The sequence below is a fragment of the Balaenoptera musculus genome, chromosome 10 (assembly GCF_009873245.2).
Source record: "Balaenoptera musculus isolate JJ_BM4_2016_0621 chromosome 10, mBalMus1.pri.v3, whole genome shotgun sequence".
Classification (NCBI taxonomy): domain Eukaryota; kingdom Metazoa; phylum Chordata; class Mammalia; order Artiodactyla; family Balaenopteridae; genus Balaenoptera; species Balaenoptera musculus.
In genome coordinates, this window is record NC_045794.1 from 36,090,822 (window position 1) to 36,379,179 (window position 288,358).

Here is a 288,358-nt window from a genome sequence, read left to right on the forward strand (position 1 = left end):
GCTGACTTGAAAAAATAAACCTGTAACTGACTATCCTTCCCTATTTCTTCTTAGGATCCACTCAACTCAAATAAAATAAATTATTAATATTTATTTGTATTAAATATTGTGCGTGTATGTTCCCAGGTTTACAAAGTTTCTGCAAGTATTATCTGTAAATATCGTATTGGGTCTGAGATATCCATGATGATAAGCATTTAATTAATACTTTTTTCTTTCTGTCTTCATTCTTCCATTTTAACCCCTTCCTTCTCTTACCACTTGCTCTTCTTTTTCTCTCACCTGAATCACAAAGGTGGACTCTGCTCAGGGTGAGTATTTGGAAACCGTATCAGTACCCTTCCAATTCTGCCCCTGGATGTGGGGAAGAAAGATGCTCTTAGGTTTTGCCATCATGAGTCTTAACTTGTGAACACTCTTTTGTGAGAAGCTGTAGCCACAAAGGACAGTGGTAGAATCTGCCTTCAATCTCACTTGGTTCTCTGGGGCTACGATTGTGTCTATACATGGATGCTTTGTACCCACGCAGAAATCAAGGCCACCCCAACAGCTACCCCAGTGGTGATGAAATATATGGACATGGAAGATCCTGACCCACACCACCATCCCTCACCTGAACTTTGTGTCTTTTGAGGTTTGGATTAGATCCTGACAGAAAAAAATTTTTTCTCAAATTAGAACATATATGGAAGGATAATAAGGGAACAGAAATGCATTTGGGGAGGGGGAGACCTTGGGGGTGGCCAGGCTTTAAATTGTTGAATTAGTGGAAAAGGGAGAAAAAAATATTATGAAGCCAGTGACATCTTGGAACTTGCAGGAATTTGGTAACAAATACTAAGCCTCTTTTCTGTTTTCTTACTACTGAGTTATGGGAGACAGGAGTGGGGCAGCAGGGAAGGGCAGGTTGGGTGCAGCCCAAGGACAGAAGAGTAAAGGGAAGCAGATTTAGGTCAGAGAAATTCCTCTTGAAGAAGAAGCTATGTAACTTCTTCCTTTCACACTTCATTTATAAAATGTAGTTAGTTTTCTACTTGGAGGAGATATGATAGCACCAAACAGCTGGTAAAACCAAACCATGCCAAACGTGGTACTAATTGGGTATAAAATAAACTTCCTTAGTAATCCACATTTGCAATCTGCACATAGAAAGAGAATGAATTTTCTCAAAATTCATTCAAAAGTATAAAATACGTAATACATTTATGATTGTTTAGGAACACTATACCTTTCCTAAATTACTAGACAAAAACCTTATTATTGGTTAAAAAATTCATTTTAATTATGTTGTTCAGTTGAGCTCTCATTTCTGGAATCCAAGAGATAAACAGCAGTTCCTTATTGCCTGCACAGTTCTTCCCCTGGTGTCAGCAGTAGGGTTGGAATCCCCAGCCTGCTCTCATGCCCCTTTGGCACAGCAATCAGTGACAGCTTCACTGGGGCAAGCTGTTGGAGGATGGAGGGACATGGCTCATCTGATTATCAAGGACCAGGTAGCCCCACTTTGCAGTAAACACAGCGTGGCATCCATTGCTTCACTGTTAAGTCAAACAGGAGACACCTTCTGATATGTTTAGAGATTTAAAATTTTTTTTCACATATATCTATATCTATATATCTATATAGACATAGATATATATACACACACACCATATATGTGTTTTGCTTATATTATTGGAGCATGTTATATGGAGTACAGAAAGATCCCAGCACAGTGTTATATATTCTCACACCAAATTGAAAAGAAGACCCCATGCTCAAATACAGGTAAGACATGGTTTGTTATGTAAAGAGAAGCAGAATTCATTTCAGGAGGGCTTCTGTGAGGCTTTGTGAGTTTCTAAGGGGGGCACAGTGTGGGACATATCCCTAATGTATTTGGCCACCAAACTCTATTTCCTTCTTTTTAGTTTTTAATTTTTTCCTTTTAACCAGGACATGTCAAAGGACTGGAATACTAAACTGAAAGGCTGCTTTAGAGGCTCAGTATGTCAATAATTCAACAGATCTTTCAGAACCAGTTAGACAGCAATACTTAATAAGCACCTATTATGCACCAGGCAGTATCCTGGCTGTTGGGTATATGGGGGTGAAAAAGACAATGTCCTTGCTCTCAGAGAGCTTACATTTACTGAAAAAAGATAGGTAACAAATGGGTGAACAAGAAAGTTTCACATTGTAGTGCAGAAAATAAAAAAGCCTAATGTGACCCATTTGAACTGAGAGCTGAATGAAAAGGAAGACAGAGCCTTGTGAAGACAGGAAGGTATATTTTGAGGAAAGAAGAGCATCGAATGTGAAGAGCATCGAATGTTAAGACCTTGACATGGAAACCCATTTGGCTGTTGCTCATAGAATTGAAAGAAGATGAGGTGACTGGAGTGGTTCCAGCAAGGGGAGAGTGAAGGGAGATGAAGGTGGTGACCAGCAGGGCCAAGTGAGGGAGCAGGCTTGTCCAGCTAGATTCGGCAGTAAGCCACTGGAGCTTCTTGTTTGGGGTTTGCTTATTTGTTTTCACTTCTTTACTTTTTATTTTGAACCACCTTCAAATACAGAGACGATATAAGAATATACAAAGAATGGCCATATACCTTCCACCCAAGTTCCCCTACAAACTCACATTACAACCATCGAAATTAAGAAATTAATATTGATATAAACCTATCAGCTAAGAGATCACATTTAATTTCTATAATATTCCTAATAATATCCTTTATAGAAAGTTTTTTCCTTTTGGAACAAGATCCATTCTAAAATCACGGGTTGCATTTAATTGTCATATCTCTTTAATCTGCTTCAACCTGGAATAGTTCTTCTGTCTTTCCTTGTCTTCTGAGACCTAGACGTTTTGAAAGATTGCAGGCCAATTGTTTTGTAGAATGCCCCACAGTTTGAGTTTCTCTGAGGTTTCCTAAAAATTAGATTGAGGTTATGCCTTTTGGTAGAAACTTCACACAAATTATGCTGTTTTCTTCTCAGCATAACATGTAAGAGAGTACATGGTGTTAGTTTGTCCCATTTCTAGTAATGTTAATTTTTTTTTAAATTTTATTTATTTATTTATTTATTTATTTATTTTTGGTTGTGTTGGGTCTTCGTTTCTGTGCGAGGACTTTCTCTAGTTGTGGTGAGCGGGGGCCACTCTTCATCGCGGTGCGTGGGCCTCTCACTATCGCGGCCTCTCTTGTTGTGGAGCACAGGCTCCAGACGCGCAGGCTCAGTAGTTGTGGCTCACGGGCCTAGTTGTTCCGCGGCATGTGGGATCTTCCCAGACCAGGGCTCGAACCCGTGTCCCCTGCGTTGGCAGGCAGATTCTCAACCACTGCGCCACCAGGGAAGCCCAGTAATGTTAATTTTGATTAAGGAGGGTCTATTCAGATTTCTCCACTCTAAACTTATTTTTTTTTAATCTGTGCTATAAGTTATCTCGTGGAGGAAAAGCTTTCAGACTATGTCGATATCCCATTCTTCAATAAACTTTTACTGCCTGGTTTTAGGATCCATTAAACCATTGTCATTGGGGTTGTCAAGTGGTGGTTTCCTAATTTCACCATTCCTTCAACATTTATTAGTTGCATTCTGGGAGGTGATCAAGATGGCGGATAGGAGGAGGTTGAGCTCACCTCACCCCCATGAACACATAAAAATACAACTACATGTGGAGCAGCTCTCACTGAAAACAAACTGGAGACTGGCAGAAAGCCTCTTCTACAACCAAGGTTGCAAAGAAAGATCCACACGGAGTCAGGTATGAAGGAGTAGCAATCAGGTAGGTACCTGTGCTCCTAGCAGAGGACACAGAAGAGAAGGAGGATATCATGGGCTCTGAGATCCTCCCTGAGGAGTGGGGTGTTCAAGCCACATATTGGGCACCTCAGCTCTGGGGTCCAACACCAGGAAGACAAGTCAGCTTAGCTGGTTTGAAAACCAGTGAGACTTCGAGGAGGGCTGTAATAAACCAAGAGTCCACTCATGAAGAACGCACACACTCTGATGGTTGCTCAGTCCTGAGAGAATGGCTGAGAAGCAGATTGAAACTCCCTGGAGCTCTGGCTGGTTTCCTGTGCCAACCCAGCGCATGTCCTGGCCTGCACCAGGCCCCGTCTCCAGCCCCTCTTGCTCTGATGCAGCTCCACACTAGGGTCAAGTCTGCCATGGCTATCTCAAGGGAAGGAAAAGGAAGAAAACCAATGACCTGGTTTAAAGAAAAAAATAAGGGAAAAGAAGAGAACAAAAGAGGATGAAAAAGAAAGACACAGAAGGATTTCCCCCTTTTAAAAAAAGTAAAATTTAAAACAAACAAAAAATAGGGAGAATAGTATACTGACACCTCCCCATCACCTCACATTGACAATTCTCAGCCCCTGACCAGTTTTATTTGATCAATACTCCTATGTTCTCCCCTTCTCTCTGGATTATTCTGAAACAATCTCAGAATTCATATCATTTTATCTATAAAGTTTTCTGTATGCATATCAAAAAAATTTTAACTACAATACTACTATCACACTTTAAAAATTCACAGTTATTTCTTAATATCATCAAACATCTAGGGAGTGTTCAAATTTCCTCAGTTGTGGAGGGTTTTAAGCAGAGAAGGAATATATTCATACAGAGATTTTCAAAGAATCTCTTTAGCCACTGAATGGAGAATGGGTTGTAGGGAAGCAAAGAGGGAAATTAGGAAGATCAGATAGGATTCTGCTGATTGCTTTAGTCATAGATGATGGTTACTTGGATCAGAATGCATCATGGGAGATAAGAAAAAGGGCTCAGATGCTTAATGTACTTTGGAGATAGAATGAACCAGACTTGTTGAATAGATTGGATATGGATATCAGAGAAAAAGAGGAATGAAGAATGACTCCCAAATTTTTGGCCTGTGCTAGTGATTAGCTGCTACACTGTATTCATTATCTAGTGCTGTGTAACAAATTTCCCCCAAACATAATCATTTATTTTCTCTTATGGCTTCTGTGAATCAGAAATTCAGATATGTTACAGCATAGACGACTTGTTTCTGTTCCATGTATGGAACTTCACCTGGAAGTCTCAAAGGCTGGAGGCTGGAACCATCTGAAGACCTGATCAACTTACATGTCTAATGGTTAATGATGGCTGTCAGTTTAGCCCTTACCTGTGGCTATCAGCTGGAGTATGTACAGTGGCCTCTCCATGTGGTCTGAGCTTTTTCACAGTATGGTGTTTGGCTTCAAAAAGTGAGCATCTTGAAAGATCACCAAGCAGAGGAAGCTCTACCCTTTCTAAGGCCCAGTCTCAGAAGTCACATACATCACTTTCTCTGTACTCCATTGACCAGGGTAGTCACACACCGTGCCCATACCCAAGGAGAGAGAACACAGAACCTACCTTTCAGTGGAACAGTGTCAGTCACATTTTAAGAGTAGCATGGGAAATGGAATGAGTATTTTGGTGCAGCTATCTTTATAAAATGCAATCTGCCATAGGTGCTATTCACTAAATGGAGACAATTTGGGTAATGGTGTTTTGGTGGTGTTCATAAGTCTGTTCTTACCAAGCAGGAATGTAGAATAGACAGACACAAGAAGCTGGAGCACTCAAGAGGTGTCCAGGTTAGAGATAAAGATTTAGGGGTCATCAAGATATAGATGGCATTTTAAAATCATGAGACTGGGTTAAATAACCTCAGGAAAGTGGGGAGATAGAACAGAGGGCTAGATGTCTGGTAGAAAAGGAGTGGCTGTTGTGTATGGAGGGACTCAGATGACTGAGATGTCCTCAAAGCCTAGAGAAGAAGAGTTTCAACAAGGAGGGTGTAGGATCACTTTTAAGAAGCACCTTCTATGTAGGATTTAAATATTTTTTGTAAAATCTTAGATGCTTAATATATAGGCTGAGCTATTTATACAGGGTCCTTCTCCTCAACAGAAAATATGAAGAACTAAAATATGACTAAACAATTAAAAAAGCATTGACAGTAAAGGGTATTAAATGGTAAAGTGGGGAAATACGGGATGTTTTGCAAAAACATGTGAGGAGCATTCAACATAGACTGGGGAATATCAAAAAAGACTTCCAGGAGGAAGTGAAATTTAAGCTGAGATCTAACAGATAAGTGAAAGCCAGTTCACAGTGGAGGGAGTGGCCCAAGTAAGAGGAACAGCATGTTCAAAGTCTTGGAGGTATGATAGGGAATGAAATCTTCAAATAACTGAAGATGCTGGAAATATTGAAGATGCTGAAGAATTGTGGAGAATGAGGCTTGGCATATACCCAGGACCTCAGGTCATGAAAAAGTTAGCCACTATTCACAGTGCTATAGGAATCCCTTGGGGAATTTGAAAGGAGTGATTCCATCAGATTTTCGCATCAGGAGAATCATTTCTGACCACAAGAGGGAGAATGCACTGGAAAGAATAAGAAAACTAGTAAGGAGGTTTCAGCAGTAATCCAGGTGAGAAATAGTTCGAGCAATTCAAATAATTCCACACCACCAAAATATTCAGATTTCTGATCTTACCAATTTTGTTCAGTCATGTCCTCACTGTTTTATCTTTTGGATCCTATAATACATCATTAAAAGCACTCCCTTGTTTATACCATCAATTCCCACCCCTTCTTTCCCTCTGTTGAACTTACCTTGCAAAACCTACCTCTAGTTATATCCAACTGTCCACCTATTTGATACATGGACCTGAGTATCAGATGTGCCTGGAAAAAAAGATGACCATGTTAACAGGTTTCCCTTTAAATTCATGACCTCATGTGGGTCTCTGGTGTGATCCTATGCTATTTCCCTAGTCTATTTACTTTCCATTTGTCTTATATACTATTCCAAACCTTCTCTCTGCTTAAACCTCCTTCCACATTTTCATCCCTTGCTAATGACCTGTGTTTTCTATTTTACTAGGTAAATAGAAATTATCAAATGATAGTTTCCAGACCTTGAGGACATTATATTAAGTGGAATAAGTCAATTGCAAAAAGACAAATACATACAGTTTAACTACTTTACATACCTCATGTACAAGTCCAAATACATGAGGTATATAAAGTAGTTAAACTCATAGAAACACAAAGGAGATGTTGGTTGCCGGGGGCTGGGGGGAGGGGAAATGGGAGTTTTTCAATGAGCATGGAGTTTCAGTTCTGCAAGATGAAAAAGTTCTAGAGATCTGTTGCACAACAACATAAACATATGTAACACTATGGAACATACACTTAGAAATGGTTAAGATGGTAAATTTTATGTTATGTATTCTTTACCACAATTTTTAAAAAGGTAGCTTTCAATCTGCAACCTGGTCCACCCACAGCTGGGTGCGTGGTGCCCACCCCAGGTCTCCTGTTCCTGCCACTTCCTCCTCATCCAGCCATCTGGTCCTACGCACTTTCATATTCAAGCAGAGCTGCCAATGAAAACAAAACAGAGATGTCTGTACAGAGCTACTGCCCTAAGAAAACCCGAGGCAGAAAGAAAGGTGAAGGTATATACAGGTAAAGTCTCAGAGCTCTCAAAGACTGCAGCCCACACCAAAGGGGAAGTTGCCCTGTGAGCCCATCACTGAGGAGAAGCTGTTGGGACCCCTGAAGAAGTTTGAGGAGGATACTGAGAATGGAATGCACGTGAAGGAGGACTGTCCAGGGACAGCACAGAGAGTGACAAACCTCAGCATCACCAACAAGAATCTATGCGAGGGAACTCAGGAAGCAGCGGAAAAGGGACGTGCATGCTGCCCAGGGTGGGTGAGAACTGACTTCCCCCAATGCTTGGAAGAAAGGGCTGAGACCCAAGTATTTGGCTTTTTTGTTCCTCAGTGTTGAGGGGCCTGGTTTGGGGGGAAAATGTAATGTTGAGCTGGACTCCATTCTTTTTTTTTTTTTTTTAATTTATTTATTTTATTATTATTAATTTTGGCTGCATTGGGTCTTCGTTGCTGCACGCGGGCTTTCTCTAGCTGCGGTGAGCAGGGGCTACTCTTCATTGCGGTGCGCGGGCTGCTCATTGTGGTTGCCTCTCTTGTTGCGGAGCATGGGCTTTAGGCTTGTGGGCTTCAGTAGTTGTGGCATGCAGGCTCAGTAGTTGTGGCACGTGGGCTGTAGAGCACAGGCTCAGTAGTTGTGGCACACGGGCTTAGTTGCACCGCGGCATGTGGGATCTTCCCGGACCAGGGCTCGAGCCCATGTCCCCTGCATTGGCAGGCGGATTCTTAACCACTGCGCCACCATTAAGTGGTGCACTACTGTGCCACCTGGACTCCATTCTTGGGCACCAATTTGTTGCCTGTCCTAGGCAACCAAAAGGACATTTAACACTTGTCAAAAACATCCCAGTAGAGCACTCACTTTGAACTGGCTGCTAATTCTATGAAATCTTTTGTGATTTCTTCCGTGATGATCTATAGGGTGAAAATGTGTAATTGCTGAAAATAACGCGTGAAAATCGACACATAAATAAGTGGTTCTTTAAAAATACCCATTTGTGCCGATTGTTTATCTGCTGAAACAGCTCTGTCTCAGAAGTATAATATACCTTCCAAAAGTTAGGTCGAGGGAAGGGACAGTATAAACCAGGGGTTGGCATACTCTTTCTATAAAGGGTCAGTGAATATTTTCAGGTTCACAGGCCATTTGGCTGAGTAAATGGTGCCAAGAAGGCTAAGATAATTCTGTGAGTTGACTGCAGTCATAAAACATGCTCCTTCTTGTTGATTATAAAAATATCTAGCAACGTTCTAGAAAAGGGGATTTTACTTCACTTTCACTCACAAAATTATTTGTGAATTAAATGCTAGTGAAAATGAAGACTATATGGCAAGTCAAAGTGCCATGGGGAATCATGCCTTGTTGTGGTTTGTCCATTTCACTAAACCATCGCTCTAGTTGTTACAGGAAGTTATTTCTAATCTCTGTAAGTGTGAGACCCTCGTGTCATTTTTTCCTGATACCTCACCTAGCTTAGCCAAGTATTATATATTTTAAAAATGGAGTTAAATCAAAATAACTTTGAGATTGTGCTATGGAAATCCATGTTGCCCCCTCTCCACCAACAATGACTTGGATTCTGCAGTATTAAGCTGGATGTGTGAACATTTATGGGTATTTGATATTTTCCATCCTTTACAGCAATTGAGGACCAGCTATTGGCAAAGCTGTGGCCTCCACTCAATTTCATAAGCAAAGAACAAAAACAGAGCAAAACAGAACAAAAGCCAAGTAGGAAAGTTTCTTTCTTAAGAAAGCCTCCTGCCCACCACTGACCTAGCTGTCCTGACACTGTGATTCTAATCTCATCCAGCGGTGTGGGTAGTTCTAATGCTAATTTTTGCATGATCCTTCTGCCTCTGCAAGAAAGTGAAGCAGCCCTGCATGGGGGCTTTGGAAATTGCCAGAGGACGAGGTACTTCATTCACTTTGGTCCAAACTCTTCAAGTGGAGCCCATTTGTCAATCCGCCCTAGCAAAACCAAACCAAAAATATCTAACCCTGAAAATCTAGTAACCAAAAAATTCTCTCAATGAATTCATTGTTTTCAAGCAGAGCTACAGGTAATCTGACCTAAATTGCCCCTAAAAAAAAACCAATTTTAATCTCAAGTTTCTGCCTTCCCAGTATTAGAACCCTCTTTCCTCAGAACCCAGGATATCAGAGAATCAAAGAGATTAATGCCCACATCAAAGATCACTTTCTTATTTCACTTACTCATTTTTCTGTGCATAAGAAAGGTGGATCTTTGGGAATGATAATGAATCAAAATGGAAACTAGAAAATTAGCTACAATCTGAGTTACCTCTTCCCTGGAGCAAATCAACCCAGTCCTTGGTAACATCTAGGAAGCTGACACATGTATTAGTCTTCTCCTCAATAAATAGAGAACACACGAAGGAGTTTGCTTTCACCATGAGGTACAACAAGCTCCAAGGGCCCTTTTTTAAGATTATAAACTGACAGGTCATTTTCACATAGTGAGCAGAGCCATCGGTTTTGAATCCTAGCCTTGCTGCTTGCTCATGTGTGTTGGTTCTTGAGCTCTGTGCTCTCGCCTAGAGAGGCACTGTAGCAAAATGGTTAGAGGCACAGACCCTGGAGTTACATTGTCTGGGTTCAAACCTTGATCTAATGGAAAAATCTGGCATTTGCTATGTAGCCTAGTGATCTAAATTAGCACCAGTAATGGTAGAACAACCTGCCAGTGTACACCTCCTACTGTAATGCCACATGAAAAACACAGCATCTTCTATGACAGATTCTTGCCAAAAATGTTTAACTTGAATCTAAAAGCGTCTGACTTAAGGTCCAGTTTACAGGAAATGCTAGACATTGAACAACAGCATTAGGGGAAAAAAATCATCCACAGCTATTCTGTTCTCTTGAAAAAGTCAAAGTCAGTGGGAAAAAATGTTGAAGAATATAATCAGTTGCAGTGTGTGAAATGTATAAAATGTATAAAAGCCTTGGCCATTAAAGAGTCTGAGATTTGAATATGGATTGGGTATTAGTTGGTATGAGGGAAGTGTCTTCTATGTGAATATATTATTCATGTAGGGATGGCATGTCATGAGGTCTGCAACATTAATATGATTCAATGAAATATACACAGAGAGACAAACAGATAAAACAGAGCAGAATATTCACAGTTGTTGAAGCTTGGTGGTGAATGTATAGCTATCTCTTGCACTATTCTTTCAACTTTTCTATATGTCTGAAAGCTTTCAAAATAAACATTTGAGGGGAAAAATGATAGCTTCTACAGCTCCTACCAATACACCTGCATCTGCATTCATATACTATATCTTCCCTATGGTTTTTGTGATGGAAGTTTTATTTTGCTTTGTACAGCCAATATCTCCATGGTGTACTGGAGCTCATCACTTTCACTTACCCAAGGACATTATGACAGCAATTTTCCCTTCTCTCTCCCACATTAAAACCTTTCCCTCAGGACTTCCCTGGTGGCACAGTGGTTAAGAATCCACCTGCCAATGCAGGGAACATGGATTTGAGTCCTGGTCTGGGAAGATCCCACATGCCACAGAGCAACTAAGCCCTGTGTGCCACATCTACTGAAGCCCGCGTGCCTAGAGCCTGTACACCCCAACAACAGAAGCCACCGCAATGAGAAGCCCGCACACCGCAACAAAGCGTAGCCCCTGCTTGCCGAAACTAGATAAAGCCCATGTGCAGCAACAAAGACCCAATGCAGCCAAAAAGAAATAAATAAAAAAGAAATAAATTTATTAAAAAAAAGAGACCTTTCCCTCTCTTGGCCCACATACCCTTCTATTTACTACTGCATTTCTCCACTACCCTCTACAGAAAAACCCAATCCAATTTCATAAATCTTTATCGAGTACCTACTCTGTGCTGAGGATATGGTAATGAACAAAAGACAAAAAAGCACTGGTCTCATGGAAGTCATCTTTTAGTTGGTGAAGACAGATAATAAACAGAATGAGGAAACAAAGGATGTAGTACGTAAGAGGGGGCTAGGAGATAAAGAGAAAATAAAGCAAAGTAAGAGGGGTGGGGAGTACCTGTGTAGAGGTGTCCAAGGTTGCTGACAACCTGTATGGAATCTTGTATAGAGTCTTGCACCAAGGCATATGACTTGGCAAGCAGAGCCTGAGCTAGATTTCAGGCCTCACTTCATTCCCCTTGACCAGACACCTGTGTAGAATAAATATCTTGCACAACCATATGGGGTGACTCTGGCAATTTTGCAATTTAAATAGGGCAGCTTTGTAAATACTTTAGATTTTCCTATAGTTAGACTAGGGAGTTGTTGTCGAGCAGAGAGTAATATGATCTGACTCATGGTGATGCTTTTAGCATCACTTTGGCTACTGTGTTGAGAATGGACTGTAGGGAGACAAAGGTGGAAGCAGGGAAACCAGATAGAAAAATAATCCAAGGAAGAGAGGATGAAGTCACAGATGAGATGTCTGTGGTGAAGGTGGTGTGTAGTGGTCCAATTCTAGGAATATTTTTTAATAGACTTAAAACGATCTGCTGGCAGGATATGGGGTATACAAGAAAGAGAGAAATCAAAGATGACTCCTGGCTTTGGGGCCCGAGCAATCAGAGGAATAGCGTTTTGATTATCTGAGATGGAGAAGATTATGGGTAGACAAGAGTTTGGAGGAAGATCAGGAGTTTGACATTGGATATGAAATCTTAGCTGCCCGTTAGAATCCAAGTGGAGATGGATATAGAAGTCTAGAGTTCATGTGTCTCAAAGAGTTTCAAGTCTCCTCAAAAAAGTTGTCTGTAGTCATTGGTATCACTTCCTCTTCCCTCCTTCCCCTGTGAACTTGTGGTATATTAAGATATACGCTTGGTCTTAGTCCCCTGTTCCTGGCACAAACCGCAAACCCTTGGAATTTTCTGAGTGATAGGAATGTCTTTTGTCCTTCGTGAAGACCCCCTTTTGAGCTTATGCTAATGAGGTGACTTAGGGTGGTGGCCCTAGGTAGCGTTAGGATGGGGCTGGTCACCCACGTGATTAGAGTTAGAACTTTCAGCCCCACCCACTGACCTCTGAGAAGGTTAAGCTCTATAAAAACTCTTGAAAACAAAATTTGATGAGCTTCTGGGGTGATGAACAGATGCACAGGCTGGGGGGGATGGTGCACCCTGGTTCCATGGGGACAAAAGCACCTGTGCTTGGGATGCTTCTGGATCTTGCCCTATGTACATCTTCATCTGGTTGTTCATCTGTATCCTCTATAAAATCCTTTTAATAAACCGGTAAATGTAAGTAAATGTTTCTCTGGGTTCTGTGAGCAGCTCTAACAAATTAATCAAACCCAAGCTGAGGGTTGTGGGAACCTCCAATCCATAGCCCGTTGGTCAAAAGCACAGGTGATGGGCTTCCCTGGTGGCGCAGTGGTTGAGAGTCTGCCTGCCAATGCAGGGGACATAGGTTCGAGCCCTGGTCTGGGAGGATCCCACGTGCCACGGAGCGACTAGGCCCGTGAGCCACAATTACTGAGCCTGCACGTCTGGAGCCTGTGCTCCGCAACAAGAGAGGCCGCGACAGTGAGAGGCCCGCGCACCGCGATGAAGAGTGGCCCCACTTGCCCCAACTAGAGAAAGCCCTCGCACAGAAACGAAGACCCAAAAAAGCACAGGTGACAACCTAGACCTGTGATTGGCATCTGAAGTAGGGCAAGGGGTGCAATTTTGTGGGACTGAGCGCTTAACCTGTGGGATCAGTTGCTATCTCCAGGTAGATAGTGTCAGAATTGAGTTAATTGTAGGACACACAGTCAAGTGTCCACTGCGAATTGGAGAATTGGTTGGTGGTGTTGGAAGAAACGTATTGGAGAACCCATTCCAGACTTTTGTCCCCTACCACTCCTCTGAAACTGAGGTCACTGTTGAACTCCCATTGTTAAATCCAATGACCAGTTCTCTTCACACCCAAAGAAATCTATTCCAGCTATAGGAAAATTGGAAGTCTTTACAAAGTTGTCTTATCAGATTCATTTGACACAGGAGATCATTTTCTCTTTTTCCTTTTTTTTGAAAAAAATTTAACTGAACCTCACCCTTTTCTGTTCTTCATTCCTCACTGGACACTCCTTCCATCTGTCTCCTTTGCTGGTTTTTCCTCATTTTCCCAATGCAAGTGTTGGAGTGGAGAGTGCTAGAGCTGAGTCCTTGGCCTTAATCTCTTCATATAGATTAACTTTCCAAGCAGTCTTATCCAGTCCTAAATTTATATCTCCAGTGTAGATTTCTCCTCCAAACTCCAGACTCATGACCCATAACTACCCATGACCCATTTTCTCCTCCAAACTCCAGACACCCATGGATGTCTAATATTGAATTCAAATTGATGGGTACAAAATCAAACTCCCTTACCCCTTACTGCCCTGTAGTCTTCTACATCTCAAAAACAGCAACTCCATTCTCCTAGTTACTCAGGTCAAAATCTTAGAGTCATTCTTGACTCCCTCTTTTTTTTCCTCATATCCATACCAACTATATCAGAAACTCTTTTCAGACCTACCTCAAAACATATCTATAATCCACATCTACTACTACCACTCTGGTTCAAGACCATCACCCCTTGTCGAAATTAAAGAACTCGTCTCTTAACTGTCTCCCTTCTTTTACACTTCCTTTTGCATAATCTAGTCTATTTCCCATAAAGCAGTCAGAAATATCCTTTTAAATATCAGTTCAATTACTCCATCCACTTATTCAAAACTCTCCAAAGTTTTCCCACAATTATCCAGAGTAAAAGCCCAAGACCTTCTGATGGCAAAAGTGATTTGCAGCACTCCCCCTCCCTCACCAACCCTGACCTCCTACCACTCTCCTCCTGCATCACTTATGCTACTGTCACATGGCCTCTCTGCTTTCTCTGAAGACACTAAGCATGCTTGTCCTCAAGGCTTTTGCACCTGAAACTTAACTCCTTAAAACTCTGTTCTATCAGGTACTTACATGTCTATTCCCTCACTTTCTTCAAATCTCTGCTAAAATGTCACTTTATCAGAGGCTTTCCCTGACCACTCCATGTAAATCCGCATCATTCTCTATTGCTCTTGCCCAGACAAATAAGACAAATGTACTTTTTTGTTTGTCTCTATCCACTGGAATTCACAAATAAATAAGAACATTTGTCTTACTTGTCTTTATCCACTGGAATGGAAGGTCATGAGGGCAGTGATGTTGTCTGTCTTTGTTTTTACTATTGAACCCACAACACCCAGGAAAGTGGCCAGCATATAGGTAGTTCTCAGGAACTAAGAATGAAGAATGATGGTGGTATGTATCAGAACAGTGACGGTGAGATGTGTGGCAGCCAGCCACCAGGTTGGCTCCCCAAGATCCCTGCCTATGGTCTTCATGCTTTGTATAAGCCCCTCCCTCAGTGAGTAGAGCTGACTGACCTGGGTAACCAATGGCAGAATTGACAATGTGTGATTTCCAAGGTTAGGTCATAAAAGATGTTGTGGCTTCCACCTTGCCCACTATCTTGAATTGCTCATCTGCGGGAAGACAAATGTCGTGTCATGAGGATGCTCAAGAAGCCTGCAGACAGGCCCACGTAGGAAGGAACCAAGGGGTCTGCTAACAAGCAGCACCACTTGAGAGTGAACTATCTTGAGTGGAGCTATCTTAGGAGAAGATCTATTCAAGCTTTTAGGTGACTCCAGCGCTGGCCAGCATCTTGCCTAGAACTTTGAGAGAATGCAGCCCAGAATCCCTTGACTCTGCTGCTCCAAATTCCTGACTCACAGAAACTGAGTGAGATAATATGTTTATTGTTGCTCTAAGCCACTACATTTGGGGTTAATCTTTTTTTTTGGGCGGGGAGGGGGGGGTTAATCTTTTATGCCACTGTTGCCATGACCTCTTTGCTGGTTCTCCTTGGAACTTTTACACTTGCTTTTCCTTCTGCCTAAAACTCCATTCCCTCAGATAGTTTCACGTCTTAATCTCTTACTTCCTTCAAGTCTCTGCTAAAACATCATGCTATGCAGTTATGCAACAATGTAACAATGTGTAACAAACACAGGTTGTGTTTGAGATATCCAGAAGGTAGATGCCACAGGATTTAGCAACTGACTGGATAGGAGGGAAAAGAGAGAGAGGAAGGAGTCAAAATGATGCTCAAATTATTGGTCTGTGTAATTAGTGGTGTCATTCCTGGTTTAGGGAAACAGGTTTGGGGCAGAGATTATGAATTTAGTTTTAAACCTGCTGAATCTGAAATGTCTTAAATATCCAAGTGAAGATGTTCAAGCATGCAGGCAGATATACCATTTGCAACACTGAAGAGAAATTTGGGCTGCAAATAAAGACCTTGGAATCAGGGCCAATTCTACAATTTGCAGGGCCCAGTGTAAAATGCAAATGCAGGGTCCCTTTCTTCAAATAGCCTTTGAGGTCCATCAACTGCTTTGTCCTCCTCCCAACAATTTGGAGGACTAAATGCTCTGGATGAGGGTGGGGAAGTTGAGCCAGGTATCTCCCCTTCCCACAGCCTCTATTCTCCAAACCACACCGAGGGACACCTCCAGGAGATTGCAATTTCCATGCTAGGATGCACTTGCACAGGGAATGGGTAAGAGGCTCATCCCTACCAAGTCGCCCACTAGATGGACTGTGGCACTGACAGTCCAGGACAGCTGCCGCCATGCCCTGCCCTAAGACACCGTGGGTGCACACACATGACCCTGACTTTCCCCGTGCCTGTGCCCAGGCCCTCCTGGTCCTGTGGTCCTGGACCTGGGTGGGGTGAGGAGGAGAGTGGGTGGAGCTGAGATGCCAGAAAATGGGCAGAGCTGGCAGCTGAACTTATCCCAGGGAGGGGGAGAGGTGGTGGGAGAGATGCTCCACTCTCTCATTAGACTTCACTTACAAAACAAAAACCCAAAGGTAATGCTATTAAGAATTTCAATCTGGCAACCACAGAGCATTGAGACCTCAAGCATTAAGCCCTTCTGAGTGCAGGGCCCTGTGTGAATGAACTGTTGGTATGCCCATGAAACTAGCCCTGCTTGCAAAAGATAATAAAGTTATAAGAATGAATGAGTTAAGTAGGGAAAGATGAGAAGAAAAGAGCCCTAAGGGGACTTCCCTGGTGGCACAGTGGTTAAGAATCTGTCTGCCAATGCAGGGGACACGGGTTCGATCCCTGGGCCGGGAAGATCCCACATGCTGCAGAGCAACTAAGCCCGTGCACCACAACTACTGAGCCTGCGCACTAGAGCCCGCACACCACAACTACTGAAGCCTGCACGCCCTAGAGCCTGTGAGCCACAACTACTGAGCCGGCGTGCTGCAACTACTGAAGCCCGGGCACCTAGAGCCTGTGCTCCGCAACAAGAGAGCCACTGCAAGGAGAAACCTGTGCACCACAACGCACAGTAGCCCCTGCTTGCCGCAACTAGAGAACGCCTGCGCGCAGCAACAAAGACCCAACACAGCCAAAAAAAAAAAAAAAAAAAAAATTCCTCTAAAAAAAAAAAAAAAAAGAAAGAAAAAAAGGAAAGAAGCCTGAGGACAGAAGCCAGAGAAGCACCAATATTTAAGAGATGGGCAGATAAAGATGGGCCATCCTGTGGCCAGACAAGGGTTGCAATTAATCAGAAGACCAATGAAGGAGAAGATACTTTGTCTCTGACCCCTGACTTGGTAAAGCTTTGCAAGCTATCACCTGGCCATAGATTGTTAGGTACATTTTGTTTCATAAACTATTCATGACATAGTTGATAATTTTTCAGAGTCAAGGGTGTGGTTCTTACCTAGGCCTATTACCTCGATTATTTTTGAAGCATATGTTACTCAGTTGAAAAAAAAATAATGCATGAAAGAAGCTGCAGGAAATAAAATAGATTAAATGGAAGAATGGAATTTACTAATAATAGACTTACAGCTAACCAAAGTAAATAATTCATTTCCCTTCTAGCAACAGTCACTTTACATATAAGGCCAGCAATGTTTCTCTGCAACATTTATCAAGCAAGAAAAATGTTAACTCTAAAATCTGTGAAGAATTTCAAATGACACATTGAAACCTGTTGCAAAATCAATCACAAGAGTTTTCTAACTACTAATTAACCTTGACCAAAGCCTTAGGCCCTAAGAACCAGACTATTTGATGAAAGAACTGCGGCAGGGAGTTAGTTGGTAAGAATTTTAGAGCTTAGAATTGGCGGGGAGAAAAAAAGTGATTTTTTAAAATGGATTTAGAAATATCTCTGGAAGTGGTTTACAAAGTGGCTAAGAACACAAATTCTGGAATAAGCTGCTTGGGTTTGAATCCCAGCTCAGTCACTTACTCCCTGTGTGATTTTGGACAAGTTTTTCAATTGCTCTGCGCCTGAGTGAGTGGTAACAACTCGTAGGGTCATTATGAGGATTAAATGACTGAATGTAAAACATTTAGAACTGTGCCTAGCACATAAAAAGTACCATATGCATTTGTTAAATGAAAATTGTGAATATTAATCATGTAACCAAAATACCTCTGGAATTTCTATTTTAGTAGGTCCCATAAGCATTGGGGAAAGAGTTCACTAAAAGAAAACAATCTTTTCTCCTTCTCATTTTTTTTTCTTCTTCATCCTCCCATCTTTTTTTCCCACCCTCCTATCTTCAGAGTACTGTATTGGTTTCTCTTTATATTAAAAATAATTTTTTCCCAAAAGTTTCCTTAAGAAGTAAGTATGTTTCCCGGATATTTTCTTAAAAGTAATTTCCTCATGTCTTATCATGCATATTCATAGCGGTTTTCCCACTCCCACTTACAGTTGATCTGAATGTTTTATTTCTTTCATATGAAAACATCAGAAGTAAGTATATAGGAGAATAAAATGCACAGTAGATTTAGTGTTATCTGAATATTTATTCTAATTATCATAACAATTCTGGATTAAGTGGAAAAAATATAAAAAGTTTCCGTAAGTGTTAGGGGAACAATGAATATAACAAGAATTACAAATACACCTTCTAGGCCTTTTGAGAAGTCAAAATGGACCCATCTGAATTCACCAGCTTCTTTGAAAAAAGTTCTGCGGAGGCACAATCCCAGGAGGCCGCAGTTCAAACTACCCCATGTATCTTAACAGCAGAAATCCCTTTGTATTTGTCTTACTGTTCCCTCTGGCCTCCAGCATTGCGTTCTTATACTCTCTGCCTCAACTTTATTTCAGTACTTTGTTTCCTCTGGTTCTGATGGTTTTTCACAGTGCTTTATAAGAGTTTACACCTAACCCGTAGCGGAGGTCTTCACTTCCTTTGCCTTTGCGACACTGAGGATGAAGTTTTCAAGGTCCCCATACGCTGCACGCTCGGTGATCATCTTCCGACCACTCCCTGTGCGCGCTCCTGCGGGCGGGGGTAGGTGGCGCTTCTCCAGCCTCCTAACCTCACTTGAGGCGGAAATCCTCCTGCCTTTGTGAACGTGTTTCTTTAGATCTCGCTCTCTTGGTCTTTTTTCTGTTGTTTCTCATCTACGAGTTTGACCTCCTCTGTAATTGCCCCCTCCCCATTCCCCTACAGCATACACGTTCCCCCACTTGGAGTCAGAGTAACTGATACTTTAACATCCTCCACTGGCCCCACTTCGTCTTTAAACACCATGCAAACGCGCTCTCCTTCAGGGTCCTGCCTGGGAGCTCCAGCAGCATTTCCCCCCTCTCTGGTAACAGATGTCAAAGAGAGCGAGGCCCCGGACGTGCCCATATATGACCTTGGAACAGAAAGCTGCCTCGTTTGGAGGCAACGTTCGGGGGAACCCTGTCCACTCCCACCCTCGCCTCCCCCTTCGGCGAGTTCACTCGCGTGCACTACGCGGGCGCCGGCTACTCCCTCTCTTCTCCCGACTTCCTTCGGAGAGCCTCACAAACCGGGGGAAGTTCAATCATTCCTCAGCGAGCCTCGGCGCTCACTGGGCATGCTCAGTGGCCGGGTCCGGCTCCGGTGGCCAGAGGCTGCCTTGGGCTCGGGTCGGCGGCTGCTTGGGCTCGGCTTCCCCGAGCGCGGGTTGAGCACAGCGGCCCCTGAGCCGGGAGCGAGACGCGACCCGCCGTCCCCGCCCGGGCGCCGGCCCCGCCAAAGCGCCGTCGTTCCGGACCCCGAAAGCCCTCAACTTCGCGCCAAGTTCCGAGCCGCCTCCGGTGGGAGCCATGCAAATGATGACCAGGGACGTTCTGCTAGAAATGGAGCTGGAGGAGGACGACGACGACGATGGGGATATCGGTGAGCCGCGGGTTCCGGGGGTGGGTCGGCGCGGGGCCCCGCGTCCGCTCCCGAAAGCCCGAGCCAAAGCGGGAGAAGTCGGGGACTGCGCGTGGGCGCCGCATCCTCGGGAATGGAAGCTGGCGGGTACCCTCGGCCGCTCGGAGGAGCTCGGGTGCGGGGGGCCGTGGTGGTGGTGGGGGGGGGCGGGGGGAAGCCCGCGCCGCCCGCCCCGGGCCGCAGTGCGGCTGCCTGGCGCCGCGGACCGGCGGGCGAGCGGGCGGCCCCCGGGAAGGCCGGGGAGGCGCGGGGTAAGCGCCGGTCCCTAGGTCAGTTTCCGGACGGGCGAGGGACGCGGCCCCTGAATAGTCACGGTAGCTACGGGGACGCCCCCGAGCGCGGAAGTCTTGACTCAGAACAACAACTTTTGGGTCATTTTCTCCGGCTCGAACCGGCGCGGGCGGCGAGCCCGTGGGCGGGGTTCGGGGAGCGCGCCCGGGTTGGGAGAGCAGGCGTGTGACCCGCCTGAATCCTTGAAGTGAAAGCAGGCGCGCGGCTGTGGGACGGAGGGTTGGGCCTGGGTGGGGCGGCCCGGGAACTGATCTGTGGCCGCCGGGCGCGGGCCGGGATCCTTTTTCCATCCGCAGCGCCCGCGGGGGAACGGATGGGAGGAGGAAGCCCTTAGGCTGGGTGGACCGCAAGGCATTTCCTACCCGTCCAGAGGGCCCCGGTGCCCCATTTCTGGTTAAGAGTGCTTAGAAAGAGTAGACAGAACGGAGGGAGAGCTGTTTAAGAGTTACAAACGGAGTGGGAGGAGGTGAGGAAGGCGAAAGCAATTGGAGCAGTGGGGAGAAAATCTGGTCCCTAAAGAGAACACTGTCAGGGAATGATGGCATATTGGGTCCGTCCGGAAGACGGGCAGTTAAATTACCAGGCCGACTCCGACTCAGTTTCCTGGACGCCGAATCAGTTTAAAAAACGTAACAGTTCCTGCTCTTGTACTAATACTTTTCTCTAATATATGCTTCTCTAATACATTCTTCTCTAATAATTTTAGAAGTAACTTAATTTTAGGAGATTGATGTGGTTTTTCGTTCACGTTTTAGGTTCTGCTCATTTATTTATTTTTCTGGTTTTTCCAGCTCTATTGAGATACAATTGGCATATAACAATGTGTAAGTTTAAGATGTACAACGTCCTGATTTGATACATTTATAAGTTGCAAAATGATTACCACCATAGAGTTAGCTAACACCTTCGCAACGTCACTTATCTACCATTTGTTTTTTGTGGCGAGAACATTTAAGATCTTCTCTCAAAGTATAAGATAGAGTATTATGAACTCTAATCACTATGCTGTAAATAGATCCCTGGAACTTATTCATCTTCTAACTGGAAGTGTAACCTTTGACCCGTATCTCCTCACCTCCCCGCCCCCAACATTCTACTGTTTCTGTGAGTTCACCTTTTTTGTATTTCACATATAAGTGATATCATACAGTATTTGTCTTTCTCTGCCTTATTTCACTTAACATAATGCCCTCAAGTTCCATTTGCGTTGTTGCAAATGACAGGATTTCCTTCTTTCTCATGGCTGAATAATATTCCATTACATATATATATAATATATATATATATGACACATCATCTCTGTTCATTCATCTGTAGACAATTAACGTCTTTCCATATCTTGACTATTGTAGGCACTGCTCATTTAAATCCAAAAACAAATTTAATAGAAGGGATTATACTCCATGGTTTAGCATTACCTTTCATTCACTTGAGAACAATTTATTAAGTGTCCATTCTTATGGAGGGAGCAAATAGTAATATTCTTTTTTATAGGAGAGAAAACTGAAGCTCACAGGTTCATCTGCCTAGCTTCTCACGCAGCTTATTAAGATTCAAACCCAGGTTTTCTGACTTGCGAGACCTCTGCGTACTGATGCCCTTTTCAGCGGGTCACTCCAGCTGTCAGATAATATATAATGCTACTATTTAGCAGGCTGTGGTAGTAAATCATGATTGCATACAATATAAATCATAGGAACAAACTTTAAAAAGTTATAATAAAATTAGCACGGTCTGTTTCATAGGAAAACACTTATCTGTTATGGTGAAGTGTCACTATTTACACTGACAGTTTTAAATAAGTAAGGGTAAAAACCCAAATGGAAATTGAAGTAAGCAAGAGACTCTGAGCTTTGTTCCAGCCTGCCATCAGTAGATCTCAATTTAGAAAGAAAACTAACTTGGGCTAGTTTGTATTGACCTGATAGTTGTATCAAGTCAAACAGTGTAGATATATTTAAGAAAAAGTTAAATATCTCTACTCTTCTTTCATCCCACCCTCCATAGTCTACTGAAATTAATATTTTAGTGTATATAGGGGTCAAGTCAACATACTTTGTTAGTCAACAAATATCATCAGGTCTCAGCAATTTGGGGTTGTTATACAAATTTAATGTGGGTTGCAGTGATTTATATCAAGAGATGTTTACCATGCCAATGGAAAGTTTATGTCATTGAAAAATAATAAGCCTTTTTGGATGTCACCAGAAGTAGGCTGATGGTATACAGCCTTTTATCAAATAATTATAAAACTATGGAAGGGGAGACTCTGGTGAAATGAAGATTATAATTTTAACCTCTGCCTCTAGTTTTGTAATGCAGGGCTGTGTTCAAGCTGTTGACTAACATATTTCTCCTAGTACTTGATTGTCACAACTAATAGTTGTATAATAATTAAAAACCCACTCAGGTACTGAAGATTTCTATGAAATATCTCTATAGTTATTAACTTTATAATTCAGAGCAGGAGAGTTATTTTGACATAAGTTCTTGGGTAAGACATCTATGATCAATTAATTTGCAAGAGGCAAAAAGAAAAACTATTTAAGCTAGATGATGTGGTCCCTGGTTACATCATAGAAATGTTTTACATATATAAATGGAAGTGTGCCCTCTAGTAGACTGGGATTTGGGCTGCTTTTTTTTTTTTTTTTTTAAACCTATGGGTTTCTGCTTACTTTTTTTTTTTTGATTTATTTATTGATTGATTGATTGATTGATTGCTATGTTGGGTCTTCGTTTCTGTGCTAGGGCTTTCTCTAGTTGTAGCGAGCGGGAGCCACTCTTCATCGCGGTGCACGGGCCTCTCACTATCGCGGCCTCTCTTGTTGCAGAGCACAGGCTCCAGACGCGCAGGCTCAGTAGTTGTGGCTCACGGGCCTAGTTGCTCCGTGGCATGTGGGATCTTCCCAGACCAGGGCTCGAACCCGTGTCCCCTGCATTAGCAGGCAGATTCTCAACCACTGCACCACCAGGGAAGCCCTCTGCTTACTTTTGAAGCACGTTTAGTGCTTTAAGTGTGAGGATTGCTTCCTTGTTTGGCATTAACTAATCTAGAGAATCAAAGATGGTAAATCTCACTATGGTGTCCTTTCCATATTTGCTTTACTCATGACCACTAGAAATTGTGCCCAAAGGTTTGTGAAAGAGGCAGCCTATTGGCATGAGACCATTTGTGCAAAAGGCCACTTATTTTCTAAATCAGCTCCAACAACCAACCACAGGTGTTATCTTGAGGCAGTGGTGGTAGGAAGTATTTGGCTCATGGCCTTTATTGCACTGGTGCTGGTGGAGATCACACCTTGAGGCAGGTTCTGTGCACCTGGTGTGCAGAAGAGTGTCTTTAGCTGCCTTGCTTCCAGAAACACCTCCCCACACACACACACCCCGCCACCCCATTAATCAGTAAATTGAATTTAACATCTCTTCTTCTTGACGTAGAAAGTGATAGAAATAATTTTTATAGCCAGAATGTAGATATTTAGTATGCTGTTTTGTTTCTTGCATTTCCATAGTTCAAATTTCACTGAGGGAAGAAAAGTGTTCTCAAAAAAGAAGGGAGTTATCAGGAACACTTCAGATAGTTCAGGCAAAAGGTTTTTTGTTTAGATGGTTGGTTGTGTCAACTGAAAAAAAAATGTACAACCTAAGAGTTGAGAATTATGTTTAGTTTGGGGACCCTCCTGAGGACTATAGCCTGGGATAACAGCCTCTCAGGTAGCTTTGAGGAACTGTTGCAAAGAGGTAAGGGAGAGGCCAGGATATATAGGAGTTTTTTGCTGGGGGAAAACAAACAAACAAAAACAAAAAAACACGTAGTTGAACATCAGAAGATTACTGCTAATCACAAAACTCAGACATCTCAAGTTAAAGATTTTAGTGCTTTTCTATGTATGGCAAAATGCAAGAGTCTGGGCTTATTGAAATCATTCCTTTAATATTCATCTTAACTATCTAGGGCCAGTATCCTGTTTTTCTCCATCGTGAATTCCCTGCAGGGGGCATCATGGGGTAGCTGCAGTGGTTGATGGGTTTATGGCAGCAACATCTTCATTTACTGAAATGGCTGGTGATATTTTTTGACCACTTTGGATTTCCCGTCTGTTTATGGTAGAGTTTACTCTCTGATCCCCACAGCTAATGGTCCTGCCATTGGGGTGGGGGATGGGTGGGAAGAGGCTCATTATCTCTAAGGGACAATGATCCAGCTCTACCTCCCAAGTGTCTTTGTTGCCTCCCTTTTCACTGTCACATTCTTATATAGACTTATCTTCCTGCACTATCTCTATCCCCTCACTACAAACTTTATGTTTAATCACTTGCAAATCTGATCCTAGCGTCAGTTTTGCTTTGTCACCATTAATTGAGCAAGCCTGTGCTAGTTGTAGGATTAGGTGTTGAGCTGGATGTTGGGAGGCAAAAAAATGAGTAAGATGCATGCTTTGGCTGTGGAGAGGTGGGTTCCATGGAACCAGCCATTTGCAGTAAGTGCTATTATTGAGGTACATACACAGCCGTGGAGGAGGATGACAGACTGCTGCTGCGCAGGTGCTGAAGAAGCAGGCAGGCATAAAGGGCAGGAGGACAGTCTGGAGTTTCAAGTATTGCCTATGGTGGAAGGGAGCAGTCACGAGGCTGGGAAGGCAGGGAGGTGTGGCACCATGAAGAATCCTCCAAACGTTTCTAAGGGTTTTGGATTTTACCCTGTAGGTGATTTGGAGCTCCAGAAAGGTTATAAGGAAAGGAGTGATAGAGTCAAATTTGCTTTTGGAAAGATCTCCCTGGCAGTGCATTGGGAAATGGGTTGGAGAGGGGAGATGCTTGAGGTAAGCCTTTCTGGTCGTCAGGTTCAGAAATGGCCTGCAGTGGCCGTGGGAAGAGAGAGGAGTGGGTCTGAGAGCTTATGAACGAGGCAGCATCTCTGAGGTCTTGGAGGCCGAATGTGTCCGGCAAGCAGAGAGGAGCCTGGGATGACTCTTGGACTTGAGAACAGTGGCAGGTGGAGGAGAACAGATGTGCAGGAGGGGAGAATTTCGTATTGTTCCAACAAGCCTTACATTCTTCTCCTCTGCTTTAGCTCAGACCATTCCCCTTCCCAATAATACTAGACTCTCCTTCTCTTTCTCAGCAGCTCTCTCTCCTCCTAAACCCGTCACAATCCCAGGAAGCTGTTGTTGTTCCCTCTAGCCCAAAGCACCCACCAATGAATGCTCACACCCCTTATTTTTCTGTTCCATGCAATTGGCATTCACCTTGTATTTTTGCTGTTCATTATCTTTGCATTAATTAATCCCCCCAACTAGAATGTAAATTTCTTGGGGACTGAGACTAGGTCATGCAAAATATCCCAAATGTTGTGGACATTCCATTACTATAATTTAAGAAAATTCTCACTTCCTCACCCTCTAAAATGAAAGCTTCTCAAAGGCAGCTGTTTGGTGTACTTTCTGTTCTAAGCTAGGTCCCTTGTGCTTGGAATGGTGCTTGATATTCAGTGGAAGCCAAGCAAATCATTGTTGAAAGAAAGAATAAATGAATTACTTTGAATAATTAAACAAATTAATTAAATTATTCAATTAAGTAAATTTATTTAATTAAATAAATGAATAATAAACATAATGCTTAGTGGTTTTTATGGCCCTCATGGAGTTCTCTTCTTTGGCACCTGGAGATGCCCACAGTCATCCGCTATAAAAACGTTGATTGTACATACTCTTCCAGGAACTCTTCTAGGTTCTGTGGTCCCTGACCTCTGGTACCTCACTATCTAGGAAGGAGACAGATATGTGAATAGATAATTGCAGTCATCTGTGATTAATGCTGTACTGTAATCAAGACGTGTACCAGGCTCAGTGGTGGTACCAAGGATAAAACATGTAACCTTGCTTAGGGGAATCCAGGATGGCTCTACAGAGGCGGTGCCTATGCCAGCCCTGGAGGAATAACCAGATAGGTGAGGGAAGGAGCTAGAACAGTAGAGTGTCCTGAGCATTCCTAATGTTCCCTGATTTCTCAGCAAATCACTCTTGATGCTGCCCTTGCCTTATTTGCTATGACAGGTGGCTCATATGTATATGATGTGTGTGTGTGTGTGTATGTATGTATATGTATATATTCTTTACCAGGGTATGACAGCTAAAAAGCAAAACAAAACAAACTATTCTTTAAGTCATTCTCTTTGAACGTAGTCTTACCCTGTTGCATAAACCTTTTGTTATTTTCAGTTTCAAATCCACACTCACAATTTATCTTCCATGTTCTAACTCTCAAGGCAAATAATTGCTTTCCAAAAGGTTCCCCAGTCTCGTCTTACAAGTCTCATTGTTCTTTGGATCTGACACAAACAGAGCTCTAAAAGAGTTCTACACACACGCCCCCCACTCCTTTTTTTTCTCAAGGGGTTGTAACAGTCACGTATGTTGATTGCTGTACATTTGTTTTTTTTCCTCTTAGAAACCAAGAAATTTAGACTAAAAGCTCCTGTGAAGATTTCCCTCAGAGATATTATTTAAATTCTGACATTCTTGGGGGAAGATTATAATATACTGTTAAGAATTCCACAGTCAGGCTTTAAGTTAAAGGATGGTCTTGAACTCTCAAAGCGTTATTTGTAGCAGGTTAGATTAAAATCGTATTTTATAGAAGTTTCCACTCTAGCTAATACTTTAGGTTTTCTTATGTTATCATACGTATCAGTTTGTGTTTTGTATGCCAGTCAATTCAGTAAATCTTAACAAAACGTATAGTCTTAGAGGGAGAAGTGCTATCTCATTTCCCTTTGTACGCTACAGCCTACGTATCGTAATGCTTTTCACATAGTCCCAAACATTTGTTAAGGGATTGTTTTTTAGATTGTAATGGGAAGCTTTGTTTGCTATAAGATTTAAGCTGCTTCATCTGCTTTTGATACAAATCATTCAGGGCTGGGTCTGTGCAAAAATCACGATTTTTAGAACAGAAAAACATCATTTCCAGTCACCTTCAACCAAGGAAACGTACTTCTTGACTGATTGGTAACTCATATGTAAATGTAGAGATTGTGAGAATTTAATACAGTCAAGTGATTGTCTTATGTCATTATTGCTTTTCCTTTAGTTTTGTCTTGCTTTTTTAAAGGCAACTAAAATTATTTAGCAGCCATCCCAAAGAGCAGCCAGTTTAAAGAATACTAGGTGAAAATGTCAACAATAGAATATTTTGGACATGTACCAAAGAGCAATCCAAATACTATTCAGCCCCAAATCAGATAGAACGTTTGCACAGAAGACAAGTTGAAGGGTTAATAGGCAACTTTCTCTGCCGTGGTATTATTACTGCCCTGGCTACATGTCTGAATACTAATTGAAAGAACTTGCTGCAGTAAGTTATTCATCAGCCAAAAATACAAATGAAAGAAAATATATTCTTTTGTGAAGTCCAGATGTTGCTTTTATATTTAATGCTTTCAGTCTAAGACATTGAAACTCTACTATTTCCTACATTATTTAAAAATACAAATACTTGAAATTGGGGGAAGAAAGGATATTAGTCATTAAAATTCTCTTTTCTATAATTTTTATTTTAACTTTGGCAGAATTTTAGCCAAAGGTCAAAGTCTTGTAAATAGATGTTCTTTCACGAAGTACAATTATGCAAATTACAGGCTTGTTTATAAAGCTTGTTTTATATAAACTAAGATTGTGTTTACATAATTGATTTTTTTATGATTCTTCAGACATTCTATCTAGACGTTTGAAAAATAGTCTTTGGCTTTGCACAGACAGGATGATGGTTAGATTTTTCTTGTGGCATCCCATAGACACAGACTTAAGCATTTTAAAAAATTTTTTTCTGATTTCTGCAAAGTTTTTAAGAAAAATTATTCCCCACTAAATTTTAAACAAAAATAATACACCCTCCCCACGTATAAAACTCAGACCCTTAACATTATTTTCAGTGTTTTATAATTTATATTATGATTTTAAACAATTGCATTCATTTGTTGTATCATTTTATTTCCTTCTACTGTTACTTATTAAACAATTCCTGAATGCTCAATCTGTGTAAAACATAAGATACTTTTTTCTAAACAAACAAAAGAAAAACCAACAAATAAAAGCCACCTTTGTTTCTAAGTAATACAAATAGTGAAGAAACAGTGTAAGCTCACTGATCTTAGATGCTACTTAGGGAAAGTAGATTTTAAAGACTGAGCTTCTTGGTTTCTTTGGGGAAAGTTAATCCCTAAAGAGGACATTTAAAAAAAAAAAAAAAAAAAAGGAAGAAAGCCTGTGAAGGCTGTGGTGATGCAGAGCCATGAGGAGGGAAGGAGACAGGCCTGCAGTCGGAAGACCTGAATTAGCGCTTGGCTTTGGCACCTAGAATCTATCACCTGGGGCAAGTTTCTCGGCTTCTCAGCCTGTCTTTTCAGCCCTGTGGGGTTGCTAGGAGGAGGCAAGGAGGCATGTACAATGGCGGGTGTGGGGCCTTTTCACTCACACTACCTGAGTGGCAGTTACAGTATCACCATCACAATGAATTTTTTTATTTAAAAGCAGTCATGGGAACTGCTACTCTTTTTTTTTTTTTTTTAACATCTTTATTGGAGTATAATTGCTTTACAATAGTGTGTTAGCTTCTGCTGTATAACAAAGTGAATCAGCTATACATATGGAACTGTTACTCTTAACCTCGGAGAGCTCTAAGTCCTTGCCTGGTTTTGTGTTGCTCTGTGTCATATTATGCATGCAGGAACTGTCCACTAAGTGTCAGGTTAAGGGTGATCATGACCGTGGCTGTGCTGCAGACACATGTACTTAAAGATAAAAGAGCTGAAGAACAGCATGTGGTTTCTGCAAAGACATAATTACTGAGTGTGCTTTCCTATACTCTTACTGATCTTCTGACAGAATGACAGTGTTATTCAGATTCCAGGAAACCTATTTCAGGGGGAATCTCTTTCAGGGAATCTTAGCAAAAGGTTCCAACAGCTGACACTTGGCTCCCAATAAATGGCTCATAAATGTAGGGATTGTATTTCCATTGGTAGCACATGTGGCTTATCCCATCCTGCCAATTGCTGTCAGGCTATTCTTACCAAGTATGTATGTCCCCATGTGCCACCATGTAATTGAATGCATAAGAAGTGAGGAAGAAGACTTTTTTAAAGTAAGAAGTGAATAGCTTTTATTACAAAGTGAGCCTTTAGAATATCACAGGAGAACTGGGGAGAGAACGATTGATGATGAGATTCTCCATTGTCACTACTGAATTGTGGAAACATGGAGGATCATTCAGAGTGTTCACCATTCAGTGGAGGGAGGGAAGTCACCAGGCACTGAAAGGGAGATTGTTGACCTGATGTTAAAAACCTTTGACTTGACTTGGACATCCTTCCCACCACCCCTTTCCCAATTTTTGATCATCGTATATATGCAGGCACTGTCAGCCTTGGCCACTCATTCTCATAATGTCTTCTAGAACTGGAGATTATCCTGCCTCTCTCAGAGGGGACCTTCTCAGCCCCTTGTTGCCTCGGCATACTCAAACCCCGCTCTCAGAGGGCTGGGGGATGGATGCCTTGGGAATCGACATCCGCTTGGATCTGGAGGGAAGAAGGAGAGACGAGGCCCCAGGGATCCCACCCCCCCAACAAAGCCCTGGATAAGTGTAGGTATAAGTGTAGGTAGGGATCAGGTGAAAGTGATCTTTTCTTGAGGTTTGGATTTGCGGATGAAAACCTGAATTTCATTAGAGGTACTTATACTGGAGGCAAAAGAAAAGGATGACTCTTTCCTGAGTTGGAAGATCATTTCCACCGTCTGTTACAGACAGCCTCACCTTGGCCAAGGATGTGGACCTGCGTCCTGTTGGACTACGAATATCTGTGGTGAGGGAGAAAGGGGCCACTCTGCTGGTCTGTGGTCCTTTTTATTTATCCACATCAGCTCCTTCTCCTCAGTTGAGTCTGTTGTCTTGCCTCTGTCTCAGTACTTTTGGCAGACACTTAGCCTGGGTCTGCAGAGGTGGAGGCCACCACTACTTAAACTTATGTTTTAGACAGATATAAGTTCAAATTCTAGTCCAGACATTCACTAATTGTGTGACCTTGAGTGATTAACATAACTTTCTCCTCCTCTGTAAAATGAAGCTAATATTAGAACCTACTTCAAGGGTGATTGTGTTAAAAATGACGATTTTGAAAAGCCTACTTTGCAGGATTGTGGTGCCTGATACACTAAAAGCCCTCCATAATTATGAGCTAATGTTAGTATTATAGATAGCTGCTTTTACCTATATTTTAACTCAGATGTAGCTCTTTTGCTTTTTATTAGCGATTTTACCATTCTTCCACTTATATAGGTCATTGTCATTATTTGTCTTTTTCATTAAACTGTGAGCATCTTGAGGCTATCATCTCAGTGAGCAGCTTAATGCCTGGCACAGCATAGGTGATCAATACAATTTTGTTGAATGAATGAGTAGATGAATGAAAGATATTGATTATTGAAGAGCTATGTGGTATGATTGGAAAGGTAGGCCTTTGGATACAGATCAGCCCTTGGACAGGTTCATAAAACTTTGGAGCCTTGGTTTCCATATTAGAAAAGTGTAGTAGAGATAATAATACAGAAAGGGTAATGATACTTAACGGAATTGTTATAAAGTTTAAAATTAACATATAAAAGGATGAGGGACAGTTCCAGGCACATAGTAGGCCAATAAATAATAGTGACAGTCATGATAAAGCAACTAAAAATGGAGAAATGTAAGTGACTGGCGTAACCTAAGTTGGATTTTCCAGTAGATGGATTTCACAATAGAATTGTATCATCCCTTTGAATGTATATAATTTTAGTAAGAAAGGTAACAGAATATAAGATAAAGATTCATAATGAAATTTAAATGATACTTTGATAGCCTTTACACTAAAGAAAATGTGTGAGAAATAGGAGCATTTCTTAATCTAGCAAATTTAAGATTTTGAAAGTATCTTTTATCAGGGTCTAAAGGGTAAGGTTGATATTGATCATATGAACTTTTAATGAAATAAACTTTTAATAAAATATGTAGTTTTAAATAAATATGTAATTTTGCTTATCATGTGAATGGTCAGTTACTTTAAATGGGAAAATTCTAAAGTATTTAATTTGCCTACAAGACTAAAATGTCTGTTCATTGAGTTTTATTGAAAAGTTTGAAGTCAAGTAAAACCTGTTAAAAGAGACGGATGTGATACGGATCAAAATGATAAAACAGAAGACATGAACACACAGAGAAATTTCTACCCTTATGGTTTGAATTGTTTTGAATTTAGTGATATAAAAAAATAAAATGATCCATACCTAATTTGCAAAATAGGTATATGAAATAATGTTTCTCATTTTGTAAGCTTGAAGTTTGGGAATGATTCAGCCTACATCAGTTTGTTAGAAATTAAACACGGCCAGGCCCCCTGTAGCAGCATCAGACCTAAGAAAAGTTATACATTCCATTCTGTTTGGGTAGGTGAGAGCAAAAGAAAAGGAAGAAGGCTGTTTTTAATCCCCAAATACAGTAGAGTTTAAGGTTATTTGCTTTATAAGTAAGCCTTTCCTAGAAGTGACTTTTCAATAAAAGCCAGTGTTACATCCTTCAGTTACTGCACTTAGAACTGCAGTTCTTGTTCTCCACTGGGTTTCAGCCTATCCTCCATCCACAAGATGCCAGATTGTCTCATATTTCCTGCCTCCATTTAAATTTAGGTAGTATTTAGTACTCACTGGGTACATGCTTCTATAACAGGCATATTGCAGCTTACAAATCACAGAGGAGACGTGAACATTTCTAACAGGCCTTGCCATCCACTCTAAGGGTAAGCAACACAGCAAATGGCTTTTGAGCAATGGGGTAATCATGGTTTTCCTGAGGGTTACAGTTGCCTAAACTGTGGCTAGTGGCTTGTTTTATACTCCAAAATACTTACTTTGAAGAGTTCAGTCACCATACTGACTGACTTATTTGGCACACACACAAACATCCCTTTGAAAGCTGATCATGGAATTGCTAGCAGTGGCCTTTATAAATCAGGTCTATTGCTTTTTTAAAAAGTCATGTACATAGAGATTTCATTTAGCTCAGAGCACTGGCTTGATCTCATCTCACAATCTTTATTAATTCAGTAAATATTTTCTGAAGACCTCCTATAGGTCACGTGCTGTTTAAGGTCTGAGGATACAGAACCAGGGAGAGAAGATCGCATCTTCGGTGGAGCTTATATTCTAATAAGTGATCAAATAAAACCCAAAAATGCATGTGGAAATCCATTCATTTACCTAATGTCTATTTTGCACCTTCTCTGTGCCAGGCATTGTGCTGGGCACTAGGAATTCAATACACAAGACAGAAGAGAAAAAAAAAAAAAGGCAGAAGAAACGGCCTCTGCCCTCGATGAGTAGCCATGCTGGCAGGGAAGACAAACGTGCCAACCGATCACCAGCAAATTATATTTAAAGATGGTGAAAAAAGAGACAGAACCAGGGTAACACAGCCGAGGACAGAAGTGGGGTGTCTCCAAAGCCGGTTCAGGGGGCTGGGCCCTCCCTGGGGGATGGCTGACAAGTACAGCTGTTATTCTCATAATTCTCAAAATAGCATGGACTTAGACTATAATCTTTAAAGAGCAGGTCTACTAGAAGGCTCAAGATGTACATTAGATTAACGTGTAAATCACCACACGTGTTTTCAGGCTCACAACTTCAGCTGCACTGGGGGAATCCTCCACACAGGAACTTTGTTTGCATTGATTTCAGTAGCTGTTAATGCACCTTGCAAAGGTGAGCAAGTAGCATTATTGCTGTACTGTCGGTTCTGTGCCTCTTTATTCCTTGGTAGATGGGCTAAAATGTTAGCACTGCATTGGAAAGCAGCAAAACTTAGTGGGTCACTCCCAGTTCCTTTCTCTCTTTCTTTATAGCTCAGTGTAGCATAATCTTCTAACTGAAGTTGAAGGAGAAGGTGAGGTTGGGCGCAAGCAATTCTGTGCATTTTCCCTGAGCTGTCAGAGGAGGAGGACGGGGAGATGGGGTAGGTACCTCTTGTTCCCTGTGCTCCACCCTTTCCTCTCCTGACTTGAAAGGGGCGGGGAGCTAACAAGAATGCCTGTTGTAGATTCTCAGCCGGGAACTGGTTCTCTGGTCTTCCTGCCCAGGTCGCTGTGGGGTGTGACTCATTCCTGTTTGGAAGTGACTGACTTTGGCTGAGAGTCATAACCAAGCCCCTGAAGCATGAATCAGAATTTGTGTGATGGTGGAAAAGCCCCACAGAGACTCTGAGGTGCTCCCTCAGGAATTTCTCCCCTTGAGAAATCCTAGTACTAGAGAAGCACTCTCTAAACAGTAAGGTCCTACTGTATAGCACAGAGAACTGTATTCAATATCCTATGATAAACCATGGAAAGGAATATAAAAAAAGACTGTATATATATATGTGTAACTGAATCACTTTGCTGTATAGCGGAAATTAATACAACAGTATAAGTAAACTATGCTTCAATAAAAAATATTGAAAAGAAAATAAAAAATAGAGAAACACTCTCTAGAATTCCTTCACTGTGAATAGCCAAGTACCCTGGTATTAGAGTAATATGGAAGATGCAAATTAAAACTTCTTTTGTTTTCAGTTGATAGGGCAGAAAGAAGCAGATGCAAATTGTTTCCATTTACTCTTTAAAAATCCTGTTATTTTTCTGTGTTAGGATCTCTTCATACACGACTGAAATCTAGCAGGCAATATGACTGTATTGTTAAACTTATTGTTATATCCATTACAACTAATTCCTTTCAAATGGAGCCTATTTTCCTTATAAATGCCATTGAGATCAAGTATAAGAGATCCTATCATTAACCCTTTGCCATGCTTTTATCTGAACCCTCCATTCTAGTAATGTTTATTTAGTCCAGTGGTATTTTTTTTTTAACATGTAAAAGGCATATTTTCCATACTATAAAATGCACAGTTCAATGTTCAGTTTGGTAAATTTTGACAATTCTATAACCACCCACCCAAAATAAGACAGAGGACATTTTCATAGTCCTTTCATTTCAGGCTGTCACCACCCCCTAATCCAGGCAAACACTTAATGACATCTACTACCATAAATTGGTTTCACCTGTTCTTAAACTTCATATAAATGGAATCATAGAGAATATAGTCTTTTGTGTAGCTGGCTTCTTAAACTTGGCACAATATTTTTGGGGATTCATCCATGTTGTGGGTATCAATAGCAGTCTAGTATATATATATATATTTTTTTAATTATTTATTTATTTTATTTATGGCTGTGTTAGGTCTTCGTTTCTGTGCGAGGGCTTTCTCTAGTTGTGGTGAGCGGGGGCCACTCTTCATCGCGGTGCGTGGGCCTCTCACTATCGCGGCCTCTCTTGTTGCAGAGCACAGGCTCCAGACGCGCAGGCTCAGTAGTTGTGGCTCACGGGCCTAGTTGCTCCGCGGCATGTGGGATCTTCCCAGACCAGGGCTCGAACCCGTGTGCCCTGCATTGGCAGGCAGATTCTCAACCACTGCGCCACCAGGGAAGCCCAGTCTAGTATATTTTAACTATACGAATATCTGGAAAAATATTTTGAATTATGTCTTAACATATTACATCTCGGATAAGGAGCAAACTAACAATACTTAACCTTTTAATTCTATTTTTACTCTAAAGTGAAGTACTTTTTGGTCTTAGTTATTTTCGTGCTTTGTAATCTTTTTAGAAGCTCATACAATGCCTTGCCTGTAATAGGAAATTGGCAAATATTTTCTTTAAGTTGGAAGGGAATGTATGAGGAAAATTAACTCATATCTCATTTTATAGAAATTCAGATTTTAATTGCCCTGCTGTGATGTGAAACCAAACAGCACATTCATTCTGGGCACTGGTCTGCTGATGATTTTATTGATGAATATACTTGTCCAGAGTGGACCGTTTGTGGGCTCTTTCCTCCAGTGTAAGGAGTTCAAGTGTAATAATAATTCATTTTTCCAAAAGGTCAGTTCTTACTGATTTTTTTTTCCTGGTAAAAATATTCTAAACAGATATTATTAGCCTCATTCAGTAATTGAAGAGCTCTGAGAACAAAAACAGTAACAGTGACCTATCCAAAATGAAGGAGCGATTCAGTGTTGGTGCAAGATACTCGATTCCAAAATATTTGTTCTAGCACATGTGTTGCAAGCTCCCAGAGCAGTTATTGACACTGACGTTGGTTTCTCTTAAGAGTGACTCATGATTTCTTGAGCCTGGTTTCCACTATTAGTCATCCCCACTGCTTGGGTTAAAGCAGGCTGTTAGACTCTGCCTGGATTCCAGCCTTCACAGTCCCCCCCACCTGGCCCGCACCCCCTTGATTCCCACCTCCTGGCTCAGCCACTCAGCAGTCTCTGGAACCAATTCTGACTCCAGGCAAGCAGGATTTTATAATTCAGCATTTAGTATCAGTGCAGCATCAACCTTGTGTTTGTGTTTCGGTTCAGTAAGTTGGCTTGTTCTTTTTTCCCCAGTTGCCTAAATTCTTTTCTCAGAAACATGCCTAGAACGTCAGTAAACCTAGTTCTTCAGGTCCTGTCTTAGTCTCATCAGTGTCTCCTAATAGCTCTCATGCCTGGGAAGTGAAGTCCTTCCTCCCCCCCTATGTGGTGCCCCCTGTCCCTTGCCAGGAGCAGACCCTAACCATGGCCTGCCTGTGTCCCCAGATTTAATAACATGAGCTGTACCTCTGTTCCTTTCTTTAGCTGTGCTTTCCGGTGGTACCTTAAATCTTGGACCCTAAATTGCCATCAAGCTGTATTTCTTTTCATTCCATTTCATTAGTCATGCCGTGCTGGCTGCCATAAGTGGGGCTGTGAGTAAGAGTGGGATACAGTTTCCTGCAGTAAGAGATAGGAGACTTAACTTTAGCCTGGCACCTAAGAAGATCAAGTGTTTACTGGAATGTGGGCAAACCACCTCCTGGGCAAGGAGGAAATCTGCGCCTGGCAGTAAACAGTTCTATTCAAAAGCAGTTCCCCAGTGCTGGGGAGGGACCTAGTTGAGCATCGGGGTAACTGAACCAAGCTGGTACTCAGCTGGGAGTGCTGATGGCAGTGGCTGGAAACCTTCCTTCCCCGTTCTTCAATATGGAAAAAAGATATTTTCCCAACCTTGTGCACATACAGCTTTAAGAAAAGTACCCTGGTCAAAATTTCCAGTATTTGAAAATGTGCTGAGAATCCAAAAAGTAGAGAACCACTCTGAGCTTTTTCCTTCCCTTTCTGATGCCAGTGGCGTTTCTGAACGAGCATGCTGGTCTGCTTCCACATATGCCTTGGTTACCACATCCTCTGGCAGGTGGCCTGCCTCTTGGTTCCTGCCCTGGGCTTAGTCCAGGCATTTGTTTCCAGGCCTCCTTCCTCCCAGGCGGCCTCTACAGCCTCATTCTGGATCTCCCCTGGGTCAGGCTGACTGTCTTTGGAAATGGCAGAGACTGTATATGATGGGGAGAGGGATCTCACCTGCCTTAGGAGAGGGAAATTAGCTAAAGTGAACGCACAGGCAAGACACTCCTAACCCAGCTGTGACAGAACCTAGACGGCATCAGGTTCATGTTTTAATTATTTCAAAAAAGTGATAAATGCCGTGAATAGGCAGACTACATAAGGTTTATTGTCAGACTTCTAATAGAGCTAGTGTATGTCCCTGCCATTTGTTTTATTAAGCTTTATGAGCTTTCACATGTGAAGTTGAAAGGAGATTGAGAAAGGTTCCCTTCAGAATTTTAAATTTTATACAATAAGGTTACAGTATTTCACAAACCTTTGAAAAAAGCTGATTGTGACTACTGACTTTTAATCTGCAACTAGAATAGAAATGTATATATTAATCAATATTTTGCAAACATATGTAGAAAATCCATCATCTGTGACTTCTGTATACTGTGTTAATTTATTTGTTACTTTATTTGTCCACAAGTAGTAAGAGATTATTTGGATAATAAAATAATTATGGTGACAAATTGCTTTGTAGCTTTCTGAAGTCTAAATGAATTTCTTGTGCATAGGAGTCACCTTGACCATGCATTCTGAACTTTTAAAAGCACCACTTTCTTAGTATTAATCCAGTCATGACAATCTGGAATAAAGCATTTTATTTTTCTACGTATCTCTCCTCAAATATAAAGCAGTGATTGAATTTACCTGCTTTTTGGTCATATTAGAGATGTTTATAGATACATATTTTAGTGTAATTCATTACTGCAGATTAAATGGGAGAGATTCAGACATAGTACAGATTGTCTCTCATTTAATCTCCTGGAAATGTGCAGTGTAGAGAAATACTTAAATAACTTAAATCGAAGCTCATTTTCTTGTAGGAATTGTATATAAAGAAAGATTAGACTAAGGGTCTTTTGTCCTGTGTTTTATAGAAATAATCACAAATACTTTAATCTAATACAAATGCTGTACAAAGCTTTCCCTGTAGCTTAAAAATTGATTGGACAGGGAAATACAGTAACCATGTAAAATCATACTTGATTTTTGATGACAGAATAGTAAAAGTTTCTGTTCATGTTCTTCATGATTCCTGCCTTATTTTTATTGCAGCCATTAGAAGATGAGTGAGTGAAAGACTTTGCAAGTGGGAGGGGTGGGTTTCGAAAGGGCTCTTTGAAGCCGCGGTCCCTAACCATTTTGGCACCAGGGACCGGCTTCGTGGAAGACAGTTTTTCCACGGACGGTGGGGGAAATGGTTCAGCCAGTAATGAGAGCGATGGGGAGCGATGCGGAGCGGCAGATGAAGCTTCCCTCGCCCGCTGCTCACCTCCTGCGGTGCGGGCTGGTTCCTAACAGGCTGCGGGCCGGTAGCGGTCAGCAGCCCAGGGATTGCGGACCCCTGCTTTAAAGGACAGTATCTGTGAGGCTTGTGGGAGTCTGAGGCACGGAGGGTGGCCTTTTTTTTTTTTTTTTTTCCGTCACGAGGCTCGGCTTGCAGGATCTTAGTTCCCCCACCAGGGATCGAACCATGCCCCCTGCAGTGGAAGCACAGAGTCCTAACCACTGGACCGCAAGCTACTACCTGGGTTCTTAACTTAGGTCTGTAGGTCGACCTGGGTGGGCTTGGAGGTGGGAGACTTCTTAGATCCCCTAAACTGTATGGGAGAAGGGTTTATTTGCATATTTACAGGTCTGTGGAATCCATAACTTTCATCAGATTCTTAAGGGGCTTCTTGATCCAAAAGGACTGAATTGTCAGTTCAGTGAGACAGGGACAATTATGATACAGAACTCATGAGTTAAAATTTGTCAACTGCACATAGCTGTAAAATCGCTAGCACTGCTGCCTTTTGAAACTGGAAATCTCTTTCCCTGTGCTGTCATCATCCGCTCCCGCACTGATATTCGTAAGCCCACCTGCTTTAAAATGTGTGCATGACAGTGGCTTCCCTTAGGTGGCTGTATTGGGGGAAGACCAGAGAAGGAATAGAGAATGTTCTTTTTTTTTTTTTTTTTATATTTCTTGACTTTTGACTTTCTGTTTTAATTAGGACTCTTTGGTCACAGGGGACAGAAAGTCAAATCAAGTGGCCTGAATAATGAAAGGAATTTGTTAGTGCAATAAGTGCAAGGCTCAGGGGTAGTTTTCGTTTCTGGAGGCAGCCTTGCCCTCGGGTCTCGTGGAAGGGACTCCCAGCAGTGCCAACTCTCCCCTTGTAGCTGAGGGCAGTGATGGGTCCCACCTGCTACCCTACTTTCACCATGTCATCCACAGAAAGGAAGAGTTCAGGTAACTTCTCTTCCCTAGAAATCCCAGCAAATAGCGCTCATGGGCTTGTATGCCCACCCCTGTAACCACCATTGTGGATGTGAGTTGCAGGGTATGTTGATGAGCCCTCGATGAGGGTGGAGTTACTTAAGCCACATAAATGAAAATGAGGAGCATGTACATTTCTTTTGAACTTTTGTATTGTTACTTTCTAAAACTAAAACTGTGGTGAAATAATCTGTCAGTTCAGTATACTGAAATGTAATTTTTAGTAGTTTTATGTTCGCTTTTCTTTTAAAATTTATTTATATTTATTTTATTTTTGGCTGCGTTGGGTCTTCGTTGCTGCGCTCAGGCTTTCTCTAGTTGCGGCGAGCGGGGGCTACTCTTCATTGCGGTGCACGGGCTTCTCATTGCGGTGGCTTCTCTTGTTGTGGAGCACGGGCTCTATGCGTGCAGGCTTCAGTAGTTGTGGCACACCTGCTCACTAGGTGTGGCTCACAGGCTCTAGAGCGCAGGCTCAGTAGTTGTGGCGCACGGGCTTAGTTGCTCCACGGCATGTGGGATCTTCCTGGACCAGGGCTTGAATCCGTATCCCCTGCATTGGCAGGAGGATTCTTAACTACTGAGCCACCAGGGAAGTCCTTGCTTTTCTTAATATAAAAATTGGAGTCATATTTTCTATTGCCCTGTTTTAAAAGCAAACAAAAAATTACACTGATTTTTTTTTGGGGGGCCCCTCATTAGAGCCCTCCTCTCTCTCCTTGGGATGGTGGTGTTAGCAACTGTTTGTTGAAAAGATATTTCCCTGGCTTAATCTGCTTTTTCACTGTGTTACTACAAATATTTTTCAAATATCTCTCCAGTGTAAAGCAGTAGAAAAGGCTTGTTGGGAAGGGTTTTCCGATGTTAGGATGACTGAATTAAAATCTTTACTCTGATACTTATTGGTTGTGCAAACTTAAGTAAGTTGTTGAATCCCTGAGCCATTTTCTCTCTTTGTAAAGATAAAATGAGAAAATGTACTGAAAGGGCTTTGTACAGTGCCTGGGACTAGTAGCTGTTTATATTAGCCAAATTATGCCAATCTCATGATTTCAAGTAAAATTATTATAATGTGTACAAGAACTTAATTATAGACATTCAAGAATGGGCCCATGGCTAATTAGTATGTCTATAGAAAGAATATGTTCATTGTAATTTTGCATAGATTCTCTTGGGTAGGATTCCAGAAGTTAGATTGACATTTTAGTCAAAAAAAACCCAAGAAGATTATTAAGTTGACAGAGATAGCATATGGTACATTAATATTACTAATAAGCATTATTTGTGTTACTGAATTAAGTCTGAAAATATCAAGAGGGAAATTAGCTTAAAGCACTGAATTTCCAAGTCTGTCTGAGTGTAAGTACATAGTACATCTGTAATTGATTTTATTCCTCGGGTGACTTTATTCAGTTTATACTGGGGCTCACTTTTCATAATACTATAAAAGGGATGAATAAAAATGAATATATTCATTTACCTTCTACGATAAATAGTTTCGATCAGAATTGTTGGATCAGCGACATTCTTTGCAGCCAATGAGTACAAGACTAAAACCTGTTGAAAGTTTACTTTGTGGCTTTTGGGTTTCTTGCACTTTCCAGTGTAATCCTCTTTGAGTTCTTCAGGATTTTTTTAACCTGGTCAGTATAGTGCCTGAAATATTTCTACACTTGGGAATTCAAGTAAAAATAAACATTGCTAACCCTGAGGCAAGAGTAATGGGGCTGAGGTTGTTGGGCTTTGAAAAAGTAAGCTGCCCAGTAGCCTATAATAATGTAGAGAGGCCAGCTGTGGAAATGGATATAGAGGGAATCCTAGCAGATTTAGGGAATTCATTCCTGTAATTAACCTAATGGTATAGATTGTTAAACATTTACATGGTCCAAATATAGACTTTTCCCTAAGACTGTTTAAAAATAGACAAAGCAGGGACGGGTCTGATTGTTTTGATATAGCCTTGCTGCCTATGAGGGTAGACCAGATGACTTCACATGGGTTAGTTCCATCCCATTTTCTAATGATATCTATCAACCCAAGATTTGTTAAGTGTCTGCTCTATGCCTATCAGTGTTAAAAACTAAGAAGGTGCATAAAGAGAGTAACATACGTTAAGTGCCATGTATAATTTTTGTTTTGTTTTTTATTGTGCCTTCTTTTTCTTTTTTAAACATCTTTATTGGAGTATAATTGCTTTACAGTGGTGTGTTAGTTTCTGCTGTATAACAAAGTGAATCAGCTGTACATAAACATATATCCCCATATCTCCTCCCTCTTGCGTCTCCCTCCCACCCTCCCTATCCCACCCCTCTAGGTGGACACAAAGCACCGAGCTGATCTCCCTGTGCTATGCGGCTGCTTCCCACTAGCTATCTGTTTTACGTTTGGTAGTGTGTATATGTCCAAAGTGCCATGTATAATTATAGATACTCCGTATGTAGTACATTTAGTGGTTATAATAATGCTGTTGTTACCAAATCGGGTCTGGCTGCTTGCCGCTTGAAAATCAATATGAGAGAGAGAGAGAGAAAGAGAGACAAATGTTGGTAGAAAGGAAAGTCGCTTTTAATCAGAATGCTGGCAATCCAGGGAGACAGTGGACTCAGTGTCACCCCAAAACCACCTCTGAAGCTTGGCCATGAGAGCTTTTAAAGGGAAAAAGGGAAGTAATCTCAGTTAATCATTGAGATGGGGGGCAGAGTCATCGCCATTCCCCACTGTGTGCAGGCTTGTGTGCAAATTTGTTGACTCCTTGCGATTTTTCTTTAGATACTATCTGGTTCGTACAGTTTGTTCTCGAGATTACTGACGGGGAAGCTAGGGAAGCGATCTGGTCATCTGTTAATTACTTATTCTTCATTTCTACTTCTTTGATCTATGGAAAGAACCAACAAGTTAGGTAAAATATTGTGTTATCAAAAGATTTGAAAGGTGTGCTAGGGCCAGAGATGAATAGAGCCTGGGGGTGCCTGGTTTAAGGTTAGTGACAAGACAGAGGGGCCTCCTGCAGAGACCTCTTTCCTGCAGAGAGCTCTTTCCAGCCAGAAGTTGCTTACAAATCCCCACTTGTCAGAACATCATTCCATTTCTGTGGGATAATGGGTGAAGGTGTGTCTTCTGTAACTTCTTCCTGCTGACATAGGGTGCCATATTCTTAGAGTGGGAGATGCTGACATGGGTCTGTAGCAGCTCTTTGCTGACAGTTGTACCTGCCCGTTTAAATATACAGGTAGAACAAGCTACAATTATTTTGATGCCCACAAAGATATAGATTATTATGAGCAATAGTGTTAATCCCATTCTCTTAAGGTCAGTTCTTGGAATTGTGCTAGTCATAGACTCAGTATTGCTCAAGGTGGAGCAGCTTCTGTCATGGCTGCAGTCTGGTCATCCTGCAGTCAGCCTTCTTCCTCTGGTGACAGTTACAGTATTTGTAAAACAACTGAGGAATGTGCATGAGACACTGAATGTGTGATTCTATTGTCTTAATCATTAGCTGCTTGAGCCTGCTCCTTTGTGACTCAGGGGAGCCTGGGAGACTTCAGCTTCTCTGCAAAGGCAGCAGGAGACACGAAGGGGCCTTTGTACTTGGGGGTGGGGAACCCACAGAGGTCTTGCTCGGTTCCTCTATTAGGTAGGTGCTACCATCCTTTTTATGGATGATAAAATTGAGGGTCAGGAAAGTCAAGTAATTCACTAAGGTCACACAGCAAGTAAATAGTAAAAGCAGGATTGGAACTTAGGCTCAATCATTACACCGATTCCTAGACAGTCTAGTTATGGATACAAGAATGCAAAATAAAATAAGAACAGTATAAATATTTGATTAGCTAATGTACTGCAGGATTATGGATCTTATTTCATAAGAATCTCATTGCCATTAATTTTGTTTCATCTACATGAAAACCCTGCTAATTTCTCCCTAGGTGGAAGGCTGATCTGGATATGAGAGTGAGTCCTTGGAGTTAATGAAGGAAAGAGTTTGATAAATACTGCTGTAAAGTTACTTTTTTTCCCCCTCCTGGCAAGCATATATAATGGTAATAACTTCATTTTGTGTAGCTGTGGCACTTACAGTTAACAAAGCACTTGAGTCTCGCTTGATTCTTACAGCAATCATGTAGAGTTGGCAGGACATCCATTTTATAGATGAGGAGACTGACTTGCTATGTCACCCTGAACTTTTGCCACTACACTGTTCTGTTATTCAGTTTAGAAACCTTTTGCCAAATAGGATGGCTGCATTTTCTTTTGTGTTTATAGAGAATATACACAAGGTAGTAAAGAAAATGTGTTTCGTAAGTAAACTTTTTAGAAAAAACAAACCAAAGAATTTGGAATCAATTGACCTGAAGGAATATAGAGGAAGACACTGGCAAAAGGCATTTAAATAAAGGGTTGTGGCACTAACTAGTATGTGTGGGTCCCCACTGAGTCAGTCTTAGAATGTGTTGACTGAAAAAAAATGCACAGCCTAAAAGCTGAGAATTATGTTTGATTTGGCAGACAGAACTTTACTTAAGCCTGGGACGCAGCCTCTCAGATAGCTCTGAGGGACTGCTCCAAAGAGGTAAGGGGGAAGCCAGGGTATAGAGGAGTTTTTGCAACAAAAACCAGGTAGTTGGAACGTCAAAAGATTACTGTTAATTAAAGAAAACCAGGTATCTCAAGTTAAGGAATTTAGCGCTTTTCTATGTGGGAAGATGGAAGAGTCTGGGCTCACCGAAATCATCCCTTTGGTGTGCACCTCAGCTCTCTGGGGCCTGCACCCTGTGTTTGCTCATCCTGAGCCTCCTCAGGGCTCACCGTTGGGGCGGCTGTAATGTGATGGCTTAATGGCTGCAACATCCTTTGTTTACTGATATGGCAGGCAACATTCTTTCATTCACAAATACTACTCCAATTCAAGGATATCTGGTCTGGGCTCATTGGGCCAGCCTTAGCCAAAAGTAAGGCCTGCCATTTAAATACTTCCTTTTTTGAGGATGCGTCTGCTGTGGAAATGGAAGCTGGTACTCTTGAGGTCAAGATTGTGAGTCCAGTGATGTAGCTCAACCTCACTGGTCTTCAAGTTGTCTTAAAACTATAATAATACCTATTGGTGGTACCACATAGGACTTTTTGTAGGAATGAAATGATAGAGTAGACGTTAAACTGCTTTGAAAAATTTTGAATTGCAAGCTAATAGAGAGCATTATCCCAACTGCTGTAATATCCTGGACCTAGAGTGCCTTGTAAATAACTGAAGCTGCGATTTCCACATCCAAGAAGCAGAATTACAAAACACGTGATTAAGAAACTATTATGATAATAGGAAAGAATATATTACACGGGAAATTTATCTAATTTGTATCATGTTCATGAAGTGTTCACAGTTATTTTTTAAGTTGTGATCAGCATTTCCTCTTGAGTAATTCTTCCAAGATGTTTATTCCTTTGGATTACAGTCTGCCATTTTGAATTTGGTTTATTAAATATTCTGCAAGTTTATAAAGGTTTGCAAAATCAGAGAATTTGTGGTTTTTTTCCTCAGGACAAATTCATTGGCAGGGCGAGGCATTCCCATTTTAAGGCATTTTAAGGATCTCTTTTTTTGTGTTGAGGATAGGATGTGGAGGATATAAATTTGTTAAGGGAAGAAGAGGCTATCCATCAGATAATAAACTTGATTTTCAAAAATCTGGATAATATTTCATGTAAATTTCTTCTGAAGGAAAATGTTAAGACACTGAGGATTCTCCAAATCATTCAGCCATTTATGACCTTCTGACTTTTAGATACTTGCAATGTGCCAGTTACCTACACACCAGTGTCTTATTTACTTTTCCTTTTAAATGGCTGCCAGAACTTTTCTTTATCTTTGGAATTATCTTCTTTTCTTTACTAATTAACAGTTTAATGAACACAGCATCTGAAAGTACTTAATGAGAAAGCTTCTGACTGAGCAGGTCGTTAATCTGTACTTTCAGGTTCATATGGAGCCTGAAGAACTCATGAAAATGCTTCCTGTAAAGTGTTCACACAAAAGGCCAACCTTGGGAAGCTCAGTGTTGCCTTTTAACATATAGTTCAGCTAACTGAAAAGAAATAAGAAGTAAAGCTCAAGAACTGTTACTAGATCTAATCAAAGGTCATTGATTATCTTAACAAGTTGGAGCAAAACATTGACTGTATAAATATTGAATACTAGAAGAAAGTGTCGACAAAAATAATCAGTCTGTAATAGGAATAGAAAAGATTTTTATTGGAGCCAAACTGAGGACTACAGGCTGGAAGACAGCTTCTCAGATAACTCTGAGGAACTGCTCTGAAGTAGCATGGTTTTCAGCACCGTTTTATATCTTGTCAGAACGAAGAACGTCGAACAAGTCAGGGATACATTCCTTCAAGGTTTCAACGAAAAACCAGATCAGCACGTACACAGTGCATCATTATGGCCTTGGCACCTGGGCAGGAAGTCTTACCATCGAAGGGGTACCAGCTTTGGCGTCCCAGGAAGAGGGGCATTTAATCTTTATTTTTAACGTGGACATTCTTTACTTCTGGTCAGCGCGCCCTGTTCTTTAATAATAAGAGCAGATGTACAGTGTGTTTGATAGGCCACAAACAGGCTGTTTTAGTTAGCATAAAATTCAAGTTAACTCATGAATAAGCCAGAATGTCTTCCCTGTACCTCAGTATGTGAAAATTTCTTTTATCAAAAGTAACACCAAGGTTTACCTTGAAGATATTTCATGTGAAACGGGAATAAAGAGGTGAAACCTTAGGCATACTTTTCGAAGCTAACGCTACTGTCCATATTACTGAAGCAAATTTTGGTCAGAAGTTTTATTCCATACTCTCCAAGTAGTAATTCTTCCCAATTTCACCCAAGGAGAATGTTTAAGATAAAGGCGTGAGAAAGAAAATAGGTCAGACTGTCCTTAACTTTTTTTTTTTTTTTTAAAGGAACTCCTTTATTTACTTATTTATTTATTTATTTTTGGCTGTGTTGGGTCTTCGTTTCTGTGCGAGGGCTTTCTCTAGTTGCAGCAAGTGGGGGCCCCTCCTCATCGCGGTGCACGGGCCCCTCACTGTCGCGGCCTCTCTTGTTGCGGAGCACAGGCTCCAGACACATAGGCTCAGTAATTGTGGCTCACGGGCCTAGTTGCTCCGCGGCATGTGGGATCCTCTCAGACCAGGGCCCGAACCCGTGTCCCCTGCACCGGCAGGCAGACTCCCAACTACTGCGCCACCAGGGAAGCCCCTGTCCTTAACTTTTAATAGAAGATACAACTTCTAAGAACATGCCCTAGTACTACTTTCTGAGTTCCCACAATAACAGAATAAAAATGTGGAGATGGGATGTGATGAAACCAAGGTGGGCTGTTTGAAAGGACAGACCTGGGAGCCCAAAGGCCTGCTTTCTAGTTTTAACCCGATCGCTAACTAGTGACCTTGGACACTTACCTAGTCTGGATCTGTTTCCTCAAAAGCCAACAGAATGTTTCACCTGGAGATCTTCAAAGCCCCTTGCAAATTCTGTGATGCTCTACATAGTTGCTACATAACAAACTATCCTAAAGCTTAGTGACTTAGAGCAACAAACATTTTACTACATCTTGTGATTTTACACAGAGATTCAGCCACGGCTCAGTGAGTAGTGCTCAGCTGGCAGACGGTCATGTCCAAGACGGCTTCACTCATGTTTCTCTGACCTTGGCAGGGGGTCTGGAAGGCTGTCCATCAGCATGGCAGCCTCAGGGTAGTGGGACTTATGACAGGGCAACTCAGGACTCAGAGACCAGTGTTCCTGTGGACAAGACAGGAGCTGCATGGCCTCACGGCCTGGCCTTTGGAGTCACAAACACCATTTCCGTCAGACTCTGTTGGAGGAAGCAGTCACAAGCCTGCCCAGATTCAAGGGGAGGGGACATAGCTTCCACCATCTAGCGAGAAGAGGTTCAAAGAATTAATGGCCATATTTTAAAGTTGCTATAGTCCCATTCACTGTGGACGGTAAAGATTGTTCAACTGTGGTAAAACTTGCTGTTTTAAATTTAGCCTTCTCGAAATCTTGGCAAGATGGAAAATTCATCCTTATGCCCTAGTAGAGAATGCAGATGACCAAAATTAACACCCTGTTCTCCACTCCTTTTTTCTTGCCCATTCTCTGGTAGTGTTTGCTTATTCATTTAATTTTTTAAAAACTTTTATTTGTTCGGCCTACATCTCAAAGTCCCTCAACCACTGCTTAAGCTTTATTGTTATTGTTATTATTATTATTGTTATACAATATACAGAATACTAAGATCTTGGAAAGTGGAGCTTGAGAGCATATTCCAAGGGCTGGACATGGGGTGAAGAGCACGGGGTGTTTCCCAACCTTCTCATTTCTTTTCTTTTTTTAAAAATTTATTTTGTTGAAGTATAGCTGATTCACAATATTGTGTTAATTTCTGCTGTACAGCAAAGTGATTCAGTTATACATATATACATTCTTTTTCATATTCTTTTCCATTATGGTTTATTACAGGATATTGAATATAGTTCCCTGTGCTATACAGTAGGACCTTGTTGTTTATCCAATAGTCTATCTATCTAATCCCAAACTCTCAATCCATCCCTCCCCCACCCCCTCCCCTTTGGCAACTACAAGCCTGTTCTCTATGTCTGTGAGTCTGTTTCTGTTTTGTAGGTAAGTTCATTTGTGTCACATTAGATTCCATATGTAAGTGATATCGTATGCTATTTGTCTTTCTCTTTCTAACTTAGTATGCTTAGTATGACAATCTCTAGGTTCATCCATGTAGCTGAAAATGGCATTATTTCATTCTTTTTTATGGCTGAGTAATATTCCATTGTATATATGTATCATATCTTCTTTATCCATTCATCTGTTGATGAACATTTAGGTTGTTTCCATGTCTTGGCTATTGTAAATAGTGCTGCTGTGAACGTAAGGTTGTATCTATCTTTTGGAATTATAGTTTTGTCCGGATATATGCCCAGGAATGGGATTTCCGGATTATATTGGTAACTCTATTTTTAGTTTTTTGAGGAACCTCCATACTATTTTCCATAGTGGCTGCACTAATTTACATTCCCACCAACAGTGTAAGAGGGTTCCTTTTTCTCCACACCCTCTCCAGCATTTATTATTTGTAGAGTTTTTAATGATGGCCATCTGACTTGTCTGAGGTGGTACCTCATTGTAGTTTGGATTTGCATTTCTCTAATAGTTAATGATACAACATTCTTATTTCTAATGTGCGGTTGCTTGAAGCAGAGAAGCTGGTGGGAGTGCCGGCTTCACCTGGCTGAGCACACAGACAGTCACAAAGAGATCGTTTCAGCAGTTGCAAAACTGTATTTTATCGTTAAACAGTCAAACCACCTGATCTGATGCATCATGTTTCCGTAATTTTGAAGTTAGGTGTAGCACTTTGAACTCATCTCTCCTGGAGACCTGTATTCATCCTGAATATAACAGGTGGTGTTGTAAAGTTTAAAGAAATTAATAAGCAAATATTATAGGGAAGTGGTCAAAAATCTCTAAACACAGACATATCTATGTCTCCAAAGATGCTTAATCATTTTTTTAAAAAGTCTAGGTGATTTTTTAATTTTAATTTTTGGTCATTTCCTAAACTACTGTTTTTATTAGCTATAGTGTATAAGAAATGACATCTCTCCATTGCTTCTTAGATAGGGACACATGCTGAAACTGGGCTGACAGTCGGTGTTCTCACTGAATACTCATTTCACTGCTGTGAGGGGGTTTTGTTGCCCAGACCCATAAAAAACCTGAAAGCGGGCCACTTGCACCAGGTCAGGGACAAACAACCTTCTCAGCAGCATTCACCCGCTGTGAGCCCAAACAACTCCCACATTTTACCGAGGCTCAAAGTGAACTGTAAGGAAGTGGTGGTGGCGGGGATCAGCATTTATTTTATTTTATTAGTAAAAGTCATGTTGTGTTATTTCATTGCATCTTTTTTTTTTTAAATAAATTTATTTATTTATTTATTTTTGGTTGCATTGGGTCTTCATTGCTGCGCACGGACTTTCTCTAGTTGCAGTGAGCGGGGGCTACTCTTCATTGCAGTGCGCAGGCGTCTCACTGTGGTGGCTTCTCTTGTTGTGGAGCATGGGCTCTAGGCACGCGGGCTTCACTAGTTGTGGCTCACGGGCTCAGTAGTTGTGGCACGTGGGCTCAGTAGTTGTGGCTCATGGGCTCTAGAGCGCAGGCTCAGTAGTTGTGGCACACGGGCTTAGTTGCTCCGCGGCATGTGGGATCTTCCCGGACCAGGGCTCGAACCCATATCCCCTGTATTGGCAGGCGGATTCTTAACCACTGCGCCACCAGGGAAGCCCTCATTGCATCTTATAGGTGATGGTTTGGTCATTGACACACCTAAATGTAAATATAAATTTGGACTCTGAGGGGACAGATTACAGTAAGGACATGATGTTTATAAATCTCTTTCTCTAAGTTAGCTTTGGGGATTTGTGGAAACCTTCACACAACAGGGAATTGTCGTGATTCTTGACTCATTCAGGTGTTTATCTTTCTCTTGAGACTTGCTCAGGAGAAAGGTTACCACTGTTTTGTTCTTGCTTACTCTCTGCAGATGCTGTTAAATCAACACTTTTATAAGCCTTTTATTGATCAGCCTTTCATTAAAGACTTATTGTGTCTTTTATTAATTAGCCTTTTATTAAAGGCTTTTTGTGTCTGTTTTTAAAACTGGCCCCCTTTCCTTGTTCCGTCAAAAAAATTTCTTTGCTTTATTGATAGTGAGATGTTATATAGACCAGCATAACATAAGTTAAGACCCTTGCAGTGAGTAGAGAACATTCTGTAGTTTGGGTTATTTAATGTCACATTTGTTTAATCGCGTAAGTGTTACATTGTCGCTGGAAGAAAGTACGAATATACAGAGGAAGAAACAAAGGGATAGCACCTATAAATGTCCGTTAACATTTTGTTTATATCAGGAGTTAAGTATTTATGTTTAATAAAATATAAATTAAATAAAAAATATTTAACAGCCGATACGGCACAGGCACCAGCTAATCAGAATGGACTGGCCTTACACAATACATACTGTCTGGTTAAAATTGGTTTGGGGTTATATCCCTCTGGATATTTCCTCATACATATGTAGACGTGCTATATATTTTAAACAGTCAGCTTTCTTACCTTGGCCCCTCAAAAGTGTCCAGATGGTTTCATAGTCTGATTCTACCAACTTCAATCTATGTATAAGAAATACAGAATTGAAAAATAAACTTTTGTCTTGTTTATTTGTCTATGAATTTACTTTGACTTAGCTTGTCAAACATGTAATAATAAACGATTTCCATTTAGTAAATGTAAGGTGACATGTACATCTTGTTAAAGGCAGAGCACATCTTAGGAAAAGAAGTGTAGCCATACAGGATGTCCTCACCCTGCTCTGTCCCACTGGGCTTTCTCAGTGGAAATCGGAGGTCCAGACCGTGCATCTCATCTACCTCCAAGCCCCTGCCCTGATCCAGCTGCAGAGAGGAGAAGATAGAATTCAGAAATCTTAAACATATAAATGTATTCATTCTTTGAAAATAATTTTTGAGAAGCATGTTGATGCCATTAGTAACGGCAAAATGTGAAATGGGGTCCATGGAAGAAGCACAGGATTTAGAAAGTTTAAATATTACTCTAAATTTGCATGTGATTACAAGTTAGAAGGTATACAGTATCATTAACAGCCTGGATTTAGATGATTAATCTCTCACAACATTAAAACGTGAAAATGTGTAATTAAGTCGTTCCTTAATGAGTGCCTTAAAAGTTATATGAACACGTTAGGTTACTTTGAATGAGTTGTTATTTTGGTTATAGGTGAGCAGTGTCATAGTTTCCTTATCTGTTAAATAAGGGGTTTAGACTAGATTATATCTGATTCCTCCCAGCTTGCTGACTCCGTAATTGTATATTAATAACTCCTATAATGAGGCTAGTAATGTTTGGTTTATGATTTAGATTTGCAAAAGCTCTTCAGAACTCTCCATGTAATTATTCCAGTAAAACTCAGCAATCTTATGCATGAGGGGGTTGATGGATACTGGTTGGTACAGAAAGAAGTTAGTAGGGAAAGACTTAACGAGTTACAGTTTGAAGAGCTGGGGAAGCTTCCTCCAAGATTCTGGAAACCCAAATTGTAACACAGTTGTCCACACCTCCTGGAGGTGGGCCAAGAAGTAGGGGGAGAGAGAGGATGGGGTGTTGCTGGTCATCGCCTGGGAGGCCCAGTGAAGAGTACTTTTCCTGTCATGTTTTCATGTGGGGAACGCATGTGGCCAAAGAATTGAGGCCACAAAACTAAACTGTACAATTGGATGTTTTTCAGTATACCTTCTTTGCTTTTACTGTGATCTGTGGGGAAATATATAACTTGGTGGGCTATTTATTTATATATGGCTTTATTTTTGTGCCTGTTGCTGTAGTTTACTGAAAGCCTACCAAGATTAGAGGCCACAAGATTAGAAGGAGGAGCATTAACAAGAGTCAATACCTGGTCCAGTCCTGTCTCTGCCCCTCACTAGCCTTTGACTCATAATTGTCTTACAGTTCACCAAAAGCATGCACAGATCCTAGATTTTAACTACGCTTTGCTGAAAATATTGTATGAGAACTGATTATTAGTTAGGCCTGAGCACTTAGACCTGAATTGATTTTTGTTTCATGGAAAGCCCACAAAATAGATAATAGTTATAATGATGGTGACAATAATTATAATAAAATATAATAATAAGCCAATCTTTATTGAGTATGTACTGTGTGCCAAGAGCTCTTCTAAGTTCTTTACATTAATGCATTTACTCCTCACAGCAGCCTTGGTTGGTTAGGTGCTCTTATGATTCCATTTCTACAGGTGAAGAAACTGAGGCACAGAAAGACTAGGTAACTGGTCAAGGTCGTAAAATTAGCAAGTGGCTGAGCTGGGAATTGAACCCAGGCCACCTGGCTCCAGAGTCCACATCCTTGACCACGGTGCAGCCTCCTTCCCAGAAGACAGGGCTACCCAGGACTGGACAAGTTTGTTGAAGGCATCAGAATGCTAATAACTGCTTTTACTTAAAGAACCAACTCTTTATTGTCACATTTTAAGTTTTTTGGGGAAAATAATGTAAGTGCAGTTTAGTTTCAATAATTTGTTTTGTTTCTTAATTTGACTAATCAAGTGTTTATCCCACTTTTGAGTGAACATAAAATGGTGACATTTAACTTTTTTTTCACTAGCTATACTTATGATTAAATGCATTGTGGATATTTCCCAAAATTATAAATACAAAAGACGAGACCCAGTTATCAGTTGAAAATGAAGTAGAAACTGCATTATGGCCAAGTTCTTCTGTAAACAGATAAACTCAGTATATTTGAATGCATAAAAAATAAAGTTTCCTGGTTCTATGATTTTAGTGTATATTTTTATCTGAGTGTCATGCCATGAAATAATCATATTTTAAAATAACCCTGTCAAGATTTGAGTCATCAAATTTTTAACCCCCTTACGTATTTTATGGTTTAGAACAAGCTACTTTTTAATTAAAACTTGCCATAAGTAAATATTTCTTACATTGTAGACACTGAAAATTAACTTACTGTCGTTTTTGCCTGTCCAGATCATCAAACTTAATGCAACTTTATTCCTGTTTACTAGAGTGTTCTTAATGGTATAGCATCTTTTTTCTATCATTTATTAGTTTATTTCTTTCCTCTCACCTTCCTTCCTTGATATTATTACTCTGGTATTTATTGAGTGTTTTATGTATTGGAAGCCCTTAATCTTGTTCACCTTTGAACAGTTAGAGACGATTAGCCATCATTACCGTATTTTCCCTCTTCCTGGAATTCTTTCCTCCAGTAAAAGCAGAGTGTTGCAGCAAGAAGTTGTAATGGGCATTATTCCTCAAGGAACTGTCATGGAATCATAGGGTTCTGCTCAATTTAGGAAGATCATCCTAAAGTCATTTTCATTTTTTAAATTATTTATTTATTTTTAAATTAGTTTTTATTGGAGTATAGTTGATTTACGATGTTGTGTTAGTTTCTGCTGTACAGCACAGTGAGTCAGTTATACATATACGTATATCCACTCTTTTTTAGATTCTGTTCCCATATAGGTCATTACAGAGTATTGAGTAGGGTTTCCTGGGCTGTATAGGAGGCTCTTACTAGTTATCTATTTTATATACAGTAGTGTGTATAGGTCAATCCCAATCTCCCAGTTTATCCCTCCTCCCCTTCTCCCCTTGGTAACATAAGTTTGTTTTCTACATCTATGACTCTATTTCTGTTTTGTAAATCAGTTCATTTGTACAAGTCATTTTCATTTTATTAAATTTTGGTCTCTACTAGTTGTGACTCCCAGTTCCGGGTGGTTATCAAGAGGGGAAATTATGACTCCATCAGTTCCTGGGTGGATAGATCCTGCATCTCCTTCCGGCCCCACATCTCTCCACTATAATCTTGAAGTTATTGCCTCTCTTTTTATGATCAGGCTGCCATCAAGTCAAGTGTGTATATGTTGTGTACACATACATACGCACACATACTGTTGACAAAGATGACAAAAGATGAAGAATTCACAGTATTTGGCCTTTCCTGGCTTTATCAAACACTGCCACAGTAATCATTTCAGATTCTGGTACCTTCCTGGCTTTCTAAGCCTTTCCAGCCTTTACCTAAGGCAGTGAATGTAATTTATTTTCATATCTGTCTGTTTGTCCTTGCATTGGTACCTTGGAAGGGCTAGTGTTTTCCATTTATTTGAATGTTCCTACTGTTAATCATTACAAAATCATATTATTACTGCCCATATATAAATCAGAAAAAACAAATTTGATTTCTAGCATTCTAATGTGGTAAAAAATTGATGAGTAGAGGAAACTTCGTATGCAAATGTAAGCAACTGACAGAGAATAAATATGGGCACAAACTCTTGCTGTTATAATCATCTTTTGACCTCAGCCACCCTTTGTATAGCCCAAGTAATGACTGTTTGATATTTATTATAAAGCATATTAAATTCCATGATTAACTGAACCTTTCATTCCTCTTTTTTGTTTCACATAGCAGTGAAAATAGATTGTTCTATTATCATTCTTGCCAGGAAAATTACAAAATGTATAAAATTATTCATAAATGTATTTTAAACTGAAGATGTATTAATGTATTTATTATTGGGTGTACTGAGCAGAAAACATTTCACATTTGAATGGCAGGCACATGGTTATAAATTCACTTCCTGCTGAATATTAATCATCAACTCCATATGGCTGGTGCATAAACCTCTGAGAGACGACCAGGAGATGTAAATTCTTACCCTCGTCATGGACTTTTTATCTGATTTTGTTTAATGTTTAAAGTAGACTGGATGACCTTTGAATTAAAAAAAAAAGTCATTTTTCCTGAGAAGTCCAAGGGCAGGATGGTCTCAAGATGGGTTATTATTCCTTCTCCTCCCCTCTTGGCTTGTGGGATCTGGGCTCTCTTGGCCCCTCCTGTGTCTGACTGTTTCTTTCTTCTTGGTCTCCTGCTTCCTCTGCTTGACTTAAAATCCTGGTGTTACTCAGAGCACCAACCTGGATTTACTTCTGTTCTCACTCATTGTCCTTCCTTCCCCCCCTCCCTCCCCTCCCTCCCCTCCCTCCCCTCCCTCCCTCCCTCCCCCTCCCCCTCCCCCTCCCCCTCCCCTCCCCCCCCCCCCTCCCCTCCCTCCCCTCCCTCCCCCCCTCTCCCCTCCCCCCTCCCTCCCCTCCCTCCCCTCCCTCCCCCTCCTCCCCCTTCCTCCCCCCTCCCTCCCCTCCCTCCCCCTCCCTCCCCCCCCCCTCCCACCTCCTCCCTCCCTCCCTCCCTTCCCTCCCTCCCCTTCTCTCTCCCTCCCTCCTTCCCTCCCTCCCCTCCTCCCTCCCCCCTCCCCCCCCTCCTTCCTTCCCCCCCTCCTCCCCTCCCTCCTTCCCTCCCTCCCTCCCTCCTCCCCTCCCTCCTTCCCTCCATCCCCTCCCTCCCCTCCCTCCTTCCCCTCCCTCCTTCCCTACCCCCTTCTCTCCTTCCCTCCCTCCCTCCTTCCTTCCCTCCCCCCCCCCTTCCCTCCCTCCCTTCCACCACACAGCTCACGGGATCTCAGTTCCCCAACAAGGGATTGAACCTGGGCCATGGCAGTGCAAGCCCGGAATCCTAACCACTAGGCCACCAGGGAGCTCCCTGTTATTGCTTGCTCTATTATATGTGTTTTCTGAGGGCGTTCCATTCACGCTTGCAGTTTATAGGGTCTGGCCTGCCTTTGGACTTCAGACCCCCCTCCAGGCCATCTCCACTGGGATGTACCCACCTCTGTGCTTCCTTGTTTTCGTACTCTATTGCCCCTACTCCACCTGTCCTGTGACCTCCTCAGTCTGGTTCACCACTGACCCCAGCATTTGGCAAGGCACCTGGCGTGTAGTAGGCACTCAGAATGTGTTCAGTGATTTAATGTTCACAGTCAAACTCATTATTCCCCACCCCCCCACCTCAAAATGCACACACTGAAAAATGCATCTCTTCCTGTGTTCCCTCTCCCAGTGAATGGCATCCCCTGTCCACTTTCCCCACCTCCTCTCTCTCCTCACACCACCCTGCTGCTGCTTTTTCTCCACACCCAGTCCTTTAAATTCTGTCTCCTGTGTTTTCTGAGTCCATTCTCTCGCCTCCATCCCAAATATCACCGCCTTGGTCCTAGGCTTCTGTGTCTCTCCCCGGGACTGTGGCCTTATATCTCTCAGTTTGTATTGCAGCTTTCCAGTCTTGTCTTCTCAAACCCACCTTTTTGTACCATTGCCAGATTAATCTGTCTACAGTACATGTCTCAACGTGTCACCCTCCTAAACTTACAAGGCTTCAGTGAAGAAAACTGTAAGCTTTACCAAGATTGCAACATATTTAAGTAAATGGCAGGGGGTTTTGGTGCTCCCTGTCTGGGGAGACAGTAGTAAAGTCCTCGTGCTTTTCAGGTTTGTTTTTTTAGTTTACTACAACGCTAATCAGGATCCCAAAGGGAGTTTTTTGAGAAAACTGGATATAGTGATTCACTCGTCTTATAAATTAAATGAGTGAGAATAAATAAAAAAAAAAATTGAAGTGTAAGAGAGTGGTCTTTACAGTAAGTCAATGTGGTGTTGAATCTTAGCTCTGCTACGTATTAGCTGGGTGGTCTTGTACGTCTCCCTCTCTCCCTCACCACTCAGCCCTTCACTCTGTCTCCTCTTTAAAATGGGATTACCATGGGAACTACCTCTAAGAATTTTGGTTAGCATTAAATGACATAATGACAGAGTACATGTAGTATATTAAGCACAATGTCTGGTAGCTAGCAAATGCTTCATAAATATTAGCAGGATCAAAAGTACACGAAAACCATAGTCACATACACGTATGTACGCGTTTACGTAATACACAAAGATGGTAAGAGTGGTTGTCTCGATATGGTGGGGTTGTAAATGTTTATGACTTTTCTCCATTTTCTACAACTATCATCTGTCACTTTTCAAGTAGGAAAGAAAAAAGTGTCTTTCAGTGACTTCCTACCTTTACGAAATCAATTTAAGCTCCCTTCCACCTCATTCAGTGCCCTCCATAACCTCATCCCCTCTGTACTGCTCTCTCCTCATCTCGGATAGCTTCCTCCTGCCTGCATTTTCAGTCACCCTGAATCCTGAATTACTTTGTTCCCCATACACGCTGTTTCCTGCCTGCATGCCCCTCTGCTGTAATGTCCACTCCTAACTTTTCTCATTTACTTCTGCTGCTCCTTGAAGATTTAGCTTAAAATCACTCATCCCATCAGGTTGACCATTAGGATCCCAGTGTTAAAATTATCTGATTTTGTGTCTGTTTCCCCTCAATGGACTGTTTTTCTCCAGAATAAGGACTTTACTAGAAGCTGGAAATAAAAGATGATTAAGTTACAATCCATGCCCTTAGGTTGCTTATCATCTAGCAGGAGAAGAAAGGCATGTAAATACACGAAGGTAGTAAATGTTGCAGGATCTCTGATACAAGGACCTGCTGAGTATAGTCGTGCAGCAATAAGGTGCGATGAGACCCTCTTGGGGGCAGTGGGGGAATTAGGGTGAAGGGCTCAGAATGTTTTCATTCGAGAGTGATGCTTAAGGGCTTCCCTGGTAGTGCAGTGGTTAAGAATCCGCCTGCCGACGCAGGGGATACGGGTTTGAGCCCTGGTCCGGGAAGATCCCACATGCCGCGGAGCAGCTAGGCCCGTGCACCACAACTACTGAGCCTGCGCTCTAGAGCCCGTGCTCCAAAACAAGAGAAGCCACCGCAGTGAGAAGCCTGCGCACCGCAACTAGAGAAAGCCTGCAGGCAGTAACGAAGGCCCAATGCAGACGAAAATAAATACATAAAATAAATAAGTTTATTAAAAAAAAAAAAAGAGTGATGCTTAAGCTGCTGAATAGGGGTTTCCTGGGCAGATAACATGGGGACCCGTTTTCCAGGCTGGGCGTGGGAAAACAGTTCGACACAGAGAATGGTGACAAGTTGCATTTGAGGTGGGGTCTCCAAAGTGCTTGGCACATGATAGAAGCTCAAAAACAGTCAAACCGAACAGTATGCCCCTCCTAGTATTCCAGGTATGGGCTTCAGGAGTTTGCGAATCCCCAGAAGTTGTATATAATATTTTATGTTTATGTGCTTCTGAGAAATTTTCTGGGGAGAGGATCCTTGAATTTCACTATTTTCCCAAAGAGTTGCATGGCCTATGAAAGGTTAAAAACCACTCTTGACAAATATTCTGCCACTAGAAATGGGTGAGGTGAGGGGCGGAGGACAGACAGTGAATCGAAGATAAACTGTCCCCATCTGGAGCTGACAGGGAGGCACCTGGGCGTTCACAGGGCAGTCACTCACCTGCTAGGGCCGCTGAGGGCCTGGTCACAGTGGGCACTGCAGGCAGTGGTTCCACGCACACTTTTCTGGCTCCTTTCAGCAAGCAGGCTCATTCCTGCTTTCTGTTTGCTCCATCCAAGCCATTACAGTGTTCTTTCCAAAGCAACTCTCCAGGGCAGGAAACATTATGGGGTTGAAAGACTGGGGAGAGAATGGAAGCACCACATGTTTTACTCCGAAAATAAAGTAAGGAGGTGAACATGTGAGGGGAACAAGAAAGCAAATGCAGTAACCAAAGCAATTCAGTGGCAATGGTGTTAAAGGGACTGCAACAGCATTAACCCCCCAGAGACACTGTGGGGTCAGCTCATTCATTCCTCAGTGGCTGGTAAAGAGATGTGTGAATTACCTGACTCCTAGAATCCCGTCTGGGCAAACCCAGTGTCCTCCTCTGTCCCTCTGTGCAGCTATACTAATACCCTGTACATACCTTTGTTTAGAACATATTGCACTATGGTGTCCTTGTTAATACTCTTTTCTTCCATAAGGCAAAACTGGCTTATTTTGGAATACCCAGCATTTACCGCTCAGCTCAGGACATGTTTATTGAAAGAACACACTCGAGCTTTCTAGCCTGAAAGTAGTGGGGTTCATAGTTCAGTCTGCACAGAGGAAACCCCAAACAGCTGAAGACTTCCATCATCCTTTGCTTGGTTCTTTTCCTCCTTTGCCCAGTGAGGCACTCAAGTAAAAGAGCTAATCAAGGAAGGGAGCAGATCTTCTGCAAAGATACAGGCTGCTCTTTTGAAGGGAGAAATTTGGTGCAATGTTGAATCCGATGCAATCTCAGAAGCTATCGGCTTGCTAAACAGTGTTGACGACAAAGCACAGCAAGGGACAGAGGTTACGGAAGCAGACGGAGGGCACTATTGGTCACACTTGGATCTGTCTTGGGAACGCCCACACACCCCCATCAGTCGCCCCAAGTCAAGTGTAATGACTAGTTGTATTTTCCAAAGCTCAGCGTTGGGATGCATGGATGAGGTGCTTGCCTTGCGCGAAGCTCAGCCCTGCTCAGAGGGATTCGGAGGCTCCCTCACAGTGTTGGGGGGAACTTGCAGAGGGCTCAGAGCTTGTTTAAAGGAATGAAAGATTTTACGATGGGAACACTGAAGAAGGAAGTGAAGGGTGGCTTCATGGTCTCAGGTGTGTGAAGTACACAGAGAATAGTGATTAACATTTTCCTATTACTAAGGAACAAAGAATAGGAATATTGTTTTGAACTATATGAGAACTGAATTGATGGGATAAATTAAAATATTATTGAAAATATCTTCCTTTACTCCTATCATATTAACTTTATTACTTATAGACAGTTGGTCATTTTTAGCACTCAAGTCATTTACACTGTTGCTTTCCCAGATTAGACACTCGATCGAAAGACGGAAAGGAAACCAGTGATACTGATTGAGCACCTACTGACTGCAGGCTCTGCTCTGGGTTTTCTTGCGTCTCAGATTTGCAAACATCATCCCATTTAGTACCCAAGGGGCAGGTATTATTATCCCCATTTGTTTGTGGGGAAACTGAGGCCAGGAGAACTCAAGATGACAATTATAAGTGGCAGTCCTAGGTCTTTTTTATATGTTACTTCAATCCTGAGTCTGTGCAACTCCAAAGGCCTTGCTTCTAATTTATCCTTAAAAGTGGTGATTCCTATGTTTACTGAGTCTGTCTGGATGCCTCATTCTCTGTGAGGCATTCCAAACTGGCCCGTCCCAGGTCCGGAAGGCCTTCACCTCTGAGAACAACTGTGCATTTGATGCAGTTTGGCACTTATATGTCCAAAACAATCATCTATTCCGATTTCTCAGCCTGGACAAAGCATACTCACGGAGCAGCAAATTTGTAATGCATGCTTTCCAGCATTGCAAAAAGAAAAAGAAGAGAAAGACATTTCAATATAATAAAGTTAAAATTTTAACCCTAGTGGCATGCCTTTGGGTTGTCTCCACAGTGTGGGCAAGCACAGATGGTATGCAGTATCAAGGCTCATAGCAAGGTGAATGATTCTCATCCAAATTAAACCTGTTGGTAACCAAACCTTACTATCCCTGACGTCTGCTGTGCCACATATTTTTCTGATTGTAGTGTTATACAGTCAGCTCTCTGTATCCGCAGGTTCTGCATCCACAAATTCAACCAACCGTGGATCAAAAATATTCCCCCAAAAAATTTCCAGAAAGTTCCAAAAAGCAAAACTTGAATTTGCCACAAGCCAGCAACTATTTACATAGCATCTACACTGCATTAGGTATTATAAGTAATCTAGAGATGACTTAAAGTATACAGGAGGATATGCTTAGATTATATGCAAATACTACACCAGTTTATATAAGGGACTTGAGCATCCAGGATTTGGGTAACTGCAGGGGTGCTGGAACCAATCACCCGCAGATACCGAGGTATGACTGTAAGTGGTCCATTGTAGATATTTTGGAAAAAACAGAATATTGCAAATGAAACAGAAATCACCCCTAATGCTACTGCTCAAAGATAAACCAAACATGAATACCTTAGTGTGCTTCTTTCCAGCCTTCTAAAAACGCAGAATTTTATATAGTTTAGAAATACAGTATCCTGTCTTTCCACTCAACTTGCCTCATAAGCATTCCGTAATACTCATTTTTCATTGTGGTAAAATATACAGAACATAAAATTGACCATTTTACCCAATTTCAAACGTACGATTCAGTGGCATTATATACATTCACCGCTTTTCGTCTCCAGGACCTTTTCATCATCAGCATTCCTTATATTTAAAAATGCTTCACAAACCACATGTAATAGCTGCATAATATTCCACCAGACAGAATTGACGTGGAAGCCTTTGCTAGCAAACATTTCACGGATACTTATTTTGTCTTCGCTGTGAGGTAGACTTTGTGGCTGAGGCCATGGACAAAACGTGGTTTTTGCCTCCAGGATCTTAAGTCTGGTGAAGAGGTTGTTCATCAGCAGGCAGTTTGATTCCCATGGAGGGTGAGCCCAGGGGCTGTGGAGGAGAGTTTAAGTCGAGGTACCATTTACATAATCATCCCTTGATGGCTGCAGATCTAACGTGTAGCAGATTATTTTGCTGTTATAAATAATACTGTGAGATTGTTGTAGGTATAAATATTTTTTCACATTTCAGATTACTTTATGAAGATTTTGAAAAGGGGACTTACTGGACTACTCATTGTAACAGGGCTATAAGTAGAACTGGTTATTGTCATTTCTCAAGGTCAGGGGCGGCCACCAAACATTTTCATTTCCTATTACACCTGATGAGCTCTACCAACTTTTTCATAAATGTGTGTCTTACTTGCATTTGGCAGGATTGTGTGAAGCGTTGGGATTGGGTAAAGAGTGTATGCGACTAGGAAGAGCTAGGAAGGGCAGAGGCAAAGGGATTGTGGCCGAGGTCAACATTGTAGCACATGGAACGTTCAAACTGTCCAGCCGTTTGTACTCATTTCAGAGGCCTTGGTTTGGCTCAGGCTTCAGGGCTGTGCTCCACGGGGCTCCCTTCTGTGAAATTCCAGACTTGTGCACTTGAAGCCCACTGTGCAATAAAAGTAGCCTATTAAAAAAAAAAAAGTAACTTTATCATCTAAACAGAAACTTCTGGTCTTTTATCCAAGCTGCAAGAGACTTTTGGATATCGTACAATACTTCCCTGTTCAGACAACAGATGAAGATTCTGAGGCTTAGAAAAGTTAAGAAACATTCTGAAGAAAACCAGTGGGGTGGACAAAGAAGAGAGATTCAAACTCATTTCTCTTGATTTATCTGGTGGTCACCCCATTACCTGTCTCATGTTGTCTTAGCCTTTGTTCTTCTCTTTACAGGAATCCTTTTCTTCTTCCCACTTCTAAATTCCTTATTTTGTTCTCTGCTGTTTTCTTCTAAGATGTTACTCATTTTCAGTATTGAATATGTATATGTGCTGGCTAATATCTATCTACAGTTGTCACGTTATGCTGGTGTGTTTGGGTTCCTTTAGTTGACTAATTTGTTTGCTAACTCTCTCTTCATCTGGGCCTTGTTGTTTATTGGAAAGTTTCTCTTCGCTCTGGCAAAACTAATCAGTTATGCCTTATTTTTCTCCCTTTGTGTTAGTCCCTTTGGGTAATTTTGTGGGTTCTGTTTTTTTTGTTGTTTTGTTTTTGAATTAATTTTAAGAAGTAATATACCCTTCAACGAGATAGTAAATGTGGAAACCTGGTTCAGGGCCAAAGAGTAAACAGTTTTTAAATAGATCATGTATGTTGAGAATAGGAATATTAACATGGATCTCTGATGTATTAATTTCATCATGTTTGGTACATAAAGGTTAGTTGGTAAACCTTTTACCATGAGTACACGTGTATGTATTTATGGAAATGTGCATGTATTTTTTTTTATGTGTAGTAACTCTTCCTTCTAAGGTCAAGTTGACAAAAAGAAATAAAGTTAGCATTGCTTCCGCTAGACAGAATGCCATTATCTTCAGTAGAGCTTCATATGTATCTAATGACTCTAAATATAGCGCTGTGGGCCCTCTGATAATAACCAGAAAAAGAAACTTAAAAAGCCAGAGCGCCAAATGTGGTCTGAGGCTCTCAGCCCCAATATGAGGTGATTATTATGCAGTTGGAAAATCCTGTAGCTTAGATTCTAAACAATTTCTGGTAATCAATATCTCAAAATAATTCACAGAGTTATCAGGTCCTTTCATTTATGAGAGAAAGGAATAATTCCTCATTTATCTGAAGTCTTTTATGTTGGCAATTCCATCCTTAATTAAAAAGGCATTGGCATTTTCATTATGAAAATTGTTCTTCTGGATTTATACCTGAGTCTATTAATTTAGTGTTTCAAAACTGATTAGCCTTAACCCATATAGTTACTTTTATACAAAGGCAACTTAAAAATTGATTTTGGAGTATCTTGATTTTAAAGATCATTTCAGACATCTGATTTGCCTGTGTTGGTTCTCCTGTATTGATGTATTAAGTTCTGGAGAACTAAGGAAGAAATGCAGTACATTCCACTCCAAAAAAGCCATTATCATCCTCTCTTTAAAGGACTTGAGAGCCCAAGGAGACGTACCCTGCTTCTGCACCTCACACTTGTTCTCTCACTCATTTCCTTCTCTATTTTTCAGTGTGGAATAGTCATTATGATAATAATAGCAATTATATTTTCTTAAGTGCTTACTGTCAGGCCATGTGTTATGCCCAACTTTAGTATTCATAACAGCCCTATGAAGATAGGTAGTGTGATGCCCATTTTATAGATTAGGAAGCTGAGACTTTTCCCAATAGATTACATGATTAACCTCCTTTGATTAACCCTTTGATTGATTGATTCCCTGTCATTTCCCTGTCATTTCTCTGGTCCATTCTGCATGTCACTGCTGGTCCCATCTGTGTTCTCTAATATTCTCTTTCAGAAACACCTTTAAAGACTCCCCAGACTTCAGTCAGTCTACAGGTTGGCCCCAATTGCTTTAACTTTATATCCCATAACCTCCTTACAAGAACCTGTACCACCCCAAGGTGAGCATACTGTGTACTTTCCCCCACTGTTTCCCTTGCCCCAGCTCTGGCAGATGCCTACTATTTACAAGGCACTCTGTTAGGGTCTTAGGTACATAGTTCTTGCCTTTAAAACTTTATACTCAGTGGCAAGGCAGACCTGGATATATTACCTCTCCTTAGCCTTTATGTGTCTAATACCAGATTGGTTTAGAGCTCTTGCCCTTGTTGAAACTTTCCCTAACCATTCAAGGCAAAAGTGAGTCTGCCCTCCTCAGAACGTGGCCTGAACTGACTGTACCAAATACTTAGCTTCAAGTTTTGATCTTCTTTTCATGTGCCTCGATCTTAGCCCACTTCTGCGTTATAGAATCTGTAGGTAAAATCTTTGGCTTTAGTATCTCTTTTATCACTGAACTCTAATTTTTAAAGGGAGGATTGATTAATTTATAAAAATCTATACAATTTCATAAAGATATTTTAGCCTAGGAGTATCATACTTTTAATATATTGTATTGTGACCTGAGACCACATGTATTAAGCTATAAAAAAATTAGGTAGGTGCAGAAATATGGCATTTTGTTTGTTTTTTGAATTTTTTACAAACCCTGGTACCAAATCTTTTATTTTTTAAATTGATGAATAATATTACAGTTACACCTTCTTTTTCATTAGTTATCAGCACAAGAAGAAAGCCTTTTGAATATAAGCCAAGCCTTTAAAGGACACTAATAACATATCTTGAGCTCTATTCCTTTGAGTTATGGGATTTGTTAAGTAAAAGGTAAGTGGCATAAGCAGACTGAGTCCTGACTGAGATAGGAAACCTGTTCTAGTCCTGGCCCAGGTCACTAAATGGGGTTACCCTGATCTAGTCAGAGCATCATGTGCCCCAATTTATTCACATGCCAGATGAGGCCACCTTCATCACAGCAGACATAGTGGGGTTTTGACCCACTGAAGACTTTTGGGCGCCTGTCTCCATGTTATGTTAGTTTGAATTTCACCCATCTATTTATGTATATACAGGCATCCCTGGGAGATAATTGTGGGTTTGACTCCAGACCACCATGATGAAGCAAATATCTCAACAAAGCAAACATCGCAGTAAAGTGCGTCACAAATTTTTTGGTTTCCCAGTGCATATAAAAGTTAAGTTTAGGGCTTCCCTGGTGGCGCAGCGGTTGAGAATCTGCCTGCTAATGCAGGGGACGCGGGTTCGAGCCCTGGTCTGGGAAGATCCCACATGCCGCGGAGCAACTAGGCCCGTGAGCCACAATTACTGAGCCTGCGCGTCTGGAGCCTGTGCTCCATAATAAGAGAGGCCGCGACAGTGAGAGGCCCGCGCACCGTGATGAAGAGTGGCCCCCACTTGCCGCAACTGGAGAAAGCCCTCGCACAGAAACGAAGACCCAACACAGCCATAAATAAATATAAAAATAAATAAATTAAAAAGTATTCGTTATCTGAAATTAAAATTTAAAAAAATAAGTTACGTTTACACTATACTGTAGTCTATTAAGTGTATAATAGCATTATGTCTAAACACACAAGGTACATACCTTCATTTGAAAATATTTTATTGCTGAAAAATGCTAACCATTATCTGAGCCTTGAGCAAGTCATCTTTTTGCTGATGGAAGGTCTTGACGTTGACGGCTGCTGACGGATCAGGGTGCTGGCTGCTGTGGCCTTTTCTTATCATAACAGCAGTGGCGTTTGCCACGTGGCTTGACTCTTCCTATCACTTACTAACTGGCCTCGTTTCAATATTGTGGTGTCTCAGGGATCAGGGAGGCCCGGGGAGAGGGAGTGGGACGGGGAACAGCTGGTTGATGGAGCAGTCAGAACACACACAGTATTTATCAGTTAAGTTTGCTGTCTCATGTGGGTGCAGTTCGTGGCGCCCCAAAACAATTACAATGGTAACACCAAAGATGACTGATCGTAGATCACCGTAACAAATATAGCAATAATGAAATAGTTTAAAATATTGTGAGAATTACCAAAATGTGACACAGAGACATGAAGTGACCAAATGCTGTTGGAAGAATGGTGCCAATAGACTTGCTCGATGCAGAGTTGCCATAAGCCTTCAGTTTGTAAAAAACAACGGTATCCGCAAAGTGCAGTAAAGTGAAGTGCAGTAAAATGAGGAATGCCTGTACTGTGTTAGTGTACTAGGGCTTCCATATAAAATACCAGACTGGGAGGGTTAAACAACAGAATTTATTTTCTCACAGCTCTGCAGCCTGGAAATCCAAGGTCAGGGTGTCAATAGATTTGGTTTCTTCTGAGGCCTCTCTCCTTGGCTTGTAGACACCACCTTCCCGCTGTGTCCTCACATGGTTTTTCCTCTGTGTGTGAACATCCTAAGGTCTCTCTCTGTGTCCGTATTTCCTCCTCTTCTAAGGGCTCCAATCAGATTGGATTAGGGCCCACTCTAACAGCCTAATTTTAACTTCATCAGTTCTTGAGAGGCCCGTTTCCAAATATAGTCACATTCTGATTTACCAGGAGTTAGGGCTTCTACAGATGAATTTTGAGGAGACATAGTTCAGCCCATAATATCTATTAAAATAACATTCATTTGTTTTAAATTATATAGAGAGAGACTAGTACAAAGAATAAACCAAAAATAGCCTTCCTAGTTAATGCCTATTATTTAACAGCAGTGGGGTGGTAGGTACTTGAAAAGATAATTCAGACTGTATTGAGGGTATAAAAGGAAGAATGACACTCTCCTAGCCCCCTTCTCCTACACTAAGGCAGCTTCTTTAAATACATTTGCATGCATGTTTACTATACAGAGTCCAGGAGGCTTTTTTCCTCCTGTCTTCATGTATCCTACGAAATACATATCTCTGGGTCTGCACATGCTCTGGATTGGCCCTCTTTTAAATGGCTACATAGTATTCCATTGTGTATGTACGAGATTTTAATTTAACTAGTCACTTATTAATGGGCGTTTAGATTGTTTCCAGCCTCCTCAGCCCCCCACCAGCATTATAAACTATGGAAATGCATTTCTTTTTAATACCCATTATGGAAAGAATAGTAATGGCCCACCTAATAAAAATAACTGGCATCCGACTTTGGTGACGATAGCCGTTGTTTTTCACCTTCCTGTCTCTTGGTTCGTACTGGAGTTGTTGTGAAAGGTGTTTGTCTTTCTTGCTCTCCAGTCCCTGACCATATGCCAGTACCGCTCCTTCCTGCATAATGTGAAGGAAGGGCCTCCCTGGGCAGCCTTAGGTCGTCTCTGTACAGCGGTCCTTCCTCCTCAGGAAGAAAGGCTCTCCAAGTCAGCAGGCATAGACTATTTTTAGTTAAGCAAAATCGTCTTTCTTGTAAGCATTGCTGTTTCCTTGTCCACACCGACATGTGCATCCTTTCTGGCTGCTTCGACCCTTAGGAGAGGGGCAAGCTTTCTAATGGCATGCAGGCATTCTTACCGCTAATCAAGACTTATAGCTGAGACCAGGACGCCCAGACGCTCACTGGATTTGCAGACCCTCTAAGCTAACAGCAGCAGCTCCAAGATTAAGTGCAGTGCAGGGGCCCCAGCCCTGTTGTCCAGGCCGTTCCTCCTTCCCCAGGCCCAGCCTCTTAGTCACAGGTATTATCTGGCGTTATTTTATAAGCTGCGTCACCATGCAGATGTTCTCTTCTGAAGAATTACTTTCATTTCTGACTCATTTCAGGAAATGAGGCAGTTGATCAGAGGTGTTCTTCGTTTCCAGACCTCCGGAGAGTTCATTTTCTCCTGGGATTTCTAACCACATGTGGGCAGTCCTTTATTTACCCAGATGTGAGAAATAACAGTAATGAACAGCCCTCATCTTAAGGAGACCTTACTTCCCTGAAGAATCCCGAATCCCATGTGAGGGCCCAGAGGTGGCTTATGCTCTTATTAACGTAAATATTTCTGAGGCTTTGGTTTCATGATGCTTGTAGACATGCTGTGTGTATGAGTTTGGTGCTGCAGGCAAAATATAATTTAGCAACAGATTTAAAAGGTAGTCTGGAGTGTTTCTAATTACTGTTTGTTTAGTTCACCATTGCCTAATAAGTGGATTTAAGTAACCTTGGGGGTAGGGAATATAATGTTCATATTACAGTCAACCATGCAAATCATATTCGAAGTATTGCAGAGAACACACCATGGAGTCACTTTATAGATGTAGTCCTTGGAATTTTGAATTTAGAACTGAGAGCATTTTGGAGTGGACCTTTTCTACCTGTCATGCATCAACATGAATTATGCACATGTCCAAAATCAACCCTACTGTGTGTTACAACTCTATATAAAATCCATCGGGGGCTTTTGGCACTCAATTCTCTTTTTAATTTGACATAAGAATTCTCATTCTTATGGGAGAAACTGGCTTCTCTTTCCTTTCTTTTCCCATCTTTCACTGGCCATATAGGAAACTGAAGTCGTGAGAGGGCCTAGAAGAGTGGTTCTCAACCTGGGCTGCACCAGGGAATCAGCCTGGGAACTTTCAAAAATACCGATGCCTGGGTCCCACCTCCCCAGAGAGTCTCGCCTAATTGTTGGGAATGCAGCCTGCACTGGGAAGATGTTATTGTGCACTAAGGGCTGAGAACCATAGGCTTGAGAGCTCATCTCAGCCCGTGGTTCTCAGACTGGGCTGCAGGCTAGCATCACCTGGAAAGCTATTGCCCAAAACACTGCTGCCCCACCAATTAAAACCACATTTTGGGGGGAAGGATCCAGGATTTTTAGAAAGATCCCAGATGATTTCTGATGCACAGCAAGGGTTAAGGTCAACTGACATAATCTAACCATTGCATATCATAGATAAGGAAAAGGAGAACTAGAAAGGTCAAATGGCTTGCTCAAGGTCGGATCCTGGTTGTTGCAGAAGCAGGTCTGGGACTCAGGTCTGATGCCTCTGACTGGTCTTTCTGCTGCCTAGCCTGGCCCCCTTATATTTGTTTGTTGTATTTATTGATGCCTCCTCATCCTTCAGGTGATGATCCTGCCTCCAAGAGGCCTTTAATGGCTCCTGCCACTCTCCCATCCAGCCTGGGTAAGATGTCCTTCCTTTATATTTGAACCACCCTCCTTCCCCTTCCCCTTGGACTGTCAGCTCTAGAAGGACAAGGCCTGTATCCTTTCAGTAACTTGCTGGCATGTAATGGGGACCTAGATAATATTTGTTGAATTGAAATTCCCTAACTTTTTATTCACTAGTTAGCCCACATGGATTGCTAAAAATAATCCACTCCTTTTGAAAGTAGCTTCTGAGAGCAAATGTTTTTGTTACCTGTCGACCGCCCACTGTGCTATGGGTCAAGATCTCGTACACAAGGAATTCCCACCCTTGCCTTCCAGGAGAGAGAGTTGAGGGGGCGAAAAAAAAGTTTATCAAGGGGATTTTGATGACAAAATAATGAAAGCAAGATTTCTGTGACTTTACATGTTGCTCAGGGTATTTATAATATCCAGGGACTTCTGAATAACATACTTACAAGTGTGCGTGGCATCAGTGAAAGGGGGCATGTGGCATTATCTTAAGACAAAATGAAAATGCTCTTTCATAAAAATATGTTTTAAGGACTAAATTATTTCCTTTATCATAATGCATATATAACTGAGCAACCACATCCACTAGCATAGCTGAATTAAATCCTTTGGCTTCTCAGGATTAATATGTGAACGTCTTTTCAATTGAGTAAAAAACTATTGGGGAGATCAAGATGGCGGAGTAGGAGGATGTAGAACTCACCTCCCCATGTAAGCACATCAAAAATTACATCTACAAGTAGAACAACTCTCACAAAAAACCAACCAGACAGTGGCAGAAGATCTCTTAAATGACCAAAGCTGAAAGAAAGATCCCATGTAACTGAGTAGGACCAAAAAAAAAAAAAGGCGTCAGGATGGGACCAGCACCCCTGGGGGGATGTGTAAAGGAGGGAGTGTCCACACAGGCAGGCCCTTGCTTTATGAAACTCCCCTGTCTGCTGGGAGGCCCACTGGGACAGATAGGGAACTGGAGAGGCCTGGACTCTGCTCACGAGGCATGTGTACATGCTTGCTAGCAATCAGAGCAGAGAGAGACCAGCCCTGACGCTGATTACTACCACCTTGCTGCACTTCCAAGCCTGAAATGCACGCCGGGCAGGGCTACTAGTATGTGCTAAAGTGCTGAAACTCCAGCGAAGGGACCTTGGGAGAGGACTTGGTCCAGCTGCTTGGAGACAGGCTGGAGGGCCTGAAGTGTGGTCCATTGTTAGTGCATGTAGGGTGGGACGTGGGTCCACCAACGGAACCCCACTGTCAGCTTGCTAACAGCAGGGCACGGCTCCGGTGGTGCAGGCTTTGTGAGCATGTACAGGGTTGGGGTGGGGCTGACATCTGAGCTCATTATCAGCCCTCCAACAGTGGGGCCAGATCTGGGCAGCAGTGGACTTTGTTGGCGTGCACACATGGTGGTTGGTGGCATCACAGAATCCCATGTCCTCAGTGGACAGCCCCTGGATAGGCGTATGCAGCAGTTCCTTTCTCAGCAGGAGTGCTGTAGTTAAGCCCACCTCACACCACAGCTTGGAGCTGGATCTGGGGTGGACAGGTCCAGGAAGAGGCCTGCCACAGAGGCAGCACAGGTCCCAGGCCACAGCACAACCACCTCAATTCCTGCAGCCATGATACTCCGGCCTCCTCCACCAGCTTAGTACTAGGTCTGGGATGAATACAACAGAGAAACGAATGTGAACTTGGGCTGCTTCTGGGCAAAATCTTGGACATCTGCATGGGTAGCGCATAGGTTTGCCGTGACCACAATGGGTCTCACTTGCTTCAGGGCTCACCTCCTTGGGGGCAGAGCATATACTTAAGTATAATGGAGCTTTATTGAACCTGACCCTCAGGACTTCTACTGCAACAAGTGGGGAGCAGACCTCACCACTGACAGGGCTGTGACAGCCATGGAGCAAAGAGGAGGCATCACCCAACACCCAGTGCAGTATCTGGACACCAGAACAGCAGTCAACCCCCTATCGAGGGGATAATGTCCAGCACACTCTGAGGAAAGATGTGGCAGGCATTCATACCAAAAACAGCCCTAGCACCAAAAATATTGGACTCACAGCCTGCACAGGAATGCTCCCACATAAAAACAGCCCTTCAAGAACAAAGTAGATAACTATTTCTCCTATTCATAGAGACAGAGAAATGTAAGTAATGTAAATATAAGAAATGTAAGTAAATGAAAAAGCAAAGGAACTACTCACAAAAGAACAAGAGGAATCCCCTGAAAGAACAAACTCAGTGTACTTCACCCTGAGTTCAAAAAGGAGGTAATAAAAATGCTAAAGGAATTAAGAAAGAAATGCAGGTCACTGTAACAAGAAACTAGAAACTAGAATTAGGAAGCAATCAAAATTAGACAGTTCAATTGCCAAGATAAAAACTGATCTAAAAGCAATGAATAGCAGACTAGATAACACAGAAGACTGAATAAGTCATCTGGTAGATAGAATAATGGAAATCACCCAAACAGAACAGCAGACAGAAAGAAAAATGAAAAAAAAAAGCAACATATGAGATTTATAGGATAATATAAAGCACGCCAACCTATGCATAATAGAGGTTCCAGAAGAAAAAGAAAGAGAGAAGGGGATTGAAAATGTATTTGAAGAAATGGTGGCTGAAAACTTCCCAAACCTAAAGAAGGAAACATATCCAGGTATAGGAAGCACAGAAGGTTCCAAACAAGATGAACCCAAACAGACCCACACCAAGACATATCATAATTAAAATGGCAAAAGTTAAAGATTCTAAAAGCACTAAGAGAAAAGAAAGAGTCGGTCATGAGGGAACCCCTATAAGGCTATCAGATGATTTCTCTACAGAAACTTAGCAGGCGAGAAGGGAGTGGAATGATATATTCAAAGTCCTGAAAGGGAAAAACTTACAACCTGGGATACCCTGCCTAGGAAGATTATCATTTAGAATAGAAGGAGAGATAAAGAATTTCTCAGACAAGCAAAAACTAAAAGAATGCAGCAATACTAAACCTAATCTAAAGGAAATATTGGAAGGTCTTCTCTAAGTAGAAAAGAGTCAAGAATCTATAGGAAAGGGAGACTCACAATAAGAAAGGCAAATATATAAACTGACTGAAGATTACTTAAATAAGCCAATACATAGATTAAAAAACAATCAATTTTTTGTGAAAGCAATTATAACTACAGTTAATAGCAAAAGGATAAACATGAAGATGTAAAATAGGGCATCAAAATCACAAAATTTGGGGGAGAGGAGTAAAAAAATGTAGATCTTTTAGAATGTGTTTGAACTTGTATGACTATTAGTCTAAAGCCAGTAGATATAGTTATGGGTCAACATACTTAAAAACCAGGGTAACCACAAATCAAAATTATACAATAGATTCACAAACACCAAAAACAAAGGAACTCAAGCATAAAGAGAAAACCATCAAACCACAAAAGGAAAAACAAAAAGGAGAAGAAATTAATAAGAAGAACTATAAAATCAATTGGAAACAAGGTTTAAAATGGCAATAAATACATACTTATCAAGAATTACTTTAAATGAACTAAATGCTCCAAACAAAAAAAATAGAGTGGCCAATTGGATTTAAGAAAAAAAACAAAAAGGAACCAACAATTTACTGCCCTACAAGAGACTCAGTTTAGGCTGAAAGACACACATAGATTGAAAGTGAGGGGTTGGAAAAAGATATTTCATGCAAATGGAAACTACAAGAAAGCAGGGGTAGCAATACTCATATCAGACAAAGTAGACTTTAAAACAAAGTTCATAAAGAAAGACAAAGAAGGACACTGTATAATGATAAAGGGGTCAATACAAGAAGAGGGATATTACACTCGTTAACACATGCACCCAATATGGGAGCACCTAAATATATAAAACAAATACTAACAGACACAGAGGGAGAAATTGACAGGAATGCAATTATAGTTGGAGACTTTTAATACCCCTCTGACATCAATGGACAGATCTCTAAGACAAAATCAATACGGCAACAGAGACATTAAATGATACAATGGAACAATTGGACTTACTTGATATTTACAGGGCACTACATCCCAAAAACCCAGAATACACATTCTTTTCAGATGCACATGAAACATTGTCTAGGATGGACCACACACTAGGACACAAAATAAGCCTCAACAAATTTAAGAGGATAGAAATTATTTCAAGCATCTTTTCCGACCACAACAGAATGAAACTAGAAATCAACCACAGAAATAAAAACACGAAAAAAATGATCACATGAGACTAAATAACATGCTACAAAAAAACCAGTGGGTCAACAATGAAATTAAAGAGGGAATCAGAAAATACTTCAAGAGAAATGGCAATGAAAACACAACCTTACAAAATCTATAGGATGCAGTGAAAGCAGTTCTAAGAGGGACATTCATAGCAATACAGGCCTTCCTTAAGAAACAAGAAAAATCTCAAACAGCCTAACCTACCACCTAAAAGAACTAGAAAAAAAAGAACAAACAAAACCCAAAGTTAGCAGAAGGAAGGAAATAATAAAGATCAGAGAGGAAATAAATTAAACAGAGATCAAGAAAACAATAGAAAAATCAATAAAACCAAGAGCTGGTTTTTTGAAAAATAAACAAAATGAACAAACCTCTAGCCAGGATCACCAAGAAGAAAAAAGAGAGGACCCAAATAAACAAAATAAGAAATGAAAGAGGAGAAATAAAAACCAATACCACAGAAATACAACAAATAATAAGAAAATACTATGAACAAATTGGACAACCTAGAAGAAAGGGACAAGTTTCTAGAGATATATAGCCTGTCAAAATTGAGTCAAGAAGAAACACATAATTTGAACAGACCAATCACTAGAAGTGAAATAGGATCTGTAATTAAAAAAAACAAAAACAAAAAAAACTCCCTGCAAACAAAAGTACAGGACTGAAAGGCTTCACTGAGGAATTCTTCCAAACATACAAAGAAGAACTTATCCCAGTCCTTCTCAAACTATTCCAAAAGATTAAAGAGGAGAGAACACTCCCAAATTCATCTATGAAGCCACTATCACCCTGATACCAAAGCCAGACAAAGACATTACAAAAAAAGAAAATTACAGGCCAATATAATATCTTTGATGAATATAGATATAAAAATCCCCAACAAAATATTACCAAACTGAATCCAGTAATGCATAAAAAGGATCATACATCATGATCAAGTTGGATTCATTCCAGGGTAGCAAGGATGTTTCAACATACACGAATCAATCAATGTGGTATACCACATTAACAAAAGAAAAGACAAAAATCATATGATCATCTCAATAGATGCAAAAAAAGCATTTGATAAAATTCAACATCCCTTCATGATAAAAACTCTCACCAAAGTGGGTACAGAGGGGACATATCTCAACATAGTAAAAGTCATTTATGACAAACCCACAGCCAACATAATACATAATAGTGAAAGCTGAAAGCCTTTCTGCCAAATTCAGGAACAAGACAAGGATGCCCACTCTCACCATTTCTATTTAACATAGTATTGGAAGTTCTAGCCACAGCAATCAGACAAGCAAAAGAAATAAAAGGTATCCAGATCGGAAGAGAAGAGGTAAAATTGTCGTTATTTGCATATAAATGAATTCAGCAAGGTAGCAGGATACAAGATTAATATACAGAAATCTGTTGCATTTCTTTACACTAACAAAATATCAGAAAGAGGAAGTGAAAAAATGATCCCACTTAAAATCACACTGGGGAAAAAAAACAAAAACAACCAAAAACTATGAATAAACTTAACCAAGGAGGTGAAAGACCTATACGCTGAAAACTATGAAACATTGATAAAGGAAGTCGAAGGTGATTCAAAGAAATGGAAAGGTATCCCATGCTCTTGGATTGGAAGATTTAACATTGTTAAAATGGCCATACTACCCACAGCAATCTACAGATTTAATGTGATCCCTATTAAAATCCCTTGACAGTTTTCACAGACCTAGAACAAATAATTCTAAAATTTATATGGAACCACAAATGATCCAGAATTGCCAAAGCAATACTGAAGAAAAAGAACAAAGCTGGAAGCATAACACCACTCCTGCCCCCAGACTTTAGACAGTACTACAAAACTACAAAATGTGTAATCAAAACAGTGTGGTATTGGCACAGAAACACACATGAAAATCAATGGAACAGAATAGAGAGCCCATAAATAAACCCACACGCCCACAGTCAATCTACGCCAAAGGAGGCAAGGATATACGTTGGAGAAAAGACAGTCTCTTCAGCAAGTGGTGTTGGGAAAGCTGGACAACTACATGCAAATCAGTGAAATTAGAACACTCCCTCACACCGTATTACAAAAATAAACTCAAAATGGTTTAAAGACCTAAATACAAGACATGATACCATAAAACTCCTAGAAGAGAACATAGGTGAAACATTCTTGGATATAAATCATAGCAATATTTTCTTAGATCAGTCTCCCAAGACAAAAGAAGAGCAAAAATCAACAGATGTGACCTAATCAAACTTAAAAAGCTTTTGCATAGCAAAGGAAACCATCAACAAAACGAAAAGACAACCTCTGAAATGGGAGAAAATATTTGCAAAGGATGCGACCAACAAGGGGTTAATATTTAAAATATACAAACAGCTCATATAACTAAATACAAAAAAAAAGCGCTAACCCAATCAAAAAATGGGCAGAAGACCTACATAGACATTTCTCCAAAGAAGATACACAGATGGCCAACAGGCATATGAAAAGATGCTCAACATCACTAATCATTAGAGAAATGCAAATCAAAACCACAATGAGGTATCACCTCACACCAGTCACAGTGGCTATTATCAAAAAGTCTACAAATGATAAATGCTGGATAGAGTGTGGAGAAAAGAGAACCCTCTTACACTGTTAGTGGGAATGTAGATTGGTACAGCCACTATGGAGAACAGTATGGAATTTCCTTAAAAAACTAAAAATAGAGCTACCATATGATCCAGAAATCCCACTCCTGGGCATATATCCAGAAAAGGCGAGAACTCTAATTTGAAAAGATACTTGCACCCCAATGTTCATCGCAGCACTATTTACAGTAGCCAAGACATGGAAACAATCCAAGTGCCCTCAACAGATGATTGGCTTAAGAAGATGTGGTATATATATATATATATATATATATATACACACACATATACACACACACACACAAAAGAATAAAATATTGCCATTTGCAGCAACATGGATGGACCTAGGGAATATCATACTAAGCAAAGTAAGTAGGCAGAGAAAGCAAATATTATATGATATTACTTATATGTCAATCTAAAAAATAATACAAATGAATCTATATACAAAATAGAAAAAGACTCACAGACATAGAAAACAAACTTATGGTTACCAATGGGGAAAGGGAGTGGGGAGGGATAAATTAAGAGTATGGGATTAACAGATACACACTACTATACATAAAATAGATAAGCAGGAAGGATTTCCTGTATAACACAGGGAACTATATTCAATATCTTATAATAACCCATAATGGAAAATAATCTGAAAAAAAGTATATGTAACTGAAAAATAAAAAACAACAACAACAAAAAACTATCACTCCTCTGTCATCCCAGTTTACTTAAGGTTATGCTTGTCCCGTGTCTTCTTGTTATTTGAAAAATGTTTCCAGATTTGCAGTATTTATGTTTACTATTGTAGGTGTTACAGAGATTTGTCTTAGAAAGCAGATTACAACCAGTATCTCTTTACCTTAAAGGTAGCCAGGAGGCTGCACAAAGGGGTAACAAAGTAGCTGTTTTTCTCATTTGGAGAATTCAGAGTTAAAAGTTTTTGGAGCCAAGACTGCAAATTGGGTTGCATTGTAGGGTAGATGTTAAAATGATGTAAAGAGATTGCAGACAGTAGCCAATAATGACCCAAGTGCGTGAAATCTTTTTGAAGTCTTAGTAAGACTTCGTGGGTTCATGCTTTATAATTGGGAGTCTTCATATCCCAGGTAAGTGGCAGTGTGGCAGCGTGTAAATAAAGCTGCCATTTATCAGGGGAACTCTTCCCAAAACAAATATCCTTAAAATTTTCCAGAGAAAGCTAAGTTACTTAGCTGGCGGTAAATATACAACATTTTTATATTAAAATAATTTCATTATATCGTGAAGTAAAATGCAAAGTTTGCATAACTTTTTTTTTAAGATGAGAAATTTTAAAGAACCACTTTCCAGTCTCTCCTTTGCTGCTACTTGGATGAAAAGTTAAACCAATAAAGGTTTTTGCTAAGTAACCAACTTCTATCTCACTAATTTCAGAGGCTCAACAGTACATTCTGGAAGAGACAAGGAAGGAGGGAAAGGAAGGGTTTATTAAATATGTAAGACACCATGTTCAGTGTTTTCACCCATGTTGCGCTGTCGAATCTTTATGGCTGTGCTGCAAATTAGGAATTATTCACAGCAGTTTTTGCATGTGAGGAGGTCTGTATGCACCTGTCCACTAGGAAGCAGAGCCAGAATTTGAAAACAGATCTATCTGATTCCAGAGTCCTTGTATTTTTCCTCTGACATGGCCTTTCATGTCATGAGAGTGGAGATGTCTCCAAAAGAGCCTTGTTATTAATTCTGAGTATTTGCCATGCTGGTGAAAGAGGAGGGCTGACTGTAGCTTCCCCTGGAGTTGTTTTTTTTTTTTTTTAAATAGATTTATTTAATTAATTAATTAATTTATTTTTTGCCTGTGTTGAGTCTTCGTTGCTGTGCGCAGGCTTTCTCTAGTTGCGGTGAGCGGGGACTACTCTTCATTGCGGTGCATGGGCTTCTCATTGCGGTGGATTCTCCTGCTGCGGCGCACAGGCTCTAGGCGCGCGGGCTTCAGTAGTTGTGACGTGCGGGCTTCAGTAGTTGTGGCTCGCGGGCTCTAGAGCGCAGGCTCAGTAGTCGTGGCGCAGGGGCTTAGTTGCTCCGCGGCGTGTGGTATCTTCCCGGACCAGGGCTCGAACCCGTGTCCCCTGCATTGGCAGGCGGATTCTTAACCACTGGGCCACCCGGGAAGCCCCCTAGAGTTGTTATTAAACACCAGTAAGTTAATATTTACAAACTTCTGTGACACAGTTAAAAGCATTTCCCAACATTATCCTATAAAGTTCTGACTTTAAAATGACATGTCGTTACTGCAGTGACCCTCAGAGTTCCAGTGTATTCATTGTCATGATTTTAAAGGGAGGGAAGGAATAGTCAGCAGTGGCTATGTTTGACCAAAAGCCATATAGTGTCAGAATTTTGTGATCTCTCTCAGACATCATGCCTTTGACTTGAGGGAGGCAGCAAAGCAAAATAGTTGATAGTTCGTGCTTTGCCCTGCAATTCCTGAATATGGGAATCCTGGCTCTGCTACACACTAGCTGTGTGATGGCGGGCAAGTGACCTAACCCCTTTGTGCCTTAGTTTCCTCGTAAGTAAAACAAGAACAGTAATAACTTGATTGCTGTTTTAAGAACTATATAATATCAGACCTGTTAAGAGCTTAGAACTTTGCATGATGCAAAGTTAGTGCTCAGGAAGTATTTAGCTATTCTTAGTAAAAGCTAGGTGCTACATGGCCCAGCAATCCCACTTCTGGGTACTGACCCAAGAGAAATGAAAACCTGTGTCCACATAAGACATTTGAACAAAAGTTCATAGAAAGTTTTATTCATAATAGCTAAAACCTGGAAACAAATGTCCATCAACTGGTGAATGGATAAACTGTGGTACATCCACACTGTGGAATACTATTCAGAAGCAAAAAAGAACAAATTTCTGATAGGGGCAACAACATGGCTAAGTTTCAAAAGCATTGTGCCAGGTGAAAAATCCAGACATAAAAGGCTGCATCCTTTTTGATTCCAATTATGTGATGTTCTATAAAGGCAAAACTGTAAATTACAGAAATTAGATCCTTGCTTGCTGAGGACAGATCATTGAAGAGCAGAGGAGATTGACTGCAGAAGGGCAGAAGGAAACTTTATGACGTGATGGAAATGCTCTATGTGTTTATTGTGGCGGAGGTTACGTGATTGTTTATGTTCGTCAAAATGCATCCAGCTTAGAAAGGGTCCATTTTTACTGTATATAAGTTAAACTTCAATAAATCTGATTTTAAAAGTCAGGGACTGCAACATGAACAAAGTATAGAGGGGGGAAAAAAAGGGGTTAGAAACAATAAATCAGAATTGCCGAAAATGCAGCTATTCTACAGTTTCAGTTAGCATGCGAGATGGGAGGAATAATTTTGTTAATTTTCCTCTTACAGGCTGTGAGTTAGAAAAATGTAGAAACCTGTAGAAGAGTTCTGTCCTGCTCTAGCATATCTGATTCTCTTGGCTCTGAGCACTGTCTGCTTCCCCATTTTTGAGCTGTTGCCATTTCACAGACACAGGGATCTCCTGGGTTGCTGGCTGGGAGAATCCTGAAGGAGGGCTTGCCATGTGATGAGGCATTCATGGAAACAGAGCCTTGGTGTTCTAGATGAACTGAAGGTTCCTATTCCAGATAACTACGTAGTCTGAGTACACTGGGAAGGAATGTTATCTCAGAGCATTTTTCATTCATCATGAGTCACAGAAGCCTCTGCACTTTCTTTTGGAGCCGGCGCTTATCTCAGCAGGCCAGGACATGGTCGACCACTCCCTCCTTCCTGAAATTCTTTCTTTCCTTGGCTTCTGTGATGCTCCTCCATCTTGATTCTGTTCTCTGTCTCCTCTGCTGGATCCGTCTCTCCCCATTCCTGGCCCCTAAACTTCGCAGCGCCGAGGCCTTTGTTCTCTGGCCTCTTCCCCATCTTAATGTACCCCATAGGTGCTCTCCTTCATTTCCAGGGCCTTAAATACCTTAAATCTACATGTTGATGATTTCATATGCTTACCTCTAATCCCCGTCTCTCCCTTGCTTTCCAGCTAGCTGCCTGTTTTACCTCGTTACTTGGTTGTCTAACAGACATCTCAAACTTAACAGGTCCAAAACCCGAGTCTTGATTTCTTTTCTAACCCTGCACTTCTTGCATTGTTTCTCATCTCAGCAACGACTCTACCCGGTTGCTCAGCCACGAACCTGGAGTCACCCTTGATCCCCGTCTTTCTCTCCCACCTCATAGTCGAGCCATTAGCATCCATCCCAAATCCAAGTGCTCCTAATCTCCCACCCCCGTTCCTAACTCCAAGCCCAGGCCACCACCAAGTCTTCTGGGACTTCTGCAGCCACTTCCTAAGTGAGCCTCCGCTGTGTACCTCTTGCTCCAAGTTCACACGGCAGTCAGAGTGATCCTTCTGTGTTGGACGTTTATACGACCTGCAATGGACTCCCTACCAACCGTATATACGGTTCGAACTCTCAGCCCTGTTGTACTGAAGGCCCCTGCTGACTCTCCGTCCCCATCTCTTCCCACCCTGCCTGTCTCTTGAGGTGCCCCAGACATACCGGCCTCTCTCTGTGCCCTGACATGCTGCCCCCCACTGCCAAGAATATTGTCCATCTCTTCCTCTCCATCTCTTCTCACCTCCCAACCCCTTCCTGTCTAGGATTCCTGCTCCTGTACTTCATTCAGTTCTCCCGCAAATGCCACCCCCTCCGAGCTGGCCCCCTGGCTCATCTAAAATATCACTGTTACTCTCTATCCCCTTCACGTGCTTTATTTGTTTTCAACGCGTTTCTCCCCACCTGAAATTAGTATATGAGTATTTGTTTATTGCCTCTGTCCCCTGGTAGGTTGTAAGCTCCCTAAGGATGTTGTGCTGGTGTTTAATACGTATTTTCTGAACGACTGAAGGAATAAGGGAATTAATGTTCTGGTACCCCTATATTAAAAATTAAAGAGCCAGATATCTTCCTACACCCTAATATCCCTGTCTGTCTCTCACCCCATTTCTCTGCCCCCCTTTAAGGCAGAATTTCTAAATTGCCTAGATGTACTGTAGCTTTTCATTACTCATTTTCTCTTCACTCTGACAGTCTGATATCTTTTCCCATCACTCTTGTGCAATTTCTCAGGGTCATTCAAGCCCTGTGTGTTGCTGCCTCCAATGGATGCATTCCTATCCTGTCTTACTAGATCTCTGAGTAGCTTTAGCACAGTTTTCCATTCTGCTCTTGAAATTCCCTCCTAACTTGGCTTTCGCCGTCCCTACTGGCCGTTCTTTATTCCTTTGCAGGCATCTCCTTCTTTTGGGGACCTCTGAATGTGGAGAGTTCTTCAGGATGTGGCTTAGGCCCTCTTCTCCCTCTACATGCTCATCTGTTCCCAGGGCTTTACATGCCGTCAGTGAGCTGATGACTCCCCAGTGTATGTATATGTCCAACAGTGACCTCTTCTGACCTCCAGACCCAACATCTGACTGCCTCCTTGACGTCTCTTTGGATGTTTCATGCTCAAGGAGGAACTCTTGTTTCACTTCTGTATCCCATCTCCCGGAATCTGCCTTTCCACATCCCATCTTGGCCATCTTAGTAAATGGCACTACCATCTTCCCAGTTTCCAAAGTCAGAAACTTGGGTATCATCCTGCGTTTCTCCTCCATTTGTCCCCCTTTGCCCCAGTACTTTTAGTTCTATCTTTAAAATATATTTTGAATTTGTCTTCTCTATCTCTACTACTACTGTCTTAGGCCAACTCTTTTTTTTTTTTTTTTTTTGCATAACTAAATTATATAGATTTGGGGAGAGAGGAAGTGGGGGGAGGATTCAGTGGCCTGAGAAGCCTCCTGAGAAGACTTGTCCTCTTGTTTCATCGTCACAATATGATGAGGAAATGGAGGTTCAGAGAGGTTGCACATGTGCCCAGAGTCACACAGCGTGAGGGGAAGGCAGGACTTGTATCTGCTCTGCCACACTCTGAGCCCTCAAAAGCATCACCTCTCAGGTCTTTGCACCAACACTGGGTTTGCCAAATGAAAAGCCTCTTGCCCTCCATGAGCTGCCACTTGAAAGGAAGCCACATGGGCCCCAGGGTGGGGTCTCAGGCAGCCCTGTGGGAGCTGTTTGGGGCACAAGCCCTTCTTGGGACCTCTGCTCACTGCCAATCCGGGGAGCAAGTGCCACCTTCAGGAAACAGGTGGGGGCTGGTGCTGATGACAGCATGACTCATTGTTAGTAGGTTTTCAATGAGGGATCTCAACGGTGTCTAGTAACTGGTCTGTTGTTTCTGCTCTTGCCACAGCAGAGTGCTCCAAAACTCTGTGATGCCACATGCTGCCTATCTGGCAGTGCGTGTGTCATATCCCCCTGCCTCCTCTTCAGCCTCATTTTATTCCCCAGCCTCTAACTTCTTCAACTCTTCAGTTACACTGACCGCCTTTAACCATGTCCTTCAGCACACCAAGGGTTCAGAACCCTTGGCTTGCTCTCCCTGCCACCCCTCCTCCCCACCCCCCCACAATGTTCTTTCTTTAGTCCTACACGGCCAAGTCTGTCTCATCCTTCAGGTCTCAACTTAAATATCACCCACTAGGGAGCCTCCTCTGACCACACTGCCCAAAATACTTCCTTCTCTTATTCTGTATCATAACCACCTTATTTCCTTATCACTAAGCAGAATCAATTATTTTAAAAGGATTTATGTTTAGTTGTTATTATAGAATATAAGTTCCCTGAAAAGAGACTTTTTCTGCTTTATTAGCTGTTGTGTCTTCTGCATCTAGCACGGCGCTGACACATAGTAGGTGCTGGAACAGGAATTCTTTTTTTTTTTTTAATTTAATTTTTTTAACATCTTTTTTTGGAGTATAATTGCTTTACAATGGTGTGTTAGTTTCTGCTTTATAACAAAGTGAATCAGCTATACATACACATATGTCCCCATATCTCTTCCCTCTTGTGTCTCCCTCCCACCCTCCCTATCCCACCCCTCTAGGTGGTCACAAAGCACCGAGCTGATCTCCCTGTGCTATGCGGCTGCTTCCCACTAGCTATCTGTTTTACATGTGGTAGTGTATATATGTCCATGCCACTCTCTCACTTCGTCCCAGCTTACCCTTCCCCCTCCCTGTATCCTCAAGTCCATTCTCTAGTATGTCTGAGTCTTTATTCCCATCTTGCCCCTAGGTTCTTCATGACCATTTTTTTTTTTTCTTAGATTCCATGTATATGTGTTAGCATACGGTATTTGTTTGTCTCTTTCTGACTTACTTCACTCTGTATGACAGACTCTAGGTCCATCCACCTCACTACAAATAACTCAATTTCGTTTCTTTTTATGGCTGAGTAATATTCCATTGTATATATGTGCCGCATCTTCTTTATCCATTCATCTGTTGATGGACACTTAGGTTGCTTCCATGTCCTGACTATTGTAAATAGAGCTGCAGTGAACATTGTGGTACATGACTCTTTTTGAATTATGGTTTTCTCAGGATATGTGCCCAGTAGTGGGATTGCTGGGTCGTATGGTAGTTCTATTTTTAGTTTTTTAAGGAACCTCCATACTGTTCTCCATAGTGGCTGTATCAATTTACATTCCCACCAACAGTGCAAGAGGGTTCCCTTTCCTCCACACCCTCTCCAGCATTTATTGTTTCTAGATTTTTTGATGATGGCCACTCTGACCGCTGTGAGATGATATCTCATTGTAGTTTTGATTTGCATTTCTCTAATGATTAATGATGTTGAGCATCCTTTCATGTGTTTGTTGGCAATCTGTATATCTTCTTTGGAGTAATGTCTGTTTAGGTCTTCTGCCCATTTTTGGATTGGATTGTTTGTTTTTTTGATATTGAGCTGCATGAGCTGTTTGTAAATTTTGGAGATTAATCCTTTGTCAGTTGCTTCATTTGAAAATAGTTTCTCCCATTCTGAGGGTTGTCTTTTCGTCTTGTTTATGGTTTCCTTTGCTGTACAAAAGCTTTTAAGTTTCATTAGGTCCCATTTGTTTATTTTTGTTTTTATTTCCATTTCTCTAGGAGTTGGGTCAAAAAGGATCTTGCCGTGATTTATGTCATGAAGTGTGGAACAGGGATTCTTAATGTTGATACGTGTCATGTCATATCATGAGATGTTTAACATGAGTTCTCGCCCCCATTTTTTTTTAAAAGGGAAAAAATTAAGGGTTTATTTTTGTCAAAGTTGTGTATAATTATAGCATTTTATCTAATTAGAAAATTATTACTTCGAGATTTGTTATGAAAAACAGCAGCATTTCCTCTTTCATTTTCTGTTCTCCAGAGGCATGTGTTTTCAACTTTAGCTGATTATCTTAGTAATTACTTCTATATCTTTAATTAAGATACTGTGTTGTTACTTATCTTTTTTTTTTTTTTTTAGTTTGAGGAGTTATCTATTGTTGAAAAAGTGAGTATTTAGCTCCCTTTCATCTACCCCTGCCCCTCTCCCCTCCTCACACAAACTCTTCCACCCCCTCCGCTCTCAACTGTAATTTTATTGTAATTTTGGTGAGATCAATATGCAGTGTTTACTTTATTATAACTGTGCAATACTATCTACAGAAGAGGCCTGTAATATCATTTGATTACTTTTCCTCTCAAGACTACCCAGCAGATATTGATTTTTTTTTTAATCTCAATTTTTGATGTACTTATGAATAGTCAACGTCAGACTCTACCCTAGCTATAAATCTTCTCTCTAAATTACTCAACCACGTAGAGAATCTACCAGGTTCATCTTTTGGGGGAAATTCCTCCAGAGCCTTCTGATCTCTCTGTCTCGGTTGCTTTCTCGGCCCCAAAACAGCTAGGGCTTCCCCTTTGCTGCCCTTCTGAGGTCTCCTTTTGCCTACCCTGTTTTGGAGCCATCAGTCTCTGGAACTATGACTTATTCTTTGTTGGTTTACTTCATCATATTGGTGGAGCACATTCTCCAGTTTCTTAATGAAAAATGGGTGTGAGGGGTAATTTTTTGAGACTTGCAGGTCTGACATTGCCTTTGTTCTCCACTGGATTTTAATTGATGGCTTAACTAAGTTTATAATTCTAAGGTAGAAATCACCTGTTCTCAGAATTTTGAAGCTTCTGCCATCCATAGTTGCTCTTGAGAAGTTCCTGTCATTCTGACTTAAAATCCTTCATGTGAGAAATCTTCCTCTGGAAGTTCCATATTGATGTACCTTTGTGTAGGTCTGTCTGCATTTTATATGCTGGAAACTCAGTTGGCCTTTTTACTATGGAAACCCCATTCTCCCACATCCCCACTCCTGTCCTTTCTTTAAAGGGAAAACAATGTCCTTTAGTTCTGGGGGAAAGATGTCCTTTGATTCTGGGAATTACAATGTCTTCCCCTCCATTTTCTTTGACCATGAACCCTCTGTTATTTGATATTTGCTGTCCTGAATTGGCCCTCAATCTCTCCGTCTTTCCTGTTTTCCATCTCTGTCATCCTATTCAACTTTCTTGGACATTCCTGAATTGTATCTTTCAAGCCACCTATTGAATTTTTAATCTGCCTTCATTTTAATTTCTATGAGCTCTTGTATTCTCTATTTCTCTGTCTTTAATAACATCTTGTCCTTATTTCATGGATGTGCTTTTCTCAGATCTCTGAAGATGCTAGATTTTTTATTTTTGTTTTTTTAAATTTCTCCCTGTGATATTTCCCTCTTCTCTAAGTTGCTTTGCTGTTTCTCTGTTAGGTGCTTACCTTAATATCTGGAAAGTCTTGCTGTTCCCTCCTGTTTTAGATTAGCTTTGATAGTGGATGGGGTTTGGCAATTCTGGGCTTCACTCTAGGGGGACCTGGCTGGGCTGTTTTTGTTTTGTTTAGGAAATCCTGTTGTTAGTATCTTTAGGTCCTTTTTTTTTTTTTTTCTCTGATTCCCCAGAGAAAATACGACTAGTCTGAAAGCTAAGTAGAAGACTGGGGGCCTCTCCATTCAGCAGTAATTTTTTGTGTAATCTCTTCAGTATGGAATCCCCTTCCCCAACTATGCCTAGACTCCTTCAGTCCAAAGATCCTTTATTGGCTCTTTTCAGGGAATACATTTCCAATCTTCTCCTAGGTGGGGCCTGGGGGTTTGGAGGCAATCACTTGTCTTCAAGGAGTGAGGGAGAGTATTTGGGGGTCTTAAACTTCCTTTTTTTTTTTAAGTTTTTTTTTTAATGTGGACCATTTTTAAAGTCTTTATGGAATTTGTTACAATATTGCTTCTGTTTTATGTTTTGGTTTTTTGGCTGCGAGGCATGTGGCATCTTAGCTCCCCGACCAGGGATCCAGTGTGCACCCCCTGCATTGGAAGGCGAAATCTTAACCACCGGACTACCAGGGAAGTCCCATGGGGGGTCTTAAACTTCTTAAACAGACTTTCAGCCATTTCTCTGCCCCACCTTCCCCACCATTTCCAGAGGAACCTGTTGCCACCACCCCCAGCCTCTTGGGGGTTTATAATTTAAATGGAGTTGCTTCTGGGTGGTCCTAGTTTGGGATTGCGGTTTCTCCAGTCTGTTCAGCCATTTGCCATTGGTCTGTTTGCTCTCCATCTTCCAAAATTGTGTTACTATCTCTAATTCTGTTCTCTTTGTCTTTATCTCTTTATGTTCTTGGATTTGAGGAGGGAGCAGAACTAAATGCATGTGTTTAGTACTCCTTTAAATAATTGTTGTTTATGATGCATTTGATCACACTTGGGAAACAGATTTCTACATAAGCTCTGAATCTCCATTTTCACCAAATTCAATTATTTCCTTATCTACAGTCAGGGTGGGGTGGAGTGTGGTAGAAAGTTCTCTGGACCGGGAGTTAGGAGACTTGGGGTCTATTCCCATATTTGCTGCAAACCACTTAATCCCGAGTATTCTCATCATGATTTCCTCATCTAGAGGGCCAGGGAAGTGAAATAGATAATTTTAAGGTCTCTTTGTGTCCATAGGTTGGTTTTATTTCTAATAACTGAACACCAAATTTGGAAACAAAATGGCAGCAGCCATGTGAAGAAATGCGGAATGTAAGCGTCTTCTCGTATTTGTTAGTCAGTCTCTGCAACTGACACCTTTAAAGTCTCAAGTAAAATTGCAGCCCATATTCCATGAACAAGAAACTGTTAAACGGTTAAAAATTCTGATTTTTTTTTTCCCTCTGGGCTATTTTCAGCTGTTAGCAGTTCAGCTCCAAAGCATGCTTGGATTCATGTTCTCATAACTACACAAAGTGTTCATTTTGAGCCAGAAAGACAGGAAAGATAATATAGAAAGAGGTCTATTTTTTCCCTTCTACCCTCTGGCAGGGATGGCTATCTTGGTGGTACCCCACCGGGAAATGTGTCCTTCCCATCCAAGCCATGTGTGAGTAGATAATAGCCCATCTTTGTTTCCTCTGTCTTCCATGTTTCTGTTCCTCAGTTAGATGGATAGACGGAGTGGACGTTGCATGCCACTGTGGTTTTGATGGGTGGGTGTGATCACTCACCCAGTGTGCTCAGCGGTGGTCAGTACAGTGACTAAGGAGAAAATGTGATCTGTGAGGCCAGTGACTTGTGGCTCAGAGACCAAGGTGAGGTTTCTTAGAGCAATGAGAGCCACCCCTCCCCCAGTTACTAGGACAGAATGTCCGTGGGGTGGGGCGTAGGAGTCATTTTGTCAGAGTTCTCTAGGTTATTGTGAAACACTTGATTCTACTACTGACCCTGGGGAACTATTGTCTCAGGAGCAGGAGGCCAAAAAGAAAAGCAGAGTCTTGAGCATTTGCAGAGCTCAGGAAAAAATCATCAGAACAGAAACTGAACCCCACACAGCTAGCCAGCTCTTATCAATCACAGAAATGATTTCCAACTCTGACTGCTTTCCTCATGTTCTTATTTCACACCCTTTTCCCTCATTCTTAGTAGGTCATCTTCTTAAACCAGAGAGGAAATGGAAACCTTCAGGGGATACTGCCTCAACTTCTTTTCTCTCCTTCTCTAAAAAAAAAAAAATATATATATATATATGTGTGTGTGTTTATATATAGACACATATATGTGTGTGTAATGGACATGTAAATTTTTGTTTACACTCATCTTTGCTTTTCTTTTTCTTTTTTTTTTTTTAATTAATTTATTTATTTATTTATTTTTGGCTGTGTTGGGTCTTCATTTCTGTGCGAGGGCTTTCTCCAGTTGTGGCGAGCGGGGGCCACTCTTCATCGCAGTGCGCAGGCCTCTCACTGTCGCGGCCTCTCCCGTTGCGGAGCACAGGCTCCAGACGCGCAGGCTCAGTAGTTGTGGCTCACGGGCTTAGTTGCTCCGTGGCATGTGGGATCTTCCCAGACCAGGGCTCGAACCCGTGTCCTCTGCATTGGCAGGCAGACTCCCAACCACTGCGCCACCAGGGAAGCCCTCATCTTTGCTTTTCTGATTGAGGTTAACCCCTCTACCTATGCCTCTCTCCATCAGTGATCCCTCCTATTATGTATTTTTCTTTCACCCTTGTCCATCGATATGCGCATGTGTGTATGAATATGTAATATACATCATGTGAATACATATTTAATCTTACAAAACAAAGCACAACAAACAAAAATATACCTTCCTCAACTCTATGGCCATCCTAGGTTCTGCTGTATCTAATTCATTCATTCATTATTCAGTCGGTCAATATTTATTAGGGTCAACTGTGTGCAGAGACCTTGGCTGGGCACTGAGGGTCTACATCAGACTAAATAGACATAACTCCTGCTCTCATCATGCTTCAGTCTCTTTTTAACCGGACTTTTAAAAAATTATTGTTCTTATTTTGCCCCACTACAGAAACAACACATGCTTGTTGTCATAAATTTGAAAGTTGATTCTTAATAGAAAGCCACTAAAGGGTTTAAATCAGAAAAGTACTGGGTCAGAATTGCATTTTCAGAGGTCACTTTGGCTGCTGAAGGGAGAAAGGATTGGGGGGGAGGGGTGAAAGTTGCTGGCAGGTCAGGAGATTAGTGCTATGGTCCAGATAAGGGCTGCTGGAGGCTTGGCAGTGTAAGGTGAGAGAGGAGGACAGAATCAAGAAATACAGAGCACTGTAGGATGGTGAATGTTGGCTGTGGGGATAAGGGGGAGACGGGAGTCTAGGAGAACACCCAGATTTCTGGCTTGATGAGCTGAATAGACGGTGGTGCCATTTACTAAAATAGGAAATAATGGAGAAAGAATAGAGGTGTGTGTGTGTGTGTACGTGTGTGCATGTATAAACGTTAAGTCCTATATGAACACTGCATTTGAGATGCCTGGGAGGTTTCCAAGTGGAAGCGTCACATAGGCAGTTGGATGTATAAATCTGGTGTTCAAAAAAGACATCTGAAATAGAATGATGCACTTGGAAGCTTTAGCCTAAAGGTGTTAACAGATGCCATGGGGTAGATTACAGAGGGGTGGGCCTCAGGTAGAGCCCTGAATATTTTTAGAAGTAAAGGTTCAGTTAGGAAGGAGGCGCCTAACAGAGGAGATAAGAAAGATGGAAGAACCTCCAAGAAAGGAAAGCAAGGGAAGAGAGTCTTCACAAGAAGTCATGGTCACATGTGTCTATGATTGTTGAGATGTCAAATAAGGCAAAAAAAAAAACAGACGTTAGATTTATCTGTGTGCAACTCATGCATGACCTTAGCTGGAGCTGGGTGCTGGGTAATAGAGGCTGAATCCCTGTTGGAGGGGTGCCAGCTCACCTAGAGCCCCAGCAGTAGTAGCAAGGATTTTGGACTATGTTATAATGCAATAGATGCAGTGGAAAAGGCTGGTAAACTTGTGTTTCCTTTTATGAAAGCTTCTTATCTTTATTGTTTTATTCTGATTACCAAAGCAGTATGTACTCACTATAAAAATTTTAAACATTAAAAAATATGACTGAGAATTACCTCCATAATCACATTCCCTCATTTATCACCACTGTTAATAATTTGAGGCATATCCTTCAAGATTTTTCTATGCATGTGCTACCACATACACACACTTTTACACATTTACTTTTTAAAAAACTGGGCTTAATGCTATATAGTCTGCTAAAGCTTGTATTCTTATCTGTATATTTTAGACATCTGCCTATATACAGCAGATGTCCAGTATTCTATTATGCTGCAGTATTCTCTGGATATCTGAGTTTTATTTAGACATTTTTGCTCTCTCCCATAATGCTACTCTGAACATACTTGTGCATGTTGCTTACGTATTTCTTTCTTATGTGTACAGGAATTTCTGTGGAATAAGTTCCTAAAGTGGAATTGTGGGGACAAAGGGTGTGCACATTTGACATTTTGATCCTGGTTACATTGCCCAAGGAGAGGGGCTTTTTTTTTTTAAGATGGAAGAATTTTGAGCATGAAAAATGTCAATAAGGGGCAAGTAGAGTCGATTGAAGTTGTGGGGAAAAATGCTGAATGTTCAATCATGAGAAGGCCACTGGGAATGGAAACCAAGGCATGGGAGGGGGCTCTAGTCTGAGCAGGGTGGACAGGGTGAAGGGGGTCAGGGGAGGGCAAGGTCTTCAGCTACTCTGCATCCCCAGAGCCTTGCCCTGTGCTGGCACGTGGCAGGTACTCAAAAATACTTGTTGGTTGAATGAATAAATGAATATAGTTTGGTTGATTTGGCAATGGAACTTAGTGATTTTCCATCTGAAAGCATCTAGTTTTCCACTTTCTCTACAAAATAGAGGGTTAAGATTTCCTACTGAAATTGGTGAAGGAGGAGTTGGAGATTTGAAAGCCCCTTCTAGCTTAGTGACCCCAGATGCCCAGGTCAGACAGGACTCCTGGTCTAGGCATCTCTTACCTTCCTCTCCAATCAGCCTGTTGAGTCTAAGGCCTTAATATCACTGGACTTCATCTAATTCTGTTCATCCCCACTACTGCCATCATTATGTTAGTTCCAGTTTGGATTTTCCTGTCAGAGCCGCCTCTTAGATGGTCTCCTGTTTCTTCAGGGCTCGTATTAGAGGCAGCCTCCTCCAAACCCAGCCAGGCTGGCTCGGGAATCTCTTCTTCTGCTCCCCAGCACTGTGCAGGCATCTGTTTTCACTGGACGTCACGTGTATGTTTATTTACCTAAAAAGCTTTTACACGCCAATGTCTTAATGGCTATTTTTACATCTCCAAGACCAGCTGTAGTGCTTAGCTCACGTTGCATGCTAAATAAATGATAAGCATTATTATTATTTTTTTTAAAAAATTTATTTATTTATTTATTTATTTTTGGCTGCACTGGGTCTTTGTTGCTGCGCACAGGCTTTCTCTAGTTGCGGCGAGCGGGGGCTGCTCTTCACTGCGGTGCACGGGCTTCTCATTGCGGTGGCTTCTTTTGTTGCGGAGCACAGGCTCTAGGCCTGCGGGCTTCACTAGTTGTGGCACGTGGGCTCAGTAGTTGTGGCTCTCAGGCTTCAGTAGTTGTGGCTCGCGGGCTCTAGAGCACAGGCTCAGTAGTCGTGGTGCACGTGCTTAGCTGCTCCACGGCATGTGGGATCTTCCCGGACCGGGGCTCGAACCCGTGTCCCCTGCATTGGCAGGCAGATTCTTAACCACTGCGCCACCAGGCAAGTCCCAATGATAGGTGTTATTTTGTGTGACATAGTAAACTTATATAAACTTATATTTACATAAACTTGGTACAGGGGCAGGAAGGACCAGGACAAAAGCAGGCATGAGATAAACTGACAAAGGACCAGTAACTTAAGACATCTGATTCTGGAACCAGTCTCAGGATTATTTTTCATTGCCTAGGGAGAGGCAGTCATTTGTACTATGATTTCTGCAATTAGCACGTTAAATTATTTTAATATTTTGAGAAAATTTAAATACTTTGCATCTCTAACGTGATTTCGCTAGGTTCAGATGATCTGTTTATTTTGGAAATCTCAATTTAAGAACTACTTTGTGGTATTTTCTAGAGTAGAAATGCCTGAACTGCCTTAGCTGCCTCTGGCCAGCTGGAGGATAATCACATGACTGAAGTCCCTGACGGAATTCCAAAAGAAATGGCTTTCTAACCCATTAAAAGAGCTCCCAAATTGGGATGGAATGTTCCTGCTTGGATCTGCCTGCCTCCTCTGTCACCGTGCCCCCCCTCCCCCTTCTGCTGGGGAGAGTAGTAGGAGGTCCTTACTAGCTGGCAACTGAACTAGTATTTCAAGTTACACAGTCAGAGCGTAATGAAAGATGAGACATGAAGAGATGGTTATTTTTCTGTGGAGCGAATAGCATGGGTTCAAACCTTCTAAAGCATTATATTCACAGCTAAGAAACTCTGTGCTCAGAAGGCTAAGAATAATGGTTTGGAGTCGTCCACATCCCTGGGACCGTCTTAGAGGGACACTTGTCACGAGGGCTGCAGTCCTGTAGAAAGAGATCAGCGCCCTGGGGCACAGGGCCAGATGCTTCATGCTATGATTCCCCCCTTCACATCCCAAATCTGAGCTTCCCTCAAACAGCCACCTATTAATAGCACATGACCCTTGCCACTCTTTTAGCAGAAGGGAATGACTGGGACTGGGGACACGGTCTGGGTGCCCCACTTCTGAGCAGTCCCCCGAGGCTACTGGGCTATTGAAAGGTGAAGGAGGAGGAGGAGGAGGCTGGGATCGCCCTTTATTTGCTCATCCCGTTTTCCCGTTTTCTCATCCCACAGTGGCAGCACGATGGGCTGTTCGAATGGGAATTTAAATCACTTTCACGGTGTAGGCATTCAGTTCTATGTAGCCTAAGATAATATCCTGAACCATTTAAAACTGATTCATTTGGAAGGAATTTTTGTTGTCTCAGTCCGTTATTTAACTGATGGCTTGAAAAATGTATCCACACATTCAAAATTTAAGCAATGGGCATGAGTTAGAAATATCTAAATATTAATACAGTAGAGGATGCATAAAAATGGGATTTACATTTCTTGAGTTTTCTTCATTTTCAGTCTTAGACTGAATTTACATACACTTTCCTAATTTTTGATACAACGGAACATTTAATAGACTGCTGTCAGCATTTTTATTTCTTGACATACTCCAAAGGCTATACTCCGTTTTAGAAATTGAAAAGAGCTTCAGGAAGGTTCAAAAGTAACATTTTTTTCCCTCTCACTCTGTAATGCTTATGGCTAATACTTATCTTGTGTTACTATGTTCAGGTACCGTGCTGAACACTTTACGTGCCACAGACCATCTCTTCTTGCAAACAACCCCGAGAGGAAGTACGATCAGCCCCATTTTTCAGTGTAGACTCTGAGGCAGAGAAAGGTTGAATAAGCTGCCTAAGGTCGCAGAGTTAGGAAGTGATGGGTCTGGGGTCTGAATTCAGGTCCGTCCGACTCCAGCAGCCAGCCTTCAAGAAGTCAGGCAGCCATTTGGCCATTCAGCAGAGAATTGCAGAGTGCTGCCTTGGCCCAGGAACTATCCTAGGTGTTTGGGATTCAGCTACAAACAAGGCAAAATCTCTGCCCACGTAGAACTCACATAATATATGAGTAAGTAATTATTGGTTACATGCTAAAGCAAAGTACAGCAGGGCAAGGTGACAGAGAACAGGGGCTCTGCTCTGGGACTGTGTAAGTTCGGATTTGAGGGGCAGCATCTGCGAGGCTGGGATATTGAACAGAGACTTGAATATTGCAGGAGAGCAAGCTACCGAAGGCCAGTGTAATATAGTAGGTACAAGCGTAGCCTATGGGCTCCTGGGTTCAAATTAGGATTCTCCTGCTCATGAGCTGTGTGATCTTGGGCAAAATACTTGGCTTCTCTGTGCCTCTTCATCAGTGACATAAAGGGAACTACAGTACTTATCTTTACCTTATAGGGCAGTTGTGAGGATGAGATGGGTTCATATATAAAAAGAATTTAGCTATGAAACAGGTACTGGAGCATATTAAGCACTCTAAGTATTATCTGTTATTATCTAGGCCCTATGGGAGTGGTGAGAAGTAGCTGGTTTCTGGGTAGATTTTGAAAATTCAACTGATGGGATTTATTGAGGAACTGAATGTGGAGGTATGAGGGGAAGGGGTCAGGGACAATCCCAACAATTTTGGTCTGATTGATTTGGTGGATTTGGGGGCCACTTATCCAGGTGGGGAAGACCTGGGGCATAGCAAGTCTTTTTGGAGGGGGAGAAGGCAGAGTGCAGGGGAGAAGTCAAGAACTTTGGTTTGAACATGTTAAGACTGAGATGTTTCTTGACATGTTCATGTTTTGTATATGTTCACTGTAGAAAATTTGAAAAACATAGACAAGCATTAAAATAAAAACACTTGATATTCTGCCACCCATTATCTTTTGCTTAAGTTTATTTTTACCTCCACACAAATCTTAAATCATGCAGCATATATAGGGTTTTTTGGTTTGTTTTATGTCCTCTTCAGTTTATTGGAAAATGGCTCATGGCAAAGGGGAGAATTAAAATATAGGCAAGGTGATAAAAGCCCGAGCACCACAAGAGCCCTCCACACTCACCAGCACCAACGGGGGTTATGGACTTCAGAGAGGTTTCTACTAAGGAGGGTAGAGCATGACACAGACCTTGCTTCTGCTCATCTAAGAACCCCCAGCCCCTGCTGCCTGGTATTGCCTTATCCACCATTGTTAGCAGACTTTTTTAAGCTACCCTTTTTTTTCTCATTGTGGTAAAAGACACATAACCTAAAGTTTACCATTTTGTAACCGTTTTTAAGTGTATGGTTCAGTGGCATAAAATACACTCACATTGTTGTGCTGCCATCATCCCCATCCATCTCCAGAACTTGTTCATCTTGCAAAACTGAAACTCTGCACCCATTAAACAATGACTCCCCATTCCCCCCTCCCCCAGCCTCCAGCAGCCACCATTCTACTTTCTGTCTCTCTGAATTTGACTACCCAGGGACCTCATGTAAGTGGACTCATATAGTATTTGGCCTTTTATGACTGGCTGATTTCACTTAGCATAATGTCCTTAGGATTCACCCATGTTGCCAGGTGTCAGAATTTGCTTTCTAAGGCTAAGTAATATTCCATTGTATGTTTTGTTTATCCATTCATCCATAGATGAACACTTGTATGGCTCCTACCTCTTGGCTATTGTGAATAATGCTGCTATGAACATAGGTAGACAAATATTTGAGTTCCTGTTTTCAGTTATTTTGGGTATATACTATAATCTAGTTTTATAATCTACTTTTCCACGTTAAAACACACTGTTAAAATTTTCCTTGTCATGAATATTCCCTACAAAATTAATTTAAATAATTGCGTTATGTACTATCATATAGCTGTATCCTAGTTGATTTAAGAAAGCAAGTATTGTTCCCTAGAAATAGAATTATAAATTCAAAGGGTATGACTAATATTAAAACTTTTGCTACCTTTGTCAAATTGCTACCCAGAAACTTACACAACCTGACACTGGCAATATCTGTACGTGTTCCCTGCATCTTTGCTAACATTAGGTATTAATAACTATTTTCTGTCAATTTGATAATTAAAAATGATATATCAATTCTGGTTTTCCTTTTATGCAAATTTAGGGTTCACTTTCTAGGTTAGAGTTTATTTTGTAGTTGATTACTAACACTCAGCTTGTGAGATGTTGAGAAGAGATAGAAGTCTAGGGGTCCCTCCTTCTTAGTCTTGCATTCTAAGGCAATCTCAAGCTTTTTGCTCTGTGTATGTATGACAAGCTGCTGTAATAGAGTTTTCCTGTTATTGTGTGCTAAATACATTCTTAGTAGTTAAACTTTCACGAATCCTTACTCACAACTCAAAAATCCAAAAAGTGCTAGAAAAAATTTTTTTTGGTAATTCATGTTACAAAACGGGACAGATCTGATGAAGAAAACATGACCTCAACCAACATGAGACTACTTATATTTTTTATTCATCCCACTGAGAGTGTTCACATTTTTGGCTGCAAAACATGACCATGGTTGAGTAAGAGGTACTGTCCCAGACCCCACTGAGGGTGCATAGTAATATACAATATATACAGATAAGAATTATTTTCTTTTTGAATTCTGAAAAATTCTGAATTCTGAAACACAAACATTTTGGCATCAAAGGTTTTGGATAAGGGAATGATGTGGACCTATAGTGTTTTTCTCCTTGTATTTCTATGTTCCCATCCCTCCTAGGCTTTAAAAACTGATTGTGAAATCAGGCCTACGCTGGCCTTGAGTTTAAAGACAATAGAAATTTAAGTGTGGTGTCTTCTTTCATCCCCAGGACATGTATAATCACTATAATCTGGAAACTGACAGATCAGTGACTAGGACCAAGTTTCAGCTGAGCCATAGCCAACTTCAAACTCAGGGTGGTGTTCCACTGGGAACTCTGGGGGTCTTAAGAGGCTTGAACCAATTGGACTGCTGAGTGATAGCGATAGCGTTGCAAGATGTTGTTGGAACGTACTTCTATAATTAATACCATTTGTCCTTTATAGAACATCAACTCTCTTAGCCAAGTTTTTAAAAAACAATACCAAATTGGTAAAATTAAATAAAAATTAGTCTTCAGTTTTAAGATTGATTATTGTTCATGTTATTAAATCTAAAATTTTAAAAATATGTTTGTTAAAATGGTAAAGGTTGCAGAATTGAAAAAGCTGACTCAAGTTCATGTGGAATTGCAGGGGGCCCCGAATTGCCAAAACAATTTTGAAAAAGAACAAAATTGGAGGATTTACTTTTACTGATTTCAAAACTTACCAGAGAGCTACTACAGTAATCAAAAGTGTGTGATACTAGCACATGGATAAACATATAGACCAACAGAATAGAACTGAGAGTTCAGAAACTGGCCAGAAATGGCCAATTGATTTTTTTTTTTTTTTTTTAGGTGGTTTCTATAAATGATTTAATTTAATCCTCATTTCAACTTTGAGCAGTATTTTTTTTTTTTTTTTTTTGTGTTAGCTTCTGCTTTATAACAAAGTGAATCAGTTATACATATACAATAGGTTCCCATTACTCTTCCCTCTTGCATCTCCCTCCCTCCCACCCTCCCCATTGGCCAATTGATTTTTGAAAAAGTTGCCAAGTACACTCAATGTGGAAAGAAGAGGCTTTTTAATAAATGTTGTTTTGACGGCTGGATTTCATTATGCCAAAAGAATGCAGTTGGACCCCAACCTCACATCACATATAAAAGTTAACTCAAAATGGGTCAAAAACCTAGATATGAGAGCCAAAACCATAAAACTGTTAGGAGAACATAGAGGTAAACCTTTATGACCTTGGATTTGGCAGTGGATTCTTAGATATAACACCAAAAGTATGGACAACAAAAACAAAATAGATAAATTGGACTTTATCAAAATAAAAACTTTAGTGCAACAAAGGATATTATCAAGAAAGTGAAAAGAATAACAGTGGGAGAAACATTAGGAACTAATATACCTGATAAGGCTTTAATATCCAGAATACTAAAGAACTCCTACAACTCAACAAAAAGACAAACGATCCAGGTAAAAAATGAGCAAAGGACTTGAGTAGACCTTTCTCCAAAGAAGATCTGCAAATGGTCAGTAGCACATGCTCAACATCATTTGTCATTAGGGAGATGCAAATCAAAACCACAACATCATTTCACACCTACTAGGATGGCTAGAATTTTTAAAAAACAGAAAATTACAAGCATTGGCGAAGATATGGAGAAATTGACACACTCATACATTGCCAATGGGAGTGTAAAATGGTGCAGCCACTGTGGAAAACAATTTGGTGGTTCCTCAAAAGGCTAAACGTCAAAATCCTGCATGACTCAGTAATTCCACTACTAGGTATATACACAGAAGCATTGAAAACAGAGACTCTAAAACAGTTACGTATATACCATTGTTCACTGCAGTATTATTCACAATAGCCAAAAGGTGGAAACAATCCAAGTGTTCATCAACAGAGGAATGGATAAACAAAATGTGGTATATTCATACAATGGAGTGTTATTCAGCCAGAAAAAGGAATGAAGTTCTGATACACAGTACAACATGGATGAACCTTGACATCATTATGCCAAGTGAAACAAAAGGATAAATAGTATGTGACTCCATTTATATGAAATATCTAGACTAGGCAAATTCATAGAGACCGAAAGTAGATTAGAGGTTACTATGAACTAGCAGGAGGAGGAAATGAGGAGTTATTGCTAAATGGTTACAGAGTCTCTGGGGTGATTTAAAAAAAAAAAAAGTTTTGGAAACAGTGGTTATGGTTGTACAACATTGTGAACAGAATTAATGCCACCAAATTGTACACTTAAGAATGATTTAAATGTCAACTTTTATGATTTATATATGTTACTATAATAAAAACTTTTGTAGATGAAAAGAAACTAATGAATTCAGTTAGAATCTGGTAGGTTTGTGATTTATATTGTGCTTTTCTATAAAAGTATTAGCTAATGTGGTTGGTATATGAGAGTGAATAATGTGAGTTCAAAAAGAGACATGTTTAACTTCCAGGGATATTTTTGGAGCTGAATTATTGAAGGAAGGTTGTGGGAATAGGGAAAGGCTAATAAGAGGAGCCAGAACAGCACTAAACATCACTGGGAATGTAACAAGATGGAGAAAATTGTGTTCACTGGAGCTCTTCTCGGGGATAGTATTGTTATTTGTGGATGGCAGAAATCCTTAGAGTTGCCACTTGGGGTCGGGCTGGGAGGGTGAGATGCCCAAGGGACTCACCAAACTGTCCTCCTTTCCTCCTGCTGTGAAGTCTTCGGTGCTGCAGGTAGGAAATGTTCCTGCCTGATGCGTTGCTGGAGCAGTGGGCAGGGTGGGGAGGAAGCAGAGCCTCTCCTTTCTGTAAATATTGTCCAAACATTTGAAGACTATTATCTTGAAGGGACACTCTACTATTGGCCTGTTTTGTGTGTGGATATATCCCAGTGTGGCCCAATGCAATATATTTCCGGAAATATAAAAACTCTCTTATTATTACATAGGTAATTAAATTCATTCTGAGGAATGGAGCACTAGTAACTTTTCTAGAGCGACAAAGCATTTATATAGTTCATTCCATCATTTATTCACTCACGTATGGAGCATCCATAATATGCTAGGTATTACTTCAGGTTCTGAGGAAACAGAATAGATTAAGACAGTGACTTGCCCTCTAGGAGCTCCGGGACCAAGTGGAGAAGAAAAGCAAGTCATGACCATACAGTGTGATAAAAGGGATGGACATGTATGTTTTCCCCAGATTTTATCTTCTTGGAGGTGACCAGTTTGTGAGAGAGTAACTACTATGTGATTATTTGGGACTCTGTTCAATATAAGCTGCAAATTTTTTTATAATAATCACTAATATTTATTTCTCTCTTTTCCACACTCTAACCAGAAGACCAACTGAAAATACTATATTTTAATAACTAATAATGCAACAGTTCAGTGTTTGGACACCTTTCATAGTGATATGACAGGTTTTACTAGACCTGCAAGGTGCTGTAAGAATGTGAGGTTGAGGCAACTAACTTAACCTGGTACGTAAATGGTGACATTGAAAAAAAAATTTAAAGAAAGGGTAAAATGGTGGTGAGGGGAGGTGCATTCCAGATAGAATGTACTAAGGATAAGATTGAATATAAAAAGGATAAAACTTGGTGACTGACCAAATATCAAGAGTGGGGGAAAGAGAAAAGTCAAAAATGGCCCCAGCTGTAGTTTAGGTGGTTGAATCAATGCTAATACATTAATCAAGAAGGCAGATACAACAGGGGGCACCTTTGAAACAAGGCAGTTTTCACCATAATGTAGGAAAAATATTTATATTCTAAATTACTTGAAGGGTAGTACTGGGTCCTAGTCATGAGTCCAAAAAAAAAAAAAGAAAAAAGAAAATGTTCTTACCCTAACAAATTTGACATATTCATGAGTGCTTTTTTCCTTCTTCCCACTTTAGCTATTTTTTTCACTTCCAGAAATATGAGAGGGAGAGCACACTTTTGTATTTCTGAAGATGGGAAAAACAGAGAACTCTAAAAGAAACCATCAAATTCAATTTGGAATTTGCATTCCCGGAATGATTAGAGGAGAATGCCACAGTTTAGTTTATATGTCAGTAGCAAGCTGTGGTAAGAGACTTATCCATCCAGATTCAGAAAAGTGAAGAAACATTTCCTGATTCACATTTCTTTTCATTGAAAGTAGCAGCCAACAGTGCTTAGGCCACTGAGGTCATTCAAAAATATTTGCTGAATTAATGTTATCTTTTTCTATGTTTAAATTCATTTTCTTATAAAAGGAATGAATGGTAGGGATAGTCAAGGTAAAAAGTCAGAGGGAAAAATGGGTGCCTAACAAGGTAAAGGATGCCAACATTTATAAAGAATGAAGTTTTTAAAAAAAGTACCCAATAGTTATACAGTACTTAACAGTCTTCGAGTCACTTTTATATATGTGTCAGTTAATTTATTCTCCACTTTCTGATGTAGGTATTATAATCCACATTTTAATGATGAGGAAACTGAGACTTAGGGTTGAGTGATGTGCCTGAAGCCACAGGGTTATACTGCGTAGAGGTCTTATGAATCAAGTCCACTGCCCTGTGTAGTAAAACACAGCCATCTTAACCTTGAAAGGAACTCTCCTGTCTTTGTGTTTTATATTTCATTCTTAACTTTATTTTCATTAATAATGACTCTTTGGACCCATTTTAGAATCACATTTAATATTAAAGGGCCTATAATCTTCAAGTTTACAGCCTTTGGGTAATAGGGAAAATCGATTTTTCCCTTCCCATCACCAAACTACAGTGGATCCTGTAAAACTGAAGCCAGAGAAAGAGACACTGGAACCTGGAGACCAAATATGATACCATAGGATGATGCGACATGTGGGGTATAGGCTTAGCCTTAGGTGGTGTGGGGAGTGAGACTGGGCAGGCCCACATGATATCTGGAAATTACAGAGTGACAGGAAATGGTGGTCCAAGTGTGTGGTTGCTTTAAAAATAGTGGCTGGTGAGTGCTGATATTCAGGTTAAACATTAGATATATGCTGAGATCCAGTTTTCAGAGGTTTCTAGTCCAGTGGGAGAAGAAAGGTATAGGTATAGATAATAGGACTGCCTGGCAGATCACTAGACATCCTGCCCAATCTGGATATGTGAACATATCTTCATTCCTAAGGCAATATGGGCCATTCTTTTAACATTTCTTTAATTGTACATTCACTAGATCATGGGATTCCTGAGGACAGTTTCTATACCCTCTTCATCTTGGTATTTGTACTCATATCACCTAGCTCCATCCTTGGCATGTGAATATCTTTAGCCACTTGTCAGAATATTGTATTTGTTTGTTAATTTTGTGGAGCTTTTCCATTAATTCTTCTAATTGTGAATACTATACCAAGAAATTTCACTGCGTTTTTTTTCATTATCTGTTTTTCAAGATGTGTTAGTCTATTGTTAATACTTTTCTGACTTACAGTACTATTTTAATTCCTTACTAAGTTATATTTAGCATCAGGGGACCCCTTGGAATTATTTAGAGCAGCTTAGGAGACATTAGTGAATTCAAAAAGATGTCCAGTTTTGGAATCAGACAGATTCAGATTGCCATTGTATCATTTCTAGTGGTTGACTTCAGGCAACTAATGATATCCAGTTTTTCATCATCTGTGAAAACGAGGATACAAAGAAGAGAAAGTAAGATCAGACCTTTAGAAGTGCCAGGCATGTTATAACACCCTCAGGAAATTTCTGTTTACATTTCTTCATATCACGATATGATATGATTATGTTCTATGTACGTGAACTTATATTTAGATAGTGTTTTATTTTTTTTCAACATGATTTTGAATTGTCATTTGTATTCTTTGCACAACCTGTAAGATAACCAGGGAAAGTAATTTTATAACTAGTTTTAGATAAATAAACTGAGAATAGGTCATTGCTCAGGATCATGCAACTAAGTTGCAGATCAACCCAATCAATCCCCTTAATCCATGCGCAGTGCCCTTTGCACCAGGCCATGGTCTGTTTTTACCTGCTGTCTCTCATATACTTGCTATGCCTCTGACCATTTCATTCACAACCAGTCACCATAAAGAAGATGTCATTTGGACCCAATGACCTGCCATACTGATGCTGTAAGTTAGATATAGTGTAGATGGCTAATTCTGATTACTTTTATTGCTGGGCACTGCTTATCAGGCAGTCTTTGGGCCTTACCCATGACGTTCCCGAGAGGTCATTTTGTGTTTTCTGATGGATAATAGATTATCTAAGTTATAAAATATAGATAATGGCTCTTTTTATTGCCCATTTTAGGTAAATCTCAATCATCTTTGCTGTAGAAGTTATCTCTCCATTTTGCAGTTGGGATGATTTCCATTTCTAATTGATAGACAAGTAATCATGTGAACTGCAACTTTCTGGTGAGGTTTCTACTGTTCTCTTATTAACCCATTAATGTGACTGGACTTCTAGACATTTCTATTGGGGCCTTCATGTATGTCAGAACTAGTACCACCAATGACTTTATTCCTTTAATCTTACTATAGTAACTGCATTGATAAAGTTTAAAAAAATTTTTTTCTATTTCTTTCATTTTAAACTAATTGTTATGTGATTAATTACTATTAAATTTAGGAAAAGTAAATAGTGAGTTTCTTTTGACCAAAGCCTCAATTATTTGAGTTTTGCCTATAGTAAACCAGTTGATATATGTGTATACAGTGTTTTCTTTGGTATTCCTACAATACTCCATTAGTCTGTCTAGCCTAGCACTTACTAATTATCCTCAAAATAGGATTTATCATGTCTCAAATTCCTTTCCTCAAGAAGAGGGAACTTTGTCTGGTTCTTCTTGGTATTCCCAGGGCCTAAGAACACAATGACTGTGCAAAATATGTATAAGCTAGGCAATGAATGTTTGTTGAACCTGACTTCCAATTGAACTTTCACATTGCATCCATACAAAATTATATCAACATGTCAGGACCAAAGATTTTTCATCGAATAAACAGTTTTCAGTTCTCTCAGCAGCTTTGTGATGAACAGATAACATAGAGGTACCCCCATGCTTTTTATATTCCAAGTGCCAAAATTAAATGAGCTAATCATGGTGTCATTCAAGGTGGTATTATGGCAATACTAAAAATGCATTTCAAAATATTACATTTTAAAATGACTTATATAAAGAAGAAAATTAAATGAACATTTTTGCCTTTTTAGAATCTTTTTCCTGATTCTGCAGCTATTTTAATAAAAAGCCCTCAAAGTGTCACCTAGATTTTGACTATTTTATTTTTGCTGAGAAATGAACTTTTTCAACTGTGTTAGATTACCAGAAATGAGAATATCAAACAGTAACTGGAGCCCCTCAGTAGGGAAGTATAATTATCATATTAGCATCATAAATCATTTGCTTCTCAGCACTGTATTAGGTAATGAGAGCAACAGCTGCAGCTTTGTTCTACCTGGATGATGTTTCAATTAAGCCATTTCTGTTTTATTCACTCAAATTTACAGTTTCTACTTTGTGTTGACATTAACCAGTGAATCTATTAGTTTCCATTACCAACAGAATAACTAAAATTATAAATAGTTCTATATTTTCTCTCACAAATCCTGTCAAGCTGTATAGATGCCTTTAATTTGATAGAACATCTGGGCAGTACATCTTCTTTCTCCTCTGTGTTTAGGCAAAATTTGTACTTTCTTAAGCTTATCCTCTCATTAAAAAAAAAAAAAAGATCAACAATAGCAGCTCTGTCCCATCTGTTGACCCCAGATACATAATAGGTAAACTGGGCATCTTTTTATAAAGGAATCCAGATAAGATGCAAAAGTCAAGTCACTCCATCAGATTTACAGTACTCGTTTAAAAAAGTACCTGCAGTATTATGTTTCACTGACTTGCTAGTTCTGCCAGGAAAAAAAAAGTGAATCATAAGCACCACAGATACAATTTCTTCAATATCTATTTTACTGCTATAAAAAGGTCTTTTCTTCTTACTTGTAAACCAAGCTGCAAAACACCAATTGAAAACCCACCCTCACAGCCACTAGTATAAACACATTTTAGCAAGTTTTAAAGGTGGCCTGCAAGAATGTAATTATCTTGGACAACTGTTGTTCTGATGTTGGAATAGCCAGTTTATTGCAATTCCCTGAGCTTAACAGACTATGCAGTACTTGCTGAATGTAACAGACTTTGTAGTACTTGCTGTCGCCCCCTGGCCTCTGAAGTTCTCAGGGGAAAGCACCTTAATTTCGGCTCTGGTCGCAGCTCTGCAAGCCATGGCTCACCTCATCTCTTTCCTGTTTCTGCTTTGGTTCACATTTAGGGGTCCTGTGATGAACTCAGTTTTTCAGAAGCATTAGAATCACTTGTCTGTGTTCTTTTCTACTGGCATTTTCTTGCAGTTCATAGGCTTACAGTGATATGAGCTTAGTGGGCAAGATTCTGAGTGAACCTAAAATCTAGTCCAGATATTGGGATGTTTCTTAGTGATGTGCCAAACCTAAGTAGCTGAGTCGTTGGCTAATAGTTTGGTTTTGTTAAACAATCACTTAGAGATCTCATAACTCTCACCTATACATACCCAGCTTTCTTTTGGGCCACTGAAGGGAATTTTTCTGGATTGATAGGAACCCAATCTCTTCTTTCACGAAAGCCTCTAATGGATTAAAAAAAAAAAATTAATATGCAATTAAAAAGTCACTACAAAGCTAACATCACACTTCAAAAAATTAATTTACCGTAACTTAATGCTTATTCCATACGCAATCTACCTAGTTTTGATAAATACAAACAAACCTTCTATCCCTAGTTTTGATAAAGGCAAACCTTTATAGCTGGTTTGTTCAAGTTAGGATCCAGCTGAGTACCACATATAGCTAATGGTTGTTGTGATATTGTGATTTGTAATAAGAAATATATATTTGTTCTTCCTTGGTTCATGTCACAGAGCTCCTTTTTTATTTATTTATTTTTTTTTTAAATTATGATTATTTTTTGGCTGTACCTCGCAGCTTGTAGGATTTTAGTTCTCCAAACAGGGATTGGAGCAGTGAGAGTGTGGAGCCTTAACCCCTGGACCGCCAGGGAATTCCCACAGAGCTCCTTTTTTAAAACTCTTGGGATTTCCAAAGTGATGAGAGGGATAAAGATGCCCTTTGTTATGATAATGAGGTGCTTGGACAGCCCCTAGGTAACCAAAGGAAGGAGGGGGGCTGGCTGCCCAGGGAACCCACCAAGTGATTGGAGGGCAGAAATTTTCAGTCCCACCCCCCTGACTCCCGGGGTAGGGGAGAGGGGCAAATTGAATCAATTAGCAATGGCTACTGATCATCAATCAGTCATGCCTCTGTAATGAAGCCTCCGTAAAAACCCAAAAGGACAGGGTTTGGAGAGCTTCAGGTTGGTGAACACGTGGAGATGTGGGGAGAGCAGGGCGCCTGGAGAGGGCGTGGAATCTCTGCACCTCTCCCCACACACCTTGCCCCTGTACCTCCTCATCTGGCTGTGCATCTGTATCCTTTATAACAGAGGACCCCAACTTTTTTGGCACCGGGGACCGGTTTCGTGGAAGACAGTTTCTCCCCAGACGGGGGAGGGGCGGGGGATGGTTTCGGGATGATTCAAGCACATTACATTTATTGTGCGCTTTATTTCTATTATTATTACATTGTAATATATAATGAAATAATTATACAACTCGCCATAATGCAGAATCAGTGGGAGCCCTGAGCTTGTTTTCCTGCAACTAGATGGTCCCATCTGGGGGTGATGGGAGACAGTGACACCCAAAGTGTGTTGCTTATATCCAGTCTACTCCGTAAGATGCAGCTTAATCGTCACTTGCCACTCACTGATAGGGTTTTGATATGAGTCTGCAAGCAATTGATTTATTATGGTCTCTGTGCAGTCAGACCTCTCTGCTAATGATAATCTGTATTTGCAGCCGCTCCCCAGCGCTAGCATCACCGCCTCAGCCCCACCTCAGATCATCAGGCATTAGATTCTCATAAGGAGCGTGCAACCTAGATCCCTCGCATGCGCAGTTCACGGTAGGGTTCGAGCTCCTATGAGAATCTAATGCCGCCGCTGATCTGACAGGCGGCGGAGCTCAGGCGGTAATGTGAGCGATGCGGAGAGGCTGTAAATATAGATGAAGCTTGGCTCGCTCACCTGCCAGCCACTCACCTCCTGCTGTGCAGCCCGGTTCCTAGCAGGCCAGGCACCGGTACCAGTCCGTGGTCCGGGGGTTGGGGACCCCTGCTTTATAACATCCTTTATACTAAACTGGTAAACGTAATCAATGTTTCTCTGAGTTCTGTGAGCCTCTCTAACAAATTAATTGAGCCTGAGGAGAGGGTGGTGGGAACCTCCGATTCATAGCCAGTTAGTCAGAAGCACAGGTGACAACATGGACTTCCGATTGGCATCTGAGATGGGGGCAGTCTTGAGCCCATAAACTGTGGAATCTGATGCTACCTTCAGGTAGATCGTGTCAGAATTGAATTAATTGTTCAGTGGCATGGGAGAAAACACACATTGGAGTTCTGTTCCGTAGGGCTCTTTAAATCTCTAACAGTCTACCTTTTTCATGTCATTGATTTGTTGAAGAGGCTGGACCTGTTGATAAATGAGAATATTTATTTAAATTTATTTAAATGCTTAATAATATTTGACTATTTTTGTAAGTTTACTTAACTAAGAACATTTTTCTACATGGCCAAAATTACGTGGTTATACTTATCGATATTAATATAACCCAACACTTAATCAGTATTCAAATTTTCACAATTTGTTTTTAAGTCTTTTACATCTGGATTGTTTAAACCAGGATCCAGCCCAGAACCACACACTGCAAATGGTTGTTTTGTTCTCTTAGTGTCTTTTAATCTGGAACAGTCCCTTTTATTCACGTCAGGAACGTGTTTACAAGTGGAGACTAGTATCTTGCAGAACAACCCACCTTCTGGATTTGGCTCCTTTATCCCTCTAACACTGTGCTGTCCATTGCAGTAACCACTAGTCCCATGATGTTACTGAGCTTTTGAAATGTGGCTAGTCCAAATTGAGATGTGTTGTGAGTATAAGAATTAATACCCCCCAAATGTAAAATAGTTCACTAATAATTTTTTATATTGAATACACACATGTTGAAATGATAATCTGGGTATATCAGGTTAAATAAATCTTACTACTAAAAATAATTTTACCTATTACTCTTTCTTAATGTAGCGACTAGAATATTTTGTTTGGCTCCCAGTATATTTCTGTTAGATAGTGCTAGTCAACAGATTTTAAAACAGAAAATTACTACCCTAAAATGACTCCACATCAGTTCTTTGACATGTGGAAGAAAAAAGAACATCAATAGGCTAAAGTGTTCCTGAGCTGGAATTTTATAACATTTAGTCGCCATGTCCTTCCATGTAGAAGCTAAGTGATTTTCCATGGTAGATCTAGCCTTAGAGCATTTTAGGACCTAATATCCTACAAGTGTGGCATTGTCCAGTAGATGAAATAGCTGCTGAAGATTTTGAGTGTCCTGATAGCCGAAAGCCTTAAATAATGTCAACCTGTAAGTGTGCCACAGACGCTAAAAATAGTTTAAGCCAGTGCTGCTGACTTAAAAGCAAAAAAAAGTATGTGAGCCAACGAAAGTTCATGCTCATTTATTTATTCGTTTTTTTTCAGTCTTGGAAAACCTTGAACAGACGATTGTCTCCCGTTTTGGATCACTGGAAAGTCAGCAGGATTTCCGAACCCCGGAGTTTGTGAGTACTACCACTCGATCTTAAGTTTGTATCAGTTAGCTAGAGGTTTCTCACAAAGTGGAGAAAGAGAGTTTTTTGTTTTGTTTTGTTTTGTTTTTAAAGGAGTTCTTGCCTTCAGGGGCTCTAGATCTGGCACAGGCCTCGCTGTTGGGACTGTGTGTGCAAAGCTCTCGTCCTCTGGGGAGCAGGTTCCTGAACTACAGTGTCTTGGCATCATGCACCATAAGCTCGCTCTTCACGCTGCCTGTAATAGCAAATGGGAACTTGTTCTGCAGGAAAATAGCACTGTGTGTCTGAAACTCCCCCTTTATTCATTGATACCCTTGCTACCAGTTTCTGCTGTCAATAACTCTGGAAACCAGTCTTTACTGAGCACATCCAGGTACACTGACCAGTCCAATTCCTGTTTCACTCTGGAGCCTCAGTAACACAACCTATATGGATACATCTTGTAGGGCTAGGAATATTCTGTTGGTTGTTTTTGCTAAGAAGGGAACTAAGTGCTTTCACTAAATTAGACTCATTAAAGATTAGCCATGGTTCCTACCCTCAAGGAATTAAAAATCTTATTAGGTGCTACTGTGATTTTATTAATGCCTTGTTTAGAGAAAATTAAGCACATAGGATGCCTGGTGGAGAATGTCCTTACTAAATAGATTTTATGTTAGGCTTATTTGAAGAGGGTGATGGGAAGAAGTGTGTCTCTAATTCCTATACCTCGTTATTGCACCAGATGTGTAAGGAAAGCATGCCAGGATCCCCCTAGATTTACTGATATTTGCCCCCTGCTGCAAATGGCTTGTCTACCAACTTAGCAATGGAAAAATCCTTTTTTTTTATTTTCAAAGTATGATGTATAGTCCCCACTCCAGTAATCGGCAGAGCACAATTCTATTATTGATAGCGGCCAAAAAAAAAAACCACAAAAAACACCTCATTATGTGCTTTCCCTCTTCTCACACACTCTTTATGGATTGTCCCCTCAATTCAGCCAAGAGTAAGGAAACTCTGGACTGAAAAGGGATCGCACATGAGACTCTATCCACAATGCCATTTTATTTCAAAGTGTGGGACTCCTGTGGTGTACTAGCAGATTGCCTACTGTGAAAATCACTTGGATATAATGGAAAGACATAGTATTCAATGACTTCCCTATTATATTCAATGAGATTTTCAGCGAAGCAAAATTGTGAATGCTCACCAATATTCCTGCATCTTAAAGTAACAGAGCAGTTTTGTGTTTTTTTCTGATTTCTGCCGTTACAGCCCCAAAGTAGAATTGACACAGATATTTCACGTTTGAGTATGATATTGGTACAGACTCATGGAGCTGACCTTTTTCTGTTTTGTTATTTTCTAACTGCTTTTTTTTTTTTTTTAATAGCTTTATTTATTTATTTATTTTGGGTGCTTTTGGTCTTTGTTGCTGTGCGCGGGCTTTCTCCAGTCGCGGTGAGCGGGCTTCTCACTGTGGTGGCTTCTCTTGTTGTGGAGCAGGGCCTCTAGCTGCATGGGCTTCAGTAGTTGTGGCACACGGGCTCTAGAGCGCAGGCTCAGTAGTTGTGGCGCACGGGCTTAGTTGCTCCGCGGCATGTGGGATCTTCCCGGACCAGGGCTCAAACCCGTGTCCCCTGCACTCGCAGGTGGATTCTTAACCACTGCACCACCAGGGAAGCCCCGATGCTGAAATTGTTAATCACAGTTTCCTTATTTGTGTGGTTGATATCAGATCTCTATATCCTGGCTATTATCTTTCTCTAATCGTGTGTTCATATCATATTCAGGGAGGAATCTGTGATTTTCTTGTGCTCTATAAATTTTCACACATCTGATGATCATTGCCTGCCACATCTTTGTGTAGCACATACATAGCTGCTTGTGTTTTCTCGTCAGCATCACTGTAGCCCATGTACTCACAGTTCCATAGTAAACATGTATTTTCCGAACTGTCTCCATGGTAAACAAACAGGAGGCATAGAAGCTGCCTTGAGAATAGGGTACTCAGGGGACTCAGGCCTGATATTTAAGGGAAGCCTCTTTTGTAGGCAGAAAGTTACAGCATCGGTCAGAATGGGTGGCTGCAGTTGGGGAGGAGGCGGATTGGGCACGTGCCAGGACAAAGTCAGCCAAGTTGATCCAAACCAAAATCTTAAATTAGAAACAGGGACAACAGTACAAAACTGGGAGCAGAAAGAGCCCCAAAAATAAAAAATAAAAAATAAATTAAGTATGTATATGCCAAAAAAAAAAAAAAAAAAGAGCCCAAAGGCAAAGCAAAATTGGAAACAGAAAAGAGAGAGAAGAATAAAAGGAACTGGATAATCAGTCTTCTGTTCTTCTCCGGGTGGCATTTCGGAAGGTCCAGCCGCAGTTTGCTGAGTTGAACTGAAATAAAGCGAGGCATAGACCATGTTTACTCAGGCCTTATCCTCAAATAGTTCAGATTTTAGAAGGATCAAGAGGCCAGTGTTTTTGTACAACAGAATGTATTTATATAGTTTGGCCAAGAGGGAGGACAAAATCCTTATCATTATTAGTCTGTTTCCTTCAGAATTTGTTTTTCTTTCGTTTGAAACAAGGCCTGAGAGCAGTGCTTGTTATGGCATGATAAGTACATTAAAGGTTTCCTTCCCAGTTCAGGTGTCTGTAGTGTGACTAGTCAGACAAAGTATTGCCGTGTAGTCTACATACATCACGGGTCAAGAAATGCTGTTGTGAATCCCTCATGTGCCTGCAGACAGCGGCCACCGTGCAGGGCAGAGTTTGTCCCGTGATCACATGTTGCCCCTCCCCACTGTCTGCTCCGCGCTGTGGGCCGAAGTGGGTGAGTTTAGCCAAACCATGCTGACATGTTAAAAGGTGAATGAAGACGTGAACATAGGTGCATGTGTTGTTGCCACCCCGAAGCTTGTGAGGAGCTGGGAACATGTTGAAACTAGACATAGACCCACTCCGAGGTGAGGTGCATGTGTGGGTGAGGGTCAAGGTGAAAGGGACCTGGCTAAGGGCTGACCTTACAGAGAGTCCCTTGGTTATCTCACTATGGTGGGAAACCATCTCTGTCGTGGTTCAGTTTTTTGTTTAAGCACAATGAAAATCTGTTTTATAACCTGCTTTGTTAACTTAATGTTTTATCCTGAACATTTTCCCATGCTGTTTTCCCCCCAGTTTTATTGAGATATAATTGACATATAGCACAGTGTAAGTTTAAGGTGTACAGCGCCAAGCTGGTTTTTTCCTCTGACATTGATATCGTCTCTGACATTTTCTGTTCCCTTGTGCCAATGCACTGTAATTCATTACCTTAGAATTTTCAAAGCAGTTAGTTCAAGAGAGAACTTGTCGAGGAAACGGTGGCATGGTCGGATGCTCTGGGACCATGTAATTGGTGACCATCATTTTGGGACACGGACCCTGAAAGTAGATGGGGTGTGTGATGACAGGTATCAGACTCTGAGGAAAGGGATTGACCAAAGTGAGGCTGGAAACTGAGTACCAGGGACCCAGATAAACTTGTAGGAGTTCAGACTAGAAGTAGAGACTGCAGCACTAGGCAAGCTGGTTAGAACCAAGGATGGGGAGCCATCCACATGGTGATGGAGCATATAAAGGTGGTCCTGCAGGATGGCAGCACAGATGTAGGGCATCCCAGGCTCCCACTGGTGCTCCCAATCCCAGATGTAGTGAAGAGCAAAGGTGATTGGGCTTCCCTGGTGGCACAGTGGTTGAGAGTCTGCCTGCTAATGCAGGGGACACGGGTTCGAGCCCTGGTCTGGGAAGATCCCACATGCCGCGGAGCAACTGGGCCCGTGAGCCACAACTACTGAGCCTGCGTGTCTGGAGCCTGTGCTCCGCAACAAGAGAGGCCGCGATAGTGGGAGGCCCGCGCACTGCGATGAAGAGTGGCCCCCGCTTGCTGCAACTAGAGAGAGCCCTCGCACAGAAACGAAGACCCAACACAGCCATAAATAAATAAATTAATTAATTAATTTAAAAAAAAAAGAAAGAAAAACTCATAGCTAACATCTTAAAAAAAAAAAAAAGAGCAAAGGTGATCTAGGTGTCACTGCAGGGGCCCAGCAGGCATGACTGCCCCAGCAGACCCCAGGTTGATCCCAAGCCCCAGGGAGTAGAGAAAAACCCTGGGGACTGAGGGGTTAGTAGGGGGAAATGTTGGGTAGTGGTCAAGGCTCTTTCTAGAAACCCTGCCTCTGTTGGCACTGACCCAGGAACTCACATGGGTCTGATTGCCTGAGTATACATGGGGTGAAGGATGGGGTATGGGGAGGAACTCTGATCTAGCAACGGTGACTCTGCTTGCAGCAAGCTGGGTAGAAACCAGGCTGCAGTCAACATGAGAACACGTGGAAGGAAAGAGAAGGCTAAGGAATTACATTTTATGATCTAAGTCTCGATAATAATACCCTCTCTTTCGGCCTTTCCAGAACTTGAGGTTTATTTATGACTCCCCGGGCTTTTTAGAGGCGGGAGGATTCTTACAGCCTCTTGTCTCATGCCAGTTGATGATGTTTCCCTTTGTTTACCTTCTACCAAATTTGGTGTAAGTAATAAGATAGAGTTTGGGCTGGCAAAGGAATATTAGGATTACAACAGGGTAAACCAAGGAAGATGATGAGAAACCTCAGGGTTTAGAAAAGGAAAAGAGACTCGGGAAGATGAGGATTAAAGTGGAGCAAATATGTTCCCTTTGTTCAGCACTTGTGGTTATGCAGAGAGAAGGAGGTCGGAAGACTTCTTATGCCATTTGGAGTTTTGTGTAACTGGCTCCCTTTTTGAGAGAAGATACTACTTAATAGAGAATACCATTGATTTCCTGAAATTCAAATTTGATTGTCTTTAACTAGATGAAAATAGATGTGACTTTGAAGAAAGAGTTAAAATCTTAATTCAGTCAACAAATATTTATTTGATGTCTACTATTTTAAGCACTATAGCAGACAAACAGAAAACATTCCTGTGCGTGTGAAGCTTACATTTTGGTAGGGGAGACATAAAACACAAAATAAATAAAACACAACATGTCAGATGATGGTAAGTCCTTCAGAGAAAAATAAAGGAAGGATTATATGTGTGTGTTGCAGAGGGAGTTGGTTACAGTTTTCAACAAGGTGTACAGGGCAAATCTCAGAGAAGGTGATCAGTGGAAAGACCTGAAGCAGGGATGCTGGAGCAAACTCTTTGGAAATCCAGATGAAGAGCATTCCAGGCAGAGGGAACAACAGGAACAAAGGTCTTGAGGTGGGAGTTTGTGGAAGGTTTGAGGACAGGAGGCCAACGTGACTGGAGTAGAATGAAGGGTGGTGAGAATAGTAGCTACTGGGGACTTTATAGGCGATTGTAAACACTTTGGTTTTACTCTGAGTGGGTTGGGAAGTTATTTGAGGGTGTTGTCTGAAAAAAATGCACAACCTAAAAGTTGAGAGTTATGTTTTATTTGGTGGACTTTCTTAGGACTTCAAGCCCGGGAGACAGCATCTCAAATAACTCTGAGAGACTGCTCCGAAGAAGCAAGGAGGGAAGCCAGGATATATAGAAGTTTTTGCAACAAAAGACCAGGTAGTCAGAACATCAAAGGACTACTGTTAAGAAAAGAAAACCAGATGTCTCAAGTTAAGGAATTTAGTGCTTTTCTCTGTATGGGAAGATGCAAGAGTCTGGGCTCACTGAAATCACTCCTTTGATATGCACCTTAGCTACCTGGGGGCCAGTCTCCTCAGGTGCATCGTATGGCAGTGGCTGCAGCGGCTGACTGCTAGATGAGCTTGGCAGTGGGCAGCCTGTTTCTCTCCATCCTGAGCTCCCTCAGCGCTCACCGTCCAGGTGGCTGCGATGTGAAGCAACAACCTTTGTGTACTGATATGGCAGGCAATATTTTAGTTCTCAGGGGTAACCCTTGGGAAGATAAACTGGGGGGTTTTGAGCAGAAGGGTGACTTTACCTGACCTCACCTGGTTTTATCAGGATCACTGGCTATTGCGAGAACACTATGGTGGAACAGAGCAGAAGCAGGAAGGTCGATTGGGCTTTTCGGGAATCCAAGCAAGAGATGGTGGTGGCTTGGTCCTGAGTGTTAATTATGGCAGCAGTGAGATATACTCAAATTCTCAGTATGTTTTGAAGGTAGAACCAACAGGATTTTTTGACAGATCAGATGTGAGGTGTGCGAGAAAGAGCAATCAAGGATGACTCCAAGATTTTTGACCTGGAAGACTATGGAAGGAACAGCTGGAAGGGAGACTATTCAGAGGAAAATCAAAATTCTGTTGTGGGTATGTCAAGCTTGAGACATCCAGTCCAAGTTCAAGAGAAGGATCTAGCTAGAGATCTGGGAGTTGTCAGCACATGAACAGTATTTAAAGCTATGGGACTGGAGGAGAGCAGCAAGGGAGGGAGTGAGATGAATCAGGAAGAAATCCTGGCCTGAGCCCTGGGGGGTTCATGTGTTTACAGGTCAGGAAGAGAGGAGGAAGCATCAGCAGAGGAGACTGAGAAGGAGGAACCAGTGAGGTGGCGGAAAACAAGGAGAGTACTGGAAGCCAAAGGAAGAAAGTATAAAGTAGGAAGGAATGCCCAAATGATGCTGATGGGGATGGGAGGTTGGATTTAGCAATATGGCAGAGACCTTGACAAGAGAGGTCTCAGCTGAGTGCTGGGACTCAAAACCTCATTAGAGAGGATTCAAAATGGAATGGGAGAAGAGGAATTGGATACTGGCATTTAGATAACACTTTCAAAAATTCTTGCTGAACAAGAATACAGAGAAAGGGGGTATTATCTGCAAGGGCGTTAGGTTGAAAAGAGTTTTAAAATTTATCTAGTTAGTTTTAAGATGGCAGGAATGGTTGTTTGTAAAGTGATGGAAATAGTCCAGTAGAGAGAGAAACTTTGAAAATGCAGGAGTGAGGGGGAAGAATTTCTGGAATGATGACCTTGAGAGGGCAAGAAGGGGATGGAATCTCCTTATGGGAGGAGAAGAGGGCATCCACCTAGAGCTGTAGAGACAGTTCATTCTTAGAAGTAGGAGGGAAGCCAGTGTATTAGGACCCAGGTGGAATTAGATCAATAGATCTGCTAGTAGGAGCTTGTTGAAGTTTTTTCTTGATTGCTTCTCATTTATCAATGAAATGGGAAACAAGCCATTAGCTAAGATTGAGGAAGGAAGAGAGATGAAGAGATCTGAAGAGAGAGCAGGTATGAGACAGTCATCTGAGAGTGAATGCACTGGGTAATGGAACATGATTGCCTGGCAGCCCTAAGAGCCCACTTGAGGTTAGTTGCTTTTCCCATTTAAGTCCAGCTTGGGGGAGTAGGTGTGGAGCAGGCAGAGTTTGATTTACCTGTTTTGGGGTTTCTCCAGGTCAGTTCAGCAAAGCAAGACAAGGGTAGGAGAGCTGCAGGGTGTTTGCAAGAGTAGAGGACCACAGACATGAGGAAGGTGGGGCAATAGGATCAATAGATTTCTACCCTAGTGGGGTTTGGTAATTTTTGGAGTTTGGGGTATTGAAAAGCATGAGCTGGATATATAGGAGGTGGTAGTTGGAGCGTCAGATGTTTATAACTGAGGGAGGAGTAGTAAGTGGTACAGACCAGGTCTGGGCTGTGAGCAGTGGAATTCGGGGCTGAGGCAGGGTGGATTTGCACAGACAGGGTGTGGGAAGGATTATATATGTGGATAAGGAAAGCCCCAAGGATTATGTCAGGAGTAGTGTGTTGGAGAAGTAACAGTGAACCAAGGCTTAAATCTCCCAAGGAATAAGGGGCAATGACTCAAGAATCAATAGATGGCCGCAGAAGGAGAACACCAGAGAGGTAGGAGGACAATCTGGAGAGTGACAGGATAGAAGCTGAGAAGCAGATGAAGTGTGAGTAGTTTCAGGTGTTGCGTGGGGATCATCATCTCAGGATTTCTCAAGCTCGGCACCACCGACGTTTTGGCCTGGATTTCTCTTTGTTGTTGGGGGCTGTCCTGTGCATTGTAGGATATTTACCAGCATCCCTGGCCTCTACCCATGAGATGCAAAGGACCCTCTCCCCAGCTGTGATCACCAAATATCTCCATACATCACCAAAATTGTCCCCATTTGACAAGCACTGAGTGAGATGAATAAAGGAAAGGCATTGAGGTCACTGGTGTCCTCTGAGAGGGCTGCTCCTCAGGAGTGTTGAGGATGCTACTTTAAGCCAGATTAGAGTGGACTATGGAATGAGAAGGAGAAAAGGAAGTAGAAAATGCTGACCCCTCTATCAAGGAAGGAGTTTGAAGGGCTAGTGAATGAGGGGAAACTGGAGGAGAATATGAGGGCCAGGGATGATTACCTTCTGTCAAGTGGAGAGACCTGCACACATTTACATGTTGGTAGGAAGGATCCATGTGAGAGGGACAGGTGACTCGAGAGCAGCGGTCCCCAACCCTTTTGGCCCCGGGGACCGGTTTCTTGGAAGACCATTTTTCCACGGACGGGGTTGGGGGCGATGGTTCAGGCGGAAACGTGAGCGACGGGAAGCGGCAGATGAAGCTTCCCCGGCTCACCCGCTGCTCACCTCCTGCCATGCGGCCTGGTTCGTAATGGGCCGCGGACTGGTACCGGTCCATGGCCCGGGGGTCGGGGACCCCTGCTCCAGAGGAAAGGGCTGCCTTGAAAAAGGCCGTGGAATGGTTTGTAGATGTGGAGGAGTCCTCGTTAGGTAGGAGGAGCAGCGTCTCAGGCGGGCACAGGTGCGGAGGGCGGATGCTCTTGGTTTATGGACTTGATGGAGAGAAGCTGAGGGAGTTCCCGTCTGACAGCTTCAGTTCTCAGCTGCTGAGAGTGAAGAGAACACTGAGTACGACCAGGTCAGGGACCTGGTCAGCGGGGACCAAGCTGACCTGGAGAAACCTAGAAAAAGTGCTAGGCTTTCTGGGCAGTGGCAAGGGCCCGTGTGGGGCTCTGAGGAGCCTGAATTTGCAATGACACCAAGCTGTCCTGCTGTGGCTTTCTCCAGCATCGCTCAGACACCGAGAAAGGGCATAGCGGGCTGCAGCCAGAGTCGGGGCTTTGCTCGACGGGCATGATGGAAAGAGTTCTGGCAAGAGTGTTACTGAAAAGATGAACTGGGAAGTGTAACCTTAAAAAAGGAGGGGAGGGAAGAAAAAGAGGATCTGCAGATTGATTAGAAAAAGTCATGGGGCCTCTGAGGTTACTGTAAAATGAGAAGATGATGGTGTCTTCAGAAAGAGGGATTCTTGAGTAAGTGACTTTGAAATGGAAGATTTTCAAGTGATAACAAGGTCCAGGACGGGACCATGGCAGTTAATGCATGAAAGGGAGACTGTTGGAGATAAGGAGTCAATTTACTGAGGGACAAAGGTGCACTGGTCATGTCTGTGGATGCAGATGTGCTTCGTGTCTGATGGAGGACTCGGAACAGAGAGGGAAATGTGAGCCAGGGCCAGGAGCAACAGCTGGGAAATAGGAGATGCTAGGCTCTGGGAAACTCTAGGGGTCTATTCTACTTGCATGGACCTACAAGGAACTGTTTTTTTTTCCTCCAAGAACACTGGAGAGTAATACTCTGGAAGTGGCACATAGAACCAGGAGGACATCAATCTTACTTCTTTTCCCTGACCTGGGAATGGTCTGAGAGAAAAATCAGAGCCAACTGCCTATGGGTCTGCAGATTTTTGTTTTCATGTTTTGATTCAAAGTGGTTGGTCAAGTTTTCTTTCAAAATAGGCTCAAGGATCCATTTTCATCTTTGTTTCTTCCCCCCTACAAATCCAGACTTCACTTTGGTTACTTCTGGTCTAAACGTCCGTGAGGCAACTGAATTGGTGCTGGGGCTATTGAGAGAGAATAAAGTTTATTTTATGGTCAGTCCAAGGTCTTCCTTGCGAATCCCGAGAAACCCAACTTAAGTCCCAAAGTCTGCCTCAAACTCCAACGATCTTCAGGATCCAGAAGACTGGGGATAAAGCAGGACTCTTCCGTGCAAGTATTTCTATACTTGGACTTACACTCTTGTGCCTTCTATAAACAGAGAAATAGGGTGGCTTTGCCTTGTAACTTTATGGCGCTAACTTCACTAAACTAAAACGGAAAAGAAACACAACTAAAAAAGGAAACATTTCTCCAAAGAAGACATAAAGATGGCCAAAAAGCGCATGAAAAGATGTTCAGCATCACTAATTATTAGAGAAATGCAAATCAAAACTACAGTGTGGTATCACCTGACACGGGTCAGAATGGGCATCATCAGAAAATTTACAAACAATAAATGCTGGAGAGGGTGTGGAGAAAAGGGAACCCGCCTACACTGTGGGAATGTAAATTGGTACAACCATTATGGAGAACAGTATGGAGGTTCCTTAAAAAGCTAAACATAGAACTACCATATGATCCTGCAATCCCACTCCTGGGCATATATCTGGAGAAAACCATAATTTGAAAAGATACCTGCACCCCAATGTTCATTGCAGCACTATTTACAATAGCCAGGTCATGGAAACAACCTAAATGTCCATTGACAGAAGAATGAATAAAGAAGATGTGGTACATATATACAGTGGACTATTACTCAGCTATAAAAAAAGAATGAAATAATGCTATTTGCAGCAACATGGATGGACCTCGAGATTATCATACTAAGTGAAGTCAGTCAGAGAAAGACAAATATCATATGATATCACTTATGTGTGGAATCTAATAAAAGTGATACATATGAACTTATTTACAAAACAGACACAGACTCACAGATTTTGAAAACAAATTTATGGTTACCAAAGGGAAAGGGGCGGGGGAGAGTGACAAATTAGGAGATTGGGATTAACATATACACACTATTATACATAAAATAGATAACTAGTAAGGACCTACTGTATAGCACAGGGAACTCTGCTCACTATTCTGTAATTATATGGGAAAAGAAACTGAAAAATTATGTATAACTGATTCGCTTTGCTGTACACCTGAAACTAACACAACACTGTACATCAATGATGCTCCAATAAAAATTTTTTTAAAAGGTTGGGGGGGGGAACCAAACAAAAGAACATTAATTTAGCAAAAGGAGGCTCAGAAAGGGAAATGATATCAAAGATAAACTGGATAGTAAGCTTTGCTAAATTGGCCCATTTTTTGTGGTAAGAATTCAGAGGGCATTTCAGTGTTGAAAGCTTTTTGTGCATTCAAGAGAAAAAGGTGATGGTGCTTTGCCTGAATATGGGGAAGGGGGACCTACTCATCTGTTTTATGTGGCTGATTCAGAAGCTACATTTGTGGATTTGTTAGGATTGGAGGGTAGGAGCAAAAATAGGCAGTCCAAGACGCAAAGATCTCAGAACTTTCTTTCCGAGTCACTTTTTTGGAATGCAGGATGTATTTTCCCAGAGAAACAGTCATAAATGGTGAGTAAGCTTCTAGGCCCAGCCAGGCCAGACTAGCTAAAGCCAGTTGAACGCAGAGTGCTAACAAATTATCATTCTGTGCATTAGCACTAATCCTTTGGAACACTCCAATCTTATTATTTTTTTTTTAAAGGAAAGCCCTTTAATTAATTTATTTATTTTATTTATTTTATTTTTAGCTGTGTTGGGTCTTCGTTTCTGTGCGAGGGCTTTCTCTAGTTGTGGCAAGCGGGGGCCACTCTTCATCGCGGTGCACGGGCCTCTCACTATTGTGGCCTCTCTTGTTGGGAGCACAGGCTCCAGACGCGCAGGCTCAGTAGTTGTGGCTCACGGGCCTAGTTGCTCCGCGGCATGTGGGATCTTCCCAGACCAGGGCTCGAACCTGTGTCCTCTGCATTGGCAGGCAGATTCTCAACCACTGCGCCACCAGGGAAGCCCCAATCTTATTTTTTTTTTCCATTATTACTAAAAAAGTGTGAATAAAACTAAAGTGCAGAGTGAGTGAGTGAGTTGAGGCTTGTGAACAAATGCTTAGCGTCATAAGTGAAAGAGAAAAGGATTGATTCTGAGTTATGTTAGGCCTTAAAGAAACAGTGATGGGTCCCAAACCTGAGGAAAACAATTTAATGATACAAGATGACAGAGAAGAAAAGAGCTTATCAGCTTCTATATTACGACTTTTGTCTTTTCTGCTAATAAAGGTGATCTTTAGATTGAAATTGTTCAAGTCCCGGTAAGGGGCTATAGAGGTCCATGCTGCACGAGACAGTTTTAGAAAGGAATACAATTAGTCCAAAGGAATTTAAATTTCCTGACTAGAAAAATTATGTATCCAGTAGGGTATTAAAAGAGCTTATAAATTTGCTCATGGGACCACAGTTGGTAATCTTGAGGTGATGTGGGGACCAGGACAGGTGCCAGAAGAGTAGCGGGAGGGACAAATGTGACAGTTTTCAAAAGGGGTGGGATTAGAGTGGAAGCTGAGCATAGACTGAATTCTGATAAATGGAGACATTGAAGCTGGAGCATTAATCTCCAAGGATATTACAGCTGAGATTTTTTTTTTTAAGCAGATGGGTTGTGAATGTTAAAAAAAAAGAAAAGGTCATCAGGAACCAACATAAATTCAGTAAAAATATGTCATGTCAAACTGAGAGCACGTTACCTTTTTTTTTTTTTTTAATGGGCGTGATGATTAGGCTTGTAGAACAGGAGAAAGCCACAGACATTTTGTGTTTTGAGTTTAGCAAGATGTGTGGAAAAAAATCACATTTAAGTACAGAATGAAGAAATGCGGGCCTAGTGAGAGTGTGCTTATCTGGGTAACTGATCTTACCAAGACTCTGGAATAATGGATGGAAATGAATTTCTAGAGGAGACAAAAATCAATATGAATTAAAGTCAGCTCCTGCTCCTAATTCATAAAGATCATCCGCCTAAGGAAAGACCGTGAGAGCTGAGGCTAATGACTGATCACATGAAGAGGTTAGGTATTTGGTTAATTAAACTCAGTATGAATCGAGCATGTAATAACAGTGTCCGAAAGTTTATGCAAATCTGGGTTGCATTCGTACCTATGTGTTCAGAACCAAGACAGTACTAGGCTTCTCCTGCTCAAAATTGGTAAAGCCACCTGCCAGTCTGGGTGCTTCATTTTAAGGGGAAGCATACTGAGAGGAGAAAGGTGAGCATGGTGGTGGATCCTGACACAGGCAAGAACATGACAACAACTTTAAATATTCGACAATGGTAATAGGTGGATGAAGGTGCAAAATACGGTATTAAGACTCATGGATACAAGGTATATATAGGCAGACAGATTTCATTTCAGTGGAAAGACATTCTCATAATTAAACTACCTTAGTTCCTTGGAGTAGTTCACATACAGACACACTGGATAACAGTCTAGGCCGGAGATGATGAACAGTTGAACAAGCCAGTGGGGAGGAGAGGAAGGGCACGCATGTTTCACGTGCAGCAGGACCGAATGTAGTTCAGTCGTAGGAGTTGATGGAAAGCGGGGAAGGAGGGAAAGAGAGGATGTTTCCGGGAACGTACTACTTCAGTCAGTCAGTTATATGTGGCTCTCAGATGAATTTGAGTTGCTTTCATTTTATTTTATATTTCCCTCATTCAACCTGTTATCATCAGCAGCCAAATTATGTAGTTGATTAAAACCCTTTCCTCCACGTAACAGTGTTCATTCTACCTGGTTTTATTCCCCTATTTTCAGAAACCCTTGACTGTAAAATGCTTTGTGAATTCCTGCCCCACAATGCATCCCATTTGAAATTTAGCAAGCTATCTGTTATCTGGGGAATGTCAAAGTTAATTTGACAAAAACATGCATGAGGAAAGCAGGGAGCTCTGGGCATTCTGAGGGCATTCTGAACAAAGATGTGATATCAGTATTTACAGTGGAACTCATTTGATTATAAGTCATCTAGAAGCATATCACAGTTATGGCCAAAAAAGCCCACAGAAGCAAAAGAATTGAGTTAAAGCTGAGAGTCTGCTTGTAAATGACCTGACCATGCCATGACCTAAAAGCAACGTTAATAAAAAGTTGAAATAAAAATTTAAAGAGAAACACAGAACTTGGTGGAAATGTATACACAATATGAATTCACAGTATTCCTAGAAAATTGAAAAGGGGGAGCCCAGTGAGATTTCAACTGCAGCTGTTCCTCCCAACTCTTCATTAATTTGGAAGGCTTAGGGGTTTTGGAAAGATGATTTAAAATTCTTTTATTCCTGAAGTCCCAATAGTTAACTGTAGTTTTCCTTATTTCAACAATAATAATAAAAAGTACATTTTTACTATAAGTTTCAAATGTATTCCTTAAGTCTGTCTCTGGTTAAAACAAAAACAAAAAATTATAAATATGCTTTTACCCTGAAAACCCTAATGGCTCCTTCAAAGAGAAAGTGCATTTATGGTTCCTTCTCCCAAGTCACTTTTCGAAATGTAGATTAATGTGATCTGACAGATCGTAATAACTACCAAAGAGCATTTTCATTAATTATAATGGGCAAACCAATACTGCGGATCTTTACGATGTTAGTATGAATTAGAATATATCAAGTCAGGGCCATACTTGTAGCTGGAGCAAAATTTGACTGCAAAGTCCAAATCCCTTAGAATAAAAACACGTAATGAAAATTTTGACAGATCATTTAGTGATGCTAATGGTATCACCACCCTTTCATGCACTTTCATTAGCCTTAAGTGTTTTTAAAAAGTAAACTGTCTTGTGAAAGAGGAAGAAGAGAGGCGAACGAGAGGAGGCACTTCTGTGACTTGGAAAAGCATTTTTACTCTAAAAAAAAAAAATTTCTTTTTTGTGAGGGAAAGTTCTTCTAAAAGTGCCCCCAGGAAGCTGAGCATGGATAGAATTCCAGGGGATCAGAGCCCTCTGTCCCTACTCAACTCTGTTCTCAATCCCTTGGGAAAAAAGTCGATGTTCCTTTTAGGACCTCAGTGTTCTCATGAATAAAAAGCAGAAAAATCAGAAGTAGATTTCCTCACAGGAGTGTTGTTCAGTGACTACACAGAGATTGAAAAACACTTTAGCTGTCTGAAAAGCGTGTTCATAGAATAATAATACAGTGAGAATTCTTACCTAACATTAATGGATTGGCTTATAGTTGGCAAAGCATATTGCAGGCACAGGGCTAGATAGCCATGAAATGGCCACAACCCCACATTGTTCAGCCCAGCCAAACCCTTCTTGTTCCCTTGCACATGAAATCAGACTGTGTTTGCATCAAGAATTAGTTCTGCTCTCCTTAGAAGAGCACACAGGAGCATTTGTGACTTATGCTCCTGAGAAAGTAGTTACAGGCACTTAGGTACCTATCAGATTATCAATGGGTTGAGAATTAATCATACCCAGCATTATTACAAAATATCAATGGTACAATCTGTTAATAAATATGTAGAGCACTTACTAACCCTTGCTGATAGAATTTCCAGTTGAACTAGAAATAAGAGCTATTTATGTGCTATTTTGAATAAACCACTATCAGCTTCACTAAATTTTGCAGTAAAATTTTTATTTATTCCATCACGTAATAGTCATTAATCAGTGTGCTTCAAGGACTAATACCAAGCAGCATATCTCAGTGTTTACCCTCAAGACCAAGAGTGGATATTACTGATGCCTCTGTCCCCTGCACATTGTATTGTTATCTGACAGATGTTAGTCATGCAACTGATGCTGGTTGGTTGGAAGGCCCAAGCTCCACCTTCATGTACTAATCTTGCTCTTGCATATGTTTATATAAAGAACCTGAATATGTTTATAAAAGTTTACAAAGGTGACTCAAATGTGCAGCCAGGTCAAAAATCATTGTTTTTGAAAAATCAGGTTTGTATTTTTGAAGAAGGCGGTATATATTGCAACCTTGAAGAGTACATTTCATTAAGTACTGAAATCTGTACCAATCGAGGTTTTACCAGAAAACAGAACCTGTAGGATCATGCACATAAACACACATGTGTACACATGTGTGTATATGTATGTGTATAAATATATCTATACGTGTGTACACATATGTACACATGTATATATCTATATTAATATACACATGCAGAGAAATATTTATTAAAGAGATTTATCTCGAGGAACCTGCTTCCACAACTGTGGATTCTAATCTGTGGGGCACAGTGGCAGGAAGGGCAGGCTGGAAACTCTTGGGCGGGGGTTGACACTGCAGTCCAGAGGTGGAATTTCTTTTTCTCAGAGAAGCCTTAGTTTTTCTCTTAAGGCCAGTCAACTGATCGGATGAGCCCCACTCAGATCATTTCTTTTAGTTAAAGTCATCTGATTGCAGATGTTAACCACATCTACAAAATACGTTCATAGCAACTCTTAGATTCGTGTTTCATTGCATAACCGGGAATTAAAGCCCAGGCAAACCGATGCATAAACCTAACCATCCCGGTGGATACACTACAGGAAGGTATCCTAATAGCATGACCTATGCCAGTAAATGAAAGTGGAAAAGAGTGAGGTGTGCCCAGTTTGTATCGAGCACAGAGTTGATCTAGGGGAGTGGGAGGAGATGAAGTTAAAAAAACAGTTTAGGGTGGAATGTAGCATTCTCCAACTAAGGGTTTGGACTTTTGAACTGAAAAGACAAAGCAAATTGTAGCGGCGGCACTTTCTCTGACCATGTTTTCGTCTGTTCTGTGCCTCTGCTGTCCACTTAGCTACACATGGTTGTGGAGGCACTTGAAACGTGGCTAGTGAGACAGAAGAACTGCATTTGTAATTCTATTTCATTTTAATTCATGTAAATTAAATAGCCCCATGCGGCTAGTAGCTACTACATTGGACAGTGCAGCCAGAGAGAGATCAGCCTGGCAGGAGGATCCAGGAGGCATCCGAAGGAGAAACAACGCAAGCTGTTTAGTTAGTAACCTACTCTGGTAGTCCTGGTGCAGGGTGGGTGGAGGCTGGGAAAGTGGGAAGGGAGAGAGAAAGACAGAAGTGAGGGAGGAGGAGATCAAAGTTTACCCTGTGGTTGGCCACTTCACCATCTTTCCAGCCACTTTTCTGTCTACCTTCCTGCTGTCCCTTCCTCTTACACCCAAGCCCCTCCTATCTGTCACATGTCCCCAGAGCTCGCCCCAGCTTCTCTCTGCTCACCAGCTCTTCTCACACTCACTTCCTCAGCTTCAATTACAAGCTCTGTGTTAACAGCTCCCAAGTTTATACGTGTAGCCTTAGATCTCTCCTCTCAACCCCAGCCCCCTAGTATCGACACTTGGAAATCTAACAGATCCTTCGTCTTCCCCTCCTAATCATATTTCTCGTCCAGTTTTCTGAATTTTGGTAAATATAATCTCCATCCTCTCAGGGGCTCAAGCCGGAAACCTGAGAATCCTCCCGAACCCTTATTTCCGACCTGATTCAGCCTGTCCCTTTCTCCTCATGTCTGTTGCTCCCCCCTGAGAATAGGCCACCACCTTTCTTCCCTGGACTCTCCCATCTCCCCATTCCCACTTGTGCCACCCATGATCTACTCTCTGAGCAGTTCCTTTAAAAACAGAAATCACACCAATTCGTTTCTTCTGTGATGTGTAATGGGATTTCCCCCCTGTTGCTTTAGCTATCATATTACTAAATGTCATAGGATAAAGGGTTAATTAATTTCAGTTGATTTATTTAATAATATTTATCTAGTTAATATTTCTATAACCCTGTTAAGTAGGTACAATTGAGAAATTTCATTGAAATATCCCTTGGGGCATATAGTCTAGTGAGACAGACATTAATCAAATAATTACATAAATAATTAGACAATTAAAATTGTGAGAGGTGACATTTAAAGACGAGTATGAGGTGCTCTGAGAGAATGTGAGAGGGAGACCTAAGCTACCAGCAAGGTCAGGAGATCATAAAGAGGTCACGCCTCTTTGTGGCGTGAGCCATGGAAGAGGGAGAGAGGGAGATTCTAGGAAGTGGGAACTACAGGTGCAGAGATCGGGGGAAAATACTTTACTTTGATGGAACAGTATAGCCATTCAAAATGTTAATGGAATATAGTAACAGACAACCTCATTGGGGTGGAGTGTGGTCTTAAATTTTCCAGACCATGTGAAACAGCCTTTGGAAACTGACAAGACTGAACCTTTGTAGAACTTGAATAAAATGGTTCTGTTAAACCCTCTGACTTGAATATGTTATCTCAAGTCAGTTCAGCAAGTATCTGTTGTCTTACTTCCCTAGGTATTATAGGTTAAAAACAGTTTTTTTTCTTTCATTATTATAATCCAATTAAAATTCTAGTATGTATACATAAAAATAGTTAGATGACATCATACTATGTATATTGTATCATACTATTACAATTTATATAATGCAAAATTAAGAGCTAAAATGAATGCTGTAGAACAGCAGTTCTAAACTTTTTATATTCTTACACTTTAAAGTATTTGTTTTTTATTTATTTATTTATGGCTGTGTTGGGTCTTTGTTTCTGTGCGAGGGCTTTCTCCAGTTGCGGCAAGTGGGGGCCACTCTTCATCGCGGTCCGCGGACCTCTCACCATCGCGGCCTCTCTTGTTGCGGAGCACAGGCTCCAGACGCGCAGGCTCAGTAGTTGTGGCTCACGGGCCCAGTTGCTCCGCGGCATGTGGGATCTTCCCAGACCAGGGCTCGAACCCGTGTCCCCTGCACTGGCAGGCAGATTCTCAACCACTGCGCCACCAGGGAAGCCCTATTCTTACACTTTATACCCTTAATAAAGTATTGACTCCAAAGAGCATTTTTATGTGGATATACCTATCAATATTAGATATTGATAGTATTATAACTTAAAACTGAAAAAAATATTAATTCATTTAAACATAACCAATAATAAACTCAGTATACATTAAAATAAATATTTTATGAAAAGTGACTTTTCTAAAACAAAAACATTAGTGAGAGGGTGGCATTATTTTATGTATTTTACAGATCTCTTAAGAGAAGACAGCTGATTCTTCTATTTGCTTCTTTTAACTTCAGTTAAAAGTTGCAATATGTTGTTTTGGTTGAACTATATGAAATAGATACAGCCTTACACAGATAAGTAGGTAGAAAAGAGGGGAATATTTTAAAGCCTTTTCAGGTAATTGTCGATATTCTTCTTTGAAACCACATTAAAACTTAACAACTGGTAGTTTCTTAAAGATTGCTTGTGATGTGGAATGCAAAACCGTTTCAGTGAACTTTTGTGTATTAAAAACCTGTCTTGCATCTTTTACGTGCTGTTGGTCTTCTGCATTTGCTCTTTGGAAAAATATCTATTCAGTTCTTCTGCCTACTTTTTAATTGGATTGTTTGTTTTTAGATGTTGAGTTGTATAAGCTGTTTATATATGTTGGATATTAACCCCTTACCGGTCATGTCATTTGCAAAGACCTTCTCCATTCAGTAGGTTGGTCCTTGCAAAAGCTTTTTAAAGTTTAACTAGGCCCCATTTGTTTATTTTTGCTTTTGCTTCCTTTGCTTTAGCAGACGGATCCAAAAAGATATTGCTGCGATTTATGTCAAAAAGTGTTCTGCCTATGTTTTCCTCTAGGAGTTTTATAGTATCCAGTCTTACATCTAGGTCTTTAATCTATTTTGAGTTTATTTTTGTATGTGGTGTTAGAGAATGTTCTAAGTTCATTCTTTTACAAATAGCTGTCCAGGCACGTGAAAAAATGCTCAACATTGCTAATCATCAGGGAAATGCAAATCAAAACCACAATTAGAGATCGTCTCACACTTGTCAGAACGGCTGTCATCAAAAAGAACACAAATAACAAATGTTGGCGAGGATGTGGAGAAAGGGACCCTCCTGCACTGTTGGTGGGAATGTAACTTGGTGCAGCCACTGTGGAAAACAGTGTGGAGGGTCCTCAAAAAACTTCCATGTAACCCAGCAATTTCACTCCTGGGTATAAATCCGAAACAAACAAAAACAGTAATTCGGAAAGATACATGCACCCCAGTGTTCATAGCAGCATTTTTTACAGTTGCCAGGGTGTGGAAGCAACATGGATGGACTTGGATGGCATTACGCTAAGTGAAATAAGTCAGACAGAAAAAGACAAATACTGTATGCTATCACTTATATGTGGAATCTAAAAAGTACAACAAACTAGTGAATAAAACAAAAAAGAAGCAGACTCACAGATATAGAGAACAGACTAGTGGTTACCAGTGGGGAGAGGGAAGGAGGGAGGGTCAATATAGGGGTGGCGGGGGACAGGGAATCTGTCTTGCATTTTGACTGAATCTTTACCCAAGCATGATCTTTATCACCGTGCATAGGGCAGTTGGAAAATATTGGTTCATTGAGTTAAGTAGCTCTTACAAATGTTGACCCATTTCATTATACAATATGAAAAAAATACATTTGTTAACACACCTCCAATCTCCATTTCATCAATCTCATCAGAAAAGCCATTGAATATTGGGAAGCTATCAAGTTCCCAGTGGCAAACACAAGTTGTCTTAAATTCTAATATATACTTGCTTGAAAGCTCGAATTTTATCATTAGCAATAAATATTGTTAGTTGTTTTCCTTGAAACGACAGTTTCACTTTGTTCATTTTTGGGAAAATATCTGCCAAATACTCAAGCTTATATAACTGAATTTTGTGTCAGCTGTCTGTCAGGTAAAAGTGGTGTCTATGAATAAAATTGACAACTCAAAAATTGCACGGCACTTTTCCTCAAGACCACCATCATACTTTGATGTGCAGCAGAAGTACTTCATGGGTACTTCCATTTCTTCACACAGAATATTAAAAATCCAGGTACTCAAGGGTCAAGATTTAATAATGTTAGTAATTGTTACAGCTTCATCAAGAGCATTCCTAAGTGAAGGGACTTTTTTTACTGTGAATAAGTGGTGGTGAACAATACGATGATGACTCGTATAGTTTGGTGCCACTGCTGAGTTGTGCTAAGATGCTGGAAGTTTTTACCCACCGTGGCTTCTGTACCATCATTGCAGATGTTAACACAATGAGAAAAAGGAATAACATCTTAGTATTATTATAAAAATGTTTGTGACCTCATGGGCCCCCCTGAAAGGGTCTTAGGAATCCCCAGAGGTCCACAGAACACACATCCATTGGTACAGACAGTAGTCTGGTGAGGGAAGAAGAAACATGAACCCAGTTGTTAGGAAGGCTGCATGAGAGAAGAACTGAGCTAGACCTCGGAGGAGAATTAAGATTTGGATAGGTGGGAAAGAGAAAGGGTAGTGGTTTCAGGAGGGGAAATCATGTGCACAAAGGAGGAGAGGCAGGAAGCAGCATGATACAGTCAAACGCTGTTGAGAAAGCATGGTGGGGTTGGAGAGTTAGGAATGGGGAGTGATGGTGAATAAAATGTGGGATATAATCAGATTATGAACATCTGAATACCTATCTGAAAAGTTTGCACTTTCTCCAGAGGGCACTCGGAGAAACTGAAGGTTTTTGAATCCTGTGAGTTGAACATGTTGATTTAGGAACATCCATATGTATATATGTATAAATTGAATTGGCAAACAGGACAACTGGATGCAAGGAGACGGATTGGGATATTAATTGGTAATCTAATTAGTGAAGGTCAAGAGCACAGACTAGGGTGATAGCATAGATGTAACAGTGAAATGCAGACTAATTGCTTCAAAGGTAGAAGCAGTATGAGAACTAAAGACTAAAAAGTCAAAGGTTACCAGTGTATTATATTTATAACCCCAGTTCCTTGCCAAGGTCATTGTCTGTTAGGGAAATGGACAAAACTGGGGGTTCTGAAAAGGTCTCACATGAAACTTTTTCCTCCCCCCCAAAATCAGAATGCTTCCTTTTTTTCTGATAACAAGGACTGTATCACTGAACACATTTCCTTTTTGCCTGCTGCAGGAGGCCTTATGCCAATGTCATGTTCAAATCACAAACAACTGCAATTGTCCCAATGGTTAGTACATTTCCTTCCTCCTACTTTCTCTGGCCCTGATTCTCCATCTCTATTTTATTATTTATTTTTAAATTGAGGTATAGTGGTGTACAGTATAATATGTTACAGGTGTGCAACACAGGTGATTCACAATTTTTAAAGGCTATACTCCATTTATAGTTACTATAAAATATTGGCTATATTCCCTGTTTTGTACAATATACCCTTGTAGTTTATTTATTTTATACATAATTGTACCTCTTAATCCCTACCCCTATCTTGCCCCCTCCCTCCTTCCTCTCCGCCAGTGGTAACCACTAATTTGTTCTCTGTATCTATGAGTCTGTTTCTTTTTTGTTATATTCACTAGTTTGTTGTATTTTTAGATTTCACATATAAGTGATATCATACAGTGTTGGTCTTTCTCTGTCTGACTTACTTCACTTAGCTTAATACCCTCCAAGTCCATCCATGTTGTTGCAAATGGCAAAATTTCATTCTTTTTTTATCTCTATCTTAATTTATAATTCATTAATCTTATTATTTTCATTCTGTTTGATGCCAGATGTAATAAGACCTCTTTTGAAAGAGATTGGGGGAAGGGGGATAATGTATTCACCCTTACCATATTTTATTCATTTCTGGGATGGGACCCTTTGCTTCAATCACAGTTTACTCAGAACCTGAAGAAAGCTAAAAAGCCTCTGACATCCAAAACCAAAGCACCAAGGCTTAATTTCAAAGAATCTCAACAGATTCAGTTAATCTGGTTGCCCAATTCAAAGCAGATATAAGCAGTAAATAAAAGGGTAGTGGAATACCTATTAAAGAGTGGTAGATTGATAACAAAAGAAGTGACTCCTTATAATCTGAGTAATGGCAGAGAGAAAAAGCAAGATGCAGGTGAAAGTTCCTAATGATTATAAAGTATGTGAATGCACTTAACACGGCTAGTTATCAATGAAGAACTGTTTCATGTTAAAATAGAGAACACCAAAAGCTCACATTTATTGAGCTTTTACTATGTTCTAGGCTCTGTGCTATTCCTTTACATGCATCATCTCAATCTTTGCAATAATCCTGCATTTCTTTCTATGATTTCCCCCTTTTACAGGTGAATAAATTCAGTTTAAAGAGATGAAATATATACACAAAGGCACACAGCTAGTTATATGCGACAGAGTTGTGATTTGAACCTAGCTCTGCCAGATACCAAAACCCATGTTCTTTGTTCTTATTTGGGGCTCTCTTCATTTTTACTTTTTTAATAAGAGCAGTAGTAGTAGTAGTAGTAGTAGTAGTAGTAGTAGTAGTAGTAATACTAGTAGTAATTATGTTCAATATCCTCTCTTTAAGAAATCAAAAAATATTATGTACTATATTTGAGAAAATTTTGAGCACAGAAAGGTTGAAGTAACCTTTTAATTAGCATAAAGTTCATCTGAAAACTCATTTCCTCAGAGCATTTTATTTCTTGAAAATTCCCAATAATTGATAGGAGGAGGATTTTTTAAGGTGTTATTTATTATCTGTAGTCATATTTTTGTGCCATTGTTTTTCTTTTGTTTGTTTGTTTTTTTAATTTTATTTATTTTTGGCTGCGTTGGGTCTTCGTTTCTTTGCGAGGGCTTTCTCCAGTTGCGGCAAGCGGGGGCCACTCTTCATCACGGTGTGCAGGCCTCTCACTATCGCGGCCTCTCTTGTTGCGGAGCACAGGCTCCAGATGCACAGGCTCAGCAGTTGTGGCTCACAGGCCCAGTTGCTCCGCGGCATGTGGGATCTTCCCGGACCAGGGCTCGAACCCGTGTCCTCTGCACTGGCAGGCAGACTCTCAACCACTGCGCCACCAGGGAAGCCCTGTGCCATTGTTTTAAATGAGTCACTTGGTTTTTTAAATTTTGTTTTGGAAACACCTCTGCATCCTCATTTTGATACCACAAGGAACAGCCATTCTTGTAAACTGCTTCTTGAGTTTCAAGAGGAAAAGTAACATCTTTATAAGGCATTAACCAACTGATAGGAGTTGTCACAATCCTTTGCTTTGCTGGGCACTAGATGCTCTGATTTGTTTTTCTTCTTCTTGCTTTGAATGAGGTTGCAAACATCAATTCCTAGAGAAGTGGTCTGAGATTATGACCAAGGCACATATGGGGACATGTAACAGTCCGACAGGGGAGTCACAGTTGATGACAGGACACTTGTCCTGCAAACCCTGAGAGGCTGAAAATAACTCAGGGCAGTTCTTAGATGGCAAATGGAAACCTCCTGTGAAAGATGAAGAGCTCTCTGGGAATGATGGATTGTAACTCTGAGGAGTCTGATAGAAGAAGAATTACACAGGAGCCCAGTAGAGGAGCTGAACACTTGTACCTTAGTTACGCCCTCAGTTATACCTTATGTGTCTTCTTCAGCTCAACAGTCTGAAGAGCAATATCTTGAAACTCCCTTTTCTGTTTATTCTCAGATCATAATCACATTTTGTGAGCTTGGCTTTCATTCAAAGCATGAAATCTCAGGGACTGGTAACCCAGGCCCCATGCAACTCAGGTGACTAAGAAAAAGGGGCAGTTCACAGTTATGGATTTGGTGAATGGGAACTACCAGTTAATAATTTGAGTCATAACCATTTAATTTTCCAAAAACTGAAAATAATATGCTATTGACATTGAAAATAAGATTAATTAGAGGAAACACCGAGGGTAGGGTGGTAAGGAAAAACCTATGGTTATGAAGGTCAAGCTAAAATTTTATTTTTTGTTCCCTTTAGTCTAAAGGAGCTTGTGTTAGATGCCATAGTGTGAAAGTCCATTACGTCAATGACAGGATTGTGGTTGTACGCAATATTATTTTGGTTCTGATTCCAGAATATGAGGTTGGGAACTGTTTCTTAAAGATTGAAAAATGTCACTTAGGACAACCATCTTGCCTGTGTGGAAAACCTACTGCACATTCTTCCTCAGGAGGTGATACAAACTGAAAATGCTAATAGGTTCAAAAAAGTTTAAGGTAAATGGATTGATGTTAAATCCATAATTCAATATTAAAACAAAGCAAGACACTTTGGGGATATCGAAACCTTAAGAGGTCAGCCTCCAAGAGGATAGCCATTCCCTCACAAACGTCCTCTTGAACCACTTGTCTTGTTTCATCACATCCATCACTTTATCATTCCTGACTTCATTGGGAATGTCTTACAGCTTAATCTCACCCAGATTTCTTTCACCAGTGTTACCACTACCAGCTGAGAACAGTGCAAGCAGATGATGGCTTCTTCTAGAAAAGGGAAAGTAAGAAAACAACCACTATCGGCCTTTTCACATTTTTCCTTTTCTTTTCCTTTTCTTTACTTGTTCGTCTTCTTTTCTGCAGATCACCTTTAAGGAAAGCTAAACAAAAAGTTTTCAAAATGGTGTACCACCTGTGGGGAAAACAGGAAAGCAAAACAAGTTTGAAGTCATTGCTAATGGCAAATCCCCAATCCCAGCCTAACTGTGGGTTTAAGGAAAAGTTCACTCAGAGTCCATCCTCTCTGAGAAGGCTCCAAACTAAGAATCTTCCTGCAATAGAAAGCTTATTATCTTCCCTGGTTACTTAACTCCTTTTATGGAAGCTTTATTTTAAAGGTCATTTCAAAGTTCTATTTTCATATTTCCTCTAGCCTGGTTCATAAATTTTAAGAATATAATATTTAAAAACATATGAGAACTCTGTTTGCTAAAACTACTGCTTCCTTGGCACAGGCTAGAGGGAAATATTTAACAATAATTATGCCTGAGGCATTATGCCTCCACCCTCACCCTGTGTTTGAAACGTGATGTTCTAATAATAGAACTCTAGAGTTTATTTTTACACAGGCAACGGGAAACAAAGGCAAAATGCATATACCAAATCAGGAAGCCATTGGTATGTGAACATTCCCTCATGAGTATTAAAAAAAGAAAAAAAAAAAAGACGAAGAAGCAGCAGCAGCATTTTCATGGCACAATCTAATACTATTTATAAATGAACTACATCTATTTTTGATGGGAAATGACTGAAAATAGCCAGTTCCACTATTTGGAAACTACTTATAGCCATTTACAAATATAAATTAGCAAGACGATTTTTTTTTTCAGTTTTAATTTCTTTTTTTTTTAAGCATCGTTATTGAGTATAATTGCTTTACAATGGTGTGTTAGTTTCTGCTTTATAACAAAGTGAATCAGCTATACACATACATAATCCCCAGATCTCCTCCATCAGCAAGACGATTTTTTTAGGAATTGTACATCATGGCTTCCCTGGTGGCACAGTGTTAAGAATCCGCCTGCCAATGCAGGGGACACGGGTTTGAGCCCTGGTCGGGAAGATCCCACATTGCCATGGAGCAACTAAACCCGTGCACCATAACTACTGAGCCCGTGCGCCTAGAGCCCGTGCTGCTCCACAACAAGAGAAGCCACCACAATGAGATGCCCGAGCACTGCATTGAAGAGTAGCCCTGCTCGCCGCAGCCTAGAGAAAGCCTGTGCAACAATGAAGACTCAACGCAGCCAAAATAAATTACAATAAAAAAAAAAAAGAATTTGTACATCAGTTTTAAACTTGCACAGAAATCATTTATAAAACTAAATCAGCAGTAAGTTCTATATTCTAAAAAATTATGAGTCAAAATATATACTAATATTTGGTAGTTACACAAGGAGCATGTAAACTGTATTGGAAAGTATGTCCAGGGGGCAGTGACCTTCTCAAACTCGTATCACACATTCCAGTTAAATGTCTACATTTCCAAAAACACGTCAACATTGTTGAGCGTAGGGCTGGTAGACAGTGCCCTAGAGTATTTCTGTCTTTTCCTTTTGGGAAGTAACCGTATGGGCTGCTTCTGTATTACCATTCACCCACTTGCTCCTTTGCCAGCATGGTCTTTAGAATCTCATGAGTGAAAACCAAGAGAATCTACTGAGAAGGGATTAAATAATAAGATAGTTCAGTTGGGTCAAGAATAGTAATCGGCATTTCAGAAAAGCATTAATTCAATTGGGCAGTACCCATAAAAATGTTAGTGCTCTCTAATTAAAAGGTGCAGATGAAAAAAAAAAGGTATTTTAACTCTCATGGGAAAAGTGAATAAGAGTGAAATCCAGTGAGGGAAAGGCACTTTCATACTCTGCTGTTGGAAGTGTTTATTTTTATAAATATTTTGGACGACAGTTTAGCAACATTTATATCAAAAAACCTCTAAAAGGCTAGGTCCCTTAAAATCTGCTTCTAGAATTTAGCCTAAGAAAATAGTAATTGAACATGTGCACAGATACATATGTGTAAAGATGCTCCTTGCAGCAGTGTTTATAAAAGCAACAAATTGGAAAGAACTTATATGTTCATCAGTGGAGGAACTGTTTGACTAAATGGTATTGCAACTACTAAACACGATGGTGCAGAGCTTTTTCTCAAGCTAGAAAAATGGCTGTGATGGGTGTTTTTAGAACAGTACGTATAGTATGGTATCATTTTAGTGAACGTGCATGTGTGTTTGTGTGTGCGTGAGAGAGAGAGATCCAAAATATTAAGAAGCTCGGCTCATCTCTGGGAGATGGGATTACATATGACTTTTATTTATTCCTTTATACTTCCCTGTATCTTCAGAATGTTTTTTGTATTGAGTGTATATTACTTTTATCATCAGAAAAAAAAAAAAAAGGTATATTTTCCTAAGAAAAAAGCAAACCAAGCTCCTGCTAAATGCAAAGCCTCAGCAGAGAACTCAGGGTGAACAAGACCCGGCCATTGGCCTTCAGAAGCTGATAGTGTGTTTAACAGAGTGGGGAAGGAGACAGTGTGATTTGTACAAATATTATTCTGGGTCACTCCTAAGTTTACCCTGATTGTCACAGAGTCACCAACAAGGGGTGTTCTTGGACTCTCTAACAGACTTGGAATCCTCACTTCTAGGTACACCTCCACCTTGAATGAGCAGCTTTTCCACTGCGCTTCTTTCCCGCCAACACATTCTTGAACGCCCCGTCAAAGACACTCGCACGCATATCCCCCAACACGCGATTGGCTGAGCTGACTTCCTGTGCGGCGCCCTTGTGCATCCGTGTACTTCTCCTTATCCCTGGTACTAACGTGTTACTTCCTTTTCTCCCACCCCTGCTTCTCATAATAGTAATCTTTCTACCTTCAGCGTTCAGCCTTCCATGCCTGCAGTTCTTGGCATTTTTCTTTGTACTTTGCATTTTCTCACTATCAAGTGTTCTTACAGGCCGAGGAGGTGATCTGAATAAAAGGAATAAAAATTGATGTAGCCTCGGGCTTCCCTGGTGGCGCAGTGGTTGAGAATCTGCCTGCTAATGCAGGCGACACGGGTTCGAGCCCTGGTCTGGGAAGATCCCACATGCTGCGGAGCAACTAGGCCTGTGAGCCACAACTACTGAGCCTGCGTGTCTGGAGCTTGTGCTCCGCGGCAAGAGAGGCCGCGACAGTGAGAGGCCCGTGCACCGCAATGAAGAGTGGCCCCCACTCGCCGCAACTAGAGAAAGCCCTCGCACAGAAACAAAGACCCAACACAGCCAAAAATAAATAAATAAATAAATAAATAACATCATCCTCATTAAAAAAAAAAAGAATCCTCCTGCCAATGCAAAAAAAAAAAAAAAAAAAATGATGTAGTCTCTGCTATCCCTTGCAGTAATTTTGCACACTTTATAAAGAAAAAAATGTTCCGCTATCTCTTACGCCTTGAACCTGCCTGGACTCTGCTACAGTTAGGGAAAACACCAGAATATATCTCATTTATAAACTGCATGGCATATAAATAAATTTTCATTATGTTCTATATTTCATGGAATCTAAATATTTACATAAAGGCTCTTGCCTCTAAACTTTTGTTTCCCTAAAACTTGCGATATACAGGGATTCAAGATTTACTGAAAAATAGAAAATCCTATATTTTCACTTTAGTTTTTTGCTATAATTAAAGTTTTTTTTTTTTTTCTTGTTGTGTTCTTCCTGGAATTAACTACTTTGTTTTGCTAGTCTTAAAGACCGCAGAGAGCCTCATGTGTTTTCCACATTCACATATCAGTTGCTCTTTAATTATGTGAGTGTTTTGATATTGTTTATTTTTCATAGTGTAATTCCTCAGCTATCATTGTTAGACAATAAGACTTTTTGTGTCCTGCTTTCTGTAGAGGTTGAGACCATTAATCCAAATAAGCCTGGAATACTCTCTAATCTCATAGTAAATGACAGCCCTAACAGGGCAGGAATAAACTGTTTGGAAATTCTCTAGAATTTTTTAATCTGATACAATCAGATAATATCACTTACCGTCCAAGGCAAGTTTCCAACATACTTACACATAAACGAGAGTTTGAGCAAAAATCCCAAACTGATTGCTTTGTATCCAGATCTTGGACAAATCATTTAAAATTTGCATTTTAAACTCTAGGAGTAGATGCCTCTATTGTGAAATGGGACTTCCAATCTTGATTTTGCAGGGTTTATTTGAGGACGCTTGAGAAGTGTGAGTTTGGGCACATGTTGAGCAGCAAGTTCTTTCCTGGACTCACCAAGTGCTGACGCCAGGGATTCCAGGAGAGTGCTTAGTTAGCTGAGCTGCTCATCTCTAAGTGACCTAAATGCCATGGAGCAGTTCCACCCAGGCAGCTGTTTCCCCAGATCCTCTCCTTCCCTGGCCCTTCTTTCTCCACCCAGAAGACAAGCCTCACCATCATGTAATCATCATGTGACCCTTCATGTACCCCAAGCTCCTGTTCAAGGAAAATCCAGATAACTTACGAGAAGTTTTCCTACCAAGTAATTTCAGTCATCCCTTGGTATTCACAGGGCGGTTACCAAAGTCTTTGGATGCTCAAGTCCCTTGTATAAGATGGTGTAGTATTTGCATATAATGTATACACATCCTCCCATGTCCTTTGATCATCTCTAGATTACTTGTACCTAGTACAATGTAAAGGCTATGTAAATAGTTGTGAATACAATGTAAATATCATGTGAATAGTTGTTGGCACAGGGCAAATTCAAGCTTTGCTTTTTGGAACTTTCTGTAATTTTTTTTTTTTTTTTAAGTCTGACGTTGGTTGAATCCACAAATTCTGGCAGCGTAATTTTGCTGCTTGCATTTTTATCCTGATTTGGTTAAAAGAGCCCTTTGGGCTCTTTTTTTTTTTTTTTTAAAGCACTTTTCTTTTTTATAGCTACTTTATTTATTTATTTTATTTTATTTTTGGCTGTGTTGGGTCTTCGGTTCATGCGAGGGCTTTCTCTAGTTGAGGCAAGTGGGGGCCACTCTTCATCGCGGTGCGGGGACCGCTCTTCATCGCGGTGCGCGGGCCTTTCACTATCGCGGCCCCTCCCGTCGCGGGGCACAGGCTCCAGACGCGCAGGCTCAGTAGCTGTGGCTCACGGGCCCAGCTGCTCCGTGGCATGTGGGATCTTCCCAGACCAGGGCTCGAACCCGTGTCCCCTGCATTAGCAGGCAGATTCTCAACCACTGCGCCACCAGGGAAGCCCCCTTTGGGCTCTTTTGTTGAAGGAGATGCCCTACAAATAGAAGGAGGAAAGAAGCCAGCTGAGAGCAGGGAGACCTGGAAAACATCACTTGGGTACATTACACCCAACCTTTCTTACTCCTTCTCTCCTATACTACTCTGCCAGGAGCTGATTTCTCAGACCTCCCCTTGCTCAGACGAAGCACGTCTCTCTTCCCAAGTGTGAAATGTCAAAGCCAACGGTTAAAGACAAAGGTGGTCAGGTCACTCTTCTGCAATGGTTGGCAGCATTGTTTTTGTTTATTTTGATATAATGACAAATGAACATAGATAGTCTTTTTAACCACCGCAGTCTTTAAGTACAGCTTTGGGTCAGATTGCTGCAGATGAGTAAATGGATGCTAAATTGGTGGAATCTAGTGTCCTCGGAACCAGAGAGGGCAATGGCTATGAACAAATAAAACATATTATAGACTCTAAACTGTAATTAGAAATTTACTTGATATTTTTTCCAGGAAGAAAGAAGTATTAACAGCTAGAGACTCTGCTCACTTCCTTGGCATTAAAGACATTTGCCTAAGACCCTCAGGGTAACGATAAGTTACTCTGATGAGTATAAGAATTAATAAGTTTCCTAGTGGGGAAGTCAGTAACCATACGTAAGCTCCAATCTCTAAAATGATTTGACCTGATAAATTTTAAACCATCTCTTAAAGTGTTTTTAAACTTAAGCTGCTGAACAGGAAAGATTGGGTTTCAGGGGTTTTTTGTATTTCATCTTGGTGCCATTTGATTTGGTAGAAAAGACTAAAGATAAAATTTTGAGTAGATTTTGAGAGGTCAGGACTAGAATAATCCATCTGTGAATAATCAGTCATTTTGAAGAAGATTATCAATATTTATCCTAGGAAACTATTAAAACTTCAAAACTTTAGAAGAGGATTTTTTTTGAATTTTTTTTTAGTTTTTTTGTCATTTCAATACCTGTTGGATGAGTCAGGCCTATAGTGGAACTTATAACGGAAAAATCCAGCCTTTTTTTTTTTTCCAAACAGTACTGTTTTGTTCATAGTTGAGTCTTTTCTATTTGGGCTAGTTGCCTTGTTTGTTAGATATTCTTTCTAGCCCAGCGTTTTGTTTCTCCCTTCTCTTCCCAGTCACCTAGTGGAATGTTTTCTGCCAAGAGATGGGAAACCTGGATTTCACAGCCGTACGAAGTTGGCACTCTTTCCCCCGGCATTGCATTCTAATAATACCATATCAGAGTCTGACCTAGTTATTTCATACAGACAACTCTTGCCAAACCAGTGGCGTTTTCCTCCAACAAAGGGCCATGGTCTTCTATCATACAGGAGAGACGTGCGTACAGACCAGATTATCTGGGAGCTTGCTGCCAGCCCGTGTGGCTGAGCAAGGGCTGTGTGGGGAGGAATGCCTGCAGCCATGCGCAGATGTGGTTCTCACTCCAGGCCTCATTCTTCAGAACGTGACTTCAGTGAGCTCCTGTCGGACGCCACCAAAGAGAAAGGCAGCAGACTGTGGGCTCCAGAGAGCAAGCTGCTTTGTACACGTTTCAGACGTCTGTAATAATGACCAGGTTTTCATGACTATATTCTACCTTCCTCCACTGCCCCTCTGCCTCATAGTTTTTTCCTCTCCACACGGTTTTCCTCTAGCAGCTGCCCAGGTTGTCACCAATAGTAACATCTTCACTGAAAGGAAGAGAAATGGAAGAGAGGGGCCTCAAGAACTCCATGGCTGAAATGAAAACGACAGGCCTTAGCATTTTTGTATAGCTTTTTTTAAAATGTATTTTAAAAGTAATTAATTAATTATTTTTAATTGAAATATAGTTGGTTTACGGTGTTATTTTCAAATGTACAGCACAGTGATTCAGTGATATATATATGTTCTTTTTCAGATTCTTTTCCTTTATAGATTGTTATAAAATACTGAGTAGAGTTCCCTGTGCTATACAGTAGGTCCTTGTTGGTTATCTATTTTATATATAGTAGTGTGTATATGTTACTTCCAAAGTCCTAATTTATCCCCCCCACCCTTTCCCCTTTGGTAACCGTAAGCCTGTTTTCTGTGTCTTGTATAGCTTTAAATACTCTTAAAGTTTACTGGTTTTAAAGAGCTGAAATTGGAAATAAAAGAATTGGGTGGTAGCCTCAGCCTGGTACACTCATGTGTCTGTTTTTCTGGCCCCTCAGCACCCTGGCTGGGAAAGGTCTCAGGCCAAGTCACACTGTTTAGCTGCTCTGTGGTGGAAAAGAGGAAAGGAGGGACAAGTATCAGTTTGTATATGTTTAGCAAAAAAATACATCTTCTCAAAAGTGTGAAGAAAACGGGAAACTGGTGGCGGTAAAATAAGGTGATTTGTATAGTACTAACTGATGCTGAATGAAGAGAAGAATTAATCACATTTAATGATTAAGGGGTTCCACCAAATGACTGCAAAATGCAACCTCCCCATGACTTTTAATGGAAAAAAATTGCAAAGTATTACTTATCAGTTAAAAAAAATTCCGATTCTTTTTTTTTTTTTTTTATTCCGATTCTTAAACGACAACATTCACATAAGCAGTCTGACCAGCTGTGTGAGAAACACAAACTCAGGGCTTTCCTTAGAGCAAATTAAAACAATTCTATCCAAATCCCTAAGGTAATAGAGATTGTTGTAAACTGTATTAGGTCTGTGTTCTGCCATTATGACTTTGTTTTTACGCCATAAGGCTTTTAAGCTTTAAATTAAAGGCTCATTTATTTGTTCTTGTTGCTGGCATTTTTGTTTGCTTTCTTGTTTTTTGCTAGGAGTGAGGGATTATCTTGTGTGGATTTGGGGACAAATACCAATGACCAGTGTATCTTTTGTGTGTATCAAAGCATTTTCTGGCATTTGTTTAAGGTTATAAAATGATACTTTCTATAAAGTGATGGGGTTCAGAGAGAAGTCATGAAAATTCATGAAAAGGTGGCAAAGGTAGGATGAGATTTTCATAAACAGTGCTTTGTCTTAGATTTTTTTCTCTTGTTAAATGAACTTTGGTCTTTCAGATAGGCATCTCTGGTTACTGTGTTCATTTCCAAACTTGATACTCCTTTTGCTCATCCAGGTGGGCATAATTCTGGGATAACTGTGTTACATTCATAATGCTGATACTTTCCCACACATTTGTAGAATAATGCTAACCTGCTCAATTTAAGGACTTCTTTCACCAAGAACAGACTATGCTTGCAAAGATCATGTGACCATGCCCTCTTGGTCAAGTAACTAGTTATGGATTTATTTCTCTTTCTCTGTAAATATACTGATGTACCTATTAAAGCTAGAAAATAAACACTTATAAATTGGCACTTTTCAAAAAACTATATTAAAATTTATTTTTCTATTCCACACAGGAAGAATTTAATGGAAAATCTGACTCCCTCTTTTTTAATGATGGTCAGCGAAGAATCGACTTTGTTCTAGTGTATGAAGATGAAAGTAGAAAAGAGACCAATAAAAAGGGTTCAAATGAAAAACAAAGGGTAAGTTTTTTATCCTATTTTCTTTTTATTCCTTATAATATTGTGAAATGAAAAAATAAAGTGCTATTTTTATGTAAGCAATAAAGTGAAACTGGTGTTTGAAATATCATACAACAAACATACCTTCATATTTTCTCTGTTCATCATTCCCTCAAGGCATGGTAACAGAAAAAAAGTTTTTTTTAACTTTTTAAAGTTTGGAACAGAAACTTCCTCAGGCTCTTAAGCTGAAGGCGGACTTTCTTCAGAGGAATTGCACTTTCTATCTGTAGAAGAGATTTACATTAAAAGCACACTTGGCGATTTGCAACTAGGTATGAAAGGAAGCTAATGATTAACAATGACAGCAAGTGTAATAACAACCAGCATTCAGGGAGTGCTAACTCTTGGATGGTCTGTGCATTTTGCATGCATTTTCTCATTTAATCCTGAGAACAGTTTATGAGGTGCCTTTTATTTTCATACCATTCTGGATGACAAACTTGATCCATAGGTTAAATGACTGCCCAAGTTCATGGACTCTAGTCTAAGAACTGGTGGAGCTATGGTTCAAACTCTTGTCTTGAATCTCGAACCTGTGCTCTTGGAACCGGACATTCAAATTCTAATTCTGCCACTGTATTATATGAAATAATTCTAGTTGAGGTAACACTAGCCTCGGATTACAGTGGCTTAATAAAATAAAAGTTTACTTATTGCTCGTGTCAAACAAATGTGGCATCCCTATTTGGCACAATGGTTTGGGGGTACAGGCAGGGCTTTGTTCCTTGCAGTCATTCAGGAACCCAGGCTGACACAGAGGCTTTGCCATTTTCAACAGGTAGTTTCTAAGATCATCCTAAGCATCAATAAATGGTAGATGGGATGAGAGAGAGAATGAAGAAAGTACTCGTGCTTCTCTACCTCTTTGGACTGGAACTGACTATATCAGTTGTGTTCACATTCTATTGGTCAGAACTCTGAAAGGTGGAAAGCATAGTTTCTGGCCGGAGAGCCATTTCTCAGTAGGAACTCCATGCTGTGGACGGGGAACATGAGTTTTTGGTGCACAGTGGCTTGTCTTTGCCGCAGCTACCAACTGGCTGTGTGACTTGGATGAATTTTCTTATCAGAATCGTATTTTTTTATTATTTTTGAGATGCCTATTATTTTTACATTTTGACATCTCTGAAATCAGGGTACATCTTAAAAAAGGTGTATCATAATTTCATTGGCTGCATTTTTTCTTATTGGTACTTAAAATATTGGCTCACTATACAACCAATGACATCTTAGATTTAGGAAAATGGGAATCCCAGTACCTAGTCCAGAGGATTATGGTTAGGATTAAATAAAACAATTAAATTAAATAGATGTTAATTCTTATACCTTCCCTTTTATTTGGGGTTTTCTTTTTTTTTTTTTTTTTAAAGTCTTTATTGAATTTGTTACAATATTGCTTCTGTTTTATGTTTTGATTTCTTGGCCCTGAGGCATGTGGGATCTTAGTTCCCCGACCAGGGATCGAACCTGCACCATCTGCATTGGAAGGCGAAGTCTTAACCACTGGACCACCAGGGAAGTCCCTGGGGTTTTCTTAAATGCACTGGTATGAAAAGGCATCACTCTCCTGTTTTTATATAATTTTATCACTAGAGGAAACTAGCTTACAGTATTTTATCATTTTCCTGTGGACACTAAGGTATCTTCTGTGCAGTCATGGTCACCATCATCAAATATTTATTAGGCATCCATATGCCAATGGAACAGAATTGAGCACTATATAAAGTAAGTTAAACAAACCTAATCCATTAAAGTATAGAGGAAACAGTTCTAGTTTTAGAAAAGAGCTTCTCTGCCGTGGTAAAGGAGTCCTAGAGCCTCTTACATTATTAATAAGGTCTGCATTTGCTTTACACAGAAACGTAGGTCCTGGAGTAACTCTCATAAATCAAGAGAAAAAAAAATCATCATTAATTTTGGCAATTCCTGAACTCATGGCTTGATACACCATGATGTTGGCTTTTATAAGCTGTGCTTTGAAGTGTTTTGAGTCTGTTTATACATATTACTTAATTTAGAATTCAAAGCTCGGCCTTGGAATCACATTTTTATTAATTGGAAAATCATTTGCGCGTTCCATCACACTCCCTGTCAGGACGTATTCAGGATTTAACATAACGCCAAGGAAAGACAATTTCAAAATTCTTCTTTCTTTGAGAGGGAAAAAAGAAGTATGTCTAAATCATATTGATTTCCTAAAACAACACCAAGGTTGACTTTGCCAGGGGCTGATCTAAAAAGTATTGTTAAATTCTTGTTTAGAGGTGGAGAAGGATAGAACTGATAGGGCTATGAGTATTCAAAACATAGAAGAGCAAAAGGCTGCATCTGCACATGAGCAAAATAGAAATTATTTTTCTACACCAAACCTCCAAATATCATGTAACTTTGTCTCCTTATATTAGTGAAAATACCTCAGAACTTCACACCTCCCTTTAAAAAGCATAATCCATTTACGTTTAGATTACACATGAGGATGATCATAAGTTGTTCCAATAATAAGTGTTCGCTTAGCTAGTACTGCTGTCCGTGGCACAGAATCAGTTTGAATGTTTTTTTTTTTTTTTTTTTACTGCAAGTAACAGGAAAACCAAACTCAAAATGGCTTAAATGCTAAAAGGAAATAATAATTCTCTCACTTAAGAAATAGCCCGGACAAAGGAGCATTTCTGAGTTAGGTAATTTATTGGCTTAATGAGGTCATCAGGAATTGAGGTTCATTTCATCCTTCCGCCCTGCCATCCTCAAATGTTGGCTGTTCTTAAACTGTCTTCACTTTGTTACAAGATGTTTGCTGCATTTCCAGACATCCAGAGGCAGAAAGAGGGAATGCCCTTTCTCATGGTCCTTTCGAAGGGGGAAGAAAGCTCCCCTCTTCCTTTTACTGTTGATTATCTGTCACAGGTCTATTCCTAAACCAACTATGGCAAGATGAATGGAATTACCATCATTAGCATAGACTAATCAAGACTAGTCTTTCCTCTCTTGAATCACCTGATCACCCAGTATCTGACAGACCATCAGGCTTTTCTTAGTAATGAAGAAGGGAGAATGGCTGTTGAATAGGCAGCCAGCAATGTCTGGCACAGCACATGATTAAATATATATAAATAGGTTTGCTCTATGTTGTGAAGAGCAAAAATGTTTTAAATAAAACAAATTCCCATGTATTTCTCGAGCTCTTCCTGCTCAGTTTTGTTAGTCATGCTCTCTTCCATTTCCTTTATCCAAGACTGCTAACCAGTGGCAGAACTGATCTATTCTGAATTTCATTTTGTCTGACACTTGACCTCCCTTCAAACAGATGTGTTTATGACCAAGTAATGGTATAACGCAGATGATGGTAAAGAGGGTAGAAAGGTCTAGATAGCGCAATAACAGTATAAGAAATCCTGAATGTGTTATTATTTATCGATATTTACTTTTTTATCAGCAGAATCCATTCCTAAGAGTTGATGGAAAGTTTATTTCCTTGAAGGTGATGAAAAGTTTATATATGGAAGTATAAGTTTGTATTGTATATCTGACCTTAAGAATTCTTTAGTGGATCTGGCCAGTGGAGACTACAGAATAAGAAATTTTCCAAAAAATGAGTGTTGAATTAAATTATATGCAAACTTTCAAATTATGTGAGACAACTGACTAATTGGTTACAGGTCCTTTGAGCGTTTTTCTTTTTTTAATTTGTTTATTTTATTTATTTATTATTTTTGGCTGTGTTGGGTCTTCCTTGCTGCGTGCGGGCTTTCTCTAGTTGCAGCGAGCGGGGGCTGCTCTTCGTTGCGGTGCGCGGGCTTCTCACTGCGCTGGCTTCTCTTGTTGCGGAGCATGGGCTCTAGGCGTGTGGGCTTCAGTGTGGCTCATGAGCTGTAGAGCACAGGCTCAGTAGTTGTGGCGCACGGGCTTAGTTGCTTCGCGGCATGTGGGATCTTCCCAGACGAGGGCTCGAACCCCTGTACCCTGCATTGGCAGGCAGATTCTTAACCACTGTGCCACCAGGGAAGCCCCCTTTGAGCTTTTAAAACTGTTATCCATTGTTTTAGATGACTTATCATGAGGCTGGAACTCTACCCAGAAGCTAAATGAGATCTCTTTGCAAATGGTTAAAACTTCATCAAAAAGTTCTAATATGTTGAACACAGTACGTCACTCCATTTATTGAGGTTTTACATACTTTAGTAAAGTTTTATAATAATATCTATGAGGATCTTATACATTTTATTAACTATTATATTAAATTTTTGTTGCTGTTGTCAGACACATTTTAAATTGCAGTTTGTGATTTATTATTGTGTATGTTAAAAAAGAAGTCTACTGGTTTTTTATAAGTTGTATCTAGTTACCTTGATAAACTTTTTAGTTCTAATAGTTTCTAATGCTTGTTTTGAATTTTCTCAGAAGAAGACCATATGTCTACAAGTGACAGTTTTGCTGTACCTTTCTTTATATTTCATTCTTTTTCTTGTCCAAGTGATATGGCTAAGACCCCTTGAATAAAACCAGTAACACATAGTAGTCACCACTGTATTCCTGATTTTGGTGCAAATGGTTCTAAAATTTCACCGTTAAATATCACATTACTATAAATTTTTGGTAGTTTTCTTTTAAAAAGTTAAAGGAGTTCCCTTCTAGTCCTAGGTTGCTGTGAGTTTTTATAATTGGGTTTTAAAATTTATCAAATGCTTTTTTTTTTGTATCAAGGTGATCACACTGCTTTATTTGTCAGTAAGTCTTATGTGCATCAAGTGTATGATTATTTGTGGTTAATAAGATGATAACTAACAGTACAGATAACTCAGACATCATTCACTGTTGGCTTTAAAATGCAATGTATAATTTTTATAGTCATTAGCTTCCTGCTTATGCTAATACTACATTAACATAGTTTATTTATAATTCATTAAAAAGGATTTGAGGTCACTTACAGAATATACCAAAAATATAGATGAGGAAATCAAGGTGACAGAAATGTAAAAGCCAGAAAAATAAAATGAAGCCATGTGTCAAAGTAATAAACAAAATGATTTATTATTAACCATAAGGTCCTGTTCAGAAGTTAAGAGTTCATCTGCAAATTTGCCTCTGAGTTTCCTAGTAGCCAAAGAAAATAGAGGATGTTGTCAATAGCACGGTTTAAAGTTTCAACACAATAAAAAACAAAACTGGTTATTCAAAAGAAATACAATCTTTCTGGTCTAAAGATCCCCCAGAAAGAAATTTGTCCCATGGAGCCTCCTAAAGGGGAAGGCATGATTGAGTCGACTTAATGTTGCCGTACACTCTCCAAATTGAAAAAATAAAGGGATGGCAGAAGGGGATTATGAAGAATCAGAATAATATAAAAAAATTCCTGGTAATGACATGTTTGCTACAAATAGTCCATGAAAAATATTAGGCTAGGTTAAGTGATGATGGCAGCCAGTGTTGGGTGGTCTCACCTTCTCAGATAACTTTTGGTAGGTGTTCTGTCTTTTCTTTTCGGATATGAAATCAGGTTTAGCTTTAAGTCCTTAAAATTTTAGACTAAAGCAGGGAGCTCTTTATATTTTTATCCCCTTCCTTTACACCCTACTTGCTTAAACTAAGATTGTAGGTTAAAAGGAATAAATTAAATTAGAATCAGCAGTTTCAAATTACAACTACAAGATGTGTTGCTGGTGTAAGCATATTTGGTTTTATTTTTGAGTACTCAGCACAAGAGCAGTGAATCCGAATCTTGATTCTTATTTCCAAAATGGGAAGTGTCCTTGGGCTCAATCCTTAAAAACAGACAAACAAGACAGTGAAATCCTGAAAAGTAAAATCTGATTATCCCATTTCATCTCAGAAAGATGTGGAGAAGAGAAAATCCTTTTCCAGATTAGTCCTTCTGAGTTAGTTTTGAATGAAGCTGTCGTTTGCCCTGGTCCCAACAGTCACCTGTGTCTCACTTTTTTAAAGGGTCGTCTGTAAAAGGGTGAAGGGTTGGGAAAAATCAACTATACCAAATTCTCAGGCTTGAAGGGGATAAATAATCATAAAAGAAAGCTGCTTATATGCACAGAAAAGATGTGTCCTAAAAAAATAGTATAAACTTGTCTGATGATAAGAGTCATCTGCTTTGCTTGTTAAAACTAGATTATCTAGGCCCCATCCTGTGCGTACTGAGCCAGAATGTTCAGGAGAGGGGCCCTAGAATCTGCATTTTAAGCAAGCACTCCAGGTTGTTCATATAAACAGGTAGGTTAGTTTGGAAAATATTGCCCTGAAGTGTTTACAGTAGTTATCTTAGTGGATTGATAACAGATGATTTTTTTCCTTCTCAGAAAATGTCTGTTTTCTAAGTTACCATTTGTTTATTTTTGTAATTACACCAAAAATGTTAATTTAAAAAGAAAAGTTGGAAATAAGCTTCAGGTAAATATTCACTTCCTTTCTATGCTTACCATTTAGGATGCTCGTCTGTTTTCTGTCCCTCGTGAACATACGTCACCTACTTGAGTAAATCCCTCATCAGATCGGTCCGCTAACGTTCAATGTTTTATCACCAACACGTGAATTTAAATTAAGTCCTGATTAAATAATTTATTCCTGCTTACCAAACCTTCTTGCACACATGATATATAAGTAATAAGAAGCACTTTGAGTAATGAGAGTAGTTTTCTTGCACAAATTAAGTACCTTTGGCTTATTTCTCATCCATCTTCGTAGGCGTAACAAAGATTGGCAGATTCAAAAATACAATGATGGCACCATCAGTATTTTTCCTAACAAAGCTGGAAGAATATTTGAAATTAATCTATTCATATATTTCATTAATCCCTACTGGTTTATGCTGATTTATTATCATCACAGTGTATTTAGTAATCTCACTTCTTAGACACTGCAACCCCTGCTTTTTATGCATAAAAGCTAGGTGACATAAAGCAAATGGTAGAAATTGGTGTTTAAAATCAGTATTATTACTGTATAATTCAAAAGCAAGTCCTTCCCAACAATGACTTTATTAAGCCAAATGAGATGTGTAATCTCAGGTGCTTAGGGGACAGAAAGCTGCCTTAATTATGCCAGTCTGTCCTTTGTGATTTTGATTGCTTTATTCTTTATTTCTCTGACAGCTTTATTAACATCCCAAAAGAGGTATGAATAAAATTCCAGTTTCTGGGGTAGGATAAGTGCTCTTGTCCTTCTCTACTTAAAACCCCCAGTACCATTCTCCACTGACAGTAGTAGAATCAAATACATCTTTTTGTGATGTCCATAAGTCCTCAATGATTACAGTCACTTTGGATTTGCTAGAAGTAGGTTAAAAAAAAAGATCCAGGTTAAAGTCCCAGTGAATTTGCTCCCCTAGAGATAGAGGAACTTACAGCACCATCTAGTATATGGCTGGGCTTTTTTCAGAGCCAGTGAGTCTGGTTTAGTCATTTTGTGCGGCCAAATACACATCATAGACTATAAACATAGGTTTAGGTTCTTACATGTAAGGGTTCCAATAAGGCACATAGATAATTTTAAGCTAAAAATTGTGTGGCCTCATATTCATTTATTCAACAAATATTTATTGAGCAATGGCTATGTCAGGCAATATGCAATATTAATTTTCTTTCATTTTTAACATGGAAGACAGCTCTACCCTAATTTTTTTAAATGTCAAGAACACTGTTACACTCTTTGACATAAACCACAGCAAGATCTTTTTTGACCCATCTCCTAGAGTAATGGAAATAAAAACAAAAATAAACGAATGGGACCTAATTAAACTTAAAAGCTTTTGCACAGCAAAGGAAACCATAAACAAGACGAAAAGACAATCCTCAGAATGGGAGAAAATATTTGCAGATGAAGCAATGGACAAAGGATTAATAATCTCCAAAATATACAAACAGTTCATGGAGCTCAATATCAAAAAAACAAACAATTCAATTAAAAAATGGGTGGAAGACCTAAATAGACATTTCACAAAAGAAGACATATAGATGGCCAAGAGGCACATTAAAAGCTTCTCAGCATCACTAATTGTTAGAGAAATGCAAGTCAAAACCACAATGAGGTATCACCTCACACTGGTCAGAATGGCCATTATCAAAAAATCTAGAAACAATAAATGCTGGAAAGGGTGTGGTGAAAAAGGAACCCTCCTGCACTGTTGGTGAGAATGTAAATTGATACAACCACTATGGAGAACAGTATGGAGGTTCCTTAAAAAACTAAAAATAGAATTAGCATATGACCCAGCAATCCCACTACTGGGCATATACCCTGAGAAAACCGTAATTCAAAAAGAGACATGTACCACAATGTTCATTGCAGCACTGTTTACAATAGCCAGGACATGGAGGCAACCTAAGTGCCCATTGACAAATGAATGGGTAAAGAAGATGTGGCACATATATACAATGGAATATTACTCAGCCATAAAAAGAAATGAAATTGAGTTATTTGTAGTGAGGTAGATGGACCTAGAGTCTGTCATACAGAGTGAAGTAAGTCAGAAAGAGAAAATAAATACCGTATGCTAACGCATATATATGGAATCGAAAAAGAAAAATGGTACTGATGAACCTAGTGGCAGGGCAGGAATAAAGACTCAGACGTAGAGAATGGACTTGGGGACATGAGGGGGGAGAGGGGAAGCTGGGACAAAGTGGGAGAGTAGCACTGACATATATACACTACCGAATGTAAAACAGTTAGCTAGTGGGAAGCAGCAGCATAGCACAGGGAGATCAGCTCTGTGCTTTGTGATGACCTAGGGGGTGGGATAGGGAGGGTGGGAGGGAGGCTCAAGAGGGAGGGGATATGGGGATATATGTATGCATATGGCTGATTCACTTTGTTGTACAACAGAAACTAACACAGTATTATGAAGCAATTATACTCCAATAAAGATCTATTAAAAAAAAAAAGAAAAAAACACTGTGACTTACCCAAGTGTAAATTCTACAGAGCAGTAAAGCTGATGATTTCATATTAAATAAATTTAAGCAACCTTTTCTTAAGTAAGCAGTCTTCTCCTGATATGTGCCTGTTTGACAAATATAGCATATATGCTAATTTACTTTAGCTACCTGACAAACCAAGAAAACTTGTTTAATCAATTTTTAAAATATTCCACTAGTTCTTTGTGAATTGCCATGCCAAAGGGAAATAACAAGAACTGTCTTATCAAAGTAACACCAAGGTGATATATTAACATGTTTAAGCAAATAAAAATGTTCTATCCTTGATTCAACTATTTAAGTATTTATAGTTAGTGGTAAAATAGAGGGCATTATAAACCAACTCCAAGGTCTACCAATTATCAAGAGATATCAGGTAAATTTTGCAGGAGTTCTTTGTAAAGAACCAAATAAGAACTAAAATAGGATAAATTAGTACAACTTTTCTCTATGGCAGTACAGCAGTACATATTAAAGAAATTAAAATTACATGCACCTTCATAATTGTGAAAAATTAGAAACAACCTAAATATCCAACAATCTGAAATAAAATAATCTGTTTCTGTTTTGTATATACATTCATTTGTATTATATTTTAGATTCCACATATAAATGCTATTATATAGTATTTGTCTTTCTCTGTGTGTCTTATTTCACTAAGCCTAATAATCTCTAGGTCCATCCATGTTGTGGCAAATGGCAGTATTTCATTCTTTTTATGGCTGAGTAATATTCCATCGTGTTTGTGTGCATGCGTCTGTGTATGTATCACATCTTCTTTAAGCCAGTCGTTGGGTTGCTTCCATGTCTTGGCTATTATAAACAGTGCTGCTATGAACATTGGGGTGCATGTATCTTTTCAGAGTTTTTGTTTTTTCCCAGTATATACCCAGGAGTGGAATTGCTGGATAATATAGCAGTTGTATTTTTAGTTTTTTAGGAAACTCCGTATTGGCTTCCCTAGTGGCTGCACCAATTTACATTCCTACCAGCAGTGTACAAGGGTTTCCTTTTCTCCACATCCTTGCTAGCATTTGTTATTTGTTGACTTTTTAATGATAGCCATTCTGACAGCTGTGAGATAATATCTCATTGTGGTTTTGATTTGCATTTCTCTAATAATTAGTGATGTTGAGCATCTTTTCACCTGCCTGTTAACCATCCATATGTCTTCTTTGCAAAAATGTCTGTTCATGTCTTCTGCCCATTTTTAAATCAGGTTGTTTGTTTTTTTCTTTTTTTGATATTGAGTTGTATGAGCTGTTTATATATTTTGGATATTAGCCCCTTGTTTGTCTCATTGTTTGCAAATATTTCCTCCCATTCCATAGGTTGTCTTTTCCTTTCATTGATGTGTCCTTTGCTGTACAAAAGCTTTTAAGTTTGATTAGGTCCCATTTGTTTATTTTTGCTTTCATTTCTTTTGCCTTGGGAGACTGATCTAAGAAGATATTGCTGTGATTTATGTCCAAGAATGTTTTGCCTATATTCACTTATGGGAGTTTTATGGTGTCATGTCTTATATTTAGGTCTTTAAACCATTTTGAGTTTATTTTTGTGTATGGTATGAGGGGATGTTCTAATTTCATTGTTTTACATGTAGCTGTCCAGCTTTCCCAGCACCAGTTGTTGAAGACACTGTCTTCTCCATTGTATATTCTTGCCTTCTTTGTCATAGATTAATTGGCCATAAGTGCATGGGTTTATTTCTGGGCTCTCTATTCTGTTCCATTGATCTATGTGTCTGTTTCTGAGCCAATACCTTGTTGTGTTGATTACTGTAGCTTTGTAGCATAGTCTGAAGTCTGGAAGGGTTATACCTCCAGCTTCATTCTTTTTTCTCAGGATTGCTTTGGAAATTCTGGGTCTTTTGTGGTTCCATATAAATTTCAGGATTATTTGTTCTAGTTCTGTGAAAAATGTCATGGGTATTTTGAAAGGGATTGCCTTAAGTCCGTAGGTTGCTTTGAGTAGTATGACCATTTTAACAATATTAATTCTTTCTTCAGAGAATGAAAAGGATATACATCCATCAGATATCAAAGAAAGTAGTCTGAGGACCAAGACAATGTAGTGGTATGAAGAGTCAAGAAGAGGGAGGGCTAAATGACTCATATTTAAGATCCATTTCCTGGAGTTCTGGTAAAATGGTGTCATTGGTATCCCATTAGAGGGATTAAGATGACACTGGGTGCACATTGTGGAAGCCAAGTGATTGGGGTTGCTTATTTTTGTTCTGATTTTTGATATTAAATAAAAGAGGTGAGCCTCTAAGGCTTACATGGTAGAGAGGATTTTTTTTTTTTTTTTTAAGGAATAAAGGAGGTTGAGCATATTTGAAAGCAGAGAAAGAAGGTAATGATGGCTGACATGTCTACAGAGCTTGTGTGTCAAGCCTCATGCTGAGGACTTTATACCCATGATCACATTTAATCCTTAAAAAGAAAAAAAACCCTCAAGATGAAGCTATTTCCTTTACCACCTTTGAGATGAAGCCACTGATACTTGCAGAGTTTATTTGCCCAACATCACAGAGCTAGCAAATGGCAGAACCAGGATTTGAATTTTTGCTCGGAATCTTAACCATTATGCCCAGGAGTAAAAGGAAGACCAATACTACAAGAGCTAAGGGGCAATTGGTAGACTAAAATCGAGAGGATAGAGTCCTATGAAGGTGATAAGGAGTCATGACCTCAACTAGAAATCCCACAGAGGAGGAACTTATGTCTAACTCCCGCGCCTATGTGGCTTGTCACGGTCATGGTTGATGCAGCTGATACAACCCAAGACAGGAGTAGTTTGTGTTTGGTAGTGTGAATGACCGACTGACCTCTCATGGGCGCCGGTTCCTTCCAGGTTCTCTGAACTGGCCCCCCCTTTGTCATCTCATAATTCAGATTCCTGGGGGTCAGGAAGCCTCTTCCTGTTCTGGATGCCCCAGAGCTATCTCGTGCTAGCACACTCCAGAATTAAACTGTATCTGTCCTTCTCTGTCATTCCTATAATGCCCCGTAAGTAAAAGTTCATGGAGCACTTGGGGGTGGGGGGCCCCTCAGGAAGAGGAGCCCAGTTGCTACCCTCATGATTTGTATTCCTCATTCAATCCCCACATAACAGGCAACCATCCACCCACCATCCACTCAACTTATTCATATCTTTCACCAGACATTATTGCCTGTTTATTCTACTTTAGGCCTGTTCTAAGTTGCTAAGGATATCAAGATTAAAAGACAAGCATCCTCTAGAGGTGGCCATGGTAACTGAAGAGCAGCCAGGACTGAGGCAGATTTCATATCTTAAAGATGGGGAAACATTTAAGGTGTTTGTTGGCAAGAGCAATGAAGATAAAGGACTGAAGAGAAGAAAGATATTGCCACAGCAACGCTCAGGACAGATAGTACAATTCTTACTCTCCGACACACGGAAGATAGATTTGTGCCACCTGTGAGAGGTAGAGAGAAGGCATGTGCAGGACTTTGCGTGAGCGGCTGCATTTGTCGAGGAAGGAGGTACGGCGATTTTCGGAGTCTGGTAGTGAGGGTGTGGAATGCGATGAGCACCTCAAAGTTTTGAACCGCTCCCCAGGTTGGAGGAGGGGGGCAAGAAGGAGACAGCTGTGCTCATGGCGGCCTGTGATTGGAACCATGGATTCTAATAAAGCCATTAACACAGTTATGTGGTTTCTCCTACCAGCACTTCATTGTTCGCACACCCATTAAACCACAGGAGAGCCCCTCTTTGGAATGATTCTCCTAGTCTTCTAACTAGAAGGACATTTGTTCATAAGAGCTAAAATCCTTGGATCTGAGCCTTCATGTCCTAACTGAAATTATTCCTGACTCCTAGAGGATACAGAGGACAGTTGGATTCTGCTTATGACCTGCTAGTGAGATGATCTGGGTTGCCCCTGGTACAGCCTCAGGCTGAGTCATCTCCCTGGAAAGAGAGGAAGTCAGAGTGTCCGGTCTACACAGAACACCACCCCCCTCCACTGCACAGTGATTTCAGTTTTAGGCTAACAAGTTTTCCCTAGTTCGTGGTTACTCCTTTAGGATTCTTACTGGCAACAGAAATGAGCTCTAATTTAAGCAGACAAAGAGTTTATCAGAAGAATGTTAGGGGGCTCACAGGTCATTGGAAGGCTTGGACAAACAAGCCTGGAGACGAGACTGCCAGAGGCAATGCCCCAAATCCCACTACACAGCTGGTCTGGGACAAAGCGTGGTTGCTCCCCGGGGCCCAGAGCTGCTTCTGGCGCCACCGACCAGCAGTGTTCCCCAAAAGCCTCCTGCCAAAACCCTCGTCACTGTCCTGTCTCTGGAACAGGTATCTGCTCTCCCAGCCACCCCAGAATGGGTTCTGCGTGGCCTGACTTCTTTGCATCTCTAGCTTCTGACTCAGAGTCTGGAGTGGGTGGTCTGATGAATAGCGCCTAGCTCATGTGCCAGTAGCTGAACTTCATGGGAGACAAGGAACGGGAGTGTTTCTGTTTTTATCTGCTGTAGGGGACGTGGGCTCTGGTGGGAGTTAAAATGTTGAGTGGCCAAAAAGAATGACAGATGTCCATTACAGTGCCGTAGACCCATGAGTGAATGTTCCAGTCCTTCTGTACTGGGGAAGATTCTAGGTCACTGGATGCTGAGCTTGTCTGTAGTGCCTCTACAGCAGACTATTTCAAATTCTTCTTTGAATCTTCAGCACTTTGAAGGATACTCTCAGGAAATGTTTGTAGAACAAATTAATACGTGTTTGTTGAGTATATTCTTTCAGCAAACACATATTGGGCATGTACTCGTGCCAAGCACTTTGTCAAGCGTTGTTTGAAGGATCAGAAAAGCGTTCACACAGTAGTAAAGAAAGAAGCCATCAGGAACAAGGACCGGGCTGCCATGCAGGAATCACAATATAAGGATTGGGGTCTAAGGTGAAGAAATACTGCTTGGGTACAAAGCAGGGCGGGTCTGAACCGGCTTCCCAGCTGACGTTGGGGATATGGTGGATGTGGGGTGGAGAGGGCTGAGAAACATAGCAGGGTGGATTGCAGAGATGGGGGATGGGAGACTGGCAGAGTGGACGGCCACCTGCTGGGAACAGAATGGGAAAGCGGCACCTCCAGCCCACCCTGGCTCTCATCTCACCGGGCTTTTCTAGGCAAGTTTGGCTTGTTCACTTATAGCACTTGCTGGTTTTCCACTAAGTGACTATTCTATGCTCAAGTTGTAACAAATAATTAAGTGTGTTATATTTGTAAAGCTCTTAGAACAGTGTCTGGCACAGTAAGTACTATATAACCATTCACTCAATATATGAAAATAAAGCAATATTCTGTTTCTAATACTTCCACAAAATAGGTTAGGGATTCCACTGGGAGTCACATTTAGTCAAATGCTAGGTGTATTTTTTCACCTTTGACCTTTTACATACAGCACCCACTTTACATTTATTAGGTGCTTTTCATGTTCTAGGCACTGTCTGTAGCACAGCAGCCCAGCACCCCCTCTGCCCATTCACAGCTGGCAAATCTTAAGTGTTGCTCCCTGGGCAGAGTGCCCTGACTGTCTGACCCACTGGATTACCTAGGCATTGACCCAGTAATTCCTCTCTATCTTGTTAAATGCTGAAGTTAAAAACTGAAATTAATGCAGCTTTTTCAGTTGTCTTCAGTGGGAGAATTGGTCCAATTCACCTCTTGTGATTATTAAAGATGGAAATTCTAGTTTATGTGGTTTAAATCATATAATCCTCATGAGAACCTCAGAAGGAAGCCAGTGAAGTTTTCTCCATTCTACAGATGAGGAAAATGAGGCCAGGGAGTTTAGGTTTCCTGCCAAGGGTCAAAGAACTAGTAGGTAATGGCATCAGATTTGAACCCAGGCAGGCTGGTTTCAGACCCTGTGTGGTTAACCCCTATGTCCACTCATTTTCTTCTTTTCATAAAGCAGCATAACTCCTTCATCATCAAAAGCATTCTCTTCAAAGGTCAAATGAGTCTCTACCTTTACGTGCTTCCCTTACAAGTTAGGACACAGCCTAGCCAGATAGAACCTAATATCAATAAATAAGGTGTATCCTGTATCTTTTTAAATGGTCATGTAATATGGACAGATATATTATCAATTAACTAGTTTTGTAGATTTAGGTGTTTTTTATAGCTTCACAAACATTTCATTCTTGCAGAGAGAAAAATTTATTTGCATTTTGCCAAAATTGTCTGTGTTTTTTAAATTGAATTTGGTCAAGGCATGCAAAGATGAAATATACACATCCAAAACTGAACTATTTGAATGTCTGGTATAGAAACAAAATTTTGATAATGTAAACTGTCAGATCTGGACCATAACTCTGGTAAATGACATCAGTGAATGGAACTCCAAAAACTCTATTTGTGTGCAAAACCTCTCATTAGCCAAAAAAGGTCCTTGGAATTGTGCCAAAGCCAGAGACTTTTATGCACCTCAAATGGCCATAAACTCACAGGGACAACCAAGGGTCTTCCAGAGTGCCAAGAGAATCCAGTTACTCTCCACAGCATTCCATCTGAGGAATCCAAACCCACAAGTCACCAATAGCCAGAGCACTTTCATTGCTTCTGTGCTCTTTTGAGCAAATGTGTCTCTTCATCGGGTTCAAATTGGTTTGTTGTTTATTTTTTTATTAAAAAAAACAAACAAACAACTTTCTGTTCCCTTGGTAAAACTGAAGGCCTAACGTATTTTCCAATTTCTTTTGACAGAGGAAAAGACGAGCATATGAATCTAACCTCATCTGTGACGGCCTGCAGCTAGAAGCAACCAGATCGGTAAGTGTCAGACCCTTCCCAGCCGTTGGCTGCCCATTGCTGCTGGGAGCCCCCATGTCACTCGGGATGCTGGGATGGCATTCGCAACGTGTAACCCCAGCCACACCTTAGCTGTAAGCTGGGAAGGGAGTCGATCAAAATCTGCATTATAGAATATACATTTGTTTCTCATAAAAGCCAGCAGATCTTTTTTAATAGCCAAAGAATGTAATAATAAATCCATATAAATGTATTTATTCAAGAACCTTTTTGAAGATTTTTTTCATTATACAAACAATAGTTTACCAAAAAATAAAAAATAGAAAATGTAGGAATAGTGGAATCTGTACCTTAATTATCCATAAATAATCTTACAGTTCTTCTAAACATTTTTTTGCTCAGATGTATACATTTTTTTCCCTTCCAGAAAGGAAAATTATTATTTCACAATTTTTAAATTTGCTTTTTTCCCTTTATTATATAGTAAATGCATTTCTATATCAATAAATATAATTCTTTTAAATTCTTTTTAATGGCCATGTAACATGACATTGAACAGATATATAATAAATTAAACAGTCTTCTTCTAGGTTTAAGAAATTTAAAAAATTGTTATTACAATAACACCGCAGTGACTAGTCTAGTGTTTTTATGTTTAGTTACTAATTTGGACTAAAAATTAACACGTTTGCTTTTTTTCATCTAAAATATTGGTAATTTTATGAAAGAACTATGCAACATAAAAAAAAATCTGTGTTTTAAAACTGTGAAAATAGTTGGTTTGGTTTTCTGGTTTGTGTTTTCATTCTTCCAATATAGATTTTGGATGACAAGCTTGTATTTGTAAAAGTACATGCCCCATGGGAAGTGCTATGTACATATGCTGAGATAATGCACATCAAATTGCCTCTGAAACCCAATGATCTTAAAACCCGGTCCTCAGCCTTCGATAATTTCAATTGGTTTACCAAAGTCCTCCAAGTGGATGAAAGTATCATCAAGCCAGAGCAAGAGTTTTTCACTGCCCCATTTGAGAAGAACCGCATGAATGACTTTTACATTCAAGATAGAGATACGTTCTTCAATCCAGCCACCAGAAGCCGCATTGTAAGTCTAAACCCAATTTAGCTGCTGTCTTTGGGTGATTTAGAACCTGCTGTTGGATGATTAGTGGTTTAGTTTGGCTGGTTTGGTTTGGTTTTTAAAAGCTGCCCCAAAAAAAAGAAAGAAAGAAAAGAAATATGCCTACAGATTCCTGTTAAGATAGTAAACAATGATTGGTTAGTTACACTGTGTAAAACACACACTCTATTTTGGAATCTTTTCAGGTTTACTTCATTCTTTCTCGGATCAAGTATCAAGTAAGGGACAACGTTAAAAAGTTTGGGATTAACAAACTCGTAAGCTCTGGGATCTACAAGGCAGCTTTCCCTCTCCATGATGTAAGTCAAACAGCAAAAATGAAATAAAATATCTAATGTGTACTCCAGTGTTAGTAGGGAAGGGCTAACTTCTTGACCTTGTTTCTTCCTTGGTAAAATGAAAACAACGTATTGCAAGACTACAAGCTCATTTAGGGCAGGAACCATGTTGTATTGTTTAATGCTGAATCCCAGGCACAGGGAAGCCCCTCAGTTTAAATGAGTGAATGAATGAGTCAATGAATGAATGAATGAACAAAGGAATGAACAGTAGCTTACCCATAGTTAATGTGTGGAGTGTGTAGATTAGCAGTTAAGAGCATACACTCAGTCTGAACTACCTGCTGTGCCATGTTCTAGCTGGATGATCTTGTGAAAGTCATTTAGCCTGTCTGTTCGTCAATTTCCTCAACAATAAAATGGGGGTAATAATGGTACCTACCTCATAGAGTTGTTATGAGTAGTGGTCCCCAACCTTTTTGGCACCAGGGACCGGTTTCATGGAAGACAATATTTACACGCATGGGGGGATGGGGATGGTTTAGGGATGATTCAAGCACATTGCATTTATTGTGCACTTTATTTCTATTATTATTACATTGTAATACATAATAAAATAATTATACAACTCACCATAATGCAGAATCAGTGGGAGCCCTGAGCTTGTTTTCACTTGGCCACTCACTGGTAGGGTTTTGATTGATATGAGTCTGCAAGCAATTGATTTATTATGGTCTCTGTGCAGTCAAACCTCTCTGCTAATGATAATCTGTATTTGCAGCCGCTCCCCAGTGCTACATCACTGCCTCAGCTCCACCTCAGATCATCAGGCATCAGATTCTCATAAGGAGCACGCATCCTAGATCCCTCGCATGCGCAGTTCACGGTTGGGTTTGCACTCCTGTGAGAATCTAATGCCGCCGCTGATCTGACAGGAGGCGGTAATGCGAGCGATGGCGACCAGCTGTAAATACAGGTGAAGCTTCCCTCGCTCACTGGCCACTCACCTCCTGCTGTGTGGCCAGGTTCCTAACAGGACATAGACTGATACCAGTCCGTGGCTCAGGGGTTGGATACCCCTGGTTATGAGGATCAATGAATCCACGTCAATGTTAGAACACTTCCTGGCATATAATAAGTACTATATATCTGTCAGCTATTTTCATAATTACTATTATTATCATCAACCAGAAAAGTATTGGTTCTTTGTAAGAAAAATACATGTTAGACCATTTCATTTATCATTTTCTGTAATACAGGCTTCTTCCCCTCTGAAATACCATTTTCAAACTGGGCCCTGGAATATCACAGGGCTTTTAAACAGGCGTCTTGTCAGGGTTCTTGTCACGATGGCGATACAGCAGAGCGTTGACATTTTTTAAGGACTATGTACTGAGATGACAGCAACTCCTCAAATTCAGGAGCACTTCTCTAGCTGGTAACATCACTCATGACATGAAATTTTTAAAATGTGACTGCTTTAGACCCTTAATGATTCCATAAATGCAAGGATATTATATCTAAGCTTTTAAAATAAATTCTGTCATTGAAATAAAATACTATATTATATTGCACTGTTACTCTGTTATATTCGCTGTCAATTTATCTGAATCTCTAAGACCAAAGAAAGCAAAGACTGAGACTGATAATTGCTACTGTGTAATACATGTATTTGTAGATAAAGACAATATTGAAATGTACTGTATAAGATAATAAAACTAGGACAATAAATAGCTTCTTCATACACATGCATAAATAGAGAACAGGGAGCTGAGTGGAGAAGCAGAAGCTGAGCTTCCTGGCTAAGAGACCCAACACAGCAGTCCAGCCCTACAGGCCACGTGCTTTATATTTGTGCCCCGGCAAAATCAGCAATGAGAGCATGACATGAACTTTGGGGACACTTGGAAATAGCCATCATGATTATTAATATGGGATGCCAAGGTTCTATAATATTCAGTTGACATCTACCCAAGTTCTTTTCCCCTAAAGCCTTTTAACTGCACTAGTCCCATGTCCAGGCTAAGGAATGATCTTGTGTGGTATTTGGAAAGGAAGTAAGAGGAGGTCAGGACCCATGTTAAGGCTTTAATACTAATACTTTTCTGGTTGATAATAACATCTGTCAATAATTATGAAAATAGCTGACAGATACATAGTACTTATTATATGCCAGGGAGTATTGTAACATTGACATGGATTAATTGATCCTCTTAACAGCTCTATGAGGTAGCTGCTATTATGATCCCCATTTTATTGATGAGGAAATTGATGAACGGAGAGGCTAAATGACTCTCACGAGGTCATCCAACGAGAAAGTGGCAGAGCAGGTGTTTCTGGTTCTAGTACAGGTGGAAGGAAAGTGAGTCAGGTTGAATTTAAGCAGAAGCAGGAAGTTTGGTTTCTTGAACAAGATAAATGTATAACATCATGTCAGGCTTTTTTGTTGTTTATATTTTATGTGTGGTCACAGAATAACTACTGAATTGCGGGGCAAAAAGCCTGGGTTTTAGAATTGACCCTGCCACTAACCAGCCAAGGCCCTGGTTTCCCCAGGTGTCCAAGGAGGGGCTGGATTCTCAGGTGTTCCTCCACTGTAGCAGTTTGGGCCCTTAAGCAGCCCAGTTTTTCACTGTTTAGGACTGGCCCATTTACAGGACATTAAGCATCTTCAGGGCTCTCACCAAGTACTGGTGGTGGTCCCCAGGATTCTAACAGCCAAGCATTCCTTTCCACCCACATTGGCAAATGGTCCTCCCGGGGTTAGTATTACCCCCGGTTGAGAATTACTAAAAATTACATGGTATTTTCATCTCTTCCAGCAAATAAGGACCCCTTATTTACAAATGACTGTGAAGTGTTAGTACCACATTTAATCAACAGAACACATGAACACATGGTGATTGTGATGCTCATTTGTTTGCTTCTGCTTCCCAGTGCAACTTCAGCAGTCCGTCAGAGGACCTCAGCTGCCCCAATGAACGCTACCTTCTGTACAGGGAATGGGCTCATCCTCGAAGCATATACAAAAAGCAGCCCTTGGATCTTATCAGGTGAGTTGTAGCAAGCACTCCAAGGAGAAGGGCTCAGGATTCCCCTCGTGGCTTCTAAATGTGACAGTCCTCCAAGAGTACTGCTAACCAGTGGAATTCACCTGCAGCCCTGAGCTTCATTGCCCAGAGTTTTTATTGAGGCTTCATTACCTAGGCATGATTGATCGAGTCATTGCCCACATGGCTCAATCTCCAGCCCCTTCTTCTCCTGTTGGTCCTGCAATATCACATGGCTCCAGTCACATGGTTGGTCTTTCTGGCACGGCCAGTCTCCATCCTGAGTCATCTCATTAGCACAAACCATCTAGGGTCCACCATGAATAACAAAGTCATTCCTATCTTGGGAAATTCCAAGGCATTTGAGGTTACCTCCAAGGAACCGGGACCAAATACCCACCAAATTCTTCATTAAACAGGAGTAAATATTAGATTTAGCTTAAATTGTATGATAAGAGATACCAATTTTCACTGCTTTCCTGTATCTGCTGTTAGGTACCATTTCCGTCGGCATATGAATATGATGTCTAGTTCAGCATTTGTGTTCTGAAAGCACCAATGTCGGCTACTTTCCAGAAGCTTATGTTGTTTGGGCAAGGCTACTGGAGAGAGAGAGATCAAGAACAACTAAACAAACAAAAATAAGCAAATAAGTGAACAAAATTTCTGATTGAAATGAAGAAAATAGCACAGTGATAATATGGGAAGGGGTGGCGTGAAGTGAGTCTAGAAAGTTATCTTTGAGTAGGTGGCATGTGAGCTGAGATTTGTCTAGTGAAAAGGAGCCAGTACTTTGAGGATCTGGAAAAAGTCATTCTAGGAAGAGAGGCAGCTGGTACAGTGGCCCCGAGGCACAAAAACACTTGGCAAGTTTGAGGAAATTGTGAAAACCAGTGCTAAGGAGAAAGAGAAAGATGAGACACAAGGTTAGAAGGGTATCAGGAGCATGGAAAGGAGTGTAGACAAGTGCAGTGAGAAGCTGTTGTAATATTTTAAGCATTCGAGTAATTTTATCTCGCTTACATTTTGCAAAGATAGTGTGGAGAATGGGTTACAGGAGGCGCAGGAAGCAGGGTGAGCCGGTAGGAGGCCAGTAGCATGAGCCAGATGAGAGATCATGGGAGCAGATGTAGAAGCGTTTGGGGATTCGGGTTGACAGGACGTGGTCATGGGTTGGATGTGGAGGGTGAGGAGAAGAGGAGGGTCAAGGCAGCCCCCGCTGGCCCTGGAGCCAGGTGCCTGTTCTTTCTATGAAATCTCAGTGCCCGTCCACCTGAACTTGGGGAAAGCCTCTTCACCTTAAAAGTGAGAGTTTTAAAACACTGAAGAATTTTCGTTTTGTTTTACATTTTATTAAGGGAAATTTCAAACGTGTACAAAAGCAGAGAGAATAGTACAGCAAGTCTGCCTACTATGTCTGTCACCCAGCTCCAAACATTATAAACTCCTAGTCACTGTTATTTCTTGTTTATCTCTACCTCCTACTGGGTCATTTTGAAGAAAATTCCAAATAGTTTAACATTTCATTAGTAAAATGACAAGGTCTCTTAAATACAACCAGAATACTCCTTTTGTTTAAAAGTCATGAAATAATCAGTATTCACGTTTTCCTGATTATCACAAAAATATGTTTTTTTAACAGTTTTTTGGTTGTAATCAGAATCCAAACAAGGTCCAGATGTTGCAACTAATATATCTCTCAAGTGGCTTCTAATCTATAATTTTCCCATTTCCTTTTTGTTTTCCTTGCAGTTGTTGAGGGGCAGATTCTCTATTCTCTATTTGGCTGATTTCATTCTCCCCTGTGGTGTTAGACTTGTTTCTCTGTCCTATGTATTTGCTTTAGTTAAGTCATTTGATCCTCATCTAAAAGCTTGATCTGATTGAGGTTCGATTTTGTGCAAGAATACTTGTGTGAGTTTTGTACTTCTGTCAAAAGGTACATAATGTCCAGTTGTCTCTCTCCTGACGATAGCAGCCATTAATGAATGTTGCGTATTTCATTTGGTCATACTCTGATTTCTTCCTTCATTTATTAGCTGGATCAGAATTATGAAGAGGCACTTTCTCTCATTAACTCGAGTTATCCTGTAGAATAAAATTTTGAAAGAGGATGTTTGTACACATGTCAGTATTTGAAGTTGATATTTATATGAGGGTTCCCTTCCATTATCTTCGTTTTATGTTAAACCTATAGCATGTGATGGCAGGGTGATAGGTTTGATGGCTTTTTAATCATTCTTCATGGGTTTTTGTTTGGGAGCAGGGATTCTGTAAAGAAAACAATTTCCCCATGATTTTAAGTATCTTTTGCTAAAATACATTTAACTATTCCCTGTCCCTGGTCCACATGTTCCATTTGTTGCTTCCAATTAGTAACCCCTTGAGCACTCAGGCTGTTAAACCTTCATTGCTGGTTCCCAGGGGTTAGCAGAGGGAAAATGAACTCTTTCCCAAACAGCAAACCAAACAAACCAGAAAGAACAACCTGGAGGAAACAGACTTTGCCCTGGAAAAAAAAAGCAAAGTTTCCCTCAACACTCTCTCTGAGTGCTAAGATGTGGTATCCACAGTACAAGGACAGGATTCTATTTTTTTAAAAAAGAAAGAAAGAAAGGATTATTCTGAGAATAGAATGCAGCTCTTAGGAATTAAAAATGAACAGAACAGAAAAACAACCCCAACAGCAGTGTTAAAAAATGAAGTTGAAGTAATTGTGCAGAACATAGAGCAAAACTATAAAGGAATAGCGGGAAAATGGGGGAACAGATTAAAATTTAAAAATCAGTCCAGGATGTGCAATGAACAAATAATAGGAATGCTAAAAATAAGGACAGAGAAAATGTAAGGAGGAAATCAGATAAATATTTCATGACAAGTACCTGTAGAACTGTATTGAAGAACTGAGTGCCCTGAGTCTCTGGATGGACAGACAGTACTCAGAGCCCAGCCCGGAGAATGAACTGGAGCCATCAAGCCACTGCAACGTGACCTCTCAAATACTGCAGACAGACAGAAGATCCTACGAGCCTCCAGAAAGAAAAACAGGTTTCATGTGAAGGAGCAAGACTCATAATAGCGTTGAATTTCTCAACAACAGCACGGCAACGTACCAGAAAAGAGAGCAATAATTTCATATTTCTGAGGAAGGTGCTTTTTTTAACTCACGGTCCAAATGCAGTATGGCCAAACTGTTCATTAGGTGTGAGGAATTTTCACAATTTAAATGTGCGAAGTAATGGAGGAGGTACTCCACCAAGAAGGAGAAAGACGTGAATTCAGTGAACGGGGATTCCCAACCCGAGAGAGGGACAGGGCGATCCCAGGTGACAGCTCTGTGGCAGGACTAGCAAGTCATTAATCCAGGTGGCAGGAGCTCTGAAGAGATTGAGTCAAGGACATGAAATTGATAGGCTACCTCATGTGTTAGAAAGTAGTGAGATATAAATGTTTCAGACATTACATGAAATTTCTAAAAATCTTATATGTTCTGGTATAATGTTATAAGTGATAATCCTAGTTATTACTTTAAAATGTATATCTCAGAAATAACTAATTTTCTTGTCAACTGCATTATTATGAACTTTCATCAAGTCTTTAACCATGGTCATTTTTAAGTCTTTTGTCATTTACAGACAGTTCTGGGTGTACTCTGATGATTTTGCAAATATGTTCCTATACAAGGGTTTCATCTTCAAGAAATTCATGGAAAAGACTCTGACAAGTACAGGTTTCTGGTAACTGACTGTACTGCTGAACTGAATGAATAAGCATTTTCAGAACTCTAATGAAAAACTGATGAACTCATAAAAGTGCTAACAAAAGATCAAGATGAAAAAAAAAAATTAATTACATGGGACTGAGTGAACTGATGAGGATGAGTATAATTTTTGTGACTTTCTGTCTGAATTAAAAAAAAAAAAAATCCCACAAGGACTCAGAGGCAAAGAATATACAAATCAATTTTCACTGCAAAGTAAAGGAGCTGTTGCAGTGGAGGATTACTGGACTGAATGTCAATATTATGACATAGTATGAGTGTGTTTCATGTTTGGTAATTGCAATCATTGTTGCTTCTGTTGTGGTCATCCATGTACAATGCTTGGTGTCAGTCTATTTATCTCTTGTAAAAATAAAATACAGTGTGTGTGTGTGAAAAAAAAAAAAAGAAAAAAGAAAGTAGTGAGAAAGTTACACATTAAAGGAAAGTCTGGGGTTGAATCGTTGATAAGTACACAGAAAACTAAACAATGAACCACCAAGACAATTATTAATTCCAGAGAAAACAAAATATTGGGCAGGAGAGAAAAAGTAAGCATAGCAGATGACTTGATGCAGCTGTGAACAGTCTTTACAGAGTCTTAATATTTATAAAGCAAGGATATTGCTCTAATCAAAATTATATTGTAACTATGTCGAGAGGATGGAGGAGTGGAGGTGTGGGTGTGTAGATGAGACGGGGATTGAAAGAGAGCTTAATCCTCATCTTCCAAAGCAGAGCATCAGTAGGTGATACATAAAACTGAAAAGTCAATAAACTGCACTACAGGTATATTATTTAGAGAGACGGAGGTAAATATTCCAGGAATCAGCTGTAAGAGCCGAAAGTGCTTGCTTCTGGCCAGGACGTGGGAGAAGTTGTTGGGGACTGCTGCTTTTTATAATCAGTGTTCTATCAGTAGAAGTGTTTGACTCTTTAATGAATGTATAGGTATAACTTTGATTAAAAAAATAAAAGCTGAAGTTTTAGAAATTGGTGTTAAGAATTGGGATGTTTGGGGCAGAGAGAGATAATAATCAGAGAATATCACATTTGAAGGGCTCCTCATTTTCCCCAGCCTTTCAGCAAGAACCAGGAGGCAGGCTTTCTGTTTAAGATTTAAAAAATTCTTTCTGACCTTCTTGCCTGCAGTGTGACGGGGGTACCTTCGGAAGTAATGAACCCCCTGTCACTGTAAATATCCAAGCAAAGACTGCCTGACCAGCTCTCCAAATGTAGCAGGATATTTTTACTATTGGGCAGTTGGAGCAGGCGACTTCTAACATTCTTTCCAGTTTTAAATGTGGTATTTCCAGGGCACATGATTGATAAGAACATATTCAGAAAGCCTAACAGCAAAGAGCCCAAGACGTCTCAAACCCACTGCCAGGGTTTTCTCTCCCAAACACCATCCTGAGCCTGCCATTTACCTGTCATCCATGAGCCAGACCACAAAGCCCCAGTCTCATGAGAACGGACACACTGTGTTCCTCCTGGCTCCTGATTCCACATCGTTCTCAGCCCTTCCTTCTCCCCATGGATGTGACCCACGCCGAGGCCTATGACCAGGGAGCTCTTCTCAACAGCTGCCCTGTGAGTGCTGGTCCAGCCCAGGGATGTTCCTGTGTGAAGTCTTCTAGGACTCCAGGCTGTTTCTCAGGGCTGAGTCCCCGCTAGGCTAAGCCTACAGAGCTCAGCCCAGCTCCAAACTGAGCCAGAAGCCTCACAGAGGCCTCAGAGCTAAGTAAACCTACAGGTTTTACCAACCACTACTGAGCCAGAAGTGAAAAGTGAGTTGAGGAAAAGTATCTGCGAGAGTCACCTAAACAAGTGTCTCTTTGCTTTCTCCTCACCCCTAAACCCTTTGTCTCTGCCTGTGTGTATTTGTCTCCCTTTCAGGAGCGATCTGGCCCTGCTTCATGCCCTGCCTCCTTTCTTATCTTGCCCACCTGGCCTCTTCCATTTACCCCAGATTAATTTAAAAACATTGAAGAGTTTTTAAAACTTAGGAAAAATAGAAGTGCTACATACAAAGAGTACAGGACAATAGATTCCTCAGTCATATCCATCCTGCCCTCTCCCGTTCTCACGAGTTTTATAAATATTTTGGTCAGAGAGCCATTCCACTCCTAGTTATTATTATCAGCATTTTCTTATTATTTGTGATTTACATTACATTTGCTCCAAGGAAGTTCCCGAGATAAAGCAAAAACAGGTAACTGAGCAAATTGTTCGTGTTCGTTTCATGCATGTTAAGAACTATCTGGGAGAATTTATCAAATCTGCCAGTCTTTACAAAGAGTGATGATAATATTCTCTATCTGCTCCATATTCAGCATTTTCCCCTCCTTTGCTGTATTCTAATTTACTTCTCTTCAGCAGGTTACCCTGTGATCAGTACTTCCATGATATGTAAAATACCTCTTGTTTCACAGTAGAATTTGGGGCCTGCTATGAAAATGGATATGTTTTTAAGTGGGAATTGAGTCAGAGGTTTAATTTTAAAGCCCCCTTTATTTAGAATCAGAAATTAATATTAGGATAAAGCTGCAGAGTGATCATATGTCTCTTCTGAAAATAACTTCTGTCTTTCTTCAGGAAATACTATGGAGAGAAGATTGGGATCTATTTTGCCTGGCTGGGCTATTACACTCAGATGCTTCTCCTGGCAGCAGTTGTGGGAGTGGCTTGCTTTCTCTACGGATATTTTAATCAGAATAACTGTACATGGAGGTAACCTCTCTCTATTCCTTGTTACCGTGCTGAAAAGTTGATTAGACATAAAATTATTTTCAAGGACTTAGACTGTTTTCGTAAAAGAAGACTCATTGCAGAACACTTATTGCTTTAGATGATATAACCCTTTTGTCCTGAGCATAATAACTAAGTGAAATGGAAGAAAATTTTTCGTAGATAACGCAGCCCAGCCTCTGACAGGAATATTACCGTTAGGAAACACGCCAGTATTTTAAGACAATACTTTGTTTGAAAAAGAAATGAGGTCTGGAGGGAGGATCGACTTTGAACTTCTGACCCCCAGAGGAATGCCTCACTCAGCCCCACAGATGTGGGCCAGGAGCAGCTCTGATTGCTTCAGGGTTTCAATGGCAAAACTGGTAAAATTGGTGTTTCTATGTTTTTAGAAATGACTTCTTAACATATATTAAGGAATACATGTTTAAAAACTCAAGTAAATGATACTTCTTTTGTTTGTTTTACTTTAAAAAAAAAAAAAAAAAGCCCTAACAGTGTTGGGGGGGGGGGGTGGGGAAAGTAGTAAAGAATGAGTTTGTACTTGATGTTGAAATTAAAATACCAGCTGCACTGTCTAGAGGGAAATACATGGGTGCCAGAACACTGAATTTCACCATCACTGTTCTGAAATGTATTATTAATCCTTTGCTTTTGGTGATCTCAACCTCCAGAAGGGATGCAGCACGGAACCAGGCATTTTCTCTTGTTCATCTGGCCTCTATCCAGGTGTGACAGCCAGATCAAAATTTCTGGGAAACAGTGACAAACCGATGACCAAATTTTTCTAGCCCAGGGCATATGAGCCTGGCTCCGGAGGCAGGAAGCTTACATGGCAGCTCTGATGTATAGACATAATTATCCATTCTGTTTAACAGAGGATTCTGGGTGTTTGTGCCCGTTATGGTTCTTAGCTAGAAAGCAGCAGATGGTCTTTGAAGTACTCTCCTCTCTTCACTGGAAAAGAGTTTAGGGCCAAAGGCTGAATGTTGATCTCTTTTGCCTAAATTTGTTCTTGGCTTCTCCATTGTTTCACATATTGTTCCAGCCAAAAAAAGGTATCTCAAAAATACACTTTCAAAGTGAAAAAGTAGCATTTTTATACGGTTCTTGCATGGTGGTGGTTCTCATTGTAATTTATTTTATAAAATCACCGTAACAGGCACACCACATATTTCCTACTCTTTCACACAAATTAATTTACAGAAAAGGGTGTGGAGGGGGGGATAGAGTCTTGAGGATATACTCCCTGTGCTCAAAACTATTGCGACTTTATTTACTTAATTTTTATATAGTTTTAAAATATTTAAAATATATGTATTTGCAGTTAATTTTATTACATACTGAGTAGAGTCACAAGAATAGAAAATGTATTCAAGATGTAAGGAATAATGATTCATTACCCAGTTTAAGAAAAAGAACATACCTGTTACCCATGAAGTGCTTTGCTCAATTGCATCCCCTTACTTTGGAAATGACAACTATACTAAATTTTATTTTTATCATTCCTTAACATACACTGTATATTCTTTTTCACGTGTACTTGTACCCCTTCAAAATATAATTTATTTTGTGTGCTTTTGAAAATATCTATGGATAGGCAGAGGATACTGTAGGTATTTCCTCTTCTATAAAAGGCCTGTTTAAAGCTTATGCACACTTTAAAATAACAGCTTTATTGAGATATAATTCATATACCATAAAATGCTCCCTTTGGAAGAGTACAATTAGTGGTTTTAAGTACATTCACAGAGTTTTACAACCCTCACCGCTATCTAATTTTAGAACATTTTCATCACCCCACAAGGAACCTTTAGTACCTTTAGTAGTCACTCCCTAACCTCCCTTTCCCTTAGCCCCTGGCAGCTACTAATCTACTTTCTGTCTCTACGTTTTTGCCTATTCTGGACATTTCCTAAAGGGAACCATATAGTATGTGCAGCATGTGGCGTTTTGTGATTGTCATCTTTCACTTAGCATAATGTTTTCACGGTGCATCCATGGTATAGCATGGACCAGTACCCCATTCCGTTTTGTGGTCAAATAATATGCCATTATATGGATACACAACATTGTTTATCCATCCATCAGTTGACATTTGGGTTGTTTCCACTTTTTAGCTATGGTGAATAATTCTGCTGTGATCATTCATGTACAAGTTTTTGTGTGGACATATGTTTTCAATTCTCTTGAGACCATATCAAAAAATGGAATTGCTGGGATGTATGGTAACTGTAGATTAAACATTTTGAGGAACTGCCAAGTATTTTTTTAAAAGTGACTGTACCATTTTACATTCCCAGTAGCTATGTATGAGGATTCCGATTTCTCCACATCCTCATCAACACTTGTTATTGCTGGGTTATAAATAAATAAACAAACAAACGAATAAACAAATATTAGCCATCCTAGTTGGTATGAAGTGGTATATCATTATGGCTTTGATTTGTATTTCCCTAATGCCCACTGATGTTGAGCGTCTTTTCATGTGCTTATTTTGTCATTTGTATATCTTCTTTGGAGAAACATCTGTTCAAATTCTTTGCCCATTTTAATTGTGTCATTTGTATTGTCTAGTTTTAAGTGTTCTTCATGTATTTTGGATAAAAGCCCCTTATCAAATATTTATATTGCAAATATTTTCTCCCCTTCTGTGAACTGTCTTTTCACTTTCTTGATGGTGTCCTTTGAAGCACAAAAGTTTTTAATTTTAATGAAGTGCAGTTTACCTGATTTTTTACTTTTGTTGTTTGTGCTTTTGGTGTCATATCTTAGAAAGCGTTTGCAATCCAAAGTCATGAAGACTTTCTCAGTGTTTATCTTCTCAAAGTTTTATAGTTTTAGGTCTATGAGTTCATTTTTGTAAATGGTATAAGGTAAAGGTTCAACTTTCTTTCTTGCCAGGTATATATTCAGGTGTCCCAGCACCATTTTGTAAAGATTATTTTCTCCCCGTTGGACTATCTTGGCACCCTTGTCAAAAAATATTTGGCCATAAATATAAGAGTTTGTTATGGACTGTCAATTCATTTCTATCAATCTATATGTCTGTCCTTTATGCAAGTACCACACTATATTGATTGCTATAGTTTTTTAGTAAGTTTTGAAATTGGAAACTTTGTTTTTCAAGATTGTTTTGATTATTCTGGATACCTTGCATTTCCATATTAATTTTAGGATCAGCTTGTTCATTTCTACAAAAAAGCCAGAATTGCCTTGAATCTGTAGGTCACTTTAAGGACTACTGCCGTCTTAACAATATTAAGGCTTCTGATCCATAAACACAGAATAGCTTTCCATTTATTTAGGTCATCTTTAATTTCTATCAATATTTTGTAGTTTTCAGTATACACATTTCACACTTCTTTTCTCAAATTTATTCTAAGTATTTTATTATTTTTGATGCTATTGTAAATGAAATTGTTTCCTTCATTTTATTTTTAGACCATTCATGTTGTATAGAAATATAATTACTTTTTATATACTGATTTGTGTATTATAACCTTGATGGACTGGCTTCTTAATTCTAATAGTTTTTGGAGGGTTCCTTAGGATTTTAATATACTATATCATATCATCTGGAATAGAAATGGTTTTACTTATTTCTTTCTAATCTAGAGGTTTTTAATTTATTTTCCTTGTCTAGTTGCCCTGACTAGAACCTCTAGTACAGTGTTGATCTTGGGAGGAAAGTATTCAGTCTTTCACCATTGACTATGATCTTTGCTGTGGTTTTCTCATAGATGTTCTTTATCAAGTTGAGGACATTCCCTTCTATTCCTAGTTTTTAATCCATTATTCTATTAATATGGCATATTACATGAATTGATTTTTGTACTGTTGAATGGTCCTTGCATTCCTGGATACATCCCACTTGATTTGATTTGATTTACTGGATTTAATTTGCTAATATTTTGTTGAAGATTTTTGCATTTATATTCATAAGAGATAGTAGTCTGTAGTTTTCTTGTGATACCTTTGTCTGGTTTCAGTATTGGTGTAATACTAGTTTCATAGAATGAATTGGGAAATGTTTCTACCTCTTTATTTTTAGAAGAGTTCATGAAGCATTGGCATCAGTTTTTCTTTCAATGGCTGATAGAATTCACCAGTGAAGCCACATCACATGGGCTTAGGCATTTCTTTGATTACTAATTCAGTCTCTTAACTCACTGTAGGTCTATTCAGGTTTTCTATTTCTTCTTGAGTCAACTTCAGTCATTTATGTTTTTCTAGGACTTTATCTATTTCATCTAGATTATTCCATTTGTTGGCATATAATTATTGACAGTATTCCGTTATATTCCTTTTTTATTTCCGTAAGGTCAACAGTAATGTTCCTCCTTTCATTTCTAAGTTTAGTAATTTGCATCTTCTCTCTTTCTTTTCTTGACTAGTCTACCTAAAAACTTGGCAATCTGTTTATCTTTTCAAAGAACCAACTGTTGATTTTTCTCTGTTGCTTATCTATTCTCTATTCCATTTATTTCTGCCTTTTGTCTTTTGATTGGAATATTTAATTCATTTACATTAATGTAATTTCTGACAAGGTTGGAATTACATCTGCCGTTTTTCTATTTGTTTTCTATATGTCTTATGTCTTTTTTTTCATTCCTCCATTACTACCTTTTTTGTATAAAATATTTTCTAGTATACCATTTTAATGCTATTTTAATTTGTCATTTCTTTTCCTTTTTTTTTCTTTTTTTGGTATTTTCTTAAGTGGTTGCCCTGGAGATTATAATTAACATCTTGTTTTAAAGCAATCTAGTTCATATTAATCCCAACTTAATTTCAGTAGTATATAAAAACTCTGCTTTGGTATCAGTCTGTTCCCCCCCCCCCGCCGGCTTTGTGCTATTATTGTCAAACAAATTACATTTTTATGCATTTATAAGCCCATCAACACAGTTTCATAAGTATTGTTTTATGCAGTTATCTTTTACATCAGATAGAAAATAATTACATGCAAAAATATATTTATATTTTCTTCTTCTTTTTTTTTTAACCTATGTAGTTACCTCTACCATTGCTCTTTAGTTTTTCAGCTGAGTTTGACTTACTGCCTAGTGTCCTTTCATTTAAGCCTGAAGGACTCTCCTTAGTATTTCTTGTAGAGCAGGTCTGCTAGCAGTGGAATCTTTCAGACAATTCTCCTTCATTATAAAAATCTATTATATAAATATAAATCTTTCAAATAATTTCTCCTTCATTTTTCTTTAAACTTTTTATTTTATATTGGAGTATAGCCAATTAACAATGTTGTGATAGTTTCAGGTGCACGGCAAAGTGACTCAGACATACATATACATATACATATACATGTATCCATTCTCCCCCCACCTCCCCTCCCGTCCAGGCTGCCACATAACGTTGAGCAGAGTTCCATGTGCTATACAGTAGGCCCTTGTTGGTTATCCATTTTAAATATAGCAGTGTGTATATATAGATCCCAAACTCCCTAACTATCCCTTCCCCTCACCCTTCCCCCCGATAACCATAAGTTCCTTCTCTAGGTCCGTGAGTCTGTTTCTGTTTTGTAAATAAGTTCATTTGTATCATTTCTTTTTAGATTCCATATATAAGGGGTATCATATGACATTTCTCTTTCTCTGACTTACTTTACTCAGTATGACAATCTCTAGGTCCATCCATGTTGCTGCGAATGGCATTATTTCATTCTTTTTAATGGCTGAGTAATATTCCATTGTGTATATGCACCCACATCTTCTTCATCCATTCCTCTGTCAGTGGACATTTAGGTTGCTTCCATGTCTTGGCTATCGTAAACAGTGCTGCAATGAACACTGGGGTGCATGTATCCTTTTGGACCATGTTTTTCTCTGGATATATGCCCAAAAGACCCCAAATAGCCAAGGCAATCTTGAGAAAGAAAAACGGAGCTGGAGGAATCGGGCTCCCTGGCTTCACACTGTACTACAAAGCTATAGTCATCAAACCAGTATGGTACTGGCACAAACATAGAAATATAGATCAATGGAACAGGATGGAAAGCCCAGAAATAAACCCACATACCTGTGGTCAATTAATCTATGAAAAAGGAGGCAAGACTACATAATGGTGGAAAGACAGTCTCTTCAACAAATGGTGCTGGGAAAACTGGACAGCTACATGTTAAAAAAAAATGAAATTAGATCATTCTTTAACACCATACACAAAAATAAAATGGATTAAAGACCTAAATGTGAGACAAGACACTATAAAACTCCTAGAGGAAAATATAGGCAGAACACTCTCTGACATAAATCTCAGCAATATCTTTTTTGATCTGTCTCCCAGAATAATGGAAATAAAAACAAAAATAAACAAATGGGACCTAATTAAACTGACTTCATTTTTTGAAGAATAGTTCTGCTGGATATAGAATTCTTGATTGACAGTCTTTTCCTTTAGCACTTTGGTGATATCATCCCACTCCCTTCTGGCTTTCATGGTTTCTGATTAGAAATCAACTGCTTATCTTACTGAGGAGTCTTAGTATATGTTGAGTCACTTTTCTCTTTCTGCTCTCAAAATTCTCTCTTCTTGTCTTTTGACACACTGAATCTGATGTGCCTATGTTTGGATATCTCTAAGTTTATACTACTTGGAGGTTGTTGAGCTTCTTGGATGTACAAATTAATGTTTTCATCAAATTTGGGAAGTTTTTCAGCCATTATTTCTTCACATATTCTTTCCGCCCCTTTCTTTCCCTCCTTCCTTCTGGCACTCCTATTATGTGTATTGTTGATGGTGTCCCACCCATCTCTTGAGGCTGTGTTCATTTTTTGTCATTCCTTTTTCTTTGTGTTTCTCAGACTGGATCATCTCAATAGACCTAGTTTTAAGTTAGCTGACTTTCTCTTCAGCCAGTTCATATCTGCAGAGGAACCTCTCTAGTGAATTTTTCATTTTAGTCATTATGTTTGTATCTCTAAATTTTCGAGTTGGTCTTTTAAATAATTTTTATCTATTGATATTCTCTGTACAACGAGATGTTCACATACTTTAATTCTTTAAACATGGGTTCTATTAGTTCTTTAACATATGTATAATTGCTTATTTATGTCTTTGTCTAGTAATTCCAATGTCTGGACATCCTCAGGGAGTTTCTATTGACTTCTTTTTTACCCTATGTTATGACCAAACTTTCCTGTTTCTTTGTGTATCTTGTAATTTTCTGTTGAAAACCGGGCATTTAAAATATTGTGGCAGATCTGGAAACCAGATTTGTCCCCTCCTCAGGGTTTGTTGTTGCTTCTGTTGTCATTGCTGTGCTGCTGCTATTTATTTAGTTATTTTCCTGAGCAAATTCTGTAAAGTCTGTATTCTTTATCATGCATGGCCATGAGATCTGTGTACAAAAGCTTAGTTGTCAGCTAATGATTGGACAGTGATTTCTTTAAATACTTGGAACCAATCATTTTTTTGAGCCTTTGCCGAGTGGCTCTGTGTTTGTGTGTTGGGGAATACCTTCAGCACTCCAGCAGGCAGTTTGCAGCTCTTCCTTAGCCTTTACTTCTTGCTTATGCAGAACCTCAAGGTCAGCCAGAGTTGAGAGATTAAGGTTTTCTCAGGTCTTTGCTGGTCATATGCACTGTCCACAATTCTAGGAATTTGTTGGAGCTTTTTAACCCTACCCCCACCCCCAGAACATCTCATTACCCAATTTTTCCTTCCAAGTTTTCTAATCAGCATCTTTTTAGTCTCTATTGGTGTCAGTGCCTCAGGCAATTGTAATGTTAAATAATTCCTGCTAATTACTTTCAACAGACACTCTGGGGATAGGGCTATTTGCACAGCATGAGCTTGAGATAGGTCAAACAGTGACAACTCTCTGGGAATGGGTTTTTTGGTAACTTCAAACCACTTCTGCCCCTTCAGTGGCTGCTAGGCTACCTTGGTTGTGAGACTGTTGGTTTTAAAGGCCACCATGAAGCTGAGGTTATGGGGATGGCAATAAGTCAAGTTAAAATGCCCCAAATTTTATGGAAGAGATTCAGCTATTTTTCCTCAAATAAGCACCCCTCAGACTGCTGGAAGACTTTGTTTAATTTCCACAGTTCTGCAGAGGTTAATTTTGACAGATTTTGCCAGTGTCTTTGCTTTACAGAGGAGCAAGTTTTCCAAGATCTTTACTCAGATATTCTAGAAGTGTTTCTCATGCCCAGTTATTTTTTACTGAGTTATTTGCAGGGCCAACTAATTCTGCAATTCCAGTCCCATTCACGTAAGAGTCCATCTGCATGGCTTCTCCTAGAGCGAGCAGTGTGTAACCTGTTGTTAGTTTGTTGGTTTTTTCTTATTAATTTGTAGTAGTTTAAAAAATACTCTTGTGAGTAGTCCTTTGTCATTTTTACGTGTTACAAAACTTCTACCAGTCTGTGACTATTTTTTTTCCCTCTCTTTATGGTGTTCTAATGAAGTTCTTACTTTTAAAAGATTTTGAATGTATTAATATTTTCCTTTGTGATTTAAGCTTTTTTGTTTTTCATTAGTAGAATTTTTCCTTACCCCAAGGTTGTCTAGATAGTCTTTTTAATTTAATTTTCATTTTTTTTAATAAGTTGGTACTATTGCATTTTTATTTTCCACCTGGAATTGATTTGTATATGATAGGATTTTGTGGTTCAATTTCACCTTTTTCTGTGATATTCCATTGCAGCAGCCCTATTTATTCAAATATCAGTTCTTACCTTACTAATTTGCTGGGCCTACCCTGCATGTTATACATCAGTTTTGGTGCATACAGAGGTCTCTTTCTGAACTCTTTATTTTGTTCTCTTGCTCAGTTTTTCTTAACCTATCCCAGTAGCACCTTGTTCTTTAGGCGATGTCTTGAGTGTTCTGAGGCTTTGCTCTTCTATTGAATTTACAGCTCATATAAGGGAGAAATGATACTTCAAGTATTGATTCTTCCAAATTATGAACATGATAATATACCCAATTTATATAGGTTCTTTACTCTTCCAGAACAGTTTTACCATTTTCTCCATATAAATTTCATACATTTTGAATTAGATTTTTATACCTAGGCTCTTTATATTTTTTAAGCTATTGAAAAATGGTGTTTTAAAAACTGTTGCAGGTCTTTAGAGACACAGTTTCTTTTTGTGACCCTATATATATTATGTATACTGATTTTGTGTCCAGCAAACTTACTAAACTCATTTATTCTCACAATTTATCTGCAAGTCTTATTGAGTTGTCCATATAAACAATTATGTAATCTGTTAGTGATAGGAGTTTTCTTTCCTTGCCATTCCTCCTATCTTTGTTTTTTTTTTTACTTACTGTGCTGGCAAGGACCTCCACTGAAAAGAAGGGATGATAGTGGGACCCATCATCTTGTTTCTGATGTAAAGGAAATACTTTCACCATTTTACTATTAAGTAGAATGGTTTTTTATAGGTTTTATGTAGCAAGATTTTATCAGGTTAATGAAGTTCATTTCCATTCCTAGTTTTATAAGAATTTAGTTTAGTTTTCTTATCATGAATGGATATTGGATTTTATCATGCTGGTAGAAAGAAAGTTCTGTTCATTAATTTTTTTTAAAATTAAATTTTATTTTTCTCTTTTCTTTAGCAAAGAAGTTTGTGATCCTGATATTGGCGGCAAGATCATAATGTGCCCTCAGTGTGATAAGCTTTGTCCATTCTGGAAACTCAATATTACTTGCGAGTCCTCAAAGGTATTTTTTTTCCCGAACGTTTACAAGTAATGAAAGATTTTTTTTTCTTCTAAAAATTTTAGTACAACATAGCGATTATAATTTTTTCCTCTGAGGAATTTAGAAAGGTAATTGTCAACTAAATCTTCATTTTGAAAGATAGATATAAATGCATGTGTTTTTTCCTCGTTTACAAATAATAAATTGAAATTAAAAGCCTTATCTAAAATCTCCTGAAGGGTCAGTGAGGAACGGTGGAATTGAAACTAATTTGAGTATTTCAGGTAATCAAAGCAGAAATCTCAAACCTGGCTTATCTCATAAATACTATTTAATAGGTTTACTATTATAAGTATTTTCCTTAATTCAAGTGAATGGAAACCTGAAATCTGTACTTGTGTTTTCCCACTTCGGAAGTGTGGTGAAACTCTGCTTGGAATTTTAAAGACCTTGCTGGTCAGATTTAGACTGTATTTATAAAAATGCATAAGAAAGGTTTTGTCTGCAAATGGTAACAGCTATTCACTTTGTCTCAAAACATTCCCACAAAACACATCTGGTTCCCCTTATACATGCAGATGATCTTGAGCTATATGACTTCTTAAAATCCAGGAGGTTTAGGAAAAGCACTGAGACTGGAGAGAGCTTACTGAAAGGCATGCCAGAAACGCCAGACAGGAAGAAAGATGGTTGGCTTGCTTCAGAGAGTTTTCCTGACAACTTTGATGTTTGTAGTAGTCTCCATTGTCTTGATCTTTCCTCTGTCCCCTAGTTCTGCCTTGAAAATTTAGGAATCTTTATATGACCTCAGAATATTCTGATCTACTCCGTGTAAGTCTTATTTTAACTGAATACACTGCTAAGATAGTGATGCCACTTTATAGTTTATACTTTGCAAAGTTCTTGTAACTATATCATTACTTGACACACAAAACAGCACTGTGAGACAGGCAGAACAGGTGTTACCTCCATTTTACAGATTTAAACACTGAGGATCTGCGAGATTAAATGATTTGCTCAAGATCACCCGCCTAGTAACTGACAAAGCCAGAAAATGATAGCAAATCTGCCTTCCTTGCTATTACCGTGTTCTTCAGTGGCTGACTGTAGTACCAGGCACTTCACTCTCAAACCGAACTCTATGTTTGGAAAATTATTCCACCCCTTAATTAAGGTGATTGCAGGGTATTGTCAACACATGGATTTCTACACTTAATTTATGAATTAAAATACATTTCATTGCCCATCCCCCCCCAACCAACACAAGTTCTAGACTATAAATATCTATCATAGATCATTCAAAGTAAAAGACTTGGAGCTAGTAAGAGAGAAGGTGCCTTCCAGTGATGTTAACTCATAAAGGTCACTAGTTAGTGTGTATCGCCAGGCACTAGATTTAAGGCAAGTGCCAACGATAATACCAGAGGCAAACTGTACTCCACAAAGTACAAATGGAAATTCCATTTTCCTTAAGAAATTATTTTTCACACACCCAACCCCCATCTCTTTTTTCGTATCTTCTGCTCCACCTAGCCATCCTTAAGCACATGACTTTCAAATATGTCCCTGTGTACATTTTTTTTTCATTGTTTTGGAAAAAAATGAATCATTCTCTTCCAGTTTCCAAAAAAAATCCCTTGAGTCTTGTCAGAGTGATTCACAAAGGGAGGGAAGCATATAAAAGAATATGAGTAGAAGAATGAAATGAAAAAATAAGGTAAAAAAGGAGAAAAAGAGAAGCACCTTTTCATGCTTTTCTGCTTATTGGTTAATTCAATCATTTCTTCAATTATACATTTTTATATTCATTTCTTTCCTTTTGGAAAGAGATGGAGTATTCACTAATTGACATGTATGCCACAATTGTTAACAAATTAGAAATAGAAATAGAAAATCAGGATCAAGGAAATGAAGAAACAATTATGGAAGTAATCAGGGTTAATACTGTTTTTGTGACTGAGCATTAAATAAAGTTCTTAGCTTTTTAGCTGGCAAGATAAAGAGGAAACATGGTTAAGGTATAATATTTAGTTCTTTGAAATACACTGTTATAAAATTTTGATTTTGTTCCTTTGCAGGAAGAAAGCATAGCGAATGGTCACTTTTCTAGTTTCTAACTGGTTCGTCTGCTTAAAATCATCTTGCCTGCGTATACAGCTCTCTCTTCTTTCCTGCTCCACCTGACTAAAGCAGTATGCTGACTTGGGGCCGCTGTTAACACAACCAGCTTTCCCTCTCTGTGCCATCCCGCCAAGCAAGCTAAGCTAAGCTTCTTACCAAGAAAGCTCTTTGCTTATCTTCTTCCCTACTTCCTGCTTCCATGTTGCTCCTGGGGCACGGAGAGCAGAGAGGCCAGCCAGCCATCTTCTTCTTTCTCTCAGTTCCTTGATCCGTACACAAGTGGCAAAAATGGTAACTTCCTCCAAGCCACCTAACTCCCTCTCATAAGAGTGCAAGGCACATCCCTCGTCTTGAGCTAGGCAGCTGGGGTGAGCTTGGCATTAGCAGTAAACTTGCCTTTTCTTGCTGCTCCTTTTTTTTTTCCCCCTCTAACATTGACAGATGTGCTTCCAGTGGCTTTTTCTCAGCATAATAGGATTTTCTCTTTCTGGAGTGAGGGTGGAGGTGTCAGGGCAGATAGGGAGGTATCAAATAGAGAGAGGTTTGCATTGATTCCTAGAAGAGGAGTAACATTGGGTAGAATCTTCAAGAATAACATTATAACACGCAGAAATGTTTCTCTGAGGACTTTTCCTGCAATAATTTTCAATAAGGGATAAGGTATGACATTAAAAGACAGCTTGGAAAAGATGGTTCCATAAGAGTCAAAGCTAAAAGACTTGAAATCATGTTCCATAGAATCCCAGGAGTAGAGGAATAAATAGGTGGGGAGCATTGTTCCCCAGAATGATCACTCATTTATTAATTTTGTCTTCCTTGAGCTGGATTTTTGAGAGGAGTAATTGAATGACAGACAGTTCGGGTCTATGCTTTCTGCTCAGGGTATATATGGATGATTGAGGGTATCTATATGCTTTGGAAAAAGGATGTATAAGAAGATGGGTGGGTGGATATTATTTTACAAAAATAACATAACATATTTTTATGTAGATGAAAGTTTACTCATTTTATATCAGTATACAGGGCAACACAGAAAGAACCTTAAAAAAAGTTGAGTTTTTCTGAGAAGCAGATTTGAATTTTCTTTTGCACTGGAAAGTTTGCTATTTATTTATTTATTTATTTATTTTTAGCCTACAGCTTCCTTTTCTACCATGTCTTCTTTACTTTTCATAAGATCTATCATAAAGTTGATATTATGTTTGCCACTTTTTCCACTAACTTAATAGACCTTTTTAGGAGATACAAAAATGCTCACTAATGAAAAATCGGTAACTAATTGGAAGATCTTCCAGGAATTCATAGAGGGAGATAGACTATTTTTATACTAGCAAAAAGGGGAAACTTAGCAGAACTAGTAAATAGAGTATGTCATGTATTCCTTCACGATCATTGTACCCTTTGTAACGTCAGCAAAAGCATCTATGCCTCCTTATCCTAAAGGAAGCTTCCATCAGCGATGGTAGAAAAGTCATCATTGGATTTGAGGAAACAGAGCTGTCTCCTGGGGGGAGAGCCATCTCAAAGTAAACCCCAGCTTTGTGCTTCTCTTAACAAGAAATGCTGGAATTCAGGAACTTGCCCTCTGACGAGGGTTGGATAATCAGATGCAAATCATAAATCTGAAAGTTGTTTGGAGTTCATTGTACTCTTAGGGCCATTCTGTTTCCTCAAATTCACTATCATGGTCCATAAAAAGAGGCTGTTCTTCAAAAGTATGTTAGAAGCTTTCAACAGCATGGGGTCTTAGCAGCTGAGCCTATTTCTTTATCATGATATGGAAAGATTCCATTGGAAAATGTACTCTGGTAAATACAGCAGAGGCTGCTTGCTTTCAAGAGAATGAGAAATCTCATCTGTAAGTATGTAGTAGATACAGTGATTGTCAAACTAGGTAACAGCTTTAAAAGAAACTCCCAAACTGTAGCATATACAAAGCAGTTCATATTTGCTGAATCCTAGTAAGTGAAGAACACGATTCATGTATATGTTATTATTGTATTTTCCAGAAATTGTGCCTCTTTGACAGTTTTGGAACCCTAGTCTTTGCAGTATTTATGGGGGTATGGGGTAAGTTATGTTCATTTTTTTCAGTTTCCTTTTGCTTCATAACTAAAAACAAACAAACAAAAACCTTAAGATCATACAAGTACCGAACTAAATAGCATTATATGGTTTTATATAGGCGATTAAGGTAACCCACTTTTAGTCCCTTGGATTGCCCAAACTTCATCTCCCCCCAAACTCCATTTATAATTCTTAAGGCCATTGTATCAAATTACTGCATAAAAACCTACCTCAAAATGTAGTGGCTTAAAACACAGGTTTATTGTTTCTCATGATTCTCTGCATCAGCTGGGAGGTTCTCCAGGCATAGTTCGCCAGGAGGGGTTGGTCTATGGGGCTCAGCTGGGCCACCTCCTCTGGGTCTACATGGTGTCTCATCCTCCAGTGGGCTGGCCCAGGATTCTTCACATGGAAGTTTAGGGTTCCAAAGAGAAGCAAGACAGGAGAAGCACACTCCAGGCGTTTTTTAAGCTTGTGTTTGCATCAAGTTTGCAAATGTTCCATCAACCAGAGCAAGTCATGGTCAACCCGACAACAATGTGAGGAGGTGGGAGGACTGCTCAAGGGCTGGATACACAGGGGCATGATTCACTGGGAGCTATTTTAATAACCCTCATAGCTGTGATCCAACCTGACTTTCAAGGGTTTGGGGTTCGGGAAAAGCAGCAACACAAGAATTACAGGTAAGCTTTCTTCTTTATACACTTCTATATGAGTGAGTAGTTAATAAGTATGTGCTGCTACACTTATAATAGTAACATTCTGTTTAATAAATAGAACAAATATGATCCTAAAGAATATAATTTGTATATAGAAGCTTTAATACTATATATTATTTATTTTGAATAGATTAGTTACATTAATTAATTACATTAATGAGGCAATTATCATTTTATTTAAATACAGACTTTTACATGTTTAATTGATGTAACTGTTCTACCATAGAAGAAGAAATGTCCACTTTCAAAGATAAATGCATTTCCAATTTCATTGTGTAAGTCAAGGGGAAAATAGTGCTCAGGGTGTAGATAGTTGGGGGACGAGACAGAACCAAGTCTTTTATTTTGGAGAAAACAACACATCAACACATGCAACTCACTTACAGATACAGCTGTTTACAGGTGTCCTCGGTGGTATTTCTCTTTTGCAGTGGTTGTGCCTATGAAGGGTCCCCAAATGAATCACAGAACAGACAGGCCGATTATTTTGGACACTTTTTTTTTTTTTTTTTAAACATCTTTATTGAAGTATAATTGCTTCACAATGGTGTGTTAGTTTCTGCTTTATAACAAAATGATTCAGCTATACATATACATATATCCCCATATCTCCTCCCTCTTGCGTCTCCCTCCCACCCTCCCTATCCCACCCCTCTAGGTGGTCACAAAGCACCGAGCTGATCTCCCTGTGCTATGTGGCTGCTTCCCACTAGCTACCTCTTTTACATTTGGTAGTGTATATATGTTGGACACTTTTAAGAGATATTAGTTGCCACTCCTGCATAAACTCTAAGAAGGCCAAACTTACCTAATAAGTCACACTGTCATTCAGACATTTAGCATGTTTTGGCTGGAGACCAAACACTAGCTAATATTTGACATGTGGGAGACTAAAGATCAAGTTCATATATTAAGATTCTCTGTACTCCTCCACTGTAAAATAATCTTTTTTTTTTTTTTTTTTATCCCCGGTAAGAGGGTAGGTGCTGAACACTTGGGTGGGGTCACTTTTAACTATTGCCTAAACCTCAGTCTCAGCACTGATCCATAATCTATAAAATTCTAACACATCTATTGAACTCCATACACTAATGGATGCTGATAGCCCTAATTAAAAGAGACTTTTAAAATAAAGCAAAAAATACTAACTTTGACACTGGAAAGAAAAACTTCAAGGTCCCTAGCCCACCCTGCTTTCTGTGATCATTAACTACACCATGTTTATAGAACTGACAGGCATATTGAGCTGCTGCTTTTATTTCATCAGGTTGTAGAATGCAGAAAACATTTCAGCCCTGCTCATAGCACCATATATGTATCTTTAAGGATATGTATGTATGATGAAGTCTTAATTTAAATGCCTGATATTGCTTTTCTTGTTACCTCTGGCTTATGAGAACTACTGCTGTGAACCTAATTACAGAAAGCCTGCAATTGCAGAACTGAAGTTTTTCATATCACCATCATCATATTCCTGTAGCATCTCCTTTGTGCCCAGATGTATGTGGCAGAGTATTTTTCTGCTCCCTAGAAATTATAAAAGTTGAGGGTAGAAAACCTTTTATAATAAATATAGCACAAGTCATGGACTGACTTGAAAAATATCCCCCCTTGTAGGCCAAACCACTCCATCTACTCATACTGACTCCTAAAGTCCTAAACACCAACTAACCGCGATTGAAGTAAAGGTTCTGAACGTATCCTCCCTCCCCATTCCTTGTTGTTTCTTACCTACTTCTGTCTAATGCTCCCTGCCAGCCTCTTGGCTGCATGACTGCAATTTTTAATTTTCACCTTTGAGTTCTAGGCTGGGCCTAGAGATTTACAGAAAAACCCAGACCCCTGGCTCATAAGGAGGGGTGGGGGGATTTCAGGAAGCCTTCACCCTAACTAGCTGCACTTGGAGATCAGAAAATGACTCTTGCGACTGTTAGTTTGAGGTCTCTGCTTCTGCAGCTGCATCCATACCAGCAAAATACCACAGTGTCTATAACCACCCTTGCTTCCATTCAGCTGCATTTCTGATTTAAGTGACACACAGATGCGTCTGATGGGCATTTTTAAAACCACATCTGGAGCCCTAACTGCAAGAGAGTTTAAGAAATGTGTTTTCTTTTTCGTTTTCTTTTTCAAGGATTATAATTTTTTAAATTTATTTTATTCAAGTATAGTTGATTTACAGTGTTATGCTACTTTCTGCTGTACAGCAAAGTGATTTAATTATACATATACATGCATTTTTAAAATATTCTTTTCCATTATGGTTCCTCGCAGGATATTGAATATCGTTCCCTGTGCTATACAGGACGACCTTGTTGTTTTTCCCGAGAAACGTATTTTCAGTCTCATAGTCTCTCAGTTAGGAAGTTAGAATACAGGCTGAGCGAGCTCATCTGCCTTGTCTGCCTTTGTGAGTGAAGAGGTCTGACTAGTTTCAAGGCCCAATAAAATGTCTCAGCCCTTCAGCAGCAAACTCTTAAGGCCACCAGAATGCTCCCATCTACCAGAGTGTGCCTTGTCCTTCGACATTGCTGGCTACAGCCACCAACGCTGTGTATTGGGAATCTTCTTCATCTGATGCATATTTTCTTTAGCTGTTTAATGTCCTGATTAAGAGGACAAGCTGGTTTTCTTCTCTCTTATTACGTATTCGTATAAGAGTCCTGTCTCTCACCAGTCAGCTAGAGCTGCCTGGTGTGTGATTTGCCAGAGAATATAAGTGCGGAGTTCCCCACCGGAGTCCGACCAGTTGTTCTATTGCAGGAAGAGAGAGAGAGCAAAAGGTACAGAACAGGAAATTCCTGTCCGGCATCATGCACAGTCACCCCAGGTCCCGGTGCTCTCACTCTGGGACACACAGCACTGTGACTCAGCAGCCATGTAGCCCAGGAGTGCTCCAGAACGTTGGGTGGCTATACTAGGCGATCAGGGTCTTTCACGGACCCTGCAAAGTTCTGGGCCCTGTGATATGAGGAACTAAGCAACTCCCACCCATTCCTACAGCTCCCAGGGTTTGTGCCCTTCAAGGTTTCGAGGATTTGCTACCCAGTCATTATTTGTCACCAGGCCATTTCTTCCTTGCATGGCAGTTATATCACTTCCCACTCAGAACTCCTCAATTTCAGGATTTGGTAAAAGCAGTCATTTTTACCCTTTATGTTCAAGTTCAGGGAGGAAGGGGAAGGGTACCCGCTGTTTCTCCCTGATGGCACTGATTAGAATTGTTTCTATTGCTTTTTGTGAGAAGAGTAGTTTGATTTTCATAAATCATCTCCTGTTGATACTGTTGCTAGATAGATACTGAACAAATAAATGGCTGTCACACTCCCATTTTAAAGATGTGGAAAATGACGCTCAGGCAGATTAGGCAAATTACCTGAGGTCCCCAGAGACGAAAAGCAACAAGCACAGAATAAGAGTTCTGCAAATAATTTGGTTGTCATCAGTGTTTAGATCAATGACAAAATGCAACGTATAGTAATAAAATTGTAGCAAACTTTTAGAAGGATGCAGAAATATTTATTTGATATAATTGTACTGCCTTGTGTGGGGTTCTGAAAAATGGGTTAGAAAATGATGGTTCCACATCCTTGGTCCTACCTCACCTACACAGGTACAGACTTTTCTTTCTGTAGCAAGAATGAGAAAGCCCCAGCCTTCCAGCCTCATGAGATCAGTCCTCTTTGTTTCACCTATGCCTACCTGTAGGTGCCAAAACACAGATGGACTTTCATGTCTTGCCTCACAAATTCCTTTAAAAATAGATAGGTTTGAAGATACAAATTCTTGAAAGTAAGCTGCTTTTTTTTAATAAAGTGAAAAGTAATTTTCTTTACTTAGCAGAGGAGGAAATGGAGGATTTTCTTCATTGAAAATCAATAAAAATTTCGAAAACATCTGTATGTCTAATATTTTAATGAAAATGACAAAATTTAGAGGGATTACAAAAAACACAGGGAAGGTATCCAAAGTGGCTTTAGAAAGCTTTTTCCAGGCTGGGTTCATAAAGAGGCTATTAATGGAAAGATACCCTTTTCTCACCCACAGTCCCTTTCTTTAAGTTGGAAAGGGCCAGTGGTTTCCTCTGATGTGCAGTCCTAGTGCTTTGAGTGAGTGGTGGAGTAGGACAGTATGCATGATGATTTCTCAGTCTGTCTATCCTGAATAACTCCCAGCAGTCGCGAGGCTAGAGCTGCCGCAACCTTACCCATCAACAGTCACCTTCTCAGCTCAGCTCCTCCAGGCCCACATGACTGGCGGAGCAGAGCGTGGTGGGCAGTGGATGTTCAGGCATAGCGGGGAGCAGTGGGAAATCAGCTGGGCCCTCCGAGTGGATGATTCCATCCTTCAGGTGGTGGAGGTCCTCCAGTTTCTGGGATGACTTCCCACAGTACATTCATTTAGCTAATACTTATCCAGTGCCTGCTGTGTGCTACTGTTTCCCCTGTGAACAAAACCAAATCCCTGCCCTCAAGAAGGTGACATCCTAGTGGGCATGATAAACAATAAACGCAGAAGCAAATATAGGTCAGGGTGCATGAGTACTGTCCATTCTGAAGCGCACAAGTTGAGGTCAGCATAGGGAATGAAGTGTGCCCTTTTGGACAGAATGTACACTAGCATTGGACTGATTTCATAGTTGCAGAGGGGGACACAGAGTGGAAAGAACTTCATGGGTGGAAGGGGTAAGGCAGTGTTGGCAGTAGAATTCTCAAGTAAATTAAAAAGTAGGGGTCTTCTGTTTGATGGGGGTGCATGGTATTTATCAAGGAGATGTGAGCCTAGGGGACTTCCGTAAGTGGGTGGCTTCCTGTGTATACTGTGCCGCTTCATATGCAGCCCAGGGAGGGCTGGCTCATTCCCCCAAGCAGGGGCCTCTCCTCGGAGTACCTGCCCAGGCAGCCAGCGTGGGTCAGCTGGGGAGCGGGAGCAGGCAGATGCAGCTTGGTCCATAGTTACCTGGTGCCCTCAAGGCTTTCCTTCCGTGGATGCTTCGTTTCCCCCTGGACAGAGGCGAGGGCGTGAATGGCTGGGCAGGTTCTCAGTGGTGCAGGCATTGCTCTCCAGACTGAACACTCACCACCAGGGGCCCCTTGTGTTGGCTGTGGTCTTGGCTAGATGAGGCCGTAGGGTAGCTGAGCTGTGGCACCATGCTTCCATTCCCACAAACAGGTCTATTTTTTTTTTATAAGTATATTCTTTTTTTTAATTAATTTATTTTTTTAATATTTATTTTTGGCTGTGTTGGGTCTTCGTTTCTGTGCTAGGGCTTTCTCTAGTTGCGGCAAGCGGGGGCCACTCATCGTCGCGGTGCGCGGGCCTCTCACTATGGCGGCCTCTCTTGTTGCGGAGCACAGGCTCCAGATGCGCAGGCTCAGTAGTTGTGGCTCACGGGCCTAGTTGCTCTGCGGCATGTGGGATCTCTCCGGACCAGGGCTCGAACCCGTGTCCCCTGCATTGGCAGGCAGATTCTCAACCACTGTGCCCACCAGGGAAGCCCAAGAGGTCTATTTTTGAAGGTTCTGGTCAGGAGTCACAAATGCTCTCTTACCCTGGGAAGGGCACACAGAAGGAGAAAGAGGCCTGTCCTGAAAGCAGGAACAGCCAAATCAGTCCTGCTGTCAGAGGTCTGACCGATGAGTCAGTTCGGTTTCTCTTAAAAGTTGTTTACTCAGAGGATTTGGCACATTTGGGTGACCCGAGAGCGTCGGGAAATAATACCCAAGGGCTTTGTAGCTTTCCCTCTCCGGTGTTAATTCATCCCCCTGTAGCCGTCATGCAAGGAGGTGGAACTTGGTAGACTATAGGCCATCACCTCCGCTCCCTGATGGGGCCAGTGGATTACAATGTCTACTACAACTTGGGGGGCTCCTGGGGGGCGGACATCATTCCTATGTAAAGAGGCCCGGAAGCCTCACATAACTCCCACACTGGGTTTCAAAGTTGCACAGGGGGACTAGCTGCCTTCCAGTTCGCCAGCCAAGCAGGAGACAAGAAGTGGCCTCCCCCACTAACTGTGTGCTCCTTGCATGCATTGACAGCGGCATCTGTGGCAGAAAGCTGAGCTGCCGCCTGTACTTGCTTGTGAACATCGGGTCATCACAGCAATGGCATCGTGAGGGTTAGTGCAGCCACAGAGGCAGTGGTGGGATGGAGGACAGTTACTAGCATTGTGTCCTGGGGGAGCAGTGCTGGAATCAGACACTGGGCAGGCACGCAGTGATGACATCTCAGCAGAGTGGGTGCCACGGGACAGAGCCGAAGGAAGGCAAGTTATGGAGCAGGCGGCTTGGGCAGTACCGCATCGTAAGAAGGGCTTGGGCTCTGGAGCCAAGGATGCCTTGGTTTGATACCTCCATCCTTATCTCGGGCAAGTATTTGAAGCTTTCTGTGCCTCTGTTTCTTGGTGTCCAAAACAGGGATAGTAATAATAGCTACCTCAGAGGGTCATGAGGGCCTTTATAGATGTTATGTCATTAAGCTCACAACAGCCTACGAGGTAGGTTCTATTTCCCCCATTTTCCATTGGGGGGGCGGGGGGTGGGCAGGCAACAGGGGCTCAGGAAGTTGAAGCACTCTCACCAGTAGTCATGCCTCTAATGATTGTCAGAACCAGAATTCGAACTTGATTCCGAAGTCCAGATTATCTCTGGGAAGTGGGTGCTTTGAGCATTTCCATTGTCCTTGCCGGCGGGGAGCATTGCGTTCACGTTTCTCACGGCCCATCGCGAGGTTTCCCCCATGTCTCCGGCTGCCTGCAGCGGGGTCTGCAGGATTTCAGGGCAGCTGGTCTTTGCTCTGCACTCAAAGGCTCCCTGTTCTCTACAGGTTGATTCACAACCCTGACTGCTCAGTAGAGCTTGCCAAAAACAAAAAACAAGGCACAGACCCAGTCCAGACCAATAAAATCAGAATCTCGGGGGTGGTGCCTGGGCTCAGTATTTTTCAAAAGCTCTCAGTGCTTCACGTGCAGGCAGGGTGAGAACTACCCCTCCGTAGCTCCTTCAGTGAGCTCATCCACTCATGCCCCAGTTGCCACTGGAAACAGGAAAAATTCTCAGCTCAGCCTAGATCTTTCTCTGGAGTTCTAGACTTTTACTTGCCTACCGGGTATCTCCCCTGTGGCCCACAGGCAGCTGATCAGAACCGAATCGGTAATCTTCTCTCTCAGACTTGCTCCTCTTCCTGCCCTTCTTATTTCAGGGAATGGCGCTAGAATTTAGGACATCGCCAAAGCCAGAAAGCTGGCGGGCATCCTTGACCTCTTTCTCCCCCTTCCATCACACCTGCATGCAATCTGTCTACCTGCTAAAACGCCGTCTTCTCTCACCTCCCGGCTGAAGCAGGCCTCATCGTGGACCTGCCAGTAGGTCTCCCTGCCTCTAGTCTCTTTCTCGACTTCCTTCAATGTCTCCTCCACCTTTAAGGCACACAGAGTCCTTCGTGATGTGCCCCTGCCATCTCTCCACCTGGCTGTCCCACCCGCCTCACCACACCCTGTGCTCCCTTCCAGTCTGTTTGCAGCTCTTGGAAAGTACCTGGGTCTCTTTGGTCTCTTGCCTTTGCACGCACGGCTCCCTAGGGGGAAATGGCCTTAACATTCTACCTTTACCTGATCAGCTCTAAGGCATCTCAAAACTCATCCCAGTGGTCCCCTCCTCTGAGACAGCCTTGTTACATTCCAGCTCTGTGTGCCCAGAGCACCTCGTGCTTACTTTGATCACAGCTGTCTTAAAAGTCCACTGTAACTATCACTTCACTGTAATTCCTATACACCTAGGAGCTCCTTGAAGCAGGGACCATATCTTTTTTTTCTCTTTATTCTCAGCACGTAGTAGAGACTTAAAAATATTTGTGGATGGAACAGTGTTTATTCCAGAATTTCTATATAGGAAGGGCTTAGGGGTAACAGTCTGATTGGAAGAAGGACCTAGGGGATTTACCCTGAAACCACATTTTCAATGAACATTTAATGTTGTTTCTGTCTAGTATTTGAAGTTACAAATCTTGAAAAATAATGATTTCTGAAAATTATTTTATTCATACTTTACACAAGATTGAGAAAAATATCAGTTTTCCACATTTAAGAATATTGTTTTAATTGGGGTGACTTGGGTGGTGGAAAATAAAGATTTGGGGACCACTGAAGCATTCTCATCCCTGCACCCCCAAGCCCTTTGGAAGGAAGAGAGGGAGAGGGGTGCAAGGAGGAGCAGACTAAAGGATGGACCATGAACTGCTTTGAATTATAATAGTTGCTTGTGTTTTTTTGTTGGCAATAATGTGCTAGGAGCAGATGCTTTAGCAGTAGACACAATCAGATGCCTTCTGACCATCCCATTACTACCCTTCCCATGACCTATAGTCTGTTTTCACAAGTTGAATAAATTATCAACATTTTCCTTTTAAGAAAAGCATTAACTCATTTTTCTCTCTTTTAGATATTAGTATCGCCTATAAATAAGTAAAATTAGATTTTATTGACCATATACAAAAGTGTTGTGGCTAATTAATAGTATTCAGTACAGATTTCTGAAGCATCAGTCATCACTGAAGATCCACATGATGCTGTTCTCTCTTCGGTAGTTACCTTGTTTTTGGAGTTTTGGAAGCGGCGCCAGGCAGAACTTGAGTACGAATGGGACACTGTCGAGTTACAGCAGGAAGAACAACCCCGGCCAGAATATGAGGCACGGTGTACTCATGTGGTGATAAATGAGATCACTCAGGTAAAGAGTATGTTATCTAGATGCAATTCAGTCTATTTATTGCAGGGGTTCTCAACCTTGACTGCACATTGGAATCACGGAGTAGGGGCAGGCGCTTAAAAAATATTGACGCCCGTCTTCTGTTGCTATATACTCTGATGGTACTCAGTGGCCTGGGGTGCATTCTGGCACAGGATTTTTTTTTTTTAAAGCTGCTCTGGTGATTTTTAATGTACAGTGAAAGTGAAGGAGCACTGCTAAGAACAGTAGGCACAGGAGATAAATGTGGCCCCTTCTTTCATAATAACAAAAATGAAAAAAAAAACCTCTTACATAAATGTATAAGAAAAGGTGCGTTGATTTGTGTCCTTTCATAGTACCAATAAAAATTAGACTCTATGACATAGATGTAGAAGGAAAGACACGTTGGTTTTCATAGTTGATTCTCAGTTTTTCACATGGTCCTTCATTATTACAGCCACCTTTTCATCGTAGACTAGTTCCTTTGTCTTGCACTACGCCTCGGTCACTGCTCCCCCTTCTGGTTGGTATGTGCACAGAGTAGGGTGACTCTTATCCTAAAATCGGAGAAAGGATGGAGGAAGAAGGGAAACATCTGTTGAGGCCAAACTATATTCAGGCCCTGTGCTAATCATTTTATCTAATTGGAAAGGTAAATTTGCTGCTGTTACTGCTGCTGCAGAATTAAAAAATAAAACTATATAATCTCTTTGTATAAGCATTCCAAAGCCAGTGAAAGACAATTTTTTTCAATCATCTGCATTATTGCCTCTTGCCATCAACACAGAAAATCTGGAGCTAATTGTACTTGTAGTCATCAGCATAAGGACAGTAGGTTTTGAATATGAATAACTCTTGGAAAGAAAATGCTTTTATCAAAAGCATCTGAAAATGTCTCCAACCATAGACTTTATAAATTAACTCACAGATTTACAGAATGTTGGCAGTAAAAGGGTCTGGAGGGAGCAGTTCAACCTCCTCATTTTATAAATGGAAAAAAATGAGGTTCAGTTACCCAACAGAAAATGACATTTGTCTTTTACAGTGTAACAAGTTTTAAATAATCCCCATTATGAATAGTTCCCATTGTTTACGACGAAAGATGGGGGTCAAAGCATGTGTTGGTGAAAGGTTGTACATAACGGAAGCTGAAACTTAGACAAAATCGGATGTTCATAACGTTTTTGAATACTGAAAAACAAAAGCTTATGTTATTGGCAACATACAAAACATACTGAAGAAAAGACATTTTGGAAATTTAAATCTGTCCATTTTAAATTTAAAATTGCCAACTAATAAGTTAAATTTCCATTGTAACATTGCTTGTTAAAAAATTGAAGATGAAGGTTCATTTCTCCTTATCGTTCTTCCTCATTTTACCTTGATTGAGAACACGTCCTCAATGTCTAGAGAGGCCAGCGGTGTGGTGGTGAGGCCTTGGGAACAAAACTGTCTGAATTCGTATCTGAACATAGCAAGTTACTAGCTGAGTGATCTTGGACAACTTGTTAAGTTCTCTGTGCCATAGTTTCCCCAGCTGTAACACAGGAATAAGAAAGTTGCTTCCTCATATGATTGTGGTAAGGATTGATTGAGTTAATGGATAGAACCTACTTAGAATAGCACCTGGCACAGAGTAAATGCCATGTACCTGTTTGCAGCTATAATCACACTGTTGATTTCATTTCTAGAAAAATCTACATATATTCATATAAACTATAAAATGGACACTCTAAAAATTCATAGTTATACCTAATTAATACATAAAGCTCAACCAGAACACACACATTGGCTCCCTAGTACTTGCAGACATCTGTGAAACTTTCTGTCCTGCACAGACTCTGGGTTATCACTGCAGTCACTTCTAAAATCTAAGACAAGCTCAGGAATGGTATTGTCAGATACCCAGACTCCTGAGCTCAGATCATGGCAGATAAACAGTTTGTTATTCACATTTGCATTTTCAAAAACTATTATTAAAATGAACACTAAACATGTTTTGTTGTGTGTATGTCTGAAATTGTTAACAAGCAAACATGCAATTATGAGTAAGGAGGCTGTGTCTGAAAACTAATTTTTAAAAAAAATTAAGCCTAGGATTCAGTGACCAGTTAGGAGAAAAATCATTTCATTGGAGGAATCCCTTGATTGACTAAACTTCTTTTTCTTTTTCTTTTTTTAATTAGGAAGAAGAGCGTATTCCCTTTACCACCTGGGGAAAGTGTATACGTATAACCCTCTGTGCCAGTGCTGTCTTTTTCTGGGTAAGAATCTGCCACAGATTTTTCTAGTATCTAATTTTAAATGTTGAGAAAACTGAAAGTCGAGCTGGAAACTATGTAGCTTCATAGAGAAGATTGTTTCCAGAGAACAACTCAGCCACCACATGGAGCAACTCTCAAGGTTTCACAATATCTTCTGCTACCCGTGGCTCTTCCAGCTCCTTTCACCTCATTTGTTTAAATCAGATCTGTGGTTCAGGATTTTCAAGTTTCTAATGAAGAGACCAGACGGGAGGCATCAAGAATTCTAAAATTCTCCAAGAGTAACAACTAATATAAAATGTCTAGGAATAGCCTTAACAAAAAGATAATAGGAACTATAAAAAAAAAACATAAAAACTACTGAAGGACATGAAAGAGGCCTTAAACAAATGATTCTAGATAAAAAGACAATGTTTCTAAAATATCAGAACTTATGAAATTAGTTTTGGGTTTATTATTAATAAAGTCATATTAGTAATATAATAATAAGTAATATAATGAGAGTTTTATTAGCTCAAGAACAGCCAGCTTAGAGAACAGGACATGAAGCCCAGATATGGGCTCACTAATAATTTAATATATGAAAAGGAAGGCATTACAAATCAGAGAGATAAGTAAAGATTATTCAATAAAGGGTAATGGAACACTTGTTAGCTATTTGGGAAAAAAAGATTGAAATCATGCTATGAACCACATACTGTGATAAATTCCAGAAATATTAAAAAACATTTTAAAAAGTAATACCATAAAAAACTAGAAATAAATATTGATGAATATACAATCTCTAGATGTGGAAGAAGTTTCAGAGGAAAGTATTTAAAGATTTCCATACATCAAAAGCGTCCTAAGTTTAAACAAAACACCAGAGGAAATATTTGTTAACAAATAGGGCAAAGGGCTAATTCCTTCAATACGTAAATACTTCAGAGCACTTCTGAGACAACACCAAAAATCTCAGGAGCTAAGAAGGCAGAGAAGATGAATACACATTCAGAAAGGGAAAAAATATCGTGGCAAATGTCAAACCTCAGTGGTAATTAAATAAGTGCACATTAAAGTGAAATACAATTTTTCACCTGTCAAGTGATAAGACTCTGTGTTTGTAAGGCTTAAGTGCCATAGTACTCTCATACGTATGCTATTGGATTTTTACACTGCTCCAGCCTTCTTAGAAAGCAGTTTGGCAGTACATGTCAAAGTCAAAAATATTCATATGCTTTAATCCACTAATTCAGCTTTTAAAAACTTTTAATCAGGAAGTATTTCAAAGTGGCAAGTAAAAGTCAGACATATATATATATATATATACACATATATAATATGTGTCTCCATGGTAGTAGTAATAATGTATTTTTAAATTTGGGTGGGAGGTATGTGGACATTCATTTTACTGCAAAGTTTTATAGCTCACATATATTATGAAATTTATAAGTATTTTAACATTTTATTCAAACCCTCTTCAATGAAGAAAAAATAAAACCAAAAAAAAAAAAACAATGGCAAGTAAAAGTCAGACATATATATATATACACATATATAATACATAAATAATATTTTTGTTTATATATAAATGTTATATAAATATTGATTATATATATTATATATATATAAAACCTCAGCCAAAATGTCCTCCTTCCAACCCTTCATACAGTAGAATATTGTGCAGCCATGAAAAAGTATGTCCATGAAAATATTTTATGACATGTAAAAATGTCATGATTTTGATAGGCTTAAGAATAAAATTAATATGTAAAATATTTTATATGAAAACAACGCATAGTTCTGAATGAATTACACCTACGTATAGATACATTTTTTTTTCTATTTTTATTTTTTATTCTTCATTTTGATAGTTGGAGTCTTTCAATTGTAGGTGACAGAAAATCAATCTCCAATTGGTTTAAACAACAACCAAAAAATGGGGTTGGGTGAGATTTCTTGGTTCCTGTAACTGAAAATCTCATATCTGAGGTATGACTTCAGTCAAGAATAGATACTGTAGCCCAGATGATGTCAAGGCTGGTTTTGTTCTGTCTTCACTCTGTGTCCAGTGGTGTCCCAGCATGGTGATTCTAGGCATCCCTCATGGGTGCAAGATGGCTGCAGCTTTCCAGATCTCACATCACATCCAAGCCAAGAAAGGTCTCCTTTAGCAGCAACCCCTGTTGACAGAGGAAGCTCGTCTTTCATGGGCACTAGCACATATCTCCTCACATCTTGGTGGCTCTTAATAGGTTATTTGCCAATCCTTGAATCAGGTGCTGAGGCCAATAGGATGAGACACCTGTTTGTGTCAAACCAATTGGGATCTACATCTGGAGCCCTGGAGAGGGTTGGGCAGTCGAGCCCAAACCACTAGACTAAAAACAGAAGGGAGATTATTTACTCTAAAGCAAAATCTAGGTCCTCTTCTAAGACAGGGTACAGATCCAGTGCAGCAAAAGCAACCAGTGTCCACTAGCAGGTACTTTCAGATTTTCTCTAATGAGCGTATATTAAAGTTATGATCAGAAAAGAGGATATGTAAGCAACTTGAGGAAGGAGAATGAAAAGTTTTCCTGTTTCCTAAGAAATATTGAACCCATTAAGTGCTCTCAAGAAAAATGGAAACACGTCAAGTTTGTAAAAGTTCTGAAATGAATTAGAATTCATTTCATAAGCCATGTAGGGGGCAGTGCCATATAAAGGTTTGTGTATCTTTGGACTCTGAGTATCTCAGTTCTCTCGCTTACTAGTTGCTTAATTTGGGACAAATAGCTTCATCTCTATGTGGCTCTATTTCCTCATCTGTAAAAAGAGAATACTACCTACCTCACAGGATGGTTGTGAGGATTTAAAAAATATATGTGTGCTGAAGCAATAGTAAGCATTAAAGAATCTTACATATTATAATTACTTAATATGTCATTTAAAAAATTACTAGCAGAGTTTTAAAATATATATATACTATCAATATTTAAATGGCCTGTATGGGTTATGCTGAGAGGAAGACTTGATATACCTTCTCTGATACATTTTTCTCAACCTTAATTAATTTTCACATCTAATCACACACACACACACACACACACAGTGTTATTCCTTTCACAAGTATGAAGGCTTAACTGTGAAGAAAAGGAGATAATGAGATTAAAGGAGGAAATATAATACTTTCTCTACAAACTGATAGCTTAAAAAGTAAGAAAGTCATCTTTTTAACACTTTGGTCACCATAATCATAGCTAATGTTTAGATAGTACTTTTCATGTGCCAGGGCTTAATGCCCTAATTGTTTTTACCTGTAGTAACTCATTGAAGCCTCACAATAATCCTATAAATCAGTGGCTTTTATTATCCCCTCATTATATGGGTGAGGAAATTGAAACCCCCAAAGGCTAAGTAATTTGCACAAGGTCCCCCCAGCTAGTGGTGGAGCTGGGATTCGAACGCGGGAGTCCGGCCATGCTTGTGGATCACTCCCTCTACTGCCCTCCACAGGTGGAAACCAGCCTCCCTCTGTGACTGTAAACACACGACGTGATTGCTTGGTACTGAAATTCATATTCTTTATAGCTTTCTCTATCACGGCAGTCATCACGAGCCATCGGAGACATTGAGTACATGCTTCTGGAATGTGTCCAAGAAGGTAGATGTAAGGAAAGCAGTTTAAAAATGGGACCTTTGATGTACCTTGTTCAGTGGCCAGAGAAAACCCGCCTAGCAAGGAAGTGAAACCCTACCAACCACACGCAGATTATGTTTCAGACCACCCCCACTGACCTTGGGTCTATGCAGTCAAAACTACAATGGACTAGGAAAATGAATCCTGTGCAAGTGCAGGTATAAATAACTGCCAGTTTAAGATCTCAAGATCCAAGTGTGAAAAGCGTGTGAAGCGTTTATCATCAGAGACCTGCCTGCTGCCATTTCCAATAGTGACCTTGGGGCATCTCTGCAGCTTCACTGGTCCTGTTCAGAATCTCCTCAGCTACGGGAACGAAGACAACAGCCAGCACCTGCTGACCCCTGACTCAGTAATAGGTTCTCTGTTGGAAGGAAACATATCCTCTTAATGGATTACAAATGAGCAAAACCCACTCATTCATAACCTAAATAATTCCATAATTATTATTCTACAAAGGAATGTTTTCACTGGTTCTGCTATCACAGACTTTTTTCTTCTACCAGAACATGCTACCAGTTACTCCATTTTTACCCCATCTGAAGATATTCTCTCTCTCTCTCTCTCTCTCTCCCCCCCTCCCCCTCTCCCTCTTTTTATTAGGCCTTCTTTTTTAGAGCAGTTTTGGGTTTACAGAAAAATTCACAGGAAGTACAGAGTTCCCACAGACCTCCTCATTCCCTGCTCACAGCTGCTCCTGCTATTAACATCTTCCATTAGTGGGTGCACCAACTCTTTTGACTGCCATCATTTCTTCTCCTTTCTTTGAAATTTAACGTGCCTGATTTTCACCTCTCTTGTGGCATTTATATGAGATTTACATCACTTCACAATGCATGTTGTCCATTTGGGCATGGGGCCAATTTTTAAGTGTAAAAGTGTAATTATTTGTGAGTCTCACGCTGCTGTGTTTATTGTGTTTTCAGATCCTTTTGATCATTGCTTCAGTTATCGGGATCATTGTCTACAGGCTCTCAGTGTTCATTGTATTTTCTGCAAAACTTCCCAAAAACCTTAATGGAACAGACCCAATCCAGAAGTATCTGACTCCACAGATGGCCACGTCCATCACCGCTTCCCTCATCAGCTTTATCATCATCATGATCCTGAACACCATATATGAGAAAGTGGCAATCATGATTACTAACTTTGGTAAGGTCCTGCTATATATATAGCGTGATTTCTAAGCCATCTTTAGAATCAGGTAAAAATAGAGACTGTATGTTTTAGGCATTTCAATTCCAGTATGTTACAATTTTTAGAAAATTTCAAGTGTAAACATATTTTCTCTAGCCTGTACGAGAAATGAATTATCTCTAGCTTTGCATTGGTAAGAGGGACAAAGCAAAGACAATCATTATAATGCCCAAGCTCTGTGTAAACAGATCAGTGCTGAATAATATTTTCAGTTACATTAGATCATGTACCCTATTGTTGAAAGTAAATGGTCTCTTTATTGCAAACAAGTGGAAGAGGGTCATGGTTCCAGTGGCAGATCTGCTTGCTCCCGCATTGCTGAGAGGACAAGCAATCACAGTGTTATGTGTCTTCCTCCCACGCTGTTCATATTAATATAGCTCCACACTCATCAGCTCTGGCTTTTATAATAAAGGTTTCTTCTCTCTGGCTTGTATCCCAGGCAGCTGCTTAGTAGCCAAAGTTAAGTGCTTCCCACACGCTGCATTTGGCTGGGTCGTTCTCCAAATGGTCACCTTTGGAGTGGTCATCTTCTGAAAATGATAAGACCGATTTAAATTCTAAACTAGAAGGATGACCCGTTTTGTCTTCCCCAAATGCTTCTAGCAAGTTGCCCCGTGTTTTGTTTGTTTTCTTCAACAGGCCTACCTTATTGCCGTTCAGGAAGACAAGAGAATATCATTTAGCAGGCTGTTCAACTTTAATTTTCTGTCTTACATTGAAAGAAGACAGTTCTTGCCTATTTGATATCATTGTGCTTATAAATTTTAAGGAACAGTTGACTGTTTTCTGCCTTGTGGGATATTGTGTTCATGGGGGAGAGACTCTTACAACAATGTGTAAACTTGGAATTAACATAGTAGCGATATTAAGAAATTCAAAACAGCTGAAGTGGAAACTGTGAATTGTTTTTTTTTTAATCATGTTAACTCATGTATCAGTGTCTTTGATTACCGTCTCAAAGCTGTTCACAATTTTAAAATCTTAACATTTCTTTTAACTACAGAACTCCCAAGGACCCAGACTGATTATGAGAACAGCCTAACCATGAAGATGTTCTTATTCCAGTTTGTCAACTACTACTCTTCGTGTTTCTACATCGCATTCTTTAAGGGCAAATTTGTGGGTTATCCAGGAGACCCAGTTTATTGGCTCGGAAAATATAGAAATGAAGAGGTGTGAATGTAGAATTGTGTTCTCTTGACAATTTAAGCTGTTCCATGTTTTCTCTCACTTGCCCAATGAAGAGTTTCTTCATTGTACATTCCTTAGATTTTTTTTTTAGCCTAAACAAGAATATCAGAAAAAATAAAATTAATGACTTTTTCATGTTAGACCCATCTAAAATTTAAATAGGACTTTCTTTTTAATATTTCAGTGTGACCCAGGTGGCTGTCTCCTTGAGCTGACAACGCAGTTGATAATCATCATGGGAGGAAAAGCGATCTGGAATAACATACAAGAGGTGTTGCTTCCGTGAGTACCGAGTCATGTGATCTTAGGGATAGAACGGCCCACCCATCCAAGTCGTTTCCCTGCATGTCTAGCTGCATGCAGCCACTTCTAAAATGGAGTAGACCCTCTGCTTATTAAAGGTCTCTGGATAAGATGATCCAACCAACAGTGTACATGTATCCAGTGTTTAAGAATTATATTTTAAAACATCCTTCTTTAGATTTAACAAAAATCCCCATCTGCTGTAGTTTTTGCCTATTAGCCCATTGTTGGTGGCTGTTGGATCATAGCCCTTTGAGAGATGGCCCTTGTTGGAGCTTCGAACTAAGTTTTTCCACAACTTCTTACAACTTTCTCCTCCTTTTATACATGCGTTTAAAAATCAGTAATAGTAACTTGTTGAGTTCCTAGTATGTGCCAGTCGCTGTATTAAGTGCTTTATTTATCTCTGTCTTTTAATCATCCAAACAATCCTTATTTTTACCTCCCTTTTGCAAATGAAGAATCTGTGTTTTAACGAGGTTAAACGATTTGCCCAAGTTCATGTAGCCAATAAGAGGCTACTGTGGGGTTCAAATGTAAAACCCCATGGCTCCTAATGCATGTGCTTTTAAGAACAGAGGTTCTCTTAATGGTCCTAAGGCACCAGGTTACATAGCATGCTAAGAGACGGTTGTCTAAAATAACTACAAAAGTTTTGACTTACTGTTCTTTTCCTAGAAATGAGAAGAACAGATGTTAGCTGAGGTCACCCTGTCCTTTTAATTTTCACATAAGTCCGATCCCATATCACAGTGGACAAGTCCAGTGCCATCTGCAATTTCTGCATATTTCAAGGAGCTTATTGTATTAGTGTTCTGTTGCTGCTTCAACGAGTATCCCCAAACTTAAAGGCAACAGGAAGAAAATAGGGGGAAGAAGCCCACAAAACAACAACGAATTTACTATCTTGTGGTTCTGGAACTCAGAAGTCTGCAGAGGTCTCATTGGGCTAAAGTCAAGGCGCTGGCAGGGCTGTTTCCTTCAGGCTCTATGGTAATCTGTATCTTTTACCTTTTCTAGCTCCTAGAGGCCACCGACATCCCTTGGTCTGTGACCTCCTTTCTCCATCTCACAGCCAGCAAGATTGCAGGTCTGTGACTCTTTTCTGTGGTCACATCTCCCTCCCTCACTCCTCCCTTCTCTTCTGCCTCCGTCTTCCACTTTTAATGACCCTTTGATTACACTGGGCCCACCTGGATAATCCAGGCTCGTCTCTGTTAGAGTCAGCTGATTAGCAACCTTAAGTGCATCTGCAACCATAATTCGTATGTTCTGGGTATTAGGATATGGACATCTTTGGGGGGACCGTTTTTCTGCCTACCACATTAACCTTTTCAAGATAATTTCTGGCTCTGAGTTTCTGTTCTCACAAAACTGTTGATCTCTCTTCTGTCTTGCCTCCCACTCCTGTACTTTCTGCTCCTGCCAGCCTGAACGCAGAGGGCAGCCTTCTCAGTGTCCTGCAAAACCACTCACACGAGCAGGGCTTACTGATGTTTGGGGCATGGAGGAGAAACTCAGACAACTTGAATTTCGAAATGCAGAACCTCCATCTTTTCAGTCTCTTATCCCACTATACACCTGGGAATTTTGCTGCGGTTGTTGTTTATTTATCACCCTTCTTTGTAGGCTCCAGAATCCTGCCCTTCTGCCCTGTCTTCCTCCCGTCACGTCCAACTTCCTTCTCATTCTTTCTCTTCCCTCCCCTAACCTTTCTTCTCTGTCCCTCATTACCAAGTTTCTGTTCATTCTCTTTGTAGAGCAGTTAAATTCTTTTTTTTTTTTTTCTTTCTGTTTTTGTAGAACAAAACCCTCTGGGTTTCAGTGTGTCCTTCCACATTTCTTCACCAGGGCTTTATCCCCCATCTTCAGTGAGAATTATCAGTGTCTGTCTGTAAACAAAGACGTCTCCCTTTTCCCCACTTCAAACCGTCCCCCTCAAAAAAAGATTCTGATCTTAGCTGTGAAATGAGTATATTTTTGCCCTACTGTGCAGTAGACAGCCCTTACCTTGGGCTCATAGTTAGATTTTTCCCAATGAGTAAAAGTAGGTCATGTGCAAATAATACTGTGTTTCTATGTGAAAATAAATATATCAAATAGAGGAAAGGCTTAACTCATTACCAATAAAAAAAAAGCATTTTCTGAAGGAAATAGGTTAATTATTTAACACTAAATTTTTGTGAATAATTTGTTGTCAGTGAGCTATTTTCTGATTTAAACAATCAAGGAGAAGAGTATATTTCCTAAACGGGTACTCACTGAGAAATTCATACAAAATGAAACTTGTTCACGTGAAATATTTAAAAACAAAGGATGTATTATAGTATCTGTGGTCTGTTTATACCTTCACTTCAAGTAAGCACATTGTTGCAAGTTCCAGTGAGCTGAACTTCGCCTTCAGATATTTCTTCTACTAGCCTTGTTTGAAAACTAGGAGCACTAAATCAGCGCTCCAGCGCCAGTCCGTGGCCCGGGGGTTGGGGACGCCTGCGCTAAATGTTAGGCAAATTAGAGAGTGGGTTGGGTTCTTCCCATCACTGCATCTGCTCTTTGTAAAGGTGCCAGTTTCCTTCCTACGTTTTCATACAAACTTTTAACATACTAAAGATATATCAGTTACTTTTGCTACCCAAAACCACACCCATCCCAATAATACATAGGAAGGGAAAAGAAAACTTATAAAATTTAGTAGCTATTTTCACACTGTTTAAATATGTCAAAAGGAACATAGTGAAATGAATTTCACCATATACTCACCTGCCTCCACCCCCAACTCCATTTGGGGTCCTTGACCAGGATTCTCAGAGCAAATGAAGGCCACGTGGCGCTGTGATCCAGGCTCCATCTGGCGGGGGGGGGGGGGGTCTCTCCAGCACCTGGGTCAGCACCTGGCATTTAGTAGGTCTTCAGTAAGAGCCAACTGAGTGAATGAGTGACTCATACGCTTCAAATACAAACATCAGTAAATTAATAGAATTGTTTGTTGGACCCTGAGAAGAAGCTTAGAGCCCTTTGGCTCTAGCCTCACTTTTTTGATAGTTGGGGCATGCCTGGGAATTTTATTCTGTACTTGACAAAAAGGCTACTACAATTCCTGTGTTAAGCTACTTGCTCTGGAGAAATTTTATGATAAAATATTAAGAAAAATAGAGTTAAATATCCAAAATGCCTTAGCATTGTCCTTTGCTGTTTAGATAATGGATGGCCGTAATTTTCTTCTTTATATGTTTTCTATATTTTCCTGAGTGAGTATTCGCTATTCAGATAATAAGAAAAAGCAAACTCTTAACAAGAGGAAATGTCTCTTCTCAAGATATGATTTGGCTAGAGAATGAATCAGAGACATACAATAAGAGAATCCTAAATGCAGGGATCCCTCACTCTACACACTCGGTCTTAAAATTCAGGAACAGTAAACTCAGGAGCAAAATAGATTCAGATAGTGAAGGATGCTTGTATTCAAAATTAGCAAGTGGGAATGTCCTAAACAGAAATGGTGATTGGTATGTGGATTAAATATGGTAATGAAGAGACAAAGACAAAATGGGGTGTAAAGTGCTTCACACCATGCTTTACACATAATAAGTACTCAGTAAAGGGCAATTTGTTATGATACTGTTACACTAATATGCATGGTCAATTGCTAAGAAAATTATTTTGTAACCCCTGGTAGAGGGAGGAAGCTTCCAGCCTTGGCCAGGGGAAGAAGTATCCAGTGTCTGTATTTTTTTAAAGTTCTGTATGTGATTCTCATGTGCAGTCAGATTGATATCCCTGTACTAGAGTCATAACCCAATAGAATATCCAAAAGACCATGGGCAGTGATGAATAGACTGCAACCCAAGATTTCCTGCTACAGATGAGGGGTTCAACTCAGACTGAACAAGAGGCTCAGAGCCGAAGATCAGAAAAGCAAGCTAGTCATTTCTTCTCATTTGACCTAATATGATTGGTGGAGGCAATGGAGGCAGTACGGTACAAGAAACAAGTACCAGGTGAGTTAGTCATGCAAGTGGCTGCCAGGACAGAAGTTTCATCCTGAATCCAAGTCATCATGGGTTTAGGTCCCCGATAGTAAAAGACCTGCTTCTCTGGGGCATGGAGAGGATTCCGCAAGAGGCTGAGGCTGGAAGTGTGAGGCAGAGTGAAAAGTAAACCAGTAGAAACCAGTGATCTTGAGTTTGGGTGTCATGAAGGGTGATGGATGTGTGCGGTCCTCGGTGCCACGTGTGCGACAAGGCCCCTGGAATGTCTGTAAAACTGCGGATTCCTGGCCACACCTCAGACTTGACTGATCACAGAGCTCTGGGTTGTGGCCTAGGAAGTAGCACCAGCAACAAGCGTTCCACATCATTCTTATAAGTGCTGGAGTGAGATCTGAGTCAAGATTCTAAGTAACTTAGGCTGCATTTACTGTTGGCCTCAGCCAGTTAGCCTGTATTGGTCAAAAAGATAATCCCACACAGGGGATTTTGATGTGTTAGGAAGTTTGCTAAGTACCTCACCTGTTCTGAATCATTTAATCCTGGTAACAACCCTGGGCAGTGTAGGTTTTATCACCCCATTTTATGTGAACTTGACTGAAGTTAAATAACGAATAAGCAATGAAGTGTGGATTCCGATTCAGGGGTGTCTGAGTCCATATCCCCTCCACTTCCACAGCCTCCTGCTACTCCCCTAATGTCATAGAAGAAAGAAGTGGGGAAAGATTGTGAAGCCAGGGCCATGTTTTGTTGTAGAGAAATCTCCCCTTAGCAAACCTGGGGGAGTGGTCAGTGAACAGTTAACACTGACATCAGTAGCAACGGGCAACCCATCATGGTCAGCTATTTTTAATTCACCTCTTACACTCTGTGTGTGTGTGTGTGTGTGTATGTGTACACACGCGTGTTCACGTGCAACGTATACAATGGTCTTTACAGTGAAATCCACACAAACGTGCTGTGTCGTCAGCTGGAGCTTAGCCAGATGCTAAGTTGTTTGTTGTTGTCGTGCGTCTTCTGATGAAGTCGACAAGTAAACCGCAAGCCAGCTGTTGCTTCAGGGGACAATAGCCCTGTAGAATACAGGTGCACACCTTGTTTCACTGACAACTGTTTCCGATTTCTTTTCAGTTCAAATTGCCATTAAAAAAGTGGGGACGGGGCTTCCCTGGTGGCACAGTGGTTAAGAATCCACTTGCCAATGCAGGGGACGCGGGTTCAAGCCCTGGTCTGGGAAGATCCCACATGCTGCAGAGCAACTAGGCCCGTGAGCCACAACTACTGAGCCTGCGCATCTGGAGCCTGTGCTCCGCAACAAGAGAGGCCGCGATAGTGAGAGGCCCGCGCACTGCGATGAAGAGGGGCCCCCGCTTGCCGCAACTAGAGAAAGCCCTCGCACAGAAACGAAGACCCAACACAGCCATAAATTAATTAATTAATTAATTAATTTTTTAAAAAAGAGGTATCTCTAAACATAAAAAAAAAAAAAAAAGTGGGGACGCGTTCATTTGGCTCACAAGCTTCTGAGAAAGAAAACCGCATAACCCAGGAGGAGACACCAGGCTGCTCTGCGGGGCAACATCCAGTAGGGGGCAGAGCACTGGGCCGCCAGTTGGGGCTGTGTTTCCTGCAAGCTCTGCACTGACTTTGAGGAAGCATGTCACTTCTTTGGTCTTTAATTTGTTCAGCCGAAAATAGGGTCTTGGAGCTGTTTTATCCGGTGTCAAAGTATGTCCCTTTTCTGCTCCATGTCCCTCAATGGCTCCCCACTTCCTTCAGAGTGAAAAACGGCCCAAACCCTCACCGTGGTCTCTTAGGCTCCCCCACCCCCCGCCACAACCAACAGACTTATTTTCCTCTTAGCCCTGGACCACACTGGCCTCCATGCTTTGTTTATTTTCTCTGGTGATTTTCAGTCTGGAAAGACCATCTTCGATAATAGCAGGGAAATGGAAAAAAAAAACCAAAACTAAAGTTAATCAAATGGGGAAAGTATCTTTTAAAAATTAAAATGCCCACATGAAAAGGAGGTAGGAGGAAAAATCATAGTAGTTACAATTTGGATAAACCCAGGTATGTAGTCAATACTATTCAAAATATTTTGGGGTAGGGAGGCAGAAATGAAAAGAAATTGAGCATGAAAACAAGAAATTAAATTCTTGGGAAGATGATGTGTTCAGCTCGAAATACCAGTAATACTTTTATGCCTTTGGTCTGACAATATTCTGATTGATAATTTGATCTTTTTTGGCAGCTGGGTCATGAATCTAATTGGACGGTGTCGCACAGTTTCGGGAGCAGAAAAGAAAACCCCACGATGGGAACAGGACTACCATCTGCAGCCCATGGGCAGACTGGGATTATTTTATGAATACCTTGAAATGAGTAAGTCACTCGTGAGATTTTTGGGTGATATGAATTCTGTTGGAACATGTTTTGGATCCCCAAAGTATCGATTCTAGAGCCAGATAATTATGTAGCCTATTGAAATGGAGTCCGTTTTTCTCCACTCGATAAAATTATACAATCAGGCTTTCAAATAAGGTGACCGTGTGTATCTTTGTCAACACTGATGTTGTACTGAGCTGAAGATTTATTACCCAGCAATGAAATGGAATATTCATCGAGGTATGTCTTCACCATTGATTGTTGGAGGATCCTAACCATGTTGTCTAAGAATGAACTCAGAGCTGTTATTAGATGTGACTCAGCCTGAGCTGGAGTCCATGCAGCACAGCTGCTGGCTAATAACCCTTCTGAACAGAGTCGTATAAGCAAGCCTGTGCAGAAAGCCCGTGGGAGCAAGAGTCACAGGGTCCCCCCCACCCTCCACGTCTCACACTTGCCTTTGACATTATATCTATGTCTTCTGGCCAGTGGTTTCTGCCTGGTTCCTGGAGTGACCTCAGGGCAAATCACTGGCTTGAATTCGGGAACTATTTTGCTGGTCTGGAATTAAGATTTAGCACAGGTCCCCTCCTTCTCGAATGTCTTTGTCCATTTCTGTAGTATTTGCTTGGGCTCTGTTTCTCTTCAGTTGAACTTGATTTTGAGCTCTCAGTTGCCTTTAAATGGATGCATCTCAAAATAGATTTCCATAGGAAACACCATCTTTTCTATTATGCATGACACACTTTTATCTAATAGAAGGCTAACAATAGACGTGTTTTGTATCTGTGCCCTTTCAGCTCACCACTGCGTTGAATTACAGTTTTTTAAGCTTAGGAGAACAGGAAAGGATTTTGACAGGCTTTGCATTTACGCATGGGGGTTTGTGTATTTGTAGAGACACCCTTTTGTGGTTCCTGTTTGTCAGTCTGCAGATAGAGGGAGGTTTTTATTAAATCACATTCTATATATAAAATAATTGCTTTTAAAAATATACATTATACATGGAAACGCACCTGCTTCCTTCAGTGAGTGAAAGGTTCATCTTGTAGCTTCTTCAGTCAACAATGCTTTGTGGCCGGGAGTCTGATTTGAATTTCATTTTTGCTTTTGTTATGTTTCGTGACCAGGTTCCATTAAGGGTGTAGCTGTGGTAAATAATGTAGAAGCTATGTTTATTTATTTATTCTGTTTATTTTCAAAAGAACTACAAGACAATTACCTGTTACTCCAAAATGAGTCATAATTGTAAATATTTCTTATTGGAGCTATTATCAGCATTAATAATAACAGCATTCTGGGACAGAATATCATTTGTTATTTTAACACACAAAAAAAAACTTGGAAAAGTTATTTTTTCTGTAGTTAGACAAATAAATGGTATTGAAAGGAAAAGTTATATGGTCATGCTTTGGGGAGAAATTGATAGGACTTGTAGAATTTCATAGTCTCATTAAAATAATTACCAACTAAATAATTTGGCCTCACACGGATGGACCTAGAGATTATCAGACTAAGTGAAATAAGTCAGACGGAGAAAGACAAATATCATGTGATATCACTTATATGTAGAATCTAGAAAGATGATACAAATGAACTTACTTACAATACAGAAACAGACTCACAGACATAGAAAACAAAATTATGGTTACCAAAGAGGAAAGGGGGGGAAGGATAAATTAGGAGTTTGGGATTAACAGATCCATACTATTGATACTTTATATAAAATAAACAACAAGGTCCTACTCTTTAGCACAGGGAACTATATTTAAAAATAATAATAATAAAATAATAATTCAGCCTCACCCTACCCTATAAGAAAGGATGGAATAACAGTGGTTATAGAGAAATTAAAAATTTTTTTTTTCTTTTCCATTATGGTTTATTACAGGATATTGAATATAGTTCTTTTGCTATACAGTAGGACCTTGTTGTTTATCTATTTTATATATAATAGTTTTTATCTGCTAATCCCAAACTCCTAATTTATCCCTCCCCCAGTTTTTTAGATTTATTAAATTGTTTTCCTATTATCCAAATAATCCTTAATGAATTAGAAAAATTAATCAGTTTCTGAGAGTAGGCAGTCTGTTATTCTGTATTCAACACCAGAGTGAAATGTATGTTTTGTTCTTCTGGTTTGTGGGAGATAGAATTTCCAAATGCCCTTTGAATTATTTTTGTTCCTCTAAAGTAAACATAGAGTGCCTTTGGGGGTGAGCTCATCCCCACAGTTTCCTCCTTCCAGTTTTCCCTGTATTCATTAATGACAGCACCATCTACCTTTTTAATTATGCATCTTGGCTACTGAAGGGAAACATCTTCTGACAGACAGCACTGGAGCCCCCCACCCTTGCTTAGTTAGGCCTTGCGCCCAGCTACCAGCTCTGGTCCCCTCTGCCCCATGGAGGGAACTCCAACTCCCCTCTGCCTGAAAACCCTTTCCCTCCTTTTCTACCTGGAAGAGTTCCTACCCAGCCTCAGCAGGAACCCTCAACTTTTCACACAGACTTTCTGCTCTCTTCTCTAGGTATCAATAGCACTTGACTCTTGTCTTGATGGTATGTGATTGTGTGCATGCCTCTCTCCCTGGCTAGACTGGTCCTGTTGGAGGTTAGCACTCAGGCCTTTGCATCTTTCAGTCCTCAGCTGGGACACCACTGCCTGGACCCTCAGAAATATTCAAGTGACTTGAGCTTGGAGTCCCAACACACCCAAATACAACTGTTAGTTGAGTTTACAGTGGCATTGCCCCAGCGGCCCCCGCCAGGTTCTGTAGAGGCATATGTGTTTTGAGTGAAATTTCTTTATTTTGTTTAGTGAATTCCCCACCATCCTTTGAGATTATTAGAGTGAGCCTGGGTTGTTAACCAAAATTGCCTCCCCAGGTGAATGGTCCTGACTTCTGAGAACTCAGACTTGGGACCTAAGAGAAATAGTCTGTCAGTCTTAAAATCTGAAAAGCCACAGGATACCGTTTTGTACTTAGAGCACCGTACAGCACAAACAGCTGTCTCTCGAGAACTTGATGATGCCTTCCCAGTGGGCGGGTGCTACAGATGAAATGCAGTAAAGTGATGAAGTGGGCCCTGCTTGTCTCTGGTACTGCCTCTTTCACCCTTGCATGTTCACTTGATCTTACCTTAATATATTATTTTCTCCATTTAATTTACTGTAATTAATACCACTTGTTCTTCAACATCTCCTTGCACCTACCCCTCTCTTCCCTCTCTCTCCAGTGCTACACCCTCTCAGGCCTCCTCTGCACTCTCCAGGACCAGGCCTGTCTTCCCCGACTCCCCCATCTCTGCTCTGTTTCTTCCCACCACCTGCATTGACATTTCCTCACCTTTGCAGGATGAACTTTCCAAAATGGCAACTAGGTGACTGGGGAGGATTTGTAGGCCTCTCATCTCTTTACTCATTCATTCATCCATCCATCTAACAACGATTGAGCAACTGCTTTGCCAAACACTGTATCAATTGCTGGGGATACCAAGAAAAGTAAGACTTGGTATCTGGCCTCCCAGGGCCAAGCAATGGATGGTGAGTACTTGGTGGATTGCTAAGCAGGTGAACACAAATCAGACTTCCTAGAGCAGGTGATATTTAAACTGGATGTTGAAGGATGAATGGAAGGTAGCTATCTAAAGTGTGATAGAGGTAATGGACATTTCACGCAGAGAGATGGGTGCAGTTTCAAGTACAAGGGCATGAAACAGCTTGCCCAGTTCAGAGAATGGCAAGTAAACAAAGTATGGCTAGAACAAAGGATCCGTAGGTGGGAATATCAGGTAAGCAAGGGGTATATCATGATGGGTCTTGTGTGCTTAACCAGGAGACTTGAACTTATCCTTAAAGAAATAGGGGTACCTTGGAATATTTGTAAGCAAGAGAATTGCATAGTGTTTATGTCAAAGAAGATCAGATTATTCTGGCAGCAGAATGAAGATAATATTTTGGTTGGGGCCTGCATTTGGTGGGGAGAGGGTATTTCAGGGGGCTACACCGGGTAACCCACACAACAAGGGATAAGCACCTACATAGGGGCTATGGGCTGAGGAAAAGGAGACAGATTAGATAGGTGTTAAAGAGATGACTAGAATGGCAGGTGAGGAATAGAACTGTTAAGATAACTTCTAGGAGAGTGAATATGCAGGGTGGAATATAAGGAGAGGGGTTGGTTTTGAAAACATGGTTCTGTGTTGGATATTTTGAGTGTGAGGTGTCTATGAGACATCTGAGAGGCGAGGTCTGTTATTAAATTGGATTTGCCAGTCGGGAACTCAGAGGAGCTGCGGGTGAGACCATGGGGGTGATTCGGGCATTGCCAGGCAGAGAATTGATGATGAGGCCCTGGGGAAAAGGGGCGTTTAAAGGGTAAATGGGAGAAGAAAAATCCGCAAAGAGAAAGAAGAATAGCAGAACAGTTGGGAGAAAACTAGCAGAGAAGGCTATCACCTTGCTTGAAAGGGATTTGAATATTGACTGAAAGGAGCATAATGAAAAGGGGGAGGGGGAGGCAAAAAAGCAAGAGCGAATAAATAAAGTCCCCGTAATTGCCAGGACTGTGGGAAAAAATACAAGAAGCACTATAGTTAGATATCTTTAAAAATTTATATCTGTGTGTGTGTGTGTGTGTGTGTGTGTGTGTGTGTGTGTGTACACACACACTTCTACCATGGCTTTTTAAAACTATTTAAGTAAACAAAAATCAAGGGGGAAAAACATTCCACAGAGAGGAAAATATTTGGCCATATCAAAAGCTGCCGGCAGGGGGCGGGGCGGGGGCGGGGAGGGCACTGCGGGAAAAGCTGCCCAGTAATCAAATAAACAAGGACTGAAAACGTACACTGGCTTTGGCACGCGCAGCCACCAACAGAGTTAGCAAGACGAGTTTCAGTGCAGTGGTGAGGGCCACAGAGGATGCAGAGCTTTGAGTGATGGAGAAATAATCAGCGCAGGTACTTCTTCAAGAAACTTGACTTTAAAGAAGCATAGAAAGTATCAGAGAGCAATTCAGGGTCATGAGAAAGTTTCAGGCAAGGGTTGTTTTTGTTTTTACAATGGATGTTTTTTGCCTTGCTGAGTTGATAGGCCTTTGTTGTTGTTCTTGGTTTCAAAAGTTGTTTAGAAAGTTCTTCTCACTTGAATATCAGAGCAGATTATACCATGCTGGTTTTTTTTCTGGTGCTTTATTTTTTAATTAAAAATGTTTAATCCATCGAATTTATTTTGATATCAAAAGTGAGGTCTCCATACCAGTTCTTCTAATGATTTAGCTAATTACTCCAATACTTGAATCCACTGATTTGAAACATCATTTTTATAATATACTAAAATCCCATGAATATCTGCATCTGTTCTTGAAATCTATTTAATTCATACTCTCTATTAATGCACTAGTTCTGAACTGTTACCATAGCAATATAATACACATTACTATCTCTTAGAGCTGGTCCCATTTTATCCTTTTTCAGAAATATCCCTAACACTGTCACTTTAAACATCCCTCCTCATTATTTCACTTGTGTACTTGTATATATTTCTTGAAGAACTTTGGCATCACCTTTCAGCTTTTTTTCTTAAATCCATTTGGGATTATTAACTAAATTTGCATTCAAATTCTAAACTTTATTTTGGAGAAAAAAATCTGACATGTCCCCAGACTTGAGTCTTCCCAATTAACAGTATGGTGCATCCATTCATTCATCATTCATTTGTTTTTCTTTATTTTTTTAAGTCAATTATCATAACCATCTTAACATTTCTCACTAATTTATTTCTAAATAGTCTGTGCCTTTGTTGTCATTATGAATGGTATCTTTTCTCCTCTGGATTTTTAACTGGCTTTACTGCTAATAAAGTCCTAATTTCTGGCTTCTCTTGAATAGTAAGGAGATCTGGTAGCATTGGGCCCTCGTTCCAATACGGTGCCTCTGAGCAGTCCCTTCCATTAGGACGTCCGCTTGCCAGTTCGCCAGTTACTGTACCCATTCCACACATTTCTGTTGCTTGCCTGGCCCCTGGAGGCGGATGAGTTCATTTAGGGTTGGGTGACTCATGGACACAGATGTTGACATCACTGCTCGGTGACATGCTGCTGACTCTATAACGTCACGAACTCTGGTCCTTGCCTGTGTGATTTCCCTGAACACAGCGGCTCCTGCCTGGCCTGTAGACTGGCCAGATCTTTCCAACCCTGACTGCTTTTCTGCGACACTTTCTGGCCTCTCATATCAGAAGCAATTGCCAGCTCCTCCTACCCAGCCACTGCCTCCAGAGTCTTGCCCTTCCTGGCCAGAGTGATCCCTGCCCCTTGGCTGAGCAATAGCCCTAAAGGGCCTGTAAATTTTCCTCTGATCCACTGTCTTAGTTATATCCCTATGCTAGTTCACTTGAAAGGTCCGCCAGTTAGGAGAGAAGGGTGTGAAACTTTTAGATCTCTGGCCTTATCATAGCTAACCCTACCTTCCCGTGGTACAGCTTCCCCCAGATCTCTGCTGCCCCATCTATAGCGAAGCCACGTAAATTACAGACAAAGGGAAAGAACTTCTAAGCCACCACCCCAATTTTGACTTAGTGTGACCATATAGACTGCAACAATATCGAAACAAAAGTTCCTGAAAAAGGATTATATTTTGACTTATTAAGACACTTACTGCATACATTTCCATGATTTGTAATAATATCCCAAATTCTCTGAATGTGCTGCACTTGCATTCACAGACTCAGGGGAGCTTGTTCATTTGCTTATTTTCAGCGTATTTCCTCCAGCATTCTCCAAACACAGGCTTCCCAAATTTACATTTGGTACATTTCTTATTTCTTTTTAGCTTGTTAGGTATTTCCACAATATTCCTTTTCTTTTTTTTTAACTCTAAATCACAAATCCTCTTCCAACATTCTATTATTTCTACACTGAGAATGAATAATACGCTTAGAGTGTCCCAAGTGTATTACTAGCAAATAACTATGGTTGACTAAAGATTTTTAAATATGTTATTCCTATTAAGTGTATATATGTGAAAGAAACAGGCTATAATTCGTCTTCTTTCCAGAGGTTTTATATTTGTCTTTTGTTTGGATTCTTTCACTGTTGAACATTATTATTACCACGAATGTCTTTTCTCTTTGGGATTTAGTTCACTGTTTGCCTTTCTCTTTCTTAACGAGAGTAAAGGAATGTGTGTTGTCCTTGCATCCATCCACCACTCCATGATGTATGTCCATTCCATTGACAGTTATTCAGTTTGGGTTCGTCACCTTATTTGTGGCCTCTTTTCCACTGGCCCCTCTGTTGGCTCTGGTGAACAATATATTGGAAATAAGAGTGGACGCGTGGAAACTGACTACCCAGTATAGACGCATGGTGCCAGAAAAAGCCCAGGACATCGGAGCATGGCAGCCCATCATGCAAGGAATAGCAATTATGGCTGTGGTGACCAATGTGAGTAAATAGGCTTCACAGGGTGAAGACCTTGCAAAGTCCAAAAATGCATTAGGGTTGCTTCCTAAGGAATCCAGTGTTGGGTATTTCATAATGTGGGAGGAAGATGCTAATACTGTCATTCATATAAACAACATAGTTGCTATAACTGTAATTGTTATTTTTTAATGTATTTTGTCTGTTGTACATTACGTATTATTACTGGTGAATTACAAGACCTCTTACAGAGGCAGTTGCTAAGAATAGTGACCATTAAGCTACTGTCACTCATTTGCTAGTGTTTATTCAATAGAAACATGGTAGTAGTATTAATGGTAAGTACTAACTCTTTTAATCCTCACATGACTATAAAAGGAGTTACCCAACAGTGCTTTTATAATGGAGATAGAAATCTGTCCATTTAGAGTTTGAAGACCCTAAAATAAGAACAATCATGCCACCACATTTTACTGTATATTCCAGACGACGAATTTAAAATAGGAACTATTTGATGATGAAGTATAAACGCTTTGTGCATTCCCAGCCATTCCTTGCCTTCCTCGTGCCCAGGGGCAGAGGTTCCTTGAGGAGGCAGATTTAGGGCACGTCTCGTCTCTCCTCACACCACCCGTGGTCTTTCCTACCCACTGTTGGTCATTAGCTAAGCATCCTCACGCCCTGAATGTGTCTGAGTGATGAGGGAATAGAATGCAGTTGTTTACACCCTGTACCGATTATGGACCAGTCTGAACAGTCTCTCTCCTTCCCCACCCCTGCCCTCACCGGCCAACAGGGAGCGGGCAAGCAGAGCAATTCCCATGCCAGCCCATCAGGGAACTGCCTTCCCTAGAAATGCCTGTACAACCAGGGCTATTTCCTCCCTTATTTCACTGCCAATTTCACTCCCAGATTACAGTCCCCAACAAAGTGATATCCCAGTTTTAGCAACTTCTTAATCAAGTCACACTTACCCTGCATCCGCCACCTTTTCCCACGAGCACTTGTAGAAACAGAACAGAGTGGGGCAGTGCCTGAGCCGCGGCTCCCAGCACTGCAGCTTCCCAACTGCACGATCTTGGGTCAAACCTTAACCCTTCAGAGCTTCATTTTATCGTTTGTAAATCGAGTAATTCCCTATCACGTATTTTCAGACTATTATATACCACAAAGGGGGCTTAGGGAGTTCAGTGAGTTAATGCATGGAATGCACAGAGCCTGGTCCTCACGGAATGTTAGCAGCTGCTTTGTTATCATCTTGATTACACATCATCATTTACAGTGACAATGTAGACCTTGCCAGGTGTCAAAACTAGAGGCACAAGAATTTTACAGTGCGTCACTGTCTGGACCATGGTCACAGTTTTACACCATAAGACAAGTTATCTGGAACCCAGCTGTCACCCCCCCAAGAACCCTCAATTTATCTGGCTTGCATGCTGTCCCTCCTTTTTGGAGAAAGTTAGCAAATCACACACAAAACAACCACTAGATTATGTCGGTTTCCACACACCCAGATAGCCCCCACCTTCAGCATCCACTGCACTGAGAAACGTAGGCTGACGTTCAGAAATATGACAGCGAGGCCTTTCAAGCTCCACAGTCATAAAAGTATGAATCTGTCATGTTCAATATGCTATACGACACGAAGCCAGGCAGGAACGTGGACTTGTGTGCTTGCAATTTTTAGCAACAAGGTTTGAAACCAAAAGCATTTTTGTTTGACCTTCAGCAAACCAGAAAATTCAATTGACTCCTACTCCCCATTACTCAAGCGTCCTGGTCTGATTGTATGAGGCACCTTTTCCTCGTCCCCCCAGCATGGCTCCACGCCATTAGCGCAGATGCAGTATTGGCTGTGTCTCTAAGACGGCTCTATGTGCATGTGTGTGTGCACACACAGGCACACACACGCCCACTAATTGGTGCTACTGGTTCTCATCTAGTAGATGTTTTTTCTTATAACTCGGGCATTGTTTTATTATGCCTTAGAAAAATTGCTTATTCGATCATCTATTGAACTATGGACAATCCTTTTTTCCATAGTAAAATTTGTGACAGCTTCCAAGATGCAGCTCCTCTTTATGTTTGCGTATAATTCTGTAAGAGTTAAACATGTATATTATCCCCTCACATACCTAATTTGTACCTTCCCAATCTCATGTGCACAACAATAGCTAGCTTCCCATAATAGGAGAACTTTTAGGAAGCAGGAAGAAGAGAACAGGCACCAAGGATATGAAAGGGCCTCAGGCAGGAGTCTGGTATAAAATCATTCATTCTAAAACTGCTGGTTCAATAAATAAGCTGAATTGACATTGTTGTATCATGCCAGAGCATCTGCTATTGAAGACCTATTTTAATTTATTTTGATATAAATGGAAAATTGTGTTTGGGACAGCATGGGAAATGAAGCACACTGCATTTATTTGTAGTCTTGCAGTGTGTCTCAAAGCAGCTCAGTTCAGGAGGAAAAAGTATCTTGTCAGAAGGCAATAGAATTATCTTCCTTGTTGGAATTTTTGTAGCTTTTTGAAGCACATCTGCAGGTGATTCTATAAAAAGCTAAAGTTGAGTTAAATGATAACAGGAAATTTTAATCTATTGAAATCTAGGAAAAGTAAAGTATTCTTGTCCTTCACCACCGACAGGCAAGCCTACACGCACCCAAAGAGACTCCACGTCAGAGGAAATGACAAAGCTGGTTCTATTGGGGGGGGCGGAATTTTTCAGTAGAAAAGCCCCTCAGTTGTTTTTCTTGCTTTACCTGAGACCTTGTTTATTGGCCTGTGGTCTCACTGTGCCTAAACCATATGTTCAGATGAATACTATTAAAATCGTGTTGTGCAAAAAACATGTCTTTTCTTCTGCTTCAGTAAATGACCGAAACATTTAGCTTTGTTTATTCACATAGAATTTGGATTGAAGAATATTCTTTACTTTCTCCTTCCTTCAAACCGGTTTTACACATTGAGAGATTAAAGCCCAAATTAAAGAATTTTGGAGAAAATTCATGTAATTCATAATAGCTTTAGATCCTAATAAATGTCTGCCTGGCGTAGACTCCGGTTTAAGACTGACCCATATTTATTTCTTTAATCTGGGAACACACTAAACTCTCTTTATGTTATTTGATAACTTACAGTGTTTTTAACTCTATCTTTTTAACCTTTTGGAAGTTTAGAGGCTTAGACACTAGGTCTAACAAAATAGATATCATTGCTTGACTGTATGAATAGAACGATCCCAATACACTTTCTTTTTACTACATTTTATTAAAGTAACAGAGTTCTTGCTGTCTAATAAAGCAACAGACGTAAGTATATACTGAGAGTTTAAATCAGACTATGGGTTGACTTGTCTAAACAAGTCAAGATACTATAGGGAAAAAGTATGAATTTGAAGGAAAATAGATATTATGTAGTTAGTATTCTATTTTTAAGAGGTAAGTGATAAAAAAGTAGCTTTTTCTCATTTATTTATCTACAAAGGAATCATATAAAGCCAACCTATTTTCATAATATTGACCTTAGTATGACGCATACAAAAGGGCCTTCTAAATCATAAAAGATTAAATTATATCAAACAGTGCTCCAAGGTTGATTGAATTTCATTATATTCTAATTTTTTAAAATATAATTTATAAATAACATGCAAGCAGCTCTTGAGTTGTCCACAATACCCTAGTCTACAATTATTCTTACTGTACTTAAGACACATAATAGGCAACTATCAGGCCTTTGCTTTTGAACTGCAGGTGGACTTCTGGACATTCCCTTAAAGACCAAAAGCAAAAGAACTATTTTACTTTAAAGCAGCCGCTCAAAGACTTCAGGATACTCACTACCTATATCCATTTGACAGGAAAGAATTAAGGTTTCTGTGTCTTTAATTTTTAAAAAAATCAGCTGCTGAAAATGTAATTCTGGCATGTCGGTTAACCTTAGCTATAAAGGCTCTCAATTAATACTCCCTTTACTGTTTTCTTCCCAACGTAGGCCATGATCATTGCTTTCACATCAGACATGATCCCCCGCCTGGTGTACTACTGGTCCTTCTCCATCCCACCCTATGGGGACCACCCACACTACACCATGGAGGGATACATCAACAACACTCTCTCCTACTTCAACGTTGCCGATTTTAAAAGCAAAAGCAAGGAAAATCCGTACACTGAGCTTGGTGACTATACCACATGCAGGCAAGTTCTGCTTATAAGTGTTTAAAAATGTACTTCATCTTTTAAAGGAATTTTATTGTAATATAATTCTATTTGGTATCATTTAAATAAAATTGCTAAAGATGTTTTCTTCCGAGCTTTCTTTTCAGTCAGACTTTAAAAAGGATGGGATATAAAAATTAATACAGACTAGGGTTAGAACTTTCAAGCCAAACCATAAGGCAAGATTTTTAAATGAGAGTTTCAAATGATTACAGGAAGACTGATCCAGGGTGAAAGTCCTATATCTTAGAACTGAAGAAACTCTAAGAGTTCCAAAAAGCAAGATAATTCAGTTGTTATGACTAATGTGTTATTCAAGCACAACCTGACGGGTACTGAATGATGACAAACTAGTATGCACCATCACTTAACAAAGCAACACAAAGACAAAAATGTAAATACCTTAGCCTGGCCTAGCAGTGTTCTCTAAAAGTGTTCCAAAGCTCTCTGCACTAATATTAATGGCTGGTAAGATCAACTGTGGACAGTGTACACTTAGTTTTGTCAACTAAGCTACTAACTGAAAAGTTTGTTGACTGCGTGTCGTAGAGTTGTGTGTGTGTGTGTGTGTGTGTGTGTGTTTTTCAATCAAAGTCTTAAACCTAAAGGAGGCTTTAAAATTCATTTAGTTCAACTCCTCAAAGCCTTCTCTGATTCACATTCTCAACAACACAACCAAGAAACCAGAGATAAGCCCCAGATAAATGTTTCCAAGTTACACATAGTAAAACCTCTTCAGAATCCTCATTGAATCTGGTTACTCTTACTTTACATAGTTCTAAAGAGGAATTAAACTAGGTCTAATAGGTTACAGGCAGAAAATGAGAGATGTGCTACCTGAGGGAAATACACTAACAGCAGTAGTATATGATGTCTGACAACAAGGAAATTAAGTAAGAAAATTATAAAAAGTAGGTTAGTATTCTCTGTAGAAAGAGATAGCCCCATAGCTGAGTGAACCCTGATGACACCATTATATAAATAAATTTATAAGCATGTTTCTGAAAATATGCTAACTTGTTTTAGTTATACTCTTTTGAGGAAGCAGGGATAAAATTTAAGATATTTTTCTTTTTTACAAAGATGGAATCCATCATTACCATCATCTTCCTCTTGTAAGTTAAATGAAGTATTACTGGAATAGTTATTTCAGGGTTTTGCCATCAAATTAAACTCTTGGAGAAAACTTGGGAGTTCCCTGCTGGCCTAGTAGTCAGGATTCCAGGCTTTCACTTCCATGGTCCCGGGTGCAGTCCTTGGTCAGGGAACTGAGATCCCGCAAGCCATGCCATGTGGCGTGGCCAAAAAACAAACAAACAAACACTCTTAGAGAAAATTTATATGATGTCCAATTTAAAAGAGTGTTGCATGAAGTATGACCTTTTTTAATGGGCCCTTGTTTACAGCATTTGATCAAAAAGAATTATCTCCTGAAATGTCTCCATCTCATTTCCAGGTATCGTGATTTCCGGTACCCTCCTGGACACCCACAAGAGTATAAACACAACATCTATTATTGGCATGTGATCGCAGCCAAGCTGGCATTTATCATTGTCATGGAGGTAGGAAAAGTATACTCTGAAATAGTTTATGAAGCAGTGTATTTGCAGGCTTTGTGTTGCCTCTTCTGACTTAAAATGTACAATATGTTATCTCTTGCTAATAATTATTTTATAACATTTATTAATAAAATTTGACCTGAGAACAGTAATTAAATGAAGTTGGTTGGGCTTCCCTGGTGGTGCAGTGGTTAAGAATCCACCTGCCAATGCAGAGGACACGGGTTTGATCCCTGGTTTGGGAAGATCCCACATGCCGCGGAGCAACTAAGCCCGTGCGCCACAACTACTGAGCCTGTGCTCTGGAGCCCGCGAGCCACAAATACTGAAGCCCGTGTGTCTAGAGCCCATGCTCTGCAATGGGAGAAGCCACCGCAATGAGAAGCCCACGCACCGTAGTGAAGAGTGTCCCCCACTCGCCACAACTAGAGAAAGCTTGCGCACAGCAACGAAAGCCCAACGCAGCCAAAAATAAATAAATAAAAATAAGTAAATTAATTTTTTTAAATAAATAAAGTTGGTTAACTCCTTTAAAAGTTAAAAGCATGTTGTGTACTAGGGGAATTCAATTCCTTTCAGTTCAGTATTAATTAAAGGCCTTTTTATTTGGGGCACTGGGCTCCATATTAGGCTATGAAGGGGCTTATTCAAGACAAATAAGATATCATATTTTCCCTGGAGAAACTTTTATTGCTATAATATTTTTATTTGTATTATTTTTATTGCATTTTCACAGTGTACCTTCTTACAATAGTTTTTTACATCCCTGAAATTTACCAGCTCTGAAAAATGACTAAGGCAGCTATAAATTTGAAATTGATCTAGCCAACTTTACTTCTTACACCAAGTGAATAACTACTACTTAATTCCAAAGATTTGAAAGTTACTTCATTGGTGTGGTCAGTTAGGATTATATTTAGCTGCAAGAAACTGAAAACCCATCAATAGTGGCTTAAACAAATAGGAGTTGATTTTTCTTACATAACAAATTTCACTAGGAGTAGGTGGGTGCTCCTGAATCAACACCAGCTCACTGATGTAAGGACTGTATCTGATTCTCTAGGTTTTCTCTCATTGCATGTCACTCTGTGGTTGTAATATGACTACTGCAACTCCAGATAACACATTTATGTTCTAGGCAGGAGGAAGGAGAAGGGTGATGCTAGCCAAATCTTTTCCTATTTGTTAGGAAAGAAAATGCTTTGCCAGAAGCCCCCAGAGCAGACTGTCACCTACATCTCATTGGCTAGAACTACGGCACATGGTTCCTCATAGCAGCTAAGTAGGCTGAGACAGGAAGTGTTTGGTTTGCTCTGAGTAAAATCAAAATCTGTTAGCAAGAAAAAAGTGGGACAGGCTACCTGGCTTTGATAATTTTTCTAGTATTTTTTTAAGTAGTTACCAAAAATTAACAGAAGAAAATAGTTCATCATTAGTTCACCATCGTAAGTGGATTCCTGAAGTACAGTATCTGATGTATCGGCAAGAATCACTAGTTTATATTCAAATATGTAGTTGCCAAAGTGTTTTGACGTCTACTTTTGATATCGTGGTGGACTAGATGCTGTGAGGGGCCATCTCACTACAAAACATTTAGAATCAGTTAAAAACATAATTTCCTTTGCAGTTTTGAGCTTACTAGAAGGAAAGAGAATATACAAAGAGGAAAAAAAACCATGATTGCCTGAAATAGAGTAGTGAGCACCTCTGAAGTTAAGGAGTGCTCTGAGAACAAGTGCTGTTATTAGTGTCTCCACCTAAAAGCTCAAGGAGACCAAGCCTTGGGTCAGAAGTGTGGTAGAAGAGCTGAACTTGAGACGCTTGGATTCAGCCAGGGACCCCACAAAAGGCTAAATATGTCTCAGAGCAGAGGGAAATGCATATCTTCTCTGAATAAAAGTATCCTTAATTTAGACCCCAGTTTTTTCCCAGATTGAGATAAGCAAATATGAGCTAACTATCAAAGATCAACAATGACAAAGGGGAAATTTAAAAAAAAAAAAAAAAAGAACAAAAAACCAAGAATGAGATTTAGCCAAAAAAATTAAAAAATAAAAACCTGATTTGGACCATCAATAACTTTAAGAGTTTGAATTATCAGATAAGGAATATAAATTAACCATATATGAAAATATTTAAACAAATAAATGACAGAGCCAAAAATGAACAAACAATAAGAAACTGTAAAAAAATTATAAGGCAATTTTGAAAAATAATTAAAAAGAACTTTTAGAAATAAAAATAGTTGTTGAAATGAAGACATTAACATATGGATAAAACAGAAGTTTAGGCAAATCTGAAGAGAGAATTAGTGAACTGGGAGACAAATCTGAAAAAATTACCACTAGCACATCACAAAGAGAAGAAAATGGAAAAATTTTTTTAAAAAGAGGTTAGGTATGGAAGACAGAATGAGAAGGACTAACTTTCCCAAAGAATCATAGAAGAAAAAAATGGATAACTGAGGAGATGCAAATCGGAAGAGTCAGTGGATAAAATTTTTGCAGCATAAGTGACAGACATCTGTTCACAAAGAAGAAAGCAAAACAAATATCAAGCAGAATAGATAACAAAGAAGTCAATATTTACATGCACTGTAAGGAAAGTGCAGCACACTGAATGTAAGATCTTAAAAGTAACCTGAGAAAAAAGACAGATGACTGACAAAGGAAATTAAGATTAGAATGAGAGTAGACTTTTTTTTTAATTGATGTATAGTTGTTTCACAATCTTGTGTAAGTTTCTACTATACAGCAAAGGGAAGTACAGTTCCCTGTGCTATACAGCAGGTTCTTATTAGTTACCTATTTTATACATATTACTGTATATATGTCAGTCCCAATCTCCCAATTCATCGCACCCCCCCCCCACCCCGCTTACCCCCTTGGTGTCCATGTTTGTTCTCTACATCTGTGTCTCTATTTCTGCCTTGCAAACTGGTTCATCTGTACCATTTTTCTAGATTCCACATATATGCGCTAATATACGATATTTGTTTTACTCTTTCTGACTTACTTCACTCTCTATGACAGTCTCTAGGTCCATCCATGTCTCTGCAAATGACCCAATTTCATTCCTTTTTATGGCTGAGTAATATTCCATTGTATACATGTACCACATCTTCTTTATCCATTCATCTGTCAGTGGACATTTAGGTTGCTTCCATGACCTGGCTATTGTAAATAGTGCTGCAATGAATATTGGGGTGCATGTGTCTTTTTGAATTACGGTTTTCTCTGGGTATATGCCCAGTAGTGGAATTGCTGGGTCGTATGGTAGTTCTGTGTTTAGTTTTTTAAGGAATCTCCATACTGTTCTCCATAGTGGCTGTATCAGTTAACATTCCCACCAACAGTGCAGGATGGTTCCCTTTTCTCCACACCCTTTCCAGCATTTGTTGTTTCTAGATTTTCTGATGATGCCCATTCTAACCAGTGTGAGGTGATACCTCACAGTAGTTTTGATTTGCATTTCTCTAATAATTAGTGATGTTGAGCAGCTTTTCATGTGCCTCTTGGACATCTGCATGTCTTCTTTGGAGAAATTTCTGTTTAGGTCTTCCGCCCATTTTTTGATTGGGTTATTTGTTTTTTTGATATTGAGCTGCATGTGCTGTTTATATATTTTGGAGATTAACCCTTTGTCCATTCATTTGTTTGCAAATATTTTCTCCCATTCTGAGGGTTGTCTTTTCGTCTTGTTTATAGTTTCCTTTGCTGTACAAAAGCTTTTAAGTTTCATTAGGTCCCATGTGTTTATTTTTGTTTTTATTTCCGTTACTCTAGGAGGTGGGTCAAAAAAGATCTTGCTGTGATTTATGTCAAAGAGTGTTCTTCCTCTCTTTTCCTCTAAGAGTTTTATAGTATCCGGTCTTAAATTTAGGTCTTTAATCCATTTTGAGTTTATTTTTATGTATGGTGTTAGGGAGTGTTCTAATTTCATTCTTTTCCATGTAGCTGTCCAGTTTTCCCAGCACCAAGACTGCCTTTTCTCCATTGTATATCCTTGCCTCCTTTGTCATAGATTAGTTGACCATAGGTGCGTAGGTTTATCTCTGGGCTTTCTATCCTGTTCCATTGATCTATATTTCTGTTTTTGTGCCAGTACCATATTGTCTTGATTACTGTAGCTTTGTAGTATAGTCTGAAGTCAGAGAGCCTGATTCCTCCAGCTCTGTTTTTTTTCTCAAGATTGCTTTGGCTCTGTGGGGTATTTTGTGCCTCCCTACAAATTTTAAGAGTTTTTGTTCTAGTTCTGTAAAAATTGCCATTGGTAATTTGATAGGGATTACATTGAATCTGTAGATTGCTTTGAGTAGTACAGTTATTTTCACAATGTTGATTCTTCCAATCCAAGAACATGGTATATCTCTCCGTCTGTTTGTGTCATCTTTGATTTCTTTCATCAGGGTCTTATAATTTCCTGAGTACAAGTCTTTTACCTCCTTAGGTAGGTTTACTCCTAGGTATTTTATTCTTCTTGTTGCAATGGTTAATGGGATTGTCTCCTTAATTTCTCTTCCTGATCGTTCATTGTTAGTGTATAGGAATGCAAGAGATTTCTGTGCATTAATTTTGTATCCTGCAACCTTACCATATTCATTAATTAGTTCTAGTAGTTTTCTGGTGGTATCTTTAGGGTTTTCTATGTATAGTATCATGTCATCTGCAAACAGTGACAGTTTTACTTCTTCTTTTCCAAGTTGTATTCCTTTTATTTTTCTTCTCTGATTACCATGGCTAGGATTCCAAAACTGTGTTGAACAATAGTGGCAAGAGTGGACATCCCTGTCTTGTTCCGCATCTTAGAGGAATTGCTTTCAGTTTTTCACCATTGAGAATGATGTTTGCTGTGGGTTTGTCATATATGGCCTTTATTATGTTGAGGTAGGTTCCCTCTATGTCCACTTTCTGGAGAGTTTTTATCATAAATGGGTGTTGAATTTTGTCAAAAGCTTTTTCTGCATCTATTGAGATGATCATATGGTTTTTATTCTTCAATTTGTTAATATGGTGTATCACATTGATTGATTTGCATATATTGAAGAATCCTTGCATCCCTGGGATAAATCCCACTTGATCGTGGTGTATGATCCTTTTAATGTGTTGTTGGATTCTGTTTGCTCGTATTTTGTTGAGGATTTTTGCATCTATATTCATCAGTGATATTGGTCTGTAATTTTCTTTTTTGTAGTACCTCTGTCTGGTTTTGATATCAGGGTGATGGTGGCCTCGTAGAGTGAGTTTGGGAGTGTTCCTTCCTCTGCAATTTTTTGAAAGAGTTTGAGAAGGATGGGTGTTAGCTCTTCTCTAAATGTTTGATAGAATTCACCTGTGAAGCCATCTGGTCCTGGACTTTCGTTTGTTGGAAGATTTTTAACCACAGTTTCAATTTCATTACTTGTGATTGGTCTGTTCATATTTTCTGTTTCTTCCTGGTTCAGTCTTGGGAGGTTATACCTTTCTAAGAATTTGTCCATTTCTTCCAGGTTGTCCATTTTATTGGCATAGAGTTGCTTGTAGTAGTCTCTTGTGATGCTGTGTATTTCTCCGGTGTCCATTGTAACTTCTCCTTTTTCATTTCTAATTTTATTGATTTGAGTCCTCTCCCTCTTTTTCTTGATGAGTCTGGCTAAAGGTTTATCACTTTTGTTTATCTTCTCAAAGAACCAGCTTTTAGTTTTATTGATCTTTGCCATTGTTTTGTTTCTATTTCATTTATTTCTGCTCTGATCTTTATGATTTCTTTCCTTCTACTAACTTTAGGTTTTGTTTTTCTTTCTCTAATTCCTTTAGGTGTAAGCTTAGTTTGTTTATTTGAGATTTTTCTTGTTTCTTGAGGTAGGATTCTATTGCTATAAATTTCCCTCTTAGAACTGCTTTTGCTGCATCCCATACGTTGTGGATTGTTGTGTTTTCCTTGTCATTTGTCTCTAGGTATTTTTTTGATTTCCTCTTTGATTTCTTCAGTGTTCTTTTGGTTATTTAGTAGTGTATTGTTTAGCTTCCATGTGTTTGTGTTTTTTACGTTTTTTTCCCTGTAATTTATATCTAATCTCATAGAATTGTGGTCAGAAAAAATGCTTGATATGATTTCAATTTTTTAAAATTTACCGAGGCTTGATTTGTGACCCAAGATGTGATCTATCCTGGAGAATGTTCCGTGTGCATTTGAGAAGAAAGTGTAATCTGCTGTTTTCGGATAGAATGTCCTATAAATATCAATTAAATCTATCTGGTCTATTGTGTCATTTAAAGCTTGTGTTTCCTTATTAATTTTCTGTCTGGATGATCTGTCCATTGGTACAATTAAGGTGTTAACGTCCCCGACCATTATTTACTGTTGATTTCCTCTTTTATAGCTGTTAGCATTTGCCTTATGTATTGAGGTGCTCCTCTGTTGGGTGCATATATATTTATAATCATTATATCTTTGTCTTTGATTGCTCCCTTGATCATTACATAGTGTCCTTCCTTGTCTCTTGTAACATTCTTTATTTAAAGTCTGTTTTATCTGATATGAGTATTGCTACTCCAGCTTTCTTTTGATTTCCATTTGCATGGAATGTCTTTTTCCATCCCCTCACTTTCAGTCTGTATGTGTCCCTAGGTCTGAAGCAGGTCTCTTGTAGACAGCATATATATGGGTCTTGTTTTTGTATCTGTTCAGCCAGTCTGTGTCTTGAGAGTAGACTTTTTAACATCTATCTGAAAGCCAGAAGAGAAGAGTCTAATATCTTTAAAATGCTAAAGAAGGTAACTGTAAACTCAAATTATAGCAATACTTTGAGTAATTGAAAAATCTGTCCACATTGAAAACACCAAGCCATATGGCTTTCTAGGAGAGTGATACCAAACTTTCTAGAACAGATCATTTCAATATTATACACACTCCTCCAGAGATCAGGAAAAGGAAATACTCTCCAACCCCTTTTAGTTCCTAAAATCAGACAATAGAAAGGGAAGGGGAAAGTATGTCAGTCTTACTCAATGCATAGATGCAAAGATCTTTTTAAGATGTGCAGACTGGATCTAGCAATCTGTTTTCAAAAGATGACAGCATATCACATTGGCTTTATACCAGAAATGCAAGGGTGATGTAACATAGAAAATCTTCATATCTGTAAATATTACCTACCTCAGAAATGGATGGAAAAAAAAAAAAAAACCTCTTTCCTACATCAACTTTTGCCTCTTTACTATGTAATTCTATCACTTGAACTCACTAATATCTTTCTCAGCTCAAAATATTCTCCACTGTCACACTACCTGATTTACAAGAAACATTTGACACAGCTGATCACTCTTCCTTGAAACTCTTCCTCACTTGGCTCCCAGGGAAACACATATTTTGCCTTTCTTCCTACCTCTCTATGCAGTCCTGTCTTAACTTCTTTGCCCGTCCCTTCCTTCTCTTTTTAATGATCCATGGCTCATTCCTTGGTTGTCTTTTCTCTCTACCCACAGCGTTGGTGATCTCATGCAGTCCGGAGACTTTAAGTGCTATCTATATGTCAGTGACTTACTAATGGATAGCCCCAGAAAAACCTCTCTTCTGAACTCAACCCATCAATCCAACTGCATACTTGACCTTTCTGCTTGGATATCTAACAGATACCTCAAATCTACTGCCCTAAATTCCCATATTTTCTTAAGTCCACTTGCAATGTTCTTCTCCCTACCATGCACTAAATCTGTTCTGTCCACAGTTATACCCCCTCTCAATTATGGCAGTTCCATCTCAACAGTTGCTTGGGCCAGAATTCTTGGAGTCCCCCTTGTTTTCTCTCCCCCACTTATTCCACATCCAGTCCTGTTGAGTTTTCCTTTGAAAATATATCACAAATCTGACCACTTCTTACCAGCTCTGCTGCTGCCACCCAAGTTAGAGCCACCATCATTTCTTGCCCAAATTAGGGCAACAGTCTCCTAACTGGACTCCCTATTGTCTTCACATCTCACTCCGAGTAAAAGCCAAAGTCCTTATAATGACATACAAGGCCAAACACAATCTAGCCACGCTCTGTTGCCTCCCTGATGTCACTTCACTCCAGCCTTCCTGGAATGCACCCTTCAGGCTTCTACCAGATGGACTGTGTTGGCTGTTCCCTTTGCCTAGAATGTCTTTCTTCCTGATGTCTGCATGGCTAAACCTCCTTAAAAATCTTTGCTCAATGAGGCATGTCCAGACTGATCTATATAAAATCTATATAAATTTTACCTCCCACCATAACATTCATGATAACTGTTACTCTGCTTTACTTAGCTCATGTCACTTTTTTCCCCATAGCTCTTATCACTTTTTAACACTATGTGTAATTTATTTGTTTTTAATTATGTTTATTCTATATTATCTCTATCTTCTTGCTAGGTTAGGAATTTTTGAACAGTGAATAAATAAAAAGGTTTTCAAGCTTATTAGTCATCAGGGAAATGCAAAGTAAGACCAAAGTGAAAGTCCATTTCATAATCACCATGTTGGTTTAAAAAAAAAAAAAGTGATGGTAACAAGTGCAAACAAGGATGTAGAGCAACTGAAATCATCACACACTGCTGGTGGGAGTGTCAGCTGGTATAGTTGGTATGATCTTGTAAAATTGAACATTCATGTAACAGAGGGTCTCAGCAGTTCCATCCCTAGGTGCACGCTTTTGAGAAACTCACAGGTATTCTCCAGAATCCAAGTGCAAGAACGTTCCCAACATCATTGTTTCTAATCCAAAAACTAGACACAAACCCAATTCCTTTTGATAGGGGAACGAATAAATTACAGTGTGTTTGCACAATGGATTATATAGAAGTGAAAGTGGACTACAGTTATGCACAATAACATTGATGAATCTTAGAAACTAATTTTGAATGGAAAAAAAGCAATTTTCAAAAGATTGTACCATACTGACAGTATCATACTGTTTTTATAAAGCTTAAAGCAAGCAAAACTAAACAAGATACTATTTAGGGATATATATGTACCTTGTTAAACTATTCAAAAATAAAAGAAAATTATATACAGATACTCACACAGACAGGTTAGTGTTTACCTTTGGGGAAGAGGCCTGGGAACAAGATAGGAAAGGAACACACATAAAAATATCATAGCATCGTCAGTGTCATGGTGAGTGTTCTAGATATGAGATGTATTCTGTTCTACATATCAAATAGTATTCTTGAAATTTATAAAGTAACAAAATGTAGCGCCTTGTCAGAGCCATGCTGTGGTGGGAGAGATTGGGTATACATGATGAATGCCCACCACCTTGTCCTGATATACTGCTAATAATGACTAGCAAAAGTAAATGGAAGAAACTCTGTGTTCCCCTACATCTCTTGTGATTGACATTTTTCTTCTCTCCCTTAGCATATCATCTATTCTGTGAAATTTTTCATTTCGTATACAATTCCAGACGTATCGAAAAGCACGAAGAGCAAGATCAGGAGAGAAAAATACCTAACCCAGAAGCTTCTTCATGAGAATCACCTCAAAGACATGACCAAAAATATGGGAGTCATAGCTGAGAGGATGATAGCAGTAGTAGATAACAATTTACGACCAAAGTCAGATTAAGAGCTTTATGTTCTGAGAAGCACTTTAAAGAATTTAGCTTTATCAAAATATATTATGAATCACTAATGAGAATAAGTTAAATCACTTTGGCAAATATGAGTCTTAACTATCGCCATTTTCATGCAGATTATTTTTCAGTTTCAGCTAGCGATGTAGGAACTGGAAAATGTAAAATTGAGATCAAGAAGGGCATAAAACTAATCACCAGGAAAACCAAAAATGTTACTTTTTTTGATAAATTGGAATTTTAGTAACACAGAAGAGGTGTCTTTGTGTGCTTAAAAACAACCCCTGCCAAAGCAGAGTGGATTTTTTTCCTCCATTTCATTATTTTCATTCCTTCTGTTCTCAAGCACGTGATCTTTTTTATTTTTAGGCACTGTCTCATTTCTTCACTTTTTGCCAGATCTGTTCCAGAGTTATCTTTCCCTTACAAATACCATCATTAAAGACTAGACATGCTAGCAGTTGTGTGATTAAAAATATCTAATGCAGAATTCAGTTTGAATGCAGTTTAAGTGTCAGATAGACCCAAGACTTCACAATATTTAGGTGCATTATCACATTCCTACAGAAAAAGAAATCTCAGGTAATAGGAGGAAATTTTCAGTCTTCATCTTGGCCTATCTTTCCATCTCAGAGAAATACTCTTAATGGATTGCAATGAAGATAGCAAGGTTCTGAGCATATTTGTGCTAATTCACAGTGACACCTTTCATCTTCCAGGAGCACTCCTAGAATGTTCTGTGCCTAATCAATGTTGACTGCTTTGCAAATCTCAAGGGAATAAGATGGCAAAAGCAAGGAAAGTTACAGATTGAAACAGAATTGTGACTCATATTGATCAGGATAATTAATTTACCTCTTCTGAAGATATGTCATTTCTTGAAAAAAAATGAAGTCAAATGATTAAAGTTACATATTTATCAACATAATGGTTTGGAAAAGATGAACGCATCAGGTTCCCACCAGTTGCCCTTTATCCATGAGATCCCCGGAAGTACAGTATTACAAGCACCCTTGTGATTGTCTCACAGCCATTGTGACAGGCCGGTGCTGCGCATGTCAAGAGAACAGCAAGTGCCCTCAGCGTGACCAAACCGTGTTCCTGCGAGGGGTTCTGCACGTCCAAGTGATCAGCCTACCAAAGCATCTGCCACAGAGAAGGCAGCTCAGCGCATCCTCCCTTCTCTTACTCCCAGCCCAGTAACTTGTTTGCACCTGGGGAGCATTTTTTAGGGAGGGAGAGGGAGAGACAGGAGAATACCTAGATTATTCCCAGAAAAAGAAAAGAGACGGGATTTGATTTGAATTTCCAGCCTCCCCTCAAGCCAATCAGGCAATTAAGGGTCAGAAAACAAATTAGTTTGGTCACAAACTCTGCTGTCAGATGGAGGTGACTTCCTGCTGAACTTCTGCCCCACCGTGCACATCTTGACCTCGATTTATTCAGCTCCACAGTCTCTACTGTGCTTTACTGTTTTTCGGGTGCCAGGCCCTCTTGTAGCCTCTGGAAAAGACACAGGGCCCGTACCTGTCACCTGTGACTGGTGACAAGGCAGGGCTGGGTGCAGGAGAGGGTGTCTGGCACTGGATTCTTGCTAGATGGGCCGCCACCCACTGGGATGCTGCTAAATGCCCAGGTGTCACAGGAGCCGAGACACTCTGAGTCCCAGCAGCAAAGGACAAGGAAACACTATTCAGTGAGCAGATTTACAGGCTTGTTATAATAGAGTAGCTTCACTCCAGGTCACAATTCTAAATGCCTGCCATCAATGTTAAAAACAAAAAAAAAACAGTATTTCTGTAGGATTCATCAAAACGGTATTCTGGACTTTTGAATTGTCCCAGTGGATCCGGACCATTTCACTAGCTTTCTTGATAATGTTAATGGTGTGATCAGAGAGTGCTCGCAACAGGCCATGTGAGGTCTGGCCACACTGGGAGAAAGAAATGAATTTCTTCCGAGTGGGGAAGTGTTCTCATCCCTTCCCCCGCTCACCCGGGACACTGCTCCTGGAAGTGGTGCCGCTTCCTCTCAATTACCTCTTCTCTTCTCTGAAGTGTAGGAGTATCTCCTAGTGTTGGATATGGCAATTACTCACTGCTTATGGAATCATAGAAAAGGAAATGTTTTTGCCTTATCTCCTTGTATATATAATAGAACTTGAATTGTTCATTTATGTTTTCATAAACCATCTTTCATAAATCGTCTTCATAGTTTAAAGTTTGCTTCTGTGGACAGGAGGGAAAAAAACCTCTACCCTTTTAAGGCAGCGAATGTGATGTATGACACTGCCAATATTCCCCAAACGGCCAGGTTGTAGTGGGGACCCAGGTTAACCTGTGACACTGACAGTGTTCATGTAAGTCTAGTGCTGACTAGTGGGTAGTAAAGAAAATGTGGGGCTGTGTCTGCAGGCACTCGTGGGCTAGATCTGTAAATGTGAGCAGAGGCGGCACCTTGGAAAAATGGACGGGTGTGGCAGTGGACCTATGAAGGGGAAATCTGGCCCTAGACCTGCCTGGTGTTACCCACTAGAGAAAGTTTACTTTGTATCCTTTTGTGATGCCTGTGAATTTTAACAAATCAAAGCATTAGACCAAAATACTCAGGAGATTTTTCTTTAAATATCCCTCAGATACTTTAGTTATGTCAATAGGAAGGGAAAGCTTTCATTTTTGTTTGAAAACTAAACAAGACCATTTTGCAAACTGTTTATCACCAAAAGCCTTCCCTTATAATTGCACGTGCATCTTGAATTTCAGAAAACATTAATTCACAATAGGGGGTCAGAATACACTCTGTGTTGAAACACTTCTTGTACCATTTTCTTGTGTCCATATTATATTTTAAGATGTTTGAAAAGTTAAAATGTATGAGCAGCTTAAGTAAAACTGAAATATTCATGATGCTTTTCATACACTGTGGCATAAGATGTAAAGTTTGTAATATTTTGCAAATTTCTGTGCACTTTAATATTCTTTTATAATTATGAGCAATTTAATAAATCCATTTTTAAAAACAATACTGTGATCTACTCTGTATGCAATTGTCACAATGATTTTAAGAAAGAGAGCAGCTGTATATCTGTTTACCAATTATGTATCACTCAGATAACAGATGTGCACTTTTATGTGGATTATATCTAAAATTGTATTTTTCATAACTGCACTTACTTAAAAACATGTTTTTTCTGAGAAAAATTGGGGGTGGGGTTTCAGCCAGGGCTGCTGCAGACAGTTGTTGGGATTGAGACCTGCACAGGGCACCAAGCCTGGAGACCAGGTGTGCCAGTGTCAAGCTGCATCCACTCGTAGGGAGAGGTGCTTCCCGCTAATTGCATAAAGATGCCTCTGCATTCTAAACCTGGGGCATGTCACCTGACATGGGGCAATGACTCCCAGAGAGGGCACGTCTCTAATAAGGCTCAGAAAGGCTCTGTTTGGATCTGCCATGGCCTTGGGTACAGAAAGGGGAAATTATGGAGAAGAATATAAAGGAAAATCTCATTACAAAAACCAACCTTTTTTTTTTTTTTTTTTAAATCCTGGACAACATAAAATTCAGATATTAACTAACTCATTCCATCCTTTGATTTCTTTTCTTTTTTTGACCAGCTTAAATCTCATTAGGCTTGCAGTAAAACTAAGTCAAAAATAGTCCATAACTGGACCAATAGGAAGAAGCATTTTCTCTGATTCTTAAATGATGCTCTTGGTACAGGTACCGATGATGTTATTCTTCCCTTCAAGCATTTTAAGTCCAGCAAAGGAGCAACTAGAACTTCTTTAGCAAAGTACCCCCTTCTCATTTCGGGGAAATGATGAAATCTTAAATAACTGTTATTTATCTGACCCCACCAGGTACTGTGCAAGTTGTTTACTTACTTACACATGATCTCACTGCCAACATGATTTTGTTGCAAGGAAATTTTAAGTAATGTTTTTTAAAATGATGAAAATACATGATTAAAAAAGAAATGCAACATGTCATTTAAAGAAATCTCAAGTTATACAAGAAGGCTGTGCTGGAAACCTAAGTCCTGCTATCTCCGTAGCTCAGCCCGGCCCAGCCCACTCCCCAGAGGTCCCAGGAAGTCTTTTTGCCCAAAAGAGACTTCAAAGATGATGTTCTTTGGTTTTAAAAAATCATATTCAGAAATGTGTGAAGGAGCTTCAAGATGGCAGAAGAGTAAGACGTGGAGATCACCTTCCTCCCCACAAATACATCAGAAGTACATCTACATGTGGAACAACTCCTACAGAACACCTACTGAACGCTGGCAGAAGACCTCAGACCTCCCAAAAGGCAAGAAACTCCCCACGTACCTGGGTAGGGCAAAAGAAAAAAGAAAAAACTGAGACAAAAGAATAGGGACGGGACCTGCACCAGTGGGAGGGAGCTGTGAGGGAGGAAAGGTTTCCACACACTAGGAAGCCCCTTCACTGGCGGAGATGGGGGTGGGCAGAGGGGAAGCTTCAGAGCCACAGAAGAGAGCACAGCAATAGGGGTGCAGAGGGCAAAGCGGAGAGATTCCCACACAGAGGATCGGTGCCGACCAGCACTCACCAGCCTGAGAGGCTTGTCTGCTCCCCCGCCAGGGCGGGTGGCACTGGGAGCTGAGGCTCGGGCTTCGGAGGTCAGATCCCAGGGAGAGGACTGGGGTTGGCGGCATGAACACAGCCTGCAGGGGGCTAGTGTGCCACAGCTAGCCGGGAGGGAGTCCGGGAAAAAGTCTGGAGCTGCCGAAGAGGCAAGAGACAACTGTTTCGGGGTGCACGAGGAGAGGGGATTCAGAGCACTGCCTAAATGAGCTTCAGAGACGGGCGTGAGCCCGGCTATCAGCGTGGACCCCAGAGACGTGCATGAGATGCTAAGGCTGCTGCTGCCGCCACCAAGAAGCCTATGTGCGAGCACAGGTCACTCTCCACACCTCCCCTCCCGGGAGCCTGTGCAGCCCGCCACTGCCAGGGTCCCGGGATCCAGGGACAACTTCCCCGGGAGAACGCTCGGTGTGCCTCAGGCTGGTGCAACGTCACACCGGCCTCTGCCGCCGCAGGCTCGCCCCGCCTCCGTACCCTTCCCTTCCCCAGCCGGAGGGAGCCAGAGCCCCCGAATCAGCTGCTCCTTTAACCCCGTCCTGTCTGAGCGAACAACAGACGCCCTCAGGCGACCTACACACAGAGGCGGGTCCAAATCCAAAGCTGAACCCCGGGAGCTGTGCGAACAGAGAAAGGGAAATCTCTCCCAGCAGCCTCAGGAGCAGTGGATTAAATCTCCACAATCAACTTGATGTACCGTGCATCTGTGGAGTACCTGAATAGACAACAAACCATCCCAAATTGAGGAGGTGGACTTTGGGAGCAACGATCGATATATATATATATATATTTTTTTTCCCCCTTTTTTCTCTTTTTCTGAGTGTGTATGTGTATGCTTCTGTGTGTGATTTTATCTGTATAGCTTTGCTTTTACCATTTGTCCTAGGGTTCTGTCTGTCCGTTTTTTTTTTTGTTTGTTTACTTAAAACATTTTTTTTCTTAATAATTATTTTTTATTTTCTATTTTAATAACTTTATTTTATTTTAGTTTACTTTACATTTTATCTTCTTTCTTTCTTTTTTTCCAACCTTTTATTCTGAGCCGTGTGGAGGACAGGCTCTTGGTGCTCCAGCCAGGTGTCAGGGCTGTGCCACTGAGGTGGGAGAGCCACGTTCAGGACACTGGTCCACAAGAGACCTCCCAGCTCCACAAAATATCAAACGGCAAAAATCTCCCAGAGATCTCCATCTCAACACCAAAACCCAGCTCCACTCAACAACCAGCAAGCTACAGAGCTGGACACCCTATGCCGAACAACTAGCAAGACAGGAACACAACCCCATCCATTAGCACAGAGGCTGTCTAAAATCATAATAAGGCCACAGACACCCCAAAACACACTACCAGACGTGGACCTGCCCACCAGAAAGACAAGACCCAGCCTCATCCACCAGAACACAGGCACTAGTCCCCTCCACCAGGAAGCCTACACAACCCACTGAACCAACCTTAGCCACTGGTGACAGACAACAAAAACGACAGGAACTACGAACCTGCAGCCTGCGAAAAGGAGACCCCAAACACAGTAATTTAAGCAAAATGAGAAGAGACAGAAACACACAGCAGATGAAGGAACAAGGCAAAAACCCACCAGACCTAAAAAATGAAGAGGAAATAGGCAGTCTACCTGAAAAAGAATTCAGAATAATGATAGTAAAGATGATCCAAAATCTCGGAAATAGAAAGGAGAAAATACAAGAAACGATTAACAAGGACTTAGAAGAACTAAAGAGCAAACAAGCAGTGATGAACAACACAATAAATGAAATTAAAAATTCTCTAGAAGGGATCAATAGCAGAATAACTGAGGCAGAAGAACGGATAAGTGACCTGGAAGATAAAATAGTGGAAGTAACTATTGCAGAACAGAATAAAGAAAAAAGAATGAAAAGAATTGAGGACAGTCTCAGAGACCTCTGGGACAACATTAAATGCACCAACATTCGAAATATAGGGATCCCAGAAGAAGAAGAGAAAAAGAAAGGGACTGAGAAAATATTTGAAGAGATTATAGTTGAAAACTTCCCTAATAAGGGAAAGGAAATAGTTAATCAAGTCCAGGAAGCACAGAGAGTCCCATACAGGATAAATCCAAGGAGAAACATGCCAAGACACATATTAATCAAATGATTAAAAATTAAATACAAAGAACATATATTAAAAGCAGCAAGAGCAAAACAACAAATAACACATAAGGGAATCCCCATAAGGTTAACAGCTGATCTTTCAGCAGAAACTCTGCAAGCCAGAAGAGAGTGGCAGGACATATTTAAAGTGATGAAGGAGAAAAACCTACAACCAAGATTACTCTACCAGAGGAACCAAGATGGCGGAGTAGAAGGACGTGCTCTCACTCCCTCTTGTGAGAACACCAGAATCACAACGAGCTGCTGGACAATCATCGACAGGAAGACACTGGAACTCACCAAAAAAGATACCCCACATCCAAAGACAAAGGAGAAGCCACAGTGAGATGGTAGGAGGGGCGCAATCACAGTAAAATCAAATCCCATAAATGGTGGGTGGGTGACTCACTGACTGGCGAACACTTATACCACAGAAGTCCACCCATTGGAGTGAAGGTTCTCAGCCCCACGTCAGGCTTCCCAACCTGGGGGTCCAGCAACGGGAGGAGGAATTCATAGAGAATCAGACTTTGAAGCCTAGTGGGAATTGATTGCAGGACTTCGACAGGACTGGGGGAAACAGAGACCCCACTCTTGGAGGGCGCACACAAAATAGTGTGCGCATCGGGACCCAGGGGAAGGAGCAGTGACCCCATAGGAGACTGAACCAGACCTACCTGCTAGTGTTGGAAGGTCTCCTGCAGAGGTGGGGGGTGGCTCTGTTTCACCGTGGGGACAAGGACATTGGCAGCAGAAGTTCTGGGAAGTACTCCTTGGCGTGAGCCCTCCCAGAGTCTGCCATTAGCCCCACCAAAGAGCCCAGGTAGGCTCCAGTGTTGGGTTGCCCTAGGCAAAACAACCAACAGGGAGGGAACCCAGCCCCAACCATCAACAGTCAAGTGGATTAAAGTTTTACTGAGCTCTGACCACCACAGCAACAGTCAGCTCTACCCACCACCAGAGACTCCCATCAAGCCTCTTAGATAGCCTCAACCACCAGAGGGCAGACAGCAGAAACAAGAAAAACTACAATCCTGCAGCCTGTGGAACAAAAATCACATTCATAGAAAGATAGACAAGATGAAAACTGAGGCAGAAGAACGGATAAGTGACCTGGAAGACAGAATGGTGGAATTCACTGCTGCGGAACAGACTAAAGAAAAAAGAATGAAAAGAAATGAACACAGCCTAAGAGACCTCTGGGACAACATTAAACGCAACAACATTCGCATTATAGGGGTCCCAGAAAGAGAAGAGAGAGAGAAAGGACTGAGAAAATATTTGAAGAGATTATAGTCAAAAACTTCCCTAACATGGGAAAGGAAATAGCCACCCAAGTCCAGGAAGCACAGAGAGTCCCATACAGGATAAACCCAAGGAGAAACACGCCAAGACACATAGTGATCAAATTGGCAAAAATTAGACAAAGAAAAATTATTGAAAGCAGAAAGGGGAAAACGACAAATAACATACAAAGGAACTCCCATAAGGTTAACAGCTGATTTCTCAGCAGAAACTCTACAAGCCAGAAGGGAGTGGCATGATATACTTAAAGTGATGAAAGGGAAGAACCTACAACCAAGATTACTCTACCTGGCAAGGATCTCATTTAGATTTGATGGAGAAATCAAAAGCTTTACAGACAAGCAAAAGCTAAGAGAATTCAGCACCACCAAACCAGCTTTACAACAATGCTAAAGGAACTTCTCTAGACAGGAAACACAAGAGAAGGAAAAGACCTACAATAATAAACCCCAAACAATTAAGAAAATGATAATAGGAACATACATATCTATAATTACCTTAAATGTAAATGGATTAAATGCTCCAACCAAAAGACATAGATGGGCTGAATGGATACAAAAACAAAACCTATATATATGCTGTCTACAAGAGACCCACTTCAGACCTAGGGACACATACAGACTGAAAGTGAGGGGATGGAAAAAGATATTCCATGCAAATGGAAATCAAAAGAAACATAGAGTAGCATTCTCATATCAGACAAAATAGACTTTAAAACAAAGACTATTACAAGAGACAAAGAAGGACATTACATAATGATCAAGGGATAAATCCAAGAAGATATAACAATTGTAAATATTTACGCACTGAACTTAGGAGCACCTCAATACATAAGGCAAATACTAACAGCCATAAAAGGGGAAATCAACAGTAACACAATCATAGTAGGGGACTTTAACACCCCACTTTCACCAATGGACAGATCATCCAAAATGAAAATAAATAAGGAAACACAAGCTTTGAATGATACATTAAACAAGATGGACTTAGTTGATATTTATAGGACATTCCATCTAAAAACAACAGAGTACACATTCTTCTCAAGTGCTCATGGAACATTCTCCAGGATAGATCATATCTTGGGTCACAAATCAAGCCTTGCTAAATTTAAGAAAATTGAAATCATATCAAGTATCTTTTCCGACCACAACGCCATGAGAGTAGATATCAATTACAGGAAAAAATCTGTAAAACATACAAACACATGGAGGCTAAACAACACACTAATTAATAACCAAGAGATCACTGAAGAAATCAAAGAGGAAGTAAAAAAATACCTAGAAAAAAATGACAATGAAAACACGACGACCCAAAACCTATGGGTTGCAGCAAAAGCAGTTCTAAGAGGGAAGTTTACAGCAATACAATCCTACCTTAAGAAACAAGAAACATCTCAAATAAACAACCTAACTTTACACCTAAAGCAATTAGAGAAAGAAGAACAAAAAATCCCCAAAGTTAGCAGAAGAAAAGAAATCATAAAGATCAGATCAGAAATAATTGAAAAAGAAATGAAGGAAATGATAGCAAACATCAATAAAACTAAAAGCTGGTTCTTTAAGAAGATAAACAAAGTTGATAAACCATTAGCCAGACTTATCAAGAAAAAAAGGGAGAAGACTCAAATCAATAGAATTAGAAATGAAAAAGGAGAAGTAACCACTGACACTGCAGAAATACAAAGGATCATGAGAGATTAGTACAAGCAACTATATGCCAATAAAGTGGACAACCTGGAAGAAATGGACAAATTCTTAGAAATGCACAACCTTCCGAGACTGAACCAGGAAGAAAGAGAAAATATGAACAGACCAATCGCAAGCACTGAAATTGAAACTTTGATTAAAAATCTTCCAACAAACAAAAGCCCAGGACCAGATGGCTTCACAGGCGAATTCTATCAAATATTTAGAGAAGAGCTAACATCCATCCTTCTCAAACTCTTCCAAAATATAGCAGAGGGAGGAACACTCCCAAACTCATTCTATGAGGCCACCATCACTCTGGTACCAAAACCAGACAAAGATGTCACAAAGAAAGAAAACCACAGGCCAATATATCACTGATGAACATAGATGCAAAAATCCACAACAAAATACTTGCAAACAGAATCCAACAGCACATTAAAAGGATCATACACTATGATCAAGTGGGGTTTATCCCAGGAATGCAAGGCTTCTTCAATATATGCAAATTGATCAACGTGATACACCATATTAACAAATTGAAGGAGAAAAACCATATGATCATCTCAACAGAGAGAAAGCTTTTGTCAAAATTCAACACCCATTTATGATAAAAACCCTACAGAAAGCAGGCATAGAGGGAACTTTCCTCAACATAATAAAGGCCATATATGACAAACCCACAGCTAACATCGTCCTCAATGGTGAAAAACTGAAAACATTTCCACTAAGATCAGGAACAAGACACGGTTGCCCACTCTCACCATTATTATTCAACATAATTTTGGAAGTTTTAGCCACAGCAATCAGAGAAGAAAATGAAATAAAAGGAATCCAAATCGGAAAAGAAGAAGTAAAGCTGTCACACTTTGCAGATGACATCATACTATACATAGAGAATCCTAAAGATGCTACCAGAAAACTACTAGAGCTAATCAATGAATTTGGTAATGTAGCAGGCTACAACATTAATGCACAGAAATCTCTTGCATTCTTATACACTAATGATGAAAAATCTGAAAGTGAAATTAAGAAAACACTCCCATTTACCATTAAAACAAAAAGAATAAAATATCTAGGAATAAACCTACCTAAGGAGACAAAAGACCTGTATGCAGAAAATTATAAGACACTGATGAAAGAAATTAAAGATGATAAATATAGATGGAGAGATATACCATGTTCTTGGATTGGAAGAATCAACATTGTGAAAATGACTCTACTACCCAAAGTAATCTACAGATTCAATGCAATCCCTATCAAACTACCACTGGCATTTTTCACAGAGCTAGAACAAAAAATTTCACAATTTGTATGGAAACACAAAAGACCCCAAATAGCCAAAGCAATCTTGAGAAAGAAAAACGGAGCTGGAGGAATCAGGCTCCCTGACTTCAGACTATGCTACAAAGATACAGTAATCAAGACAGTATGGTACTGACACAGAAACAGAAATATAGATCAATGGAACAGGATAGAAAGCCCAGAGATAAACCCACGCACCTATGGTCAACTAATCTATGATAAAGGAGGCAAGAATATACAGTGGAGAAAAGATAGTCTCTTCAATAAGTGGTGCTAGGAAAACTTGACAGTTACATGTGAAAGAATGAAATTAGAACACTCCCTAACACCATACACAAAAATAAACTCAAAATGGATTAAAGACCTAAATGTAAGGCCAGACACCATCAAACTCTTAGAGGAAAACATAGGCAGAACACTCTATGACATAAATCACAGCAAGATCCTTTTTGACCCACCTCCTAGAGAAATGGAAATAAAAACAAAAATAAACAAATGGGACCTAATGAAACTTCAAAGCTTTTGCACAGCAAAGGAAACCATACACACGAGGAAAAGATAACCCTCAGAATGGGAGAAAATATTTGCAAATGAAACAACTGACAAAGGATTAGTCTCCAAAATATACAAGCAGCTCATGTAGCTCAATATCATTAAAACAAACGACCCAATCCAAAAATGGGCAGAAGACCTAAATAGACATTTTCCAAAGAAGATATACAGATGGCCAACAGACACATGAAAGGATGTTCAACATCATTAATCATTAGAGAAATGCAAATCAAAACTACAATGAGATATCATCTCACACCAGTCAGAATGGCCATCATCAAAAAATCTACAAACAATAAATGTTGGAGAGGGTGTGGAGAAAAGGGAACCCTCTTGCACTGTTGGTGGGAATGTAAATTGATACAGCCACTATGGAGAACAGTATGGACGTTCCTTAAAAAACTAAAAATAGAACTACCATACGACCCAGCAATCCCACTACTGGGCATATACCCTGAGAAAACCATAATTCAAAAGGAGTCATGTACTAAAATGTTCACTGCAGCTCTATTTACAATAGCCAGGACATGGAAGCAACCTAAGTGTCCATTAACAGATGAATGGATAAAGAAGATGTGGCACATATATACAATGGAATATTACTCAGCCATAAAAAGGAACGAAACTGAGTTATTTGTAGTCAGGTGGATGGACATAGAGACTGTCATACAGAGTGAAGTCAGAAAGAGAAAAACAAATACCATAGGCTAACACATACATATGGAATCTAAAAAAAAAATAAAGGTCATGAAGTACCTAGGGGCAAGACGGGAATAAAGATGCATACCTACTAGAGAATGGACTTGAGGATACGGGGAGGGGGAAGCATAAGCTGGGACAAAGTGAGAGAGTGGCATGGACATATATACACTACCAAGCGTAAAATAGATAGCTAGTGGGTAGCAGCCGCATAGCACAGGGAGAACAGCTCGGGGCTTTGTGACCACCTAGAGGGGTGGGATAGGGAGGGTGGGAGGGAGGGAGATGAGGAGGGAAGAGATATGGGAACATATTTATATGTATAACTGATTCACTTTGTTATAAAGCAGAAAGTAACACACCATTGTAAAGCAATTATACTCCAATAAAGATGTTAAAAAAAATAAATTAAAAAAAATCATATTCAGTGTGTTAAAGTTACAGATCAGAAAAGCTGGTTCTTAAGCTTTTAACCTGAGCCTAAATCCTATTCTTTTCATAAATTTAGCATATTTTACCACTTTTAAAAGACTTTTGAATGGTTCTACTTGCAAACTTAATGAAATGCTTTAAAATATCTGAAATAACAATTATAAATTTAGTCCAGTCGATTTCCTTTCTAAGTACTCCAGGTTTGCAACCAACTGTGACCAAGAAGTCATAAGTGGAGGAACTGCAATCTCTTCTTTCTCCCGCTCTTCTCTTTAGAGGATTCCTTCCACAAAGCCATGTTCTCCCTTGTCACATCTTGTTACTAGGAGACTGAATGTACAAGTGGACGATGGCCGGACCATATACAAAAATAGAACTCTGACACACAGCCTGCAGCAACCAGCCCAGGAAACCAACACCTTATCTATAATAATCAGACCAGAAAGCCAGCCAGACTTGTAGGAAGTCAGACTGTTTTCTCTCTAGTGATAGTCCAGGAAGCCAAACCATAGCCCCTGAAACAAATAGCCCCAAATGGCCAGGACTTGAGTAATAACTGACAGCTTCCATAATTTTTATCCCTACTTCCAATTTAGGACCAACCAGAGAAAGCCAAATATGTACCACTCACCAATCACACAGGATGCCCTGCTAGTATTAGCCCACCTCCAACTGCCTCCCGTCAGAGCACACCTGAAGCCTTCCCTGTTGTCCACTAAAAGCTTTCCCACTCCTCTGCCTGCCTTTGAGTTTCTGCCAAAACACAAGTGACAGTGACTGACTTCATTGCTATAGCAAGCTCAGAAAAAAATAACCTTTGCTTGTTCTCATTTGGTTGGTCTTTATTTCCACTAAATTGTTTAACCTTAGCTCTAGCTTCCATGAAATGGGCCTATATAGTTCCACCACTCAGTGTCATTTTGAAGTCCCTAATGTCTCACACTGGATTCAGCATGCCAGGAAGTATAAGAAACCACAGGATGAATGTAAGGCATCTTCTTGGAGGAGAGTGTTTCAATGATTAAGAAAGAAATGATTGTATTAAAGAAAACACAGATATGCTATAGAATTAAATACAAAATGTGAATGCATTTTTAACATAAAATAACAATCTTCAAGGAATCGTATGTTTATGGTGAGCTACTTCATCTAGACCCCTGGGTCATACCTTTGCTTTCCTCTCTTCATTGGAACTTGGGTGTAAAAGTCTGTGAAATATTGACGTATTTTGAAAGCACCTTGTCAGCCATGAGATTCTAGAAGAGTGGTTCTCAAAGTGTGGTCTAGGTTCCTTTGGGAGAGTCTAGACCTTTTTATGAGGTCCACAAAATCAAAACTATTTTCATAATAATATGAAGACTTCTTTTTGCCTTTTAAAAATATTTTAAAATTTTATTTTATTTACTTTTTTATACAGTAGGTTCTTATTAGTCATAAGTTTTATACACATCAGTGTATACATGTCAATCCCAATCGCCCAGTTCATCACACTACCATCCCCACCCCCCAGCGGCTTTCCTCCCTTGGTGTCCATACGTTTTATTCTCTACAACTGTGTCTCAACTTCTGCCGTGCAAACTGGTTCATCTGTACCATTTTTCTGGGTTCCACATACATGCGTTAATATACGATATTTGTTTTTCTCTTTCTGACTTACTTCACTCTGTATGACAGTCTCTAGATCCATCCACGTCTCAACAAATAACCCAATTTCGTTCCTTTTTATGGCTGAGTAATATTCCATTGTATATATGTACCACAACTTCTTTATCCATTCGTCTGTTGATGGGCATTTAGGTTGCTTCCATGACCTGGCTATTGTAAATAGTGCTGCAATGAACATTCAGGTGCATGTGTCCTTTTGAATTATGGTTTTCTCTGGGTATATGCCCAGTAGTGGGATTGCTGGATCATATGGTAATTCTATTTTTAGTTTTTTAAGGAACCTCCATACTGTTCTCCATAGTGGTTGTATCAATTTACATTCCCACCAACAGGGCAAGAGGGTTCCCTTTTCTCCATACCCTCTCCAGCATTTATTGTTTGTAGATTTCCTGATGATGCCCATTCTAACTGGTGTGAGGTGATACCTCATTGTAGTTTTGATTTGCATTTCTCTAAAAATTAGTGATGTTGAGCAGCTTTTCATGTGCTTCTTGGCCATCTGTAGGTCTTCTTTGGAGAAATGTCTATTTAGGTCTTCTGCCCATTTTTGGATTGGGTTGTTTGTTTCTTTAATATTGAGCTGCATGAGCTGTTTATATATTTTGGATATTAATCCTTTACCCGTTGATTCATTTGCAAATATCTTCTCCCATTCTGAGGGTTGTCTTTCCGTCTTGTTTATAGTTTCCTTTGCTGTGCAAAAGCGTTGAAGTTTCATTAGGTCCCATTTGTTTATTTTTGTTTTTATTTCCATTACTCTAGGAGGTGGATCAAAAAAGATCTTGCTGTGATTTATGTCAAAGAGTGTTCTTCCTATGTTTTCCTCTAAGAGTTTTATAGTGTGCGGTCTTACATTTATGTCTCTAATCCATTTCGGGTTTATCTTTGGGTTTCGTGTTAAGGAGTGTTCTAATTTCATTCTTTTACATGTAGCTGTCCAGTTTTCCCAGCACCACTTATTGAACAGACTGTTTTTCTCCATTGTATATCCTTGCCTCCTTTGTCATAGATTAGTTGACCATAGGTGCGTGGGTTTACCTCTGGGCTTTCTATCTTGTTCCATTGATCTATGTTTCTTGTTTTTGTGCCAGTACCATACTGTCTTGAATACTGTAGCTTTGTAGTATTGTCTGAAGTCAGGGAGTCTGATTCCTCCAGCTCCGTTTTTTTCCCACAAGACTGCTTTGTCTATTCGGGGTCTTTTGTATCTCCATACAAATTTTAAGATTTTTGTTCTAGTTCTGTAAAAAATGCCATTGGTAATTTGATAGGGATTGCATGGAATCTGTAGATTGCTTTGGGTAGTATAGTCATTTTCACAGTATTGATTCTTCCAATCCAGGAACATGGTATATCTCTCCATCTTTTGGTATCATCTTTAATTTCTTTCACCAGTGTCTTATAATTTTCTGCATACAGGTCTTTTGTCTCCGTAGGTAGGTTTATTCCTAGGTGTTTTATTCTTTTTGTTGCAATGGTAAATGGGAGTGTTTCCTTAATTTCTCTTTCAGATTTTTCATCATTAGTGTATAGGAATACAAGAGATTTCTGTGCATTAATTTTGTATCCTGCAACTTTACCAAATTCATTGATTAGCTCTAGTAGTTTTCTGGTGGCATTTTTAGGATTCTCTATGTATAGTATCATGTCATCTGCAAACAGTGACCGTTTTACTTCTTTTCCAATTTGTATTCCTTTTATTTCTTTTCCTTCTCTGATTGCCGTGGCTAGGACTTCCAAAACTGTGTTGAATAATAGTGGTGTGAATGGACATCCTTTCCTTGTTCCTGATCTTAGAGGAAATGCTTTCAGTTTTTCAACATTGAGAATGACTTTTGCTGTGGGTTTGTCGTGTCTGGCTTTATCGAAAGCAGCTGGATGCTAACTGCTTCTGTGTTCAGTCTATGGCCAAATCCCATGTTATGTAGCCTCTGGAAACTCCACTCTACACTCATAAGAAAATGAGGGTGAAAAAGGCAAAAAAGGAGAAGGAACCAAGATGGCAGAGTAGAAGGACGTGCTCTCACTCCCTCTTGTGAGAATGCCAGAGTCACGGATAGCTGCTGGATTATCATCGACAGGAGGACACTGGAGCTCACCAGAAAGGGTACCCCATATCCAAAGACAAAGGAGAAACCACAATGGACTTCTACTCTGCCATCTTGGTTCCTTCTCCTTTTTTGCCTTTTTCACTCTCATTTTCTTATGAGTGTAGAGTGGAGTTTCCGGAGGCTACATAACACGGGATTTGGCCATAGACTGAACACAGAAGCAGTTAGCATCCAGCTGCTTTCGATAAGGCCAGACATTAAAACTATAAAACAAGGTACTATTCTCTCATTTAGAAATATAGTTATTTTTCATGTAAACATTTTATGTTTCACATGCAATGGGGTTATTTTATTTTTAAATTAAGAAAATTCATAAAATTTCTCCATTTTAGTTTCTAATATACTAAATATTAATAGATATTATTCACATAAATTAAAGTTTTGGGGGGTTCCCAATACTTTAAGATTATGAAGGGGGTTGGTGACCAAAAAGTATGAGAACCACTGCTTTATAATAATAAAAATTTGAACCAGAGCCAACCATGGCATTCATGTTGGATTTGGACAGTAAAACTCCAAGTGTGACAGTGTCAGGAAAAACCAATGTGCCCTTTCCACTCTCAATCCATGTAAAATCCACCTTCTTGTCAATGTCAGTGACTTCTGTTAAAGCTTGGCTCCAACACAAGGGCTGCATTGGTGCATCTGCTCTGACAAACGTTTCATCCCTGCCTGAAACCTGCTGAACTCTTGGTCTTGTTTCCCAGCTGTCTGTCCTGGGTTGCATAGTTTGATGAGAACTGCTACAATTTCTTTTGTGTATCCTGCCACATTCAGCACATATTTGTGTATATATTTTGGATTCCAGGCTGATTTGCTTGGTAATCCTGAGGTCCCAGACGGGGTAGTGTGACCAGCAATTTTAGTGGACTAGATGCAAAAAGTGGTCAAAACTACAAGTCCTGGTGCCATTTAGAGGCCCATTGCAAAAACATGGTTGTACACTGATCCTGTAAGCCATAGGCAAGGAGAATTGCCATTAAAGATATTCCTTTAATATTTTAAACAAGGAGGATAATGTATTTATTCATTTTGGTCTTAAGCAGGCCTGGCAGAGTAGATATTTAATAAGTACTTGTTGAATGAATCAATGAATAAATGAGTGAATGCCTTACCTTCCCTGATATCAAGTTTTTCCATCCAGGAAATTTAGGAAGAATACCCAGGAAAGTAGAATAAGGTTAAAATGGAAATGACAGCTGATACTATATATAGAAAACCCTAAAGACTCCATACAAAAACTACCAGAACTGATAACCGAATTCAGCAAGGTAGCAGGATACAAGATTAACATACAGAAATTGGTTACATTACTTTACACTAACAATGAAATATCAGAAAGGTAACATAAAAAAATACTTTTAAAATCTCATCAAAAAGTAAAATACTTGGAAAGAAACCTGACTAAGGAGGTGAAAGACTTATATGCTGAGAACTATAAAACAGTAATAAAGAAAAAACTGAAGATGATTCAAAGAAATGGAAAGATAGCTCATGCTCTTGGATTGGAAGAATTAATATTGTTAAAATGGCCATACTACTCAAAGCAATCTACATATTTCGTGTGATCCCTATCAAATTACCCATGAAACTTTTCACAGAACTAGAACAAATAATCCTAAAATTTATATGGAACCATAAAAGACCCAGAATTGCCAAAGAAATCCTAAGGAAAAAGAACAAAGCAGGAGGCATAACCCTCTCAGACTTCAGACAATACTACAAAGCTACAGTAATCAAAACAGTGTGGTATTGGCACAAAAACAGACATATGGATCAAGGGAACAGAGAGCCCAGAAGTAAATAAACCCACACACCTATGATCAATTAATCTTTGACAAAGGAGGCAAGAATATACAATGGGAAAAAGCAGCTTTAGCAAGTGGTGTTAGGAATGTTGGACACATAAACTATAAAACAACCAGAAAACAATAAGACAGGATTAGAAAGTCCTTACCTATCAATAATTACTCTAAATATAAATGGATTGAATTCTCCAATCAAAAGACATAGAGTGGCTGGGAAGGTAAAAAAAAATCAAGACCCAAGTATATGTCACCTACAAGAGACTCACTTTAGCTTTAAGGACACACATAGGCCCAAAGTGAAGGGATAGAAAAAGATATTTAGTACAAGTGGAAGCAAAAAGAGAGCACAGGTAACTATACTTATATCAGACAAAATAGAAATTAAGCCAAAAACAGTAACAAGAGACAAAGAAGGTCATTATGTAATGATAAAGGGGTCAATTCATCAAGAAGATATAAAAATTGTAAATATATATGCACACAACATTGGAGCACCTAAGTATATTAAGCAAATTCTAGTAGACCTAAAGGGAGAAATAAGCAAAAATACAACAACAGTAAGAGAGTTCAATACCCCACATTCAATAATGGATAGATCATCCAGACAGAAAATCAAGAAGGAAATATTGGACTTGAACCATACTTTAGACCAAATGAATCTAACAGATATATACAGAACATTCCATCCAACAACAGCAGAATAGACATCCTTCTCAAGTGCACATGAACATTCTCGGATAGATCATATGATAGGTCACAAAACAAGTCTTAGGAAATTTAAGAAGACTGAAGTCATGCTAAGTATCTTTCCCAAGCACAATGGTATAAAGCTAGCAAACAATGATAAAAGGAAAGCTGGAAAATTCACAAATATATGAAAATTACACAACACACTTCTGAAAAACTGCTGGGTCAAAAGAAGAAATTTTTTTAAATCCAAAAATATCTTGAAATAAAAATGGAAACACAACATATCAAAACCTATTGGACACTGCCAAACAGTTCCAAGAGGAAACTTTATAGTGATAAATACCTACATTAGAGAAAAAGAAAGAAAGAAAGAAAGAAGGAAGGAAGGAAAGAAAGAAAGAAAGAAAGAAAGAAAGAAAGAAAGAAAGAAAGAAAGAGAGAGAGAGGGAGGGAGGAAGGAAGAGAGAGGGAGGGAGGGAGGGAGAGAGAGAGAGAGAAAGAAAGAAAGAAAGAAAGAAAGAAAGAAAGAAAGAAAGAAAGAAAGAGAAAGAAAGAAAGGAGAAAGAGAGAAAGAAAGAGAGAGGGGGATGGAGGGAGGGAGAAGAAAGGAAAGAAGGAAGGCAGAAAGGAAGAAAAAAAGAGGGAGAGGAGAGAGGTAAGGAGGAAGGAAGATCTCAAATAAATTAACATTACACCTTAAGAAATTACAGGGCTTCCCTGGTGGTGCAGTGGTTGAGAATCTGCTTGCCAATGCAGGGGACATGGGTTCAAACCCTGGTCTGGGAAGATCCCACAGGCTGCGGAGCAACTAAGCCCATGCACCACAACTACTGAGCCTGCACTCTACAGCCTGCAAGCCACAACTACTGAAGCTCATGCACTTAGAGCCCATGCTCCACAACAAGAGAAACCACTGCAATGAGAAGCCCATGCACCACAAAGAAGAGTAGCCCCTGCTCGCCACCACTAGAGAAAAGCCTGCGCGCAGCAACAAAGACCCAACACAGCCAAAAATAAATAAATTTATTAAAAAAAAGAAGAAACTACAAAAAGAACAAACTTAGCCCAAAGTTAACAGAGGAATAAAATAGCAAAGATCAGAGCAGAAATAGATGAAACAGACAAGAAAAACAGTTAAAGAGAACAAAACTAAGAGCTGTTTATTGAAAAGATAAACAAAATTAACAACCTTTAGCTAAACTATGAAAAAAAGAACACTCAAAAATGTAAAGTAAGAAATGAAAGGGAAGACATTACAACTAATGCCACAGAAATAAAGAATAAGAGACCACTATGAACAATTTTATGCCAACAAACTGGGTAACCTAGAAGAAATGGATGCATCCCTAGAAATATATACTCTACCAAACTTGAATTATGAAGAAACAGAAAATCAAAGACCAATGTAACAGAATTGAGGCCCTGGAAGTAAACCCTAACATGAAGGAATACCAAGGGGCAATTGTAATTATCTAATAAGAAGAAATAAACTCCTGAACCACTGGTAAGAATAAAGAGGACAAAAAGGAAGAAAAGGATACAAGAGGATAACAGGCACTCTCCTGGCAATTGGAGTCATCATCAAACTCTTCCTTTGTGGGAAAGTCATTTAATTGGCTGTTTTTCCTTGCATCTGACCTTTGACTTTTGAAATCAGGATGACAATATCTGTTAATTTTAAGTCCCATTCACTTAAATGTATGTAGAGTAACATTTTTCTCAGAATACTTTTCAGACGTGTACCATATTTCAAAATGTACAATGTACAGGCTAAACCATGGAAACTTTTTATCTAATAAAGCTCTTTGAAAAAAAGAAGTAAACCTAACATATACAGTGAACTAATATTTGACAAGGAGACCAAGACACTCAATGGGGAAAGAATAGTCTCTTGATGAATGGTGCTGGGAAAACTGGATAATCACAGGCAGGAGAATGAAATTGACTCCCATTTTATATCACTTACAAAATTAACTCTAAATGAACTGAAGACTTAAATGTAAAAACTGAAACCAGAAAACTTCTAGAAGAAAACATAGGGAAAATGTTCCTTAATATTGGTCTTGGCAACAATATTTTGAATGTGAAACCAAAACCACAAGCAACATAAGTACAAATTAATAACTGGGACTACATCAAACTAAAAATTTCTGCACAGCAAAAGAAACCATTAACAAAATGAAAAGACAACCTTTGGGATGGGAGAAAATATTTGCAAAAATCATACATCAGATAAGGGGTTAATATCCAAAATATACAAAGAACTCACACAACTCAATATCAAAACAACAAACAACCCAATTAAAAAATGGGCAGAGGGGAAAGCTGGGCCCATGCTGGGCATAGGGGATCGATGACTTGGCTGGTGGGCATGGCCACCTGGGCCAACTGAGGAGAGAGAGCAGAGTAGAAAGACCTTGAGCTCACCACCTCTAAAATCACAACTATCTATAGAACAACCATTGATGAAAAAGACTGGAACCTACCAGAAAAGATTTTCTACAGCTAAAGACATAAAGAAGGAACCACAATGAGACTGGCAGAAGGGGCAGACTCGTGATATAACATCCCATACCACCTGGTTAGGCAACCCAGAAACTGGAGAAAAATCATATTGCAGAGGTCCTCCCACAGGAGTGAGAGTTCTGAGCCCCACGTCAGCCTCCCCAGCCCGGGGTTCCTGCAGGAAGACAAGCCCCCATAGCATTTGGCTTTGAAGGCCAGTGCAGGTTAATTGCAGGAGCCCCACAGAACTGGGGGAAATAGAGACTTCACTCTTAAAGGATGCACACAAAATCCCACACACACAGGCACCCAGGACAAAAGCCATAATTTAATAGGACCCTGGACCACACCTACCAGCTGGTCTGGAGAGTCTCCTGGAGATGCAAGGAATGGCTGTAGCTCACCCTGGAGACACAGACACTGGTGGCAGACATACTGGGGAACATTCAAATGCATGAACACTGCTGCTGGCAGCTGCCATCTTGGTTCATTAGCACCAAGACTTGGCCCCACCCAACAGCCTATAGGTGCCAGTGCTGGCATGCCTCAGGGCAAACAACCAGCTGGGCAGAGACACAGCCCTACCATTGACAAACAGGCTGTCTAAAGATGCCCTGAGCCCTCAGCTGCCTCTAGACACAGCCCTGCCCACCAGAGGGCTAAGACCCAGCTTCACCCCCCAGTGAGCAAGCACCAGCCCTTCCCACCAGGGAGCCTGCACTAGCCTCTAGACCAGCCTCACCCACCAAGGGGCAGACACCAGAAGCAGAAAACAACAATCCCATAGCCCGCAGACCAAGCCTGCCAACAACAAGCCAGACCTTACCCTGGGACCACCTGGGCCCTGGCCCTGCCCAATAGCAGGCCAACGCAACCTTTAGGACATGCCAGACCCCATACTCAACTGTGTCAAGAACTGCCCCCGCCCACAACCAATGATCTGAAATGAGAATTGGCATCCCTGGGTCCTGTACCCAGACTCCAGGAACGAGCTCCACCTGCCAATAGTTTGGCACTAACTCCAGGATCTGGCTTCACCTACCAGTGGATCAGCAACAGCCCTAGAGTCTTCAGGACCCTGACTCTGCCCACCAGTGAGCCAGCACTAGCCCTGAGGTCCCCTAGGTTTCTGCAAACAGCTGCCTCACAACCAAGCCCTGATAAACAGCTGCCAGCAGCATCCACACAAGGCAGAGCCTGGCACAACTAAATGGAGTAGTGGCCAACTAAGCCTACCAGACCACCCACATAGTCAGCCTGCCACAAGAGAATGACCCACACAGCCCACCTAGGGGGAAACCTTAGAGCATGTAGCTTGGGTGATGAGAGGGGAGTGCACTTCTGGGAAGCATAGGACATCTGCTGCAGAAGACCATCTCTCCAAGGTTGAGAAACATAACTAACGTACCACATACAGAAAAATACAAATAGCAACTTATACAAAATGAGATGGCTGAGGAATAAGTTCCAGACAATGGAACAAGATAAAACTCCAGAAGAAGAACTAAGTGAAGTGAAGATAGGCAATCTACCCCAGAAAGAGTTCAGAATAATGATCATAAAGATGATCAAAGAACTCAGGAGGAGAATGGATGCACAGAGTGAGAAGTCAGAAGTTTCTGACAAAGAGTTAGTTAGAAAATATAAAGAATAACCAAACAGAGATGAAGAACACAATAATTGAAATGAAAAATACTGTAGAAGGAATCAATAGTAGACTAAATGATACAGAAGTATGGATCAGTGAGCTGAAAGAATAGTGGAAATCACTGCTGCTGAACAGAAAAAAGAATGAAAAGAAATGAGAACAGTTTGAGAGACCTCTGGGACAATATCAAGTGCAATAATATTCACATTATAGGGGTCTCAGAAGGAGAAGAGAGAGAGAAAGGGGCTGAGAACATATGTGAAGAGATAATAGCTGAAAACTTCCCTAACCTGGGAAAGGAAACAGTCACCAAAGTCCAGGAAGCACAGAATCCCATACAGGATTAATCCAAGAGGAAAACACAAAGACACATTGTAATCAAAATGAAAAAATTGAAGATAAAGAGAGAATCTTATAGAAGCAAGGGAAAAGCAACAAATGACATACAAAGGTACTTCCATAAGGCTATCAACTGATTTTTCAGCAGAAACTCTGCAGTCCAGAAGGGAGTGGCATGATATATTTAAAGTGATGAAAGGGAAAAACCTACAACCAAGAATACTCTACCCAGCAAGTCTCTCATTCAGATTTGATGGAGAAATCAATAGCTTTACAGACAAGCAAAAGCTAAAAGAATTCAGCACCACCTAACCAACTTTACAACAAATGTTAAAGGAAGTTCTCTAGGTGAAAAAGAAAAGTCCACAACTAGAAACAAGAAAATTACAAAATGAAAAAGGCACATATATAGTAAATGTAATAAATCATCCACACACAAAACTACAAGGGAGGTTAAAATACAGAAGTGCTAAAATCATATATATCCACAATAAGCAGTTAAGGGGTACACAAAACAAATAGATGTGAAATATGATATTTAAAACAGTAATTATGAGGGGAGGAGAATATAAATGCAGGGTTTTTAAAATGCATTTGAAAATAAGAGACCAGCAAAATAAAGCAATCATATATATATGATTGTCTGATAGACTGCTACACAAAAACCTCATGGTAACTGCAAAACAAAAATCAATAATAGATATACCCACAAAAAGAAAAAGGAATTCAAACATAACACTAAAGATAGTCATCAAATCACAAGAGAAGAGAATAAAAGAAGGGGAAAAAAGGAAAGGGGGGGGAAAGACCTACAAAAATAAATCCAAAACAGTTAACAAGATGGCAATAAGAACTTACACATCATTAATTACCTTAAATGTAAACGGACTAAATTCTTCAACCAAAAGACATAGAGTGGCTGAATGGATACAAAACAAGACACCTACAAAGGCTGCCTGCAAAAGATTGACTTCAGACCTAGAGACACATAAAGACTGAAAGTGAGGGGATGGGAAAAGGTATTCCACGTAAATGGAAATCAAAAGAAAGCCGGAGTAGCAATACTTATATCAGACAAAATAGACTTTAGAATAAAGACTGTTATAAAAGACAAAGAAGGACACTACATAATGATCAAGGGATCAATCCAAGAAGAAGATATAACAATTGTAAATATATATGCACCCAACATAGGAGCACCTCAATATATGCGGCAAATATTAATAGACATAAAATGAGAAATTGTCAGTAACACAATAATAGTAGGGTACTTTAACACCCTGCTTACATCAGTGGACAGATCATTCATACTGAAAATCCATAAGGAAACATAGGCCTTAAATAACACATTAGGCCAAATGGACTTAATTGATATATAGAGAGTCTTCCATCTGAAAGCAACAGAATACACATTCTTTGCAAGTGCACATAGAACATTCTCCAGGATAGATCACATGCTAGGCCACAAAACAAGCCTCGGTAAATTTTTAAAAATTGAAATCATATCAAAGCATCTTTTCCAAGCACAATGCTATAAGACTAGAAATTAACTACAAAAAAAAACCCTGCAAAAAACACAAACACATGGAGGATAAACAATATGCTAGTAAACAACCAATGGGTCAGTGAAGAAATCAAAGAGGAAATAAAAAATACCTAGAGACAAATAAAAACAAAAACACGGTGATCCAAAACCGATGGGATGCAGCAAAAGCAGTTCTAGGAGGGAAGTTTATAGTGATACAAGCCTACCTCAGGAAACAAGAAAAATCTCAAATAAACAAACTAACCTCACATGTAAAGGAACCAGAGAAAGTGGAACAAACAAAACCTCAAGTTAGTAAAAGGAAAGAAATCATAAAGATCAGAGTAGGAATAAATGAAATAGAGACTAAAAAAATAGAAAAGAACAATGAAATTAAAAGCTGGTTCTTTGAAAAGATAGACAAACTTGATAAATTTTTAGCCAGACTCATCAAGAAAAAAAGGAGAGGGCCCAAATCAATAAAATCAGAAAGGAAAAAGGAGAAGTTACAACCAATACCACAGAAATACAAAGGATCATAAGAGACTACTATGAGCAACTATACACCAATAAAATGGATAACCTAGAAGAAATGGACAAATTCTTAGAAAGGTACGATCTCCTAAGACTGAACCAGGAAGAAATAGAAAATATGAACAGACCAATTACCAGTTTTGAAATTGAATCAGTAATTTAAACATGCCCAACAAACAGAAGTACAGGATCAGATGGCCTCACAGGGGAATTCTACCAAACATTTAGAGAAGCGTTAACACCTATCCTTCTGAAACTATTACAAAAATTGCAGACGGAGGAACACTTCTGAACTCATTCTATGAGGCCACCATCACCCTGATACCAAAACCAGACAAAGATATTAGAAAGAAAGAAAGGAAGGATGGAAGGAAGGAAGGAAGGAAGGAAGGAAGGAAGGAAGGAAGGAAGGAAGGAAGGAAGGAAGGAAGGAAAGGAAAGGAAGGAAGAAAGGAAGGAAGGCAGGCAGGCAGGCAGGAAGGAAGGAAGGAAGGAAGGAAGGAAGGAAGAAAGGAAGAAAGGAAGAAAGGGAAAGAAAATTACAGGCCAATATCACTGATGAACATAGATACAAAAATCCTCAACAAAATACTAGTAAACCAAATCCACCAATACCTTAAAAGGATCATACACCATGATCAAACGGGATTTATCCCAGTGATGCAAGGATTTTTCAATATCTGCAAATCAATCAATGTGATACACCATATTAACAAATTGAAGAAAACCATGTGATAATCTCAATAGATGCAGAAAAAGTGATAAAATTTGGCATCCATTTATGATAAAAATTCTCCAGAAATTGGGCATAGAGAGAACCTACCTCAACATAATAGAGGCCATATATGACAAACCCACAGCTAACATCCTACTCAACAGTGAAAGGTTGAATGCATTCCCTCTATGATCAAGAACAAGACAAGGATGCCCACTCTCACCACTTTTATTCAACATAGTTTTGGAAGTCCTAGCCACAGCAATCAGAGGAGAAAAACAAATAAAAGGAATCCAAATTGGAAAGGAAGAAGTAAAACTGTCACTGTTTGCAGATGACAAGTTATTATACATAGAAAATCTTAAAGACACCACCAGAAAACTACTAGAGCGCATCAACAAATTTGGTAATGTTGTAGGTTACAAAATTAACACACAGAAATCTGTTGCACTGTTATACACTAACAATGAAATATCAGAAAGAGAAATTAAGAAAAAAAATCTCACTTACCATCACACCAAAAAGAATAAAATACCTAGGAATAAACCTACCTAAGGAGGCAAAAAACCTGTACTCCAAAAACTGTAAGACACTGATGAAAGAAATAAGACGACGCAAACATATGGAAAGATACACTGTGTTCTTGGATTGGAAAAAAAAATCAATATCGTTAAAATGACCAAACTACTCAAGAAAATCTACAGATTCAATGCAATCTCTATCGAAATACCAATGACATTTTTCACAGAACTAGAACAAATAATTTTAAAATTTGTATGGAAACACAAAAGACCCTGAATAGCCAAAATAATCTTGACAAAGAAAAACAGAGCTGCAGGAATCATGTTCCACTTCAGAGTATACTACAAAGGTACAGTAATCAAAACAGTGTGGTACTGGCACAAAAACAAACACATAGATCAATGGAACAGAACAGAAAGCCCAGAAATAAACCCACACACTTACGGTTAATTAATGTATGACAAAGGAGGAAAGAATATACAATAGAGGAAAGACAGTTTCTTCGATAAGTGGTGTTGGGAAAAATGGACAGCTATATGTAAAAGAATAAAATTAGAACATTCTCTAACACCATATACAAAAATAACCAAAATGAATTAAAGACCTAAACATAAGCCCAGATACTATAAAACTCCTAAAGGAAAACTTAGGCAGGACACTCTTTGACATAAATTGCAGCAACATTTTTTTGGATCCATCTTCTGGATTAATGGATATAAAAGCAAAAATAAATAAATAGGACCTAATTAAACTTAAAAGTTTTTGCATAGCAAAAGTAACCATGAACAAAACCAAAGGCAACTTATGGAATGGGAGAAAATATTTGCAAATGATGCGAACAACAAGGGATTAATTTCCCAAATACACGAACAATATCAAAAAAACAAACAACTCAATCAAAAAGGAGCTTGGGATTGACATATTCACACCATTATATATAAAATAGATAACTAATAAGACCCTACTGCATAACACCAGGAACTCTACTCAACACTCTGTAATGGCCTATATGGGAAAAGAATCTAAAAAAAGTGGATATATGCATATGTATAATTGATTCACTTTGCTGTACACCTGAAACTAACACAACATTGTAAATCAACTATACTCCAATAAAAATTTTTAAATATATACACAATAAAAAGGAGGGGAGTAGGAAAAAACAAAAACAAAAAAAAGAAAATCATCAAAAATGGGCAGAAGACTTAAATAGACATTTCTCCAAAGAAGATATACAGATGCCCAACAGGCATAGGAAAAGATGCTCAACATTGATAATTATTAGAGAAATGCAAATCAAAACTACAATGATGTATCATGTCACACCTCACACCAGTCAGAATGGCCATCATCAAATAGTCTACAGATTATAAATGCTGGAGAGTGTGTGGAGAAAAGAGAACCCTTCCACACTATCGGTGTGAATGTAAATAGGTACAACCACTATGGAGAACAGTATGGATGTTCCTTAAAAAACTAAAAATAGAGTTACCAGATGATCCTGAACTCCCACTCTTAGGCATATATCTGAAAAAGATGAAAACTTTAATTCAAAAAGATACATGCACCCCAATGTTCATAGCAGCACTACAATAGCCAAGGCTTGGATGCAACCTAAATGTCCATCGACAAATGAATGGATAAAGAAAATGTGGTATAGATATTATATATATATATATATATATATATATATATATATATATATAAAATGGAATATTACTCAGCCATAAAAAGAAGAATGAAATAATGCCATTTGCAGCAACATGGATGGAATTAGAGATTATCATACTAAGTGAAAAGTCACACAGAGAAAGACAAATATCATATGATATCACTTATATGTGGAATCCAAAAAACAATGATACAAATGAACTTATTTACAAAATGGAAACAGACTGACAGATATAGAAAACAAATTTATGGTTACCAAAGGGGAAAGGAGGAGGAGGAATAAGTTAGGAGTTGAGGATTAACAGATACACACCACTATATATAAAATTGATAAACAACAAGGGCCTACTGCATAGCACAGGGAACGATATCCAGTATCTTGTAATAACCTATAATGGAAAAGAATTCTAAAAGAACATATGTGTGTGTGTGTATATATATATTCATACACACACACACTAACTGAATCAATTTGCTGTACAACAGAAACTAACACAACATTGTAAATCAACTATACTTCAATTTTTAAAAATGGGCAAAGGATCTGAATAAACATGTTTTCCAAGAAGACATACAAATGGCCAACAGGTACATGAAAAGGTGCTCAATATCACTAATCATCATGGAAATGCAAATCAAAACCAAATGAGATATTACCTCACACTTGTTTGAATGCCTCTCATCAAGAAAGAAAGAAAGAAAGAAAGTTAGTTGGCAAGAATATGGAGAAAAGGGGACCCACATGTACTGTTGGTGGGAAGGTAACTTGGTGCCTCTATTCTATGGGAAACCATATAGATATTCATCAAAAAATTAAAAATAGGACTATCATATGATCCAGCAACCCAACTTCTGGGTATATATCCCAAAGAAATTAAAGCGGGATCTCAAAGAGATATCTGCCTTCTATGTTTATTGTAGCATTATTCACAATAGCCAAGATATGGAAAAAACCTAAGTGTCTTTCTTCAGATTAATGAATAAAGAAGATGTGGTGTATAGATACAATAGAATATTATTTAGCCATGAGAAGGAAGGAAATCCTATCACTTGTGACAACTTAGATGAAACTTGAGGGCATTAAGCCAAGTAAAATAAGTCAGACAGAGAAAGAAAAATACTGTATGATATCACTTATCTATGGAATCTAAAAAATGCCAAACTCATAGAAACTGAAAGTTAGAATGATGGTGACTGGGACTGGGGGTGGGGGGAAGTAGAAAGACGTTGGTCCAAGAGTACAAATTTCCTGTTATAAGATGAATAAATTCTGGGGATCTAATGTACAGTATGGTGATTATAGTTAATAATACTGTATTATATACTTGAAAGTTGCTAAGAAAATAGATCTTAAATGTTCTCATTGCAAAAAAAGAAAGAAATGGTAATCATATGACATGATGAAGGTGCTAACACTCTGGTAGCAATCATTTTGCAATATATTAGCATATCAAATCAACATGTTTTATACCTTAAGCTTACACGATGTTATTGTCAATTATATCTCAATAAAGCTGAAAAAATTAAAATAAGAAAGATGTTCTAGGAGTGCTATTTGCTTTGCATGTTTATATCATTTCTCTGACTGAATGTGCTGACTATTCTATAAATCATGTAGAGAAATGATTAAAGAGAGATGTAATAAGGGGAAAAAAACAGAGAAACAGGTTAACATGGGCCATTCAAGGGAACAACATAAATCTCCGGAAACCAACCTAAAGAAAAAGAGTTTTGGATTTACTAAACAAAGACTTTAAAACTACCATCTTAAGTATGCTCAGAACTTAAAGGAGACCATGAACAAAGTACTAAAGGAAATCTGGAAAATTATATTTGAACAAAATGTGCATATCAACAAAGATATAGAAATTATATAAAAGACAACAATTCTGGAGCTCAAAATAAAAAATAAAATTGAAAAATTTATTAAAGAGATTCAATAGTGGACCCAAACCACTAGACAGAAAACAGCAACCTTGAAAATAGATCATGTAAGTTTGAGGAGCGAAAAGAAAAACAAATGAAGAAAAGTGAACAGAGCCTAAGGAACTTATGAGAAACCACCAAGGAGACCATATATACAGAATGGAAAACCCAGAAGGAAAGAGAGAAAGAAAGTCAGATAGCTTATTGAAGAAATAACAGCCAAAAATTTCCCAAATTTGAGGAAAAACATAAATATACAAATACAAGAAACTCAATGAACTCTAAGTAGAACAAGCCAGAAGATACTCACACTGAGACACATTATAATCAAGTTCTCTAAAGTCAAATATAAAGAGAGAATCTTGAAGGGAGCAAAAGAAAAATGACATCTATACAATGGATCCTCAAGATTACCAGCAGACTTCTCAGCAGAAACCTTACAGGCCAGAGGGCATTAAGATGATATATTTAAAGTGCTATGAGAGGGCTTTCCTGGTGGCTCAGTGGTTAAGAATCTGCCTGCCAATGCAGGGGACATGAGTTCGAGCCCTGGTGCAGGAGGATCCCACATGCCGTGGAGCAACTGAGCCCGTGTGCCACAACTACTGAGCCTGCGCTCTAGAGCCCATGAGCCACAACTGAGACTCACACACCTAGAGCCCGTGCTCCGCAACGGGAGAAGCTACTGTGATGAGGAGCCCGCGCACCACAACAAAGAGTAGCCCCCACTTGCCGCAACTAGAGAAAGCCTGCGTGCAGCAACAAAGACCCAACTCAGCCAAAAATAAAGTGCTATGAGAGAAAAACTGTCCACACATAATTCTATATCTGGCAAAATTATCCTTCAAAAATGAGGGAGAAATTAGGACATTCCTAGATAAACAAAAACTGAGGTAATTCATTACAACTAGGCCTTCCCTACAAGAAATGCTAAAAGGAGTTCTTCAAGTTCAAACAAAAAGACATCAGACAGTTACTCAGAGCCACACAAAAATATAAAGTTTTCTGCTAAAGGTAAATACATGGACAAATATAAAAAGCAGTATTATCATAATCTGGTTTTATAACTCCACTTTTTATTATTCTACAGACTTAAAAAAAAATGCACAAAAAGTAATCATAAATCTATGTTAATAGGCACATTACATAAAGATTTAACATAAAATAAATTTACATATTTATACATATATGTATGTATTATAGGTACATATACATATAATATGCATACATATTATACATATATTTATACATAATATACTATATATATAAACACATGATATAAAGATGTAGTTTGTGAGAAATAAAGGGAACAGAGAGATAAAGGAGTAGGTTTTGTATGCACCTGAATTTAAATTGGTAACAGTTTCAAATAGTTATATGATTATTTAATAATATATAAAAATATCAAATCACAGTGTTATACACATGAAACTAATATATTGTTTGTTAATTATAATTCAATTAAAAATGAAATAAATTGTTATATCTTTAGGATGTTATATATAATCCCCATGGTAACCATAAAGAGAATATCTAGGACTTCCCTGGTGAGCCAGTGGTTAAGAATCCACGCTCTGGGCTTCCCTGGTGGCACAGTGGTTGAGAATCTGCCTGCCAATGCAGGGGACACGGGTTCGAGCCCTGGTCTGGGAAGATCCCACATGCTGTGGAGCAACTAGGCCCATGAGCCACAATTGCTGAGCCTGCGCGTTTGGAGCCTGTGCTCTGCAACAAGAGAGGCCGCGATAATGAGAGGCCCATGCACCGCGATGAAGAGTGGCCCCCACTTGCCGCAAGTAGAGAAAGCCCTGGCACAGAAACGAAGACCCAACACAGCCATAAATAAATAAATAAAAATTGTATAACTTTAAAAAAGGAACAGAATGGAGCTGTTCTGTAAAAAAAAAAAAAAAAAAAAGAATCCACGCTTCCACTGCAGGGGGCACAGGTTTGATCACTGGTCAGGGAATTAAGATCCTGCATGCCACATGGTGCAGCCAGAAAAAATATATATATAGAATATACACAAAAGAAAATGAGAAGAGAATCAAAATGTGTCACTATAAAAAATACCATATAACACAAAGGAAGATAATAAGGGACAAAAAAAAAGCTATAAGACATTCAGAAAACAAATAATAAAATGGCAATAGTAAGTCCTTCACTATCAGTAGCTACTTGAAACAAAAATGGATTGAATTCCCCAAAGACGTAGATAGGCAGAAAGGATTTAAAGGCAGGACCCAACTATGTGATGTCTATAAGAGACCAACTTTAGATCGAAGAACCCACACAGGCTGAAAGTGAGAGGACGGAAAAGATATTCCATGCAAATAGTAACCAAAAGAGAGCAGGGGATGCTATTCTAATATCAGACAAATTAACCTTAAAGTCAGAAACTTATAAGAAACAAAGAAAGACATTGTATAATGACAAAAGTGTCAATTCACCAAGAAGATGTAACAATTATAAGCATATTTGCAGGAAACATCAGAGCTGCAAAATATATGAAGCAAAAAGTGACAGAATAGAAAGGAGAAATAGCTCTACAATAATAGTAGGAAATTTCAATATCCCACTTTGAATAATAGATAGAACAACCAGACAGAAGATCAATAAAGGAACAGAGGACTTGAACAACATTATAGACTAACTGGACCTAAAAGACATATAGAGAACACTTTATCCAATAGTTGTAGAATATACATTTTCCTCAAGTGTACATGGAACTTTTAGGAGTTTGGGATTAACATATACACATAACTATATATAAAATAGATAATCAAGAAGGACCTACTGTATATCACAGGAACCATACTCAATATCTTGTAATAACCTATAATGAAAGGGAATGTCAAAAAGAATATATATATCTGAATCACTTTGCTATACACCTGAAACTACATGACATTATAAATCAACTTTATTTCAATAAATTTTTTAAAATGTATGTGAACAATCTCTAGGATAGATCATATATCAGGTCAAAAAAAGTCTTAATGAATTTTGAAAGATTGAAATATACTAAGTATCTTTTCTGATAACAAAGGAATGAAATTTGAAATCAATAGCAGAAGGAAAATGGAAAATCCAAAAATATGTAGAAATTAAACAACACAGTTTTAACCTTTAGGTTAATGGAGAAATCACAAGGAAAATTAGGAAATATCCTGAGAAAAATGGAAATGAAAACACAACATACCAAAGCTTATAAGATTCAGTGAAGGCAGTGCTAAGCAGGAAATTCATAGCAGTAAATGCTTATATTAAAAAAGGACAATACCAAACCAAAGCTAACTTTACACCTTAAAGAACTAAAAAAAGAAGAAAAAAGCAAACCCAAAGCTAGCAAAAGGAAAGAAAGAATGAAGATTAGAACAGAAATAAATGAAATGGAGAATTAAAAAAACTAATAAAGAAAATCAGTGAAACCAAGAGTTTGTTGTTCAAAAAGATCAACAAAATTGACAAAACTTTAGCTAAAGTGATGAAAAAAAGGGAAAGAACTCAAACAATTAGTATCAGAAATGAAAGAGGGGACATTATAATAGATTTTACATAAACAAAATGTATTATAAGAGAGTACCATGAACAACTGTACATCAAATTAGATATCTCAGGTGAAATGGAAAAATTACTAGAAACACACACACAAAAATTAACACCAATCCTCCTCAAACTTTTCCAAAAAACTGAAGAGGAGGGAATATTTCCTAACTCATTGTATGAGATCAGCATTACACTGATACCAAATCCTGACAAAGACACAAGAAAAGAAAACTGCAGACCAATATCCCTGATAAATATTGCTGTTAAAATCCTAAAGAAAGTACTAGCAGACAGAATTAGCAGCACATTAAATGGATTACGCACCATGGCCAAGTGGGATTTATTTCTGGAATACGAGGATGGTTCAATGCACAAATATTAATCATCATAATACACCACATTAGCAGAATAAGGGAGAGTGGGGGACCCACGATCATTTCAATCAATGGAGGAAAAAGCACTGACAAAATTTAACACCTTTTCAGTATATAAACACTCAACAAACTAGGAATGAAAGGTAACTACCTCAACATAATAAATGACACGTATGAAAAGCCCACAGCTAACATCATACTCAATGGTGAAAGACTGAAAGCTTTCTCTCTAAGATCAGGAACAAGACAAGAGTACCTACTTTCCTCACTTCCATTCAACATAATAAATACTACAAGTCCTAGCCAGAGCAATTAGGCAAGAAAAAGAAACAAAAGGCATCTAAATTAGAAAGGAAGAAGTAAAATTATCTCTGGTTGCAGATGACATGATCTTATATGGAGAAAACTCTAAAGACTCTACAAAGAAACTATTAAAACTAATACATTAATTCAGCAAAGTTACAGGATAAAAAATTAAGACACAAAAATTAATTGCCTTTCTACACATTAACAATGAAACATCAGAAAAAAATAAAGAAAATAATTCCATTTATAATAGCATCAAAACAAATAAAATACTCAGGAACAAACTTAACTAAGGAGATGAAAACCTTGTACACTGAAAACCAAAAATTATTGCCGAATGAAATTAAAGAAGACACCAATAAAGGGAAATACGTCCCATGCTCATGGATTCAAAGACTTAATGTTGTTAAAATGTCAATACTACCCAAAGTTATCCGCAGAGTCAGTATAATCCCTATCAAAATCCCAATAACATTTTTTGCAGAATTAGGAAAATCGATCTTAAAATTCATATGGAATCTCAGCGGACTCCAAATAGTCATAACAATCTCAAAAAAAGAAGAACAAAGTTAGAGGTTTCATATTTCTTGATTCCAAAACTTAACTATAAAGGTACAGTAATCAGTGTACCTGTACTGGCAAAAGGACATATCTACTTAATTGATATCTTGTATCTGATCATTAAATATCAGAAGGTCTTGGGTATCTAATTTGCTTTGTGCTGTTTTCTGCTAATGTTTTCACACATAATGGTTCATTTCCTATGTGTTTTGAAATTTTGAACTGTGAAATCATATTTGAGTTTAATCTATAAGAATCCTGCAGAGCCTGAGTAAGGAGACAAGCCCCCTTGGGGGACGTGCATTTGCTTTTGCCAGGTGTCCCAGGGCTCTCTCAAACAAGAACCACTTTAATTCCTCAGTCTAGAGTTTCCTAGTCATTCAGGTAGTATAAATTCAAACCCCAAGTCCTCATATGGGATGGCCTCGATTATATCGGGAAAAATGTTTTTTTCAACCTGAAGCTTAGGCCATGATAAGCAAGTGTCCTTGTCATTTCTCTTTGCCAGCAGGTGAATTTTTTTCTAGTCCATTCTTTCATTCAGAATGTATTCCCCGAGGTCTTGATTGTGAAGGAGTCTCTAAGCTCCAATTCTCCATCCAGCATGGGTCTAAATCTTCATCTTTTATCTCCTGTTCAACTGTTGAAATGAAAGCCTCTTGGTTATTAGAATTGACAAATATTCCCTGGGAAGCCAGTGCTTCAGAATGAACTTGCCACACAGGTTTCCAGCTCCTTCTTTGTTTTTGGCCCCTGGAGATTTCTCTCATTTTCTTATGATTTCAGCTCTGTGTTTAAAGGATGTTTGTTACATTTTATCTAGCATTCCTAGGAGTTTTGTATGGGGTGGCTCTTTAGGATATTTAGTCTACCATATTGCCAGAATTATAGGCCCACATGTTACTGTTGTAATAGGAAAAAATGAAGGGTTTTTTTTTTGCCTTAGAATAAGAGAATGCGAACATGGAGGAGTCTTAGATCAGGATCCACTAGTGTAAGATCTTTATCAAACATCTAACTCCCATGTTCACTTCCATTATTTCTTCTCTGTTTCCCAGGTTGCTTTAGTAGTAAACTACTTAAAATGAGATGGGCATGAGTCCTTAAGGACACTGCTACTGGGGGTTGGAGGGTAAGGCAAATGGAAACTTCATCTTGCTCTGAGTCTAGACCTGAAAAATGAAGAACTCTAAAGACTAGAGTGGGGCAGGGTAGATTGTGAGAAGAGGGAAAAAATCAGGCTGACAAGGGACACAGGGACTCATAAGTTCAAAATATAAATATTCAGATGACAGGGGAGAATTCTTCAGTACCCCTAAATCAGGATATTCTTACCCTGCTTATTTATCAAGTATGTTTATCCAGATGACCTTTAAAGTCATCCTTACATAAGCAAGATTTGTTTTCTGATCTCATCAGGAAAGAAGACAACTCATAGTGAATTGAAATAACTGGCACCCAAGCCACATGTTCATCCATCCCTCTGCCAGGAATGAAACTCAGGATTGATAGGCTTTGTACCTCTGTCCTTTGATCTCTCCTCTGTCCCCACAGCTTTCCTCCACCACCACTGAGGAAATAAGTTCACACTGTGACAGGACGTGATGAAGAATTTCCCAGAGGAGAGAACATTTGTGGACTCTCTGAGTGTCTCTCTCAGGTTTTGTATGGTTTAGTAGAACTTTCTCTAAAAGGCGGAAGCAAATGCTGGGCATCTCAAAGACATCAGGTCAGCACAGTTTTTCTAAATTCACAAAATTAATTTACTTTTGGGGAAACAAAAGGAAAGAAAATCAAGTGAAAATTTCCTTAACCAAGGCTTTAGCAAACTATGGCCCATAGGCCAAACCTGGCTAGCCACTGGCTTTTGTAAATAAAGTTTTATTGGAACACAACCACAACCATTCATTAATGTGTTATCTATGGCTGCTTCATACTACAATGGCAGAGTGGCTGTGACAGAAACCATGTGACTTGGAAGCCTAAAATATGTACTTTATAGAAACAAGTTTGCTGACCCCCATATAAACTTTCTATTTCAGTCTCCTCGTCTACTCATGATCCAATGCAACCAGTCAAAGGTAATGAAGAGGTCTCAAAGGATGTTTCCTCACTATTTTGCTGGAGGCATCCCAGCCTTTGTTTTCTTCCTTGCCTCCACTCTCCTGCTATACCACTCACCATATCTCTTACTATGGTTTTAACATTTCTAAAAGAACATATATAGTACCCCCTTCATTGGATCACTGTGCAAGTTAAAGAAGATAGGATAAAGCACTTCATGTAGCACTTGGCACATTGCAAACATTCAGCAAATGGTGGCTATGATTAAAATCCACCCATTCAGCACATATTTATTGAGTTTGTAATTTGCCCTCTCCCCAAATGTCTAGGTTGAATTGCTGACCCCCAGTGCCTCAGAATATGACTTTATTTGGAGATAGGGTCTTTACAGTTAAAAGGCAGTCATTAGAGTCAACCCTAATCCAACATGACTGATGTCCTTATAAGAATGGGAAATTTGGATACAGACATTTACAAAGGGAGGATGAATTGAAGACCCAGGGAGAAGACAGCTGTCTACAAACCAAGGAGAGAGACCTGTGACAGCTCCTTCGCTCACAGCCCTCAGAAGGTACCGACCCTGCCAACACCTTAATCTCAGACTTCCAGCCTCCAGAACTAAGGAACAATAAATTTCTGTTAAGTGCTATGGACTGAATATCCCCCCAGATTCCTACAGTGAAACCCTAGTCCCCAGAGTGATGGCATTTGGAGGTGGGGCCTTTGGGAGGTAATTAGGTCATGAGAGTAGAGCCTCCATGATGGAATTGGTGTCTTTATAAAGAGATACAAGAGAGTTTTCATCCTCTCTCTCCCTGCCATGTGAGGGCATAGCAGGAAGGTGTCCCTCTGCAAACCAGGAAGAGGAGATTGGTTCAAGAAGGGGAGTAGAAGGACGTGTGCTCACCCCCTCTTGTGAGAGCACTGGAATGACAACTGCTGAACAATCATCGACAGGAAGACACTGGAACTCAACAAAAAAGATACCCCACATCCAAAGACAGAGGAGAAACCACAATGAGACTGTAGGAGGGGTGCAATCACAATAAAATGAAATCCCATAACCACTGGGTGGGTGACTCACAAACTGGAGAACAATTATACCACAGAAGTCCACGCACTGGAATGAAAGGTCCTGAGCCCCATGTCAGGCTTCCCAACCTGGGGGATCGGGCAATGGGAGAAGGAATTCCCAGAAAATCAGACTTTGAAGGCTAGCGGGATTTGACTGCAGGACTTTGACAGGACTGCGGGAAACAGAGACTCCACTCTTGGAGGGCACACACAAAGTAGTGTGTACATTGGGACCCAGGGGAAGGAGCAGTGACCCCATAGGAGACTGAACCAGACCTGCCTGCTAGTGTTGGAGGGTCTCCTGCAGAGGTGGGGAGTGGCTATGGCTCACTGTGGGGACAGGGATACTGGCAGCAGAAATTCTGGGAAGTACTCCTTGGCATGAGCCCTCCTGGCATCTGCCATTAGCCACACCAAAGAGCCTGTAGCCTCCAGTGCTGGGTTGCCTTAGGCCAAACAAGCAACAGGGAGGGAACTCAGCCCCACCTATCAGAAGATAAGCGGATTAAAGTTTTCCTGAGCTCTGCCCACCAGAGCAACACCCAGCTCTACACACCACCAGTCCCTCCTATCAGGAATCTTGCACAAGCCTCTTAGATAGCCTCATCCACCAGAGGACAGACAACAGAAGCAAGAAAAACTACAATCCTGCAGCTTGTGGAACAACAACCACATGCACAGAAAGATAGACAAGATGAAAAGGCAGAGGACTATGTACCAGATGAAGGAACAAGATAAAACCCCAGAAAAACAACTAAATGAAGTGGAGATAGGCAACCTTCCAGATAAAGGATTCAGAATAATGATAGTGAAGATGATCCAGGACCTCAGAAAAAGAATGGAGGCAAAGATCGAGAGGATGCAAGAAATGCTTAACAAAGACCTAGAAGAATTAAAGAACAAACAGAGATGAACAATACAATAACTGAAATGAAAAATACACAAGAAGGAATTACTAGTACAATAACCAAGGCAGAAGAACAGATAAGTGACCTGGAAGACAGAATGGTGGAATTCACTGACATGGAACAGAATAAAGAATAAAGAATGAGAAGAAATGAAGACAGCATAAGAGACTTTTGGGACAACATAAAATGCACCAACATTCGCATTATAGGGGTCCCAGAAGGAAAGAGAGAGAGAGAAAGGACCCAAGAAAATACTTGAAGAGATTATAGTCGAAAATTTCCCTAACATGGGAAAGGAAATAGCCACTCAAATCCAGGAAGCGCAGAGAGTCCCAGGCAGGATAAACCCAAGGATAAACGTGCCAAGACACATAATAATCAAACTGACAAAAATTAAAGACAAAGAAAAATTATTGAAAGCAACAAGGGAAAAATGACAAATAACATACAAGGGAACTCCCATAAGGTTAACAGCTGATTTCTCAGCAGAAACTCTACAAGCCAGAAGGGAGTGGCACAATATATTTAAAGTGCTGAAAGGGAGGAACGTACAACCAAGATTACTCTACCTGGCAAGGATCTCATTCAGATTTGTGGAGAAATCAAAAGCTTTACAGACAAACAAAAGCTAAGAGAATTCAGCACCACCAAACCAGCTCTACAACAAATGCTAAAGAAACTTCTCTAAGTGGGAAACACAAGAGAAGAAAAGGACCTACAAAAAGAAACCAAAAACAATTAAGAAAATGGTCATAGGAACATACATATCGATAATTACCTCAAATATGAATGGATTAAATGCTCCAACCAAAAGACACAGGCTTGCTGAATGGATACAAAAGCAAGACCCATATATATTCTGTCTACAAGAGACCCACTTCAGACCTAGGGACACATACAGAAAGTGAGGGGATGGAAAAAGATATTCCATGCAAATGGAAATCAAATGAAAGCAGGAATAGCAATACTCATATCAGATAAAATAGACTTTAAAATAAAGAATGTTACAAGAGACAAGGAAGGACACTACATAATGATCAAGGGATCAATCCAAGAAGAAGATATAACAATTATAAATATATATGCACCCAACAGAGGAGCACCTCAATACATAAGGCAAATGCTAACAGCTATAAAAGAGGAAATCAACAGTAACACAGTAATGGTGGGGGACTGTAACACCTCACTGACACAATGGACAGATCATCCAGACAGAAAGTTAATAAGGAAACACAGCTTTAAATGACACAATAGACCATAGATTTAATTGATATTTATAGGACAGTCCATCTGAAAACAGCAGATTACACTTTCTTCTCGAGTGCACATGGAACATTCTTCAGGATAGATTACATCTTGGGTCACAAATCAAGTCTCAGAAAATTTAAGAAAATTGAAATCATATCAAGCATCTTTTCCAACCACAACGCTATGAGATTAGAAATCAATTACAGGGAAAAAAACGTAAAAAACACAAATGCATGGAGGTGAAACAATACATTACTAAATAACCAAGAGATCACTGAATAAATCAAAGAGGAAATCAAAAAATACCTGGGGACAAATGACAATGAAAACACGATGATCCAAAACCTATGTGATGCAGCCAAAGCAGTTCTAAGAGGGAAGTTTATAGCTATACAATCCTGCCTCAAGAAAAAAGAAAAATCTCAAATAAACAAGCTAACCTTACACCTAAAGGAACTAGAGAAAGAAGAACAAACAAAACCTAAAGTTAGTAGAAGGAAAGAAATCATAAAGATCAGAGCAGAAATAAATGAAATAGAAACAAAGAAAACAATAGTAAAGATCAATAAAACTAAAAGCTGGTTCTTTGAGAAGATAAACAAAATTGATAAACCTTTAGCCAGACCCATCAAGAAAAAGAGGCAGAGGACTCAAATCAATAAAATTAGAAATGAAAAAGAAGTTACAATGGACACCGCAGAAATACAAAGCATCATAAGAGACTACTACAAACAACCCTATGCCAATAAAATGGACAACCTGGAAGAAACAGACAAATTCGTACAAAGGTATAAACTTCCAAGACTGAACCAGGAAGAAATGGAAAATATGAACAGATCAACCACAAGTAATGAAATTGAAACTGTGATTAAAAATCTTCCAGCAAACAAAAGTCCAGGACCAGATGGCTTCACAGGTAAATTCTATCAAACATTTAGAGAAGAAATAACACCTATCCTTCTCAAACTCTTCCAAAATATAGCAGAGGGAGGAACACTCTGAAACTCATTCTATGAAGCCACCATCACCCTGATACCAAAACCAGACAGAGATACTACAAAAAAAGAAAATTACAGACCAATATCACTGATAAATATAGATGCAAAATCCTCAACAAAATAGTAGCAAACTGAATCCAACAACACATTAAAAGGATAATATGCCATGATCAAGTGGGATTTATCCCAGGAATGCAAGGATTCTTCAGTATAGGCAAATCAACCAATGTGATACACCATATTAACAAATTGAAGAATAAAAACCATATGATCATCTCAATAGATGCAGAAAAAACTTTTGACAAAATTCAACACCGATTTATGATAAAAACTCTCCAGAAGGTGGGCATAGAGGGAACCTACCTCAACATAATAAAGGCCATATACAACAAACCCACAGCAAACATCAGCTCAATGGTGAAAACCTGAAAGCACTTCCTCTAAGATCAGGAACAAGACAAGGATGTCCACTCTTGCCACTATTATTCCACACACTTTTGGAAGTCCTAGCCATGGCAATCAGACAAGAAAAAGAAATAAAAGGAATCCAAACTGGAAAAGAAGAAGTAAATCTATCACTGTTTGCAGATGACATGACACTATACATAGATAATCCTAAAGATGCCACCAGAAAACTACTAGAGCTAATCAATGAATTTGGTAAATTTGCAGGATACAAAATTAATGCACAGAAATCTCTTGCATTCCTACACACTAAAAACGAAAGGTCAGAACGAGAAATTAAGGAAATAATCCCATTCACCATTGTAACAAAAAGAATAAAATACCTAGGAATAAAGCTACCTAAGGAAGTAAAAGACCTGTACTCAGAAAACTATGACACTGGTGAAAGAATTCAAAGATGACACAAACAGATGGAGAGATATACCATGTTCTTGGATTGGAAGAATCAATATTGTGAAAATGACTATACTACCCAAAGCAATCTACAGATTCAATGCAATCCCTATCAAATTACTAATGACATTTTTTACAGAATAAGAACAAAAAATCTTAAAATTTTTATGGAGACACAAAAGACCCCAGATAGCTAAAGCAATCTTGAGGGAAAAAAACGGAGCTGGAGGAATCAGACTCCCTGATTTCAGAGCATACTACAACACTACAGTAATCAAGACAATATGGTACAGGCACAAAAACAGAAATATAGATCAATGGAACAGGATAGAAAGCCCAGAGATAGATAAACCCACACACCTATGGTCAACTAATCTATGACAAAGTAGGCAAGGGTATACAATGGAGAAAAGACAGTCTTTTCAGTAAGTGGTGCTGGGAAAACTGGACAGCTACATGTATAAGAATGAAATTAGAACACTCCCTAATACCATACACAAAAGTAAACTCAAAATGGATTAAAGACCTAAATGTAAGACCGGGCACTATAAAACTCTTAGAGGAAAACGTAAGAGGAATACTCTTTGACATAAATCACAGCAAGATCTTCTTTGACCCTCCTCCTAGAGGTAATGGAAATAAAAACAAAAATAAACAAATGGGACCTAATGAAACTTCAACGCTTTTGCACAGCAAAGGAAACTATAAACAAGACAAAAAGGCAACCCTCAGAATGGGAGAAAATATTTGCAGAAGAATAAATGAGCAAAGGGTTAATCTCCAAAATATATAAACATCTCATGCAGCTCAATGTTAAAAAAACAAACAACCTAATCAAAAAATGGGCAGAAGACCTAAAAGGACATTTCTCCAAAGAAGATATACAGATTGCCAACAAACACATGAAAGGATGTTCAACATCACTAATCATTAGAGAAATGCAAATCAAAACTACAATGAGTTATCACCTCACACCAGTTAGAATGGGTATCATCAGAAAATCTACACAACAGATGCTGAAGAGGGTGTGGAGAAAATGGAATCCTCTTGCACTGTTGTTGGGAATGTAAATTGATACAGCCACTATGGAGAACAGTATGAGGTTCCTTAAAAAACTAAAAATAGAACTACCTGCAATCCCACTACTGGGCATATACCCAGAGAAAACCATAATTCAAAAAAACACATGCACCCCAATATCCATTGCAGCACTATTTACAATAACCAGGTCATGGAAGCAACCTAAATGCCCACTGACAGATGAATGGATAAAGAAGATGTGGTATATATATACAATGGAATATTACTCGCCATAAAAAGGAATGAAATTGGGTCATTTGTAGAGATGTGGATGGACATAGAGACTGTCATACAGAGTGAAGTAAGTCAGAAAGAGAAAAACAAATATTGTATATTAAGGCATATATGTGGAATCTAGAAGAATGGTACTGATGAACCAGTTTACAAGGCAGAAATAGAGACATACATATAGAGGACAAATGTATGGACACCAAGGGGGGAAGGCGGGGGGGCGGGTGGTGGTGGTGGTATGAATTGGGAGATTGGGATTGACATATATACACTAATATGTATAAAAATAGATAACTAATAAGAACCTGCTATAGAAAAAAATAAAATAAAATGAAATGAAAAAAAAAAAAACAACACAGGAAGAGGGTTCTCACCAGGAATCAAATCAGCAGGCACATTGATTTGGACTTCCCAGACTCCAAAACTATGAGAAACAAATTTCTGTATGTAAAGTACCAAGTCCATGGCATTTTTGGTTGTAGCAGCCTGAACCACCCAGTCTGTGATACTTTGTTACAGCAACTCTAGCAAACTAATGCAGATTTCAATATGAAAACAAACAGGTAGGTATGGTGAAATATCAGGAGGTGCTACTCTGGATTAATAACTCATCTCTCTGAAATGACATTTGTGTTGCAACCTGAATAGTTATGAAGTGCAAACTGTATGAAAATCTGGGCAAAACTCATTCCAACTGGAAGAAATAATAAGTGCAAAGGCCCTGGAACAGGAATGAGTTTGCTGGTACTGCTCCTATCTCTCCCACCTTTTTCTTACCTTGAACATGGATGTGATACATGTGATGTCTGAAGCTATAAGAGCCATCTAGGGTCGTCCATGAGGCAGTAGGCATAAGGTCAAATGCTAACGTACTAAGGATAGCAGAGAAAAAAAAAAAAGAGAGTCTGAATACTTCATGCAATCATTAAACAGCTACACCAATAGCACCAACTGCCTACTCAGGTTTTCTTGTTCTGTGAGAAACATTAATCCTTTTCTAAGGCAGCATTAATCAGTTTTTCCATTACTTGGAGCCAAAAATATTCTTAACAGATATAACATTGTACAACGTGGCAAGGATTACCAGACTTTGAAGGTTCTTAATCTGGGGAATAACAAAATCTGATTTAAGTTTTTCAAAGAACATTCTGTGAAATTAAGAATTGTTGAAAATATAGTCATTGAATTCAGAAAGAGATCTTTCAAGGCTTTGTATGCTTCGATAAGCTCAAATTTTATTCTAAATGTAATAGGAAACTACCATAGGAAATGTCAAAGCTTATTTGTATTTTTAGAGGAATACAAAAATACAGAATTTGGTTGCAGAGTTTGGAGATCAGTTAAAAGGCAAAATACACCAGCCAGGAAAAAATATGATGGTGGATTGACAAGGACGATATCAGAAAAGATAGAGAAAATTGGGGAAAAAGAACATTCTGGCTACTGCTAGAAGGAGAGAAACCTGTTAGACAGCTTCCACAGTCATCAGAGTGAAGGATAATGGAGGCTGGTGGTTTTGGGAAACATTTTGGTGGTAGTCTTGAAGGGACTTGCTAATGAATTAGATGTGGGATGAAAAGAGGCAGAAACAGGAGTTGAGAAAAACTCTTACATTTTCTGCTGGGGCAACTAGGTAGATGAAGAAGATATTGTTTAGAGAGGTCAGTATAAAATTAAGAGTTCTGTTTTTTCCCCAGGTTTTAAATTTCAGATCTTAATAAGACTTCTGAGACAGGATATCAAGTAAGCATTGGATATGTAAATGTGTGGTTTGGGGATGCCTTTCAACTTAGATATGTAAGTCTGGATTCATCTACATGCCTGTGTAAGACCAGATATGACCTCCTAGAAAGAGAAAAGAAGACCATCACAAACCAAACTCTGGCACTTGCCAATCATTTAAACACTGATTATGGAAGGAGGAGGAGGAGATTTGGAACTATCATGAGGAAAACTAGAATCATGTTTAGTGTGGAAAGCAAGAGAAGATGTTTCAGGTAGGAGGCAGGGGTCATCCATTTCACATGCTGACAGGTCAAGAAAGGTAAGAAACAAGGGACATTTGGATTTGGCAAGTTGATAAATCTTGAAACACAGTTTCAGTGGATTGATGTGGTCAGAAGCCCCATTCAAGTAGGGTGTAGAAATCATTAACCATAAAAAAAGAGAAGACACAGCAACCATAGACAATTATAATGGGAGAGCTGGGAAAAACACCTGTACTTCCCCAGAAGACGATATTCTTTCCACTTGCCCTTTTTTTTCTTACTGTTTTTCCCTACTGTTTCCCTTTGTACTATGTGGTCCTCTGGGCTAGTGCCCAAAGCCCAGTGAGGAGTAAGTGGTCTGGGAGCCAGGCATGGTGGTCCCAGGCAGCGGGGAGACATTCTCCTTCTTTCTACTGCTTTTCTCACTGCACACCAGCACTGAAAGTTATTTGATCATGGTCAAAGAACGCTGAATTTCCTGACTCTATTGTATGTCACATCTTCAGCCTAGCACCATCGTCATTTCGTTCTTTCATTTAATTTACTTAGTTTCTCAAAAGCAGCAGAGAACGAGTTCTGTTTGTGTCAGTTTATTTTAATGTATAATGAGCGATTCAAATGATTGCATATCACACATTCAAATTTTGTTGAATGTGTAATCATTTCAATGAACACAGGTGCCACGCGCCTGGGTACGGCTGGAAAAACCACCCTCTGTGCTTCACGTGGAAGCAGATGATGTACTTGGCTGTATACAGCTCATATCTTAATTTCTTTTTAATTTCGCTCTTTCTGCACCACTTTGTTTTTTCCATCCAATAAAGCACGCTGAACCCTGGGTGTTTTAAGGTAGATATTTAGCCCCACAGCAAACCTGAAACCACACAGGAAGCAGCAAGCCTGCAAATGTGAAGTGTGTTTTTAACTTTGGGAATGAAAAATTATAAATCTGTGCTCTTCAAAACCAGCATTTTCAGGAAGGTGTGAAACCCTAGAAACATGGATGAGACATAATAAATTATCCTTTCTGATGACGCTCCCGTGAGGTTGGAATAATGGCACTGCCACTTCTCTCATGTCACTCCTGACAGTTTAGTATCAATCCTCCCAGGCAAACTAACAAAATCAACTCTGGTATGTTTCACTGTAGCATTGACTGGAATGGCATTGTTAATACGACCATGTAACTTCATAACTAACGTACCTTTTATTTTACAGGCAGGAACAACATCTAGTAAAATGAAAGCACTTGGGGTTTCTTTGACTAGGACCCTGAACTGTTTATATACCCACATCACTAAGTCCCAGTTGAAGCTTAGATGTACGGTGCAACTCATTCTCACTACCTAACCTGTTACAGTCATTATGAGGGGGTCAGAACTCCTTGTGTGCTACCATAACTGTCAAAGAAATCCTTCACCGCTGTCACTGTTACACCTGAACACACGTTAAGAATCACCTGAGAAACCAGTGTTCCTCAAAATGAGGTATGTGGACCGCTTTCAGAGGATTCACCTGAAGGGCTTATGAAAAAGTACTGATACCTGTTTGCCACCTCACTCAATCAGGATCTCTAAAGGGAGCCCTGGCATCTGCATTTTTAATAGACCCTCCAAGTGTATGTATGCCCTCTAGCGCGTAAAAACCATTGAACTCAAGTATTTTGTATTAGCCATATTTCACACGTGATAACAATTGTCATTAAGCCAGTTCCTGTGTGTGTGTGTGTGTGTGTGTGTGTGTGTGTGTGTGTGTGTGTGAGAGAGAGAGAGAGAGAGAGAGAAAGAGAGAGAGAGAGAGAGAGAGAGACAGTGGATCCTACTATATCACAATTGGGATGGATGTCCAGATGCCCAGCCAATGCTCTCTTGTTTAGCACTGCTGCCCTCCTAGATTCTGCAAAAGTCAGCAATGTATTTAGTGGTCATGGTGCCACCACACCCATCAAAACTGATTTGGCATGGACTGGACAAATTAGGGCCTCTCTCTTAATAATTTAAACTGAGATAGCAAAACTGTAGTAATTAGTGGTAGTCACTGCAAGTGGAGAGTCACTCCAGTGGAAGTGGAGACCCTCAAGGCTGGGAGTTTGGGGACGGTGTGGATGGATGAGCAAATCAAGAGGACCAGACACAGGAAGAAGCAGAGGGCAAACAGATATCCTAGAAGAGGGGAATGAAATACACCTTGGAAAGAAAGAGAAGCAAAGCATGGGCATGAGAAAGAGATGAAAAGAACAGGAATCTTGTTTCCTGAAGGCCTTCTAGCTTCCAATTCCAAACTCTCATTAGGCTCAGCTGTCCTTCCAGGTCTCAGATTCCGTTTGCTTACTGGTATTCGTCGGTTTCTGCTTCTTGCAACCGAATGGCCCCTAAATTAAACAGGGATTCTTTGCTTTTCAATGTTCACGATAAGCTAAGAGAGTTCCTAGTCTACTACCAGGACCTTCGTGGTAAACTAGTAAGAAAACAAAAATAAGTAAACTGTCCTGGTTTTTGTTTTTTAACTGCTCTTTTATACTCATAGACAGAGTACAATTAAATGCACGAAGCAGGGAATTCCCTGGTGGTCCAGTGGTTAGGACTCCAAGCTTCCACTGCTGGGGACCCAGGTTCGATCCTTGGTCAGGGAACTAAGAGCCCACAAGCCACGTGACACAGCCAAAAAAACAAAAAACAAACAAACAAAAACTCATAAAGCAGAAATGTCGAATATTTAGGTTGCAAGGCCACTAGCCAGAGTAACTGTGTTGTTGTTCCCTGCCTTCCCTTTGAAGGACAAGCTGGCAGGAAAAAGTCCAATTGCCTTCAAGGGTCATCTATGTGCTTCTAAGCCAACAAATACAGCCATATCTGAATACCCGCAGCCATATCTGAATACCCGCAGCTGAGCTTAATGAAAAACAAACAAACCAAAAACAACAACAACAACAAAAAACCCCTAAAACCCCTGAAATCTTTGTGTAAAAAATAATAAATAGGGACTTCCCTGGTGGCTCAGTGGTTAAGAATCCACCTGCCAATGCAGGGGACACAGGTTTGAGCCCTGGTCCGGGAATATCCCACATGCCATGGAGCAACTAAGCCTGTGCGCCACAACTACTGAGCCTGCGCTCTAGAGCCCGCGAGCCACAACTACTGAAGCCCACGCACCTAGAGCCCGTGCTCTGCAACAAGAGAAGCCACCACAATGAGAAGCCCGCGCACCACAACAAAGAGTACCCCCCGCTCGCCACAACTAGAGAAAGCCGGCACGCAGCAGTGAAGACCCAACACAGCCAAAAATAAAAAAATAAATTTATTTTTAAAAAAAATAATAATCATAAACAAAGGGGAAATGTGCAGAGGCCAAAACCTGGCCTTCTTGCTAATGGAGTGTTAGGAAGCCGGGCCTCCGTCTACTCACTGTGTTCATTAGGCAGAGAAGAATGTTCATGTCCCCTGCAGACAGGTTCCAGCGATTGGAGGGAAAGCTCTGAGAAAAGGATGGCATTCCACGCTCCCCCATCCATCCCCCTTTCACTCCCCTCCCTTCCACTCCCCTCCCTTCCACAACCCACTCCGCTCCCCCTGGCAGCTGTTCCAAGAAAAGGAGCCTGGAGCTGGAGGGGGCTCCCAGGCTGGTGTGTGGAAGAATAGGCTGTGCCAGGTTTTCAGCTGCAATTAATTTTCCAGATAAGCCCTAAACCTCTGAAACGCATTTAAAATTGAAATGCTGATACAGTCATCAAACACTGCAGTACATGACCACAAATCTTGAGTACAGATAGTTGTTTTTTGGTAATAAGGAAGTACAATATACATTTAATTAGTGTGAGATTTAGGAAATGTGCAGTGTAATAAAACAATATTCTAATTAGGGTTGGGGAAACATCTGAATATGATTTGTGCAGTATTGTCAATGCAGTTTTTATAAAATACGTAGAAATGTGCTCTTACTAAGTCAAAATAAAACACCCAGAAGAGACAAAGTCTTTATGCCATTGAACATTAGTCCCAGGGACAGCACGAGGTTAGAAACAAATGCTTGGTGGAAGTGGAGTGGTCAGCCCAGGGGAAAAAATTGAACTGGTTTGAAAGTCCTGGCTTGATTGTTAGTGAAAGTCCAGGCTGTCCTTACACTTAGTTTATTTTCCTGTGAATTTAATGCTCTAAACTTCCTAACTTCCTGTTCAAAAGCCACCATCTGTTCCTGGAAATGCCACTTGTGCCCCTGTGATTATTAAGGATGCATTTCCTAAGAGTCTCTAAGTCCTGCAAAGGAGTTGGGAATCTAAACTGACTCTGGGAAAGAACAGCCTAATGGATTAAAGCATCTGGGTCAGAACACTTAGATCCTAATCCCGGCCTTGATTGTAATTTTCTGTGTGACCTTGCAAAAGTCAGTTAACACCTCTGTGCTTCAATCTCTTTATCCGAAAACTGAGGATAGCAGGTTTCACCTAGGCAAAGGTTTATAGGTCTCAGATAATTCCTATGTTATAATGACTCTGAGTAAAAAGTGATGTGAGATTATGTTAACCTCCTCCTCTCTGTGACATATACATACACGCAGATGTAATAACAACTGGAAAAAAACCAAGGAGTAGTTTCTTAGCTTATTGAATTGGTTTTTGTTTATCTTTTAAGGGGAAGATGTAAAGACTTTTTAAAGTCAGGACTCTTAGTATTTAGAAATAGTTTAATTGTAAATCAGAAAATTTTCCCCAGATCTAATAATCCACTGAAAAATGTAAAAATAATTTTGATATCTGCCCAAAGTAAAATCTAGATAATGGGCATTTTTTGGAGCTGCTCTTCTGGAAAAATAGATCTATATATATTTAAAAGTTTTAGATTCAAAAGACCAAGTATAAAGTTTTTTGTGTGATTTTGGGCACGTTGATTAACCCTTTTGTGGCTCTGTTTCTTCATTTGCAAAAACATTGCCTTACCAAGAAAGTGGTGAGGAATAACTTGGCCAAACTTACCTCATTTTTTTTCTTCATTTGGAGATGTTATTATACGGATGTAAAACAGTATCACAGAATTTCATATCTGGTAAAGTCCTTAAAAACCACCTAACCTAAACCCTTCCTTTCGTAGATAAATCAAATGAGGCCCAGAGAGCTTCAATGACATGTCCAAGGACACAGAGGTGGCTAGGTCTTGCCTGTCCCTGTGTGCTGGGCCTCTGCCACCATGGCTGCCTCCTGGCTTTGAAGGAGTTCACGCCCCTCCAAAAAATAAACAGGGGAATCTATTCGTAGCCAACTGGTACAATTTGTCTCAATTCTGCAGTACTGCATATTAGTGAGGATGTTGCCAATCTTTTTTTTAATATTGAAAATATATCAGGTGATACTACCATTTTTTTGACAGTCAGCTAGAAAGCGCGGAAAGAGGAATTAACGGCTTATCATTTTAGAACACTTCATAACACTAACTATTAGGAAGAGTGATTTTTACTCTTTTATATGATTAGCTGTGGTTTATTGTAAACGCTGCATTTGCTTAGCTAAAATCTATTTATCCTTGATTTCTGCAGAGAAGCCTCACCAACTTAAGATCGTAAGATGAAGTTCACACACACACAAATGACAAAATATGGCCCTAAGGGATAGCAACCAATTAGTATGGGTTTCTTTTAGGGCATATTTTGCTTGTCCCATCAGCTACTCGGAGGAATCCTTGACTACAGATTGGCTTACTCCTCTGCTTCCGTTTGATTTATCTACACTGAGTGAAGCTAATAGTTTGTAAAGGTGTTCCCTAGCTTTTGTATTCATATACCATGAAAAGTCTGCATTCACCCCTGCACCCCATCAGATTAGGAATGTATGTAACATTTCCAGCTTTCAGTTTCCAACGTCTTATTTTGCTAAGTAAGAAAAAATAGCTAACCAACCATCACCATCATTTCATAAAAGAAACAACAATTTAAACAAAAAACTCACATTCTCAAAATAAAGAAATCTTGACATTGAGTACTTAGACTTTATGAAACCCTAACCACCATGTCCTTACTTTACAATTAAACACAATGAGAGGGACTTCCCTGGTGGTGCAGTGGTTAAGAATCCCCTTGCCATTGCAAGGGGACATGGGTTACATCCCTGGTCTGGGAAGATCCCACATGCCACAGAGCAACTAAGCCCGTGTGCCACAACTACTGAGCCTGTGCTCTAGAGCCCGTGAGCCACAACTACTGAAGCCCACGTGCCTAGAGCCCGTGCTCCGCAACAAGAGAAGCCACTGCAGTGAGAAGCCTGCGCACCACAACGACGAGTAGCCCCTGCTCGCCACAACTAGAGAAAGCCTGCGCGCAGCAACAAAGACCCAACGCAGCCAAAAAAAAAAAAAAAATGAAATAAAGAAAAATAAATAAATAAATAAACACAATGACAACTTCATCACAGAAATCATCAGATCAGGTGTATTTCAGATGTTTAGTGGATTAAGAGATCTTAAGGGTATTGGGCAGAATGCACCTACATTATCTGTTTTACGTTCTAGTCCTTTAAACCCAGAGGTCAGTGAATTACCTGTGTGTACTATGTAATAAATGCAGATGTCTGAGCTGTACCCCAGATCTTTTGGGGGTCAATCAGAACTTCTGCTATCCCAGGTGTGATCTTCTTGTGGATGGCAGCAGTACAAGAAGCCAAACAAAACCATTCAAGAACATTTAAAGTCTCTGTGTTGTGACATTCCACTGGTCCAGCCCGGCATCCATGAGACAAGAAATAGGCTCTCCCTGCCCCTGTGGGAGGCACTGCACAGTCACAAAGCAAGGGCATGGATGTCTTGTGATTCTGTAACAAGGGAGGGAATGAAGAATTGGAGCATAATCCAATCACTAAAGCTGAATATCTGAAAACGTGCCACGCTACACAAATAATGATGGCCTGCCTCATCATCCAGGCAAGTAAGCAATAATTCTATTCTTCCAAATAACAATTTCCTTAGGGGTGCTTGCAGAGAAACGGGCACATATTAACAGGCCTACAGTTGGGTTTTCACCTTAAGAAGGAGGTGGTCGATCACATTTTACAGCAAAAGCAAGCTTTGCCTTTTACTTTTCCTTTGAATAATTTTAATGTTAAGTCCTTCTTAATATGCATTGTACCACCTTATCAGTTAGAAAAACTTCTCAAGGGCAGACTTGTCATAGATCTGCTGGGTAGAACAAACCAGCAATTTATGCATCTGTTTTACTTCATTGCCTAGGGCAGTGGTTCATTACATCTGCCTCTCAGAGAGTAGAGCCTACGCACTGGTGTTTTTTTAAAAGCACCTCCAGGTGAGTCAAAAGTGCAGCTATGGTTGAGAACCATTGGCTGGAGACTTTGACCCATGATTGATTAAAAATACGACAAAGAAGTTGCACCACACACTAAATCTCCCTTTGCCAGAAGAAGCTACAAAGCCAGTCTGCAAGAAGATAGTTTGTAAAATTTCCTCTGGGGTCCACTCAGACCAGCAGAGGCAGTATCACCTGGGAACTTGTGAGAAATGCAGACTCTCAGGCCTCTCCACAGACCTACTAAATCAGGAAATTATAGTTTAAAAGATCCCCAAGTGATTCATATTCACATTAAAGTCTGAGAAGCACTGCTGAAAATCTTAAATCCTAATTAGGCAAGACAGTCTCCCCTTAGAAAAATTTCTTCTTATCAGGTTCTTGAAATTCAAGTCCAGGATTCATCATCAAGAATGTTACAGGTGAATGAATTGCTCTAGTGAGATATGTATGTAATATAGCATCCTGTAATGTAATGTGTGATAATTAATATATAATAAAATGTAATATAATTTCTCTTCCTTTCCAAGTAAATTTATTTGCAGAGGAGGAAACCCTAAATTGCGTTAGGAATAGAAGGACTCTTCAACTACCCAGCACAGTAGTACTTTATTGCCATTTTATTTCATTGTGGTGGAGATAAAATAGATAAGATCTGGTCCTTATCTTCTGGCTGCTTATTCTAATAAGGGACGCTGACAAGTAAACAACTAACCAGAACTTAATGTGGTCTAAAATTCTAAACTAAATGGAGTCTGATCCCCTGGGTTAAAATTCTGTTCCTAGCTGAGCAATTTTAGGCAAAAGTACCAAACTTTTCTGAGTCTCAATTTTCTTATCTATGAAATAAAAAAAAAAATTCTAAACTAGAAATACAGCAATATGTTTAGGACAGTGACTCTCACATGTTAATGGACATTAGAATCACTTGGAAGGCTTGTTTAACCACAGATTGCCCCAACCCCAGAGTTTTCCAGTAAGTCTGTGGTGTGACCTGAGAATTTCCATATCTAACAAGTTTTCTGCTGGTCAAGGACCACACTTTGAGAACCGCTGGGTTATAGAAACAGAGCCAAAAGAACAGAATGCTAGGCTTCAGATGGGTGGCAAAGGATGAGCTAAATGTTGACAGAAAAGAGAGAGAAGGGCATTCCTGGTTGGAACAATAATCAGAGTGGAGCATATCAGAGGATCTGTGGGAAGTCTGCTATGATTGGAGCTCAGTAGACGTGAAATGAGGAATAGATGAGACTGGAAAGATGGGTCAGGGCCCATTCGTGGAGGGTCTAAGACAGCAGCAAAGGAGTTTAAAGTTTATTCTGTGGGCACTGAGGAGTGATGGAAGGCGTCTGAGGATAAAAAATTTTGCATTTAAAAAAGACGTGGTCCAGATTTTTCTCTAGGATAGTAGCTTGGGTAGTAGTGAAGAGGACGGACTGGAAAGGCAAGAGGATGGAAATCAAGAGAGCAGGAGAGAGGCTAATCCCAATGATGAAGGAGAATGATCCACAAATAGGGCCGCTACCAGAACAGCTGATAACCTTCATACTTCTGGGAAGCACTCGGAGAGCCCATGATGGCACAGTGACAGAAAAGAAGGAGGGTCATTCATTCAACATGTATATATTGAGCTCCTATTATATTCCAAGCACTGTGCTAGGGACAGAGGAAACAGTGATGAAGGAGACAGACAAGGTTCTTACCCTCATGGAGCTCTTGGACTAGCAGGGAAAACAAGACAAGGCAATAGGACCAGCAAAGAAGAAGAGAAACTATGGAACAATGTGTGTGATGTCAGAGCTGGGGATGGGGCTGGGTTCCTCACCCAGGTTGGAGAATGAAGGAAGGTTTCTGGGGAAGGGATATTTAAGCCTAAATTCCTCAATGGCCAAAATGCTTATGAGGGCCTAAAAGACCCTGCATGATCTGGGCCCTCCCTTTATTTTCAGCTTATTATAAGTCATTGTTTCTCTTACTCTTCGTGCTCTGGAACTGGACCTCTATCAATTCTTTTCAGCTTCAGGAACTTTGTACATGCTTTTCTCTTGGCTTGGAATTTTCTTATCTCTCTTACCTCAGGAATTGTTATTCATCCTATGAGGTTCAGCTTAAATATCACTTCCACAAAGGTTTCTCTGTGCCCCCAAGATTAGATCAATACCCATTTTATTCTCTGGAATCTTCCTATATTTCAGCTCCCTAACATTATCACACTAGTAATTAATTCACTATTTGAGAATAATTTGCTTCATGTCTGTATCCCCTATTAGATTATAAGGTCTGTGGGACACTTGTGTCTTCTCCATATCTATTCTCTGAGTTCTTAACACAGTGTCTGGAACATAATAAATACTCAGTATTTCACTTTATAAATGAAAACCAAGAACTAAAAGATAAAATGGAATAGTTAGGCAAAGGGAATGAGAAGGCAAGGAATAGCAGGCATGGAGGCCCTGAGGTAGAACAGAGCGCTACTCAATAAAGGAGCTGCACAGAGACCAGTGGGGTTGGGTTCTAGGCAGAGAGAGGTAAGAGATGGGGCTGAAGGGGCAGTCAATGGGAAAACACTGAAGGATATGAAACCAGGTAATCTTGCACCAGATTTTCTCCAGGTCTGGTGGGAGGGAGTGAATAATGATATCATTGGGAGGATTTTCCAGGAGTCCAGGTGCTAGTAACCTTGGTAAGGAGGTAGCAGTGAGAAGGGAAAGATAAGGACACTTGAGCAAGACATTTAGGAGATGGTGCTGATAGAACCTGGTGGTGGATTGAATGTGTGGATAAAGGAGAAAAAAGGTGGTCACAGTTGATATGGAGGTTTTTGGTTTGTAGGATGATTTACTAAGATGGGAACAATGAACATTCTGGGTGATGGAGATCTCCTCCTAGCAATGACACAGAGTCCTAACTAGGAGCATAGACACATAGATGGTAAGAGGCTGAGATTCAGGCAAACATAGAGTTACAGAACTTAGAGGTCACCTGAGGGAACTTAGACACCATTCCAGAAAAAAACAGTTCTGCTGCTAAAAATGTTTGATCACCACTGTGCTGTGTCATGGTGCCAGTGCCCTACACCTGGTAGACTGACAGGTGATATACAATCCCAATTTGCTTAGTGAAGTATATTAGTGTGATTATGGATTTCTTCTCTATATGCAGAGGTGGAAATTTTTCTTCTAACTCAGAGGTTGGCAAAATTTTCCTATCAAGGGCCAAATCTGAAACATTTTATACTTTGCAAATGATACAGTCTCTGTTGCAACTCTTCAGCTCTGCCATTGTACCTCAAAAGCAGCCATAGACAATGTATAAAAAAATGAACGTGGCTGTGTTTCAATATGAGTTTATTTGTGCATGCAGAATTTTGAATTTTACGTAATTTTCATATATCACAAAAAAAAAATCCTCCTTTTGAGTTTTTCAACTATTTAAAAATACAAAATTATTCTTAGCTCACAGGGTATACAACTACAGTAGTTGTCCCATGGGCTGGAGTTCATGGACTTCTATTCTAAATGAAGGACTTTTCTACAGAGACACAGAGTCACAAAGTATAGGTAAAGGACAGCAAGATTTAATGCCATGTCCTGATCTCATGTAATCCAATGGGGCAAAGGGGAAAAGATTCCTCGCCAAGAAGAGGAATTAAAGTTTCTCATGATTCCAGGCAGTTGTGAGTTGCTGAAAGCAGAGAAGGGAAGGGGGAACCATTCTATACCGTCTGTTTGGGAGCAGCAGATCTCAGTGGCCCAAAAAGGGAGTGCCTCAGGCTGCCAGGTGCAGTTCTGACTCGTATTCTTTTTCTTACTCAGAACCCAGGTACATCAAGTGAACCAGGCATAGTAACTCACCAATTCTTTTAAGATAGAAGGCTAAATACCAATCACATTCTTAGTTTTCAAGTACAGCATTGGTACCTAAATTCAAACCTCTGTATTATCATCAAGTTGGGTAAGCTTATTAAAGACCTACAGACTTCAGTGACTTCAGGGACAATACAAAGATTAAAGAAAAGTAATGTCATTACAAAATGACATTTGCTTAAGGGAATTTGAGTTATCTCTAAACCAAGCTCCCTGGATCTCTTAGCAAAACTGTCAAACTCAAAAGATTGTCCACACACTAAGAATATGTAATCACCAGAGCTGGATATACATATTATCATATATGATCATCAATGCTCTTTTTATAAATAAATTATAATTGTATGTATATAATTGTCTACACCAAAGTGTTTTAACTTCTGGACTATGAACTACTTGAGGCTACAGATCTTATCTTATTCATCTCTGAATTATTATTATCTACCATAATTACTATCACATAGATGATGCCTAATAAATGTTGGGTGAATAATATTATGACCATAAAAATGTCATAATATTATTAAAATTGTTAGTAGGGGAAAAAAATAATATATGCTTTTGTTCCAAATTACAAAATCTTATTTTAAAATAGACACTGAAGAATACTTTGTGAATGCATCTCTCTGTAAGAATGCTCTGGAGATTAAGGAAGTCTGTGATAAAATAAAGACATAGAACTGCTTGCTTCTTTACCAGAGGACCAAGTGGGATTTTACTCATTAAGTGCCCCTGGGGAAACACTGCTGGTTCTGCTTACCTAACAGCCATTCCCACCCCCATCCCTTCTCTCTTGCCATCTTTCACAGCACAGCCTGAAAAATGTAAAAACTTACTTTCTCAGTACCCTCTGTAGCAAAGAAGGCCATATGACCATGTTGTGGCCAATGAGCTGTAACCTGAAGTCTCCCAGGTGTTCCTGGGAAATATGTGCATTCCTGATAGAATCTGATAACTGGCACTAACTTTTCCTCTTCTTCCTGCTTTGAATGTGGGGCAGTGGGAACTTATTTGAACTTAAACCATGAGTTTAAGGCTAGAAGAATGTCAACACATATTCTGATATCATTGAGCTGCTGAACCAAAGCCTGAATCTTTCTATCTCCAGGCTTCCTATGTTAGAAAAAGTAACCAAATTTATTAAACCACTGATGGTTAATATTTTTTTCTTGCAAATGAACATGCTCCTAACTGATGCAAAGCCTATTTTGCAAAACAAAACCTCTTAAGCACCAATTAAGTAATCTCCAGATGTTACAACACCGTCACTAAATAGTCTTATTACTTTCTAGTTAACTGAAGATTATTTGGAGGTCCTTTTTAAACATCTGGCCCCCCAGGTCTATAGCTATTTAAACCCTGCCATTTACTGTTTTTTTGTTTGTTAGTTTTTGGCACCCCTTTGCACTTACTCTGAACACTAGACTCTCAAGAAAATCTTAGTTTTTCCTACTCAACAACCTGAAACACAAATACATTAATATTCTATAATTTGTTTCCCTCTTAAATGATGTGAACTTAACCTTATTTATTCAATTTATTTATGACATATTTCCAAAAAAGATACGAGTACTTATTTTTTCAAAATATTCAGTATTTATACAGGAGAGTGACATCAGTAAGACGGCCGGATAGTAAGCTCTATACCCTCAATCACCCACAAAAACACCAAATAAACAACAACTTACAAACCAAAGCAGCTTTGCAAGAATTCTAGAAATCAGTTAAAAAGTTGCAACAAGCAAATGCCTAACCAAGAAAAAGTCACACTCCAAAGGGCAGGAAATTTCATGTTATTTCTGCTCACTCTTGCCCCACCTCCTCCCCAGTGCGCTGAGGTGTGGTTGGAACGAAGGTAACCAATTCCTGTTTCCTCCCTTGGGACAGCAAGGAAAGAGTGGAACTTGTTTGCATTGTTCTGGCTTGTCTGGGGGATGCCTGGAGCTCTGGTTTCTGTCTCATATTACTTGGGGCACAGGCGAGAATGGTGGCTTAATTTGGATGTCAGGTTGGAGGCCTCTGGAAGCAGTGGTGGACACTGGGACATAAAAGCTGCAGGAAGACTGCAGAACTGTGGACTCAACTAATATCGTAAATGAAAGACAGGATATTACAATAAATTTTACAGAAATAAAAAGTATTGTAAGAGTATTATGTACACCAACAAATTGGATATCCCAGATGAAATGGACAAATTCTTAGACTCACAAAACCTACCAAGACTGAATCTTGAAGAAATAGAAAATCTGAACACTCAAAACTAGTTAGGAGATTGAATCAGTAATCAAAAAACTTCCAACAAAGAAAAACCCAGGCCCAGAAGAATTCACTTGTGACATCTACCAAACATTTAAAGAAGAATTAACACAAATTCTCCCCAAACTCTTCCTAAAACTTGAAGAGGAGTGAACACGTCCACACTTATTTTATGATGCCAACATTACATTGATAGCAAATCCTAACAAAGACACTATGAGAAAAGAAAATTGCAGACCAATATCTCTTATGACTAGTGCTGCTAAAATCCTCAAGAAAATATCAGCAGACAGAATTTAGCAGCAGAATTTTAAGCCTTATACACTATGACCAAATGGGATTTATTCCTGGAATGCAAGAATGGTTCAACATACAAATATGGATCAACTTAATATACCACATTAACAGAATAAAGGGGGGATGAACCCATGATCATCTCAATTAATGCAGAAAAAGCATTTGACAAAATTTAACACCTTTTCAGGATATAAAGATGTAACAAACTAGGAATAAAAGGTAACATAATAAATGCCATATATGAAAAGCCCACATCTAACATACTTATTGGTGAAAGACTGAGAGCTTTCCCTCTAAGATCTGAAACAAGAAAATAGTGTTTACTTTTATCACTTTCATTCAACATAGTACTGGAAGTCTTAGCCAGAGCAATTAGGCAAGAAAAAGAAATTAAAAGCATCCAAATTGAAAAGATAGAAGTGAAATTATCTC

At 39.9% G+C, this 288,358-nt stretch overlaps 1 protein-coding gene across 2 annotated transcripts; it reads left to right on the forward strand.

Moving 5' to 3' along the window:
- Nucleotides 1-19,094: 19,094 nt before the first annotated feature.
- Nucleotides 19,095-229,514, forward strand: ANO6 (anoctamin 6). 2 transcript variants are annotated; one of them, XM_036865316.1, is made up of 21 exons: nt 19,095-19,704; nt 68,311-68,370; nt 106,873-106,952; nt 140,694-140,822; nt 156,519-156,584; nt 157,383-157,670; nt 157,892-158,005; nt 160,922-161,037; nt 167,393-167,527; nt 177,134-177,239; nt 181,349-181,409; nt 190,712-190,854; nt 193,041-193,118; nt 197,706-197,931; nt 198,983-199,152; nt 199,355-199,452; nt 205,714-205,844; nt 213,092-213,297; nt 217,272-217,474; nt 218,952-219,057; nt 228,412-229,514. In XM_036865316.1, the coding sequence occupies exons 1-21, from the start codon at nt 19,632-19,634 to the stop codon at nt 228,616-228,618; spliced, it is 2,796 nt and encodes a 931-aa protein (XP_036721211.1). In that variant the 5' UTR covers nt 19,095-19,631; the 3' UTR covers nt 228,619-229,514. The 2 variants fall into 2 exon arrangements, with proteins under 2 accessions (XP_036721211.1, XP_036721212.1); XM_036865317.1 differs by lacking the exon at nt 68,311-68,370 and having other exon boundaries at nt 19,096-19,704.
- Nucleotides 229,515-288,358: the final 58,844 nt, after the last annotated feature.

Coding starts and splice junctions, on each gene's coding strand:
- ANO6 (XM_036865316.1), top strand. CDS start 19,632: ATGCAAATGATGACCAGGGACGTTCTGCTAGAAATGGAGCTGGAGGAG. Junction 157,671..157,891: donor CAGCCACCAGAAGCCGCATT/GTAAGTCTAAAC, acceptor GAATCTTTTCAG/GTTTACTTCATTCTTTCTCG. Junction 197,932..198,982: donor AATCATGATTACTAACTTTG/GTAAGGTCCTGC, acceptor TTTTAACTACAG/AACTCCCAAGGACCCAGACT.